The sequence below is a fragment of the Natator depressus genome, chromosome 1, assembly GCF_965152275.1.
Source record: "Natator depressus isolate rNatDep1 chromosome 1, rNatDep2.hap1, whole genome shotgun sequence".
NCBI lineage: Eukaryota > Metazoa > Chordata > Testudines > Cheloniidae > Natator > Natator depressus.
In genome coordinates this window covers 269,259,041-269,547,398 of record NC_134234.1, presented here as the reverse complement: position 1 = coordinate 269,547,398, position 288,358 = coordinate 269,259,041, and the positions used below count along the sequence as shown (strand labels likewise).

The following is a 288,358-nucleotide window of genomic DNA, read 5'->3' as shown; positions in this document are numbered from 1 at the left end:
TTGCATTGTCCCAGCCTGCTGATGATGGCATAATGTGAGATGAAAGTGTGGATCGATGACCATGTCACAGCCCTGCAAATCTCCTGTATAGAGACTTGTGCCAGGAATGCAGCCAAGGAGGCCTGCGTCCTCCTGGAATGCACTGTCAGTGCAGGGGCTGGTACCTTTGCCAAGTCATAGCAAGTGCGAATGCAGGGCGTGATCCACGATGAAATCTCTGGGATGACACCGAGAAGCCCTTCATCCTGTCCGCTACTGCGATGAAGAGTTTGTTTGAGTTACAAAACAGTTTTGTTCTTTTGATATAAAAAGCCAGTGCCCACCAGATGTCTAGGGAATGGAGCTTTTGCCCCCAGCTGTTGGCATGTGGCTTAGGGTAGAAACCTGGGAGGAAAATGTCCTGGCTTGTATGAAACTGTGATACCACCTTTGGAAGAAAGGCTGGGTGAGGCTGTAACTAGACTTTATCTTTATAGAAAACTGTATATGGAGATTCAGATGTCAAGGCCTCGAGCTCAGACACCCTCCTGGCTGACGTTATCAAGACCAGGAATGCCACCTTCCGTGAAAGGTAGAGGAGCGATCATGTTGCTAAGGGCTCAAAGGGGGGGAGGGCCATTAGCTCGGAAAGCACCAGGTTAAGGTCACATGCAGATACTGGATATTGAACTTGAGGGTATAACCTATCTAGTCCCTTGAGAAAAGGCCCACCATCGGACTAGCAACGACTGATTGAGTGTCAATCCCTGGATGGAACGCAGAGGTCACTGCAAGGTGAACCTTTAAAGATGACACCGCCAGACCTAGCTGTTTCAACAGCTGTTTTAGTCTGAAGTCCCTCTCTTTTTTAGTCCTGGGTCAGAATCCCTTGCAAATCCTGCACTGGTCTGTCTGATGGGATTCATCCAGGCACTTCAAACAGGATTTGTGGGGATCGCCTTTTGGCATAGGTTTATGGCAGGTCCTGCACGGCTTGAATCCTTGGGACCAAGGTATGCCCTGGCCCCAGGGAAGGGAAAACGTGATGGGGGAGGGAGAGGGAAACTCCCCAAACAGAAACTTAACTAACTAAAGCTAAACTATTATAAAAACACTGACTCTAATCTAACTATTTACAGGTTTCAACAATAGTGACCACTAAGGGAACATTTGCTGAAGCAAGAGAAGAGAAACACCCAGCGACCGTCACGGATGGTAAGAAGGAATGGAAGAGACTGCGGGTCGGCAGGGCCCTATATGCGGTGCCATGAAGGCACGACTCCAGGGGGCACCTGAACCAACCTGATGGGTACCGCTAGGGGAAAAACCTTCCGAGGACTGTGCACGCAGCGCACACACACCTACTTGGAATTGACATGAGCAGGCACTCAAAGAAGAACAGCATCTTAGAATGAGAAGTGTTGGGCAACCTTAATAACAGGTGGTGTTACCAGCCCCACCAATAAAAATCCCACAGACGTAGAGTTTGCTGGTTAAAAGTATTTGAGACTTCTTACCCACCCCTCTCTCCCCCTAGGGGTAAAAACTCTCAAATGAACCAAGTAATTCAAGGTTACACAATGCTGTCTGAACTGTAATTTCAATTCAAAATCCTCCTGCCGACACAATGCTCTGATTCAAACTTAATCCGAGAGCTGCAAATTATGTCCTTATTATGCAATTTATCTCATGACAGCTCGCAGAAACGACCTTAGTAATTTTAGTTACCAAGAAGTTTTAAACTGAAGCTACAGGTTGATCCAAAGCAAATGGTTAACACCAAGGGAACCAATTTTCTTCCTGCTGTAATTCCATTGAATGGAGATATGCCACGTGAAGGTGAACAAAATCAAGATTTCTACCCCATGCTAGGCTGTAACCAACACAAAGAGAAATTTGCAAGCACAGTATTTTGATGCTGTCTCTCACTTTTACAGCATTTGGCAGGCCTGTTGTTTATACATTAATACTGAATTGACGCTTTTGGGAAACTCCACCCATCATGGATCAGGAAAGCTTCTTGATATGCCCAACGAGATAGCAGCCAAGTGCACGACTGCAAGCTCCAAAATATTTTCAGAGGAAAGGGATCTGAGAGAAGACTTGCTGAAAACAGGGAAGGGAAAAGATAATCAGTGAATTGGTAGACTGAGAATAGGACACACAGCAGGGAATCAGATAAAGGATTGGTAGGCAGGGAAGCAGAGGCTGTGCTTGGGAAGAATAAGAACTATGATCTTATAGACTATGTAGTATGCCTAACTATGATGAATACAGACTAATGAGGTTGGGTGGGCCTGCTTGATGGACAGTCTATCTTTCTGATGAAGCAGTTTTCCTGAATGAGAAAATGCCAATCTAAAATGTGGTGGTTAAAATACAAGACTAAAAATGATATTCCCTGCAAGCTTCTACATTGTTTGGTAACTACTGTGCTAAAAAAACCAGAGCTTAAAATGTCACAGCCACTCAGCACTGGCCAAATCATCCCCATTAAATGAATTTAAGACACCAAAAGTGGAGGTGCAAATAAGTGGGTAGAATTTACACCCTGATGGGCAGACGCAGTAGGCTGAAACAGGAAAAACAATCAACTGTAGGGTGTTAGAAACTGAGAGATAGGGGAACTAGTGTAAGGGGCTGAACTGGGATGGATGTCTGAAGCCTGAGCTGTCAGTGGATAGCAAAATAATATGCTTCCATTGATCTCCTACATCTCATTTTCCTACCCACACAAGAGCACAGAGCACAAATTGCAGAGAATGCCCCCCACCTCCGAAGAAAAAAATCGGAAAATTAAATACTAAATAAATCTCACTAAGAAGAGCATTTCAGGCTTGCACATGGACCTCTCTGACTCTAACTGAAGACATGGAGGTCAAAACTGGCAGAAATGACAGGGCAGTAAATTAACTGGCCACAATGGCAGACATGAGGGAGTTCATCTCCGAGAAACAATTGCACATCCAAGATTCTAGCAGTAAAGCAGGAAGTTACTGACTTGGGAAGGTCAAGTCACTACCAGAAACAAGTGTGAGAGACAGAGCTGAAGAGCTGTATGGCACTGCCGGAGCAGAGGGAGATGTATCTTAAATTAGATGGTGTAGAAAATAGAAAGAGGAGAAGCAATATGAGAATTAAGAGATTGCCTGAGAATACTGAAGGAGAAAACCAGATCTTGTACAAAAACACTTCATTTGCAGAAATGATCACACCCAAAGAGATGAAGAACTAATCTCTCATCTGTTAGTAGCTTCTAGGCTACTGACATTTTTTCCAATGAAAAGCTGCCCAAAATTAGAGAACTTGTTTTTAAAAATATAGAAAGTTATTATAGAAAAACAAATTAATCAATTACGTATCCAGCAAAATAGACAGAGGACAAATAGATACTTAAATATTTTGTTACCATTTATTCACTATTCAGACAAAGTACATTTGCCTGCAGGGGGTGGGGGAAGACTCACCCCCAGCACCCCGTTCTATTTTTTGGAATTTTAATGTTTGATAGACATGTTTGGTTTGATTAATATGAGTTGAGTCAATAGTTTCATTTAATTTAATAAAATCACCAGAAACAACGTGTCCTGAGTGGTGTAAAGAAGCTCACTCTTCAAAATGGTAAATAATCTGCTAAACAGAGAGATTTGATCATTATATTACAGCCTATTTCTCTAAACCAAATGGTAAATTCTGCGTTGCAACAGTTAACATTTTATTTCTGATGTTTACATAGCAATGATTTGTAAGCCCATTAGAACTTCCTAAATAGTTGCATATAGACAAAGAAATTATGAGATAGTTGGTGGTTCAGTGATCATTTTATCCTGATCAATAGTTTGTTCTAAGTGGGATCTTTCAAATCCTATAAGTAATTGGGTTTATATTCTTCTCTGGCCATGCCAAATCTATTAAGTAGAAGCATAAATTCATTCCTGGGTATTTCCCTTCTAATCTGCATGTAGACCTCTCAGATACTCAAAATACAGAGCAAAGGCACAACTCTCCCACCTTGAAATTCCTACAGTAGCCACTATTCGACACAAGAAAAGAGGAATAAATCTCAGAGTGTAAATTATACATGCCTAACTTATCATTGCAGTGCAGCGCAGTCTCCAGAGCATTTTTCTTTCTTAATAAAATCCGGGCAAAATTACTGACTTCTCGTTTGTTATAATTTTTAATTACATTGGAAAAGCCTTATATTTCTGCAGGTCTTCCTAAAGCGAATCCAGGAGGCTGTAGAATATATTTGTTCCAGTTAAGGGCCCAATCCTGCATGCTCTCCATTTAGTTCAGCAGGAGTTCCATGAGCCGAGAGCTTGAAGGTCCTAAATCAGTTAACTATGAAGCAAACAACAAATGACTGTTTGTTATGTAGATATCAATGAAGAAAATAGGGGTTTAAGTTCTACTCAATAAATCTGTCTTTAATTTACCATATGGAAAAGTTAGTCTTCAATTGCTATTAATTTTTTTGAGTTCGGAGAATGTAGTGCTCAAGAAGACGGCAAACTCAACAAAACATTTAAGTATGCGGATAACTTTAAGAATGCAAATAGACCTATTGACTTCAATGGAACCATTCCTTCAATGGGACTACTTATGCCAAAAGTTACTTACTTGTGTAAGTACCTCATTGAATCAGGGTTATAATATGTTAGCACTAGCTGGAATTGAGCATAACAAGTGCTGTCCAAGCTTCTCCAGTGAATCTCATTGCTGCCCTGTAACACTGTGGCTATTCCAAGGCTAGACCTTTTGCTGAGTAAATAGCATAAATCATGCCAAAGCATGCAGTGTTTTTGTGATGTAGATAAATAGGCACTAGTTACTGGACTGAGGGCACCAAGTGTGGTTAATTGTGCTTAAATCTGTATTCCATTATCCCACCGTTGTTTATATTTACCGTTTAACTACAGATTACTGCAAGTGCAAAACTCTCTGGGGAACTGTGAATTTACCACGATGAGTGTTTGCAACAAATAAAAACTAAGGGCTAAATTCTGACCATAGCAACAACACTCTAAATCTAGTGTAACGCCATTTAACTTTAATTGAATTACTCTAGATGTACTATGGTGTAACTGAATGCTGAATTTGGTCATAAATTAGGAATTTATCCATCTTAAGTTGCCCTTCCTCTTTTAAATCACTCTATTTATGTTCTAACCCAAACCCTGGGTTCTGTGCTAGCAACATATATTTTAGGGTAAAAAATAAATAAAAAAGAAGATTAAAAAACTCCTAATGTGTTAGACAGATGCTCTCATGAGGAAGAAATGCTCCCTGGAGTATTTTGTCCTTTTCATCTCCAGAATATTGCATCTTTAATGTTTCATTTTCCAAAATGTGCAAGATGAAGGTAACATGAAGCAGCAGGCCTTTCGCATGAGTCTATTCTGGATTTCACCTACTTTTAAAAAAATCAGCAGGCAGAAGGTTTGACAGCTTTGAACATCACATAATTCTGTCTCTGACACAGTTGTTTGTAAAGCCCTAATAAATAATGGCCCCTGCAAGCATGCTCTGCTTCTAAATGATTAATCTTACCCCAGACCTTGATATTCAATACAGGTGTAGGAATAAACACCGTAAGCCTTTGGGTTCCATCATCAGGGCCTGGAAAGGCTTCAGTGAAATTCTATAGTACAGAGACTGGCAAGTTCCTGCTACTTTCCCTTTGTTCTAATGTTTTATCTCTCTGAAAGGAATAGGGATTTCCTCTGGGGATTAGAAGTAGGAAGCAACCTGAGATAGAGGTCATTACAAGACAAAGCATGAAAGGATGAAAAAGGTGACTATATAACAGAAGTCTTTTTTTCCCATCTTGGCAATTACTACCCCTTCGGCAGCTGAACGGAATAAGTTGCTTCATTTATTTTAACCAAGTCAGTAAATCCTTGTTGCTTTTAGGACTTGCAATTGGGATTTTTTTCAAGAAAGTGATCTGAGAAATTTAGCATAGCTGAAGATGTTTTGTTGAATAAGAGCCTGATCCAAAGGCTCTGGACACTGAGATCAACAGGAGTCTTTCCATTTACTTTAATAGGCTCTGGGTCAGGCTCTAAGCCCCTTTTCTTTTCCCACCCATACCATGATGTCACACCTCCTACCCAACTCCATCTCTCCTTTTGCTGATAAGGCAGGAACCGAAAGGAGGTTGAGAGAATGTAGAGGCAGTAAAGCACAAAGCTGAAAATGAACCATTTTCTGATTATTTATAATACACCCGTAATGTGCATTTATGAATATGTTAAAGGTACCTTACCTAGTACTGCCCAAGGAACTGCTAACTTCCATGACAGAATAATCTGAGATAAAAAGTCATTTTGTGTTGTATTAGCTGCATCAATGCTAAGTACCATAGCTCATCAATATACGGTTAAATAAAAGAATGTCTTGTGTCTTTATTATTAAAAAGACACTAAAATACAGCAACTACATTAATGTGTCATGAACCTGCCTTGTAACACTGAGTAGTAAATGCAGTTTACTTACCATTCACTGAACTGGCTTGGGAACAAATTTTCCAGCTTAATTTTAAAATTTACAATAAAATCAATATTGTACTTGGAGAGCAACGTTTGTAACCCAGATAGAGGGTATTGGGGTATTGAACCTGTTCTAGGAAGTGAGTCACAACAAATGCAATCTGTGTTCCTTGCAAAGAAAAATACCTTTCTGTGCTTTTTCCAATTAACAGCTGCCTTTAGTTTTCCCACAAAGCAAGGGCTTCTATTGTATTATGCATCTGAAGCATGAAAAATTCCCGGAGGGAACACTCTGACAAATACATGGTGTTCCTGGATCCAATGCGCATGTACGCATTCTTTAACCACTTGGAGCAAAGAGTCCAGAATTGCTCTACTTCACAAAGCTTGTAAGTACATAGAGTAGAAATGAACGACGATAGTCTTGGGGCTAGTTTCTGATCTCACACCATTGCAAGTCCAGCAGAGTATTCGAAGAGGTGTGTGAGAGACAATGTTCAGATCAATGGTATGGTCTCTGTAATAGAATATTTAAGAAGGAAGTTCTGCCTGCTTATATGGACGGTAAAAGTCCCCCAGCACTGTGCATTTGCCCGGATGTCCTTAATCAAATTCCCCCTCCTTTCATACTACTGTGACCTGCTCAGGTTAGTTGCCAATCGCCTCTCCAGCGATGGCTGTATTTCAGGAGACTGTGCCGAGTGCATAAATTATTATAATTGAGCTATTTAATGCCAGATGATGCTCACCCAGGGAAAAGCACAAGAAGTAAAATTTCACAGGGAAACTCTAAGAGCTAAACATTCGGAGTTCATGACTAATCATCATGTCAGAAAAGTGAGAAGTTACCAGACTGCAGAGGGGTAAAGAGGCCTGACCTTTCTATTAGTGGTCAGATTGAGTCAATAGCAGTTTGTAAACTCAACCAACACTTTTCTCCTGGGCTTGTTAGTTTCTTCAGAAATTATGCTTTCATTGTAAAAGTTTTCTAGCTTTAAAGATTATGAATGTGAACCGATGCAGTGTTGCTCATAATGAGTCTGCAACTAAGTACAATCAATCCCTAGAGATGTGGGAGTATCTCACGTACCTTCATCTCAAGGAACTGTAGCTCTGAAGCCCAAGGATGTTAACTGATACATTGACACTTGTGTTGAATACGTACTTAGGTGCCTTGGAAGAAGAAACTGCTCTGGGTCAATATAATATCTGACACCATGTAATGTTTCAGGAATCAGGTTTGCAGAGCTGGGTGAAAGATTTTTGGTGAATAATAAATTAGCCAAAAATGCATTTTGGGGGGCATTGAAACTATTCGGGTTCAATTCGGTGAATAATTTAGGCAAAAACTGAATGGAAAAACTGTTTTAAAAAAAGTCAGAACTGTTCATTTTGGCCATTTCTAAATGAAATGTGTGGAGCATTTTTAAACTAAACATTTAATTTTGACCATTTTAGAAACTAGGCATTTTGATTTAATTTAAAAATGGTGTTTTCATTTAGAAATGTAGCTTTTTTTAAAAAAAAAGGGTGAAAAACACCCCAAAATGACCAAAAATGAAATATGCCCTCCCCCCAAACCCCATTCGTTTTGGGTCAAACAATATATATATATATATATTTTCCTTTTCGGTGAGAAAAACTGAAAAGTCAGATATGGTCTGAAGCAAACCAAATTTTTTTCCAGTTCTTTTTAGTTCGGCCCCTGAACCAAATTTTTCATCAGCTTTAGTCAAGAGAAAAAGTGCAATATGTTTTATTAATGGCATGAACAGTTACCTCAATCTGAATTTGCTGTGGTATCTAGAAACATCTAGTTCACATTAAGCATGGTTAGAAGCTTAAGATAGGCTGTAACATAGTCACTCGATGATGCTTCACAGGGGTGAGGCACCTTACTACCATCTGCTTTCAGCAGAGCCTTGTCTGTACCTGCCAAGGGTCAGCTCTCAGACAACCCCGGCCACAGGCAGCACAAGTACTCCCCTCTCAGCCCCTGCAGGCTACGCTGTCCCTTTGCAGGCAAGTAATAGGTACACATCAACCTCCCAGCCCTTGAAGCATCCCACTGGATTGCCCAGCCCCTGGCCCACTGATCACTCACAGAAGTCTGATGCACTGCTCCCAAAGGAATAGTACACACCAGCTGACTAGTTTTAACTCTGGATCATCAGTCTGCTTAACACACAGAACTTAGATATATTTATAGTGAAAACAAGAATAAGTTTATTATCAAAGAACAGAGATTCAAATGACAGTAAGAAAGAATATTGGAAACAAATGGTTAAATTTAAAACAAAAATCATAACATGCTTTCTGGAGCCTAAATTTAAACTCACTAGACATTCCCCCATTTCCTACAGAATCGCTTACCCCAAGTCCTTTTCCCAGCATTTTCAGCAAGGGTGGCTGAGATTCCCCTTTCATAAGATCAAGTCCAGTGGCAGCTTGTCCTCACAGATGGAAGGATGGCAGATCATCTCTCTGCATCCCTAAATAGACTAGCCCAGCCCTTTGATGTTCATCTGAAAATAAGGCACCTGTGTCCTCCCATTATTTACCTCTTCCTATTAATTTCATTCTGACATCTCCACAAGTTCTTTGTTAGCATTTGACTCACTATGCTCATAAACTTCTTACGTGAGACACAGAATACACAGAGGTCCATAGAATACACAGAGGTCCACAAAGATACCATGCCTGGAGAAATTTTTCTCCAGGCATGGTACCTTTGAGTGACCCAACTTTAGCTACAAGGCCTAGAGAACATAATTTCAGCACATATACATAACTTCTTATAAATTTTCCATACGTACACCTTCCAAGGACTATGATGACCAGTGACGCAGGCTTTCATTAGAAACCTTACATGACTTTTTTTTTTGTGAATCCAGGAGATTCCCGTATCCTTATGTAGGCCTGTGCCCTCTGCCAATTGGCATCAAAAGGTCCTTGGGTCACATGCTTGCATACTAAAACTCCTTCTTCTTGTGCACTTGTTATCTGAAAACATGTAACTGATCAATATATATTGAAATATTTTTCAAAATCCCTTAATTAGTCAATTCCAGTTTATTCCAATCCTGTATGTATTTGGCTGTTTTTTCCCCCCAAGACAAACTGCTAACATGACTCACTCCAGGTATATTATATTGCAGTCTCAGAGAGATTCAGCTTGGACTTGGCAACTTCAGCATTGCTAGTGACCATTGATTCTGCTGGCTCCGGCATTGACACATGCTTTCTAATTGTCTTGACTGTTGCTTAAGGCATCATTTCCCCCCCTTTTTTTCTCCTGGATCAATAGGAATCTAGGAATCTCCAGTATTTAAGTAGTAGTATTATTTTTGTGAACACCCGAAGGTGTGCTAAATGTTTCCTATAATGAAAAGAAGGCATGATTCCTGCCCATAGGAGTTTACACATTTAAATTATTTGACTTACCAACGGTGAAACAGATAGTACCTAAAGATAGTTTAAAGAAACTTTTATCTAACTTTCAAACTTGAGATTACAAATATATAGACAATATTTAAGGCAATCTAGCAATCTGCAGCATCTCTGTCAACTTCGACACAGTTGCGTTCTGCCTTTTTTTAGGGAAATGTAACCATCTCTCTTCCTGCATCTGACAATGCAATTGACTTAGTCATAATGTTGTGAAATTTGTAGATTGACCAGTGTTTTTAATTGCTCAAATGCTTGTTTTTGTCTGTCTTCCCAGTGATAATGTTACTGTGACCATAAGTAGAAGTGAAGTTAACTTTGCCAAATAGTTTATCAATGCACTAAACTTCTGAGGAGCCATTAGGCAGTTTAAAGCGGACGTTTCAATGATCTGTTTTATTTTACTTGAATCTGCAAATAAGACATTTTCGCTCAATTTATACACAACTACTGTTAGGCCAATATGTCATTTCATATATTTCAGTGTTAGGAATAAGAGCTCTTGCTCTCTGCACAATTTGCCTAAATTGTTGTGTTTTTTAGGCCCCTACTATTAAAACATCATCCATTATATCTTCAGCACTTAGTGATCCCTCAAAGATCTGTGCAATTACTCTTTGAAATACCCCAAGAGCAGAACTAATGCTAAACAGCAATCTCCTCACAGATGTCGACATTTCTATGGCTGGTTTGGATCTGTGCCGGCACAGCCTCTTCTCTCCACAGGCCAGGAGAGCCAATAACTTCTGCCTACTCCAGGCAGGAGCATGTAGCCAGCATGGTCAGCTGGACCGTACACTCAACAATGGAGAACTGCTAGGTGTGCTCGCCAAGCCAGGCAAAGGAATTTTAAAAATTCGCAGGGCTTTACAAGGGAGGGGGAGCTTCTGCTCTCGGTGACCCTGGGTAGTGGAGTTCACAATGGTGACCAGAGCAGTCAGTGTAGGGCATTGAAGGACAGCTACTGGAGGACAGTAAGGGTTGATGTAAGTAACGCAGCGTCTACACTTGCTGCATAGACCTAAGTACGTTGACGCTACTCAGAGAGGTGGTGCTACTATGTCGGCCTAACAGGGCACTTACATCAGTGGGAGACCAATTTAAGTGTAGACACATGCACGACTAGGTCGACATAAGATGCCTTGTATCAACCTAACGTTGTAGTGTAGACCAGGCCTAAGGTAAGAGATTATTGAGGTGGGGGGAAAGAACTCCCTTGCAGACACTGATTAGGTCTATCCACCAAACTAGGGAGGATAACAGATGACCTCGTACATGCACTAACATGTCTATGTGGTACCTTCTTGGAGAAAACAACTCTGCTAACCAGACTTGAAGAAGTCTGAAACACAGGGTGTACTGAACTACATAGGTGCATGCTGCCATATGCCCCAGAGGCCTTGAAAAGTTTCTCACCATGAGGAGGGGATAAGCCTTTAAGTCTAGAATGAAGTTTTCCATTGCATGAAGTCTTGCCTGAGGTAGTAAGGCCCTAGCTTTTGTCGAGTCCAGGAGCCTCCAATAAATTCTATTTTCTTTACCAGAGACAGGAGTTACTTGTCTAGGTTAATCAGCAGGCTGAGTGCATCAATTGGATCAGATTATGCTTATGCTGGATATCACCTGTGACCTGAATCAACCTCTTATCAGCCAGTTGTCTAGATAAGGGAAGACATAGACCCCTGACCTCCAGAGGAACGCTGCTACCGTTGCCATACACTTTGTAAATATATAAAAGGCAGCCAAGAGATCAAAGGGAAGGGTCGTGAGCAAACAATGGCGAATGCTGATGATAAATCTCAGGAATTTTCTGTGGCTCTGATGAATTGCCACTGAAAGTAAGCATCCTTTAAGTTGAGAACAGCATACCAGTCCCCTGGCTCCAGGGAAGTAATAATGGAGGCTGGAAAGACCATCTGGAATTTTGATTTTTAGGAAATTGTTTAACTCCCTTAGATCTAAAATAAGAGACCCCATTTTGCTTTCAGGATCAGAAAGTGTTGGGTGTAAAAGCCCTTTCCTTGCAACAAAGGAGAGACCTCTTCTATAGGTCTTACCAGGAGAAGCGATTGTATTTCTTGCAGTAACACTGCCTCATGGGAGAGGTTGCTGAAGAGAAAGGGGAATGGGAGGCAGGAAGAAATAAATTAGAGTGTATATCTCACTTCCACCATGCTTACAACCCACTGATCTGCTGTGATGTGGGCCCAAGCACAATGGAAGTGGGACAGGTAGTTTGCAAAAATTGGAAAAGAAAAAGATGGCACTCTAAGAACTGGTAGTGAGCTCTTGGAAGATGCCACTTGTGTAAATGACCCGGTGGCAGCTGAAGCAGAGGGTGTTGGTGGGCATCTTTCATAATCTCTGCTCTTTCTCCTTGGCAGGTCCTGGGCTTGAGGGGGCAAACCCTTGAAATGCTGGGACTGATGAGGACAGAATGCCGCTTCAAATGTCCAGGGATTTCAGTGTTGTTCTAGTCTTTGGGATTACGCACAATCTCATCGTCTTTTCTGAAAGAGCAATGGTCCTTCAAAGGGAGGTCCTGGACGCTCTGTTGAATCTCTGGAGGGAGGCCAGAAGAGCGTAATCAGGACAGCTCTTCGTTGTGATGGCAAAAGGACAGGCTGCGAGCTACAGAATCTGCTGTATTCAGCCAGGCCTTCAGAGCTGTTCTGGAAACCATCTTGCTCTCCTTTATTAATGTTTGGAACTCCTGTTTCAACTCATCTGGGAGCCTGTCTTTGAACTCTGAAACCATATCCCACAGGGTGAAATCATAGTGCCCCAGCAAAGCATGCTGATTTGCAATACAAAGCTGTAATCTGTCTATGGAATAAAGCCTCCTCCCAAACAAGTCCAGCCTCTTAGCCAATTTATTTTTAGGGGTTGATGCCTGGTGCCCCTGTCTTTCTCATTGGCTGCCGCTACGACAAGGGAGCTCAGAAAGGGTAATTATATAGGAGTTTGAACCTTTGACAGGGAACATAGTACCTTCTCTCCACTCTTTTTGCAGTCTGTGAAAGGGAAGCTGGGGTCTGCCTGAGGACCTTGGTAGGCTCTAAAATAGCATCTTTAATAGGGAGAGCTATTCTATCTGGGGCTGCAGATGCCAAGATGTCCACCAACCTGTGGGGGGTTTTCTGGAGCTCCTCTGGGTGGATGTCAAGGACCATCGCCATCTTCCTCATCCTGATGAGTCTTAAAATCATCAGGAGGTAGAGAAATAGTTTCCAGCACGATTGTCTCATCAGGGGATGAGGAAGTGCATGCCAACGGTACTGGGAGCTAGTCCAGTTCCTGCTCCTCTTACAGCTGCTCATGAGAGAGATCCCGAATCTGTTCAGTGCCAAGCTCATTACCAACGCTAGGTTACTTGTGGCATCGATGCTCCTGATTGCCAGTAGATGGAGCCAACTGCGTTGGTAGTGGGGACACTCTTGACTGAGGGGAGAACCTCTTGGGTTCCAAAAGACATGTGGTATATGGTGGAACTGGCTATGTTGGGACACATGGGATCCCACTTCAGCATCTGAGGAAGAAGCTTATTCCTTGTGACCATGGTGATACTGTAACCATCAGTACCAGAGACGAAGGTTCAGACTCTGAAGAAAGGGGAGCTGGGGAGATCATCTGTGGCTTTCCCTTAGACGACACCGCCTTAATTGGTGTCCTAATGGCCGAATCAGTTAGAACTGCCTGGTGTGGAGGTGAAGCCGCTGACATTGGTACCTTGGGCACCGGTGCTAGGTAAGACTCTTGAACTGCTGGTGATGGCAGCACTGAGAGGTTTAACAACTCTCTCATAGCCTCAAACCCCTCAGGAAAACAGTCTCTTGGTACCGGTAATGCTGGAGGTGTACTATTAACCAAGGCCAAGGTTGTTGGTGCCTGGACCGTGGTAGATGGCTCAGGTCATAGCTGCAATTCCAGCAGCAGACATTTCAATCTAGCTGCCCTGTCTTTTTTGGAGTGGGTCTTAAAGCCCTTACAAACATCATATTTGTTGCTCACAAGAGCTCCCCCAAGGCAACTGGAATGAGGGTCACCATCAAGCATTGCCTTACCACAATACTGGCAGTGCTTGAAAGATGAAGAGTGTGGCATATCTCCGGTACTGGAGCTGGTATCGAGACTGGGTGATGGACCCACACAAACAATTTTTTTTTTACACTAACCAAATAATTACTTTAAAACTATGCAACAGGTACTATTTATAGATTTCACTAGTGTCTTACAGAAGCAAAGAAAGGGCGCTCCAACAATCGTCTTGGGCAGTAGGAAGGAACTAGGGGATCGGGGGCAGCTCAGCCCTTTATGTTTGCATGTGAGGTGCAAGACACCAGAGGGTGCTCGTGCCACCCCAATGGGTACGGCTCAGGGAAAGACTCTTCAAGAACTGCACCGGAGCGCTCACACACCTACAGTGGAATGGACATCTGCAATCACTCAAAAAACAACAAAATGATTCTGCTGATAAGGTTGATTTTTATTTTTAATAAAGGATAGCTCATTAGGAGAAAATAGCAACTGCATGAGATTTAAAGGGTTACATTTCTAAGGGCTTATCTACATGGTGGGGTAATGCATCCTATGGGGGTGTGTGATTTTTATTTCAAACAGCACTTTGTTAAAGTGTACTATGGAACCTTTAATGTACACCAGCAGGGTCTATATGGACCAATTAATGTGAAACACATTTGTGTGCCTCAGAAATCACACCCTGTAGTGTGCATTGCTGCTCTGTGTAGACAAGCCTTTAGTCCTCTCACTCAAATGAGGAAAACTCAGTGTTAAGAATGTGAAAATATTAAAATATCATAAGCAAAGTACATTGACCTAAAAGCTAGCATTTATGCAGCCACACATTGTATAGTGGTATAAATAATTGCATAATCCAAGGACAGATTTATCTTAAAGCTATAGATAGGACTGCAACAATGACTTTCATTATGGAAGACATTTTACAAGTACATATTTGCACAGAAATATATATATGCACCCAGATGACCAAATTGAAAGGCTAGTTCCCTATGAAATACCTCTTCCGCCAACTACAAGTACAGTTCAAGACCAAAATGTAAATATGTGTGATCTGATTACGTTTTTTCCCTATATATCAATAGACCAAATTCACAGATTATTATGCGTCACAGATTCCGGTGATGCATGGTCAGAAATGGGTGATCATACCAGAGTTTTAAATAATAATGTTTGAGATATGTGGTTTGCCACCTTGGCCCCTGTTCTGCAATCGAATCTGCATGGGTGTGCCCTTGTGCTCAAGCAGAGCTCTAGTGATTTCAGTGCGGCTCAACACGGGAAAGGGGTTCAGCAATACCAGTGGTCTCCAACCTTTTTACGCCCAAGATGACTTTTTGAATTTAAGGGCAACTCAGGATCCACCCCGACCCTTCTCCGAAGCCCCACCCTGCTCACTCCATCCACCCCCTCTCCATTGCTCGCTCTCCCCACCTCACTCGCTATCACCGGGCTGAGGCAGGGGGTTGGGGTTCGGGACAGGGTGCGGGCTCTGGGCTGGGGCCCAGGGGTTTGCAGTGTGGGAGAGGGCTTTGGGCTGAGCCTGGGGCAGGGGGTTAAGGTGCAGAAGGGGGTGAGGGGTGCAAGCTCTGGGAGGGAGTTTGGGTGCAGGAGGGGCTCCGGGCTGGGGAAGAATGTTGGAGTGCAAGAGGAGGTATGGGGTGCTGGCTCTGGGAGGAGGGTCAGGGCTGGGGTTTGGGGTACAGGAGGGGGTATGGAGTGGTGGCTCCAGGATGTGGCTCAGGGCTGGGGGTTTAGGTGCGGGCTCCCGCTGGGGGGAACTTACCTCGGGTGGTTCCCGGTTGGTGGCACAGTGGGGCTAAGGCAGGCTCCCTGCCTGCCCTGGCCCCACTCAGGCACATCAGCACCTCCTCCCCATCACGAGCTGGGCCACCACACCACCCTACCAGCCAGTAGCGCACCATGTGGCCATGCTGCTCCCGGAAGGGGCCAATGCACTTCTGCAGACCCTGTGGGTCACGTGGCTCAGTGTGCTGCCCCTCTCTGAAGGCACCGCCCCCGCAGCTCCCATTGGCCACAGCTCCCCATTCCCGACAATGGGAGCTGCGGGGATGGTGCTTGCAGGCAGGAGCCGTGCGCGGAGACCCCTGCCCCTCCCCCACGTGGGGGCGTGCTGGCCGCTTCCGGGAGTGGCGTGGGGCCACAGCAGGCAGGAAGCCTGCCTTAGAGGCAGGCAGCCCCGATGCACCACCACACCGACTGGGAAAGTCTCCAGGATTGACCAGTCGATCACGATCGACGGGTTGGTGACCACTGAGCTATATAGATTCAGTTGCACACCTGAGGTCTTAATTTGCATTATTTATATGATCTCCACTTTGTCTTATGCAAAATACAAATTCACAATGTAAGCACGAAGCTGCAGAAAGGAAAGACTGCTCAATTTTGATTGTAAATTTTACAGGAGAGATGCTCTGCAACTGCCATTTAATGACACCAGGAAGATGTAAAGAAAAAGTAAAAGTTTCATATCATAGAGAAGCTAGAATTTATCCCTCTCTAATGATTGGCAATTCATGTTTACAATAAAAGTCTCCTTTCTGCCTTCTTCTCTTTATTAAAAATAATCAAACCAGCAATATTTACACATGCATCCAAGCTTTAAAATGCAAACTAGGATTGTAGAAATCCTCACTCTCTTAGGTTCTAATCCTGCACTGGCTTACAGAGGTGCTTAATTTATGTTTCTTTAACTGCTTTTCATTGGACTACTTGTAATGCATAAAGTTTTGCACTGCAGAAGTATTTGGAGGATCAGGGCCTTAAAGGTTTACAGTATAGGGCTAGTTTTACTTTGATGTTTGGTATTTTTCAAAAATATTAAACTTAATTTTGCTTCAATGCTGATCTTAAATAGGAAAATTACATTTTAATGGCATATATAATGAATGGAAATACAAAATAAGGCCTTACTTACAACTGGATTTGTACAGCTTCAAGTGCTGGATAAAAACTTAAAATACTTTATTTTCATATTTGTCATCAAAAATCTGTTTAACCTTAAAAAATGGAATTCCCTGAAATCCCCCTGCAATTTCTTAGCAGTTGGGCAGGTCTTGTCATTTCTCTATGTGTACAATTTCTACCTGCTGTTCTTAAGGCAACTTTATTTGAAGTAAGTCTCACTTAGGTTGAAAAAGCTGCATTACCTCCTTTCACAATAAACGCTTTCCATCTAAAATTGCATAGTTTGTTGTTCAGTGCTTTTATAGAAGTATTGAAGTATAGGCTGCCAAACTGGTAGAATGTAATGAGGATAAAAGGTTGAGAGGTAACAAACAAAATAAAGAGTGAAATCCTCACTCTATGGATGTCAAAGAGTCACCCAAAATGTGTTTTAAAATTGTATTAATCTTCTGCTAAACTACATTTTATTAAATATGTTAACGAAATGTTAGCTTGCCACTGATCTTTAAAATGTGCTTATTCACTTTTTTCTCCTGAAAGGAACAGGTTAAAATAACAGACAAAATTTGCTTTTTGCTCATTGTGAGACTAAATAAGACATCATTTATTAGTTCCCTGAGAATGTATGAAACATATTCATCAGTACAGATCAACTACATTTGTACTTTTTATTCTCCTTGCCTGGCTTGAAGTAACATTTTGTGTTGATTTTCTAAGCATTCTTTCAGCTTATCTTCGGTCAAAGTCAGTCGCTGCTCCAGGATTGAAATAGTCTGCAAGAAGAGGACAGTAATGTATTTTTAAAATATTTCTGCAATATCATAAATGTACACAATGCTTTACACACAAAAACAGTGGCTTATACTGAACAACAAAATACTATGAATGCCATACTGGCTTCAGATAGTCTACCGTTTAAACCCAAAATTAATACTATGGCTTTTTAACTAAGAAGATTGTCAAAAGGCATAAACCTGCCTCAACAAAACTTACTGGAAGGTATTGTATCCCAGGATAATTATTCATTTACACAAGCTTTAATATAAATAAAATAAAATATTATCCATTAACGGAACATATTATTTGGGTCTCCAGCTATAAAAATGAGCACTGCAGAAACAAAGTTGTTTTTTTTTAAGTACTAAATAAAAAGGCATCCTCCAAGAATTCACTTTATTTCTAGAAAGGTAACTTTCTAGACAGCTCTGCTTTAATCTACATTATTCCACAATTAACTAATAGCCCTTTTGATTCTTCTGATAAATTAAGCATTTTCTCTCTGCATTTCTTTCACTACATTTATCTGATTACCCCATTTCAATTAGGCACACTTTTAATAAATTACCAAGTAAAGTGCAATACCTTAAATATAAATTGGCTGGAGCTGAGTTACTGAGAGGAAATGTTGAGAATTTTCAACTGAATTAGAAGCCATTGATTAATGCTGGTATTTGCTCTGTCTCACAATGATTTTTTGAATTATGCCAGTGCCTGGACTCCATCTTGATACCTACAACCTGGAGCCCTCAAGCTGAAAATCTCTATAGTCCTGGAACTACCAAAAGATGGGGATGCTCTTCTCTCAACTGTTCTGCCTTTCTTATCTTGTTCATCCTCTCCCAGAGCATGATTGTTCAAGCTGGAATCTAACACTCTCTAGTCAACAGCAGGCTTCTGGTAAGTCAACATTAGCAGTTACTACTGAAAAATCCCAACTTCCCCAGCCAAAGAGTTAAAAATATAACAATAGCCTTTCAAAGTTTTAAAATGCCATTGGCAGTTGCATAACAGGAAAAAGCTTTTTAAATAACCTTCTACGTTGACGTTAATGAATTTAATTCACATGGCCAACATTTCATGAGATTGAAAGAATTCAGGAGGGCTCTAGCCATCTGTAAAGTCAGCCCACACATTTTAATACTTTGGGTTATGAGTGTGGCTCCAGGTTTTTTACCCAGTAATGAGGGAATTACCATATTAATTAAGGAAGTGTTACTAGTCCATTGCATACTCACTAAAGTCAAAACATCCAGCTGCTCCACAATGTGCTCTAAAGCATTACCCAAAGCTGGCGAGATGTCTATGCGCTTGTCCACGGTACACACAGCTGGTTCAACCTTGTCTTCCAGCCTCCTTCTTGAGCTTGTTGGTGAGAACAAAGCAGGACGATACCGCAGATCTTCACTGCTCATATCATCTTTGAATGTGGAAACTCCATTTGAAGAGCCAGTTGTCCTTGACTTCATTTAGTTGGAATCATAGAGAAAGGAAGGTATAAAGATCTGTTTTTTTATGCTTCAAAAATATATTGGCACATACATAAGCACATACAAAAGAGTCAGTCTTGCTTTCTGTATAAGGTCCAATTTTATATCACATCCATTCATTCTCACCAATGAGAGAATTTTGGCTGTGGCAGATATATGAGGGAACAAAAGTTCACAGTATATGGAGAAAATTCAGCAATCCTCACAGATGATGTCAACACCAACTACTACATCTTGGGTAAGTATGACTGAGGGATTAGAGGCTTTACTACTGGAGATTAAAGTCAATGTAACTCTTTCTTTAATAAAAGAGAAAGGTATCCTATACAATGAAAAAACACCCATAGATAGTTTTTAGTTACTCATTCAGCTACATCTTCCTGGGAAACTGACTTCCTCAAAGAACAAGAGGAGGAAAAGGTTGAAAGGGTACACACAACCTGAATTTGAGGGAGAGAGAGAAGATTAAACTATCAAACAATGCTGATATATGAGCATTGCCTCAAGATCACAGTGACAGTATCAGTTCCTTTCATGCTGCTTTATTTCTGTTTTTTTTTTTTTTGCACCCTCAGGAGTTCTAATGGCACTCTCTTGCGAGAAAAGGCTGCAAAGTCAGCAGTCACCAGATGGTCACTCACATCAACTTTACCTGGCTCTATCAAGATGCCAAGAGTCACATTCTTTTAATGCCTCATATATCTTTCCCCAAAATAAACTAATGATAGCAGCCACATTTTGTTCTTACACAAATTAGCCTTGTAATATCCATTAGATTACAAAAGAAAACAGAATACACAAGAAGTTAAAATTGTAACTGCTTCTCTAACGGTTCTTTAAGTCTTGTGAAATGACCCTATAAGCTGAAAATAGGGTAGGAGAAAATTCTGAAATTTTACCTCTCATCCTCCAAAATACTAATAATTTAAAACTGGATATATTTTCAAATTAGAGAATTGTAAAATACATCTTAATTTATAAAAGATCCTGCTCATGACCAATATAAATTCCTAGAACTTATATCGTTGAATTGATTTAGTGTCTAATTTTCAAAGTTGGGGCGCTAGGTCTTGATTTCGGCAAATCAACCAGTAGTTAGCTAAAAATTGGATCTAAATCCCATTGAAATGAACAGGCATCTTTACACTGACTTCCATAGGAATTGGACCAGATCAGTAAAAAAGAGATTTAGGTGTTTAAATAGAGATTTAGATGCCCAAATGTTAAGCACCAGAGTCTAAAATTTGGCATTTGGAATGTAGTTTATTTTAAAGTTGTTTGCCAGTCAAGACCTTGCCTGCAAAGCTTGAACCTGCAGCAAGTTCTCACAAGTGAATATTATAAATTTAGGAGAGAGAGTTTATAAAGGATACAGTGTACAGAACTTTCAGTATAGTTTTGCTAGCTGTTACTATCAGATAATCCATAACATTTATACAAGTGGTTCTCAACTCTGGTCCACCCTTTGTTCAGGAAAAGTCCCTGGCGGGCCAGACCGGTTTGTTTACTTGCTGTGTCCGCAGGTTTGGCCAATTGTGGTTCTCACTGGCCGTGGCTCACCGCTCCAGGCCAATGGGGGCTGCGGGAAGGGTGGCCAGCACATCCTTCAGCCCGTGCCACTTCCTGCAGCCCCCATTGGCTTGGAGCAGCGAACCACAGCCAGTGGGAGCAATGATCGGCCAAACCTGCAGACGCGGCAGGTAAACAAGCCGGCCTGGCGCGCCAGGGCTTTCCCTAAACAAGTGATGGACCGGAGTTGAGAACCACTAATTTATACGCATCAACACTGTACATAGTCAAGAATATAGTATTCTAGTTGTACATTGGAGATTTTTTTTTTTAAAGGTTAGTATCTGTATTTCTCCCACTTGCTTTTTTCCTTTATAACCCCCTCTTGGACCAGGGCAGATTATAAAGATCACTTAGCAGCCATGGATATGGCAGACTTACTGCCATTTTGAGAATGTTACAAGTCTGCAGCCATCTCTGGTGATCTGATCGCTGTGATGTATGCCTTCGTGACATCACACTTGAACTACTCCAATTTAGTTTTATTTTGGGAAGGAGCTGATCTTCTGCATGCAACTAAAGCAGAAAGAAATGGCTCAATAGTTGTCCAAGGTGGGCAGGGGGAAATTTGGGTTCCCACTTCTTTGCATCGGCTGTCTGTTTGGGCATGGATTCAATTTTAGGTTTCAATTCTAAAATATTCAAAGCCCCTAACTGACTGGGTCCTGAATATCTCGCTGCCTTCTGGCTTGTATGTAATTTTATGCAGAGGTGCCTACTCCATGGGTGTTCCAGGGCTGGAGCACCCAGGGAAAAAACAATGGTGGGTGCTGAGCATCCACCAGCAGCCATCTTTCCCTCTCCCCGCAAAAGCACCTCCCACCTGCAGGTGGCCCCGCCGATTAGCACCTCCCTCTCCCTCCCAGCGCCTACTGCCTGCCGTGGATGAGCTGTTCTGGCACGTGCAGGTGGCGCTGGCAGGAGGGGAAGGAGTAAGGGCAGGGCACGCTCAGGGGAGGGGCGGAATAGTGTGGGAAGAGGCAGGGCGGGGGTGAAGCGGTGGGAAGAAGCGGGGTGGGGTGGGGCTTGAGAGAAGGGATGGAGTAGGGGCAGGAAGAGGCAGGGGTCTGGGGGAAGGAGTAGAGTGGGGGCGGGACCTGGGGCAGAGCCAGGGGGTTGAGCCTCCCCCCCTCTACCGGCATATTAGAAAGTCGGTGCTGTTCACTTTATGTATTTTTGGACATGTAAGAAGAAAATGGGGCTGCTGTAGCGTGAGAATTGTTGTGGCAGAAGGGGAACTGTTCATATCTTGCCTCTGTAGCTTTGGGTATGTGGAATGCCCTTCCCCCAGATCATAAAAGGACCTCAAACTCACTAAGATGTTTTTAGCTTTTTATGATCCTTAGGAAATAGGAATAATAAGGCTCTTCTGCATGTGTGCCAGCTGACCAACTGGAAAAGTTCTCCAAAATTGGTTAATGGAGAAAAATAAGAAACATAAATTGTGGTGCTATGTACCAAAAATTATTCTTGTCTTACAACCTATTAATAAAACAGAAGAAAGAGGATTCTCATGTTTAATTATAACAGGAAACAGCAAGAACGTTATTTTTTTCTGATAATATTTTTGAAACGCAAATTCATTTTTTTGCTGCATGAGTAATACATCTTTTTATGAGACAAAAGCAAAAGGATTATAAATGTGGTTAAGCAATATAGAACACAGTCCCGGTCTTTTCTTAATGCTTACTGCTTTATAAATCAAGCTTTTTGATAAGCTATTAAAATGATTGCCAAGTAGTTCAAAACAACACACACATGTGCGTGCACACACACACACACTTTTTGGGAGTGGGGGAAGAAGAATTAGACACTGGCAAGTTAAGTCTACCCTAAACCAGTGGTTCTCAAACATACTTGATCGTGCCCCCCTTCTTTGTGTCTGTAGTAGTTTATGCCCCCTCTCCCCACTATACAAGTACATATACTAATTAAAAAAAATAGGCAACTCCTACTAAATATTAAAAACAGTAAGGCATTGATTCAAACAGAGACATTTAAGTATAGAGTAATATATATTTTAAGTGAGATACTGCTTACTTGCAACACAATGTTGTTACCACTGTGAGGGGTGCACCTGTTTTTTGGAGCACAGCAATTCCATACTGGGCTGTATGCTTGAGACAGCTATCCAGAGATCCCCTTCTACCTTCAATTAAATATCCACACTGCGTCATAGGAAACGGATTCATGTACAGATGGCAATGACTTTGTATGATGCAAGCTTAACAGAAATCCATCAAAACGCACAGCGGCATCTAGAGTCAAATGCATAGCGCAACCTGAGGACCTGATGTATCTGGAGGAATCAGCTTTGCTAGTTATTCATTGCTATGGGTAAAATGTGTGTAGTACATTTTCCCCCACCCTTAAGCTTCTCATGCACCCTGCAGAATACTTTCCACTCTGACTGCCCCAGTGTGAGAATCTCTGCCCTAAACAATGACCTACTTGGAAGCTGAGGTTTCCTGTTAGTCTCGGTGCTGATACAACAGATGTATTTTTGAATTTCTGCAGACTGTAAGTAAATCAAACAGAAATTTCAGAAACTCCCACAACTTTTGTTACTAAACCCAATACAAATGTATCCTTAAAACTCCAAGGAGAAAATCTGTCAACTTGAATAAGCAGCATGAGAAAATAAATAAAAAAGATTTTTTTTTTGTTGATTTAACAACAGAACAATGCTCTAACATTCTAGGGCATTAGCAGTTGAACGGGCAGTGGAGAGTGTTTTGCAGCTCAGTACATCAGCGTCTCTGGTCAATTCAACATGTACTGCTTCCTTAGGCAGAAAGTCTTATACTATCTTAGTGTCTTGAGTAGGACCCCTGGGACACTGATATTGTCTGCAAAGACTTCAGGAGATGACATGGCAGGGAAGGGCTAAATAAATAAGTGGGAGACAAAGACTTAATAGTTGTCAAACTTGAAAGGATCAAACACTGAAAGGAAAACAAGCAATGCACAAAAATAAGACAAACCAGTTTTCTTAAATATATATATATGTATGTATGATAAATTGTGCCCAAAGAATCTGTAACTTAGTTATAAACAAGGAAAGAGCACTGGAAAAAGTTTACAAACTTCAATCAGATAACTTACGAGTATGACTAGGTACCTAATGATTAATGGCATTAAAGACATCTAGATATGTTTCTGACAAAATACGACCCACATTAGATGGTATAAGAGCAGCCATCTTCTTCACTTCAGTGACTGTAGAAATGAGAAATCTTATCTAATTTTCTGTTTGCAGCTTCTCTCTAAATTCATTACTCATGGGCCAATGATTCCCACTTGTGGAATTTGGAGGCAGTCCCATGTTGCTGGAGGCTCCAGGACTAGGCTCAGGCCACCAGAAGAGTTCTTCCATAGCCAAACTCCAGTAACCAATTATTAGAATTAAAACAACTTGATCTAATATATTAAATTAACCTTAAGGCAACATATGTCTGTCTCCTTTTAGAGAAAAATTTCAGTGTACATTCTGGTCATTTACCAGACTGCCAGGGTGGGTTGAATCCAGAGAGAAGTGCTAGCAGAAAGAAAATTATCATGTACGACATTTCTCATTCCATTGCATAGCTTCTCTACTCCTTCATTATTCATGGAAAGTAGCGAGCAAATGCCAGAAGGGGAAAAAGGATAAACAAAGTTTAATTATTCCAGAAGAATAATAGGAAGGAATGGGAGCTCCTCCCAGAGAAAGCAAGATATTTACAAATTAAGAACAGGTTTCAGAGTAACAGCCGTGTTAGTCTGTATTCGTAAAAAGAAAAAAGAAAAGGAGTACTTGTGGCACCTTAGAGACTAACCAGTTTATTTGAGCATGAGCTTTCGTGAGCTACAGCTCACTTCATCGGATGCATTGAGCTGTAGCTCACGAAAGCTCATGCTCAAATAAACTGGTTAGTCTCTAAGGTGCCACAAGTACTCCTTTTCTTTTTTCTTTTTACAAATTAAGAAGTTACGTGTAAACCAACATGGTAGCACCTTCCTAGCAAAGGATGCTTTCTGCAGAGGAATGGAAACTTACTTTGCGAAACTTCCTGAGATGAGGGTTCATATACTTTTCCACCCAGTGCCTCTGATGGACTTCTTTGAATAGTTTCCCAGAAACCTAACATGCCAACTTTCAGAGTAACAGCCGTGTTAGTCTGTATTCGTAAAAAGAAAAAAGTAAAGGAGTACTTGTGGCACCTTAGAGACTAACCAGTTTATTTGAGCATGAGCTTTCGTGAGCTACAGCTCACTTCATCGGATGCATAGCATATCGTGGAAACTGCAGAAGACATTATATACACACAGAGACCATGAAACAAAACTTCCTCCCACCCCACTGTCCTGCTGCTAACAGCTTATCTAAAGTGATCATCAAGGAGGGCCATTTCCAGCACAAATCCAGGTTTTCTCACCCTTCCCCCCCCCCCACACACAGACACACATACAAACTCACTCTCCTGCTGGTAATAGCCCATCCCTCTTTGAAACCTCTCTTTATAATGCGCATGATAATCAAGGTGGGTCATTTCCAGCACTAATCCAGGTTTTCTCACCACCCCCCCACACACACCCCCCTCCAAAAACCACACACACAAACTCACTCTCCTGCTGGCAATAGCTCATCTTACAATGTGCACAGCAATAATCCAAGTTTAACCAGAACGTCTTGGGGGGGGGGGTTTGTGTGGGGGGGGGGAAGGGTGAGAAAACCTGGATTTGTGCTGGAAATGGCCCTCCTTGATGATCACTTTAGATAAGCTGTTAGCAGCAGGACAGTGGGGTGGGAGGAAGTTTTGTTTCATGGTCTCTGTGTGTATATAATGTCTTCTGCAGTTTCCACGATATGCTATGCATCCGATGAAGTGAGCTGTAGCTCACGAAAGCTCATGCTCAAATAAACTGGTTAGTCTCTAAGGTGCCACAAGTACTCCTTTTCTTTTTTCTTTTTACGAACATGCCAACTGTATCCTTTATGTGAACTGTCTTGAAAGGTAACAAATTCTTCTCTAATTAGGACATTATTTCCTATGCCACAGAGAAGTTATGATCTCTGCTTACTCCGTAGTTTTCAAAGGGATATAAAAACTCATGCCTCAGTCATAAGCCAACCTCTAATGGGAAGTAGGGGGAGACTTCCTCTGCCAGTATCATAATTGCCCACTGTGTGGTTTCTTGCACCTTTTACTGTTGGATCTGGTATTGGTTACTGTCACAGAAAGGATACTGAACTAGATGGGCCATGGGTCTGACCCCGTATGGCCACGTTTGCAGGTTTTGCTGTTTATTTTTTTAAAAAAGACATCCTGATAGAGGTATCTAATGAACTAAAATGATGTGTACTAAAAGGATTGAAAATTGTCTTGAAAGCATGTTTGTTTCCACAGTGAGTATGTAAGGGTCTAGAGTGGAAGCTGGGTTGGCTTTTAGCATATTGTTTGTACCTCTCTACCCACAAAGAGCATGTCTAACTGCATTTAAAAACCCATAGCTGGCCTGTGCCAGCTGACTCAGCCTCAAAGGGCTCAGGCTAAGGGGCTGTTCAAATGTGGTGTAGACATCTGGGCTCAGGCTGGAGCCTGAGCTCTGTGACCCTGTGAGGTGGGAGGGTCCCAGTGAGCATGAATGTCTACACCACAGTTAAATAGCCTTTTAGCCCAAGCCCCTTAGCCCAAATCAGCTGGCATGGGCCAGCTGAGGATGTCTAATTGCAGTACAGACATACCCAAAGAGGCTTTTGGATGTTATCTGAGAATATCTAATTTTGCATTGCATCGAGTGCATTGTTCTATGTCCTCAGAAAGATTTTTAGTAGTTGCATTTTGAGAAACCCACTCAGGAGATAAAGCTGATGCATAGTACCAGCAATACTAGCCATTGGAAATAATTGACTACTGATGACATTTCAGGAAAAGACTGATGCAATGAAGTTTTAGATTTTAGCAAATCTTTACCATGATGGTAAGATTTCAGCCAGAACCATGTCTAATTTGACCTTAGGGGGATCAGAAGCTTCTCTTGATTTTGAAGAAGCGGTGATTATGAATCTTTTCCAGCAGCAATTCCTTTATGAAGAGGTCTGCTTCTTTGGACAGGGTACTGATTTGCACGTTGTCTGTACCTGCGAAAAGGTGCGTAATGTGCGATCTATGCTCTGCTGTGACTACAACCAGCCTCTTAAAATTCTGGGTGAAGAGGGTGGATCAAAAGGAAGAGTCTTGAATAGGAATTGTGAGATCTTGTACACAAATGCTCTTTTTGTCTCTGTGGTGCAGAGGATTTTGTTGGTTTGGAGAAAAATTTATCTTGATTTCCTTGGAAGCTTTTATTCCAGATTTTTCCACCTGCCAGAGTTTGACAGTGAGAGTTGAAGGCTCTCTGCAATCTCAGCTACTAATTTCTCTAATATTTCCCCCCAATAACTCCACACCAGCAAATCCACATTCACAGGATATCTGTTTAGAATGAGTAATAGCTATTACTGCGTATAAAATGGCTTCCTTGTAGCCACCAAATTAGAATTCATTGCTCATTACAAATCATATCAAAGGTTTAACCAAGAGAAAACCTGAGATGTCCGAGAAAACTCCAAGCAAGGCTCATACCTCTAGACAATAAGCCACTTGTTTGTCACAATGGCTTTCCTTACTAAATAGATGAAAAAGCTTTCACCTGAAAATCTATAGCCAAGGCTTTGAAATTGCTGTGCAGTGTGTCATCACTCATTTAGGATATGGGGTCCTTTATAAGGAAGTCACTTTCTGAAGGTATGACTGTTTTTTTCACTGATAAAGCTATTGCTGCACCAATTTTAGGCTCCCCAGACGTACACAATTTCTTTGTTTTTATATAACCATTTTAGTTAAACATTTAGTTTAATCAGATGTTCACATTTGGATCTTATGATACCCTCAAAGGCATTAATAATTATTACTTTTGTGTGTGTGTGTGTGGGGGGGGGGGTGATGCATATGTGGTAATACCTTGCCTGGCTGTTTACAGTGGGAAGGCAGTACTCTATTCATCTTGGCATGGGAACCACACAACAGAGAGATTACCGGTAAACATATCTCAACTGGGAAGTAACTTGCTAGATGGCCTTGGGAGCCTGAAAGGCGGTCTGCCTGCTCCCATCGGCTGGCTAACACCCAAGAAAGTACTGTAGGAGTAACTTAGTACCATTTAGGGCTTTACTCAGTAAATCAGAATCATTCTGAATATGGGAAGAGATTTCTCACTTACCCCTCTGTAATCCCAGGAAGGTGTAATTTTGTTGGGAGTGGGATCCTCAAGTGCCTCTGTTCTAGTCACCGATTGCCTGAAGTGCCAGTTTTGAGGAACAATGAGGTGGCAGAGTTTTCAGACCTTTCAAAATTACTCAAGATAGTTAAGTCCAAAGCTGACTGTGAAGAGTTACAAAGGGATCTCATTAAGTGGGTGACAAAATGGCAGATTAGAGAGAAAAGATGGGTGAGGTAATCTCTCTTTTTGGACCACTTCTGTTGAGGAGAGAGAGAAGCTTTCAAGCCACACAGAAGCTCTTGCGTTACAGCTAAACGCAGAGTGAAACAGATTGTTTAGCATAAGTAGTTAGCACATATTGTAAGGGACTATTCCAAGTAGATTTCAGAGTAGTAGCCATGTTAGTCTGTATCTGCAAAAAGAAAAGGAGTATTTGTGGCACCTTAGAGACTAACAAATTTATTTGAGCATAAGCTTTTGTGAGCTACAGCTCACTTCATCGGATGCATGCAGTGGAAAATACAGTGGGGAGATTTTATATACACAGAGAACATGAAACAATGGGTGTTCTCTGTGTATGTAAAATCTCCCCACTGTATTTTCCACTCACGAAAGCTTATGCTCAAATAAATTTGTTAGCCTCTAAGGTGCCACAAGTACTCCTTTTCTTTATTCAAGTAGAGTGGCCTGTTAACACCTCTGCAGTCATAGGACAAAGAAAGGGATTAGCAGGTTACAGATTGTTGTAATAAACCATAAATCCAGTGTCTCTGTTCAGTCCATGATTTTTAGAGTCTAGCAAAGTTATAAATTTAAGTTCCAAGGCTGATCTTTTGAAGGTGTCGTGCAGCTTTCCTTTGAGGATGAGGACTAACAGGTCAGATATAGAGTGACCCCTCTGTGAAGTGTTCACCCACAGGTGATCCAGTGTTTTTGTCTTATTTTCCTGTGTGAGTTCATTTGAGAGCATAGTGATTGTCCGGTTTCACTCACATAGTTGTTACTGAGGCATTTAGTGCACTGGATGAAGAATACCACTTGTGATAGGCATGTGTAGTATCCATGGATCTTGAAAGGTGTGTTGGGGGGAGTGTTGATCACTGTAACAGTGAAGATATGTCTGCAGGTTTTGCATATGTTGCTCTGGCAGGGTCTGGTGCTGCTCTGAGTTGGTGTCCTGGTCTATGGAGACCTTGCTTCTGATGAGCTTGGAAAGGTTGAAGAGTTGTTTGAAGGCCAGAAGTGGGAGATCAGGAAGGTTTCTGTCAGGATGGGGTCCTCATGGAGTATGGGTTGTAGTTATTTGATGATCCTTCATATGGTTTCCAGTGTGGGGTGGTAGGTAACAACTAGGGGTGTGTGCTCAGAGGGGGGTTTATTTCAGTATTGCTTAGTTTTTGTTTCTTTTGGTAGTTGCGCTTCAAATTCTTTTTGGCCTGTCTAATTATAGTTTTACATTAAACTTTCCTGAGTTCATGCTCCTTTCTATTTTCCTTAGTAGGATTGGACTTCCAATTTTTCAAGGATGTCTTTTTGTCTTTAACCGCCTCTTTTACTTTGTTGTTTAGTCATGGTGGTATATTTTTGCTCCTCCTGCTTTTTAAAAAAAATTAATTTGGGGTATACATTTAGTTTGAACCTGTATTATGGTGTTATTTAAAAGTTTCCATGAGCAGAAGATTGGAGCCTTGTCCTGGAGTCTCCAGCAACAACAGTGGACTGCCACTGAATTCCACAGGTGGCAGGCATTAGCCCATGAGTAATGAACTCAGAGAGAAGCTGTGCAACAGAATCCAAATCAATATTCAAATGGCTAAGGTTCGGTGTCAAGGAATGACACAATGCTATTAAAGTGGTAAGAGAAAACTATTGATTATAAGTCCATATGCATCTTTTTTAGTACATATCCATCATTTTTACTCTGTCAAGTGATCTTTTATAAACAGTTTTTTCAATTAACTGCTTTTACCTAACGGTGCTGTTTTTCATGGGATGGTTTATATAATGAAGTCTGAGTGCCCCCATCCCTTCAAAGCAGCCTCTTTCTTTAGAGCACACAGAATACTAACAATTCATAAACACAGATAATTCAATTTACTACAAACTAGGTTGGGAAATTAGGTTACTGTTCAAACAACTGACTGCTATGTAAGACTTTAGAGAAATAGCTTGTTTTCAATTAATACAATTGGACTAAGCAAGAATTATCCATATTTTGAATTATCACTTTTAAACAAAGCTAAAAAGAAAATTAAAATAGGTTCAGTATTTCCATTCACTGCCTGTTAACAGTGAAACATTCACATTTGAGCAACTCCATGTAACTGACAAATTAGAAGGACAAGGAGCAGAGATAATGAATCAATAGGAAGCTATTTCTATAGCATTACCAGGAGGATGTTTAGTAGGAAATTAAATTTAGACTATGAATGATGTCATAGTCAGCACACCATAATTGATCATCTTCACTTTTTGTCAAGCAAAATGGCCCAAACTCTGTGGGTGGCACTCGAAATCTGTGAAAGGAGCTTTCATGTAACCTGATCACCCTTGCATACCCCTGCATGTTTTCCCATGGAGCTTTGGCACTTATTAACTAGAAATAAATATTGCAAAGACTCTCTTCCCCTCATATATCATAATAATTGATTAAGATGGATGTATTCATATGTATAGTTGATCGGATCACGTTCTTGTTTACTGAAAAATAAACTTTTAAAAAAAAATGCTTTTGGAGAACGAATGGGAAAAACACAAACCCAACCCACACAAACTGCAAAACATCTGCCTTTAATCTTCTGTAAATCTTCATATATAGAAAGCATATTCAATAGCTTCCTGTGGAATATCCTAATCGTCTTATAACAAGGATGGAATTGAAGGTAGAACTTACCAATGGTAGAATTTACCAGTGGTAAGTAATGGTAGAAGGTAGAACTTACCAGCTTTCTAATGAATCCCAAAGTTGGCAAGGCCTGTTATTTAATAATCATCCTTTCAGTTATGAGCATATGGTCTACCTGCTTGTTAACATTAAAATAACTAAAAACAATGTGTCACAAACAAGACAAGCCCAAATAGATCAAAGAACAAAAGCACCACAATCTAGCCTTCCATCTCCCACATACAATGAACAACCCATCAATAAAATGGGCTTATAATGAGCAAGAATTTCAATGTTATTTTTGTATTTGGCAGTTTACAAAACTCCCTCCCTCACATTATTACACGATCTCGACTATCCTACCCAGTCACATAAATGGCAATCCTGGAGTTCCCAAGATAATGTTAAGTCACAATATAACACTTCAGTTTATTAAAAATTGTCCATAAGCTGAATACAAAAGAATGGATGGTATTGTGGGACTTAGGTTAGAGCTAGCTAGATGAAGTGCAGCTGGGGGAAGGGAGGTAAGGTTAGGACAATATTTTTTGCTAACTAGGTTCATATTTGGGGTCTTTTGTTAGATTCTCAGTTGCTTCTGGATCATCATGTAGTAGTGGCAGCTACATTAAAGGTGCCTGCTTGGCCAGGAAGCTGTGACCTTTCATTTCAAATGCAGATCTTGTCAGTGTTATCCATGACTTTTGTCACCTCCAAAATGGATTACTGCAACGTGCTCTCCGTGGGGCAAGCTTAAAAGATTATCAGCTGCTATAGTGCGAAATGTGTATCCCCATTTAACTGTGTTTCTCACTTGGAACATATTACATCTGCACTGCACAGATTGCACTGGCTTCTTTTTAGTTTTGTGTGTCATTCAAGGTCCTGATTTTAATCTTTAAAGCCCAGTATGGTTTAGGCACTAGCTATCTTACAGCTCATTTACAACGGCAGTTTAAAATGGGGGAGTGAATCATAAGCCACAGCATCCCACAAGTTGCCCTCTAAAGTTTTTGGTAACATATTATGAACATCTGATGAAGTGAGCTGTAGCTCACGAAAGCTTATGCTCAAATAAATTTGTTAGTCTCTAAGGTGCCACAAGTACTCCTTTTCTTTTTGCGGACACAGACTAACACGGCTCCTATTCTGAAACCTATGTGGTTTAGTTCACTCAATAGAGACAAACCATGCTGTGTTAACAGTATGGTCAAAGCGTCACTATGTTATAACAATCCTTCAGCATGGTCAATTTGGCTCTTAGACTGTGTCTTACTTTATGTTCTGTCCAGACATTTGAGACCAGCTACATGGCTCTCACTGGCAGTTGCTAGATTTGTATGTCTGAAGCTGGAGACAGAGCAGCCTTTGAGGAGGGTCCTTTTTTCCAGAACTTGCTTTCCTCATTCGCTGGACAAAGCCAGAGCATTTGTTAATCTTCAAAGAAGTGATGCAAGCTGTATCTATTTACCCAGGCTTCTGCTTGACAACATGGCTTAAGAGACGTTTGAGTTTATGTTACTGAAGAATTAGTCGATTTTTCTATAGTTGAGTCAATATTGTTAAGTTTTAATTTATTTGGCTTTAGTGATTACATATGCATATCTAGAGAATGTGACAGATGCATTCCTATTTAAAATGATAAATAATTTAAAATGATGTTGTCCCACGGTGGTATGGTCTTGTGGTCATTAAAGACCCTATAGCACTTGTATCAAGTATGAGGGTGACCCAAGTATCCTAATCAGAATCCATATCAAGTATGTTCTACTGACCTAAACTTCTCTGTAGTTTCATTCTCACTTCCTTCTCCGTGTTCCAATTTAGAGACTGCTGCATTTCACTGGTTGGTGAGGCAGTTCAAATACAGTATTTAGTTTGTGTAATCAAATCAGTTATTAGAGTTTGCAGTCATATCAATAAAACAGAGGTGGGCTAAATAGTTTGCCCAAAATCTAGCTAGATATTCCTAGTCTAAGCAAAACTCTCTTGGTACCAGACCATAATACAGAAATTCAGCCCAAAAAATTACACGCAGAGTCTTGCATGGTCTCTTATCCATCTTAGTCACCTCCAAATCTTAAGAGAGCACCTGAATTAAATAAGTCATAAGAATCAAAAGAACTCTGAAGTGTAGGTATATCTCATATTACCCACACAGAGAGTAAACATTTGGTCTCTTTCACTCCAGTGAGGCAATGAGCACTGAAAGTAGTACGTGTGTTAATTTAGAGCCCAACTCTGAGTGGCAGTATTGGAACCCACATTCACAGCCAACAAACTGAAAAGGATTAAACTATTTTCCTCAGTAAAGCAGATAGTTTCACCTAACATGGCTGAGCACTTTATTATTCATTCAACTAACAAATTCAGCCTTAAGCGGACTGAACTTTTAGAGGTGACTGGGTCACTGGAGAACAAGACAAACTGGTGGCTTGGTAATATTAAAAAGTAGCTATGCAAAACAAACTTAAGTCCTTGTCGCATCTGCAGCTGTGCACCGATAAATCAGTTTTATTTATTTATTTATTTTGCCAGAATTACAGCTGTGTTAAATTTAGCAAAGCTGTGACAGCATCAAATAGCAAGCTTCTCTGAGCCATGTTCATAGCAATAAGTAGACCCAGGAGTATTTTTAATAGATGTAGTTGCATGGCACGGGGATTGACCCTTCTTATATGTCTGGAAAGTGCCCAGGACATTGTATTATTTCAAACAAGTATTAAAAATAACAGTTTTCTATTGCTAATTTCTCCACGATTGTGACTATACTCAATACTTATCCACTGAGAAGACACAATACACTTGCCTATAATCAGTGCACTGTATATTGTGCGATTCCATGCCTGCAGGTTACTGCAGAATCCATCAAATGCCACAGAATTTTGCTCTAGCTTCAAACTTTCATTACAAAAATTATATTTATAGTCCCCATGATCATGAAACCTTCCAAATGTTAACCAAGTGTAAACACTGTTCTCTTCCTAAGACCACAGGGTATTTACTCCGAAGGCAAGTGAGGACAAAATGTTAGCATTGTTAAGTATTTGACAGACAGAAACATCAAGTTGTACTTATCCCATAACCCCAAACTGCACCTCAACTTTCCAGATACCAAGTCCCCAAGTTTTCCCTGTACCCAGCTATTAAAATCTCCAGCTTCACAGTGACAACTTTACAATGGAGTTTTGTACAATACAAGACAAGACCTGACAGCATATTGAAAAATCAAAATTTTAGGGGGAGAGTAAAACAAATTCCATTTAACATCAAAATATGCAAAAGGTATTTTCATATTTAACTCAGTAAAACCATCCATTTTAAAAATTTTGCTGCAATAGACTGCTGGAGAAACCAGGGGCCTTGTGGCAATGTTTATGTTCCGCTCACTGTGGAGAGCATGAGATCTAGGTTGTAATGGATACACTAGTACAGTGTAGGTGTAGGTAATCAAGTATATATAATTTATTTCCCAGATCGAAAGAAATGCAGTTTTGCTTGCAAATGACAAAAACTTCTGTAGTCCTGATTTCTGTACACACACACACAAAACTATATGATATACTTTAGGGATCAAAGTCAACCTAAAAACAAATCACTTATGTCTGAAGTTTTGTTTTTTTAAAACCTCCTATAGTTACCACTAATACCCACAATTTCTGTAGCTGTCAGAGATAGAGTTTCTTTCCCCCCCCACAGCTTGTTCACTTTGTTCAACTGACAGCACTTTGTTTATAGCCTGAATCACAGTTTTCCCTGTATATTCAGGACCCAGTCCTGCAAAAGGATCCACATGCATGGACTCACATGCTTCGTATCAATGGGATTCCCTGGATGAATATAGATTTACACATGCAAATCCCATCGCAGGATCAGGTACCTAGTTAGTTTCTTTTGTTATTTGACTCCATTTCCCTAATATTCTTATTTTCTTGATTTATCCTACAACTAAATTTTGATAAAGTTACTGCAAGTATACAAGTGCTATGTAAACAAAGTATAATTGGAATTAGTAACAGAAACCCCCCCCACCATTTTAATCAGATTTGACCATTTACTTAAGTGTTTAGAGAAAAAACAAATTGGCTAAGGTTCAGTTTTCTTCCACCAGCAAAGCAACATTGGTGAAAAAAAACAAAAAATCAAACAAAAAATGCAACCACCACACGGGAGACTGAAACTATTAGAGGTTCCATTTCCAAAGGTGGGAAACTCCCTATCAGACAGTCAATTCTAAATATAACAATTCAGGAAGAAGCATATTGAAATACTTTAATAAATTACAAAAATACATATGCAGACCTCAGGGACTAAAAATAACAATGTGCACACGATGGTAAAAAAGGTAAAGGAATGTAGTAAAGGCTGGTCCTCAATTTATCTGTAAATAGATGCAGCAGGAAGCTCTTAAAACTGAGGACGGATAACATGAAACCACTGAAATATTCCCACTATTCACAATCAAAATAAACTAGCCAATTTTAATTTACAGCGAATTACTTCAGACTATATATGTACACATTCAAGGAAACATCTTATAGGCAGAATTAACAGCAAAGCTTTATATGATGAGTTGGCTTTGTCTATGTATTGAACTCTGTGCTAAAAAGTGCTTTGATAGAGCAGACTCAGCTTACAGAACTTTCTCTTAGCTGTATGAGAAAAAGAATGTTCTTTTTCCAGTAACTGGCAACATAAGAAAAATATTTGAATCAGAAAATTATATCTACTTGGCACCACATCCTGATTTCCAGTACTGGGAGTGGTATTTTGTCCTGTTTTGGATATTAGAAAGGGATAAGCTAAAAATAAACCTTAGATAAACTGCCACATACACCTAACTAGACTCTGCAAGGAAACAGGTTTCAGAGTGAAAAGAAAAGGAGTACTTGTGGCACCTTAGAGACTAACAAATTTATTTGAGCATAAGCTTTCGTGAGCTACAGCTATGAATACAGACTGGGAGTGGATGGGTCATTACACAAAGTAAAACTATTTCCCCATGTTTATCCCCCCCCCCCAAACTGCTCCTCAGACGTTCTTGTCAACTGCTGGAAATGGCCCACCTTGATTATCACTACAAAAGTTTCCCCCCCACCCGCTCTCCTGCTGGTAATAGCTCACCTTACCTGATCAATCTCATTACAGTGTGTATGGTAACACCCATTTTTTCATGTTCTCTGTGTATATAAATCTCCCCACTGTATTTTCCACTGAATGCATCCGATGAAGTGAGCTGTAGCTCACAAAAGCTTATGCTCAAATAAATTTGTTAGTCTCTAAGGTGCCACAAGTACTCCTTTTCTTTTTGCGAATACAGACTAACACGGCTGCTACTCTGAAACCTGTCATTATGAAAGGTTTCAGAGTGGTAGCCGTGTTAGTCTGTATCAGCAAAAACAACGAGGAGTCTTTGTGGCACCTTAGAGACTAACAAATTTATTTGGGCATAAGCTTTCGTGGAACCCACTTCATCAGATGCAGAGTATCTGATGAAGTGGGTTCTAGCCCACGAAAGCTTATGCCCAAATAAATTTGTTAGTCTCTAAGGTGCCACAAAGACTCCTCATTGTTTTTGCAAGGAAACAGTGGCTGTTGAGCCAATGATTCCCTATGAGGAGACAAACCTCTACATAAAATGTCAATTAATGAAGGGCCCCACTTTGATAACTAGCTAGCACTAGGGAAGACAGGCCGGATACAATTCATTCAGCTTTATGTTCCAAAGCCAAATCACATAGACATTAATTTTAAAAAAATTAACTCTTGGAGTTAAGCTCATAACCTTTTGATTTCAGGTAGCTGGGAAAAACCTGTCTTAACTAGTGTGCATTGTACTTGGAGGGAGGAGCAAATGAAATATGTATATATCTGGAGCACCAAACCTCAGCGGGGAAAAAAGGTAGGAGAAAATCATTGAAGGTCAGTTTCGGCCTTGCCCTTATGTGGGTGAGCAGGGGGTAGGAGAAGAGGAGGACATGAAGAACCTACCCATCACTTTGCACTGCATGCATAAGGGAGCCAAGCAGAATTGCATCCCATGTACTTCAGGGTGTGTAAGAGCTCCTCCTGCTCTGCCATCTGTGGAGGGATATGGTGCTCCAAATGGGGTGGAGAAGAGGTGGAACCACAGCTCCAATCCCTGTGCTCCTTATAAACACAACAGCAGAGCTGGCCAGCTGCATCGGAGAAGACTATGTTGCACCCCTCAAAGGGCCATTTGCACATTAGTGCAAAGCCACTGTACAGCCACTCCAAGTAGCTATTCTAAAGTAGCTATTCTACCTCCGGTTTCAGAGTAACAGCCGTGTTAGTCTGTATTCGCAAAAAGAAAAGGAGTACTTGTGGCACCTTAGAGACTAACCAATTTATTTGAGCATAAGCTTTCGTGAGCTACAGCTCACTTCATTGGATGCATACTGTGGAAAATACAGAAGATGTTCTTGCACATACAAACCATGAAAAAATGGGTGTTTACCACTACAAAAGGTTTTCTCTCCCCCCACCCCACTCTCCTGCTGGTAACAGCGTATCTAAAGTGATCACTCTCATTACAATGTGTATGATAATCAAGTTGGGCCATTTCCAGCACAAATCCAGATTTTCTTCCCACCCACCCCCCCCACAAACCCACTCTCCTGTTGGTAATAGCTTATCTAAAGTGATCACTCTCCTTACAATGTGTATGATAATCAAGGTGGGCCATTTCCAGCACAAATCCAGGGTTTAACAAGAACGTCTGAGGAACTGGGGGGGGGGGGAGAGAAAACAAGGGGAAATAGTTTACCTTGCATAATGACTTAGCCACTCCCAGTCTCTATTCAAGCCTAAGTTAATTGTATCCAATTTGCAAATGAATTCCAATTCAACAATCTCTCCCTGGAGTCTGGTTTTGAAGTTTTTCTGTTGTAATATCGCAACTTTCATGTCTGTAATCGCGTGACCAGAGAGATTGAAGTGTTCTCCGACTGGTTTATGAATGTTATAATTCTTTACATCTGATTTGTGTCCATTTATTCTTTTACGTAGAGACTGTCCAGTTTGACCAATGTACATGGCAGAGGGGCATTGCTGGCACATGATGGCATATATCACATTGGTAGATGTGCAGGTGAACGAGCCTCTGATAGTGTGGCTGATGTGATTAGGCCCTGTGATGGTGTCCCCTGAATAGATATGTGGGCACAGTTGGCAACGGGCTTTGTTGCAAGGATAGGTTCCTGGGTTAGTGGTTGTGTTGTGTGGTATGTGGTTGCTGGTGAGTATTCGCTTCAGGTTGGGGGGCTGTCTGTAGGCAAGGACTGGCCTGTCTCTCTCACAAATCTTGGGAGACAGGCCAGTCCTTGCCTACAGACAGCCCCCCAACCTGAAGCGAATACTCACGAGCAACCACATACCACACAACAGAACCACTAACCCAGGAACCTACCCCCCCCCTTTCCTCAGACGTTCTTGTTAAACCCTGGATTTGTGCTGGAAATGGCCCACCTTGATTATCATACACATTGTAAGGAGAGTGATCACTTTAGATAAGCTATTACCAACAGGAGAGTGGGTTTGTGTGTGGGAAAAAGGGGGGGGGTGGGAAGAAAACCTGGATTTGTGCTGGAAATGGCCCAACTTGATTATCATACACATTGTAAGGAGAGTGATCACTTTAGATAAGCTATTACCAGCAGGAGAGTGGGGTGGGGGGAGAGAAAATCTTTTGTAGTGGTAAATACCCATTTTTTCATGGTTTGTATGTATAAGAACATTTTCTGTATTTTCCAGAGTATGCATCCGATGAAGTGAGCTGTAGTTCACGAAAGCTTATGCTCAAATAAATTGGTTAGTCTCTAAGGTGCCACAAGTACTCCTTTTCTATTCTACCTCCCTAAGGCAAAATGCCTCCTGGTGCTGCTCCCCTGCCCAAGACCAAGCTTTGTCTAAATTTCACAAATTGAGCCATTATCATGCATATTCAATACACAGCTTTCCCTTTACATTTTATTATTTCTAAGGACATTTTCTAAAAACATAGCAAGTGTGACTCATCCCGTCATCCTTCAGCTTCCCTGTACCACCAACTGAGCAGGATATTCACAGATCAGTTTCTTCCTCTCTGGGGTGCCTGACAGCAGTTGTTCCCTAGCTATTAGTCTACACAACTAAAACACAAGTAGTTCCAGTTATCTTAAATAAAAGTAGTTTACTTGTTTTAGGGTAGAAAGAAAAGAGAAAAAATCAAACACATTATATAGCACATAAAACAGCTAGATGAAAAATACTTCAAAAGTCTAGCTAGCAAGACCCCAAGCTTAGAAACAGAAGTTTGGATGTTTTCTGTAGACTATATATTACTCATGTGTGTCTTCTCTTTTGTAGCCCAATAAACTGAGTTCCAATATTTCCCTGAAAGAAGAAGAGCCTTTGGTCTCTAGCCAGTGTCTCTCTCTCTAGCTCCACTTCTCCCTGGTGTATCTTTAAGATTATGTCCACACTAAGAAAAAGCATTGTGTTTTAAAATGAGGTACGTAACCATGAGCTAGCACCTAGCACGTTTTTTTTAAGAACAACTTTCCTGGTCTACACTAAGAGCAAAATTGTGTTTAATATATTAGTTAACACTTTTAAAACATGATGCTTTTTTCTAGCATAAACATGGCCGAGTCCAGGTGTTAGTGTTCATTAACATGTTATATATTAACTTATCCTTAGGCCAAGTAACCGTACATAAGTATAGTGATATTTCCAACTTATTGGATTCATATTTTCTCCAAATATGCAATTGTCTTCCCTTCCTTTAAATTGTTTGGGTTTGCAGCTGCATTTCCATTCTTTCACCAGTTTTCAAAGATGTCTTAGAACCTATTTAAGTAGTGATTCCTTTAAATTGGATACACAAATGTTCTGTACAAAAACAAATCCAGTAGTTCACATGATTTAACTTCAGTACCTTGGAGCACTTCAAAGTATACTCCACGCCTCTTGTGTGTTTGAGGACACAACTTCCTTGGAGCAGTTTGCTAGCATGCTAATGAACACTTTCACCCTCGGGATTCTACCTGTTTCCTTGGTTCCTACAGTTTGGAAAGTGAAAGTTCACAGAAAAAGAATTATATTCTTATAATTGTATATAATTGTATCTGCTTGAGCAGTTCATTATATTATTATATATACAAAAGCAGCATTAAAAGAACAATAAGGTGGCAAAGTTAATGACTCAAAAGTTAGAAAATGCCAGAATCAAGGCTGTCTGTGAAACCTTAATTCAGCCACTTTGTGTGTGTGCATGAGACACTCTTCATTTATATTACCACATATAATTTTTTCCTATGGGTCTGCTGCTTCATTCAGTACACAGGATGGAGCTGCTCTGGAGATCAATCGGAGTTGTATAGTGAATGAGACTGTTGTCTCCTCTGTGCTCTCCTGACTCTCAGTTCCTATGTCAGAGTGGCTTCAGGAGAAGCAACCGTTGGCAAAACCCTGCTCAGCCCCACATTGCTCAGTTGCTCTACAGGACCAGTCTAGTCACAGATAGGAGCTGTGAGTTCACTGCAGATGGAGTCTTCAGAAAATTTAGCAGCCAAAATCTAACAAGTCTCTACTGAGAACATGCAAACACTGTTTTCCAGAGGCTTATAGTTCGGGCACATTCAGGAAATTTTCAAAGGGACGGCAAAAGGCACATCCTGACACCAAGGGAAATCTCTGGCTAAATTTCAAGGATAGAGGCATTACAGTTTCTCAGTGAAATGGCTCTCAGCATTTTTTAAAACCTGGGCAAAACACATTTTCCCCTAATTGTATTCTCAGAAATGGCAGAGCTGTTTAAGCTGAAACCTAAAAAACAACACTCTGCCTCTAGTTTAAAATGGTTTAAGTTTGGCAAAATTATAAGTACTGCTGGGTGAATAATGGATTTTTCTATATACTGGCAATAAAATATAAAATAAAATAAAGGTTAGCTTTCGGTTGAACCAAAAATGAAATTTTTCCATTTTCTGTGGGCAAATCAAAGAGTAAATTAATTTCTGGTCAAAACATTTTCTTCCACCTGCAACAAAATGTTTTGTTTTGATTTCAAGCATTTTTTGTTTGATCATTTTTAAAATAAAATTAAAGAGAAAATTTTGAAATGAAGTTGTTTGAATCAAAAATCAAAACATTTCATTTCAAAAATGTCAAAACAAAACATTTCAGTTTTTTCAGATTTAAGGTTGGTTTTTCTTCTAGCCAAAATAATTTAGCAAAATCAACAGGAATTTGCTACATGTTTCAGTGTCACCAAATATGCATTTTTCATCAAAAAAAAGTTTTGGTGGAAAAACTTCATTCAGCTCTAGTTATACGCAAATAAAAAACAGGGTCAATAAGAATCTTAACAGGGTTTTATAACTTTAAGTACAGGCAGCACTACTTGTGTTGCTTATCAAATATCTATCTATCTATATACATACACACACAAACTCATAGTGCTATAGCAGCTGCAATGACACAGAACAACAAAGCATTGATTATCAGAAAAAAGTATGACTCATCACTGAGGCTGAAGTCCATAGAAAGACTGACATTCCAAAAAGAAGCCTTTTGTCATTTGTCAGAGTACAAAAAGTGTGTGAGAAAAAATAAGTGAGAAAAAACTCCTTTTTTTACTTGCTTAGAAAACATTATGACTGATGGCTTACGAGAATTTTATCAGGCTCTATAAGCAAGTTCACATTTGGGCTAAGAACAAGAAAAAACAGTTTCAAACCTCTTCTGTAACTGTTCTTCGAGATGTGTTGTACATGGCCAGTCCACTTGAATTGTCTGCATGCCAATGCACTGGAACTGGAGCATTTTTTCCCATAGCAGTACCCTTTGGGGAAGAGCATGCACCCTCCACGTGCTTGTGCTGTCTGCTAGGAGCATAAAGGGCAGGCTGCCCCAACCACTCTCACTTTCTTCGCAAATTGGAAGACCATATGCATGATAACTCAGATGAAGAGGAGAAGGAAGGGGGTTGTAGAATGGATGTGTGCAACACGTCTGGAAGAACAGCAGTTATGGAACAGGTTTATAACTATTCTGCCTTCCTTAAGTCATTACACATGTCCATTCCACTTGAGTGAATCACAAGCAGTTCCTGATGGAGGAAGGTATCAGAGTCTATCTAAACAAGGACTGCAACACTACTCTCCCAAATTAGCATGGTCTTTGGAGGCCTGGGAGATGGTATAATGAGTGGTAAATATACAAACCAAAGACCAAGGGGCAACAATGCAAATGTCAGAAATGGGAATATAAGTTAAGAAAGGTACTGAAGCCGCCTAAGTCCTTGTGGAGTGAGCTAATGCTGTGTTAGCTAGGTCATAGCTACGCCTCATCCATTTTGTCCAAGAACAAACTTGGTGGTGGTTTGCCATTCTAAATTGTAAACTGGCTTTCACCCAAACAAATCAAATTTTTTAGCCTCTTTGTCCTTGGGAATCAATTTTATCTGGCTTTGCCTCAATTTTTTTGTTTATAGCTGTCACCACTAAAGACACTAGGATAACATGCAAGTCAAAATATTCATGCCCCTGTGATGGAGCTTGATACCTCTTCTCTGTTCTTTTGGCCATGTGTGCTAAAGAAGAGGGAGTCTGTCAAAGGATTTTGGTGAGCCCCAAAGCCACACTAGCAGGGGCATGAATGGTGGCCGTTTTGAACCAACACACCCTGAATCCCCAGAGAATTCCCCAATCCTCTTCAAAGGCTCCTGGTAAATGTTGTAGTCATCGGTGACAGGAGATGATGACTCAAAGACAGTAGACTCATCAGGGAGTATATTAGTGTATCAGGCTGGTTTGTTAGTGTAAGAACCTCTGAAGAAGGAAGAAGAATAGCTGTAGACAAACCCTCATGTAGCTGACGGGTACCAGAGGCAGTACCAAGCTGGAGAATAGCATCTTGTTGGTGAAGCTGGCCCATCATTGGTATCAAGGATAGTTCCAGTTGGGAAACAGCACCTAGAAGGTGGTCTAGTGTCACATAAGTATCAAGGATGGTAGGACTTTGGATGGCACTTGCAGGACAATCTCGTTGTCCAGTGCAAACAAGAAGAGGACCTCAAATCTGGGGGAACTCCCCATAACTTCCAGAAGGGCCAATTTCCTACAATATCATTGAAAAACATTATTGAATTAAGTTTATGTATCTTTGGGATCCATTGTAATAAATGCAAAATTTATGTATTATTGTGGACTAGGATTGTATGTAACCTCTTTAGAGGAGAAAAGTGATCTGAGGCCTGGGAGTTCAGAGGACTATATGGAAAATGTGTCAGAAAAGAATGGATTTTTGGGATAATTATGTGAAGTGGATTCCCTGGGGAATACCTGGGGAGAGGTTAATGCAAATCCCCCAGCTCTGGCTACGCTAAACACCAGCCTTCCGAAGCTATGTCCTGAGGAGTGAGTCATTGTCTGCTGATTATGTGATCCCTGAGACAAAATCAAAGGCCCGAGCTGTATGAAGAAACAGCTGAACTGCCCAATCTGAATTCTGGTTCTGAATCTGAGACAGTTGTGAACTTGCAACCATGGGGAAAACTCAGCTGTGGATTTTGAAGAACTGACACCTACTAGGGCCTGAGGTTGCAGTTGGGGTGACCTCTGGTAAGCCTTTTAGCTCATGTGTATGTTTTTTATTGTTTTTAGTATACTTTTTCTGTAATGCTTTCACCTTAATAAATACGCTTGCTTAGAAAGAGCTGTGTGATAACTTGCAGTTACACTGTTTCTAGACTTCAAGGAGAAAGCAAAGCACAAACAGTGGCCTTTTAGGCAGTCTGGCTAGCTGGAGATATCACAGTGTAAATCCTGGGAGCTGTACAACTTAGAAATCTCTGGTCAGGAGGAAGAGAGATACGGGTCTTTGCCCAAGAGGTAACAGCTGGGAGCCGGAAACCTTTAAATAGGTGTCCTTGGTGGATTATGGAGGAGGAATACAGGTGCTGTTATCTTGAAACTGTGACAGAGTCATCCTGCACGAATAGCAAATCCGGTACTAACAAATATAACAGATCCCATGCCACCACATACACCTTGGCCATAGGTGGTACTGATAAAACAGCAGGGGGAACAGAATTCAATGCCATAGACAAAGCAAGAAATTGAGTCGTTTTTGATGGTATCCCTTGACTTGGCAGAATTGACAACTTGGTACGGTTTATGGCAGAATGCAGTAAAGGGGATCACCTGACCAATAATGCCAACCTTGGAATTGATTTCTCCTTATGGGAGTCTGACAAGGATCTAGCCCTTGAAGGAGAAGAGACTGTGGCTGCACGAAGTGAAAACCCCAGATTTCTTATGGCTAGATGAAGCTAAATCACCAGACTTCTTCAGGTGCTTACACAGCACTGGAAATGAGGAATGGTGTCTTCTATCCCACTCCCTTTGGCACAGAGAAGCTGCTACGTCTGGCAGCGCCCTCTTGGAGGGGTTTAGACAGAATCTTCCCATATTGAGTAGCTGGGTACTGAATGAGGGCACATAGTTGCCTCCATCAGAAGGTCTCTAAAACAAACCGCACTTTTCAGATTCCTATTAATTTAACTATTTTCTCTTACAAAAAAACCCCCAAACAACAACCTCTTCTAGAACACAAAGCCCAATTAGAGCCACAACTACATTTAGGAAGACTTCCTACAATGTGGCTTCTGTAGATTTGGTGTTTCTGATCATGTAGATGTGCGTGTGCCCATGCACACACACACACAAAATGGTATTTTGGGTAAGGCACTGGACTGGGATTCAGAACTGTTCTCTTCCTGATATACTAGACACTTCCCATGTGAATGTGACTATCTACAATTGCACTATGCTAGATTGTAGTTTTACAGTCTGCCCTGAGTAAGGGGTAGGGCATAGTTGCACTAGCTCAGGAGCAGACCAGGAGTGACTTGGAGTCACAATTTACACTGCATTGGCCAGTACATGGGCGTGGAAGGAAGGCAGGGAGCTAAGATTCACCTATGCCTGCTCATTCTTCAGTATAGGAGGAAGAATGCTGCTACTTGTGATATGGGTAGCAATTGCAGGGGGAATAAGATGGCTCCTTGGATCCCTGCATGAGCAGGCAGCAAACAAGAGTCACTAGTACATTAGTTCCTCATGTGTATAACAAAGATAATTCTCTCCCAACACAAGAGTTTTGTGAGGATAAATTAATGAACGTTTGTGAGGTGTTCAGATACTCTGGTACCATGCCATACAACAGATAACTATATATAAAAATAAATTCACTGATATTATCTTTCTAGAATTCATTTTTAGCTGCTGTCAGGAGGGAACCTGGCATCCCAGTTCCTAACTTTCCATTGAGAGAGAGATTTCCCCCGCCCCCCAAACATGCTTCATTGGCAGATCTGAGATTGTAAAAGAGCTATCAGTTTCGAGTTTACTCTCCCCTTAAGATGGGGAAGGGAGAATTTATCAACAGGAAGCTATCTACAACACCACAAGATATGTAGCTTGACTTCTGTGGAGAAAAGCAAATCCCTCCAAGTCAAATCATTTTCAAGAACATGTCATGGAGTTAGAAGCACAAGAAACCCATCTGCAACACAGCCACATAAGAGACCCAGAGACAACTCCAATGCTGCCAGCACAACTGATTGAGGAGTCAGCCAAAGAGCCAGATGCTAGTGCCAGAAAAATAGTATTTCACAGCTTGCCATCTAAACCCCTGACTGCAAGCCAGGAAAATGAGAAATAGTACTATGTAATGGTGACAGCACTTCAGTGACCTGACTCAAGTTTTATTAATAAACATTACATTACATTTAAAATGGCAGATGAAGTAAGGTTTCAAAAGGATAAAAAGTGCTCTAACGATACTTGTCCGAGAAAACATTTGAAGTGAAAACATGTTTGAAAATTTATTTTGGAAAACTATATGTATATGCTATTTTTCTTATTTTTTTTATTCAATAATTGGAGTAAGAGGAAAAAGGTCATGTTAATCCATTTCATTGGGGAGTTTTAGTAATGCATAGACCATTTGGGACATGTTCTCTAATTTGTATGGATAAATGTAATACTCAGTGCAGCCTAGTAGAACACAAGGATGGGATTTTCAGAAGTGCTCAGCAATGGCCTAACCTTGCTTCTACTGTAGCCAGTGGAAGAAGAATTAAGCCATTGCTGAAAGTTTTGGAGAATCTCATCCTAAATGTTCAAGAAACGTCTCTGTAAGGTGGTCTGACATACCTGGTATATTTTTGACATCTCATTTATTGTCATTAGTATTCTATTAGAAGTTTAATCAAAACATGTACATTGTCCAGCAACAATTAAAGTGTTAAACATTGTGGTACACAAGCTTGGTAGGTATAGAGAGACAAGTTCTGTTTGGTTGCAGTAAGACCAGAGAATTCACTGGTAATACTTTGGATGTAATTTTTCAAGGTTGCTGTAAAGAACTATGTTTTATAGCTGACTAGAGCTTTTTGGGCTGCTATTGTTGCAACTTCAAGAAAAAACAAAACCCCAAATTGAAACAGATACCTAGGTATCAGGAGAAGGGTCAAGGTTCCAGTAGCCCATGAAAGAGCACCAGGATGCAATTCAAGTCACAACTGTGACAAGACAACAAATGTGAGCAATTGTCCAGGGAACTTGTTGGCTACTGGAGTTTGAAGATCAAATTTACATACTAACTAATGCCACTATTGGTATGTTTAGGAAGTTTTTGCCTCGCTGATGTGCCAACATTAGGGAAATAATATTAGAGAATAAGCGTTAGAAACCATCTGTTACTTTTAATATTCAAGTTAGTTTTAATATTCAAATTATCTTGCACATATAATCATATAAGCAACTATAAAAATATGGAATTTTATTGCCCATCTAGAAGTAATTATAAAATGCTGTTTGTACCCCACACCTTTCTATGTACGAAAATGTATCACTGAGTGGGCTGGTTTATTTTCTAACTGCCAACATCTGACATTCACATATTTTTCTTGGTAAATTGAGAATAATTCTTTTCAATTTTGTGAATTAAAAAGAAGTCAGAGTGTGCATGTTTTTGGCCTAAGAGGGAAAAAAGTTAGTTAATAGGGATTATGGTCTAAGTAAAAGACACAATGGTCACAGCTATTTAGTGAACGTAACCTTAATTAGTTCTGTTAAACTAAAGAATAATACTGGAGAACTACCCTCAAAATAAGTACAAATGTATACTGCTAAAATGTTTAAGGTTTTGTGCTTTTCTCCATAAGTGGCACTGGAGGAAAACCAAAATATGCAGATGTGGGCCAAGGAAACGGGTGGGATGGGTTAGGGAAGAAATGGGTCCATTAAATGGTGCCCCTTTTCTGAGATCTTGTAGAAGCCAAGTATGGAAACTCCAGAGGGATTCAAACCTGCCACTGATGTTGTGAGATGGTCGGACTGGCTGCAGTGTGATCTCCTCCCTCCAAACCCAAAGGGAAAAAAATCATGCACAAGGTTCCCCTTCTCCCTGCAACATGGCGACAAAGTTAGAGGAAGTCCTGCCCCAGGGCTCCTGCAGGAGCCATGCTGTCATATAGCTGCAGAAAGGCAAGAATTCAGTTGATAGAACAGGATAGTGGTCCTAGCAGATCCCCAGAACGCCACAATTTTAGTGAATTGAAACATAGGCTTCAACTGCAATGTAAGCATAAAAAGGAAAGTTCACGTGTTGAAACGTGTGGAGTTTCCATTCCCGTATGTGGTAATATTCCACATAATAGATATAAATGGGATGCTACAAATAGGCATAGCAGGGATGCTGCAGATTTATAAAAAAAATTATTATAACCAACACAGACACTCCCATTCTATCATTCACCAACATGGTAATTATGTGGTAATTTAGTGCCACAACTTAAAAAAAAAAAAAAAAAAAGAGTAAAGAACAGATTCACTGTGGATTGATTAGTATTTAGAAATACACTATATATTCAGTGTACATTCCACATCATTAAATGCATGTAAATGTAGCATATCAATTTAATGGTGTGCATAATTTTAACTGTGTGGCAATATTGTAGTTAAATGAAAAATTTAAACCTTATTACCCCATAATGTAAATGGCATAACACTATGTACTGTGCAAAGTGTGTGTGTATAAAAGCTTAAGTATAAAGAAAATAGGAACATTGAGTACTAAGATACTATATCGAATGCAATATTATAGATGTGTTTTATTCATACTACTTACCCAGGCAAATTCACTCCCCAAACATTGCTGCAGATCTTTTACACAAAATGGCAGCATCACCAAATAGCAGATTTAAAAATAATAAATATATCACTGGACAATTAACAACATTTGGAGGTTAGGGTTTAGGTAAACACACAACTACACAGAAAAATACAGTATTGGTAGAGATTAGCATTCCCTTTGTGCTCAAAATAAAAAACAATGTGAAGTTTATCCACTACTATATTCACAAACATTGCTCAAACCTTGTTCACTCTTCTGTTGCTCCACAATACAGTGGCATGCAATGTTATATTCACATCAGTGACCTCCAGATAGGAACTGTCAAGACTTATATTACTCGGTGTCAATTTTTATTAGCTAGATCTGCACAAATTGGTGTATCCCCCTAAAAATGCCATGTCAAAGCCCTGACACAAAATTTCAGATCTAACATAAATCATTTTTTCCAGTTTAAATGAACTTCCTTTTAATGTGATTAAGTTACATTAGCACCTGAAACACAAATACAGGTACATACCAAGACTAGGATAGAAAGTCGAAGTATGTACAAAGCTCAAATATGAGGTACCACAATATGAGTTTCTTGTATTGCTATACAATAATAAACAACTGGAGATTTGGTCTAGAAAATTGTGCTCTCATGGTTAGAACAGGATAAATGGAGTCCTGAAACTTGGGTTCTATTTCTAATGGGAATTTTGCCACAGATTTCAATGAGTTGTAGGATAAGGCATCTGTAAAATAGGATAATGCTTACCCACCTTTTTATCAGTACAAGAGCCTCTGATGAAACTAACTATGTAAGTGCAAGGATATTATTCACAAGAAAAGCACATTAACCTTGGAGTGCATTGTTTTTGAATTAATGCAGAAAGCAGCAACTGCAACATGAAAGACACAAGAATTTTAAGTCTGGGCTGCTGATTTTAACTATTTTTAAGGCAGGTGCAGACTGTAATGCTATATCCAATCTACATGCTTCCCTACATTAGACAAAGTAAAATGCACTAACCCCTTTTAAAACAATGAGACATATGCAGAGACCATCTACAGAGATCAGATTAAATGCACAGCTTGTTTACACACAAGATATTGTTGGTACAAACATTGGTCCAGATCCTGCCATTCGTTTGTGCAAGCATAAGGGCCCACCCATGTGGCAGTACCATAAATATGAACGGTCTCTACACAGGCACAAGGGTCTACCTGTGCTGATTAGAATGCAGGATTAGGGGCTCAATTATATTTAAAAGACATTTTAAAGCTCTATATGAGATCAACATGTCAAGGAGCAATTAAAGATGCCATTTAATTGCTTTACTAAAGTAATTATATTAATAGTACATTATACATCACATACTAGGGGAATAACTAAGAGAGACATTACGATCAACTGTGGTAGAGGAAAGACATGCATTAACAGGAACATTATACTACTCCCCATTTATTACTACTTTTCATTTGTTGAATGCTGACCAGATTTACAAACAGGACCAATTTGAATATTTAATCAGGCTATCAATTTTTAATTATCATACACGTATTGCATGGCATCAGATGTTTACTTAAAAAAAATCACCAAACGCTACAGTGACATCATGAAAAATGTTTTGTTTTTACTTAGCAATGTGGGAAGAGAGCCTGCTATACTGGATCAGCCCATCTAGCCTGATATTCAGCCTCTAACAGCAGCCAAAACCTGTTGCTTCAAGAGAATGTGAAAATTATAAATTGCACTTTTCTAATTTTGTACAGGGAGAGAGAACTACTTTCTGATCCCCATAGATAATCAGTTTACATACTGAAATACAAGATTTGACTACCTATTTAATTGCTGTAATTGCAAATGTACTATGATTTATTTAAAAGTTTAGAACTGTAGGTGCCTGATATAAGTTGAGACTTACCTAGCGGTGAAATATCCGGAGCTGAAAATAAGCATCTAGGTTCTGGTTTAAACTGTAAACAAGATTTCTTCATGCCTTATCTCCACCGGTCCACTCCCAAGTTAACTGAGCAGCCAAAGTCCTCATAACCAAAAACACCATCCCATAACCCCTGTAAATGTCAGCACTGTTCCACCCTCACAGCCACCTGAAGGTGGCCAGTCAAAGGATGCAACCATCACAGCTAAATGCCAGAATAGAAACACCCAGGGGAGACTACAATGGCCATTGAATCATTCAACCTGCCCATTCCCATAACCAGTTCATTTCTGATTCTCCCTGCAAGCACTTCCATCTCACCTCCATTACCATCAAATACAACTCCCCTCTGTTTGAGATCCCAGAACACGAACAGACTACTTTTAACATCTTTATTTAGATTGAAGGGAAATTGACAGCTTTTTTCCTTCTAAGTTCAGGCCTTTATGGTGCATCAAAAGACTGGCAGCATGGCCACGGCTGGCTCCCATAAGCTGTCTCAAGCTTGCAAGACTTGGGCTCTGAGGCTATGAAATTGCAGTTGCAGACATTTGGGCCTGGGCTGGAGCACAGACTCTAACGCCTAAGCTTGAATGCCTACACTGCAATTTCAAAGCTCTGCAGCCCAAGTCTTGCAAGCTCAAGTCAATTGGCCCAGGCTGTGAGATTCAGTGCTGTGGATGTTTTAACACAGCGTAGACATGCCTTGAATGTAAATCTTCACTCAAGAATTAACTTGAGTTATCTACTGCTCTTGAGTTAGTCTACCTCAAGAGAGAGCAACCACACTCTGAAACAACACTCACATTATTGTGTCCACACTGAGATGGTATTCACTTGTTTGTGGTGCAGATCCTCTGGCTCTTAGCACTGCAGTAAGCTAAGCTGCTTTTGAATTCTTTCCCAGTGGACTATGGGGAAACTGGTCTGTCTTTTTGGGCACTGTAAACAAGATTTCTTCATGCCTTCTCTCCACCTGCCCACTCCCATTGTGGAAATTGTGGGATGGCATTAGAGGGCTTGCAGCACGTGAGTGGCTCTAACCTGCGTCTACATTAGAATGCTTGTGTTAGTAGCTGACAAGCTGTGCTCACTTAAGTTTTAGCCTATACCCCCTTTTGGACTGACCAAATCAAATTAATAGCACCACAGGTCCTGCGTTAAGGGGTTGTGTGTGTAGACAGGATTGAAGTTAGGAGTAACAGTTGTGTTAATTTTGCAGTGCAGACAAGCCCCAAGAGTGGTGTGGGTGTTTGCTTTTTGTTTTTGCATCTCCTGCAACAGTTGTTGATATCACTAAAACACAAAGCCTGCATCTAACGACAGAGTAGCAGGGTGATGGGTGCTCTCCCTCCTGCTTTCACAGTACCCCACACAGGTTTGGTAATTGGCTGCTTAACTCCTGTCAGGAAGGACAGTGTAATTCCAAGCTTCTCCTCCTCTCTTTGGGGGCATGGAGAGATACACACGCCCTCTCCAATCAGAGTCTGGAGATAAAACACTCTCTACTGGTCAGGAGATGGGATCAGATAAACCCATACAGTATGTTACAGAATACAATGTTTTTAAAAGCATTGTTAAAATGATAATAAAAAGAAAACCTTCAGTGCTCAGCAGTTGGCACTATAATCTCAGATCAACAGCTCAAAGTGCCACACTGCTGGCTGGGAGTCTAGTGTCTTCATAGGTATTGTAAAGCAATAATATGTTATAAATATAAACAAAGGGGAAGTTTCAGAGTAACAGCCGTGTTAGTCTGTATTCGCAAAAAGAAAAGGAGGACTTGTGGCACCTTAGAGACTAACCAATTTATTTGAGCATGAGCTGTAAATCAGAAGCTATAAAATGTAGACATTTGATATGGGAAGCTAAAGGTATCAAGGAACAGGTCTATGGCTATTAGGGCAAAGGACAATAAGGATTTTTCTTAAATACACCAAGAACAAAAACAAAACAAAACAGTAGATTTATAGTACGGCAGTGTTAAGATTGTTAATAATGATGCACAAAAAGTGTGTGTTTAATAAGTATTTTTGTTCTTTATTTTGAAAGATGGATGTATATTCATATCTTACAGTGGTAAAGAAATAATTTCTATTCCAACAATAACTAAGGAGTGTGTTAAACAGCATCTATGTTTAAACATTTTTAATTCTGGGGAACTAGATAACTTGCACCCCAAAATCTTAATAGAAATTGAACCTGTGAACCACTGTTAATTTTTTAATATACCTTGGAACACTGTTTCCAGTCCTCTGGAATTTCTCCAAAGCTAGTGCATCAATATTTATAAATGGGCGAACAGAATGACCTGTGTAACTTTAGGTAGGATAGCTTGACAGTGATGTCAGGCAAAAAAATCAGTGAACAGCTAGTATGGGATGCAATCAGTGAAGAATGGTAGCATAATTAATGCCAATCAGGGAGCTTTAATGAAAAATAGATCTTGTCAAACAAACTTAATATCCTTTTTCGATTAGACTGTAATCTTGGTTGAAAAAAAGGAAACGTGTTGACAAAATATACTTAGACTTCTGTAATACATTTGATTTCATACTGCACAATATTCTGATTAAAATTAGCACTATAGAAAGTCAGTGTAGCACATTAAATAGGTTAAAAATTGTTTAGTTGATGAATCTCCAAAAGTAAATGGATAATCATCAACAAATGGTGGTGTTTTCTAGTAATTCCAATAGAATCTGTTATTGACCCACTAGTAGTCAATATCTTTATCAATAATCGAGAAGAAAACATAAAATAATTTTTGAAAAAGTTTGCAGATCACAGAGATTGGTGGAATAGTAAATAATAAAGACAGGTCAACTCTACAGAGTAATCTGGGTCACTTGGTAACCACGGCTCATTCAAACACCATGAATTTTAATATAGCCAAATACAAGGACACATGGTCTAGGAACAAGTAACCTAGATCAAACTGGCAGGATGTGGGAGTGGGTCTACCTTGGAAAGCAGTGACACTAAAAATAACTAAGGTGTTATGATATATAACCAACTGAACAAGAGTTTGCAGTGTGATATAACAGCTGAGAGTGCAAATGTAATCATTGGTTGTATAATAAGTAGGGGAATATCAAGTAGGAGGAGGAAGTTGGTATTACATATGTATTACTGCATTGGTAAGACCATTGTCTGATTACTTTGTCCAGTTCTGGTGTCCACACTTCAAAAAGGATGTGGAAAAACCGACAGAGGTTCAGAAAGAGAGCTACAAGAATGATTCAAGATCTGGAAAACTTATAGTGAGCCCTGGTCTACACTAGGACTTTAGGTAGAATTTAGCAGCGTTAAATCGATGTAAACCTGCACCTGTCCACACGATGAAGCCCTTTATTTCGACTTAAAGGGCTCTTAAAATCGATTTCCTTACTCCACCCCTGACAAGTGGATTAGCGCTTAAATCGGCCTTGCCGGGTCGAATTTGGGGTACTGTGGACACAATTCGACGGTATTGGCCTCCGGGAGCTATCCCAGAGTGCTCCATTGTGACTGCTCTGGACAGCACTCTCAACTCAGATGCACGATTGTTTGCTGTTGCTCTGACGCAGGGAGGGGTGACTGATGACACGGCTTACAGAGTTGGCTTACAGGGAGCTAAAATCAACAAAGGGGGTGGGTTTACATCAAGGAGTATTTCAGGCAGGACTTCACGGAGGGTTCGAATAAGAAATGGTGCACCTAAGTTATTGTTCTTATTGGAACAAGGAGGTTAGTCTGGCCTCTGATTGGCTAGATTTACCTCGCTGCACCTTCTCTGTGAATGATTGCAGTGTGACCTAGAGGAATGAGTCCCCTAGACAGGGGCGGGGGGGGAGGGGTTTGCAAATGAGTACAAAACAAATCTGGTCTATTTCTTGTTTTGATACACTCCATCTATCTTTTACATCTTTGGCTGGCAGCAGACGGTGCAGAAGGACTGCATGCCATCCACATCTCATGGCTGCTCGGCAGACGATGGTACAATAGGACTGCTAGCCATCCTCATCCCTTGCCTGCCCGGCAGAAGATGATGCAATAGGACTGCTAGCAATCCGTATCACCTGCCTGCTCACCATAAGATGGTTCAATAGGACTGACTGCAGGACTAAAGAGAATGACTTGATCAAGTCACTCCAAATTTAGTCCCTGCGCCCATGTCTGCCCAGGCGCTCCTGATCGACCTCACACAGGTGACCAGGAGCACCTTGGACATGACGATAACGGCTACCAGTCCTATTGCACCGTCTGTTGCCACAAGGCAATGGGTTGCTGCTTCTGTGTAGCAATGCAGTACCACGTCTGCCAGCAGCACCCAAGAGACATACGGTGACGGTTACCTGAGTGGGCTCCATGCTTGCCGTGGTATGGCGTCTGCACAGGTAACTCAGGAAAAAAGGCGTGAAACGATTGTCTGCCCTTGCTTTCACGGAGGGAGGGAGGGAATGGGGGCCTGACGATATGTACCCAGAACCACCCGCAACAATGTTTTAGCCCCATCAGGCATTGGGATCTCAACCCAGAATTCCAATGGGCAGCGGAGACTGAAGGAACTGTGGGATAGCTACCCACAGTGCAACACTCCGGAAGTCGACTCTAGCCTCGGTACTGTGGAAGCACTCCGCCGAGTTAATGCACTGAATGCACTTAGAGCATTTTCTGTGGGGACACACACACTCGAATATATAAAACCGATTTCTAAAAAAACAACTTCTATAAATTCGACCTAATTTCGTAGTGTAGACATACCCTGAGAGTCTTAAAACACTGTTTTGTTTAGTTTATTGAAGAGAAGGTTAAAAGAGCTCACGTGGTCTGGATTCATAAACACCTAAAACAGGAGACGTTTTCTTATAGTAACAGATAAAAGCATAACAAGGGATTCTCCATCACTTGAAATCTAAGTCAAGATTGGAGATCTTTCTTAAAAACATATGCTCTAGCTCAAGCAGATGTTAGCTTCATGCAGAAATTACTAGGTGAAATTCCCTGGCCTGAGATATGCAGGTGGTCAGCCTGGAAAATCACAGTGGTCCCTTCTGCTCTTAACTATTAATAAGTACTTTTTCCTCATGCATAGAAACACAATAGGCACGCCAATGCTGCTCTTATTGCTAGTTATTGACCACATAGGGGGTGCCATGACAGCAGCAGGGAGAGCCACTGTAATGGAGCTGACATGGACATAAGTCACTTCCATCATTTAAAGTGGAGCAGGTGGCTGCATTCCTTGATTGAATGAGATGTTAGCAGTGTAGTCAGTAACAGGATAAACAGAATTCTACGGCCTTGACTTGAGAGTTGTCAGATAAGCAAAGGAGGAACAGCTTTTAAATCAGTTGCAAAGAGAAATACACTTTATTTATTCACAAGTGCTTTATTACTCATTTTGAATCTTAAATATTTTTATTTTTTGTTTTGTTAAACAAGCATTTCATTCAAATTTTGCAGCACACATGGTTGTCAGCATCCTGTACTAACCTCAGACTCATGCAATGGTTAGGAATAACAGGGTAAGTCAAGGGCACTGTTCCAGCCTCAATGTCTTGTTCCCTAGCTTTGTGTCAGTTTGTGCCAAAGCCTTAGCATACAACTTCAGACAAAAAATATAACCCATTAACTTTTAAGGGAAGGGGAAAACACAAATTACACACACTACAAACACAACCACCACCAAACATTTTCATCATTTTTAAATTCAGTTAAATTAACTGAATAATAAAATATTCAACTACATTGACTTGTGCCACTATATCCAAAACAAGAGGGGTTTTAAAGATTTACGGAACTGGTGAACACAAGCTTCATTATTTTCCATTGAACTAAGACTCACAAATGGCATTTAGACCAGTAATAAATCATATTCTAGGTCAGCAGAAAGATCATTATAAGCTGACAGTCCAAGTGAAAGAAACGCTTTTCTGGAAGTGCTTTAGTAGTTATTTCCTGTGTGAAAGACTAGCTGCTGGTTTTTGCATTCCTCAGGGTACAGTTCTTCTCAGAGGATGTTACTCTTCCACAGGAAGAGGAAGGAACCAGTTGTTATTGGATGTGTGGGTTGATAGCTGTCGGACATTTTCTACGTGTCTCAGAATCAGCTGTGAGAACTTGGATAAACAGCTTAGATTCCCAGCCCAGGGAAAACATTCCTATGACAGCTTACAAGTACAGTATCTCAGGAAGTTATGGGACAGAAATAATACCTGGAACTTTTACACCGCCAGTTCCCAGAAATGTGCTGATTTACTAAAGGAACTACAAAAAAGAATAGGCTGACTTGATAAACTTTCTTTAACCATTTCACTTAACACTGTGTTTTGCTGCCACATTAAAAAAACATTTATAAATTTTTTTTTGCCAGCTCTAACTCACCTACACAACTACTAGAAAATAACCAGTTAGTTTTACAACATGAAACAAAATATTAAGAATTTCATTACTAATCATGTTTTTTATAGTATTGCCTAAGGACCAGCCAAGAATGAGGCCCCATTGCCAACCCTATCTTAAAGAGCTTACAATCTAAATAGACAAGACAGACACAGGATTGGGAAAGGGTATAACTAGAGGCAGATTTTGTAGGGCCCTGGGCCAGAGCAAGTGGGAGCCCGTCCCCACCCCTTCTGCCTGCAGTCCCACCTGCCCCTCCCCAGTGTTCCTGTTGGATAAATGGGGTCAAGGGCCGGGGGCTTGCCCCACCCCTCCCCAGCGCTCCTGTCGGGGCATGGGGTCGGGGCCTGGCTCCCTGGCAGGAGTGCCGGGTGGGCAGAGAAAGTTGGGGGGGCATTTTTCCATGGCCCCCCTCCCTAATTGCCCAGGGCCCCCGGCCCCGTTGGCCCAGTGGCTAATGCGCCACTGAGTATAACACACAAGCAGAGTGAACAAGATGATGGTGGCAAACATCATGTCAGTTCCATGATTCTTTCCACCCATTGGGTGGGATTACTTAGGAGGGGATTGGCTAAATGGAAACAAACGGAAAGAGATGGGAGGAAGAGAGACAGGGGAGAAGAGGGTAAGAGGTGCAGGTACAGAGTGAAGCTGAGGTGAAGAAATTGTGAGGAAGGGGGAAATAGGAAGGAGAGGAGTGGAGCAAATTGCCAATCAACACAGGGCAAAGAAAGTCCAGTCAGAACTGTAAAACAGTTTTCTGAGGGCTTGTCTACATGGTCAGTTAGGGTGTGGCAAGCTGGGATGTAAATCTGCAATGCTCTACCCTGCCACACACTAAATCACTGTGTGGACCCTACTACCACACACACAAATTCTATCATGAGGTTTGACCTGCTGCTGTTTGAACAGCACAGTTAGCGTGTGGTAGCTGGGACCACACGGCGACTTAGTGTGTGGCAATAGCACTGTCAGGGCCGGCTCCAGGTGCTTGGGGTGGCAGCTAAAAAGGTGAGGCAGTGTTTCTGCGGCGGCAGCAATTTGGCAGAAGCTCCTCTGTCCCGCCAGCCGCCGCGGCAAGATGGCAGCAGCTTCTCCCTTTTGCCGTCCGCAGTGGCAGTTTTTTTTCACTGCTTGGGGCGGCAAAACCTGTAGAGTCGGCCCTGAGCACTGTACATTCACATCCTGGTGCAGGAGGCATACTATATCTCCACGTGGACAAGCCCTGACTGTCCAGAGATCCCTGCTTTGGCTGCTATTCTTCTAATGGCTTACCTTTGGATAATGGGATCGCAGGGTGTCCATTGCCAAGGGGGGGGGGGTGTCAGACAAAAGGTTTGCACGCACCTGGTGTGCCCACCTAGGGGCCCAAAGCCGGGGACAGTGCCTAAACTGTGCTCAGCCCCAGAACACTAGTGGTACATGGAATGCAGAGTTTGGATCCCACAGCAGCCGTTTTGCAAGTGTCCAGCCAGGGGAGCTTGACTACATCTGGTACAAATCTACTACTCTGCATTTGTACAGTGCCTCACAAAATAGGGCCTTGGTCTTCGTTGGCCCTTAAGCACTACTGTTATAAACATGATTAATTACTTTACTTATTAACTAATACTGTAACTGAACCAATGTAATTATTTGGCATAGGCTACATACTTAAAAATAGCACAGGAAATCTTCCTCTTCAACTATCTAGGATATTAAGTCAAGTTCAGTCTTCAATTCACTCAAAGCACTATTAATGAACACCCTGACATGTATTACTTAATTATGCAGCAGTGCAACATACATTCCCAATTCTTTCTTAGTATACTAGTAGTTATATGTCCTGTTAGAATATCATCATTATAAACAGTGCAAAGAAAGGCCATTAAGATCACATTCCTCCCTTATTACATATGTATTACTTCTCTCTTGTGTATAGCTAATTTTTAGATCCATTACCAATTGCACTAGCATGCCTCTTAAAGTCAGGTACACTACACATGTCAAGTAATTGTGATGGGGTCAGAACCAGAGAATCAAAACCTGTGACAATTTGGGGATTCGGTCTATGTACAATTTATGAATTCTGATTGATGAAATTATCTAATGATACAACAATTTCATGTCTCACTGTATGTGCAGTCAGCCATGGGGCTGTATTATGCATTTCCAAGACCGGGACAACGGACAGTTGTTAAGGCTAATGACTATATTCCAGTTGAAACTAGCTCAACCTACAGGTTTCAGAGTGGCAGCCGTGTTAGTCTGTATCCGCAAAAAGAAAAGGAGGACTTGTGGCACCTTAGAGACTAACAACCTAGTTTGTCTGCAGAGGGGGTAGGATTTGGAGCAGTAGAATTTTCCCAGCAGCAGAACAAAAGGAGCCAGGTGTTAGTGGTAAGATTTATAAACTCAAGAGAAAGAAAGAGAGGGGCATGCTATTCTGGGAGGAGGGCACAGGGAGTGCCAGGGCTGTTTAACTCTGGAACGAGGCAGGGTAAAAGGAAGCTGACTTGGAGAAGGAGAGACTCCATGATTTGGAGGAGAAGGATTCAGAACTCCTCAGAGAACTCTGACATAAGCAAAGGAAATGCTCCAGAATGATGAGGAAACTGAGGCAGGAAAGTGTGTATAGGGTTTTATTATATTTTTCTGGATCTGTAAGTCTTCTATGCTATCTAAATAAAAAGAATAAGTGTGCTTGGAAACCTTTGCAAGGCCTATCTGTGTCTGTTTGCTTCATCTATCACATGCTCCTGAAGAGTTAAACGATAAACCTAGTGTACCCACACAGTTGGAGCTGAGGGAATGAGTGTGCTTAAGCTACTGGGGAGGCTGGGTGGGTCAGCACTGGTCCTGGGGCCTAGAGCAGCTGGGCTTCAGGATCCCATTTTCTTGAAGGAGTAACAGAGAGAGCTTGTGCCCAGGAAATGTGCAAGAGAGGCCAAAGAGAGAAAGACAGTATTGTAGCATACACTGACCCAGGGAAGTTTAAGAGCACACGAATTTAGAGTATTGTACAGGCCAGGGCAGAGGGGACGGTTGATGAACAGTATGGATCCCTGTTCAAAACTGTAGAGAGAGGAACAGAAGGGTCCCTTCTTCCTTCACTTTTTCTTAGAGGAAATTTTCTTTGTTCTCCTCTGTTCCATGTAATTCTGATGCTGCATGAAGCCAGGGAAGAAAGCTGGTGCCCCAGGAAGAGAGGTATCAATGGCAGCTTCTTCCAGTAAGGTAGGGAAAGAGCTGGGGATGACAATTCATCTATACTGGTAGTAGTCACATCCCAGAATGTAATTTCAATTGTGTGTCAAAAAAACTGCTAGAGTTCTGGATAGGTACCTTTCTCGGGAGGGGCTGTGGGCGAGGAAGGGGAGTCTATGTTAATGTCTGTGAAAATAAATAAAACAAAATCTTTTCTGCGTTTAGCACTGAGAAATCCAGACACCTACTACTAAAGGGGCATGGACTAGATAGCAATATTTCACCTTTCTGAATAATAATTTCTGAGCATTAACTTTTGTTCCTAATCCCTTCTTTAAAATGTTACACTGTTTCAAAAAAAAAAAAAAAAAAAGTTTGATCCCTTCAAACCTTCAAATTAATCTACTCCTCACCAAGAAAAACGGAACAATTCTTATCCCCCCCCTTAAAATATTTAGCACACAGTTTTAACTGTAGAGTCGATATTGTGTACGAATAACAAATACATCATGCCTTTGATAACTATGAATGGAGGAGAGGACAGCAAATGTGTATTACAGGCAGCATGGCTGGTTCAGACTTCACACTGCTCTGCTTCCTTCAAATCCGGTTTATATGAGCAAGGTCAACAGATGGAACACTAGAGAGCCTTCACAGTGATTTCCTGCTGCTGTCAGAACAGCTAGCGAGACATCAACTTACCCCGGGTTTATCATGGGACCCGAGGTTAACCGTGCATTGGTTTGCACACTTAATTGAATAAATACACCCTCAACATAAAAGCAAAAATCAAAGGGTGGGGCAGAAAGAAACAGTCCTACAGGAAAAACAAAAGTCCTTTCCAACTTTTACTTTTTCGTAACTCAGGAACACAAAGACAATACTAAGCTGTACAGTAGGGGTGGGGGAGGGAGAAGGCAAGTAGTGTTTTGAATGGGGCTTCAATAATATGAAAGAGAAAAAGCCACCTTTATAACAAAAACAAGCTAAACAGTCTGAGATTCTCACACATTAAAGAACTGTAATCTGTGATTCTATATCTTGCCAATAAAGAATGTTGTTATTCGAAAGATCAATGTGTTTTTAATGAGGTACATTTACTATTCATTATACATTTAGCAGTTAATTAATTACAAATTACAATTAATTACAAATTATTGGCATTATTTGAGGGTGACAATAAGTGAATTACTTTTTCCACCTTGATTTTGAAGATAGTACAAAATTTAGTTTTTCACTTTTACATCTTTATAAATTGCGTTCTTTCAAGTAGGTTTTTCTAAATCTCTGCTTACGTAAGTGGTTAGGAGGTGGCTCTGAACTGGTTTTGCAATGTTGTCTAGTAACTAGGATACCCCGGTGCCACAACATTTACTGAAATATTCTCTTTATCTTCACAAGTGAACTCTCTCTTCCTATATATATTTTGTCCATAAAGTAATATTTCAGTGGTCCCCAGACTTTTTCTGGGACCCTCCACCCCCATCTATAACGGAACTTGTCTGGGCCCCGCCCTGCCCTTCAGAACTGTGATTGGGAACTGGGGCTGGGAGCAGAGCCGCAGTCGGGACTGGGAGTCGGGCTGCGGTTGGGGCCGGGAGCGCTGGAGCTGGGGCCGGAGCTGCGGCTGGGACAAGGGGGTGCTTCCTTCCCGCCCCATGTGGAGGCTAGCCTGGGCCCCGCCGTGTCCCTCTGAATGTTCCCTGCCCACCCCCCCAGACCCGCCCAGTTTGTAGTATTTATTGGTTGCCGGGGGGAAATATTCAGAACTGGCAGTCTCTTCTTGCTAACAATGGTGCAAATTCCAGTTATCCTATTATTCTTGTATGAACAACAACAAAAAACAAAGAAAAGCTAACACACAGACACATCTAGGTATTGGTTTCCGTCCTCATTCTACTGAAACACACAACAGAACTAATAATCAATAGTCCATAGTGCCCAAGACCTATTTCAACATGTAATTCAATAACTCCCAATGCTTTCATAATTATAATAAGGCAGCAAGACACTCCATAATTAAGGTTATAGAGACTTTTCTCATTAGAAGTCTCATTCTGTCCCTTCATCTAAAATACACAAAAAGTCATATCACTCAAAGATGGTAGGATGTATCTTGGTTCAAGGTAGAATTTTCCCACCAAGTAGAAAGGTGAATTGGACAGGGGAATTCATAAATTAGAATACCTAAAAAGGTGGTAGTTCAAAATTTTAAAAATTAACATTTTTTGACACTTTGTAGCAATACCCTCACCAAAAAAATAGATAGAAACATCCTTCCTGGAAGATTGGGGCCTTATTGAGTTTCCTATGATTTACAGGGCCCTTATACAAGGGTCCTAAGGCAAGGGATACAGAACGCCCTCAAAGCAGCAAAGGACTAGGCTCGCCAGGGGAAAGTTTAGTGAGAGCTCCCCCAACTAATCTCCTAAAATTTATAAGGATTTTGGGGAAAGAAGCCTTCTGTGGCTTTCCAAGGGCTTAATGCACTCAAGGCTGGGGGAAGTTGAGCTCCTTTTCTAGAGATCTTAGGAGTGTGTAGATTTTGCCCTCCAGGCAACCTCGCAAACCACAATGTAGAAGTGGGAATACCCTATCTTCTCCTTAAAGTTTTTTGTTATTAATATTACCATGGCACCAAGGAGCCCTAGTCACGAATCATTGTGCTAGATGCTGTACAAACACAGAATAAACAAACAATTACTCCTCAAAGAATTTACAGTCTACGTATAAGACAGGAAATAACAGATGGATACAGAGATGGGGAAGTACAAGTGAACGATGAGACAATATTGCTCAGCATGATAGGCAGTAGTTTCAACACAGCAGCAGCCTGACCATTGTCACGTTACTTGGAAGCATCACAGCAAAGGAGAATTTCAAGGATGGCTTTGAAGGAGAATAATAAGGTTGCTTTGTGGAGCTGCCCAAAATGTGAGGGGCGGCATAAAAGAAAGCATGAAGGTTTATGAAAAATGAACAAGTGGGAGATGGAGGCTAGTATCATGGGCTGGTTGGATGTGGGAGTCAACATCTCAATAGTGAATGAGAGACTTAAAAGTGAAGACAAGCAGCTTATGTTTGACATGATAAAAAGGGGAGCCAGTGGAGGGCGGCAAATAGGGGAGTGATATGGTCAAAACAACAGGCTGGCTAAATGATCTTTGAAGCAGAATTCTGGACAGAGCTGAGTGGGGCAAGACTGTATTTGCCACGGCCATAGAAAAAAAGGATGTTGCAATAATTGAGACATGAGATGATTTGTGGGGAGGGATAGCTCAGTGGTTTGAGCATTGGCCTACTAAACCCAGGGTTATGAGTTCAATCCTTGAGGGGACCATTTAGGGATCTGGGGCAAAAATTGGGGATTGGCCCTGCTTTGAGCAGGGGGTTGGACTAGATGACCTCCTGAGGTCCCTTCCAAACCTGATATTCTATGATGAAGTCTGGATGACAGTTATAGCTGTGTGAATGAATATGCTGTGCAGAAAGAACTGGCAAGATTTAGATATAGCCTAGATGTAAGGACTACTGACGGGTCCAAGTTGAATATGACACCCAGGTAACAGATCTGAGTGACAGGCAAGATTGTGGCGTTGTCCACAGCGATCAAGAAAGGAGGTTGTGGGTAGGAGATGGAGTGTGGGGGGGAGATTAGGAACTTTGTTTTAGCCGTGTTGAGCTTCAGCTGATGTCTAGACCAGCCCAGGAGATGTCACACAGACAGGCCAAGATTTTAGTTTAGACAGAAGGAGACAAGTCTGGAGCAGAGAGGTAGATTTGTGAGTCATCAGCATTGAGATGATACTTGAATTTGTGTTTGTGGATGAGATTATCATGTGTTAAGGTGCCGAAGGAGAAGTGAAGGACACCAAAGACGGAATGCTCACAGACAGTCAGGAGGGGGATGGGAAAGCTCCTCCAAAGGATATGCTGAAGGAGCAAATAGAGAAGTAGAAGAAGAAAACCAGGAGAGGACGCAATTACAGAAGCCAAGGGAGGCCAAGATTTCAAGAAGAGTATGGTCAATGGTGTTGAAGGTGGTTGATTGGCCAAGGAGGATGAGGATGGAATATTGGTTCTGAGATCTGGCTAAGAGACCATTGGAGACTTTGGTGAGAGTGTCTTCAGTGGAGTGAAAGGGGCACAAGCTGGATTGGAGAGGGTCTAGGATGGAATTGCAGGAGAGGAACTTCACATAGTGTGTTCAGTGAGCTTACCGATGAAAAGAAGAAGGGACAGTTGGAGAGAGGTGGTTTGGGGTTTTTTTTTTTGTTTTGTTTTGTTTTTTTGTTAAGTTGGGAGAGACTAAAGCATGCTTGTATTGTGAGGGTAAGAGCCTGAGAAAAGAAAGATGTTAAGGAGAAGAGTATGGGAGAGGATGAGAGTGGGCACAAGTGAGATCAAGAGCTGGGATGAGATGGAGTGACTAAGGCAAGTGAAGGGGTGACAGTAGAGAAGAAGTAGGAAAGAGTTGTAGGAGGAGATAGAGAAAAGGGAAGGTCACATTGTATTTTGTCAATTTTCTCTTGGAAGAAAAATCAGTGAGGTCCTGTGAGGAGAGAAAAGGGGAGGATTTGAGGAATGAGTCACAGGTGGCAAAAAGGCAGCTGGAATTGAGAATGTGGAATGTAATTAGGTTGGACAAGTAGAGTTGTTCAGCTAGGACGGGGTGGCCAACCTGAGTCTGAGAAGGAGCCAGAATTTACCAATGTACATGGCAAAAAAAGAGCCACAGTAATACATCAGCAGCCCCCATCAGCTCCCTCCCCCGCCACCCCCAATACTTCCTGCCTGCTGGCAGCCCTCCCTCCCTGTGCCTCCAGCCCCCTCCCTCCCTGTGCCTCCTGCCCACTGTGATCAGCGGTTTCTCAGTGTAAAGGAGGCTCTGGGATGAAGGGGGGAGGAGCAAGGGTGCAGCAGGCTCAGGGGAGGGGGCAGGAAGGGGCGGAGTGGGAGCGGGGCATGGGGTTGAGCAGTGGAAAGTTGGCACCTGTAGCTCCAGCCCCAGAGTCAGCACCTATACAAGGAGCTGCATATTAACTTCTGAAGAGTTGCATGTGGCTCCAGAGCCACAGGTTGGCCACCCCTGAGCTAGGAAGATGGATGAACTGAAAGAGTAGAGAATGAAATGTAATGATCACAGTGGTCCCACTGATTGTTTGGCAGGCTTCCTACTTCTGATGCACTTAATTTTTTTTGCTGTTTCACTCTTGTGACTGTAACTTTTAATTTTCACTTAAATAGCTTCCTTATTTTTGTATGGTTAATCTTTCTGAAGTTAAATGCTACTATGGTGGTCTTTTTTTGGTATTTTCTCTCCACTACTTACAAGAGTTATAAAATAAATACCCAGTAAAGTGAGTGGATTATTTTGACCCCAGCTAGGTTAAAAAGCTAAATTTTCTCGGTGACGCTGAAAACACAACAGCAAAATTGCTAATGAGATCAAAGCATTTGAATTACAAAAGCCCTTGCCAAATGTTAGGTGAGGATTTCAGTTTGGCTGGGGAGGAAAGACGGTTAAACAGCACTACAACCTCTATAGAGCATTTCATCCAACGATCTCAAATCACTTTTAAAACATTAAATAACTCTTACCACACACCTGTATGTAGGGGTTACTACCACCATTTTATAGATGGGGACAGAGAGATCAGGTGACATTCATGGTCACAAAAAATCTGAGGAAAGACGGAGCAAAACACAGTCTTGTTGCACAGTCCGGTGCTTTAAGCATAAAATCATCCATCCACTCTAGCCAGCTACTTATGATGATTACCATTGCCTTAGACAGCAGACTCTTTACAAATCCTGTCATCTAATAATTAAATTCAGTGGAACAATTTCAGAGCTAATAATTCATTGGGAGGGAGAGGGAAGGAGGAAACATTCTCATCCTAGAAAAAGATTTCTCATTTTAACCTAACTCTAGAACAGTACATCCTTTATTATCCAACACCGAGTGAGCATTTTTCTCCTCCTACGAAAGCACCATTTAAATATTGCCTTTCTTTCCTCCCACACACCACTGTTACATTAAAGTGAAAGCTAAAAGGAGCTAATCCTATCATTCCTTCTTAGAATGATGTGTGCTAGCTGACACCATAAAAGGAGAAAAATCAAATCATATCATTATTGGCACTCTTTATCAAGAAAAAGACTGTTCTTTGTTTTCCAGTACATGTCTATTTGTCTGCAACTTAAGTTTGCAAAATCAAATATTTCATAAATTAAATATTTACACAGAAACAAATATCATGTGATTTTTCAACAACTAATTATGAGATTCTCTTCAGTACAATAAAAGATTAAATCTCTTAAGCAAAGTGAAAACTTCACTCTTGCACCATCTTCTGGTTAACACTCTGAATTGTGGAAGGAGATTTGAACATGGTGGCTAAGAAGTTAAGACTCTCTGAATAGTAAAACTATTTACTGGACTCTGACTACATTTTATCAATTTAGAGAAAGTCCACATTGCCACTAACCTACTGATTTAAACTACGCTTTGTCCTTCCGAACAAGCCCCCCGCCCCAGGAAACTTACCGGAGAACTGAAATACATGGAGGAACTAATATCTATGACAGGTGGGTCAAGCGTTTGTGTATCTGTCACATCGAAGCTAGGATCTATCTGTCAAAAACAAATTTTGATGTTAGTATTTCTATATCAAGAGAAAATGGAAACAAGACTGAGCCCACAAAGACCATATGTTAAATGAGGGCATCCCTATCAACACAGCTACAGGTAAGGGTAATATATTCATAAAAGAAACTGCTTTCTTTGAAGCCTTTCCTGTAACCATAATCATAATGTATTGGTAACCACACATTAAAGAAACCAATTATATTAATATAGATCATATCAAATAGGTCTATAGTCCGTACTTTTGTTATAAACCTCAAACACCCCAAAAAAGTAATTGACTCAGAGGTTCTTATCCTATTCTTAGCACAGGAGCTAGGAATCAAGAAGTTAAATTTTATAATAGAAATATGAAAATAGCTACTATAAAATTGATTTAATTGGGTCAGTTAACACTAATGTTACCCCAAATTTAAGCCAGCTGCTGATCTCCAATAGAATCACTAATGACCTCTGAAGAAATGCATTCCAGGAAGCTTTTTTCCAAGTTTCCAAATGTGGCCTCTATATATTTTTTCATGTGATCTGAAGCCCAAACTAAAAGGGCAGTATGTAGTTTTTGCAGCCTATTCTTTTGAAGATTCCTTGTAAAATTTCTGCTATGATTTCATCTTTTTCCTCTCTGGAAATATGATTGCACATAGCTAGACTACAAGTTCAATTTCCAAAAGCATCGAAGTAATTTAGGAGCCTAAGCCCTACTTTCAAAAGAACTCTAATTCTTATTTGCAAATCATGTTTGTTTTTCAGGTTATGAGGCAACAGTGGTTTCTGTGGTAGGTTAAGTGTCTGAATAGAAGTCACGATGTCTGAAAAACATGCAAAAACTGATTCATGGTGAGCTACTATATGAAAGTGATTGACTATGAAGGGCTGCATTCTGCCTGAAATGCATTACATAGCTACACACCACAAAATATCCGAAGTCTGTGCTGTCCAGGTACTAAAATTATTTGATATTGTTTGGTTCTATAAATTTGGAACAGAAGTTAGAAGTGCTTGATTTGTACCTTTCGTCTTGGTTCTGAAAATCTCCTTTATCTAAAATGGGAGAACTAAGAGAAATATTAATGTAAATGGAATATAAAAACCTCATGAAAACACAGAAGGAAAATCCTTCTCACATCTATCATAAGGTTTTATATTACTGCCGATTACCATAGTATCTGAGCATCTTATGTAAAATACACATAATAGTTCATTGTGGACTTCACAGAGTGATTTTGTTTTTGAGTAAAAACTCTACTTGGGGGAAATTTGTCACAGGCTGGCAGGCCCCTTAAGGGGCGTTGGAAGCAGCCTTGCCTGTGACAGATCAGCTACTGTCCCAGCTGACCTGACTGGCTAAGGATCAGATGGCCTTGTTTAATTATTAGACCCAGTTGGGAAGGGGGCAAGGGATGCCTGTGGAGAGCTGAGAAAGCTCAGTCTGGAGAGAGGAGCTGCAGAAGGGCAAATGGCGCCTCTGGCAGGCCCTGGAGAAGAATAACTCCCAGGCAGACAGCCTGGAAGAGGATGAGGTAAGACTCCCACAGGCAGAGGTGAAAGTAAGTCGAGTGACTTACCGGTACTCTGGGGCCAGCTCTGGCCCCCGGAAGGGGCGGGGTTGAGGGGGTCAGAGCCAGCCCCAGCCAACCCTGTAAGGTAAGTGCTCCGCCCACACCGGGGTAGCAGGAGCAGCCCAGGGCTCCTGGGGCTATTTAAAGGGCCCAGAGCTCCCCTCTTCTACCGCCTTGGCCCTTTAAATAGCCGCTGGAGCCCTGGGGAAGAGGCAGGGCTCCAGCGGCTACTAAAAGGACCGGGGCGGCAGAGGCAGCTGGAGCCCTGGCCCCTTAAATAGCCCCGGAGCCCCCGCTACCCCAGGGCTCTGGGGGCTATTTAGAGGGCCCGCGGCTCCCCTGCTTGTACCGCCCCGGTCCTTTAAATAGCCGCCGGAGCCCTGGAGTAGCAGCGGCGGGGCTCCAGTGGCTATTTAAAGGGCCCAGGTGGTAGAAGCAGGGAAGTCCCAGGCCCTTTAAATAGCTGCCGGAGCCCTGCAGCCGCTACCCCAGGGCTCCAGCAGCAGCGTCTAGAGGCAATTTAAAGGGCCTGGGGCTCCAGCCACTGCTGGGAGCCCCAGACCCTTTAAATTGCCCCCTGGGGAAGCCGGGCTGCCCCAGTACGGTGCATCGGCTCTTGTCGGTATGCCGTACTGGGGCGTACCGGCTGACTTTCACCTCTGCCCACAGGGGAAAAGCCCTGAGAGTCAGAGCTCTATAGCAGATGAGGCAACAGCTGAAAGCTGAGCCCAGATGGTACAGAACCCTTTTTCTCCATGCTGTCCTGGGGACTATCGTCTAAGTTTATTACCAGCACCAGGTGGTGCTGAGAGAGGTTACTGTCTGGGAGAGTTTCTGGGTGAAGGGGGCAGCTGAGTTGAGTGTCATCAGCATACTGCTGACATCTGAGTACATGGCATCTCACTATCTTTTGCACTGATTTCATGTAGATATTGAAAAGAAGAGATAATATGGATCATCATGTGCAGCCTTTGGAGAGAAAGAGCAATACCCATCATGACACAGACCTCTGCTGGAGAGGAACAACTGGAGCCACTGAATGCTGAGCCCTGTACTCCTGCTATGTCATGTAGGTCATATACTATTCCAAAATAGGCTGAAGACTTTGGAAACTTATCCCCTATGCATCAATGACTCATGAGCGTCAACATCAAAATTACTATAAAACCAGATATCGGCTTCTCTTGTGTGTTACAGTCCCGTCTTCCTTAAAATCCCTTCTTAAAATCCAATTTATATAAGCTTGCCTATAAACCACAGCTTTAATGAAATCTAAACCACCACCAAAACATACATCCCATGTAACTATATAATCTTTGTGTTCTCAGTGCTCTCCTATTCTTTCTCCATCCTTTCCCTTTGTTTTCTCCTCTTCCTACCCTTTTGTTTATTTTGGCCCCAGTCACACAAACTACTTCATGTTGAAAGAAAAGGAGTACTTGTGGCACCTTAGAGACTAACAAATTTATTTGAGCATAAGCTTTCATGAGCTACAGCTCACTTCATCAGATGCATTCAGTGGAAAATACAGTGGGGAGATTTATATACATAGAGAACATGAAACAATGGGTGTTACCATACAGACTTTTCTTTTTGCGAATACAGACTAACACAGCCGCTACTCTGAATACTTCATGTTGATGGATCTTAACACCCATGAGGAGGCCCGGCGAAGTTAGTGAGGCTGCACATAGGAGCAAGGGGCCTGCTTACATGAAGCAGCATGCAGATCAGGACCTTACACTACATTTTTCTGGTTAGGGAATCTATCTTGTTTATGTGAAGTGCTATGCATGTTTTTATACCATTTCCATCACCTTGTTATCTGAGCATCAAACGCTCTGATATGTTCTTCAGTTCAAATATGTTTGGTCCAAATATGTTCTTCCAGTCCAAATATTTGGACTGGATAAAAAGTAGAAGAGTGTGTCATAGAGCTAAGGAATAGTAAATGAAGTGCATGCCCAGTGTGCGGAATAGGGTACCTGTAAAAAGAAAGTATCTTATGCAGTGTACAGCTGTGGCATATCATAATGCAAGCCTTATTGTTCAACACAATTGAGTTGAACATATTAACTTAATCAAAAAAACTTACAAAATACACTTAAAATATTGAGGGAATTACTCTAGGAGTTGCGCTGAATTTACCCCAGTGTACATGAGATCAAAATTTGGTCCCCAACTGTAACTGTTCAACCAATCTCTCTTCTCACTATTGCTTGTAGCACCTTTACTACTTTCTCTCAAGGATCATTACAACAACATACATGACAAACCACATCCATAGTTTAATTTCAATTCCAAGGGCACACTATTCAATATAATCTTAAAGCAAATAAAATACAATAAGAAGCACATTTCACCACCTTTTTCCATTTTCCAATGGCTTTACAAACATTAGGGGTACTTGCTGTGATTCACTGAGGAGTATTGCTGTCATTAGTTCAAAACTAACATTTCAGCAGAGGACACAAAGCTATTTTACAGAAGTTATAGTGAAACCAAACTATTTCCCATTTCAAGGCAAATGCAACAATATTAAGCAAAGAAAATGAATCTGTATACAGAGCATAATTTGCACTTTTGTAAAAAAAAAAAAAGAAATTAGCATTTGTGCTCAAGTGGCATTTTAAAATTATCTTATTTTAATTTGGTTAGACTACAGCTAACCTATTACGCTTATGTAATAACCAAAAATATTGAATTAACCATCCACAGATTTATTTCTAAACTTTTTTCGGTAAAGATATCTAGAACTTGTCTACACACAGGTTACACTAGTTTAACTAAAGAAAAGATGTAGTACTGATTTAAACTGCTGCAAGTTTGTGTATGACCATTCTACATTGACTTAAATCTGGTTTACATTAGTTTAGCTCATATTGAGAGGCAAGCTAAACTCATGTAAAACAGATTTAATCTGGCGTGTCCAGTGTGTCCGTGCACAAAGTTGCACCAGTTTAACTAAATAGATGGAACATTGCACCTTGAATTAAACTGGTGCAACTTTGTTTAGAGCAAGCTGTAGATACCAATAAGAATGAAAAATGTAGGCATAATTTCCTGTTCCTCTCTACAACTGTAATTTCCAGTAATATGTGAAGATACTTGTTTTCATCCATGCAAGCCACTAAAATCAAGTATTTGGTGTTTTCCTTCATGTGGCTTTTTACCAAAGATAGTTACAGAACAGAATATACAGCTGTGCTGTACAGTATGTAAAGCAAGGAAATTCAGTAAAATAAAAAATCCCTTAGCCATTTATAGAGTAAGGTGAATCACAAGCAATAGGCAGCATAGGCTAATAAAGAATAAGTTCTGCCAGACAAACCTGATTGCATTTTTTTTTTATAAAATCAGAAAATCAGTTAACAATAGAAGCATAGTGTATGTAATATATTTGGGTTTTAATAAAACATTTATTGCTGTCTCATGAAAACTTAATTAAAATTGGCTTAAATAAGAAATTAATGCAGTGGACAAAACCTGGCTTGATAACTATAAACAAGAGGCAACTCTAGACATGAATGACTATTGCTTCCATTGCTTCAGATTATGCTTATATGTATTACACTATATATGTGCCCATGGAAAGTGCAAGAATTATTCTAGACCCTGGTGGTTAGGACACTCACCTAGGATGTGAAAAGCCCAAGTTCATGTCCCTGCTCTAATGACTTTATTTACACACAATGGAACAGCTTCAACAGGACAGACTGAGAAAGACCCACAACAGAATATTCCATAACCCAGTGGCTAGAGCATTATCTTGCCAAGTTCAAATCCCTTCTCCACATCAGGCGGAGGGGGAAATTAAAGCTGGGTCTCCCATATCCCAGGAAAGTACCCTAACAGAAGGGCTAAAAGTTAAATGGCTGGTCTTCCTCCCCTCCCTTTGGCTTTTCTGAAAATGTCTGAAATTGAAACAAAAAACATCGGAGCAAAATGAACCAAAATATTTTGTTTTAACCCAACTTGACATTTTTTTTACTTCCCCAATGTGCAGAAAATTTTCAAAAAAAATTGGTTTTGGTTGAACACAATACAGTTTTTTCCCATGATTTTTTCACGAGTGCCAGCACACTGAAAAATCCATTTTCCACCCAGTTCTACTTAAAAGGGAACATGGAAGTGGTCATCCTGAAAGAGACCTAGAACTGATATTGGAAAGCCAATAGATAACGTGATCTGACTAAAGAAGGCAGGGTGACTGAGGACTGTTCATACAATAGCAATCTCATCCTGGAGCAGGAAGGTAAGAGTCTCTCTCTATGTGAGTCTGTAATATGCTTTCTGGGCACATCAGAGAGACAGTGACAAGGTGGAGAGAATTCAGAGAACAACAACAAAAATAAGGGCTGCTGAGCCTGCCTACAAGATAAAAAAAAGATAGAGAACTAAATATGTATAGATAAAGCAAGAAAGTAAGGAGGGCAGGACATGAAACAGTCTACAAATATTTCAAGGGTATAAATACGGAGGATAATTATTTAGTGTAATACATATAAGCATAATCTGAAGCAATGGAATGAGGCTAAGAGAGAATATTTAAGACAAATCTCTCAAAATGTTTCCTGACATTAAGATGAACTAGACTGTAGAACAGTCTCCCCAAGGGTATTGGTGGAAATTTAATTTAACTTTAAAAAAAAAAATAAATAAAATAAAAAAAAAGAGTGAGATTGGCCAAAACCCTAGAAAGTACAGTGTATCAAATAATTCTCCATTGAGAGGGAGATTGACTAGAGAATCTTCCTTAATTAAAACAGTACCTAGTCAATTAGGTTACAATATTAAGCATGTTCATTAATCGACTCTAATAATTTCTAAAGGAATATTAACCTTTGACAGAAATTTCCATTCAAATTTCCATTCTCAGCACTTTTTGAGTATTAATTATTAAAGGGAACTTGGTCTTAAAGTAGAGGATAATAGCTAAAGAAAATGAGGTACACAGAGATTAGGTCATTTGCTGAAGATTACAGGGAAAAAGTATGGCAGAAAAAAATTACTAGAATCAATGTCTGCTGTCTCCTACTCCTAACCAAATAACTGTTATTCTACTGACCTCCATGAACTGGTTTGAAGAGATTAAACACAAAAATATTGTTACACACTATAGCTTTATAGTGTGTTTAATCCAGGGGTAGGCAACCTATGGCACACATGCCAAAGGCGGCATGCAAGCTGATTTTCAGTGGCACTCACACTGCCCGGGTCCTGGCCACGGGTCCCGGGGGCTCTGCTGCTGGCCTTGGGTACTGGCCGCCGGCCGCCTGCCAGCTGCGATTCCATCCGCTGCCCCGCTCAGCCTGCTGCTGGCCCTGGGTCCCGGCCACTGGTCCGGGGGGCTCTGCTGCTGGCCCGGGGTCCCAGCCGCTGGCCCGGGGCTCTGCAGCTGGCCCCATCCTGGGGCAGTGAGGGGTGCAGACGGGGCAAGAGGGGGCGCAGCTCAGCACCCCACCTTAAAAATAGTTCCAGTGCCACTGTACTGGAATATTTTTAAGTCCTGATTTGCTGTTTACATCACTATCACACCACGTGGAACAGCGCACTGCATTTGACGTTGAGATTAGAATGTACATGCAAGAGCTGGAATCAGAATTTTCTGACAGATTTCAAGATTTCCAGAGACTTGGCCCAATGCTTTCTTTTCTAATTAAACCCAAAAAGTTCAATGAAGACGACTTGGATTTGTCTGTATTTCATTGGATTGGTGTTGAAGATTTCAAAATGCAGCTCATTCAGTTAAAAAGCTCAGAATTGTGGGCATTAAAATTTGGAGATCTGCGGAGTGCACTTGAAGCTACCGAGAGAGATCATGGGGGCTTCTATTCTGACCTGCTGGATGTCCCTACCAGTGAAATTTAACTGTTTGAAGAAAATTGCATTTGCAATGCTTTCAGCATTTGGATCCACATACCTGTGTGAACAGGTATTTTCATACATGAAATCTGTCCTCTGTCCTTCTCAGAACCGGTTAACAACTGATCACTCAGAAGCCTGTGTGCAGCTTAAAGTATCCAAATACGTGCCAGACATTTGAAAACTCAGCAAGGAAAAATAAGGGCAAGGATCACACTAAACTGATAAGCTCTGCATTTTAATTTAATTTTAAATGAAGTTTCTTAAACATTTTAAAAACGTTATTTACTTTACATACAACAATAGTTTAGTTATATATTATAGACCTACAGAAAGAGACCTTCTAAAAACGTTAAAATGTATTACTGGCATGCGAAACCTTAAATTAGAGTGAATAAATGAATACTCGGCACACCACTTCTGAAAAGTTTCAGAGTAACAGCCGTGTTAGTCTGTATTCGCAAAAAGAAAAGGAGTACTTGTGGCACCTTAGAGACTAACCAATTTATTTGAGCATAAGCTTTCATGAGCTACAGCTCCGATGAAGTGAGCTGTAGCTCACGAAAGCTTATGCTCAAATAAATTGGTTAGTCTCTAAGGTGCCACTTCTGAAAGGTTGCCGACCCCTGCTTTAATCTGAAAATCTGATTTTGTGCTGGGTTGAAGTCCTCAAGGTAAAACAAACCAAGAAAATATTCTCTGATTTTTACTGCCACCTAGTGTGGATTAGTAGTCTGTTCATCTAAGGAAAATGCTGATTTAAAATTATGCAAAAAATTTAAATGTACAACTGGATAAGCAAAACATATTCAAACTCATAATACAAACACAATACACTTAAATATAATAGAATATTACATTCAAGTTTGAACATCTTTTAAAAATGATGTACTAGCTCAACCTTCCATCAATTTAAAAACCTCGACTACATACTGAGGATTCAATTAAAGCAGAAATACAGAAAGCTCAAAAAACACAACTTCGTCTCTTCCAGAGTGGTGCACATAACTTAGCATATTACACTACAACTGGACCCCTGAATAATTAAACCTAAAGCAAGTCTTGCTATCTCCCGATAAATAATACACAACTTATGTTTTCACAGAAAATCCATTAAAAAACATATGGCATGAAAGACAAGAAGTCCCTTATGTTCAGAACATGTTTTTCCCGTTAAAAGTTTAACTGTAAATCTAAGCCAGTTTTGTATTGTGCAGATTTTAATCTAGTCTTTTCGTTCAGTGTTTCCCACTACAACTCTAGATTAACAACTAGATAATTATGATGTTAATTACTAGGCACCTATAGCTGTTTATTTGGTTACTCCCAGTGCCCTTATGTATTCCATAGCATAATTGTATTCCATTCCACCAAATTCCATGGCAAGAATGCCTAAATTCTACAGTAATGTTAAATTATTCTGTAGTCCAAACACTCTTGTTTCTCATCCAATTATGCCTTGAAAAACATTCAATGGCAATTTAGGGATTTACGATATTCAGATGCAAAATAAGTCAATGCTTATTTTCGAGTACGGTAACGCAGCTCCAATTTGTGGGCCTCAGCTTCTGCAGAGCCATCTATTAGCTGGCCTGGCTCAGAACCTTCTTGTCCCCATTTATGCCAAGGAAGAAAGTAGCTTGCAGCTGGCTTCAACAACTCACTTCTCTAGGCCTTGACTTCTGTGTTGTTCTCTAGGTAGCTCAAACTATATATCTGATTTTCTCTGCTCACAGGCTGTCAACTGGACTCCAACTCTGGCTCCCTAACTTCCTGGCTCCATGGACCTATAGTCTGATCTATTATGAGAGATTCTTAAATTGTTTAGTTTATGAACATGGAGGGAGTGTCACCTGTAATCCAATTAATTCCCCCTTGTGGGGAAGATGGGTAGCAAGACAGAGCTATAACCAGGTGCCAGGTCATGGAGACAGAAAATAAAATATCAGATGCTTGCATCAACCAAAATGGTAAATTTTATGTGTAGTGGGGTGGTCACCCGCTTCGGCCCTGAAGGGGTTAAAACAGCCCTGTGAAAGGGCTGCCCAAGGGAACCAATATGCTAGGCTGATTGGGGAGGTAGCCACAGCTGGGCCACGCCCCAATCAGGCCACAGCTGGCCCTATAAAAGGGCTGCTAGCTAGGTGTTCAGGCAGGACTCTTCCTCCAGCTTCAGAGGGAGAAGGACTTAGCTGCCTGGGAGCTGAGGGTGCAGGCAACTGAGCAGGGCTGGGGAAAGGTGAGAGGAGCAGGAGAGCTCCTGCCTGGCAGTGCTACAGGCCTTGTCAAAGACCAAACCAGGTACTGGGGTTGCAGAGGCTGCAGCTCAGGGGTTAGGCAAAGGCAGCAGGTACAAACCCCCCTTTGCCAATGATGAATGGCTTGTATGCTGCAGTCTGCCTCAGTGTGCAGGGGCTAGATGGTGACTGGCAGTAGCCATAGGCTGAGGTGAGGTGGTGATAGAAGGTTGGGGGTTCCCCTGGATGGGGAGACCCAGACAGAGTGTGTACTGTGAGGGGGCAGCACCCCAAGATAAAGGGGCACTGGGGTCTGAGAGGGACATGGGGGCCTGAGGCAAGCTGGACACTGGCCTGCAAAGGGTGCTCCAGGCTGGAAGAGCTAATTCCCTGGACAACCAGCAGGAGGCGCTGCGGCGGTGAGTCCTGCATCGCTACATATGGCATATCTGAAAAATGCCAATATCTGCAGCTACACAACCAGGAGGTCTTGATTAAGATGAATGGGACAATTCAGAGCTATTATTTCAGGCTTCTTGTCAACACAGGAAGACAACACTGGATCTATTTACACTCTATAGACATTCTCAGGACTACAACAGCAACTATGGGTATGTCTACACTGTCTTAAAAAACCTGTGCCACTGAGTCTCAGAGGCAGAGTCAGCTGACTCAGGCTTGTGCAGCTTGGGCTGAGGCACATCTCCTTCACGGGATCTCAGTGCCCAGACTCCAGCCCAAGCCTGAACATCTACACTGTACTGTTATAGCCCCACAGCTGAGCCAGCTTGCCCTGGTCAGCCATGGGTCTTTTATCACATTGAAGACATTTTCCTTAGAGGCCTTACAGAGTGTGTGTGGGTTTTTTTGTTTGAAATGAAAACTTACATTTGAGAACTGCAGAATACTTGGAGCTCTGGCTACTCCTAAATGATAATTTATCGAATCGTAAAGTTTTATAAGCTATAAAGATGGAATTTGGTGCCGTGCATTACGACACATAATGGATCTGAATTTTAAGCAGGACTGGATAAATTCCTTACTAGTTGTGATCATGTATTATACTAGCTACAAGTTAAGCTTTAAAAAGTGGAGTGATCTCCTGGAAGATTCAGAAAGATACCTTCACTAGTGCCATCATTGTGTACAACATTACACAATCATCAAGATGCAGTTAGGATGTACTTACACCTTCCCTGGAAGCTTCAGGTTCCTCCATTATAAGAGGTTCAATACCACAAGATGAACCACTTATAGAAGTCCCTGAGGTTTATAAGTTGTGCAACAAATTATTTTTTTATGAACATGTCCGATTTCAGTATTCTTTCATTCCCACATATACAGTCATTCAGTCTTAGGGTATATCTATACTAGAGTGACTGCACCGGCACAGCTATGGCTCTGCAGTGGTGCTGCTGTAGTGTACACCATTCCTACATTGACAGAGAGGGTTTTCTGTACATATAGGTATTCCATTGACATGGATACCTCGTTTCAGAGAGGTGGAAGAATTCTACCATCAACCTAGATCCATCTACAGTGGAGGTTAGGTCAACCTAACTACATCACACAAGGCATGGAATTTTTCACAGCTCTTAGCACTGTAGTTAGATCCATCTAACTTTTAGGTGTAGGCCAGGCCTTAGTGTTCATATTTTTTTCCTAAGGCAATTAAATAGTTTTCATTCTTTCTTGACTCATTTTGTAGTAATATATTCAACCCTTCTTGAATATTGCTAGACTGCATTTCTGTCTCTGTAAAGGCTTGAAAGGTCATGCATTCTTTTATTACTGCCACTTAAAATGTATTTGTGGTTTCGCCCTTAATGCTTGTATACATTCTAATGAATACAAAAAGCAGCTCCTGGGGCCTCTTAATGTGGTACAATGCCAAGCATCACTGGCTTCATTTTAAATATAAATAAGCCTTAGATTTAGTTAAGGACAAACTTCTCCACCTGCCATTCCCCATAAGATATCATTTGTTTGTCAAAGCTAAGCAGCTCTGCATTTTGTTTGTTGTCTCCATTTACCTGTGCACCGGAGACATGAGTTACTAGAAGGATTACGTATCATAACCAGATTGTCCTACAGCTGAAATAAACTACATACCCCTATTTGTTGAAGGGGAGTGGGGCAGAGGATGACAGGGCTATTTCAGGGAGGAAAAAATGAATTATGAACAAAAGAAGAGTGCAGTTATAATCTGAAAAGTGACTCTAAAATGGCATAATGAGACAGGGGATGATGTATCTTCCAGGTCAAGTTTACTCAGTTTAGAAAACTTTTTTCTTAGCCATGCAAACTGAACATGGGATATGAAAGTCAATTTGTGTTATTACTAGTGCGTGAGCAGCCTAACCAACTGAGGTGTTTCAATTACACAATTAATTGTACCTGCTATATAATGCACCTCACTTGGAGGCAAGGCTTACTGGTTATGCATACTCAAAGGGACAGCTTGACTTTCTAATCTTCAACTTAGTTTGCAAGTCTGAATGTTCTTAAAAAAACCACTTTATTTCACATATAAAATGAGTACACTGGGTCTGGAAACTTTCAGAGATGGTAAATGCTTTTATTAACAAATGCTACCTCAAAGATTTAGCTATTAACTGGTCATTCAAAATTTTAAGGCAACCTCCTGCTATCATTGGCATTATTGTTTGCTACTCTGATGATTCATCAAAGACCATTTATATCATATGAGACAGCTGGAGAGAAGTTACTGTATCTCTTTCATTTTTATTGGTGACTTAACTTTTTTTTTTAAAATTTTGCTGACTGAATAGGACATAAATCACAGAACCAACAACAAATTGCCAAAGTCATTATTGGTCACCTACGTATTGTTGCTGACTGAGTTTGTCACATTTTTTATTTGTGCTACCATGTTGAGACCACTGCTTTTTCTAGCTGTAGATTGTCATATTAAAAACTACCTGTGGAAAAGAAGAGTGAGGGGTGATTTGATAGCAGCCTTCAACTACTTGAAGGGGGGGTTCCAAAGAGGATGGAACTGGGCTGTTCTCAGTGGTGGCAGATGGCAGAAGCAGCTGGGGAGGTCTAGGTTGAATATTAGGAAAAACTATTTTACTAGGAGGGTGGTGAAGCACTGGAATGGGTTACCTAGGTAGGTGGTGGAATCTCTAGCCTTAGAGGTTTTTAAGGCCCGGCTTGACTACACCCTAGCTGGGATGATTTAGTTGGGGTTGGTCATACTTTGAGCAGGGGGTTGGACTAGATTTCCTGAGGTCTCTTCCAACTCTAATCTTCTATGATTCTACCTGATTATAAACATGAGGTCCAACAAAGTGAAATACCACAACCTTTCAAGTATAGTTAGTGCTAATGAGAAATGCTAAGGGATAGCATTCTGCACTTACTTGCTCACAAGAACACAGAGCTTGTATCCCAAATTTAGACCCAAATCTTCCTCACTAGGATCAAAAAATTTGCAGGGATAGGAAAAAAAAGGATCAAGCCATACCTGATCATTTACTTTAAACAATTCTAAATCTTTACAGTATACATTATTTTAGGTTTCATTAATGAGGAAATTTCTGAATTACAATCATAAGTCTCATTTTATTGTAGAAAATGAGGATATCAACTTTTAGAAAGGCTAAAAGATATTTCAATACATTGTCTTTGTTTCTAAAAATGCTATATTCTTTGAAAGAAAATAAAATGTGGATACTGATAATGACAAGAGATTGCTTAGCACTGCATTATCTGTTGCCACACAGACCTCATATCAGTATAAATGGTATTTTGACAGCCAATGTTAGATAGAAAAACTGCAAATATTATTGTGTGTAATCCTGGAACTTACTTCAATTGACTGAGATTTCCCATCATGGGAATGAGGTGATCTTGGATAAATATCAAGAAGGTGAGGTGGGTCATCAGTATGTATTCTTCTAATATGATGTCTAAGAACTTCCTTGTAGTTAAATGTATCAAAATTGGTCTTCCACAGTAATACCTGTAAATCAACCATCAACCTTATTAAAATGGAACACTTTTTCTAAGGAAAATGACTATTCAAAACGAAAACTACAAGAACTTGATTTTCAAAAAGTAATGGTGCAAATCTACTGCTCTCTAAATTGCAATACGATAGCTATATGCAATTTCCATAAAGAACTTACAATACCATTTTAAAGGCAAAACACTATTTAAAATAACAGTTCAATATCATGAATTCTATGCTTGCAGAAGATAAAGAAATGTTAATGAATTATAGCATTTCTCCAGTCCCCACCCCAATTCTAATAGATTAAAGGATAAAACAGGGTAACATACTGAACTAGAAAATGAAGGATTGTTAAATAAGATTGAGTTCTGATATAGCTATGTTTTCATAATTTTTAATTATGAATAATGAATTATAGATAAGATAACACTTAATTCAAGCCCTTGCCTGGCATGAGTGTGGTTTTGTCTATATTTATCTTGACAGCAAATATATCTTTAACAATTCAGCAATTTTATATCAAAAGAAATGTGTTGGAAGATGAAAGTAAGATATACAATCATGTAAAGATAGATAAACCCTTTTTCTGGGAAGATCCAGGAACAGGGTGACACTTTTGCAGGTTCTGGATCATATTGTTCTGAATCAGGAAAAATGCAGAAGTTGGGTAATGGAAGCTTACTCGTGTATAATGTATGGGTACATAAAACCTAAACAGGTGATGTGCTAAAGACCAGTTGGATAAAATGAAGTAACTTGGAAAGTAGAAAGGTACAAAAGACCTAAGTGAACAATGCCAAAACTGTAGAAACACTGAACCAGAAACTGAAGTACAGGACTGAAGGACCAGACCAGGAGATCAGAGGAAGCAATGACCACCATGGAAGGTGAAAGGACTTCCCTGTGCCCCAGAATGTGGTAACTTGTGTCATTTACCAATTCAATCTTCTGTTATTGTCTGGCATAAATATATGTTCAGACACTGACAATTTTTGTTTGAAATTATATAATAAAGGGAAAAAATTGATTAAGCCTAAACCAGGTTGACTTGTGACTCAGTTTCCCTACTTTAGGCTCCCCCCCCGCCCCTAATACCAGAAGGGACCATTGTATAAACACATGCTGTAGGAGCTCCCTGACTTAATTCTTGTTTGAACTAAGGATTTTTTTTCTAAAATATGCTCATCTTGATTTTTAAAATTGACAGTGATGGAGAATCCTCCACCATCATTGGTAAATTGTTAGGAAAAATTCAGACTAAAAATAAAGTGAAATTTTTTTTAGCTTCAACTTCCAATCATTCAATCTTGTAATATGGATCTGTGCTATACTGAAGAGCCCTCTATTATCAAATTTCATTCCCCGTGTAAATACTTATTGACATTGTCAAGTCACTCAAACTTCTTTTTGATAAACCAAACAGATTGAGCTCCTTAAGTCTTTTCTTATAAACGCTTTTCCAATCCTTCCGTCAGTAGATAGCTCTTCTCTAAGCCCTCAGATTTTTTCAAAATCCTTCTTGAATTTTGGACTCCAGAACTGGTCACAATAGTTTATCAGCAGTCCCACCCAAGCCAAATATGAAGGAAACAGCTGCTCTGTTCCTATTCAATATCCCCTCATTCATGCATCCAAGAATTGTGCAAGCCCTTTTGGCCAAAGCATCATACTAGAAACCCAGGTTCACCTGATTATCCACCATGATTCTAAGTCCTTTTCGGATTCACTCTCTCTCAGGGTAGAGGCCCCCATTTTTTGTTTCTATATGTGACCTTACATTTGGCCATACTGAAATGCATTTTTGATTTGTGTCCAGTTTTCCAAGCAATCCAGATCACCTGTGTCCATGATCTGTCCTCTTCATCATTTACCACTCGCCTAAGCTGTGTAACCTGTAAATTTTATTTGTAGGATTTTGTTTTCTTACAAATCATTGATAAAAATTAAATAGCTTAGGGCCAAGAATCAATCCCTACAAATCCCCACTAGAAACACAGCTCAGATTCCCCATTTACAGTTACATTTTGAGACCTAGTTTTTAATCTATTTAACATGGGCCATGTTAATTGCATATTCTAGGCTTTTTAAATTAAAACATCATGCAGTAACAAATCAAATGTCTGTTTCCTTTTAATTTCTTTAGTGGAAGGACTCCATGCAGGACTATTTTTGGCTTGAGTGAGACATTGTTTCAAGTGGGGTTTAGATATTAGCATGAGTGATAGGTCAGTTGACCAAAAAGAATGAGATCACAAGAAAGGAGGATTGTTTGGTATTTCAAGGGTCATTGCATGTTTAATACAGTGTTATCTCATTTAAGGTTTAGGCTCAAGTAACAGATGAAGAAAACATGGTCAATTAGGTGCCAGGTGCAGCGTTCAGCCCAAAAATTCCTTCCTTTTGGCTTTAGCTAAAGTCCACTTACCAGCAATGACATCACTTGTTATAGTATATAAAAGCAGGGTTCTTTAGAAATGAATGTGTTCATGAGAGCTTTTCCTTACCCCTCTGGAATCACACCATAATGGGAAGGTATCACCCAGGGCCTGATCCTGTTCTAAGTATTTTGGCCAATGCTTATAACTGAATTGTTGTAGAATACAGAGTATAAGTATGTATATAGTTATTTTGGATGTAACTAACACCAAATGGACTCTGGAGTACAAAAGAAGTGTTTGTGTGGAAAAAATCCTGGCAAACCTTGATAAATCTGTTAGGGAAATTTATTTCCAACATGCCAGTTTGAACAAAAGTTGACAATTATGTAGCCTCTCTCCAAATTAAGAAAGATTGATATCGAGAAGACACATGAACATAGTGCCCTGTTCACATGTTCATTTTATAGCTGCCTGACTAGCTACTCAAAAGTTATTTGTTGCAGTCATTACAGAACACTAGGGAAATGGTACTTAAAATGTTTGTGGGGAGGAAATTACAATATCTATGTATAGCAGGAAAAAAAAGGGTTGATGGAAATTCAGTAATGTTGACTACTCCCATGACTGGGGGCTTTCACAGAACATGCTCTTGTCAGAGGCAGATAAGGTACAGAGAATGTGCTCATCCCTTTAGTCTTAAAGAATTAAGTAGTTTTGGGGCAATTCAATCTTTACTTCATTCCCAAATAACTAGGTGGTTGTTGTTACTTTTGACTGGTAATCTGCATTACAAGATCCTTTTTTCAAGTCTCACCTCTTCCATACTGCTGCTGCTTGAGTTTCAGATGTTTTGTACAGTTAACACTTTAGGTTTCCACTCTTCTCCTAGAAGGTTACACATTCCCTGTGAAATTGTTCCATCATGGCCTCTTGGAGTGGCCTCTCAAGGGGCCTCAGCTTCACCTAACTGTCCTCCCCACCTTAACTTGCTGTCAGTGAGATCAGTGTTTGGACCCTTACATTCCTTAAAGCCTAGGTGCGTCTCTCTGCTAGTCTCCTGGCTGTTTTCTTGTAGGCAGTCTGGTGCAAGGCTGTCACCACTTTGCTACCCCAAGCCTTTCTGCCTCCCCTTCTTTCTCTGTCCTCTTATCTTTATAGCAGACACTATTTCCTTTATTGATTGCAGCTGTGGGTGTGTGCCTCCATCATTGGCAGGTCTGGCAGCTGCAAGGGTTGTGATCAAGATGCTTGCTTGTAAACAGGAGGGACTCTCCTCCCCCTTCTGTCTGCATTCAGTACGGGGTTTGTAGACCTCATTACAGTTCCCCTTTCATGTCTGTGGGTGGCCACTCAATTTAACTATACCATTTCCTCTTCTTACTGGAGAGAATTTAGTAAACACTGTTCATGTGAATAACTATAGCCTGCTACACTCATTTTTCCTCTTAAAAAAAAAAAAAAGTTCCATGGTTGTGCCAAACTTTAAAGATCAAGATATACTAATATAAACTGTAGCAAAAAACACCAGGCACCAAGAAAATGACCTCCAGATAGAATTATGATTGGGAAAAGGAAGAGAACTCTTTGAAAGGTAAATAAAAAAAGGGGGGGGGTAAAATAGGTTGGACAGCAAGACTTTATACATTTTAGAAAGCAATAGCCAACATGATATGGAGTATATTACTATGGAAAATCTTCACAAAAATGCCATGTAATAACAATACCCCCAAAATCAAAAAGCATGTGTTATGCAGGATTCTCTTGCATTAAATTAAGTTCTCCCTTAAAAACTGCAAATATCTATGATGCAGTGATTTATGTGAAAGTTAAATATTCTTAAAAAAATTTTAAGAACGAGATGCCAATACTATAACATATGATAGCTTGAAGACAGCTATAAAGAAAACATACTGGGGGGAGAGAGAGGGAAGTAGAATTTCAAGATGATGTGCAAAAGCAGCACTCAATTGTGCTCCTTAAGCATTTTGGAAGGAAGGTAGGAAAAAAATCCAAAAACAAATTCCAATTTTAACCTCCATATAGACTGGAAATGTAAGCAAGTGACAGCTGATTGAGTTATCTATTCCATGTAATCTGACAAAATCCACTTCATAATGACAAATTCTGGAGAACATTTTTGGTCTAATGTTTTTACATAAAGTAGCTTTTTCAACAGATGCCAAATGTTACTACATTTGTAACTAGAGCTAAGGCATTACTACAGGGAAATCTGTGTCCTTTATGTCCATTATCTGTGCAACAAACTGTAGCTATTTATTAAAGTCTTACCTCAGACATCCCCTAAAATGAATACATTTAGTGTAGAGATTATTAGAGAAGCACTTTAGCAGTTCCATAAAGTTGAGTTGAGATTTCAACTTAGACCAGGAATTAAACTCTTCTAACAATTATAGAGGGGTCACTGGCTGGCCAGTGTGCCCTCCCATTGCTGAGCATAGCTTAGCAGTCGCTTTGTCTCTGGTGCCCCATCCTTGCTCACTCCAAGCCTGAGGTGGCTTGCACCCCTTTTCACGACTCAGCCCTCTGATCGGGTCATCTATAGTCCTATCCCTTCCAGGGTAATAAAGACTCCAATAAACCAAAAGTCTATTGACTTGGAAGCCTCACTGTAGGTTTGATAACTTTGGAGGATCAGTGGGAGAACCTAGGCCTTCCCTCTTGTCTGGGTGCTTCTATAGACTCCCTGCTGTTTCTCTGTGCTACTTCCTGCTGTCCGGTTGATGCTGGCTGATGCAAGAGGCTGCATGCTGCCAGAGAGCCCCAGGGGACTCTCCCCTTGAGTTCTCTGGCTGCATGCAGCCCCTTGCACCATGAGCCTTCTCCAACTGTTTGGGAAGTCTCTTTAAATTTCTTTTTCCGCGGAGTTCTCCTCCCTGTTCTCTTTTATTCTGGAGGCTCTTCTCTCCAAGAACAGCCATTTATCTCAGCTGTTGGTGGTCAGCTTAGTCATAGCTCTGGAAGTAACTGTTCTGCCCATTCACCCCTTCCTGGCTGTTACAGTGGAGGATTTATATTCCCCTCACAGAATACTATCTCCTCTGGAGAACAGCACTTATTCTTTTTAGTAAGAAACACGCTTCTCAGAATTTCCATGTAAATCTGTTAGTTTATGAATTATAATTTTACAATGATCCCTTTAAGAATTTTTGCTAACTGTTTTGGCTCCTTAATGCAAATAAAATTCCTAATAGACTTCAGATCTGAAGTCTGACTCACTTTTCATGTGCAGCAAAATGTAAGGTATAGGCTACTTTAAATTTTTTTTAACATTATATTTAACCATTTCTACTTACATTGAAATAATGGAGTATTTTTGTCATTGAATAAATGCTCAAACTGTAGATTTAAAGTTTCTATCCCTCAAGGTTGTGAAAATAGCGCCAAGAGCTGCAAAGTACCCTATTTATCTTCTTGAAGTGTGGATAAACAAAGTGGTGTGTTCCTTGACAAGTAAACTCATAAGAACTTTTTGCCTTTTGAGGACTATTAAGCTTACCATAGCAGTTTCACTATTCCATTATTTGGTGTACTCTTTTCACCTCCAAACTGCAGTCTTTAATTAGCACATAGTAAAGTGAAAAAAGCATTTGCATGAGTTTGGTAAGATTTCCTCCTTTTATGCTCAAATATTTTAATTGTTACATCTAGCTTCATTTTCATAATTTAAATTTATCCACCACGTCTTTTTGCAAATCTTCTACATCTCAAGTTTCAATCTTTTTTGCTAGCAAAATCCTCCAGCAACAATATCCTTACTTCAGTTTGAGGTTTTTCTCTCCAATATTTGCCAGTCTTTTGATTGCTGTTGCAGATTCATTGTCATGTCAGCTGTTCTTATTTCCTTTGAGTTCCCCTAACTCATTTCTAGAAAACGTGCCACATGAAGCAACATCTCTGGTACTTTGCATCTGATTGCACTTGAGGAGTAAGACAGTGGTGTCTTCTTTCTAATACCACCCGAGTTTTTAGTTTTTACAGACTATAAAGTTCTAATCCAAGTGGTAGATTATTTCTATCTTCCATAATTGTGCCCCTTTTATTCTTTTACCATGTAAAGACCTGGAGAAGCAGCTCTAAGACCAGACATGGTAGAATTTCATAGTGACCAGATTTACCCACAGTGGCACAATCTACTGCACCCATAGTCGGGATAAGGTGACTCGGTGGTTTAATAAAATGTATTTTCCCTGGAATTATTAAACTGATATTCTGCATGAAATCTAGTGCGTTTGCTAATTTAAACTGGCAGAACAATCTCAGCCCAGATTTTTTAATATCTCATTAATTTGTGCACTAAGACTAGGTACCTTCCTCTAATTAGAAGGGGTAATGTAGCAAACAGAGCATCTATGGAGATAGGATATATCCTATCCTATGTGCATCATCATCAAAATAATCATCTTTAGCCAAAGCACACTAGTAACAGCAAATTGCTTTCCTGCTGTGCACTTCTGAATTGAAGAGATTTGTTTGAATTACTGTATTATGATCCACATTGTTTCCCTGAACTTGAATCATTACTTGTGGTGTCTTTCTTATGATATGGGACTCATAAAATACAAATGGAGTTTTTTACTGTAATACTCAGTTAGAACTGGTGAATGTAAAAAATGTAATTTTATTGCACAAAACAAAAATAGTATAATATCACAAATTAAACTTTTATATAAGCCTACCTAGAAACAATTACTAAAAACATGCAAAATGGATCAAATAAGTCTACTGTAATTCTCATGGTTTCAGAACACTATTTAACTCATTCACTCACTATAATAAATACTGAAATAATTGTTTTATATAGAACATGAAGTTTTTAAACAAACCTGTGCATCAGCTCCACCTGATGCAAATTTTTCCCCACCTCTGGAAAAGGCCACAGAAAGCACAGGTCCCTGTAAAATTAAAAGCAAGTTCAGTCATGTGCTAAAAATTTTTTCTATTACAGTCTCTCTTTACATTGAAATACAGATAGCCATCTATTGTTCAACAGAACTCCAACTTTCTAATGCTAATGAATAAGATAGACAAAGTGGATGAAGTAATATTTTTACTGGACCACCTTCTGTTCATGAAAGAGACAAGCTTTCAAACTTTCTGAAGAGGAAGAGCTCTGTACAGCTTGAAAACTGGTCTCTTTCTCCAACAGAAATTGGTTCACTAAAAGATATTACCTTACCCACACTGTCGCTCTAATATCCTGGGACTAACATGGCTACAACAACACTGCAAACAACTAATGAGAAATAGTCCAACTGCAATGATGATTTCTACAAAATTAAAGCTGAGTGAAAAATGAATACTACAAATCACAGGAAAATATTAGGTCATGATTATTGCCGTATTACTTATTATTCTAAACAACACAATCTTTCCTATATCTAATTTTACTTTATATTTACTTTACTATATATTTGATATTTTTATCATAAATAATTCAATCAGAAAGTGGGGCTTGCTGCATATTAGGGAGGAAGAGAAAAGGAAAGTGGTGATAGGAGGTTCCTGTTAAGATTACCACACTCCCCCATTAACTACAGAAGGTTTATACAGCACATGTACTTATCTAGCAGATGATTAGTTGTTCACATGAAAATTATTGAACATAACCCTCTTGATTTCAGATATTAATTCAGTATGAAAACAGTTACCCAGCATTAAGCACATTGACTGTCACTTAAGGTTATGCAATTTCTGTCAACTTGTGACCAGCCACAAGACTTTCATTTTCCATTGAAAATGTCATGCGTTGGCAAATAACTGCCATCATTAGTGCACCATGCAAGTGTATTATTTTTCCTCTAATGAAGTTATTAAACATATCAATATGATAAAATCTACTCACATTTCAGTTAAAAAAGAACTACTACAGTACTGCTCTACCTTGTGTCCATGAAGCGTATATATAAGTCTTCCTTCCAAGAGATCCATAATTTTAAGGGTACCATCAGTAGAGGCAGTGATGATATAGTTTCCAGAAGGATGGAATGATACACAATTAACTCCTGCTCTGTGAACTAATTCATAAGAGACAAAATTCAGACATTGATACTAACTATTGGAAGTAAAATCTACGTTTCCTATAGTAGTTGCTTCCTAGTGCCCAAAACAATAATCAACTCCCAATATTACTGAGAGAAAAGAAAAACAAATGTAAAAGAAAGCAGTTACTCAGTTCCATGCTAATACAACAGAAAAATTATAAAACGAAGAAAAATTGTGAGATGTTAAAGTAATTAATGCTTTTATTGAAATAAAGGATGCAGACTTGTTTGCTTTCCAGTTAGCATAGGGAATGAATTTAAATAAATTAATAAAGATATTAATTTAACAAAGAAAAAATATCCAAGTATAATTGCAGTTTATAGTAATTATAATCAATTCATTGATTACAAAAAAGCATTTATGGTGTAGGAGGAGATTTGTTGACATCATGTATTAAATTTATAAAGAGACAAAGAATTCAGACACTAACATATAGCACAGAGGTTCTCAAACCAGGGGTCGTGACCCCCCAGGGGATCACAAGGTTATTACGTGGGGGGTTGTGAGCTGTCAGCCTCCACTGCCAATCCTGCTTTCCCTCCAGCATCTATAATTGTGTTAAATATATATTTTAAAAAGTGTTTTTAATTTATAAAGGGGGGGAGTGTCCACACACATAGGCTTGCTGTGTGAAAGGGGTCACCAATACGAAAGTTTGAGAACCACTAATATAGCATGTTAAAAATCATGATATTAAAGAGTTTGACAAACCAAAAAGTATAAAGCAATTCAAAGCAAAGGCTATTCTCTGTGATTAATTTCATACTGTTAAATCTAAACTCCTTATGATCATGTACCAGTGAGTGTGTTTTCTGGTACCTAGACCCAATAACATGAGCTTAGGATGAAAAGCAAGCCTTAGCATTGAATGTCCCATCTTTTATTGGCCAAACTCAGATGGTCAAGCTGACTTTCACAGCATGTGGCTTTTTTAAATAAAATAAATAAGAATTCTTAAGATTATAGCAACTTCTCAGAGGCTGTAAAATTAAAGGACAGTTTCAAAGGGACCAAGTTGAAATACGTTGCAGTTTTTTAAATCAAATGGCTTTCTTCTGAAAGCTAAAAATGTTTACAAAAAGTAATATTGAGTCACTAAAACATATAGAAAAGACGTATTTAATAAATATTGAATGTTTTGTTTTCTGTATTGTCAGTTTCTGTTCTTGGAGAAGAGGGACTGAGTCACATCAATCACACTGTCACATCCTGATGTAGCAAAATACTTCAGCACAGAGCTAACTTCAGTGGGACTATGCACAGGCTTAAAGTTAAACATATACTTAAACATGTGCTTCACTGGATCAGGGCCCTAGTCAATCAGGTCCGGATCTTGTGAGGTGCGGAGCACGTTCATCTCCTATTGACTTTCCTTGGATCCTAGTGACTTTAAACTAACTGCATCTGGACAATCAGCACATTGTAAGACCTGCCCATTACTGAGTGGCAACAGGCACTGAATGGAGCCCATCCTCCTATTTGGTCATAAGGATGGTGTCCCAGGCATAAAAAACAAACAGATTAAGAATTTCCTTTCCTTGCCCCAATAAACAAACAAAGTATTACACTAACTACAGCTCTTTTTAATCATTTTTAAAACGTGGCTATTTGGTGGAAAATATTAGTCTTTGCTACAAGCTAAGGGCTTGGAGAATTTCAATATACAAATGGGTAGCAGCTATTTTTAATAGTTACAAAAACAGAAAAAAAGTGGTTTAATACGAAACTCCACTCCCCCCAAAATGTCTTTGTGCAGTCATGCCACTATAAAAAGTTCAAAATGATTATTTTTAAGGAAAAATTGTTTTTGGAGGAAGAGAGGGAGATGTCTATCTTAGCTGTTTTCTAAACATTTGAAAATAGATTTTGGGCATGTCTACACTACAAAGTTAAGTCAACTTAAATGTAAGTTGACACCCAGCCACCGCAGTAAATAAGTCAGTCGGTTGTTTCCATGGAGTGTGTCCTCACTAGCAGCGCTTGCATTGATGCACAGAGTAGTGCATCATGGGTAACTAGCCCACAGTGTAACTAGCTGCAGAGGGGTTGGGAAGGGCTTGCAACATCTCATGGGACCAAAACATTGTCACAGGGAGGAATGGGAACATGGCTTCAGCCTCCCATGATGCAGTTTCCTCCATCCCTCCTCTGATATCAGGGGCAAACAACCCATATTTTCTTCTATCTTTTTTCAAAAGCCTGGCTTTGCCACGCGTATGCAATAGCCCGAGAAGTAGGGACCCTGCTCAGCTGTGCACTCTTGTTGCGAGCATTACAAACACCTTGTGCCTTATCCTGAAGTATTTCCAGAGCTGAGACAGGAGCTGCAGCACGGAACATTGCAATGTCATTCAAGCAGCCCAGCTGAAAACCATTGAAAGAAACAATTCCTGGTTGCTTCTGGTAGTCACGCAGCAGCTGAACATAAGTGGAACACCGTTTCTGGTCCTGGGAAACAAGAACTGACTGGTGGGATCGCATTGTTATGCGGCTATGAGATGATACGCAATCGCTACAGAACTTTCAAATGCGGAAGGCCACTTTCCAGGAATTTTGTGCAGCGCTTTCCCCAGCCCTGAAATGCAGCAACACCAAAACGAGACATGCTCTGACAGTGAAGAAGCGAGTGGTGATCGCTCCGTGGAAGCTTACAACGCCAGACTGCTACTGGTCAGTGGGGAATCAATTCAGTGTTGCTAAATCCTCTGTGGGAGCTGTTGTGATCCAAGTGTGCAGCGCCATTAATCAACTTCTGCTAAGAAGGGTCATGACTGTGGGCAATGTGCAGGACATAGTGGATGGCTTTGCCATGGTGGGGCGATAGACGGAATGCATATCCTTATCTTGGCACCAGACCACTTAGCCAAAGAGTATATAAACCATTAGGGATACTTTTCAATGGTGTTGCAAGTGTGGGTGGATCACAGGGGCCGTGTGACCAACATCAACGTGGGATGGTCAGGAAAGGTGCATGACATGTGCATCTATAGGAACACAAGTCTCTTCAGAAAGATGCAAACAGGAACTTTCTTTCCAGATCACAAAATAACTATGGATGACATTGAAATGCTAATACTGATCCTGGAAGACCCAGCTTACCCCTTGCTCTTATGGTTCATGAAGCCATACAGTGGTCACGTGGAGCAGTAAGGAATGGTTCAAGAATAGGCAGAGCAAGTGCAGACTGGTGGTGGAATGTGCCTTTGGCCATTTAAAGGGTTGCTGACACAGTCTTCTTACTAGGTTAGACCTCAGTGAAAGCAATATCCCTATTGTTATCACTGCCTCCTGTGCACTCCATAATATATCTGTGAGGCAAAGGGAGAGAAGTTTCCGCAAGGGTGGGGCATGGAGACAGATAGGTTCACAGCTAATTCTGAGCACCCAGATACCAGGGCAAGAAGAAGAGCCCAGCAAGGAGCACTGCATCTCCAGGAGGGTTTGAAAACCTGCTTCAGTAATGAGCCACAGTAATGTGCACTGCTTATCTGTGTTGTGCCTTCTCATACCATCCCATCAGTTGCATCAGTTTCTCTGTACCCCTCTCCCACTCCCAAGTCCCCACGATTGGAATAAATAAAGAGCATTTCATTCTTGAAACATTGATTTTTATTGCACAAGCACAAGGAAACAAAGACCAGGAATATAATTTAACCTTGGGCAAACAATGTGATAAAATTGGGAGGGAAGAAACCAAGTCAACTTGTCTGTGAAAGCACAGTAGTCTTGCCCATCAAAAGTCTCTGTTTGTTCTTTGTACCCTCTCCCAGAGTTGACTGGAAGGGATACTGAACTCCCCCCTACCCTACCTCCTGGAATGTTTGAGGGACATTCATGCCACCCTCATGCTCCTGGGATGCCCTCCATGTCCTGTTTTTCAGACAATGAAATACTCCAGGCTCTTAGCACCATGTCAGGAGTCCCAGAGGCATTCATTATCTCACTGAACATGTCACTGCATATGTAGCGGGGCAGTTACCCCACTCCGGAAAAACAAGGAGAAAAGGTAGGCTGATTGGGAAAGCAGCCACAGCTGGGGCCATGCCCAATTAGGAGACAGCTGGCCCTATCAAAGGGCTGTGAGCCAGGAGCTGGGTCAGTGTCTCTCTCTAGCTTTGGAGAGAGATGGACCTAGCTGCCTGAAGGAGCAAAGAGTACCGTGGACAGAGCAGTGCTGGGGAAGGGGCAGGCTGAGCTGGGGAGCTCAGGCCTGGCCGCCTCCCAGGCTGCAGCCTGACAGGAAGGCCTAGAGAAGTACTGTGCTGTAGGGAAAGGCAGCGGTTCCAAACCCCGCTTGCCAATGATGAGTGGCCATTACACTGCAGTCTGCCCCAGTGAACAGGGGCTAGATAATGACTGGCAATAATGACTGAGGCAAGGTGGCCTTACAGGGTTGGGGGTTCCCCTGGGAGGGGAGACCCACAGAGTGGGGGTACTGCTAGTGCAGAACCCCAGGGTAAGGGGCAACGGGATCCAGGAGGGACACGGATGCCTGAGGCAGGTGAGCCACTGGCCAGCAGAGGGCGCGCCGAGCTGGAATCGAGCTAATTCCCAGGGCAACCAGCAGGAGGCGCCACACAGATGAGTCTTGCTTCGCTACAGTGTATTCTCTTTTGCCTCCTCCTAATCTGTGAAAGCCTCTCTGCTAGTGTGGAGGATGTGCTGAAGGGCAAGCTTTCCACTATAAGGCACACAAAGCACAAGGCAACCATTGTCAGTGCATACCCTGGATCTAGTGCAAGGTTGCTATTTAAAAATCACTCCTCTTATTACACTCAAATGCAAGCCAGAACAGAATCTGAATCCCTAGCTATTCAATGAACTGACTTGCTGTTCCACCCATGGTGAGTACGGCTCAGGGGCATGGGCACGGGCACAGGCCTTGTGCTGCAACTTGTGGGAAACTCACATCGGGAGCACATGTGGACCACGCCCCCTAGCAATATGGATGTTGCTTTGAGACCAGGGACCTGTGTTAAGCCTCCCAAATTGCGGTCTTTGTCCAAGGTGGTGGGGCAGGGGTTTGTGGCCACAAGAGAACACAGAAGCCCACTCCTCACTTCTCTTAATGCTGCTGGTAATAGTCACCCTGGACTTGCAGAATGTAAGGTCCGTGCCGATCCCTGCCAACAAAACCACCAGCATGTTAAAGAAAATGTGGTTGAGGGACCCGGAAGTCACCATGGGTGGTAGATCACATGCTCTAATATTTGCGGTACGAGCACTTGTAATGAAAACTTCCACCGTCTCCCCGAGGTGACCTTATGTGATATCAATCTCCTGAAGGAAACAGATACTGCAAGTGTCTATAAATGGACCGAGTCCTTACATTGCTATGCTGTGTATCGCAATGCCAGCAGACTTAATACTGGAGTGCCATTCAAAAGTGTCCTACCGTGGTAGAAGAAATAAGGCAGCCCTCCCCAGAAACCTTCTGCAAAGGATTGCAGAGTACTTCCATGAAAGTTTCCTAGAAATCTCCATTGAGGATTCCCGGGCCATCCCTGTGCACACACAGTATTGTCTGGAGGGCACCTTCTGTGTAGCTGGAGCAGCCACTGTGAAGCAGATACCCACTGCAACTCACTTTTTCTTCAGATTAAACAAAATAGAAGAGCATGTAAATCCTACAGTTTGATTGGAATTGCATAGTCACCAGAGGTGCCTTCCCTGGCATCATGCTCAGCCACCACGTTGTCCTGTGACTGGCTGGGCCCCAAGGTTAAAAATAGCTCCTGGCTCTCAAGGAGAATGGATTCACTGCTTTCCTGTCTCCCACTCTCCTCCTCTTCCTTGTCCAGAATGTCTTCCTTGTTGTTGCCGGAGGTGGCCTGGGACTCAGACTCCTGGGAGGTATCCACGTGGTGTTTGGGGGTAGTAATGGGGTTGCCGCTGAGAATCTCATGCAGCTCATTGTAGAAGCAGCATGTCTGTGATGCAGAACCAGAACAACTCTTTGCCTCCCTTGTCTTCTGATATGCCCCCCAAGTTCTTTGATTTTCATGTGGAACTCCTGCCTGTCCCTGCTGTAGCCCTTCTCTCCCATGCCCCGCGCAATCTTTGCGTAGACGACTATATTTCTTCGGCTGGATCGGCACTGTGCCCACACAGACTCTTCTCTCCACTGACCAATAAGACCCACCATCTCCTGTGTACTCCAGGCTAGAGTGTGTTTGGGGCATTGAGTCCCCATGATCAGCTGGGTTGGTGAGCTCTCCACGCTGATCAAACAGGAAATGGGAATTCAAAAGTTCCCAGGGCTTTAACAAGGGAGGGACTGTTTCTTGTGTACCTGGCTGCTGTGCAGCGGAGTTGAAAATGATCTCCAGAGCGGTGACAGCAGAGCATTGTGGGACACTTCCTGGCTGCCAATTCAGTCAACTTATACAATGCTGTGTCTACACTGCCTCTCTGTTGACCCATCAACATCAAATTAAGCACTACGCCTCTCACGGACGTGGAGTAATTAAATCGATGTTACAGGCGAGTTAGGTCAGAGGAAGGGTCCTGGTAGTTTAGATGCATACATTATTAGGTAGATGTAAGGTGGCTTCCATTGACCTAAGTTTGTAGTGTAGACTAGGCCTTAATGGGAAACTGATATTCTATAAATATTGAATTATGCTATTAATCACAGATGTGTATGTTTTCCTAAAACTTTCATACTGTAACATACTGTACTGAAAATCAAAAGTAGGAAGACAAAGGAAAATAACACCTACCTAATAAGATTAACAGATTGTCACTGTAGACTAGAATGTCTGCAGAGTCACTGCAAAACTGATAACAGCTACAAACATGACTGAGGACCGTTTTTGTTCAGAATATCACCAGCTTAATTATCATGGAGTTTTGCGGTCTGTTACCATGCAATTTTTAAGTTCTCAGCCACTCTGACTTTACTAATTATAGTGTGCAATATAGTTATAGTAAGGCATGGTCTCTTGGCATACAATAAACACTACACCATTGTGACATCAGAGGTAACCCAACCAACTGCCATCCTTACACTACAAAGGTGGTTTTCAACCTTTTTTCATTTGCAGACCCCTTAAAATTTTTGAATGGAAGTGTAGATCCCTTTGGAAATTTTAGATATTAACGGCGGACCCCAAAGGGTCTGGGGACCTTAGGTTGAAAACCACTGCCTTACAAATAATTTGTATGCAACACTTTAATTGGTTGTATGAGGAAGACTGCACAGAAGGTGGATTACTTGGCCCAACTGCCAGTTTTTCAAAATCTCTTACAGAACAACACAACCAACACACACACACAGAGCCCCTCACAGCAGCGCACACTGCTCATTTGCCACCTGCACAAATCGACACAAATCTTCCAGGATTGTCTCTCTCTCTCTGCGTCACTCTGAAGCCTAGCATGTCTGGTGAGACACTGTGAAGTGAAACAGCTAGAACCATGGTCGATGGCTCTTTTTTATTTGGAATATCACCAGGTTCAAGCATCAGTAGGCTGTCAGAACCAGATGGAAGGCTGGAGTCCAAAGTTCCGTGGTGGTTGGAATGTGACAGTTGATCAGAGAAAGCAGGAGTAACAGCTACATGGGGTAACAAGGAGATGGTTGTCCCACCAACCAGGGGGCTGCTCTGTGTACAAACTTTGGGGAACATATACAAACAGCAACATTGCTCTCTGCAACAACACATGGAAACAAGAGCCCTTTTTATCAGCTTTTTGACACACGAGTTTAGGAATTACACCCATGCAACAGGATGAGCTTTCAGCTAATAGTTCTAAATAAAAATTCTGAATAGTATTCCCCCATCATGAATCTGTCTCCTCCCCATATCTCCAGCCTTTCCTAAATTTTTATCTTCTCATGATAGACTAGAACTTGAAATTCAGAATATTATTTCAAAGTAACATGAAAACTACTTGAATGCTAATTTTCATGCCGTTTATTTCTCCCACATTCTGCCTTATTTAAATAAAAAAAATACTTATCTTTTCATAACTATTTTCCAGAGCACTTTTCAAATGTTAACTATTACTTGAAACACCTATATGGAAAGCCAAACACTGAAAGGATAAGTAACTTGTCCAAGACCGGAGAACTACTTAGCGGCATAATTAGCATTAAAAGACAGAAGTCCCATGCTCTAACTCCCAGTTTCATGTTCTAACCACTGGACCACACTTTCTCAGAGTTAGCTGTTATTAAGCAACATTTCTTATACAGTAACTCCTCACTTAACGTTGTCACGTCGCTGATCTATTAGAGAATATGCTCGTTTAAAGTTGCACAATGCTCCCTTATAATGTCATTTGGCAGCCGCCTGCTTTGTCCACTGCCTGCAGGAAGAGCAACCCGTTGCAGCTAGCTGGTGGGGGCTTGGAACCAGGGTGGACCTGCAGCCCCCATATCAGCTCCCCTAAGTTCCCTGTGCAGCAGCCGCACAGCAGGCTATCAATTGCTGGGCAGTTCAGGTGTCCCTCCTGCCACTGCTGTGTGCTGCTCCTGCCTTGAAGCTGCTCCTGGGGGTGGGGTGGATAAAAGGGGTGCTAATGTCAGGGAGTCTCCCTCCCCCCCGCTCCTGTACCCAGGGATTTCCCTACCCCCCCCCCCCAAATTTTCCCAACACCCACCCTCTCCCCCCAGTTTTGTGAACTACTTACATGCAGTGTTGCCAATTTAGTGATTGTTTGGACATATGAATTGAAATTGAAACATTAATATACACTTTAAAAGCATATAAAGTGTATGATAAAATAAGTTTATCTGAAAAAAATAATAGATTTGAAAAGTGTGAACATAGACTAGCTTCCTTATACAGCTGTTGTTTTTTATGACAGTGTCAGTACATTCATTTCAGGGATGTTGGTCAACCTAATAATTTCAAATTATGATTTGTAATCAAAATTCTAAATGAGCTCTCCCTAACAGCTAGTGATGAGGTGGTGGCTGGAGGGGAAAGGCTTTAGGACCAGACTGTATTTACATTCACACCTAATCTACCTAGGTATCCAGCAAACAGAGCTGTGTTGCTCAAGTGATAGATTTTGGCTGGGGTTGGGTTACAAATCACTTGAATGCGGGGGGGTAATTAAATGTTGTTGTTCTTATTGTAGGAGTAAAGGGCAATAGAACTGTACTCAGCCTGTGCTGATTGAGGGCATCAAGAGGGTGGGAACATGTGTTTTGCTTGTTGGTCTGCCTGAGTCACAAGTACTTTTTGACCTGCCCCTCTCCACTGTTTAAAGATAGAGCTGATTAGGCTCCATAGATAGTGTTTTGTTCTGTTAAGTACGACTACAGCTGAAATCACTGATAATCAGGTCTAAGTGCTTAGACCTGCTGTGGGACAGTGTGGGACAGTGGGAGAGACGGCCCAGTCTGCACTAGCAGCAAGGTTCCTCCACTGAGAGCTCAGCTGAAATCACTGCGAGCTGTGTGGAACCTCAAGATATCAACTCACAGAGGTCACAGTGGCAGGTGGCAGCAGAAGGAGACAGCGCAGGGCCATTGGCAACAGAGTGATGGAGTGAACGGTGGCACAACGAACAACAGTGGCCAGAGCGAACAGTGAGCAGCTGGAGCAATGAGCAAGGTGCCTTCTTGCCCCCCACCTGGGAGGTGAATTCATGTGAAAGCACCTCTGAAGTCTGAGCCAAAGACAACACCGGTGACCAAAGACAACACCGGTGAGAGTAAATGAGGCTGTTAAGAATGCTGGAGACACAACACAGTTCATGCGAACAAACATGGCTGTGGCATCATACTTTCTATTTAAGCAAGAGATACCACACACTACAAACTGGAGGCCAATGTTAAGTGCATTGTCACTTGTTCGGAATCAGTGTTCAACTTCAGGATGAACAAGACCAGCAAATGCTCACTATCTTTCTGCAAGAAACTCAACTGACTGGCTACCAGCATGTGGTGCAACAGTGAAAGACTCAACAGTTGAAAAAGTGAAGAGCTCTCTCACCACATTCAAAAAATTTCCATAAATGACTGATGAATGCACTGATGCAAATGGGCGTCAAGTATTAAGTTATTGTGTATGTTATCTTGATGTCAATGGTAGGCCAGTAGATGCATTTCTAGATGTTCAAATTATAGAAGACAGATTGGCTGCATCTGTAACAACCCACATCTTAGAAGAGTTACATGCTTGTCAATTGGACCCCAAACACATGGCTGCTTGTGCATTTGATGGAGCTGCAAACTTCTCTGGAAGACATGGTGGAATACAAGCTTTGCTCAGAGAAAAGTGTAACCCTAATCTCTCCTATACACACTGCACAGGCCATCTACTCCAACTAGCGCTAGTATGAGCTGCAGACTCTTCAAAAGACATTAGAAAACTATAAATTTAATGTCTTCATTATGTTCTTTTTTCAGCAAGAGTCCAAAAAGACTGAATATCTTAGAAAATATAGAAGATTACTGGCTTTGGAAAGTATCTACCAAGATGGGATGGATCTAAGTAGTGAGGTGGTGGATTACTTTTGCAACTACATTCAGAAAAGACTATTGCCATTCTCTCTCTTGTACGTCTACTGTTGAAACCACTTGGGTCATTAAACAATGCCATCCAGGCATCTGCTACAACAGTAGTAGATCTGTGTCCAGCAATAGAAGATACATTTGGATCAGAGAGCTATCCATTGAAAAAGTACTGGAAGAAGCAAAGACTTCAGTCCAGAAGTTGACTAATGAAGGCATTTATATTGAATCCTTAAGTGAAGAGACCAAGAAATGTTTGTTAAGACATCTGAAAAAGTACATAGACTTGATTCTTAAAAATCTTTTTATAATAGTTTACAACAGCGACTTCTAGATTCTACTCAACCTCTACGTAGCTTGTACAGATCTCTGTCCTATAATACACCGACAGTTGAGTGGAGTGAGGCACTACCAGCAAAGCCATGTGCTCAGGACAGAATAGAGAATTTGAACACAGAGTGGAATATCATACGATGAATTAATGAAGATTTGACTTCAACTCCTATTTGATCGTCACTCGTGGCTAGACCAGATCTTTATGCTAGGTTTCCTGGGATGAAAGAAGTAGGAATTCATCTCTTGCTACTCCCAGTCACAACAGCTACAGTTGAGCATTCTTTTTCATCATTGAATAGAATTTTGTGTTCTAAAAGAAGTCGCCTTCTGCCTGATCATGTGAATGAACTAATGAGCATATCAATTAAAGGAATGAAAGTTCTGGACATACAAAGAAGCCACCAAAGATGAACGCATTGCATTCAAGAAGTTCATTAACAGAGTTGTGCAAAATTATAACAAGAAACTAATAAAGATGTAGATGTAGTGCTTCATAGAAGGCTTGAGTAGCCAACTTTAATTTGTGTGATAATTTTAAAACATGAGTTAAATCTAATAAAATGGTCATGAAACATTTTTCTGTTTTTACTATGGTGCCATACAGCCCACCTTCAACCTCATGGTCTCACCCTTCATTGGCCCTGACCCCACCCTAATTTCAATTCCTGGGGAAAACACTGCCTGTACCCCATCTCCACAGAGCGGGGGAGGAGGAAGACGGACACAACAGGGCACAGGACGGAGGGAGCTTGCTGGCAGCAGGTGGTGTCTCAACTTGCTGATCTACTTAAAAAGGCAGTGTACTTAGAGTGGAGTCAGCATACTTAAAGGGGCAATGCTTGCGTATCTCTCGCACACACACACACAGTGTGTGTGTGTGTCTCTCTCTCTCACACTCACACACACACACACACACACAGAGTGTATGTCTCTGACTCACACAGAGATGCACCTCCCCTGCACTTTGGAAAGTGGAGGGAGTGGTACACTCCAGTGGGATAGCATGGGTTCATCATCACATTGTGTTTCCGCAGGGAATGTTTGCAGCCACTGCCATGCATCTATTATGTCTCCTCCCACCATTTATGCTGCCTTGTAGAGTGTGAGGCTACATTAACAATGTGTTAACCCTTGAGGGCTCAGTCGAGTGCTAGTTCATCATTTAGCAGCAAGGCATTCCCTGGGAAATATCCTATCCTCTTCCACCTTCTGACTCCACCACCTCAACCAAGCTTTACAATCATAATTGCTGTGTACAGTATTAAATTGTTTGTTTAAAACTTATAGTGTGTGTATGTATGTATGTATGTATTATATATATAAATAAACGTCTTTTGCCTGGTGAAAAACATTTCCCTGGAACCTAACCCTGCCTATTTACATTAATTCTTATGGGGAAATTGGATTCGCTTACCATTGTTTCACTTAAAATAGTATTTTTCAAAAACATAACTACAACATTAAGCGAGGAGTTATTGTAGCTGTTTGTTATGTTATTGAGGAGTCTAGCTCATATGTCACTTTCACAATGGCCAGGTAGAAGATTTGGCATTAAAAACTAGAAAACAGCATCTGTCTTCAAATCCAAGAGGCAGTAGGATTTCCTGCCAAGAAAACCTCACAAGTCAACTGTTAAACTGAATGAAATCAACCTTGTTCGGCCACTTTATAATTCCATTTTGTGCATAATTTCATCCTTCTTCTCTCGAGGAGAATTAGCAGAATGAAAAGGAAAAGTATTCTCAGCAGAATAAAATGAAATCAAGGTGTACACTAAAATAAAGGATAGTTAAGGTAATATTTCTTAAAGTTACAAGACATTTTATTGCTTCCATTTTAAATAAATTATAATATAATATAATATAATTATAAAAGAATTAAGTAAACAGGTTTAGTTACCATGAGCTATGTAAGCTTTTACCTTGGTAATGCTGCAGTAACTTGTTCATTCGAATATCCCAGAGCTTCACTGTATGATTAGAACCTGCAGAAACTACACATGTACCACTTGGATTGAAATCAACATAGTTTGCAAACCTAGATGGAAATTATGAAAATAGATTTAATGAGTATTGCTCTTTTAACAGCAATATCTATAATTCAAGAGAATTAATAAGAACACAAGAATAGCCATACTGGGTCAGGTGAATGATCTATCTAGTCCAGTATCCTGTCTTCCAACCGTGGCCAGTGCCAGAAGCTCCAGAGGGAATGAACAGAACAGATCAATCATCAAGTGATCCATGCCATCATCTACTCCCAACTTCTGGCTGTTAGAAGTTTGGGACACCCAGAGCATGTGGTTGCGTCCCTGACCACCTTGGCTGAGAACCATTGATGGACCTATCCTCCATGAATGTATCCAATTCTTTTTTCAACCTAGTTCTACTTTTGGCTTTCACAACATCCCCTGGCAATGAGTTCCACAGGTTGACTGTACATTGTGTGAAGAAGCACTTCCATGTGTTTAAACCTCCTATTAATTTCATTGAGTGACCCCTGGTTCTTGTGTTATGTGAAGGGATAAATAACACTCCCCTATTCACTGTCTCCACACCATTCATGATTTTATAGACCTCTATCATATTCTCCGTTAGTTGTCTCTTTTCTAAGATGAATAGTCCTAGTCTCTCCTCATATGGAAGCTGTTCCATACCCCCAATCATTTTTGTTGCCTTTCTCTGTGCTTTTTCCAATTCTAATATATCCTTTTTGAGATGGCACAATCAGAACTGCATGCAATGTTCCAGGTGTAGGCATACCACAGATTTATACAGTGCTATTATGATATTTTCTATCTTATTATCTATCCCTTACCTAATTGTTCCTAACATTGTTAGCTTTTTTTTTTTTTTTTAAACTTCCACTGCACACTGAGCAGAAGTTTTCAGAACGCTATCCACTATGACTCCACGATCTCTTTCTTGAGTGGCAATAGCTACCGTAATTTAGAGCTCATCATTTTGCATGTATAGTTTGGATTATGTTTTCCCACGTGCATTATTTTGCATTTATCAACATTGATTTTCATCTGCCATTTTGTTGCCCAGTCATCCAGTTTTGTGAGATCCCTTTGTAATTCTTCGCAGTCAGCTTTGGACTTAAGTATCTTGACTAATTTTGTATCATCTGCAAACTTAGCCAGCTGACTGTTCACCGTTTTCAAAATCATTTATGAATATGATGAACAACACTGGTCCCAGTACAGATCCCTGGGGGACACTGCTATTTACCTCTTTCCACTGTGAAAACTGACCATTTATTCCTACCCTTTTTTTCTCCTGTCTTTTAATCAGTTACTGATCCAAGAGAGGACCTTTCCTCTTATCCCATGACTGCTTACTTTACTTAAGAGCTTTTGGTGAGGGATCTTGTCAAAGGCTTTCGGAATGTTAAAGTACACTATATCCACTGGATCACTCTTGTCCACATGCTTGTTGACCCCCCTCAAAGAATTTTAATAGATTGGTTAGGCATGCTTTCCCTTTACAAAAGCCTTGTTGACTTTCCAACATATTTTGTTCTCCTATGTATCTGATAATTCTGTTCTTTATTATAATTTCAACCAATTTATGTGGTACTGAAGTTAGGCTTACAAGCCTGTAACTGCTAGGATCACCTCTGGAACCTTTTTAAAAAATAGTAAAATTGAAGTGCTTTTCAGCTCAGACAAAAGGTGGAGAGAGATAGCATAGCACTAGTGAAACTAAATAAGTGCATATATTGGGCTTATCTTCAAGGAGGTTCCATGCATCCCAAAAGCTCTGACTCGTTTATGTTTACAAGAATATGGGATAATATGAAACCAAAGTACTTTCCACAACTAAAGAAGGCAGAACACACTGTAGCTTGCAGAATATTAATGAGTATGAGGGGAAAAATTGAGAATTCTTCACTAACAAAACATCCTACTCTAAATTAACAGAAAGGAAAGTATTGGGGAAAAATTCAAAGATAAAAGTAGTCAGAAGTCTAACCCAGCCATCTTCTCAAGACAGGTTTGGTCTCATCTCCTGGAGACAGAAAAACAGATGGGCACATTTAGACAGCCAACTGGCTTCTTAAAAATAAAAAAATCTTTGCATTTCTTTGATTTCCATCTGCTGGTAGAAAAGTTTGCATCTATTTTCAAATACTGCATAGAGATGTTGGTGAAATTTGATTTAAGACAGCACAAAAGATGAACTTCATATCATAGTAAATAAACTTCTGCATTCTTCTGTTGCATGGCACTTACCCTTTATAGTCTGTAAAGCTATCAATGCATACTTTATTTGCTGCATCCCAGATTTTAACAGTTTTATCCTCACTGCAAGATGCTATTAATCTTCCATCAGGTGAAAATCTGTAAAGTATAAAAAAGGTTTCTATTTAAGAAGTAGTATCAAATATTCAGTAATACAGATAACTGAATAGTAAATAGTAAAAGGTATTTTCTAGGACAATCTCAGTTTACGGGTGTTATACTTACTGAGAAACAAAGTTTGCAAAACTAGGCAGAAAAGATTACCCCTTCCCATACCATTTATAAAAAAAAACCTTTTCTGCCCCTGAAATCTAAAAACTAAAATATATTTTTTAAACACCCACACAGCTGAATTGGGTGGAAGAATGACCTGTAGGCTGAATCCAAGTATGAAAGTTTCAGCTCTAAAGGAAAAATTGACAGAAAAGTTACAAGCGAATGGAAACAGAGGGTCATCCTAGAACTCTGCATTTAAATTTTAAACTAAGGCTTTCTCTACCATGAATATTTTAATAGTATTAAACATACACATGCTTGGGAATTTTCATTAGGTAAGTCTTTCTAAACTAACAATGATCCTTCAATAATTACCCTAAACTCTCCCAGATTGATTAATGAAAAATTGCTTTTAAAAATAAGAAAAAAAATGAGATTAGTCAAAGTCAAACTTATTAGTCTAGTTTCTCCAGTACTCATTACTTCTCTTTTTGAATACATACAGAATATAGGAAAACCAGGATAAAATACAGTAAGTCTTACTTTTTCATCAAAAAAATTCCCATATCTATTTTTTTTCAATATTTTTCATGTATAGTGATAAATGAACAACTAGATATATTTAAATATTTCAGCCCAGATATTTAAAGGTATTTAGGCATGCTGAGCTCGATGTACAAAGCCTAACTAATTTAGAAGGCTAAATTTCATTTTCAAAGGGGATTTAAGCACTTAGGAGCCCAAATTCCAGCTACTGGCAATGGGATTTTGGCTTCTAAATCAGTTAGGCATTGTATGCTGAGCTCAGCAACACCTTTAAAAATCTGGACCGATAGCACTAAACTTGTATCATTTTAATAATATACCTTATGATACATTTCAGAGTAACAGCCGTGTTAGTCTGTATTCGCAAAAAGAAAAGGAGTACTTGTGGCACCTTAGAGACTAACCAATTTATTTGAGCATAAGCTTTCGTGAGCTACAGCTCACTTCATCGGATGCAAGTGAGCTGTAGCTCACGAAAGCTTATGCTCAAATAAATTGGTTAGTCTCTAAGGTGCCACAAGTACTCCTTTTCTTCTTATGATACATGATTCACATTTAACAGCTTTCTACCATTTACACATTTTTCTGCATGCTTGTTCAGCCTCTGGAAAATAAAATGCCTTGTTTAAAGTTCTAAACAAGGAAATTGGCATATAATGTTTCTCGTTTACAAACTCACTATGAAAGAATACAACACCACAACACTCACTTGGCACAGCGAACCCAGTGTGTGTGCTGGGATAAGGAAAGCAAAAGGCGCTGATGGTGAACACTCCATACTTTTACTGATTTGTCATTGGACGCTGTAACTAGGAACTGGCCATCATGTGAGAAGTTCACACTACGGACAGGTGCAGTATGCGCTTTCAGGGCTGAAGATTCTCCATGACTGAAAAAATGCGTTAACATTTTCCATAATATTAACCTTATAGAGGATATAAAACTCAATAATAATCTGACACTGATTAAAAGATCAAAATTAATTCTTCCCTGAATACACCTATACACAAGAACAATCTCTCTTGGTAAATCCTGATTACGGGCTTTAGACAAAGCCACACAGATATTTTGAAAAACCGAATTTTCTGATCTATTAGAAGTTTATTTATCTAGACGACTAACTCTAAAATATAAAAGTACTTTGCCTTTCCAGCATTTGCCTTGTTACTTAGTTCAGAAGATTTAATTAATGAAATAAAAATATTTTAATATACTGTAATAATCTAACAATCTTAAGAGTGAAGGTAAACACTAGCCTCAATACTGTAAAATGTCTTTAAAATATTTTTTGTTCAAAATCACTACCATTTTTCTCTAAAGGAACAGACAAATTTTGATTGAATGAATAAAAGTTGCTGGCTTCTTGGCTTCTTTCATCACTTACCCCCAAATTGCAAACTGTTGCACTGGATTTTAGCCATACAACTCCCATTTAAGTAAATGTATCCTTTGAGTTTGAAAGAAAACACTGCCTCATGAATTTAGGCCTTCCTCCTCCTGCCACCCACTCATGCTTGCCTGCCTTGAGCTAAGGCTTCCTAATTTCTGTACTCTTATAGAACAGTGGAGAAACCAAGGAGAATGAAGAACCTTGCTTCCAGCTGCCCCAGACTCCCATTATCCCTCAGGTCCACCTGATGTTTGGAAAGGGGGCAATAATCTACAGATCTGAAGTTTCTCCGATATTGGTATTGCAGTATCATAAAATATAACCAATATACTTCAGTTATACTGTACTCACATACAGGGAATCCATAGTCTAACAGTCCGATCCTGAGAAGCAGATGCCATGAGGTGTCCATCTGGTGAAAACTGTACACTGGTCACAGCTTCCACATGACCCACAAATCTGAAAGCTCTGGACTGTGGCCTCAAATTCCATATCATAAGAAACCTATCCAAAGAAGATGAGGCTGGCAAGAAATAATTTGAAAGCTATTTTCTGTTAAAAGCAAACAACTAGATCACTTGAAATAATAAGAACTCCGATAACCGCTCAAATTTAAAATACACATGTATTATAGTTACATACTTAACTGGTGACAGTACCTTAAATTCCACTATCATTAACAATCTGTTAATTTTTAATATGGAAGTCAAATGACACAAAATGCTTACAAAAACAATGACTGCTGATTTTGTCAATGCCACTTAATTTATTATCTATTTAATGTTTTGAGAGACAGGTTTGGTCTAGTGGCCCTAGTACAAAGTCTGGGAGCCAGGAACTCCTAAACAGAAATGTTGACACTAACATTGGTTCACTGTGACTTCAGACAAGTCACTATAAATTTTCTCATCTGTAAAATAAGGACATTATTTCTGAGGTGTATTGAGCAAATTAGTTTGCAAAGCACTTTGAAAATGAAAATACTGTAAATATTCCAATAATTATAACACAGGTTTGACAATGCTGAACAAAATTTAAAACATCTGGAAACAGGGTAACAAATACTGCCATTTCTACCTGCAGCTATTTAAAGTCACAGTGGTGACATGAGCCAAATTTTCACAGATGGGTGCCTAAAGTTCCGTCTCTACTGTGGGATTTTCAAAAAGCTCTAAGTGTTGGCCTAACTCCACAGAGGTAGGCCTGTGCTAAAGCTCTACTTGAAAATTCCACTCCTAATATCAGTTTTAGTCTCCTAAATTGGAGCATAGGTGTCCAAAAAAGTAATTAGGTATCTAAGTTTGAACATTTTGCACATTCTTTGAGTCAGTGTGAATTTAATGAGAAACTGAAGGTGTTGGTTCAATAACAGCAAGCACTGGAACATATTTGTGTGCCTTTGCAGTCAGAACAGCTGATCATATACTGTACATAATTCTGTATAATGATGTGTTTAACTTTTTAAGCACAATGTTTTTCAGTCTTTACCTAGAAGTTTCTGAGCAGCTGAATGAAAATGACCAGTCTGGTAAAGTTCTATGTCAGTGCTTCGAAAAGATGAAGGCAGGGAAGGCATGGGAATGACTGGTGTGTAGCGGGTGGGGGATGGCATGATCAGAAAGGAAGGAAAAAAGAAAAAGAAAGGAGAGAAGAAACAAATAATTCCTTCCTCACTGAAAGTGGGAAGAGAGGGGATGGGAGAATAGGATCTCCCTTGCAATTGCAGAAGATGTGAAGAAGTTAATACTTCTCTGCCCAACCTGCACCAGCGAGGGTAGTAATTTGGGAGGCAAGAGATGAGGAAGAGAGCTCTAAATTTAAAGAGACATATACAGCACAAGGCAAGAGTAGTACATAAAATGATGAGCCCGCCAGTAGAGTCTACACAGTCCTCTCCATGGATCTAATCCCCGCTTTTCCCAGAAGCCAAGGGGAAGGGTAGTCTCTGAGGCAAGATGTTATCCCTGGACCCCCTACTTTGGAGGGCGTATGGTTTGTAGGTATGTGATAATTTTTTCTAACTTTGAGAGTTGGTTATTTCATAGTAGGCCCTTTCTAATAATATTTTGTGTTTTTTTCTTTTTTCGCTTCAGGAGAGAGAATTTCAGTTCACCACCTTTAAAATACAGGGCAGATTATTTATTAGGCCACTACTTCCTAAAATAAATATAATCCACAAACCACCAGCAACCCATGGAGCACAAGCTGGCATATCACATAGCACTGGCTCACTTTCTTGCTTCAGACATTAACATATTTTAAAATTACATTCTAACTCCTTCCTTTTACTGCTTTACTCATTTTTTTAAAAATAATCTCAAATAAGCATCTGTCTATATCAAGCTGGGGGGAAAAAAAAAGGAGACAAAGAGACAGACATGAGCACAATTACAAGAAAGGTAATTCAGAGCCGAAGCTCTCATTCCATCCTTAACTAAGGCCCCAATCATGGAAAGAGAACTGAGTCCCATTAATTTCAATCGGATCCTGAGACAGCATGAATATTTCTGCTTCCAGGAATTGGGACTAACTGTGGTATACCTTCTGCATAAGATTTCACACGATCTTAAACCTCTGCAATACCTTAGCACAATAATATAAATTAAGATATTTTAGGATTTCTTTCCTTATTTGTCTTTTGTAAACACAGCATGGTGGGAAAGAAATATTATAAATACATCTATGGTTAATGTTGCTAACAGCAACAGCTTATTTCTTCAACAGTGGAGCTGAAACCATATTAGCAGCAATTGTATTTAAATTATTCTTTATATGTAACAAAATGCACTTTAATAATAGTTACCTTTAAATTAAATTTCTTCTGTTTCTTCATTCCAGTTTAAGATGGTTCTCTGAGTTATCCAAGCAAAGTATTTCACAGAATTTTTTTAATAAAATTATTGTTTCCCTTTTTGCACCATGTTTTCTTTTTCCTCAATAAGATATTATAAATGCATTAAGTTCTACAAAATTCAAATAAAATGTTAAAATACCTATTTAAACATGGCTCTTCCCAGGGAGGGGCTAAATATGATATCCCAAGCCTTTGTAGATGAAGCCTAATTATTACAAAACATATTACTGGATGCATCAACACTGGAAAATGTACTGTGGTATAATGACAGGTTTCAGAGTAACAGCCGTGTTAGTCTGTATTCGCAAAAAGAAAAGGAGTACTAGTGGCACCTTAGAGACTAACAAATTTATTTGAGCATAAGCTTTCATGAGCATTCGATGAAGTGAGCTGTAGCTCACAAAAGCTTATGCTCAAATAAATTTGTTAGTCTCTAAGGTGCCACAAGTACTCCTTTTCTTTTTGTGGTATAATGCCGTCTGGTCTTTATATAGGCATGATACATTGCCATGTTATAGCCTTTAAACACAATAAGTTGGTCCATAGACTACTTTTGTAAAAACAGTTTATAACATGAGCAGGTCTGGCGTATGCACTGCCCACAGGAGATATGTGAACACCTTTCATGTTTGAACATGGTTCTAATTAAGTACCCGCCTACACTACAACAATAACGATGTTTTAAGAGGGCAAAAACTTGACTGTGCACAAATCTCATGTCATAACATTGTTGATTCTTGTCTATGTACAGAAAACAACATTACAACCACAGTTTTACTTAAGTATCTAATGATACAGGCAATAGGAATAAAAATTAAGAATAGATTTTCCTTACATATTTTGCTTTTCTGCATATGAATCAAAGACTTGCACATCCAACAATGGAATGATAGTTATGCAAACACCAGGTTTATACATTTCTGGGCTGCAATTATTAGTAAAATGGCCTTCAATCAAGGATACTTCCTTGGCAGTAAATAAAGACATCTGGACTTACTTCTAGAAGTATATAGAATCATAGAATATCAGGGTTGGAAGGGACCCCAGAAGGTCATCTAGTCCAACCCCCTGCTCGAAGCAGGACCAATTCCCAGTTAAATCATCCCAGCCAGGGCTTTGTCAAGCCTGACCTTAAAAACCTCTAAGGAAGGAGATTCTACCACCTCCCTAGGTAACGCATTCCAGTGTTTCACCACCCTCTTAGTGAAAAAGTTTTTCCTAATATCCAATCTAAACCTCCCCCATTGCAACTTGAGACCATTACTCCTCGTTCTGTCATCTGCTACCATTGAGAACAGTCTGGAGCCATCCTCTTTGGAACCCCCTTTCAGGTAGTTGAAAGCAGCTATCAAATCCCCCCTCAATCTTCTCTTCTGCAGACTAAACAATCCCAGCTCCCTCAGCCTCTCTTCATAAGTCATGTGCTCTAGACCCCTAATCATTTTTGTTGCCCTTCGCTGGACTCTCTCCAATTTATCCACATCCTTCTTGTAGTGTGGGGCCCAAAACTGGACACAGTACTCCAGATGAGGCCTCACCAGTGTCGAATAGAGGGGAACGATCACATCCCTCGATCTGCTCGCTATGCCCCTACTTATACATCCCAAAATGCCATTGGCCTTCTTGGCAACAAGGGCACACTGTTGACTCATATCCAGCTTCTCGTCCACTGTCACCCCTAGGTCCTTTTCCGCAGAACTGAGGAAGCTCTTATATAGGCTCTTCTCCCACCCCTCAATACTGCCAAATTCAGAATAAAAATAATTGGCCATATTGATCATGTGTCTACCAAAGATAGTAAGGTTCCATCGAGAGTGGAACTCCTACTGTACTCCAACCCAGTCCTCCCGAACTCCACAGCAGTGCTGATATTGTTAACAAGATTTAGTAGGACTGAACTGTACTACAGCTTTGACCTTTTGTAGAACTGTTAGACAGTTAAAACACATGATTTGGTCCCATCTACTTAATGCTCAACTATATCATGAGGCTACCTTGCTGTAACCAGGTCACCCAGTAAAATAGGAATTACAGTGTAGATGGACTTAAATATTTAAATCAAATGGGAACATTAACACAACTACGCCTCTATCAAATATTCTCTCATCATTAGTTACAATGGCAAATACATATACAAACAGTAATTCTAAAGAGTTTCTATTTGATGAAAAATAAATTTCTGCCAAAGGGATGGAGAGGCTGCTTAAATTCAGAATCTTCGTTGGGTTTTAAGCAAAAGAGGTTTATTATTATTAACCTTTATAAAATGCCAAAAATACTGGAGTTCATTCTAAATGTAGTGGGCACTAATATAAGTGGCAAAGATCAAAAACAAAACAAAAGCCAGAAAACTAACCAACATTCATTTGTCATTTTTATTACTGTTTTTCAAAAACAACAACAAAAAGCTTACATTTAATCAATGTTAAATTTACATAGTTCCTTTTATCATTTAAAATCAGTAGTTTAAAATCCACATACAGTAATTTTATTTTCCCCAAAATTCTCATAAAACTGATAGAATTAAAAATAGATATATTTATACCTTTGTTTCGCAGAGTATCAGATTTTCCAGAAATCTGTACATAGAATTAAAAGATTACAGTAGCAATGCTTCAATTATGGTTGAGATTGCCATTTCCAAGTTCCTATTATCAGATCTTTATAATATTATAAAAATTGGTCCTATTGGGCAGAAGTGTTACATTCTTAGTCTTATTTTTCTGTTTAAAAAACCTGAAATATGGGATAAGAAAGTTCTCTTGAATTGTTTGTCAGTTATAAGTGCCTTGAAAAAAGTGTAATATTTAAGAAACTTGTTCATTCTTATTTTCTGCTCAGACAGCCCAACAAGTTATTTTTAAATTTCCAATTCAAAAAATAGTCCTCCAAAAGGAACACACTGTTTGCTAGGTTTTTAAAAAATAATAAATGTTAGAATTGAATAAAAATTGCATAGTCTGCATGCACAGTACTTCATTTCCCTCAATACAGTAAGTATGCATGCCATACAAGGTAGATGCCTATGCAAGCCTGAATTCGTTTGGAAGTGTGCATGCTGAAACAAATTTATTTATGGTAAGGCTTTCACAAATGCATATGACCATATAAAGCTTGCTCTTTCAGCACGTCATGGGCTGTAGTCTCTCAAAGTAGTAGGTCAACAGAGGAATGCAGAGGTATTCCTTGGCACGTCAGGTTTGGTGGAATGTGCAAAGGACTGCCTTGCTGATCAATATAATGTGACAATTCCCTTATTCTGTATCAATTTATACAAATCAGATTTCAAATTATTTTAACATGACTAAATTACAGAGACTTATAATGCCCAGCACCACATAGTGGCAATCATTTTTAGTATGGCCCTGCACTACACCCCTAATCCAGAATCTTCCTCATCTAAAAAGAAAAGGAGTACTTGTGGCATCTTAGAGACTAAGGTGCCACAAGTACTCCTTTTCTTTTTGCGAATACAGACTAACATGGCTGCTGCTCTGAAACCTTCCTCATCTAGTCACCCTTCCATCCTAGCAACTCTTGCCCCAGCTTGCTGGTCGCTTCTTTCCCTTCCTCCCTCCAGTCCTTCACAAATTCTTAGAAATACCTCTGAACACACATCCTTTTCCTTCTTGCCTCATTATTTCTAGAAAGTCCCTAGCCCTTTTACGACCCCACTTTCTCCCTCCAAACAGCCATCTCCTTTCCCTTCTGCCTAGCCCTGGAGTAATGAACCAACACCACCTACTATATCCCACTAGACCTTCCGCAGATTTTTATGCTCACTTTCTGTCATTAATTTGTGGCTCTCTATCTGAAGGTAAGAGCTGTCAGTCCAAGATCAAGATTTGGTATCTGGTGGCTACTGATAGACAGCACAAGACGAATACAGAACGAAAAAAAACCCCTGGATTTGCCAAAGCTTAAGCCAGTGCCTAGAAGAATCATGTAGAGGCCCCAAAACACTTGGTACTGGCATTGTACTTTTTCTAGAATATGCAATCCAATGATCACACACCTAAGAAACTTTATTTGATCATCTTATCTATGGTCACACATTTAAACAAACACCTTAGTGCAATGGTTCTCAACCTGCAGCCTGCAGGTCCAATCAGTACACAGTTGCAGCCCATATGACATCCTCAGGGCCACACAGGCCATATACATATTGAGTGAATGTGGCCCACATAACACATAGAGAGCTGCATATGCAGCCCACAACAGTAAATAGGTGGAGAACCACTGCCTTAATGTTGTTATCCACACAAGCACCTCTTTACTTTACCTCCTAACATACTGGTATATAAAATATTACATATATGAAGAAAAAAAAACAAGAAAGAATGCAAAAGATTATGTAAACATAATGGTAGTGTTGAGAATATAAACAAATGTCCAGAAATTGAGTGCTAGCTACTGCTTAGAGCACTCCGAATGTGCATACTAGTTCTGAGAATTCAAAGATGAGAGACAAATGTCAACATGACACCCACCCTTTTCTCTCTCACAGTCCAGATAAATGCACCAGGTTCTTACCCACTATTTTGGGTTCGCCGGCCACACACACTCAATAGTCTCCCACCCCTAACCATCCCCTTCCCACCCCCCAACCTCCACCTGGCCAACATTCTGATACTGCTAGCCCATCTTTCTAGTTCCACTACCTCTAGCATTAGGGCGGGTGGGACAGGTGTTGAAGAATCAAATTGCTTTCAGGAACTAGGGCAAGACTGAAGAGGTGTTCACATGTGGAGGGGGATATGAATTAAGGAATGAAGCATGGCCAGTCCTAAGGTTTCCTGTCTTCCACGTAGTTAGGCAATAGAAACTTTCATTCCTTTAAAAATAATATGACCTCTTCAAAACCCTTAGGAGTTGGCAGATCCCCAATAAAGTAAACACCTGAATGATTATACAACGTACTAAGGATTAAGGTTCTACTTCCAACACCAATGTTAACTCCGCCATGTACTACTGTATTATTTATTCTGTGAATTTATGTCATAATACATATCTGCAATATAGCTAAGTAAACATTGCTGTGAGAACCTTAACTTCTCTAGATTTAAATTCTTAACCTTAATCTAAAGTAACAGATTTTCTTTCACTTGATGTAAGAACTCTTCAGGTCTAAAACAGGTCATGTTTTTCCTAAAACTAAAATATAAACTGAAATGCGAGCAATAATGAATCAAGACCCTACAAAAATAAAAACCTTAAGTCAGTACAAAAAGGCACTTTTAAACATTAATTCCCAGGATTTGCCAACCCACTTTCGTACACTTCAGCATAGGAGATTCAGTTCCTAAACTACTACAGGGAAGGCTCTCAGAGGAAATTCATGTATCAAATCATAGCCAGCCATAATTTACTCTGAAGTTCTTCAGATAATAACTATCATCAATGGCCATTTTATTTTTCAAACTTCCAAATTTGATTTTTATCTGCAGCATTACAAGTCCTCATTTGCACATCAGGCCGACCCTCAGAAGTACGATAAGCACTAAGGCACTTTCCTGAATGAGAATGATAAATAGTCCCATCCTCTTTAAAATGCCATATGATATTTTCTGGGATAGGGGATCTATCTTTTGGGCAGTTCCTCATGCCAATGAAATCCTTTTGTTCAGGGACTTCAGCACACAGTTCAGTCACAGAGTTAAACCTAATTTCTTTACTCGATGTATATTCAAAGAACTGATTGCCTCCTTGACCATGACATCCAAAGAGAGACACATGAGTCCCAGTAGGATTATGTTCAGGTGAATTGTAGTCTAGACATTCTGATGATATTCCCATACTGTGGATAGCTCCATGCCAGCCTGGACGATCCTCTGGTACATGTAAGTTGGAAAAAATATTTTTCAAATACCAGTCAAAACTCTTACATTTCAAACGCTCTCTTAGTAGTTTTCTTTCAGAAATATCACCATAATTTTCTTTTCTTGCTGGAGGATTTCTATTGTAAAAATGTTCTTTATACTCATCCATCCACACTTCAGCAGCACGTGCCGTGTTCTGAAGGAAATTTGGCCTCGCATATGGAGCCCGCTTTGGAAACACATGGCCTACATGGGAACAAGGATGGATCTCCAACGTGCCGCCACACTGCCACACCCTAAATGATAGTTCTAAATTCTCCCCACCCCAGACATCCATCCCTGTGTCATATGTACCAAGATACTCAAAATATTTCTTACTAACTGCAAATAGCCCACCAGCCATAGTTGGGGATCTAATGGGGTCAGTTTTAGATTTCCATCTTTGACGTTCGTGTTCAGGTACAGAATGCCACTGAAATGTCAATCGCCAGTCAAATCCCCCAATCATGGGCTCCCCCGTCTGCATGTAGAATTCAAATGTATTCCAATCAATGGTATCTATAACAGGACAAATGATCACAGTCTCATTCTCAACAATCCTCTCTAAAAGTGGTTCCAGCCAACCAGAGTTACACTCACAATGACAGTCTAGGAATGTGAGGACATCACCAGTAGCAAAGGTAGCTCCAATTAAGCGTGCACGAACCAGTCCTTCTCGTTTGCTGGTTCTTATCAAACGAACTCTTTTCAGGTTACTAATGTACTTTTCAAGTTCAGCCTTCAGATATATTTTATCGCTCAAGTCATCCACTAGTATAATCTCTTTTAGAAGTACTGCAGGAGATGTTTCAAGAACGCTGTGAATTGTCCGCAGTAAGGTTGACCAAGCTTCATTATAGAAAGCAATTATAACGGATGTAGTTGGAAGTTTTCTATAGTTGTAAGATTTGGCTTTACATTCATACATTCGATTGTCCTGTATGTGACGATGCAGAGATATTTTGTCACTCAAATAAATATTAATTGCATATTTTTCAATCAGCTCTTCCTCTAGTTTCTTTTCCTCAGGTGTCAACTGTGGACGAGAGGCCTTACCCCATTCTCCTAGCGCAGAAGAATCAGGAGGAGATTTTTCATAAACTGGACGAGCCAAATCCTCTGCTTTTTCTGGTCTGTCAGAAAAGTGCCTCTCCCATCTCCCATTGGTGACGCTGTCTCCGGTGAAGGAGGCATGGAAGGTAGAAACACACAGCTCCACTACGAAGTAGGCAACCATCAAGAGGCCAAGCAACAGGCAGCTTCTGCCAAGCCAAGTCCATCTTCTGGCCAGATGGATCCTCATTGCAAGCGATTAAAACGGGCAGGGAGAGCTGTAAGTTATTGCAGCGCTCTTCCCCTTCGTGGCACGGCCGGGAGCCGCGGGGGGGCAGCAGTTCCGGGCCCAGGCTGCTGGGGAGGGGTCGGCTGGGTTGCGGCAGGTCCTCTTCTTCCCGGATATCGTCCGGAGCGGGGATGCGGAGCAGCAAAAAAACAACGAAGCTGCTTCCCTCCCCCGCGCGCCCGCCCGCTCCCCGCCTCCTGTGCAGAGCGCCCCCGCCCCAGCTCTCTCGTGCCTTACTTCCTCCTCTCTGTCCCCGGGACAAACCCCTCCCCCGGGCACTCTCCCTCCGCCCCGTGGTTTGCTCAAAAAGTTGTCGCTTAAAAAAGGGGCAGGGAGCCCTTGGCCCGTCCGACACAGAGAAACGCCTCCCCCCCTCCCAGCCCTGTGCGCCAGCCCCGCCTCCGCCGGCCCCACCCGCCGGGGACCGGAGCTAGACTCGGAGCCACACGAGCACGCTTCTCCGGAAGCCGCTGAGAAACTTTCCTCAGTCATTCCGGAGAGCAAACACCGCCTCCTGCCCAAGCGACAACCTGTAGGGGCCACCCACCTGTAGCCATCCTCTAGCTCCTCCCCCTCCGTGCGCTCCAGCGGCACTGTATCCTCCCTCCTCCTTGAGTACAGTCCCGTTGCAGGACCTGGGCGTCTGGATCCTACACAAAGCGTTCAGCATAAGCCTGCAACTCTAACGCGCTACAGAGGTAACAAACTCACCAAGTGCCGTGGTGCTCGGGCTGAAGTCAACGCCTGTGACTGCAGCTTTGTGGCCTTTAAAGGGACGAATTAAGATAGGATCCTCCTGGAGAAGAAGTTAATAAATTGGTTAGTCTCTAAGGTGCCACAAGTATTCCTCTTCTTTTTGCGGATACAGACTAACACAGCTGCTACTCTGAAACCTGTAATATCTGAGAACTGAGTTTTGTGTCATCACCTGATTTTTGTTCTGTTAACCCGGAACTCCCCATGTTATGATCACACCGAGATTAATATTGAAAGGCGGTAGCTTCTCTGAGATACAACTGAAAGATTCTGGGAAAGCAGCAGCGCGGTGGCCCAGAATAAAACTTACTTTCATTATTATAATAGTGGCGGAGGAGAGTACTGCAAAGCATCCTAAAAGCTAGAACGCTGCTCAAGGTTGCATTACTCGGAGAAGTGCGGTGACAGCCAAGAGAGGCCCAGGCACAGGTGCTGGTCTCTAGATGTTGACATGGAGAAAAATCCCGAGAAGACAGGCCCTACAGAATGTCCCTATTATAGCACAGATGTTCCGGAACAACAACCCGCCGCCCATGTGGAATCTGGCCCTGGATGGCAGTAAAAAACGCCGTGCAACAAACAGGACTGATATAGCAAATCATATGCAAGGCCACCCTCCTGCTCCCCTTTAAGGGACTGTAACTCTCCTCTGACAAATCAAAGTGAACGGGCGTTCTGAATGTGTTTTGGTTTGGTTACCGCAAACGAAAACCCTTTAACAGCTGTTGGACGCCCCTTGCTCTCCCTGTTTCAAGGGCAGAGGTTTTCCCGTGGCAGAGCGAGCTGTGACAAGCTGTCCCCCGTTATCTTTGGGCTCCAGGCTCCCTTCCAGGTGGCCAGTTCGCTCACCGAGGAGCGTCCATCACCGATCTGCCCAGACGCCCATCACCGTGACAGCTGAGAGCTGCCCTTAGCGGTAACAGCAGCAGTAGAGGAAAACACGAGGCACTAGCGGGGCTTGTCACCTCCCTTGGGAGCGGCGGCTGGCCGGCTTACGTGCTCTAACGCCGCGGCGCTGGCTCGCAAGCCCCGGGGACAACTTGAACCCAGAGCTCGGCCGGAGACAAGCAGGTCCCGGTGGAGAAGGGGCAGCGCATGGGGCAGGGCCAGAAGGCGCGGACCCCAGGCGGCTCCGCCGGTCGGTGCCCGGCTGGAGACACGCTCATCAGTTCGGGGCCTGGCGGGCGGCTGCCCGGGGCTCCCTCAGCGCAGTCAGCGGGGGGCCCACCCCTCCCAGCGCGCACAGCAGAGCTGCCGGGTCCCTCCCTTTCCTCTGCCCCAGGAGCGGGGCTCGGCGGGCAGCGTCTCCCCCAAGCCCGCCCACTCCCTTACCAGCACAGACGCCATGGGACAGGGGCCCAGCGCGCCCGCTCCAGGCGCTGCGATCCCCTGTCCTGCAGCGCCAGCGGCCGCCCCACGGCGCAGTCAAAACCCCCGCGCTCCAGACCCGACTAGCCGAGCCCCGAATTCGACCCCAGCAGTAGCCCCTGCCTTGCCGAGGGCCCCATCCACCCCTGTGAGCGCGGCGCCGAGCTTAGAGCCGCATCCATGCGATAGGCACTCGATTCGCCCTTAAAGAAACAGTGAGCCCCATCCCCAGTTGCTTGGTTACCATGAGCGTCCATGTCCCATTCTGCGCAGCCCCCCTCCTCTCGTCAGGGACCACGCCCCCAGAGAGGCCCGCGCGCAGCTCAGCGCCTGGCCTGCCTCCGCCCCCGCCAGAGCGCGAGCGCCTCTGCCTCAGCAGCACGGGCCCAGCGGGACTGAACTCGCAACGATGCTTGAGCTGCTGACCCGCCGCCCGTGGAGTGGGGGAGCCACCTTCGTTTCTAATGCCTTAGGAGTCAGGGAGAGTTAGACTCAAATCCCCCTCATGTCAGCCATGCTCCGTGTTGTGGAGGGGGAGTTGCGAGGGGGAAGGGACTCACTCTCCTGGGGGCTGGGCTGGGGGCTCCTAGCCGGGCTTGGAAGGACGGGATTTGTATGGTAAATGTGGGCAAATGTCAGTGAATTTAAATTTCACACACAGGGTTCAAAAAATACATTCATCTGCCCCCATTAAAACGTAGGACAGGCAAAGTAAGCAAAATGCTGCTTGAGGACATGAGTTTAACTGAAGGCTAGTCACTTGGTAGTTTTTAAACAGGTGGTATGGACAGTTTGTGTTTGAACAGTTAGAAAGCTCTAACTTTTAAAATCTCACTGTTCATTGTCATTAAATAATTGTCCTCCCTCATAACTTCCCACAACTGTGAACATTTAATTCAATTAGGTTTTTTTAAAAAAAATGCTTAAAATTAAACCTACATTATTTACCAAAATTTTAAAAATTGAGTTCTGCTAAGGCTACTTCTACTTGAAGAAGTATGATGCTGAATGAATTCCACAGAGTTAGGGAATGTGATGTGCAGTAGCAGATTTCAGGGACTTCCATGTTGGTTTCCCTTTATAGAAGAAATCAGTAATGCAGAATCTAAGTATTTTAAATGGGGTAACTTATTTTAATTTACACCGTATGAAATCAATACGTCGAAGATTGAGGTGATCAGAAATTACAGTAATAGAGGATTTATATGCCCTCCTCTAAGACCAATTTACACCACAAAGGCAGTCAAGCAGCACACAAGCAACCCCTTCTTTCATCAATACCCAGGGAGAAACTCTAACCCCAAAACTGACTAGTTAGAGACACGGAGATAGATCAAACTTTCCTGCTGCTTGCAACAGCTCCTCCCAAAAAACCATTGCAAAACTAATAGTAGCAGCATTTCTTCAAGCCTGAACAGTACTTGTCCAATAAGAGAAACATTAAACCTACAGGTAACAGTGCTAGCTACTGATTCTTGCCATAAAAATATGTATAAAAATGGCTGAAAATGGGCAGAATCCAAAATTTGTTTAGCCATCATTAATGGGGTATGGACTGAATCAGATCACAAAAATTCCTTCTCCCAGATGTTGCATTCCTTAAAGCCAGACAGGAAGAAACGGATAAACCCCAAATAAAGCAATCATGAAGGAGACTACTTACTGATCTCAAGGAAAGGAGAAAACACTTATAGAAAAGGTAATGTAATATAGGATAGCTTAGTATTCTTTTGTTCTATACTATTTACTTTTCTGTATTTTCTGTGTCAAATATTATTGCTTTATTTAAGTAATTGGAACTGGTGGCTGTTATTAAGGTGATTCCACAACAGAAGAAATGAATCAACGCTAAAAGGAGGAGGTGTTGCACCTTGAGCATTTGATAACGAATAGACAAAGGGTGAGATGGGGCTTAAAATTGTGCTGCCAGGATATGGGAAGGCTAGGGACCAGGAAAAGGGCAAGATTTATGAGGAGCTTGGGTTGCACGTAGTTTTCTATTGGTCATTTTATTAATCTTATTTTCATAGTAAACATTTATGAAATCTTTGTGGCTTACGTAAACAGGTTTGGCAAACTTTCATATGTCACTGAGAATTTTAGTTAGAAGCTCTCTCTAAAAACCACATTATTTGTTATTCTTTGATATTTTGGGAGAGACAGATAAGGTGAGCTTATTATGGAGTAAAAAGAAAAGGAGTACTTGTGGCACCTTAGAGACTAACCAATTTATTTGAGCATAAGCTTTCGTGAGCTACAGCTCACTTCATCGGCAGTAACCACTGCATAGTTTGGGCTAGCTTTCAATTACAAGCCTGATTTTAAATCCCTTCTCTCTCCCACACAGCTTCCCCCGAAAAAAGTTTATCCTCCTCAAATTTCACATACTACATCTCATCTAGTCTGGAAATTTAAATTTTGGCTTATATCTCTAAAATGGTTTGGTCTATAAACTTCATGTTTCTTTCAATTTGTTGACCTTGGTGGGCTTTGAGAGGTGAGTGGTTGTGGGGAGAGCAGAAGATACCAAAGGCCAAGATTTTCAGAAGCTTTTGATTTTCCTAGTAATTCTGAGTATTTAACTTGAGACCTTAAGAGGTCCAAATTGTTAGAAAGGGCCGATCACCTCTCCTCTGAAAACCTGGCTCCTTTAAAAGGTGTCCCCAGTTGGATACTAAAAATCATTAGTCACTTTTGAAAATCTTGGTGTCATGGTTATGCGACTAGCTGCACTTCTGGTCTTTGACTGCATTCCCCACAGTGTACAGAAGCTCAAAGCCTGGTCTATAAACCAGGCTTGCCCTGTGGGGCTGACGGTGTTTGAGTACCTGCACAGTCCTTCCCTTAGGCAGGCTGTAGTTGGTTGTATACAATGAGACAGCCTTCTTAAAACCAAAATATTGTTTGTTTTAATAGTAGGAACAAAGCAGTTAAAAGGGGGAAAAAGGATTTTAAGACTTGTAGATTATTGATTTTACCTAAAAGCTTCCATTCCCATTCCCATCCCCTGATTGTATCCTAGGCAGGACTAACTTCTTCAGGCACCCTTAGTGGAGTATCACGTCTCAATCTGTTTCCCCTAAACAGCTGTCCTTGGTCGAATGTTCCCTTTTAAACCTACCTGAGTTCTTTTGATTGCCTGGGATCACAGGCCTTTTCCTGTCCTGGTCCAAAGCACTTTTGTAGGGTAGCTAAAGGAGAAGCAAAAATCAAAGCTAGTAGTCCCGGCATTGTCCCTTAACAATTCTCCCTTCACCTTCTCCCCTCCCCCCACCCAACACCCTTTAGCCTCCAGCCCTCCACCCACCTGCCAAGTTTTGTGCAACTCCATGTCTTACCCCAGTCTCTGATCGCTGCAGGGTTTATTGGTCTTAAACTGAAATTTACAGTTATGTGCAAATTATTTCATGAGGTAATTTACATAAAATGTTACATGGATCTGCATAAAACTTGGAAGCTATGAATATGACTAGGAAACAGAGGTAGGGGTCTTAAGCAGTAGAGGGAAGAGTGTTCCTTCTCAAGAACTGGGAAATTATTGTGTTCTACTGCTCAGCAATGAGGCTCTGTCCTCTCACCTCCTAAATTTCAGTTGACGACAGAGAAAGGAAGAGAAATAGCAGAGGAGAATGGCTGTTGCAGGCCTCCCCAGTGGTGTAGTGGTAAAAAAAGAAGTGGGTAGACTAACAATGCAAACTCTCAATGTTCCTCAAAATAAATAGTGGGTAAACTCTGTTTACCTGCATTTACCCATAACTACAATATGTGCTTCACAAAACATCACCACCACCCTGCATGCAGGCTATTGATTAGCTAAGCATCTCAAAAAGAACAGAAGTACTTGTGGCACCTTAGAGACTAACAAATTTATTTGAGCATAAGCTTTCGTGGGCTAAAACCCACTTCATTGGATGCATGCAGTGAAAAATATATATCATAGAATATCAGAGTTGGAAGGGACCTCAGGAGGTCATCTAGTCCAACCCCCTGCTCAAAGCAGGACCAATCCCCAATTTTTGCCCCAGATCCCAAATGGCCCCCTCAAGGATTGAACTCACAACCTGGGTTTAGCAGGCCAATGCTCAAACCACTGAGCTATCACACACAGAGAACATGAAACAATGGGAACATGAAACATACACACTATAACGAGAGTGATCAGTTAAGGTGAGCTATTACCAGCAGGAGAGAAAAAAAACCTTTTGTAGTGATAATCAAGATGGGCCATTTCCAGCACTTGATAAGAAAATGTGAGGAACAGTAGGGGGGGGAAATAAACAAAATTCCCCCCCCACACACACACACACTGTTCCTCACATGTTCTTGTCAACTGCTGGAAATGGCCCATCTTGATTATCACTACAAAAGGTCCCCCCCCCCCCCTGTAATAGCTCACCTTAGCTGATCACTCTTGTTATAGTGTGTATGATAACACCCATTGTTTCATGTTCTCTGTGTTTATATATATATACACACACACACACACACACACACACACATATATATATGTATCTTCCTACCGTATTTTCCACTGCATGCATCCGATGAAGTTGGTTTTAGCCCACGAAAGTTTATGTTCAAATAAATTTGTTAGTCTCTAAGGTGCCACAAGTACTCCTGTTCTTTTTGCGGATACAGACTAACACGGCTGCTACTCTGAAACTAAGCATCTCAGTAGACTTGAGGCAGCAGCAATGATGTCTCTTGGCTTGCCTCTGTCTTCCCTCCCTTTCCCTCCCCCTGGTAGGCAGGCAGGGGGTTTAAGAAGTGAACACTTGTTCACAGCCAGCTCAACTCTTTCCCTACCTGAGCGCCTCTTCCCTTTCCAGCTAGCTCTGTGTCACAATAGGGCAGAGTTAGGAACCTGCCTGAGTAGAGAATGAGCTGTGCAGATTTGAGAGTGGAGTCCCAGATGCGGGCCTGCCAGCAGGCCGCAACTACTTCTCCTTTCCCCTTGAGGGACAGATACAGTGGGTAAGTTGGAGAGGAGGAAGCCTTAGGGAGGGGCAAAGCATGGATGAACAGGTACAGGGGCACTTGGGAGACAAAGCCTTTGGGATGGAGGTGATCATTTTTGTGAATAGATGGGTAACAGAAGGTGTAGGCGAGGGAGATTGGGCAAGGCGGGGGATTGTGGAGATATGGAAGAGGTCTGGATTGACCCAGGAGCCCTGGGAGAAGCAGAGCAAAAGAAAATAGGGAAAACATGAGGGACAAAGGGGTCATAAAGCAAAGTGAGATCATGGGAGGCAGAGTGGTGGACCATCATAGATGTAAATTTGAAACCTTCGGGGTTGAAGATTATTAGGTGTTGGGTAGAGGGACTGGAGGATTTTGGAAGAGGAAATAGGATAGCCGAGAAGAAAGACTGAAGATGAAAAAGGGCTGCCCTTCCCTTTCTCCTGCATGGATGTCTGAGATAGTTCCCCAATCCAGTGAGGAGCAAGGAGGAGTATGTTCTGAACAGTGAAGAAATGGGTTCCCTCAGCCTCCCAGTGCAAATGTCTGTAGAATGAAAAATGCAGTCCTTAGCTTTCTGCACAAGGTGGGAGTAAGGGGGAAAGGGACAGATTCTGTAGTCCTATCAGAGTTGAGGGGTTTGGGCAGATAGGGGGCTCCCCAGTCAGTTCTCATTGCTTCCAGAAAGAGACACTGGGCCCAAAATTCAGAAACAGCAGGAGCTCTGCCTCTTTTACTGGTAAAAAACTCTCTTTCAAGGTCTAGGGCCTTGAACGTGCATGTGAGCTCCCGCAAAGCAGTGCATGATAGTAAGTTAAACTAAAGTTATACACAAAGAGTTGGCAAATATACATAATAAAAAATGAAAATATTTGTTCCCCTCTCATTTAAAAAAAAAGTAATCAGAGATTATTGGTAACAAAATTTGTAATAATTCTGTAAATTCTCATATTTGCCTATGTCCTTTTAAGGTTCAGAATGATTCTTCTGTGATACAAAAGTGCCATCTACTGTACCAAGTTATTGCACAGCTTCGATGGCAGTAATAAATGATGCCTCAAAAAATAGCATCAAAATACTATGTTTCATTTGGCAGTCACTCCAGTAGCTGTGTGGAAGGGCCTCAGGTACTGAGTGAAAATGGTTCTTTTTTGCTAGAAGTGTTAGTCCAACATGAAAATCCTCATCATTGTGAATGAGAGAGTCACCAATTAAAAAATGTCTTTTCCCAAGCTTGAGAACAAAAGCATTGTTTTAACGGCTGACATCCCTAGGAAAAACTGTATTTTATATATAAACATTCAAAAAACTATGCTACATGAAAAGGTTGCAAAGTCACACACTCAAGTTAGGAAAGAACAGAACTAAGGGTGCCTGTGCAACCTTACATTTTGCCACGTTATGCATATACAGTAGGATAAAAAATGTTAATTACTGATCACATATTTTTCATGTAATTAAAGACTACTATAATACATATCCACAAAGTGGCTAAATTAAAGTTGCAGAAGAAACCTTAAGTCAGTCCTTTCCTAGCTTGAGTGTTTTACTTTGCAACCTTATTGATATTTCTATAGATTTTTTTTTTTTACTGTAGTTCCCTAATTTTTAAAACAAAATTGAAATATCAGAAATCCTATTACGTGGGACCATATTGACCCCCAACTTGGGTCTCAGCAGGGGTCAGACCTTTTGATCACAGCATAGTTTTAACAGAGTAACTGGTTGCAGTAGTAGGTTGAGTATGTGGATAGGCACAAGAGGGAGTGCAACACACTTTGCTAGTGAGTTTCAGAGCTGTTTGCTGACAAAGGAATGCAGACATTCAAGACTCCTGGGTTCAGTTCCAGGTTCTAGAGGGGACTGTGCACTCATGGTTATAGACCTCTGGCCCCCTCTCCCTTACTCCCAGCTCTTATGCTAGTTCCCCTACTCCTGTATACCCTCAAGTCCCTGGCTCTTGCTCCCTCTCCTGCCTCTCATCCTCTGGCTTCTGCATATAGAATTGAATACAGGTATCAGAGCATGGGTCATTCCAGATTTTTTAAATATGCCAGACATGCCAGTATCATTTCTAGCTCATGGTTAGCTTACACACCACACTAAAATTCAGGCCATTCCCCTGCACAATTCTCCTCCACCACCCTTTCTCCTCCATTTGCAAAGTTTAGGCTCCAATCCTGCAGTGAGCACCATATGGGCAGATTCATGTGCGTTCCTGCAACCCCGCTGAGGGCCTTAGTCTGTTAAAAGAAATATCTCTTATTTCCTCTCATTATCTTCTGATATGGTACTGGAGATTGACTTCAAGCTGATGTTTTATTTTAAAAAACAAAGTTTCCATTTGAAATTACATGTAGTAGTATTACTTGTAATATCTGAGATTTTTATTAAAAAAAAGTTAACAAATTTTCTCCTCCACCCCCAGTTTGTTTTCTTGCTTTGACTGTACATAAAGTGCTGTCAGTGCAGTTTCTCTATTTTGTCTTGCATTGCTCATGTGCCTCTTCTGGCCAGGCCCCATGAAAGGGTGTTCAACAGCAGAAGAGCTGAAACTGAAAAAAAGCAGGTACGTGTATGCAGAGATGAAGGAGAGGGAGAAGAAGGTGTGCTTCTGAACATTTGCTGTTGCTTCTGGTTCTGCCTAAAAGACTCCTATAAACATCAGTATGGAACAGGAAATGAGATTTCCATGTTTTGAAAAGGTCAGAACATACTATTTAAAGCAGAGGTGGGCAAACTACGGCCCGCAGGCCACATCTAGCCCACGGGACCATCCTGCCTGGCCCCTGAGCTCCTGGCCCGGGAGGCTATCCCCCGGCTCTTCCCCCATTGCCCTCCCCCCCACGCAGGATGCGGAGCGGGGGGGATTACATAGGGGGTGGGGGTCCCGGGAGGGAGTGGTCAGGGGACAAGGAGCAGGGGGCGGGGGTTGGATGGGTGGGAAGTTCTGAGGGGGGCAGTCAGGGGGCGGATAGGGGGCAGGGGCCAGGCTCTTTAGGGAGGCACAGCCTTCCCAGCCCTCGATACAGTTTTACACCCCGATGTGGCCCTCGGGCCAAAAAGTTTGCCCACCCCTGATTTAAAGGGAGCTCCCTGAACATTTATTTTTGGAAATTAAAGAACTCCTGTTGACAGTGTCCCTTTAAGAGTTTTCAAAAGGGAGTGTGGGATTTAGGCCATATTTCTTCTACTTCCCCTTTCACAACTGTTTTGATGGAGGATATGTAACTTTCAGCCTTAACATTTAGGCCTTGTTTACACTGTGCAAGTTTCTGCACAGTAACTCCCGAAGTGTACACACTGCCACGACACTTAGTGCGCAGAAACTGCGCAGTTGTAGCACTGTAAAAAAGCCACCCCAGCGAGAGACGTACAGCTTTCTGCCCCAGGGCTACAATGCTGCAATGCCAGTGTAGACACCATGGTCGATTACAGCGCTGCTATTGACCTCCAGGAGGTGTCCTACAATGCCTGTTTTCGCCTCTCTGGTCATCGGTTTGAACTCTACTGCCCTGCCCTCAGGTGACCAACCGTCATCCCCACCCCGTAAATTCCTTTGGAGTTTTGAAAGTCCCCTTCCTGTTTGCTTGGTGATGCTTGCAGTAGTCTCAGCGTGTCTTTGCAGGTGGCCATGCCTGCTCCATGCACCAGGCGATCCCCCGCTTGGAGCAATGCCGAGCTGCTGGACCTCATCAGCATTTGGGGGGAGGAGGCTGTCCAGTCCCAGCTGCGCTCCAGCTATAGGAATTATGATACCTACGGACAGATTTCACGATGCATGAGAGAAAGGGGCCATGACTGGGACATGTTGCAGTGCAGGGTCAAAGTGTAGGAGCTGTGGAAAGCCTACCACAAGGCGTAGGAGGCAAACTGCGGTGCTATGCCCGCAAGCTGCCGGTTCTACAAAGAGCTGGATGCGATATTTGGTGGCAACCCCACTTCTACTGCAAAGACCACTGTGGATACTTCAGTGGCTCGCGTGCCAGTCGAAAGTGGACCGAGCCAGGAGGAGGAAATCTTGGATGAGGATGTGGAGGGGGACCCAGAGGCAGAGGATGACTCGGTCAGAGATGCATGCAGCCAGGAGCTCTTTTCTACCCCGGAGGAGGCTAGAAAGTCACAGCTGTTGAATGTTGGCAAAGCACAAACAGGAGAGGAGGCCCCTGGTAAGTGGATTTGATTTTCAGAATCACTGAAGCGAATTGTTGGGGGAAGGAGGATTGCAGAAAGCAGGCTTGTCTCCCACCGCATGCCTAGTTGGAGTGGCGGAACAGGCTGTTGATTGATTCCCTCACTTCATGGGGATCTCCAGGAAACTCTCTTGGAGATACTGGGCAATCCATTGCTGCAGGTTCTTTGGCAGAGCTGCTCTGTTTCTTGCCCCATTAACAGTAACTTTCCTGCACCACTGTGCCATCACGGGGGGAGAAGGGGACCATTGCTGCACACAGGCGAGCTGCATAAAGGCCAGGGCGGAAGCCGCAGTCTTGAAGAACACTCTCCCTTGATTCCCTGCTCACCTTCAGCAGCGAGATATCTTCCATAATGATCACATCCTGTGGAAAGTGTGGGGACAGGAATGATTATCAGGCCCACCCTACCGTGCTGGCTGTCCCCAAGAGCCCCGTGCCCAGTGTACAGCAGGATCCGGGAAGAGTGATTTACCCTGCCCCTGCAGCTACTCACCATTTTGGGGGACTTGTGGCTCGTGTGCTTGCCTGAGGTCAGCCAGTTAGTGATAGGTGTGAGAGTGGCTGTGTTTTAAATCACTGAATCAGTGTTCTGTGTGTTGCAAACAATAAAATTTACAGCGTTCTGTAAAATGTTGCATTTAAATTTCACAGAGATGACCTTGGGAGCCCAGCCTCCCTTTTTGTTATCGGCTGAATGGCTGTGCAGAATTAGAAAGCGGCCAAGAATTACTAAGGAGGACTTTCTGGGTGATGTTATGATGCACTCCACTGCCGAGAAACAGGAATTGAAGGAGGGGTGGGACAGCGAGAAGAGGGACTGAAAGGAGAACGCGGCACGCCAGAATGAAGCCATGGAGAGGCTCTTAAAGGTTATGGAGCGCCAAGCAGACACGCTCCAGGCAATACTAGCTCTTCAAACCAAGCAGCTCCATGCCCACTCTCCCCTGCTGCAAATCTCTTTCCCATCCTCCCCCAGACACTGCCAACGCACTCTTATCAACCTCCTGGCTCCAGCGTATATCTGTGGCATTCCACTCATCCCACCTCGCAGTCCAGCACTGCGGACTCCCATTACCCACTGCACTCAACACCCATCCCTCTGTAGTTTGGCCCTGCTGAAGTACAGTACCCACTGAATTGTACTCCAGAGGAGAAGGTTGGATATGATCCCTCAACATACACAAATCTTTAGCCGCCTCGGGACCCCACCTCCAGCTGGGACCTTCCCTTCCACCATCACCCTGAGTGCTTATGGGGTTTTTTTGTTTGACTCACTCCTTCAGTTGTTTTTTAATAAAAGAATTGTGTTGGTTTCAAAGCAATCTTTATTCTATTAATTGAATGCAAATAGAGCCCTGCAAAGCAACAGACAATTATGTTAAACCTTCATATTGCATCATCTGCACAAATCACCTCTAGCATTACAAGCACTGCACTCCCAAGCATAGCAATAAATATTAGTGGGTTTCCGCTTCAAATTGTTGCCTCAAGGCATCCCTGATCCATATGGCCCCGCGCTGCACCCCTCTAATAGCCGTGGTCTCTGGCTGTTCAAACTCAGCCTCCAGGCACTGAGCCTCTGTGATCCAGCCCCGAGTGAAGCTTTCACCATTCCCTTCACAAATATTATGGAGCGTACAGCACATGGCTGTAAGCATAAGAATATTGTCATCAGCCAGGTCCAGCTTCCTATAGAGGCAGCACCAGCAGGCTTTTAAAAGGCCAAAAGCACACTCAACAGTCATTCTGCATTTGCTCAGCCTGTTGTTGAACCACTCCTTGCTGCTGTCAAGTTGCCCTCTGTATGGCTTCATAAGCCATGGCATTAAGGGGTAGGCGAGGTCTCTCAGGAGGGCATTTTGACTTCCCGTACAGTGATCTTCTCGTCCAGGAAGAAAGTACCTGCTTGCAGCTTCCTGAACAGGCCAACATTCCAAAAGATGTGTGCGTCATGTACCTTTCCGCACCAGCCTGCGTTAATGTCTGTGAAACGCCCACGGTGATCGACAAGCGCCTGGAGAACCATTGAGAAATACCCCTTGCGATTAATGTACTCGGTGGATAGATGGTCTGGTGCCAGAATTGGAATATGCATGCCATCTATTGCCCCACCACAGTTAGGGAAAGCCATTTGTGCAAAGCCATCTACAATGTCATGCATGTTGCCCAGAGTCATGGTCTTTTGGAGCAGGATACAATTAATGACCCTGCAGACTTCCGTCAACATGAGTCCAACGGTCAACTTTCCCACTCCAAACTGGTTAGTGACCGATCAGTAGCAATTTGGAATAGCCAGCTTCCACAGTGCAATTGCCATGCGCTTCTCCAACATTCTCTCATTCTCATATTCTTGTGCCGCAGGGTTGGGGCGAGCTCATCACAGTCCCATGAATGTGGCTTTCCTCATCCGAAAGTTCTACAGCCATTGCTCATCATCCCAGATGTGCATCACGATGTGATCCCACCATTCAGTGCTTGTTTCCCGAACCCAAAAGCAGCGTTCCACCGTGGTCAGCACCTCCGTGAATGCCACAAGCAATCTTGTGTCGTAGCTACTATGCATGGCAAGATCAATGTTGCACTCCTCTTGCCTTCGTAGTTTAAGGAATAACTCCATTGCTACTCATGACATGTTGGTCAGAGCGAGCAGCGTACTGGTCAACAGTTCGGGATCCATTCCTGCAGCCCGAAGAGGCAGAACATGCAGTACACAAACCGTTGAAAGATGGCTTCAAATGCAGACTGAAGGGATTGCTGGGATGCAAAGCAATGCATCATGGGGGACTGGCACAGGACCCAGGGTGCCCCATGACCCCCTCTGCCTTCCCACAGCTCTTAGCGGCAGAAGAGAAAGAGGGGCTCTGTGGGATAGCTGCCCAGAGTGCACTGCTCTGAATACCGCTGCAAGTGCCACACGTGTGAACACGTTATTGTGCGGGCAGCTGACAGTGTGAACACACAAGAGCAGTTTCCCTTTAACGCTCTCTGAGTGGTGCGGTAACTCCCCGTGCTATAACTCTGCCAATGTAGACATGGCCTTATAAATCGATTTAGTTTAACCTAAAACAAATGTGAACTACATACACCACCTGTGATAGAACAAAAAGTAAATTGCAAAACATGTTTTGACTATCAAAACATGGGCGTGTGGAATTGAGAGACATTAACAGGCATTTTTTTCATGCTTGTCCTAATGAGTGAAGTTAAATGCTATAGTAGGAGCAGGAAGGACGCATTAAAATAGAACAGAGGTGCTAGGACAGTTAGAAGGAATCTGATGCCTGAAGCCACTGGAAGGATTTACAGCATGTCTGACAAAAGACTAATCAAATGGATGACACCCAGTTTTACCCTACAGATTTTAACAGCTTTGAGAGGTGTCCTTTGGTAGAATAACTGTCAAACTGTCAGCTGTTAACTCTACTGTTTATGTTATTTGGCTTATAATGTTGCTGTTTAATTACATTAGTGTTTTTTTCCCCCCTTACACATACTCAGCCTGAGGTATCTTAAAGTCTGAAAATTACCCTTCATCTGAAAATTAATATGTCAAACCATCCATCAGCTATAAGTTAAACTTTGTATAGTATAAGCTGCTTTAGACAGCTCTGAGATGTCTATACTGAAGCTGAGCAGGTCCCCATTGTTTACCCTTGTTTATCAGTGTACATTGTGGATCACAGACTTTTGTGCAAGTTCAGTTGTCTGTAAAAGGGCATTTGCTGCCAACTTTCATCAATATCTTGGAGAATAAAACAGATGTTTAAGGAGGCAAAGCTTCTGATTTATTTAGGCAAACCACTCCTTGAGATTTTTAATATAAAACTTTCAGCTTCTGCTCACTTAGAAACTGCATGACTAATAGAGCCATCACGTAATATCGAATAAGTTTGATTCCAGAAAAAACAAAACAAAATATAAGGTTCTTTTGGGGAAATATAGTTTTATTATAATGGAGTTGCAATAAAGTAAGGCTGCTATTGTTTAAAATTCCATTTATAGTGGAAATATGGTAATAGGGGTGGGAGGATGTTTTACTATTTCCAAATACACCATACTATGATATAATATAAATTTGTATTCTTGGCTGCCATTTATTTAAGAACATGTAAAAACCATCTAAATTCAGTACATTGATTCTGAACCCACTCTGTGCCCCAAACAGGGTGTAGAACCTTTCACAGCCAGGCCTTTTGTTTGAATATGGCCCAAGCTGGTAACGTTGAAATATTGGTCAGTCAATCATATGTAAAATGAATTGGTAGCCTCAGGAGAGTCCCTGATTGACAAGGATCCTACATCACAAATTTATGCTGTTGTCAGTTATAACAAAATAGCGTGAAGGCTTCACCGATATAAATATCAAAAGTAACTTCCTCTTTCCACAATGTTCCTCCTTTTTTGCCCAAACACCTGAAATAACTGACATAAAATTGACTTCCATGGTGGTGTTAATTTCTTTCATACACATGATGTGCAAACGTTTTTCGTTGTCAATGTACAGAATCTTAAATTCTCCATAGCTGGACAGACGAAATGCTGCATCTGAGACACAAATTTACCCGCTGACAAATGTGCTACCAGTAGTGTGGTAGTGAGAGCTGGGTGAAATTTTTTTGATAACTTTTTTTTTTTTTCAATGAAAAATGCAGACTCAGATCGACCAAAACGTTTTGTGACTTCATGTCAATTTCAGTGAACGGTTTTAGCTTAAACAAACAAACAAACAAGAATTTTAAAAATGCCAAAAAAATTAGTTCTACATTCCCAAAACAAAAAGTTTAGATTTTTGGGGGGCTAGATTCACAAGGGGAAGTAGGTGTCATTGACAAAACCAAGGAGGAGACAGTGTCCCCTTATGCCCAATAGCCCCATGTTAGGGCACTCACCTAGGATGCGGGAGATTCCCGGTTTGACTTCCTGTTCTGGAGAAGGAACTGGAACCCAGGTGTCCCATCTCCTAGGTGAATGCCCTAATCATTGGACTGTAGAGTCATTGGCTCATTTTGGCCCAATGACTATTCAAGTATTTTATACAAAGTGGAAAGGCTTTAATAAGAGAGACAGAGACCCATACCAAAATGGCATATAACCATTTTGGCAAGGCAGTAACCTAGGAGTGGGGTGTCTTGGATTCAAGTCTTTGCTCCAGAGAAGGGATCCAGACTTAGGTTTTCCATATCTCAGGTGAGTGCCCTCTCCACAGGGAATAAGAGAGGGCTCTACCTCAGTTTCCTGAATCTAACCCTTCATTTCCTTTGCTTCTATTAAAAAAGTTTAAAATAATTGAAACAAAACGTTTTGTTTGATCCAAAACAATTTTTTTGTCCAACTTTCAATTAATTCTGGTTTCTGTTTGACCCCAACTGAATTTTTTTATTTTATTTTTTCAGAACTGCCAGTGAATTGAAAATCAGTTATTCGCACAGCTCTAGTTGTAATGCATTCTAAAAGAGCTGTAGCTACTTCCTGGCTGAAAGGACCCTAGCCTCAACTTATCTGATGGAGGTTGAATGTAAATCAAATACTACTTCTATACCTGTCAATTTCAGCTGATGCAGCCTTAGGAAAGAGGGTGCTGAAGTCTACAGTTCCTAAATAAAATCACACGGCTTACAAGGGCTGAGGCCTGGTCTATACTAAGAAAAAGGTAGGTTGACTCAGCTGTGTCACTCAGGGATATGAAAAATCCACATCCCTGAGCGATGTAGTTAAGCTGACATAACCCCTAGTGTAGACGCTGCTAGGTTGACAAAAGAATTCTTCCATCGACTTAGCTACTGACTCTTGGGAAGATGGATTACTTATACTAATGGGAGAACCACTCCTGTTGGTGTAGATAGTGTCTGTACTGAAGGTAGTATCTACACCTACCCGTTGATGTAGGTATTCCACCTCCTCAAGAGGCGGTAGCTATTTCTTCTGTTGACCTAGCGCTGTCTACACCAGGGTTAGGTCAGCTTAACTACGTTGCTCAGGGCTGTGGATTTTTCACACCCGAGTGACGTAGCTGGCCTCACCTAACAGGCCTAAGTCAACAGTCAAGTGGAAGCATCCTATACAGTAGTATGCAATCGGAGTGTACAAAGGGCTGAATGTAAACCTGGAAATCTTATACTGTATGTGCACTGCCTGCACCTGTTTGGACATTTGCTACTACTCTGATTCTTTTCTGAACATGGGATTGGCCTGAGTAATGGAATTTTCTGTGGATAAATCTTATTATGATTTTTTATAGCAGTGATATCACCATATGATTGATTGTACACCCACACACATTTCTAAATTTAAAAACTCTTGCTGCTTCCATTAGAAAATGCAGGAACCTACATCTAGCAATCGATGGCAACACTTTCTACAATAGATAGATACAGTATTGATTTAAAAATTGAGTGTATGGAAATGAAAAAAACAAAAAAGTGATAGTTATATTAGGTAAATATATAAGAGTGGAGAGAGAAGAGGCAAAGGGAAATGAGAAGTGAGAGCTTAAACCAGGGGGATAAAAAAAGAAGAGAATGAAATCTGAGTTCATTCATTCAGTGTTAGGTAAGGCTGCTTTTTCTGAAGTCCAGGCTTTTGTGAGCCCAAATTTTAGCTCTTTGATTAACTTAATTAATAAAAAAGGAGATAAATCTTTAACAAGCACTGGTTTGAAGTCAGGAAGAAAGCCTCAATATAAACATTCTAGTACTTTCACATCACTGAATTAATATTTAACTGTACTATGGCAAAAAAGTTAGTGATAAATATTTTCCATCAAACTGCACTGAAAAATACAGTAAGGGGTTCAATGCTTAAATTGAAGATAAAATTGAAAAATCTAGAAGTGACAGCACTTTACCAGACTATATAAACTTTACTTCATTTTCACAGGAAAATCCAACAAACATTAGAGCTGGTCAAAAAATTCATGGAAGTCAGTTTTCACTTGTTCCAGTTATTAGTATTTAGTATTATTTTCCAGTAACGTAAAGGGATGCTAGGAGCTTCACAAATAAGACACATTCCCTCTTCTGAAGTTTGCAATCTAAAAGTAAGAGGCGATGAAACACATCATCCATACTTTGTTCACAAGAAGGAAGGAAAGGGAGTTTAGAAGATTATGTAGTTACTAATATATGTAGTGGGCACAGTTACTAAATATCTATCCAGTACTTATTGTTTTACTTCAATAGGTGAAAGTTGAGATTGAGTGACAAGTGAGGGAATATGGAGAAGGGGGATGATGGTGAGGAGGAAAAAGTTGGAAGACAACGTTAAGGCGAGGAGGAAGAGGGTGGGAGGTATAATAAGGCAGGGCATACTGGTGAGGACAGACTGTCATTGGCTGTTGCTAATAGAGACTAGAGCCCTGGATTGTCTAGTATGCTGTTGAACTTGAAAGAATGGAGGTTGAAGTCTGAGGCAGGAGAGTGTGTAAAGGTACTGCTGTAGGGATTCCAGGAAAGCTGAAAGAGCTCCAAAAAAACCTGGTAGTAATAAGGTAATTCATTATGTGACAGGGTTGGGCCAGATGGCTACAGGAGAGTGATAGAAGGAAGATATATTAGCCCCAGATTAAGCAGGTGCCTTTTCCCTGGGTAAGGTAACCAGCGGCGGTTCCAGAATAATCAGGAGCTTGGCTGAAACCAGTTAAGGCAGGCAGGCTAATTAGGACACCTGGAGCCAATTAAGAAGCTGCTAGAATCAATTAAGTCAGGCAGGCTAATCAGGCACCTGGTTTAAAAAGGACCTCACTTCAGTCAGTGAGGGGTGCGCAAGGAGCTGAGTGTGAGAGGGTGTGCTGCTGGAGGTCTCAGGAGTACAAATGCTATCTGGCATCAGGAGGAAGGTCCTGTGGTGAGGATAAAGAAGGTGCTGGGAGGAGGCCCTGGGGAAGTAGCCTAGGGAGTTGTAGCTGTCACAAGAAACACAGTAGACAGCTGTGATCCACAGGTCCCTGGCAGGAACCTGGAGTAGAGGGCGGGCCCGGGTTCCCCCCTTCCCCTATTGGATATAAGAGGAGTTGACCTGGACTGTGGGTCCCACCAGAGGGGAAGGTCCCTGGCCTGTCCCCCGACCCACTAGGTGGATCAGCAGAGACTGCGGGGATTGTTCTCCTTCCTTTTCCCTATGCTTGCCAGTGATGTGGTTAGCTGAGTGAACGGCAGGTTTGAGCCACTAGCAAAAGTGGCCAAACTGAGGGCTGCCGTGAACCTCTGAGGCGAGCAAATCCACCAATAAGTGCAGAACCCACCAAGGCAGAGGAGGAACTTTGTCACAATAGTTATGCAGTACTTTGTATCCATAGATCTTGAAGAATTTTCTAAGTGTGGCCAAGCTATTTCATCTACAGGCTGGGGACATAGAAATAGCTATTTCTCTGTCTAAATACTTCAGAAGAACTCATTGTGCAGTCACAGAGGCCATCTAAAGATCTAGAAGAAGATTCCAATTTTAAAGAAACTAAAGCTCAAAAAGATTAAATGAAATGTTTAAGGCCACATAAGCAGTTAGCAGCAAAGCTGGGAACAGGACTCATATCTGATTCCCAATTCTGGATTCAGGACTGTGTGAAATTACCATTCTATGATTCAGTTGTCTAATTAAAAACAAAATTTACTTACATATATCAGATTAAAGCAACAGTAGCGTATGTATAATGCATTTTCTGAACCTGAGAAAAACTAAGTCACATAGTACATCTTAAGCTTAGTTGTAGGGAAGCAAAAAACCATCTTACATTTCTAATGACTTTTTCCCCTCTCTGATCCACTTGGCTTGGTACCATTTCAGAGACTTAGTTACTGGTTTCAAGAGTCTTGTTTCATACCTCCTTTCAATCCCAGTTTCTTACAAGTTGTAATCAGTAGTGTTACGTGTGTGACAGTCACTTCATTGGGTCAAGTTTACATCAGCATGTCGACAATATAATGTTTGATCATGTGTGCCACCTAGTGTCTATTTTGCATGATGGCTGTTTTCAGCACCCATTCTATATAGCTGTGAAATTACTTTTCCAGTTTCCATTCTATCTAGCTTTTTAAATACCACTTTAAGGTTCAGACAAAATCAGTCATCCTAAGTGTCAAGGCAGCTGGATCCTGGTTTGTATGTTAGTTGTCTTTGGCTGGAGATGTTAGTCTCAGTAATTCAAAATGTCTTGAAAGCAACTGGATTTATATTTTTGCACTGTGTCCTTTTCCCAGTATTTCTACTGTATATCAACTAGGAATTGATAGACTAATGTTATTCCGTAAAACTGGCAGAAATGAGGCGTGCCTGGGCCAGCTGCTGACAAATTAGTGTATTGTTGAAAGACAGAAAGCTACAAACAACCCTTAAACAATGAGTGGTTGTATCTTTAGTAGCCTACAGTATAGTCAACTTTATTTTTTGCTCTAGCTACCCTTTATTAGTAAGAGTTAGTGAGCTGGTGATGGAGACGGGTATCTCTACAGAGGAGGTGGGGATAGGAGCTGGGGAGAAGGGTTGGCTAGGAGCAGAGGGAGGCAGACATGGGCAGAAGGGTCTATAACCACTAGAACACGCATCCTCCAGAACATGAAATTGAACCCAGGAGTGCTGTGTCATTATGTTCCTCTGCTATCAGCAAAGAGCTGTAAAATGCACTCACAAAGTGAGTAGAAGTCTGTGATGTGCAGCTAAATGTTTGAAACTTGCCAGTGACCCAAGTTTGGTGCCGATATGGTTCTACATGATAGAATAGCTGTTTTTTTTATATTTTCCTTTTTTTTTAAAAAAAAAAAGGAAAGTTAATTCATAATACCTATGTTAAAAAAAATAGTAAGGCTACAAAAATCAAGCAAGCCAAAAGTTACGAAATGCCAGAAGTAAAATTGCCTGTGTAAATTTAATTCACCCTTCCTTGTGCATATGCATTATGATACTGTAATTACATGATCACATACTATTTTATCCAGAAAATCCCTGCCTCGTTTAGTAGACAGGATCGCCCTGCTCTGAGAGTGAATTAGGGTTGTGTTATGAAAGAGGCTGTTTTATAGGACCTCTACTTCATTTGTTGCAGCAGAATAGAAGGTGTGTACTAATTACAAGTATTGAGACAGGCAGATCTAGGCCTGCCCCCTCACCTGACAGGGAGGAGCCATTGGACCCAGGGTGCAACTGAAAATGGGGGATAACAAATGAAAAAAACAGGGACAGGAGTGAGAACAAAGGCTGAAAAATCAGGGAACCAGAGGGGGACACTGACGAGAGAACCCCAGATAGTGCCCCAAGGAACTGTAGTTGGGAACACAATTGAACAAGGAAACAGTCACAGAATGCCCTCCTGTCCAGCTTCCTCCTTTTGGTGTGATGGATGGCTGTCTTAGCCAGCACCAGGAGGAAGTTAAGAACGTAAGAATGGCCATACCGGGTCAGACCAACAGTCCATCTAGCTCAGTATCTTGTCTTCCGACAGTGGCCAATGCCAGGTGCTCCAGATGGAATGAACAGAACAGGTAATCATCAGGTGATCCATCCCCTGGCACCCATTCCCAGCTTCTGGCAAACAGAGGTCAGGGACACCAGCCCATCTGGCTAATAGCAATTGATGGACCTATCCTCCATGAACTTACCTAGTTCTTTTTTGAACCCTGTTATAGTCTTGGCCTTCACAACATCCTCTGGCAAAGAGTTCCAAAGACTGATTGTACGTTGTGTGAAAAAATACTTCCTTTTGTTTGTTTTAAACCTGCTGCCTATTAATTTCATTTGGTGACCCCCTAGTTCTTGTGTTATGAGGAGTAAATAATACTTCCTTATTTACTTTCTCCACACCAGTCTTGATTTTATAGACCTCAGTCATATCCCCCCCCCCTGCCCCCCGTCTCTTTTCCAAGCTTAAAAGTCCCAGTCTTATTAACCGCTCCTGATATGGAAGCCATTCCATATCCCTAATAATTTTTGTTGTCCTTTTCTGAATCTTTTCCAATTCCAATATATCTTTTTTGAGAGGGGGTGACCATATCTGCACACAGTATTCAAGATGTGGGAGTACCATGGATTTATATAGAGGCAATATGATATTTTCTGTCTCATTATCTATCACTTTCTTAAGATTCCCAACATAGTTCACTTTTTTGACTGCCACTGCACATTGAGTGGATGTTTCCAGTTGACGAGGTCTTGTGAGGTGTGCAAAAATCAGGAGGTGGGGGGAGAAGTGCAGCCAGAAACCCAGCAGGAGGTACTGGAGGAGCCAGCAGATGGGCTGCAACTCTGCGTAAAGGTGCACCAGCGTTTCCCTCTCCCTACAAAAGGAACAAGCGTTGGGGGAGTTTGTGAACTGTGCCAGGTACACACCTGTGCTTATGGCTCCCTGAAGGATCCACCAGGTAATATTCCCTCCAAGCCATGGGAACAGAGTGGAATATGGACTGAGTCAGGGGACTGCAGGAAGAGAAAGGATGGTCCATGTATAAGGCAGTCACATGATGCCTTGGAGTGTTGGATTCTATCCCCACCTCTGCTACAAAACTCCTAATGTGATGCTGGGCAAGGTGCTTAAACCATATTTTTCAGAGATGATCACTAATCATGTGTTCATCATCTGATTGCTCAATGTGAAACAGCTAGGGTCTGATTTGTACCAGGGTTGAGCACTCTGAGCTGCCCCTACAGTTCATTGGAGGAGCTGTGCTTTGAACATACAGCATTATAAAAATCCTGAGTAATGAAATATCAAGCTGTAAGTACCTCAAGTTGGCCACCCAACATTTTAGCCATAATCTCTGTGTCTCCGTATCCTAGCTGTAAAATGGGGATAATACCATGAGGAGGTATGGTGAAGATTGCTTCACATGTTAATGAATGTTTCATAAAATAGTGAAAGCATGTTAAAAGTTTTGAATTGACTGCAGGAGTTCGATGCAGGGGCCAGTGTAATGGGTAAATCTGGTGCCCCATAAGGGAGGATAAAAAAAACCCGAACACAGACAAGCCTTCTGATGAAACAAAAGGAAGCTTGGGTAAGTTTGTACAGGAATTATTCCTTATATTAATTTTTCCCAGAAATCTCATCTCCCTCCCTTTCCTCACCCCTGCTGTTCTTCTGTGATGATAAACCATGCATTTCCTCCCATACAGAAACAATGAAGCTCAGGCCCTCTTCACTCCTCTGTAGTATATTTAAGACTTTTCTGCTCTTTCATCAAGAATGGGTTAATGCCCTCCTCCCATCTGTGGAATTCAGAGGTGGTCCAATATTGCTGGAGGTTCCAGGACTAAGTCCTGGGGGGAGTGTGTGTGTTCCAGTTGTTTTCAGGCTATCAGTATAGGTTGACTGAGGAGGAGAAGTTGCTAGCGAAAGAAAAATCTGCTAATAAAGTTTTACCTTCTGCAGTACAAAGCTTTCTGCCTCTCATAACAAAGGTGAAGTTGGGGTGGGGGAGAAGCAAAATATTATAGTGCAATAGGTAGAAATGGGAGTGGTCTCCCTCCATCCCCACTCAACCCCTGCATATGAAGGCAGAGCCATATATTTTAAAGAACTGTTAGGAATCAACTCAGTTCCACCTTCCTAGCAAAAGATACTTTTACAAAGGACTGGAACTCTATTTTGCAAACCTTTTGGGAGGTATTTGATCTAGTACCACATGACATTCTGATTAAAAACTAACACTATACAATAAAACAGACATTCAAATCAATTAAGAACTGGCTGACAGATAGCAAAAAGTAGCTTTCAAAAGGGGTATCCATGATAGGTAACATTTTCACCAATGATCTGGAAGTAAATATAAAATCATTGCTGATCAAGTTTGCAGATTACACAAAGATTGGCAGAATAGTAAAGAATGAAGAAAGGGCAGTCACACAGTGGTCTGGATCATATCATTAGTTAGGCCCATTCAAACAAAATGTATTTTATTACAGCCAAGTGCACAGTTATATACCTAGGAACAAGGAATGCAGACCATGCCTAGAGAATGGGGGGGACTATATGGGAAAGCAGAAAATACGAAAAGGTTCTAGGGCTCATAGTGGACAGTCAGATCACCATGAGCAACCAGTGCAGTGGTGTGGCTAAAAGGGGTAATGTGATTCTTGGCTGTGTAAACAAGGGAAATGATTTTCACCTCTGCATATGGCATTGGAGAGAGTATTACTAGAGTACTGTGTTCAGTTCTGGTGTCCACACTTTGAAGAGGATATTGAAAAATTGGAGAAAGCACAAAAAAGTGGTTTGAGGGCTGGAGAAAAGCCCTTATACTGAAAGCCCTAAAAAGCTTAACCCACTTAATAAAAAAAGAAGGGTGAGAGGTGACTTTGAATACAGCATAAAAGTACCATCCAGGGGGGAAATGTCAGATACTAAAGAACTCTTATCATGGCGAAAGGCATAACAAGAACCAATGGCTGGAAGCTGAAGCCAGACAAATTCATACTGGAAATAAGGCACTTTAAAAACAAAAACAAGAGGTAAGGTTGATTAATTACTAGAATAGGAGACCGAGGAAAGTGGTGAATTTTCCATCTCTTGAGTTCTTCAAATCAAAACTGGATATCTTCTGGGAAAATATGCTTTTTTGTTGTTGTTGTCGTCGTCGTCAAACCCAAGTTTGGAGAAGGTTTCTAACTCTCAGAATAGTGAGGTTCTGGACCAGCTTCCCAATAGGAGTAGTTGGAGCAAACAACCTGTTCTTATTTTAAGAGGGAGCTCAATAAGTTTAGGGCCAGGATTAAGTGGTGGGAATGCATGTGATGGCAGAGGACTAATCTCAGTGACACAGGAGGAGCTTTCTGGTCATAAGTTAATAGACTGAATACAGGGCCAACAAGTAAAGTTTAAGGGCTTGTGAAATGCAGGAGGTCAGACTAGATGACCTTCTGGCCATAAGCTCTGCAAAATGAAACTATGAAAGTGTAGGTGGTCTGGGTCCAGATGGAGTCATCCCTTCTTCAAGAAGTCTGGTCTTCTGCCAGTGCAGTGGAGGATTCTTGCCTCTTTATCAAGTCCAACAGCATATAAATATTCACACATTACTTGAAAGCCAAGTTAACGGGAAGTAGGAGGAAACTTCCTACAAGCACCATAGTTGCCTAGGGCATTGTTGCTTGCTTCTTTTTCTGATGCAGGTGGTATTGGCCACTGTCAGACTGGACACTGGACTTGAACCATTGGTCTAATCCCATATGGCCATATTTTGTTATTATTCAGCTATGTCCTTGATAGACTGTCAAAATGAACTAAAAGGATGTGTTCTGAGATTCGGAATTGGGTCTTTCAAGTATGTGCCTCACCCTGCGAGGCTTACTTCCATCCTGAATATGCAAGAGTGTATGGTGGAATTTGGGTTGGCATTCAGAACGAGTTTGTACTTAACCTGCCAAGAAAGGGGCAGTGATGTGATCCAGGAATGGAGGTTAATTTTGGATTGTACAAGGTAAGCATTTCTGTGTTCTCAGAAGGAATTTCTGGAGGCACATTTTGAGAAATCCCATTCAGGGGATGAAGCCTATGCATGGCGCCAGCATTCTAGCCATAGGAGATAACTGCCAACACACGACTAATGCAATGACGTTTTGGATCTTAAAAATATGGCCAGAGCCATGCCTGTTTTGAACCCTATGTGAGCAATTCTCTGCAGTGGGTCCAGAGGTTCTCGATTTTTGCTGCTGGCTAGTGCTGAATGGGTCCTTTTCCCTGTACAGGGTGCTGATTGATATGTTGTCTATGAATGGGAATAGATGCATAACTTGGGATTTAAGCCTTGCTCCGATTACTACCAGCTCCTTAGACTGGGTGGAGAAGGTAGATCACAGGGAGGAGTCTTGTGCGGGAATTAACACTCTCATACACAAAATTGGTCATTTTGTCTTTGTTATGCTGAGAATTTAGTTGGTTTGGGAGAAATTTATCTTGGTTTCTTTGTAAACATCAGCTTGACTTTGTTCCCTCCTCCCTCTGCTAGGGGTAGAGTGCCTTCTTGAATATCCTTGAAGTTAGTAGCAACCAACACATTGCCATGTTGGCTTTGATAGTGAGGGTTGAAGCCCCTCTGTGGAAAGGTTATTCAAATTAATAGCGGAGATTGAAGAGAGTTCTTTACCTGTGTGTTTGGATGCGTAAGGTATCAGTTTAGGATTACTGATTATTTATGGGTGCTTCACCACTTGACAACCTCATCATTTCTTTGTAGCCACTGAGTTAGGAATCAGAGCTTGTCACAAGTTTCATGAAGGAATGACACAAAACAGAACCTGAGACCTTTGACTCAAAGGAAAATTCATACCCTGGACAACAAACCAAATATTTTCCTTATGAAGTATAGGATTTTATTTTCTGAATGCTTGTGGTTGAGGCTTTGTGGGTCAATGTAGTAAGTCCTCCTCTTGTGGACTATGGGGTTTTCTGGAATGAAGCCCCCTTTTGAAGGTGACACGGTCTTTCATGGGTGGAGCTTCTCATACTCGTACGAGGTTCCCAATATACAAGGTTGCTTTGTGTTCTTGTGTAACATTTAATTCCTTACAAGCCATTTGCTTCATGTCCTGGAAATCAGAGACTTTGTTTTGGTGATGCACCTGTGGTACTTCCCCACCTCTTTACAGGAAGGATATTGATCCTGGCCTGGGGACTACTCAACCATGAATGGGTACTGTTGCAAATACCTCAATTGTGGGAATAGCTTGTCCCTAGGAACCTGAAAGTCTGCCTGCCTGCTTTGCCAGGCTTGCTAGCTCCCACGTGATTACTGTAGGAGTGACCTAATACCATTGGGGGCTTTACTTAATACAACAGGAGTGAATTTGAACATGGCAAGACACATCAAACTTACTTCTCTAATCCTTACATGCCTCTGTTCTCGTCACAGAATGCCTTATGTGCTCCTGATGCCTGAGTATGGAGCCAGCCTATGGAGTGGAAGGGGGTGAAGAGTGACCCCTTTCAAACTGTGACCTCCCTTCCATGGCAGAACAGTCTGTGGGTTGAAAGCAAGAGACACGATTCCTATTACACCGCTTCATGAGGCCAGGCTTCACTGGGGTAACTGGCTTAGCTGCAAGCCCAAACATATTGCCTGGTGGGGGAGGGGCAGTACACCTTATAGGAGCATTGGGAGGCAGCTGGGGTCCTCAGAGGTGGGAAAGTCAAGGGAGAAACTTTAATGCCTGGATTTTTATCCCATGACTTGTTCATTAACATTAATTTGATGCCTGGCAAAGTCGTGCTTGGTTTTGCCTTTGAGACCCCAGAGCCACTGGAGTTTGCAAGACTTGTGCCTGAGCATCATAAGAATCCCAATTCACAGTGGGAAGAAGGGGAGTGTGCAGCCCTGATCTTCCTCCAAGGAATTGGGTCTCCACTCCAGTCTTTTGGGAGTGGGGAGGCTTTTGGATTCATACAAGGGTTCCTCGCCCTAGCCTACATCTGGTGTGGGACTTATTACCTGAGCCAGCTGGAGAGTGTCCTTATCCTTAGCCCTGGTCTACACTGCGGGGGGGGGGGGGGAGGGGGAATCGATCTAAGTTACGCTACTTCAGCTACGTGAATGCCTCCATCAGTGAGTTGTGATGCCTCCATCAATGTGACCTTAAAAGGATAAGAAAGTACACAAATAAAAAAAAGAGTTTGAACGGGCAGGAGCCACTAAGATCAGATGGAATACATTCAATTTTGCACAGCATTCTATACTTTCATTCCAGTAAGTCAAGTATGTTTTGGATATGGATACCTTTAAGGAGACAGGTGTTAAATGGCTTCCCTGGAATACCATGCTTTCTTCAACTGGTTCTGTTCAGCAGCCATACTGCAAAGCTGAGTCTTTTCAGACCCATGTTTCAATGGGCAGTAGGTTAAAATCTTCTTGAGGTAGAAGGCAAAGGAGTAGATTCATAATGAGGTGAAAGACCTCAGAAACAGGACTTCTCAGGTCATCGTAGCCCTATGGCCTAATCTCATCTTCACTGACTAGTGTGATTTAATTGGTGACTGGTCTTCTGTATGAAGAAAACTAATCATACAGCAGTCAACGAGTTTTCAGCTACCACTTTTTTTTTTTTAGTTCTAAACTAAATCATTTTGTCCTAAAAGAGTGTTAACTTGTTTGTTGGCTGAAACAAATAGTCAAGGAGTGCCTGAACCATCTGTAGGGACTCTTATATAACGCTTAGCAAACACACACTTTCCAGGGTACATTTTTCCGTTTAGATGCTGTTACATTTAAAGTTGCCTCTTAGGTGATCATTCTTGATGAACTGTAGATGTCCTTTCCAATGAAACAATAGTATTGCTTCCTTTTGGAGTGTTTACGTTCACCGTTGTAGGAAGGCGCTGACTGCTTAGGGAACTCTCATCCATCTTTGTAACTGTGCTTTGAACTACAGTAGAAAATGCTGCAATTACTTCATAGAATCATAGAATAACAGAGTTGGAAGGGACCTCTGGAGGCCATCTAGTCCAACCCCCTGCCCAGAGCAGGACCAATCCCAACTAAATCATCCCAGCCAGGGCTTTGTCAAGCCTGACCTTAAAAACTTCTAAGGAAGGGGATTCCACCACCTCCCTAGGTAACGCATTCCAGTGTTTCACCACCCTCCTAGTGAAAAAGTTTTTCCTAATATCCAACCTAAACCTCCCCCACTGCAACTTGAGACCATTACTCCTTGTTCTGTCATCTGCTATCACTGAGAATAGTCTAGATTCATCCTCTTTGGATCCACCTTTTCAGCTATCAAATCCCCCCTCATTCTTCTCTTCTGTAGACTAAACAATCCCAGTTCCCTCAGCCTCTCCTCATAACTCATGTGTTCCAGACCCCTAATCATTTTTTATTGCCCTTCGCTGGACTCTCTCCAATTTCTCCACATCCTTCTTGTAGTGTGGGGCCCAAAACTGGACACAGTACTCCAGATGAGGCCTCACCAATGTCGAATAGAGGGGAACGATCACGTCCCTCGATCTGCTGGCAATGCCCCTACTTATACACCCCAAAATGCCATTGGCCTTCTTGGCAACAAGGCACACTGTTGACTCATATCCAGCTTCTCGTCCACTGTCACCCCTAGGTCCTTCTCTGCAGAACTGCTGCCTAGCCATTCGGTCCCTAGTCTGTAGCGGTGCATGGGATTCTTCCATCCTAAGTGCAAGACTCTGCACTTGTCCTTGTTGAACCTCATCAGATTTCTTTTGGCCCAATCCTCCAATTTGTCTAGGTCCCTCTGTATCCTATCCCTACCCTCCAGCGTATCTACCACTCCTCCCAGTTTAGTGTTATCCGCAAACTTGCTGAGGGTGCAATCCACACCATCCTCCAGATCATTAATGAAGATATTGAACAAAACCGGCCCCAGGACCGACCCTTGGGGCACTCCGCTAGATACCGGCTGCCAACTAGACATGGAGCCATTGATCACTACCCGTTGAGCCCGACAATCTAGCCAACTTTCTACCCACCTTGTAGTGCATCCATCCAGCCCATACTTCTTTAACTTGCTGACAAGAATACTGTGGGAGACCGTGTCAAAAGCTTTGCTAAAGTCGAGGAATAACATGTCCACTGCTTTCCCTTCATCCACAGAACCAGTTATCTCATCATAGAAGGCAATTAGATTAGTCAGGCATGACTTTCCCTTGGTGAATCCATGCTGACTGTTCCTGATCACTTTCCTCTCCTCTAAGTGCTTCAGAATTGATTCCTTGAGGACATGCTCCATGATTTTTCCAGGGACTGAGGTGAGGCTGACCGGCCTGTAGTTCCCAGGATCATCCTTCTTCCCTTTTTTAAAGATGGGCACTACATTAGCCTTTTTCCAATCTTCCGGGACTTCCCCTGATCGCCATGAGTTTTCAAAGATAACGGCCAATGGCTCTGCAATCACATCCGCCAATTCCTTTAGCACTCTCGGATGCAACGCATCCGGCCCCATGGACTTGTGCACGTCCAGTTTTTCTAAATAGTCCTGAACCACTTCTACCTTCATTTTTCCATCACATCAGGACAGGACTCCAAAATGAGTTTACCATTTCCCAACAAGATGAGGGAATCCCCAGTAATTGCCTCCCTTCATGGGCGGGTCTTGTCTATGGTGAAGTTCCTGCCTAAGGTGTTGTGTTGATTTGGTAGTTCATAAAACCCAGTCAGGGAACTATGGTAATCCCACCTCTGTAACAGTGAGCATAAGTACTTCTGGTCAAAATCAGGGAGACAATTTCATGACAATTTGAATTCTCACATTTGAAATGTTCATTTAAATTTGAAAAAAGTTGGCTAGTTGTATTAATATAGCGATCATCCAGAAGTGCGCACAGTGTATACTCTGCTCTTTGAAGTTGGCTGGCACCATAAGGCTGAATAGGATCACCTTGTACTGGAGTGTGAGGCTGTGAATTGAAACCTGAAGAATTCTGCTATGGGTATTCATAGATTCCAAGGCCAGAAGAGACTATTGTGATCATCTAGTCTGACCTCAACAAAGGCCATAAAACTTCCCCAAAATAATTCCTAGAGTAGATCTTTTAGAAAATATCCAATCTTGATTTTAAAATAGAGAAGTGCTCTGCATTCTCCACAGCGGGCAGTTTGTGTTATGCATGAGTATGTAATAGGGCTAATATCAGCCCAAAGCATCTAGAACTAGTTTCACTGTACATTTCAAGTCCTGTCAGAAGGTTAATATAACTGTGTAGTGTTGCCATTGCTCATGATTATATTGTGACTAGTAATTTTACCTCTCTCATAAAAACCAGGATAAGAGGTCCCAACTCACAACTTTTCTCTATTGCCGTCAGTTGGTCTGAAGCCAGCAAGACGGCTGCCATTTCTCTATAGTCTATCTGCATGTGGAATTGAGGCTGCTATCTCCCATTGTTTTCAGTGAGATTGAAACCATGTCCACAGGCAAAATGGCTGCCACTCTATGGTTCAACAGGTAGAAATGACACAGGAACTGTGAGGAGCAGAAGAGACACTGTGAAAGGTGGATGGGGAGAGAGAGGTAGATGGAAGGGATAGAATGGCAGCTTCCCCAGCCTGGGGGTAGAGGTGGGGAAGGGGAATCCCCTCCAAGAAGCCTAGCAGTGTTGTGATCAATTCATGTAATTTGGCAAGTCACAGGATTTTAGGCAGGAGGATCTGTTATGATGATGCAAGAAGCTTCTCTGATCCCACAATTTTCAGGTTGGCAGAGCTGTGAGAAAGCTTTTAAGGACACAAATCTGCCTTGCCTTCAATATATGGTCCTGGAGCAGTGAGAGGCAAAGGAGAGGAGAGAGTGAAGGAAAAGGAGAATCCCCAGGGAAGAGATACTGCTGGGTCTGGGGGAGGGGAGTAGAGGGGAGGGGGGGAGGGAGTCAAGGTAGTGACGGGGAACTGCCATCCATTTCCTATCTCATGGTGAGGAGACAGTATGTCAGTCAAGTCTTCCTGTTGAACAGACAGGGAAAAGTGTGCATGGGTGTGCATATAAAGGATGACTTTTTAACCTGAAATTCTGTTCTCTCTCGAAAAAGCCCATATGGAAGTAATTAAGAAAAATCATGGGTGGATACTCACTAGTGCAGAAGATAAGTTTCCATCGTAAAGCTCCTAGGTTGATAGGTACATTTATCAGGACCTTGGCCTCTGATTCTTCCAAAGTTCAGAATGGAAGGGAAAAAACGGAGAAGGAACTATCAGTTTCTCCCCTATGGAGAAGAGAGGATGTATGACTACCTCCATAAGGGAAAACAAGGGCTACATGAATTTGGAACTCAGTCCCCCCCACCCCCACAAAAAAAGAAACCCCTCTGTGCTTCAAAAGAATCCCAGAACAACTATTTCCAGGACCTCCTTGTTTAGGGCAAAATTTCCTTCAGGCATGGAGGAAACAGAAAAAAGTGTTTCCACACTATCTTCTGGTTCTTGCAGGCAATCATGAAGGTTTGTTGGTGTCATGTGAGATAATATGGCATGGATCCCAATGACAGCTCTCTGGAGGGCCTGTTTCTTCATCTTTTTCAGCTCAGTCATGAATGTTTTGTTCTATAGAATCTGTAGGTCAAAGGGAACATTCGTTCTGAGGGCAGGGTTTCTCTTTTTCCTTTGATTCATGAAGAGGATGGGGATGAGCAATTCTCCTTTACCATTCTCTGCCACTTTTGGTCAAGCAAGACTCCAGCAAGACATCCATCTTGAAAGGTGGGACAGATGCTATAAGCTTTTTTCCTATTAGCCTTCCAAAAACAGACTTAAATCCCTTCTCTCACCATAATGGTGGCTACAGAACAAGAAGAGGATTGGTGGTTCCTCCAGTAAAGTCAGAGGTAAGGGATGAAGCTGCAGAAGTTTTGTTCTAATGGGCTGGTGCATATTCTCTTTTAGGTTGGGCTTTTAAGCTTCATGCTTAAAGAAGGGACATCCTAGCAAAGCAGGTGACTGAAGTGAAGGCTTCCAGGATGCCAGCATTGCTTTGTTGCTTCTACAGAGAGAGACATTGGCCTCTATTTTAATCAATTTGATCCATTATAATTTTTCAGTAGGCATGACTGTTTTGACCTTGCAATCCCATTCGGACACTGATTTTTGTCCCTGCACCAGGGTTTGGTCTTTTGATAAAAATATATATAATAAATAAATAATAATAATAATATAGTTGAGCAAATATCACTGGGGTGACAGCAGGGCAGGGAAATAAAACCAGGTCCTGAGTGAAGGTCACAGTAGCTGGGGTGAGATATTGCCCCTCTTCCTGCAGCCCTAAGCATCCCATGCTTGACTTCTGTAAGTCTTGACTTGACATCCAGGACAGTGATAAGCCAGGTGGAAAGTGGCCATGGAATGACCTGTAATGGACATAGAACAGCGGAAGAGACCCTGTGTTGCTAGAGGAAATAGGCCTGCTTGCTTTCTTGAAGTCATAACCATTCAGTACATCAGCTCTGTGAGCACAGCCATTGGGAAGGGAAGGGAAGGACAATGGTACTTGCTGTCAAAGTTGATGAATGATTTGACAAAGTTGATTGAGTGCATATTTTTAATCCCTTGCCCCTGCTACTGAGAAATTAGCCTTATCCCTTGTTGCTAGATTTGGGGTGGGGGGGTGGGGGGTGCAAAGTACCTCATCCTCACTTTAGTCTCTAAAGTAGTGCTGCCATACATGCAGCTGGTTCTCTTTTAATGCTTTTTTGGCTCTGAGCTAAGCATTCTGTGCTGCCATGTTCTATGTGGGACCCCCAACCCATCCCACAGCTTCTGTATTCTCCAGCTCAGGAAGAAGCCTGTGAGCAAAAAGGCATTTAGTAGGTTTCTTTAGAGGAGGGAATTGACTCCTGGCTTAGACATGGTGTAAACCATTTCACAGATTGTTGCTACAGGCTCTTCAGATGAATGTAAAAACACTATTTGCAAACTGGGAAAAAGAAAATAGACAGGAACAGGAAAAAAATAATCAGGAAAAGAGGTCCACGCAAGACTTCCTCAGAGGCTTTCAACAGAAAATGGTGAAAAGAATGGGGATCTCTTGGGCTGTCCATGTGGAGGAAAGTAGATGGACAGGTCTCTCCAGGGGCCAGGCTAATCCAACAAAACTTTAGTTACATCAGTCCAAACAGCAGGGGGCTCCAATATAAAAGAGGATCAGCAGGCATGCACTCAAACCAAGAGTTTTGAGTTTCTGCATCCGAAGAAGTATTACTGAATTTAAGATGGACATTTTACTCTGTTTAATTCCATGCAAAATTCAATGTGAATCTGATCATTCCAGCAGTTTGCCAGTGGTTCCAATTTCTGTAGAATTTAAGACTTTTTTCTTTTAAGTCTTATCAGCCCTTTAGGACAACTTCCAAATATAAGCCCATGAAGTGTCTTCCGGAGTCTGCAGCAAGCCTCAAACAATAGCCTGAAGAGGTGGTAACATCTGCAATTCATCAGTAGGTTATCGACTCTAAAACCTATTAATTTTAAAGTCAGAGTTCAGTTTCTCTGAATCATTTAATCACAAAGCTACCTGTAATATGCTTATCCAGTGTAGTTGATTTGAAGAAGTAGGAATGACACTGGTTCATATCTAGTCCTTGCTTAAGTACTTTTGTACCCTACCGTATACTTAGCATTGCTTTGGGGTGACTAGAATCATCTGTTTCCATTACCTCTCTTGGAAGACTATTCCACAATTTAGATCTTATCAGGGAGGAAGACAGACAGTAAAGTGGATACAGAAATAAAGAGGTTCCACGTGTAGCAAATATTACTACTTTTTGCCCCATTTAAGACACTTAATTTCAGTTTGAACAAGACTTGCGGCCTTTATGTAAGTTATTCGTTGCATCCCATTATTCATCCTATTTACAATGACTGATATTTGATATAATTAACCACTATTTTGTAAACAAGATTTATATTAAACCATTCTTCTTGCTAAAATGCTAATTCAGTACAAATAGAAAAAGTCAATGTTGCATGATCATAGTACAGTACACATTTTACAGCATGTAACAAACTCAGTGTTGAGATAAGTTGTAACATTTCAGGAGCAAAGTGATTACAGTAGTAGCATTAACTATCCATTTCCAAAATCTTAAACTGTACTGTATTACATTCAAATCAGTCCCCAATCAGACTGGAGATGAACAGCACATTTATTTATTTGTGTTACAATGAGCAAGACAAGTAAACCTTACAACCAGAAAGGTAATAAAGGGCTCAGCAGCTAAAAGTGATAATTATTTTTATAAGCTTAACAACATGATGTCATGGTTTGTTGAGATCACAACAAGAAAGAAAGCATTTCCCTTTTTAAACAAGTATTCCAAATTTCCGGTTTCACTTACACTTGCTATGAGGCAAAGTCAATGTACTGCATGTCAACATGATCAGAGGAAGCATTTGTGCACAAAGCCTACACATTTTTATGTTTCCCCCAACTGCTTAAGTGTATGATTCCATTTTTTTAAAGGTATAATGGAATCATGACCACCGTTAGGGCGGGAGGGAGGAGTTTTAATTTTAAATTAAGGTAAAAATTAGCATGCAATTTCAATTGCACCAGGCAGGGTCATTTTAAGAAAGACTCAAACAGCTTCCTCCCATTTTAAAGCTATCATTTATTGAGGAAGTTAGGTAGGGAGAATGTCTGAGCCTACTTGAAGTCAGAACTTACATTTTTTTTCCAGTTCCATCTAGTATTCTAAGCAGCTCTGGGAGAAGTTGCCATATAAAAGTGTTAAGTACAAATATCCCGTGCCTAGAAAGGAAGACTTCTTCTTTCCAAGTCTATGGGCATAACGGGGGGGGGGGGGGGGGGAATCTCTGAAGGTTTAAAGAGTGGTTGACAGTGGGATACTGTGCTTGAAACCCCAAGAATGATTGCCTCCACTAAATTTTTTTTTCAGGCTTAGTATTTTCATTGTTTTCTAAGAACTCCAGAGAGTTTATATAGATCACACCCATAAAAGAGAACAGTCTTCGCACTCTAAGTTTAATGCCTTTTAACCCAATTTCTTCTGCATCCTGAGTTTTTTAGATTGTTTTTTCTCTTTCCTGTCATTACTAGCCAGATTCCTTCAAGTGGTTTATGCACTCCTCTACCATGTGGGCAATTGGTGTCTACCTTCAGGGTTCAGACGTACACCAGGATCCCTTGTGTGGCTAGTGCAGCTCCTACGAAAATCTACAACAGCTCACAAAACTGATTTAATAGTTTGAGGCCTGATGGTACCTGCTGCCATAGCTCAGAAAGGAAAACACTATCTTTAGGGATGTAGGCAGTTTCCCCCAGTCAACCATGTATATATATCTGGACTACTTATCTGAGCTAGTGAATATCAGGACTCTCACCCTGAATTAGTTCCACTGGCTAAAAACAAAACTAGGAGACAGAAAGGTGAAAAAGTTACATGCAGAAGAGGAAAGCTATGGAAGAATGGGATTCTGGGGTGAGGGAATGTTTGGTAGAACAATAATCCAATTGGTGGAGACAATGTGACTCTTATTCACCCAATTGCTAGCAGGTCATTTTTTGGTGCCAAAAACTACTGCTTAACTAAGAACATGCAAACAACTTGTGAGCTGACCCCATGTGAGCTAACCTGATTTTATTTGGATTTTGAAGGGTTTAATACAGTAAGTTATATAAATGAAAAACAAGACATTATTTACTATTCACATTACGTCTTTTCACCCTGAGATAATTTTTCAGTCACAATCAGTCACCAGAAGTATCCATTTGACTCAATGAAGATTTTTTTGGGGGTCCTTAACTTACATCCATTCTGTAGGGCAGTCATCAACATCTGATTTATAAAAGTGTTTTTTAAATGGGGCTGTTACCATCTTGAAATTTTAGTTTAATTTTACTAGTAATATAAAGCAGTCTACCTTTTCAATGTTTCCAATGAAGCTGAGAAAAATCTGTAAAAAACCATCGCTGCATATTTATTTTAATAAAAGGGCAGATTTATTCATGTTTACAAACAAATTCCAAAAACAAAAAAGGAAAACAGGTATGCTACCTACTAACAACCTTTCAAAATGCCAACAGCCCTCATGCTGTATGAAGGATTCTATATATTAGAAAAATCACAGTTCCACTCACAATTCACCAAGACAGCACTAAGCTAACATGTTTAGACAAAAACAAAAAAGGACTAAGGTTCTGATGTATTTTGATTTAATCCATTTTGCCTGAGATAACAAAAGTATTTCAAGCAAGTTCCATCACATATTGATGTCCTGCATTAAACAATCCTCTACTAAATTCTGAACAAAAAAGTTATTCAGTAAGTTTCTCAAAATTTTTAAAAATTAAACAGTTGTTTCAAAACCATTAAGTAGTAAATGTATTTAAGAAACTAATTAGGACAGAGGCCATAACTTCATTAGAACACCACTGCTCATGTTTTTTACAAAGCATTAGTGTTATCTATTTGGCTATTAGTATTAGCAATTTATCTACAATATTTAACAAAGTAAATTGCAGGCAAAATTTAGTACAGTTTCAATAGAAACACCCTTTTCCTGAAAATACAGCAGTATTTGAAGGACTAATTTTTTTCTCTGCATCATTTATAAGGAAGCTTCCCATCTATGAACAGGAACAAAAAAGTATCTACAAACCTTGTAAACAGATCTGTATCATTTATAAACATAAATAATCCAAATTATTAACAGCCAACAGCAGAAATTTAAGTATCAATTCAATGATCCAAGGCTTCTTTGCCCTTCCCAGCCCTCCCCTCAAAAGGATCAAGATAAACTAAAGTTCTAAACACACTGTTCAGGACCATTAAGTACAACTGATGATCCGCAGGTCACTTATGCTGAGTTACTGTTTATCTGTCAGAGTTCATTATTATCCCCGCCCCCCAACAGCACCCTCGAGTCTGGCAGAAAGCTTTTTTAAAAAAATAAATCTACATTCGTACAAGTGTGTCTTCTGTTGAAGTCCAGGACAAGACTATTATCTTGTCCATCACAATGTGTGAAAAGACCCAGTTTCAATTTGTTTCTTTACAATGCAGCTAGTGTGTTAACATTCAGCTTACAATCAGAGTGATGTTTCCAAACTATGTAGTGGGCTCCCTGGGGATGAAGAGGTAGCAGACTTGTTCATGTCTGTTGTAAGGTGAATTCCACTGTCAACCGCATTGTTATTTTTGTTGGGAGAAGGGGGAGGAGTGGAGTTGCGTTTTGTTGGAGCATCATCTTCAGCGTCAGTATCATCAATAAGGGGAATATGAGGCTCAGAATCTTCTATTCTAAACTCAGGATGTGTCATAAAATTGTGAATTGAACTTCGTGTCTCAGGTTTTTCTAATCCTTCATATAAGGAACTACGAAATGCATTCACCACTCGGATCTGTAAACATGAAAGAAATACAAAAACCTGTTAGTATGCTGCAGATTTACTAGTAGTGAATATGGTTCTTATGAGTTTGAATCCACAAACAGCTAGACATGAGTGAATCGAATTTGTATGTAATGTAGTGGAACTTGCAATAAACTGTAAAAAATGAGGAGCATTTCAGTAGAGCACTGCCAATCTACAGTTGGAATAAAAATTGTAGAAGGGTACTGTAAAAAACTGAAATGTCTAAAAATTCAAAGTAGTGCGAGAATGATTTCATTGCTTGACATGGGCTAAATGTTTTCAAAAAATGAAGTCAACGTGAAAATTTCATCCAGCGTACTTATTCACAAATTCAACAAGTTTTACTAAGGAATGTTTTATTCAACACCAAAGGGAAAAGGCTAAAAAAGTTGGGGCACGCAGGGTTACTATTTCTCATGCTGGGAATTAGGATGTCACTGACTATGAAAAAGCCAAGCAAGTGTTCACCGAATGTCACAATGATTGGACATTTACCAGCAGGACTCATGCAAAAGATACCTCTACAACAGCTGTAAATATTCGAGTATATACCTATTTGCCACAACAAAATACATTTTCCCCATAAATAATGTGTTCCGTGCCCCAATTTGTTAAAAGTGGTAATAAACAACAAGTTTACATTTTGCAATTGTTTTCCATTATGTACAAAATTAAGTTTTTCCTGATGCCTTTCAAAAGGTGAAAAAGTTAAGCATTTTAAATGCCTCCACACAAGCTAAGTGGGAGATACAAGAACCTCTTTTTGAGAATGGTGTATGTCTTGGGAATTGTCACACAAGTATTGGAATTGTTGCACATTTCAGTATGAAGGCAACCACTGTAAGATTTAAGTAATCACCTTTATACACAAGTGTGCATTTCAGATGACAAAAACATACAAGACAACCAACCAATGTGTAAGCGGTCACTGGCTAATTATAACAAATTTTCAATACATACACGGCCATGTCTGTCTCCTCTTAAGAGGTCGGTTCTTCTCTGCTTTTGGTGCAGAGATGCACACAAGGAGAGAGTGTAAAAAGCTTCTTGGATACTGCTGAAGTTGTATGGCTTATGTACCATTTACAACTATTAAGTTCATGACATTAGATGTCTGTTAATTTGCATTTTAGAGCCAACAAATGATTTTCTACCAACCTAGTAGAATTTGTTGCTTAATGAGAAGCTTATAGAATGTACACTTCATAAAAGTTAACAGGTTACAGAACTCTCTTAGGTAACGTGTCAAGATCCAAAAATTAACCTTTGCATTTAGCATCTTTAAGAATTTACTTTAGCATTGCCATATAATCCTCAGAGTAAAGTATTAGTTTTGCTAACTGTTCAGTCTGAAACCAAAACTGTTAACTATTAACTTGTAATTAAAATGAGTACCTATAAAATCAACATGAATATCAAATACATTTTTCCAGGCAAAACTGACACTGACAAAAGGAATAGGAATGCTTCGTCACTTCTGTAGCTCCTTTCACTGAGGATCTCTCAGCAATGTAATAGAAGTTGGGTATTATTCCCATTTTAGAGATGGAAAATGGATGTACAGAGAGTAAGTAACTTGCTCAAGATCACTGAGTAAATCATTATAGAACTCTGGAATAATACACAGGTCTGACTCCGAGTCCTCTGCCTTCATCAGCAGATTCCCATGATCTACTACGAAGTAGCTGGTTCAGTACTATTCAGTTAGGCCCTGATTCAGTAAAGAATTTAGCATGTGTTTAACTTTAGATAAATAGTCCCATTAAAATAAAAACTCAGGTTCTTTGCTGCCATTAATTCAGCACGAAGGCTCTGATTCAGCAATGACTTCCCTTTGATTTATTTTATATAAAAACAGACAAGTTCTCACACCCATCATCACAGCACTGAGCAATAAAAGAATGTACACTGACAGAACCCAAGACATGAGGCACTGAGGAAATGCATGCATGAACCAATTAACATAGTGAAAAGAAAACACAATCTACATAATGACAGGTTTCAGAGTAACAGCCGTGTTAGTCTGTATTTGCAAAAAGGAGTACTTGTGGCACCTTAGAGACTAACCAATTTATTTGAGCATAAGCTTTCGTGAGCTACAGCTCACTTCATCGGATGCATACTGTGGAAAGTGTAGAAGATCTTTTTATACACACAAAGCATGAAAAAATACCTCCCCCCACCCCACTCTCCTGCTGGTAATAGCTTATCTAAAGTGATCACTTTCCTTACAATGTGTATGATAATCAACTTGATCATCATACAATGTTCATGCTTTGTGTGTATAAAAAGATCTTCTACAGTTTCCACAGTATGCATCCGATGAAGTGAGCTGTACCTCACGAAAGCTTATGCTCCAATAAATTGGTTAGTCTCAAAGGTGCCACAAGTACTCCTTTTCTTTTTACAATCTACATACAAGACTGGCACCGTTCTGTCAAGGACTGTGCTCCATCTAGTCAAAGAGTGCATTCTGGCACCACCTCGTGCAAAGAATTCTAGAAAGCCTAGCTTCAAATGTCTCAATCAGTAAAGCTGTGTACGTACCTCCCTACAATCAGGAAGGTCTTACTGTTACCGAGTTAAAGGATTTAGGTCCTTACACTAGTTTCAACAGGGAAAGACCTTGTTACAGATAGTTGACTTAAAGGTATTTAGCACATCCTGGACTTGCATCTCTGCATTATTAATGGACTTACAGCTTTAAATATCAGGGAAAGCATGTCTGACTCTTGTACACTTTCACTAGACTTCCTAGACATGTTTGACCATGAAGAATCAAAATTAATTCCTTTTCTTTGACTGGGATCCCAGTATATGAGAAGCATCAACAAAATCTGGTGTGTTGAGCAAAACGAGGTCTTTGGGGGTCTACAAGGGCACCTCAAATGAAAGCATGTTATGGTTGTATTTTTATACAAAAAAGAGTCACCACAGAATCTATTAACCAACATTAGTTTTAAAACTGGTGTGGTTACAGTTAGAACTGTGTTCTCTTTTCCACCCTAAGGGAGAAGTCGAGTCAGTTACTTCTCTGCTGAAGAAATGATTCAAACAGGTTGAGTTTTGCTCCAAAGATTACACGAGTTCATCCTAATCTCTTATGGCAGAGATCCACAGCCAGGCACCCTTCAAGAATGGAAGTATTTAAAATAGAGGCCATCATGGCAGTCCCCATAAAGTGAGTGATGCGTGCCGATTCATTTCCTTTGCTCCTTTCTCGAATGCAATATATTAAGGGAAGAATTTGCTGCAGTTGGCAAGAGCTTTGTTAACAGCACTGAATTTAAAAATAATCCATAAAGGGGGAAAAAATCCACAAATTACATCAGCATAAACCAATCCACAGCATGTTGCATAAATAACCTCTGCCCTCACTCAGCAGAAAACTTTAACAATTAGACCTAATGCATATGAGTTAAGCTCCAGTAAGTCATCTTCATTTTTGCTATGACCATCTTAATTACCACATAAACATTTGAGCCATATTAAGAACGTGTCAAATTAAAAAGAAAGAAAATTCAAAATTAAGGGTCCTCTGGTACCAGTTGATCAGGCACAAGGGTTATTTTTTGCAAACATGTTAATGCGTCAATAAATACATTAAATTAGACTGATGATCTCCATCGTCCGAGCTGAGTGAAGAATACTACATTTTTAGTTTTAAGTAACTGAAGGGTTAAGAGTAATACCATTAAGGACATCTGAAAATATAACCAGTTCTCTGTAACGGTGCCCCTTTTACTTCAACTGTTAGTCTAGATCAGAGGTTCTCAAATTGTGGTGCACAACTCACCAACAGTTCAAGGAGCACTTGCTGGCCACATAGTGCCAGCTTGTCCTTATCTCCAGTTGGTAAATCACATTAAAAATTAAGAATATTACTTTTCAAGGTAAGTAATGCCATAGCTGCCACAGGGAGGTTAAGGTATCTCAAGGGGAGGAGAGGTAGTTCTCAAACCACCATTATGATGTGGTCCATAATATGAAAAAGTGAGAGCCTCTGCTCTAGATATCGATGCGTGGTACATAATTTCACATTGCTACAAGATCCTGCAAAAATCTAGGGATGATTGTACAGTTTTGCCATTTAAGAGTAACTAAGGTGCTGATACAGTTTATTGATAGAAATGAATTCCTCAGGTTACGTATACAAAGCCTTGTCTTAACCAAAAGATATTGCATAAATCTATATTTGGGGAGCATTTGAGAGGACACTTTGGTACGTATTATAAGCATATAAAACAGATAATTCTGCTGATGTTATCAGGACCCCTACCAGGCTAATTTGTAGCTTGCCCTTACATGCCCACACAGTGATGTAGTGTTATATAAAGAACTCCATGCAGATTTCCCTACCTACAAGGCTCGCATAAGAGCTGCTCAGAGTTGCAGCCTCAAAGCTCAGGAGAAACACAGGGTGAAATTACTCCCTAATGATAGCTTTTTAAAAACCATAAGAATGGCCATACTGGGTCAGACCTTGTATTGTTCTTGTATTGTGAATTGGTAAATAACTCTTCCTTATTCACTTTCTCCACACCAGTCAGGAATTTATAGACCTTTACCATATCTCCTCTCAGTTGTCTCTTTTCCAAGCCGAGAAAGTCTTTTTAATCTCTCCCCATGGAAGCTTTTCCATACCCCTAATCATTTTTGTTGCCATTCTCTGTACTTTTTCCAAATCTAATATATCCTTTTTGAGATGGGGCAACCAGAACTGCATCCAATATTCAAGGTGCGGGAGTACAATGGATTTATATAGTGGCATTTGATATTTACGGTCTTGTTATCTATCCTGTTCCTAACGTTAGCTTTGACTGTTACTGCATATTGAGCAGCTGTTTTCAGAAAACTATCCACAATGAGTCCAAGATCTCTTTCTTAAACGGTAACAACTAGTTTAGACCCCAACATTTTGTATGTATAGTTGGGATGATGTTTTCCCATGTGCATTACTTGGCATTTATCAATGATGAATTTCATCTGCCATTTTGTTGCCCAGTCACCCAGTTTTGTGAGATCCTTTGGAACTCTTCACAGTCTGCTTTGGACCAATCTTGAGTAATTCAGTATCATCTGCAAACTATGCCTCCTCACTATTTACCCCCTTTTTCAGATCATTCATGAGTATGTTGAACAGTACAGATCTTTTGCAGACCCCTCTATTTACCTCCCTCCACTGTGAAAACTGACCATTATTCCTACCTTTGTTTCCTAACTTTTTAACCAGTTACTGATCTATGAGAGGGCCTTCCCTCTTATCCCATGCTTGCTTACTTTGCTTAAGAGCCTTTGGTGTTCCTAGCCTCTGTTTGCCAGAAGCTGGAAATGGGCAACAGGGGATGGATCAGGATGGCAACAGGATGATTACCTGTTCTGTTCATTCCCTCTGGGGCACCTGGCATTGGCCACTCTCAGAAAACAGGATCCTGGGCTAGATGGACCTTTGGTCTGACCCAGCATAGCTGTTCTTATGTCTTTCTGAAAGTTCAAATAAAACTATATCCACTGGATCACCCGTGTCCACATGCTTATTGACAACCTCAAAGATTTCAAATAGATTGGTGAGGCATGATTTCTCTTTATAAAAAGCCATGTTGACTCTTTCCCAACATATTTTGTTCATCTGTGTGTCTGAATTCTGTTCTTTACTATAATTTCGACCAATTTGCCTGATACTGAAGCTGGGCTTACAGACCCTGTAATTGCCAGGGAGGAGGCATGGCTCCTTCTCTACCTTGAGACACAGGCTATCAGAGCTGGGTGCCAGGACAGGAGGAAGTATGCTGTGCTCCTTAAAGCAGTGTTGCAAATTAATCCCCTCTCCCACCAAGACAGCAAAATGCTTCCTGGCTGCTCACCCGAGGGTCCTGTGGTTCTGTACTACCACTTGCAACAGGCTCTGCTTAACAGGCAGAATGTAACCCAAAGTTACTTCCCATATATGGTAAGAAACCAATGAACATTCCCGTAGACATCAGATTTTAAAATACAGTGCTGTACTGCACATCCCTATTCCCACAAACAACAGAACAACTTTGTATTTATTTGGCACTTTTCATTTAAAGATTCTAAGTGCTTTACCAACATCAAATGAATTAAGCCTCACAACATCCCTGTGAGGTAGGGAAGGATCCTCATTTTACAGAATGGAAAAACAGGCAGAGACACAAGTGACTTGCTCAAGTGCATACAGGAACTCTGAATCAGAAAACAGAGCGCAGAGGACCATACTTCCTTTTTAAGGAAGAAAACTCCTGAAAACTTTAAAAAAAAAGTCCCTGCCAGCACTTAGGCCAGCACCGTGAAAATTCTTAAGTTAGCTAACTACTTTTCAGGCTAGTTAACTAAGTTTGTCAGTTAGCCAACCCATAAGAATGTTTGCAAATGAAATCTTGCTTAAAATGTTAAAAGGTTAATTATTAAAACAGAATGGAAACTCATCTAGCCAAAAAAGTTTAATCTTTTAACACATTTGTTTAAATAAGATACTTGTTTAAATAAAATCTATCAATAAGTGTGCTGAAAATACTTACATGAAACAAATGCATTATATCCTCAATCTCAATGATATCTAAGTATCCATTTTAGAACGAACTATTATACTTAACAGAAGAAGGCTTAAAAACCCAGATGCCACTTCGTTTAGAGAGCATAATGTAAAGCAGGGGCGGGCAAACTTTTTGGCCTGAGGGCCACATCGGGTTTCCAAAATTGTATGGAGGGCCAGTTAAGGGAGACTGCATCTCCCCAAACAGCCAGGCGTGGCTCGGTCCCCGCCTCCTATCCTCCCCCCTGTTTCTCGCCCCCTCCAGGACTCCTGCCCCATCCACCACCCCCTGCTCCCTGTCCCCTGACCCCCCTCCCAGGACTCCCCACCCTGACTGTCCCCTGACACCCCATCCAACCTCTCCCCCCCCCCCCAATTCCTGACTGCCCCCCCGGGACCCCTGCCCCATCCAACCCCCTTGTTCCCCACCCTCTGACTGCCCCGACTCCTATCCACACCCCTGACCCGACCACACCCCCAAACTCCCCTGCCCTCTATCCAACCCCCCCTGCCCCCTTACTGTGCCGCCCAGCGCACCGGGTGAGGCTGCAGCTCTGCAACTGCGCTGCCCGGCCACGCAGAGCGTTTCACCAGCGGCGTGGCATGCTGAGGCTGCGGGGGAGGGGGAACAGCAGGGAGGGGCCGGGGACTAGACTCCCAGGCCAGGAGCTCAGGGGTCAGGCAGGAGGGTCCTGCGGGCTGGATGTGGCCCACGGGCCGTAACTTGCCCACCTCTGATATAAAGAGAACAGAGTTAAGTAATTGACAAAACATCACTCGCACTGGAAGTTTATGTACTGCTGCCAAATGAACCTAGAGAGAAAGTTATCCAGTTTGAATGAAATAAAGTGTTTTACAATTCAAATATCTTAACATTCTTACCAATGCCCCTGGTTGAATAGCTGAATGCTTCTGCCGCTTTTTGTATAGTTAAATTTACCACTATTGTAACTATTTGGAACAAGCCTATTTTATTAACCTGTACCCTGAAGTTGGAAAAAAAAAAAAAATATTGCCCTCTGGTTAAGAACAAGTCCAACAGAAAGTAAGATTCAGTATATAAAGCATTCCCATCAGAAGCAAACTTTTAGAGCTCTTTCCTATTCATGTAATTTGTCTATATTTTAAACTTTGTAAACTTTAATTTAAATAATTTAAATCATAGCTTATTTTGCCAGATAAAGTGTTAAAAATGTAAAATATGTAACTTTTAAATTTGTGTTATTTTAGATTATGGTTTATTTTCAAATTATTACCTACTTTTGTTGGACCAGTTTAATGTTATATGCTGCATTGAGTAAATTATGAATATTTTCATAAAATGAATCGGAGGCATATACTCGAAAATTTACAACAGTTTTCCTATTTCAGTTTTTAAGAGGTCCCTCTGAACATGAATGAATGAAGGCACAGTACATACAGGCTCACAGCTTTCATGTTTAAGTCTTTTGTTCCAACTGTTCCATCTGTTCTCTAGCCCTCTAAGAAAAAAGTCTTGAGGACTCCACTTTGTGAAAAGAAAGCTTTATGAAAAGTCTGAACGATGAATTTAAATACTAAGGAGAAAATGAGAAACGTTAGGTGTGTGAATTAGGAAATGTTAATTTCATGCACTTAGGAACACACACTCACACCCCACAGTAGTAGAAGCAGTAGTAGAGGAAAACACTACATGTGTAGGGGTAGAAATATTTGTTACATCATGATGCTGGCTGGCGATGGAAGGTTGCCGCCTTAGAGCCCCCTGAATGGTACTTCCACTCTGGAAAGCATTCACTACATCCATCTGCAAGGAATCAGAGATTGTGACAGCTTGCTCAGCAAGAGAGAGAGAGAACAAGAGAAAGGACCATCCCATCTATAACACACAAGAAGTAAAGAAAAAAGGCACTTTTTATAGAGCGATACACAGGCAAGAGTTGCATTTAGAGCTGAAGAAAGTAAAGAAGGAGCTTGATAGATTACAGAGTCATCCATACCCCCACCTTGAGAAAATCTCAATCACACAGTTTAAAATTGTCACCTTATTGGGGTAAAGGGGAAGATTTAATTAAAAACCTCAACTACCACTGTCTCCTCCTACCTTTTCCAAGACCATACCTGAGTTTGTATCCTGTTCAGGCCCCTAAACCACAAGATCTGACCACGACGCAATTCTCTTTCAGCATGATCAATCTCTTCTACATCTTCTGAAAACTCTTCTTCAGGAATCTCCTCCTTCTGTGTTCCATGCCCAGCTTCTTTAAGGAATTTCAAACGGCTGGTTGGAATTGTTGAGATCAGCTAAAGATGAAGGAATAGATGGATAAGAACTAACAGAAAGAAGCATGGTAGTACAAATTATATTTTTTAAAATGTAGTTTAAGTCACTGAACATATAATGCTGAAGTCTTTGCCATTTTTCTTTAACCTATAATATTCTGCAAAAACTGTTTTTAAAATGAAACATATCTTTCTACTTCAGAGATTCAACTTTCAGTGTCAAACAACTGTCCTGATATCCCGCTATTCATTCAGTATTGCTGGACACTCTCCAGCTAAGTTACAGAGGCAAAAAATGTGAACTCATCCCCCTACAACTTCATTTCAAAGGTGTGCAGCTGAACTCAGGCTATTAAGTGCAAGCTCTTCACTAACTAAAGAAAATTTAAATTAAAAGCATAAAACTACTTTAATGTAATGTTACAGTTGTCTTTTTTTAAAGGATAAGAATCCAGTAATGCAAAAGTTAGAAAAACTGCCAAATTACATGTCTGCTATTTATTCAAGTAGTTTACTAAAAAATGGGAAGGGGTGGGGGGAGGACTTGCAATTTCCACAGGATTTTAGTTTTCATTTAAAGTACTGGGAACTAACCATTTCAGGCTGACTGCCAAAAACATTTCAGAAGTCAAGGGCCTTCAATCACTACTTTGAGAGATTCTCTGCTCCTTTTTACTCCCTCTGCACTGTCCAGGTGGTGCAACAGGTGCAAACTAGGAGCAGCTTTAAGATTTTAAATTTTAAATACATTTCTGAACTGCAGCCCCTTGCTCAGGAATGTAACTTCCACTAATATACTGCCTTCAAATAGAAGGCCTGAGTAAAGAATCAAGATGAAAAAATACCCCACTATCAATTTTATTTTTATTTTAAAAAAGTCTCATTTGTGGGGGGAAAAAAAAAAAATCGGGTATCTGCTAAGCCCACGCACAGCAACCCCCACTTAAAATTTTGAAACATGCTTAAAGTTTTTTGGATGCCAATACAATTCTCATATGTACCCAAAAGGAAAAACCCAAATATACCAGCAAAGGAAAACATGAATTCATCTCAGGATGTCTTAGCTTGTACACAAAAAAAGTTGATTTACCTGGCCCCAGAGTAGTGTTCCCATTCCCAGGAAAATGGACCAAAGCCATTGTTCCGCTGTAAGTTCTGAACAACTGAAAGGTTTCCCACCAAATTGTACAATAATTATCTATGGAAAAAGTAAAAAAAAAAAAAAAAAAAAGCTAGAAAAAGCAACACTTATTGAAGGTTATGAATCAGTAAATGTAGGTTGTAGGTATTGTGAATTTTAGCTACTTGGCACTTCAAATGTAACACCAGTCATAGAAGCTGTTTACAGAATATATTAACTTTAGTTTGTCGTTTTAGTATTTTGATCCCCTTAACTTCTCCTGGCACTATCTTCAAACTACCTTTATTCTGAACCTTAGTTTAGATACAGAAGAGTTCTTCCCCATGCTTACCTTCTACTTCAAAAGTAAAATCTGATTGTAGTAATAATTTAATCTGGTTCAATTTAACGGTTAGATAAAATTAATAGAATATTAATATTTTTCTTTATGCCTACATTTAGAAAAACAGCCAACTGGGCAGCAGATTTTACACAGACCAAGATTTATGTTTACAATTTACTTTTTTTATTCCTGTTAGACAAAATACAGATGTGTAGTACCCAACCTAGAGTTACAACTCTGCTTTGTATAAAAGCAAGTACTGTATCAAGTGGCCTCCCGTCCGAGAACTAGACACAGTAGTAGTATTTTCCTATTTTAAATATTGTCCAAAAAAATAGCAATCAACATAGCACTCCTTAAACAGCATTTCTGCACATCCATTTCAAGCTCAGTAGCGAGTATAAAAACCAAAGAAGAGTTGATTAGGAACTATAATATGAGCAAAAGTGAAAATCTGAAATCATAAACCAGAAATTAAGGTTAAATGTAAACTGTAGTAATTATCCCATGCTTTGTTTAGTGAGGGCAGCCAAACGTATGCTATCAGAAGCACACACACATTTGTATGCTTTAACTGTCAAAATTTAGAGAGACTTTCAGAAAACCAAACCAGCATTAAAAATTAGTATTTGTAGTGTATACACATTACAGCATGGTAACACTCAATTTGTGTATCATCATTTTAAGTTAGTTACCCAAATGCTAGATCTTTTTCCCTAAAGCTTCACATATATTATATTTTAGGCTTTAAAAAAAAATCTCAAATTACTTTAAAATTAACCGTGTACTCTTGATTTTTTTGTCATTTGCAATAGGAAACCCTCAAAGGGCACCAACCAAGATAGGAGGGCACTGTGTGCTTGGCACTGTACATACACATAGTAAGAAACAGCCATCTCTTCTCTTTGAAGAGTACCCAAACCAAACAGCCAAGACAGGAAAAAAGGACAGGAGAAAGTACTAATCCCATTTTATGGATAGGGAACGGAGGCAGAGAGATTCAGTTCCAAGGATACCTATTTTACTCCTTTCAAGGAATCATCTTGCCCAACTCAGCAAAGCGTTAATTTTTTAAACTCTGGTACTGTATAAGACAACTTACTAAATACATAGTTGGCACTGAAGTAAAAGTAAAAGATATGTCAGTTAATGAATTGGAAGCCATCTGACCAGTTCAAGTTTTGTTTTATCTAGATGACAAGTAGGGATAAATCCTTTGCTTCACGATGCTGTATCAGAGTTTCAATGTGTTACAGTTTCTGTAGAGTACTTTACATTTGCAAAGCGATGCATAAACAAGCTTTAAAAAACACCTTTGAGGTAGGTTAGTCTTAGCCCTATTTTATAGATTGGAAGGATAGAGAAGTGAAGTAACTTGCCCAGAGTTATAGAGCAAATCAAGTATAAGAGTCAGGATTTGAATTCTCAAGTTCCCTGATCCTATTCCTGTGTTCTTGTCTCTAAATCACAGTGCTTCCTTGTGTCCTAATTTTATGGAATTTCAAGTTTTCAGGTAAAACAATCTTAAAGGTGTGGGTGTGTCTTGGCATGGCTAAGTGGCTATTTTATACTTGGCAGTTAAATGTTATGTCAAACAAAGCATAGTATTAGATATATGTTTCAGTACATTTCTAGTTTTCCTGATGAACCACCACCATAAAAAAGGACCTGTTAGAAACAAATGTGAAACCAAAAGTTTAAGAGTCCAGAGAACATAGTTAAGGTGTCATTCACGTGTGAAGCTGAAAGATACTAGAATTACTTGGCCTGACCCATGGAAAAGAAGCCATTGAGGAATTCCACCATGATTTAAAGAATTTCCATCCCACCATCAACCTCAGCCTGGACCAGTCCACACAAGAGATCCACTTCCTGGACACTACGGTGCTAATAAGCGATGGTCACATAAACACCACCCTATACTGGAAGCCTACTGACTGCTATGCCTACCTACATGCCTCCAGCTTTCATCCAGACCATACCACACGACCCATTGTCTACAGCCAAGCTCTGCGATACAACCGCATTTGCTCCAACCCCTCAGAGACAAACACCTACAAGATCTCTATCAAGCATTCTTACAACTACAGTACCCACCTGCTGAAATGAAGAAACAGATTGATAGAGCCAGAAGAGTACCCAGAAGTTACCTACTACAGGACAGGCCCAAAAAGAAAATAACAGAACGCCACTAGCCGTCACCTTCAGCCCCCAACTAAAACCTCTCCAACGCATCAAGGATCTACAACTTATCCTGAAGGACAACCCATCACTCTCACAGATCTTGGGAGACAGGCCAGTCCTTGCTTACAGACGGCCCCCCAAACTGAAGCAAATACTCACCAGCAACCACACACCACACAACAAAACCAATAACCCAGGAACCTATCCTTGCAATAAAGCCTGTTGCCAACTGTGTCCACATATCTATTCAGGGGACACCATCATAGGGCCTAATCACATCAGCCACACTATCAGAGGCTCTTTCACCTGCTCATCTACCAATGTGATATGTGCCATCATGTGCCAGCAATGCCCCTCTGCCATGTACACTGGCCAAACTGGACAGTCTCTATGTAAAAGAATAAATGGACACAAATCAGACGTCAAGAATTATTACATTCAAAAACCAGTTGGAGAACACTTCAATCTCTTTGTTCACTTGATTACAGACCTAAAAGTGGCAATTCTTCAACAAAAAAACCTTCAAAAACAGACTCCAAAGAGAGACTGCTGAATTGGAATTAATTTGCAAACTGGATACAATTAACTTAGGCTTGAATAAAGACTGGGAGTGGATGTGTCATTACACAAAGTAAAACTATTTCCCCATGTTTATTCCCCCCCACTGTTCCTCAGACGCTCTTGTCAACTGCTGGAAATGGCCCACCTTGATTATCACTACAAAAGGTTTCCTTCCCCCCCACCCTCGGCTCTCCTGCTGGTAATAGCTCACCTTACCTTATCACTCTTGTTACAGTGTGTATGGCAACACCCATTGTTTCATGTTCTCTGTGTATATAAAATCTCCCCAATGCATGCATCCGATGAAGTGAGCTGTAGCTCACAAAAGCTTATGCTCAAATAAATTTGTTAGTCTCTAAGGTGCCACAAGTACTCCTTTTCTTTTGGCCTGGAAAGTTAGATGGGATGTATTGAAATATTTAAAATTTTGGCAGACTGTACAGTCTGACCAGTTCTCTTAACATGGCCCATATTAAAAAAAAAAAGGGGGTCCCGAGATGTTTGTAGTCATTAAGCTTAGAATAAGTTAAAGAAAATATAACCTCAGAGTATAGTCAATATATGTAAGTTGTTGCAGCACTACATTCAAATACTTGATTTGGTGATGCTGACATTTCCAAGCTGATGTAGGTATAATTAATTCTCACTTTGTAAGGTATAAACTGATCAACACTGCATGTTTGATAACTGTACATGGTCTTCTAATGGGTCTTAGTTCAACTACTTACATATAGGAAGATACAGCACTTTACAAGTGTTCTGGCAATGGGTGACTTACGTTTAGAACACACTTAGGTACATAACTCTTCAAGGTCAGATTTCAAAGTACCAATTTCGATAATGGGAAACTTCAGTATTTTAGGCTCAAAACTGACATCTGTAACCAAGTTTCAAAGCTCAATTTAAAATGGTCTATTTGAACCAACTTTTCCTCCCGTGTCGACAAACAAAGCTGTTCGCGTTTACAGATACAGAAACCTAACAACTTTCTCTGGAGATGTTGATAGGCTTTTAAGTGCAGCTTCACCAGCAGCAAATAAATTAAATGTGACTAACAATATTTAACTAAAATCTTCAATTACCTACCTGCACAATAAACGTGCCCAGAACAATAATACAGAAGATAGCATTGTTGAAGATTCCTTCAAAAACATTTCTTTCACCATGGATTTTCCGGGCATTGATTTCATTAAAAAGTTGCATCATCACAAATGTGTTGAAAACAATAGTGTAGTGCTCCGAAGGAGGAGCGTGCAGAGGTGCATTTCGCCCACTATCAATATCGAAAATTTTTTCACCTGTGTAATAAGACATTTCAGTATCATGAATTAACATAAAGATACACAATTAGAATCAAAATATTAAAAAGGTCAGGATTAGCATGACTAAGATTGAAATGCCATCATAAATTAGCTTTAACTTCTAGAAAATGAGCAAAGCTTTTATAATATTCTTACCAGCAAACAGGAGTGTAAAGACTACCACAAGTTGATAGACTGCATGACCCAAAATATTCTTCATCATTGTGCGAGAGATCAAAGGTTTATTTCTACCATAAGGTTTCCGCAGCAAGAGAGATTCGGTAGGTGGTTCCGTTGCCAGAGCAAGAGATGCTAATGTGTCCATTATGAGATTTACCCACAACATCTGCACAGCTTTAAGTGGAGAATCCTATAAAAAGGATACGTTTCCTAATAGATAACACAATAAATATCCTAGAAATGAACAAGTTGCAGCAATATTAAAAAAAATATTTCCTACATGGAAATTTGGTGTATTGCTTTGAAGAGCAGTACATTCTTTAGGACAGCATACAAAATGGTGACTGAAAAGATTTCAGTATGCAAGAGTTAAAGAAGCACATGTTTTCAAATCTTAAATTAGTTGAAACTAACTACCACCAGTACCTACTTGTGTAATACATGCTCCTGTGAAAGCAACAATTACTGCTACGACATTGACAGTAAGCTGGAACTGAAGAAATTTGGAGATACTGTCATAAACATTTCGTCCCCACATAACTGCTTTAACAATGCTTGTGAAGTTATCATCTGTGAGAATAATATCAGAAGCTTCTTTAGCTACATCTGTTCCAGCAATACCCTGTTAGGAAGAACATACATAGGACAACTGAATCAAAACAGCAGGAATAACTGTTATCTAGCATATTTAGCATAATAATTACATTTCTACTACACAACTTTCAATTAAGGAAAAGTACAATACACTAGAATATTAGGCATACAATAAACTCACTTTTGGAGAACAAAAATCATTGTTTCTTAAAGGTCTGAAGAAGCGCAAAATTGAAATGCAAGACTGAAATTCTAACAAGTTAAAGACACCGAAGGTGATACGTATTTAAAATTAACAATAAGATACAAAAGTTGAAGTAGTACTTTACTGAGGCAGGTACCAAGGTATAAACACATTTTATATGCTTAATCAGATTAAGCTCTTATGTGCTCAAACAATAAATCATCCTTTTGTTTAGTTTAAGCGTCTTTTCAGTTTTTAATTTGAACCATTAGATAAACCTGACCTCCTGACATGGTTAAAAAAAGCCACATGTATCTGCATTGAGGAAAGTTATTTTTTATTTATTCTTTTAAGCAGGTGAATAGCTTGGGCAATCCAATACAGAAATTATAAAAGTTAAGGTAGTTTTCCCATCAAAGTTTTATTTCGCTGCCCAGTTAACTTATGCTCTCAGATTATCTTTACTAAACGCTTTGTTACAGGAGCAGTCTGTTTGCTACCATGTATACCAGCACAAATATCAAGATAACGATCAGTTGCTGTTTTAGTGAAAGCCAGAATCTTTAAACTTCGTGTCTTTTTTATTTCATTCATTAGTTGTTGGCAATGGATTGGTAATATTGAAAAAAAAAATCCTCACTGTGCTAGAGATTCATGCTCCACAGTGCTTCTCCTGATAAGTTATAGCAAAATCATGACAGCGTCTTAAGTACTATTCATGCTCTGCCATCCTCATTGTAAAACTGTCCCTGTAAAGTATCTCTCAGAAATATAAACTATAGTTTAGCAGCTTAGGTGTGCTGTAATCCATCTATGGTGTAGTAATATTTAAAGGAGCCTCTCTAAAAGTGCTGCACAGGTAAAAACATAACTACACTAAGTCTCAATCAGAGCAGACACTTTCTGCTCTCGTTTTCTAAAGAGTATAAAAAGGTGAAATAATTACACAAAATGACAGACTTGTCTGTGTATTTTCTCAATAATGAGACACCACAGAGACATTTATTATCTAAGCTTATGTGACTCCCCAACCAGCATAGTTGGTTGAAACGGCTGAAGTATAGTAATAGTATTAAGTCTTTCTGAGCCATCAGAGAGTGTAGTAGTATCGTCCTGTGTAGCAGGGGATTGGGGTGCAGGCAGGGGGCTCAGGGCAGGGAGTTGGGGTGCGGGAGGGGTTTGGGATGAGGGCTCCCGCCCGGCGCCGCTTATCTGGAGCAACTCCGGGGTGGCAGCGGCATGCACCAGGGCCAGGGCAGGCTCCCTGCCTGCTTGCCCTGGCCCCGCGCTGCTCCTGGAAGCGGTGCAGGGCTCGTGGCGCCAAAGGGTGGCAATCCTGTGGGCTGGATCCAAAGCTCTGATGGGCTGGATCTGGCCCACAGGCCGTAGTTTGCCCACCCCGATCTAGTGCATTCTAATTCCAGGAATCCACTCATCTTCTCCACAACCTTACTCAACTGCAATTCCATGCCTCTCTTATAAGACTTTGGAACAGTGAATTTATCTTACATTAAGTTAATGTAAAATGAATGGTCTTCCTAATGTGAAAGTTAATTTAAATTAGTTAAAAATAAAATCAGTTAATAAATAACTGAACATAAATTAGAAGCTAGAAAAATGTCCAAGGAAAGATGAAATAGGTGCCAAATAAAGAAGGATGTTAATCCCAGACATAGAAAATAATCAAGTAGTTTCATATAATCATATGAAGTTATTTTATCTTTTAGCACATTAACAGTTTTAGTCAAAGGGTACCAACTGGAAGTCCTAGAAAGTAACTTTTTGGTTTATCCACAGAATAAGTACAACATGAAGTAATGCAAGCTTCTCCTTACGGCGTCACCATTGTTCCTCAAACCTGACAAGCAGGCCCACCTCGAGGAGTGAAAGAATTAGTTCGGTCTCCCTGCCCATTCAAATCCTTATTCCTTTTCATCAACGAGGGCCTCTATCTATAATATTAGTCAGAGCTAAAATTAAAAATGGATTTGAATTAGAGCACATCTTTTAGAAAGAGAATCTTGGAGGGAATCTGTGGCCAAAGACCTGGTCTCTGTTCTTTGAGGGTGCCTCCACATGCAGTGGGCCATGGGATATACAAAACACTGCTCTGACTAAAGACCCAACATCCTTTGTATCGGATACTTTTTGGACCCTCAGAGCTTCCAGTTCCTCACAAAACTCATTTAACTTTTCACCTCTAACAGGTCAACTTTAGATAAAATTATAAAACAGAGATCATTGAAGTACTGGAGGAAAATATCCTTGGTAAATTTTAGAAATGAGTTTTTTCTTCCAGTCAAAGCTGCAACAGGCTATGTTGTTGATCGAAGATTATTTCTATAGAAAACAGTTTGATCAGTGTGTTGCAACTGATCTCATTTTAGGCACCTTGACAAGCATCAAATTACAATACCACTGAATTTCATGACAAAAGGAGCAGAAGAGGTAGCAATGAATGTCTGCATAAAAACAGCTTGATTTGCAATTATTAAAACTGATTGGAGACGTATGCTTTTAAGTAGATTCCATTCAGCATCTTATGACACAAGAACGCACCTCCATTCTCTACAGCGGAAAACCTGAACCTTAGGTTGAAAGGTAAGGAAATCTGAAGAAAATTTAAAAAAAAAAAAAAAAGTGTGGGAAGCGGTAGCTGTCAATCCTACTTTTGGTAGCCCAGTGGGCTACCAAGCTACAAGCAAATTTGTTCAGCTTTGTCAATTCACACATGACACTCACATGCTTTAGCTAAAAAGGGCTAAAAAAACAAAGTTAGTTTTTAAACACTGAAAGTAAAGAGACTAGAGTCCATACCATGGCAAAGCCAACATCTGCTTTCTTCAATGCTGGACCATCATTAGTACCATCTCCAGTTACAGCTACAACTTGTCTCTGCTCTGTGACAGTGCTGTCAATTATACCTAAAATGAAAGCACACAAAGGATTTGAATTTCAGCATTGGTAATTACAAGTCTGTGGGGCAACCTGACTGTAGTGCTCTGTGTTTATGCACAATACTTAGGTAAGATGGGCCAAGTACTCCTTAGGTGAAAGGACTGGGATGTGAGACATGACCTCAAGTACTGAGCTCATCAAATTTTAACAGATACAATGGGCAAGCCTAATTTAGTTTTTTAAAAAGCCTGAGTCCAGTAAAACTTGCATTTTGAATTTTTTAAATATTAAAGGAACATACACTTTACCTTTTACCAATGTGTGTTTGTCAGTGGGTGAAGATCTTGCAAGCACACGAAGCTTTGGCCAAATCTTATCTATTCGCTCTTGCTCTATCTGTACAAAGAATGCAGATTAGTTATACTGTACAAGTAAAACACTATAAAAGACAAATGCAAACCTACTGAAAAAATAGACTCACCTCTCCTTTTTCATTACGTATTCGTCTGTTGAAGTCTTTGCCCTCTAGACATATGAAGTCTTCACCAGGATTCAAAATGCCACATTTTGAAGCAATAGCACGAGCAGTGTTAATGTTATCACCAGTGACCATACGCACAGTTATACCAGCACGCTGGCATTTTTTTATTGCATCTGGTACCTGTTTATGCAAAAAAGAGCTTGTTATTGTAGTTTTCATGTTGATTGCCTAGTACTTGTCCTAGCACCACCAAATAAAGTAATGGGTGATTACAGTAATAGGAATTTGGAGGGCCAAATTCTACTACTGAAAAAAGATGCACTGTATTCTTGACATGACCCATAGTAACACAATGTGACTATATGGTCACCTCTAGTGCTGGACTGCATAAAGAAGCTTACAAGTATTCCACGGCCTCTGAGATAATGGCCTTCGCCTCAAGTAGTAGAGGTCCTTCAGATCAAGGTTCCTTGTTCAATCCCCAACAGCTGACCCAACCAAAGCTGGTGTTCTAACATCAATAATCCACATGTCCATCCACAGACTTCTTTTCCCCATAAAATTTAATTTTCAAATACATTTATTTTCTTTAGTTATCACTTAAAGGGCCTCTTCTGTTGGATACCCGCAAGTGACCATTATTGCACTGCTATGAAATAAATCTTATACCGTAAGCATCTGCAAAGAGCCTCATGCCACGTTCGTAAGCTCTGGTGTTAAGGTTTACAAAAACAAATACCAGTATTTTATTCTCTGCGTGTTTTATGATTTCCCCATTGTTTCCAATTGTCAGTATGCTACAGTTGGTAGTGCTCACTTTTCAATCAGATGATTGGACTCAAATCCCACCTTGGGATTTGTTCTTATACCTATTGCTTATACTTAAATGCATTGTGAAGAGGAACTGTTCTCCTGAAAAGATCTACAAAGGAGATGTCTTCTTTCCTTATCTCTGCTGATTGAGACCCTATAAAAAGCTTTTTTTAAAAAAGGAGATACAGAATACAATGGCCAATATTATTTGTTCCTAAATAATGTTGTTTCTAATGTCCAAGTTTGTGAATGCATTCTTTACTACTGAGTGCTTACTGATTGTTTCATTTGCCTTCTAGGTCATTGTAGAGGGCTCCAAGAACACACTAGCAATATGAAAGTCTTAATTATTCTATATTTATAGTCTACATCTATGACACTTCCACTAGGTTCCTGGATCACCTTTTATCACATAAGCAACATCAAGTCTTAAGCACCGTATATAAATGAGAATCTCTTTTGGCAAACAGTCCTATAAAGAATGTCAGGAATCCAGAAGCCTAACAAACTGATATAGGTGAAGATTTATTTTACCAAAAATACAGTTTAACAGTTACAATGAATTCACAGTTCTTCCTACCTCAGGCCTCACAGGATCTTCAATCCCTACAACAGCAATGCATGTAAGACCAGTGACAATATCATTTTCATTATCCCACTCTGGCTCAGGTTCTCCTGCTGGGAAGTCTCTGAATGCTAGACATATAGTTCTGAGTCCCTCAGAGGCCATAGGTTCAATCACAGTTTTTATAATATCATCACGGTCCCTAGGTCTGAATGCCTTTGGTTCACCATTAGCACTCAATATTTTGAAGCACCTAAAAAAAGAATGGAAGGGGTGACTAAATACCGAAGACAAAGTATTTAGTTTACAGTAAGATTCAGAACCACATACTTAAACACCTGATAAAATGAAAATGTAATGCTCTCAGGCATAACTAATCATTTTCCTCAAAGGAAAATGTTTTTGAGTCCCTCCAAAAGGCAAAGGAAGGTGGTGTCAACCTTACATTAACTCCCCAGCCCCATATAAGCACTATATTTTGCAGGCACTTAAAAAATAAATTGAAAGTTAATAAATCTGTCTGTTTGTATTGTACTTCTGTATTCTGGGTTCAGTGAGAGATGGACAGTGGGGTGCTCCACAGCACAAAACAATGCCCAAAAGCAGCAGCAGCTATGGTGGGTGAGAGAGTGCATGAACTAACATTACCTTCAAAGAATGAAATGTTTCTAAACTGGTATTTAGATAGATTCAGCTGGTCAGAGTGAGCATTAAGAAATCTAGCTCTTGAGCAATATGAGAACCAGGTCCAATGTTTCAGCTGGTATAGGAGTAGGATTTAAATCAATTGTGCTTATCAATGCATGTGGTACTTAATTTGGTCTAACACCAAAATGTCTTCCAGGCAGTTATCAGACCAAACTGCAGTGATTTTAATCGACGTTTTTATAAAAATTATATTTCTAATATTAGCTTCAGACCTGCTATTTTTGCAAGTCTGAGCTTTACAACTACATGGTTTTTCTTGTGTTCAAGTTATACCCTCCCCTATGCCCTGGGTGCCCTTGTGTTTTGAACTGTCTGTATATATTCTCAGGATTTCCAGAAAAGTTGCTAGTGAGTTGATAAACGTTTAGCAGTAAACAAGTGACCTCTCCCTACCTGCAACAAGTAAGACAGTGCCAACAATCTGTTAACTGAACTGCAAGTTCTCTTTAGTTAGACTACAAAGGAAAGTATTACAATAGCTCAAAAGCAGTTTATCACTTCATAGGTTTATTCCTTCATCTCTTGGAATATTATAATATAGCACAAACTGATCCAAATGATATGGTAAAAAACATTCACTAAAATCAGCAGGTTTCAGAGTTGTAGCCATATTAGTCTGTATCAGCAAAAAGAACGAGGAGTCCTTGTGGCACCTTAGACACTAACAAATTTGGGCATAAACTTTCGTGGGCTAAAACCCACTTCATCAGATGCATGGAGTATATTTTCCACTCCATGCATCTGATGAAGTGGGTTTTAGCCCACGAAAGCTCATGCCCAAATTCATTTGTCAGTCTCTTAGGTGCCACAAGGACTCCTAGTGGTTTTAAATTCAGCAGGTAATTTCTTTCAGAAAGAAGTTTAGAGGATCTGACTAGTGAGGAAAGAAATGTTAGGTGTATTTCTGACAGCAGAAGAGTTTGATTTCTCATTGCCAGGAAATACAAAAATAAACGTGCTTCCTCCTCAACCAGCAAAGCACTATAAAAAAAAATCCACTTAAGACTTCAAATATGTTCAAATATGCATCTCAACTGCATTGCAATACAGTACAATAAATATACACTAACTCCAGAAGCGTAAGTATGACTTAAAAAGCATCTTTATTATATACAACTGAAGATGTGTTAACATTCTAAAGTACCAAATGACTCAACAATTCCCTACCCCCATTGCAGCCAAAATCTGAATTTCAGGTGTCCCAAAAAGCATATATGAAAACTATGTTAAATTCCTAAAAGGCTATGGTCTAACAAACTACACATTTAACTCAATACTTGTCAACAGAACATTCACTAACTACCTCAAGATTTGTTGAGGCTAGAAGCAAGGTGAAGAAGGAAAGATGCACAACTATTGTATATTTAAATATTGGCAAAGTTTTATTACTTAAACAAAAGCTATGAAGCATTCAAATCACAAATTCACAATGCCATAAGATAAAATGTTTAAGTCAATAAAAATTTATGATTTTCCTTACCTTCCAAGAAAGGTCTTAAAAATATTTAAGGAGGTGATGAGGGAATAAAGCTCCTGCTAATACTTATAGAAAGAGCAAGGTGGATGGAGTTGGGAAGTCACTGGTTAAGTAGTTACCAAAAAAATAATAATCCAGAGATTACTTACAGTATTATTCTGGCATACTAGATAGATTTCCTTACCTGCTATTTTCTTCTGTTACTTTTCACAAGACTGTGGAGTAATTCTAGGTTTTCAGCTACTCAGGTAACTTCCAATTCCATCTAAGTTTTCATGTTCCCTCTCTCCCACCCCGGCCAGAGGTTCCAACCCTACTTCCAATTTGGCACGTAGAACAGAAGCTCATGAAAAAAAACCAGGAATGAAAAAAGAGCCACACTCTTTAAATCTGCATAAGGGTAGGTCCTAGTACACTAGTGGAGAGACTATCTCAATTGTCCAACATGGAAAGAATGAGGCCAGAGAACATTTTAACTGTCAGCAATTAGGTAGTCATGATTTGTGATACTCTGTAGATGAAATTTAGCTTGAAATCAATGTGTGGAACAAACCTGTGTCAATGGCTACATCCACATTGTGCCAAAGTGACCAGACAAACACAGAATTTACTTCTAGCTATTGACACACTAAAATATAGAGAGAGGAGGAAGGATTTCAGTTTTATCTTTCAGTAGTAAGAGATTACTGATCTACCTACAAGAGTGCCCATGTTGACCAGTTTGATCTAGGAGCATTGTTCACTACCAGTCCAACAGGATAAAATCTGTAGTTTGCAATAGCTCCCTGAGACTTTCTCCTGGATCAAGCCCTGATAAGACAGTGAGGATAATACAGGTCCATTATATATACACAAGCTTTTAAAAATGCTCTAGCAGATACTAGAGAATAAAACTAGTTCTGGTAACAGACTGCTTTCTTTTCAAGGAGACAGGATCTCAGTCTAGTTTTGGCAACCTGGCTCTCTCTTTCTGGAGAATGGCTCAAGTTTTCCCATTCCTCCATGGAAGATTAAGAACTCCACATCTCAAGTTAAAATCCCAAAGAGATCCTACACAGGTCAGGTTCGGCATGCCTCTTGAAGGACAGAAGAGTTTCTTCAGACTGACATCTGCTTGGGAAAAGTCTGAATCCTAGAGTTGTGGATACAGCTTTAAAATCCTATGAGTTAGCTGGTCAGTTACATTATCACTAGATGCTGAAACTGATGCAGAGGAAACAAAACAGACCAGAAAAATCATCTTAGTTTGGGGGCATTAGCTGCCAAGCATGAGGGAGTAGTTTCCTTTTGGTCACAGAAACTTAACGTTTAGAGCAGTGAACTCAATCAACTATCATGACTGAATCAGAACTTTCACACTTGATATAGGGGGCCTAACTTTTGTTTATTCTCATCCTCGGAAGGCTTGACTGGGCTGATGTCATATTCTGGATCTATGCCCGACAGAGGCACGATCCTTCCCTAGAAAGCTGGCCATTGCCTGTGTCAGCTGTTCACAGCTGGGTGGGAAACTCGACGCACAGCAACCAACTAGTGTCAAGACATCCAATGGTCTAAAAGTAGGGTGAGGGATTTCTCAGGCGCATGACTGTCAAAGTGAACTTGCTTTCTGGTCCCATTCACTTCTCACTTCTTCTGACACTGTCCAGGTAAGAATGAGGACAACTGATGAGAGGGCTGATGCACCTGCAACAAAATCACTGACTCACAGAATGGACGAAGGGAAGAAGGCAAGCCTGTCTTCAGTTTCAGAGAGGCTTTATTTATTTTGTAAAAGGAATACATAATTGTTCTCAGGCTGGTGGTTGAAACTTACCTTCAGTGGGGGGGGTTGTAATGGTTTGTTGGTCCTATTTCTGTCTAGCAAGCATTTTGAGAATTTTGGGGCAATCGTCTCACATCTAGAGAGTTTCCACTTTGCTTGAGCCTAAATCCATAGCACTGTGGTTGTGACTAGCCTTCTGCTCTGCCCACTTACCTGCTTCCCGTCTCAAAAGCAGATTCAGAGGTTGCTTAGACATAAGAGGAAGCGTGCCATTGCCTGCACCACACTTCAGCTTTTATGCAAGTTTTCCTTCTTCTGCAATGTGATTATAGGGAAGCAAAAGGAAAAGAAACCTAGTTTACTGTTTTCCTGCTTCACTGAAATAGGAAAAAGCAGTTGTGTGAAAAAGGCAAAATATAGTAAGAGCAGTTCTCAGGGAAGTAGGAAATAAGTCTTTGTTACAGCTGGTTGTCACCTTCTTGACTAACAGGAGAAAGGAGTATATCCCCAAACCTGCATTGGTGGCAGCCAATACATAGAAGAGCCTGTACTTTTGCTGGTACAGTTTAACAGTTTTACTGTTCTCAAATGGGAAGATAAAAAGATTATCTGATTCATCTGTCAATTACATATACATAACATTTTAAAAAAAGTCTACTAGAGATAGTAATCCAAGAGTTGCATTAATCTTACTTTTTAAGAACTATCTCAGAGGCACCCTTGCTGAATATCCGAAAACTGCCATCAGAATTTTTTAACACCGTACTCATTGATTTTCTGACTGAGTTGAAGGTGTATACTTTGTACAGTGCCTCTTCTGGTATTTCATTTCTTACATCCTGATAATCTCGTTTTAAATCCAGAAGCAATCCCAGCAAGGCACATTCTGTTTTATTACCAACATGACGTGGTAGGCCACCTTCTTTTTCAGGAGGCTGTTAAAAAAAAAAAAAAGATGCAATTCTTTTCTAGTTTGCAGAATACAGTACTCCATTATTAGAAAACTGAAAATTTAAGAGCATTAGAAGTGAAGTTATTACCCCATCCTAGAACCAGATATACCCCACTTATGAATTGCTGAATTTGTAAATCAAAGTCACTTATTACAAGTGTTAAAAAAAAATCTGTATTTATAAATGTCCTGATCAAAGTGAAAAAAAATCGGCAGCTTTCATAAATTGCAAGCCAGGAAGAGACCATTTATGATCTTTTAGTCAGATGTCCTGTAACAGGCCAAAGAATCTCACCCAATAGTTTCTGCATCCAATCCCATAACTTCTGTTCAAGTGACAACATCTTTATGGAAAAATATCCATCTTTTGCTTTAAAGACTACAAATGACAGAGAATCCCCCACATTCAAAGGTAAGTTGTTCCAATTCTTAATTACACTCATTGTTAAAGTTATTTCTACTTCAAATTTGTTTTATTTTGCATTCCAAACATTGACTCATAAGGTCTTCTTCTGATAGATTAAAGAGCCTATTACTATGAAATCTCTTCCCCTTGTAGGTACTTACAGGCCATGATAAAGTCACCCATTAACCTTCTCTAAACTAACTATATTATACTTAAGTCTGATTGTAAGGCATCTTTTGCAGACCTCAAACTATTTTTAGCTGAACCCTTTTCTGAACCCTTTCCAACTTTTCAGCATCCGTTTTGAAGTGCTGACACCAGAACTTGGGACCATTTTCCAATACTGGTCCCACTAACGCCATATATAGGGACAGTACCACCTCATTATTCCTAGTCACTATTCCTCTACTTATATAGCCAAAGATCACAAAAGAATGGTCATACTGGGTCAGACCAATGGTCTGTCTAGTCCAGTGTCCTGTCTTCCAACAGTGGCCAGGGCCAGATGCTTCAGAAGGAATGAACAGAACTGGGCAATTATTGAGTGAACCATCCTGTGTCATTCAACCCCACTTCTTGCAGTCAGAGATTTAGGCACACCCAGAGCATGAGGTTGTGTCCCTGGCCATCCTGACTAACAGCTACTGATGAACCTATTCTCCATGAACTTATCTAATTCTTTTTTGAACCCAGTTATACTTTTGGCCTTCACAACATTGCCTGGCAACAAGTTTCATGATTAACTGCATTATGTGAAGAAGCTTGTCCTCTTAGCTACAGCATTGCATTGTAAGTTCATGTTCAGTTTGTTACCCACTGAAATCCCTAAATACTTTTTGGAGTCACTTTCCACCCTCACTCCCCCAAGATACACTGCTGAATCTTAAGGGTGATCTACATTCTTTATTCCTAGATGTAGGACCTGGCATTTGGCTGCATCAAACACACAGTGTTCAAATGAGCCCACCTTACCAAGCAATCTAGATTGGTCTGCATTACCCTGATCTATTCCCACCATTATTTACCACTCCACCAATTTATGTCATCTGCAAATTTTAACAACTTTTTATATATTCTTCCACATCGATAAAAATACCGATTAGCATTGAGCCAACGCCAGATCCCTGGCGGACCCACTAGAAACACTTCCAATTGGTAGAAGATTCCCCATTTAAGTTTTCCATATCAGTTAACCCATTTTATGTCGTGCTTTTAAAAAATAAATCAAAGTCTTTTCAAAGTTTTTCATTAGTTGATGCTAACTAGCCTTAATATACAGTTACTATATTTTGGACAACATTTGCCTATTCAAATTAGAAGACATGCTCTTGCAGATTAACAAGACACATATAACATTAACAACTTCAACAGGCAGATGGTTTAGTATTTTTCACAGATTCTAGAATACTAAGATACTAGTGAGTTAAAAATTGTAGCTTGGATCTCGATAAGGTATTGTGATGCCTCTTTTCTCTATTATTGGATATAGCAAAAGGGTTAGAGCAACTTTCCTTTTTACACGTACAGTAACAACAATATTATTCATAAGGGTTGTTTCCTATTTTTTCCTCCAAAAAATCACTCTTCCTCTGCAAGCATATTATAGGTCCTGAACCATCCGCACAAGACAAATTGGAGCAATGCATATTCTTGGCATGAACCTCAACACTGAGCCACTCATATGCACCTACTGTGCTCTTGATATCGCTCTCTCCGTACTGGCTACTTTCTGAAAATTTTCTCTGCGGGTAACAAACGTATCTTTTTCACAGAAAAAGTTTTAATTTAGCTATGTATTATAGAGTTGATATTCCCTAACATATAGATGGGTACTGATGCAAACTTATGTAATTGGCTGGAGTATTTAAGGCAAGTAAGCCATACTCTGCTATATGCTTCACACTTTGTCTACTCAGAAAGCAACCTCAACATTTCTCCTTATTATATATGTCATGTAATATCTCCTGAGATCATGATTCGTGGTGTGTATATGAATCAGGTAAGTGGATCCCAACATTAAACTGCTAGACAAAAAGTAAAACTAAAAAAAAAAGTGCAATATTTATATTTATGTGAATATCAAGTTGTGCAACAGATTTGTGATACAGGTACTGAAATATTCATTTCACAAATGCTCAACATAATGAAAAGGAATCAAGTTATGAATAATGATGGATATTATTGCCCTTTAATCTATTCATTTATTCTACTAACATTATATTATTATCCAGGAATAAAAAAAACTGATTAATTAAATGAAGCCACTATTTGTGCTTGCATTTCATTATATCTAGTGAACACACTATACGGCTCTCACATGTTTATGTTATGGTAGCGCCCAAAGTGTGCTAGATGCTTTCCAAACAGAGAAGACAGTCCCTAGCCTGTAAAACAAAATTCATAAGTTTATCTAAGAATAGGTTTCAGAGTAACAGCCGTGTTAGTCTGTATTCGCAAAAAGAAAAGGAGTACTTGTGGCATCTTAGAGACTAACCAATTTATTTGAGCATCGGATGCACGAAAGCTTATGCTCAAATAAATTGGTTAGTCTCTAAGGTGCCACAAGTATTCCTTTTCTTCTTTCTAAGAATAGGGTATTATAAGAACGTCAGCTTCTTGAAGAGTGCATTTCTGAATCACCAATGCAAAATAATGCCAACTGTAAAATAAGCCAGTATTTGTGTTTTGAGTGGTTCCCGAACCAACTGAAATATTGGGGTGTCTTAAATTACAGTAAGGCTAAAAGGTACCTCACCATCAACTCAGTTTATACACATTGAAATCAGCTAGCTACCACATATGTCCATTATTTGTACAGGGTTTTTTGTTTGTTTTTTAAAGAACTAAAAATGAATGGCTTTTTATTTTTACTATTGTATAAAAATAAAGAAATTCACTTACCAGTATTTTGGAAGTATAAGCACAATTAACAGAAATTCCTGTTACAAGATGAGCCAAAGTTTTCTCAGGAATAGCATCTGGTTCTGGAATTTTTTTATAATGTTTTTCACTGACAAAAGCCTGCACCACCGTCATTCTGTTCATGGTCAATGTTCCAGTTTTATCTGAGCAAATGGCTGTTGCATTGCCCATTGTTTCACAAGCATCCAGGTGTCTCACCAAATTATTATCTTTCATCATTTTCTATGAAGAAAAAAAAGCAAATATGAATAGCTAGCCACCACCACCAGTGCTTCAACTTTCAAAACTTCTGACTTTTTAAAAAAAAAAAAAAAAAAAACGGTATTCGATCTTCAGGAAGCACTAGTACCTACCTGCAGAAGGGCAGGCCTCTTTAAAAGGTGCCTCAGGTCGGCAACCCAAATATTGACACATACAAACTCAGTCAGAAAATGTATACCCAAATATATCACGCCACAATAAACTGCATTTTAAATATGTCTATTAGAGTCAGAGTCCATATTCTGCTGCATCTGTAGGTCAAACTTAGGTGAATAAGTAGTAAAGTCAACAATACTGGAATGTTAAGTCAATTACTCAAGATGAGACACCAGCTATATCGTTACACTAATAGAATCTGGGATCTGAGCAGACCACTTCTAAGCAAAGACATTTTGTTCAGCATCTACTTCTGACTGACCAACAGGAGAGAAATATTCAGCTGTTTCCAAAGATGAATGTCTCTGCCGTAGGAGACAGTTGCACTACGACGGCTCTAAAAGGGGGGGGGGGGGAGAAAGGGGGAAAAAAACAAACAAAAAACCCACAAACATAGGGAGGTTGAGACCTCTCTCCCCAATTTTTAAGTTATGTTTTTTCATAGTAAGATTAGCATACAACTTAAATACTTCAGCTTGCATTACAGGTTGCTCTCCCTTCACTGACTAGAAAGCAAGGCAGAACTACTTTGTTATAATTTTCTTTTAGCTTAAAGTCCAGCTGTTCAGTCTTCTTAGAATTCTAACAAAAATATAGACAGAACATCACACAAATTTTATTTAAATGTCTGAAGTAAGTCAGTGAAGTCTGACTATTCAAGAACTGAAATCTGTGATAATGGACTGAACAGCCAAGAGAAACAGACCAGATGGTGCAGAAAAGTAGTGCACGAGTTTCGCCTATAGACAGTAGTTCAAAATCCTTCCTAGCTCCCAAAAGGCTATAGGTTAAGTGGGCTATAGGTCTGGAATACCAACACTGCTGCAAGTTGCAATAAAGGTACATTAGCAGAGCTGTATGAAAAAGCAGCATACAGTCACTGTCTGCACTATGCTAGTCTCAAAGCACTGTTCAGTCTTTCATTATCACTACTGTACCGGAACAAAAAGAAATCTAAGAATCTGAAGTTTACCAAGGTAGCAGATACCTTGTACTAGATAGTAGGCTCTAGATATTCTGCAATATTGACTCAAAAAGTAGGAGAAAACAATGAATTGGCACATATCTAAGCAGACTATGAAGGATTATTGCATCATTTCCGACTTAAATTTGCTAATTAGCAATTGCTTATTGGACAAGCGTGTTAGTGGCAGAAAGGAATGCTTACATAGCTCAGTGTGCAATCCTCACACACACACACACACACACACACACACCCCTTTATTTTAAGTTAGTACAATAGGTTGTGGTATGAATATGACAAGCATACGGGAGTGCTAAAACTGCACACACGTACACATATGACAGAAGTCCTTCTATTCCAAGTCCATGCACCAGAACCACTATGCTTCACTTCATGTCAAGTAGACTATTTCTAAGTTCACATTATTCTTCCCCAAGGAACCCCTGACTTATATTAATGCACAGAGGATTAGATACCAACTTGCCACAATGCTTTTTCATTGTACTGTACTGCAGATGAGAATGAGTGAAGTAAGATTCTCTCAGTCTCCAACGAAGACAGTTTAACAGTGTAGAATTTTCTGCTTTGCATGATTTAGAACTGTTTTATGTGCCCACCTACCTTTAAGCGTGCTTTTTACACATACCTTTACAGAGTAAGCCAGTGAAATAGTGACTGCAAGTGGAAGACCTTCTGGTACTGCCACCACCAGGACTGTAACTCCAATAATGAAGAACTTCACAAAGTACTGAATATAAATTGGTGTGCATTCAGCAAGCCAAGGTCGCTTCTGAACCCAGAAGGTATCAATTACAAAATACAAGATAAGGATAATGACTGTGATTGCAGACATCAACAAACCTTTTGTTAAAAAGAAAAGGATAAGCAGTTATTTAAAAGAGATCCATCTTATCTACAATACAAATAACATCTAAAGTAAGATTTAAACGAAACTACCCTCATTTTCAGATTAAATGCAAAAATCTGAAAGTGTTATTTAAAATGGCAAAAATAATAAAATTTTATGCTTAAGATTTTTAATAGGCAAGTAAGTCCCAAGATTTTGATGATTCTCAAAGCAGTTGTAAACTTAGCTCCCGAACACACAAATACAATTTTGTATTGGATATATAAACTCTTATACCTCTATATTAAAATGTAAGTAATGGAAGAGCCATCACAAAGGTGCAGGGCAAAGCATGTTTGTGACAGACTTATGGGTAAGGGAAGAGTTCTCAGGAGAAAGAATAGCACTGAATATAGCAGGCTGATCAAGAAGGATGAAAATGTAGAAGAGGCCTTGATATTTCACACTAGGACATTGGTGAGGGCAATTTCAGTTGAGTGAATCAAAGCTAGATTGTAGGGGATCATAATGCTAGTTAGTGAAAATACATTGAAGACAGGACTAGACAACATAAGGATTAAGCATACAGGCAAATGAAAGGAGGGAGACAGGGAAGTAGATGGAGAGAGAGTTGGGGTCAGAGGGACAGTTTACACTAGTGGGACAATGACATGCATGCATATAGAAAAAAAGTTGCCAAAGGAGTGACTGGGGAAGAGAAGAAATGGGATTAATTTTAGGGACAGGTACAGGAGCAGACAATTGAGAGAAACAAGGAGAACTCTTCAGAGTGAGAGCAGGAAAGTGCAAGCAGAAAGAAGCATGGAAAGAGATCTCTTTAAAGAAACTGAAGACAACCTAGGAAGAGGGATTTTAACAAGGGAGTGAAAGGCAAAGAAGAAAGAGTTGTAGTGAGCTGCTCAAATGTGAAGTAAAACATTGTTTAGAAAGAAAAACTTGCATTGAACGCCTGGAGGAAGTGGAATTGCACATGAAACACTTTAGTATAATTATTGAATGAAACTGAATGTGAACCCTTTGCACATCAACTACTAAGAAAATTTTAAAAATCTGTTCCCTCCTCTCTTCCAATAAGATAAGCATAACTACATACATCAAGGAAAGACTCCTGTGTTAAATGCCCTATTTCAATAATAATTTTCATGGTTTTGGTACAATTTTAGGACAATGCAACTAGGAACAAGTAATTTTAGAGCTATTACTTTAAAAATGGTGCACCTTCTAGTTCCTCTTTATAAACATAATAATTAGCCTTCTCATCCCATCAAATAAGCAATTGTTTGCCAAGCATTTATTTTGTCATATGCTTCTAAGAGAGCTGAAACTATCTAGTTTATTTTTATTATGTAGACACATTTGTCTTTAAGACCTTTTTAAATAAAATACATTTCTCTTAATAATTAAAATTAAATATTTAAGATAAATATTGTATTTTTATGTGTATATTTATCCTTGCATCTGTAATTTTCACTCTATGCATCTGAAGAAGTGGGTTTTTTATGCACGAAAGCTTATGCCCAAATAAATCTGTTAGTCTTTAAGGTGCCACCAGACACCTCGTTTTTGTGGATACAGACTAACACAGCTACCCCTCTGCTATTTAAGATAAAGTAATGAGGGGAATGAGTGGAAAGAATAGTTGTGTTAGTCTACAATATTAAAAAAAATAAAGAGCATATGTAAAAATCTTATTTGTTAGTATACCATCCTTCGGAAGTATCAGATGAAGATGGACATGCAACATGACACTATGGATACACTGAACAAAACAAACCCTAGAAATAACAAGCTGCTCCTGACTGCCAAAAAGGGTCTGTTTTAAAGTTTTAGCTTAGATAATACTAATGGTGACCTTGGAGCTAGTTATTCTCTCATGCTAATATGGGCTAGTGCTCCTCAGCTGTGTTTCAGGGCGTCAATCATTAGCACCTACAAAATGCCTGGCTCCAAGGTCATTACTGATCAATTTAAGAAAAAATAAGCTTCAATAATGACATTTCACATCTATTTCCTGCCCTTCCAAAATGACTGGGGGCCAAGAATGCAAAAGTGTCTCAACTTTAGTAGTAACTTAACTTTACGTATATCCTATAGCCTCTGTGAACCACCAAACAAAACAAACCCCCCCCTCACCCCCCCCAACATGCTTGATTAGAGTGGGAACAGATTCTCAAACCTGAATATAAACCAATACAATACACAAAAGAAATATCCAGAAAACAAACAAAAGTAATTGATAAAGATGCCATTGATATACTTTGTGGGAAGAGGAATCAGAGAAGAATGCCTCAATAGTGGGCCCTCTAGTAATACTTTTTCTTCTATCTTCAGCAGTGTACATCAATATTACAAATCCACATTCCCACTGCTCAGATAAAAGGCAACCGATCCTACAATCACATTTCTATGCAGTACACTGCCTGGTCAAACAGTTTTCCAGGAAAGGCATTTGTTGGCATACAATACGCCAAAGTGAGAAGTAATGTGAAATGCAGAAATACTTCACAAAATATACCACACACCATCATTTTGGAAACCAGCGTTCTAAAGCTGTACTTTCTAGTGTTAGTTTCTCTTAAAGAATATAACAATACATTCATCTGATTATACACAAAGTAAAGCACACGAAGGTTCGTTGTAACTTTGCACTTTACAATTAGTGTATATCTGCTTTAACTTGACTTTGCCATATTTTCTATCAAATAAGCCAGTGTGATACTAGAAAAGGATTTTTTTTTTAAAATTAACCTATGAGTAGGTTATTTCAGAGCAGGGCCACCAGAATATTTCAGAACAATGACACCAGATTTGTTCAGTGTCAAAAACCACAAAAATATGAATAAAAATCACACCTGCTTTGCCAATCTGAACTGCTAGCTTTGTAAGTTTGCCTTGTAGAACTGATTTTTCTTTCTTTGGCATGTTTGCTCTCTTCTTGTCTTTCTCATCTCCATCTCCACCATCTTCACTCTTCAAGGGTTGCATTTCCATGGCTGCACCATCTTGAGCTTTGGCTAAGTTTAGAAATATAGGGGACATATGAATAAATAATTGCATATGAATGAATAATTACAAAGTCCAGTCAGACACTGGAATCTGTGTTAGATTCGATTCATGTGCTCAGCAATCTCAATTCCCATTAAAATCAGTTTTAAGAGTTTCCTTGAAGCCAGTCATTCCCAGCTGATCAATAACGTCACCAGAGATCCTTGATCACGTCAAAACTGGCTTCAATGTCACCACCAGAAATGAATGCTACGTGACCTACATGGGCTCAGGTCACTTCTATTTAGGTGTTTAGCCAAGGCTTTTTGGAATTTAACATTGGACACTGTTTGAAAATTTGGGGTGAAGTTGGAAAATGTGGGTCTTAACGTTTGCAACTTTTGATTTTAAGCATAAGGGACATTTCATATTTGCATTTCTGAATTAGGTTCTGGCAACATTTACCTAGATCTATAATATTTAAACTTAAACTACTGTATATAGGTGAGGCAGATTAAGATACACAAACTCTTTATTTTCTATAATAGACACCTATACAAAAACAAATGTTTTGTTTTTTTATTAAATATTTACCTTTGTTACGGTTCTCAACAGCTCCATCTTGTTTTTTACCTGTCAGAAACAAAAACAAGGAACTGTAATTTTCAAGCTCCATCTCTCTCTCTCTAATATACAAGCATAAAAAAAAAAAAAAGATTTTTCAAGTATTATTTCTGTGACCTATGGTTGCTTATTTCTCGTATTAATTAACTTCAATTTAAATGTAGGAAATTTGACTGGATACCTAGGAGGAAAAGTAACTTGTATAATTTTTGTTTTATAATGGAGCCATCAAGCTTAGGGTTAATCATCTTTAAGTATAAATAGCAACGTTAGGTTAGACTTGCATATCTCAGCAAAAGAGGTAGCTTAGATGTTCCTGTTTTGAAGTTCAGTCTCCACAGGTTTACTCCTAGGGAAATTCTGTGCCAAAAAATTAAAAGTTTAGCACAAATTTTTTTTCTGTGTACAGTATTTCAAAATTCTGCAAATTGTATTTGTCAAAATAACACTACATATTCACACCAGTTTCAATTATTTTGGTAATTTATTTCAAAATACTTGTCAGCAAGTATGTCTAACAATACAGACCCCAAAATTCCCCCAGATATCTGCACCCCCTCTCCCCTCAGAGCCCAGCTGCAGGGTCCCCCCTTGCCCAGATACACCCCCCGCCCCCACCACCCAAAGCCCAGCTGTGCCCCCCGCCCCAGCCCAGACCTCCACTCTCCCTACCCCTCAGAGCCCAGGGATCAAGAGCAAGAAACAGTCTGATGCTAGATCCCAGGCTTGTGTGGAGTTTCCTGTGTGCCAGAGCGTGCAGGGAACTGCAGCTACCAGGAACCCTCTAGCTCCCTCCCCGTCCCCCCCCGCAGTGTCTTTGTGTGAGGTTGGCTCCGTCAGGTTCAGCGGGCCGCTAGTGGCGGCCAGCAGCACTGCAGCCCATTTCTGTGCAGAAAGGGAAATTCTGCACAAACATTAAATTTCTGCAAAATTCTGCATTGCGCAGTGGCACAGAACTCCCCCAGGAGTACCTGTTAGACTGTTACAGCACCAGAACTAGGACTTTTTTACACTACAGATGCCTCACCACCACAGCTATACTGGTGTAGGTATGCCAGCATAGCCACCTAATGGAGATGCAGCATAAACTGACAGGAATTCTCCCAGCATAGCTAAACACCTCCCATGAATGCCATTAATTATGCTGACAGAAGCACCCTGTTGAAAAAACTGGGGGTTTCGCAAGCATAGCTATGTCAGCTAGGCAATATGATTTTTAACTACCCCCCCCCCCCGCCCCACACACACACCCCTACCTAACATATCTATGCTACAAAGCTTTGCAGCATAGCTGAAACCTGAGCAGGGAGGTAACTACTAAATCTGTGGTTTCAGTTTTGGCAATGTTTTAACAACACTGCAGATGAGAGAATAAAGACTCAAATACATACATATTTTGATATTTAGAATCACAAATGTAGGACTGGAAGGGACCTCGATACATTATCTAGTCTAGTCCCATGCACTGTGGCAGGACTAAGTATTATCCTTCTAGACCATCTCTGACAGGTGTTTTTCTAACCTGTTCTTAAAAACCTCCAATGACCTTCCCTTTCCAGGAGGTATCTGTTAGGACAGTCTTATTTCTTAATGTCCTGTCTACATAGACATGGCAGACTTTTGAGTAACAGTTTTGCTATATAAGAGAATGCCAAAAACCTTTGTGGATACCCATTAATGATAAACTGCAACGAAGTGGCCACCTGGGCAACTATGTCAAATCTGGATAGTTTCACATCCTGTTTCGTGTTAGGAAAACCACCTCAGCCTTCCTAGAAGTCAGCGGCAGAAGGGGCAAGATCAAGATCCTAAGATCAATTGCTGCAACTGCTATCTTTTTCTGTGGGACCACCACTGCTGCTCCCACCTCTCTTCCTATTGCCCTTTCCTGAAAGCGCCAGCATCTCCTGCTCCAGCTGCTTGCTTCCTTTCCCCCATACTCCCCCCCGCTCCTATTGTGAAGGCTACACAGTTCCAGCTCTCCAAAAAGTGGCTCCCCTCTTAAATGAGCAGCAGGTCAGAGACTGCTTTGCTCTTCACTCGTCCACTCACACTGGGGGGGAGGAGGAGCTATCAGGAAACAAAAGTGCACATTTTCTTACGATTTGCCCTGAAGGACAAAAATTTGGACACTCCTAGTTTAAGGCAACCCGTTTACAGATCTGAATACAAGGCTGAACTACATTTCTATAGCTTTTACATATAAAAAACGTTTTAATCAGGACGGAAACAAAGTAACTAAATAAAGCATTTTTAACTGAAAATTGATATGCAATGACACAAAAGCCAGTTTGAATAGGCTTCCAGTACTACCTTTGACAGAAGTAGTTATGTTTTCTGCCGAGAAAACCCCGCACTGATTACTTCAGTCTGGTTTCTAGTCTAATTCAATAGGCCATACAGCAGTAGTTTCTACTATAAGCCTAAATGTATCTGGGTAGGAGAAAGACTCACCACAGCAATCAGTATGTGCCAGACAAAGGCTGACATCCAGTCCATGCTGCTTAAATATGTATTCTAGGTTATTGCCTCGACTATTCTCTTTGCCCGGGAGGGGGCCATGACTTTAGTTAAGTGGACTTTTATTTCCACAACAAATGCTAACTTGATAAATGGTTATTGTCTGAAACTGGAAAGGTACCCAGGTTGACACTTAAGCTACAAAATAAAAACCTTTAACATACGGTCTTCATGATTTTTGAATCCTCATAACTAGGCTGAGGATTTCTCTGCAGTTTTGCATTATGAATGAATTCAGAGAGAGCTGTTTCCAGATTTATGAGAAATAGAGATGTTCTTTGTTTTTGAAAGTGCACTCAGATTATATATAGGGACAAGTCAATATTGAACAAAAGAGCGCTACTTGCCAAAAGGGCTGTCTTGTTCTTTGTCTGCTTTGGCTAATGTGAATTATATCAGAAAGTCTGTGTTAAAAAGATAGCATTGAAGGAGGAAGGGAACAGATGCATTAACTCCATTCCAAGGGGTCAACACTTGTTTGGTTTTTCTTAAATTTAAAGAATTAGCCTGCTTTACCTGAAGCCTTTGTTGATTTCTAATAGGAGTAAGAAAAGACAGGGTTAAGAGGAGAAAAAGATACTCTGTGTGCTGAGCTACCATAAAAGGTTCCAAAAGAACTGTAATTGCCAACCATACCTTCAGCTACTGTTTTGCCATAGTAACCTGGCCCACCTTTTAAGTTCTGGGGATGTTTCTGGGATAAAATATGGAGTTGTGTACCTCAAAAGGAACATGGAATTATTTAAGATAGGAAGAAATATAATTAGCCTTTGGCAGAGATCCTAAACCAGAGTATCATCCCCATAAGAATTTATATAGATTATTATGGAAGGAATATTTTGCTTCAGGTCCTTCCCAACTTCCTGGAAAAACATTTTTTAGTGAGTAATGTAATGATTAAGACCCTCTTCTAGGATTCCTCATGTTTATCTCTGGTACTACTTAGTTCCAATAGCCAGTTGCCAGAACTGAAGTTATGGAAAGAGTCACATGGAATATAAGGAGTAAGACAACTTTTTCCAAAGAGCTGTTCTCCATTGATTTGTCATCTTGAGAAGAAGTAGATGCCATGTTGAAACATTTTTGGCTGCAAGACATTACATGGGAACAGGTGCTCTGCACCGGCCATTGCAATCTGATTGACCTTGCCAAACAGTACCAACAGGATAGGAGAACATAAACTTTAAAGAATTCTAATATTACATTTTTCAGCCATTTAAAATTTCAATGCTTACTTTTCTTGTCCTTTTTCTCCTTCTCTTTCTCTTCATCATCTACTCCAGCCCCAAGTAAGGTAAATATAATTCCAGTTTGAGAGTTCACACCTACAGCAGTAACTACCATTCTTCCAGAGCCTTCCATCACATGGGTACCTGAAACAGAGTACATCTTAATATTTTTCCCAGTAAGTGTAAAAGTAGCTAGCTAACAAAGCAATAAAATCAAATGTTATGGGATTTTTTTGTTGTTGTTTTCAATAGAAGAGTCACTAAATACTTAAATTATATATGATCCGTTGGTTTGTGTTTAAAATTGTAGAAAAGTTTAAACACACTGTTCTAATTGGATGCTAGGGCAATCTGAAAATGCATTAGGCATTTTCCCGCACTTTTTTCTGCTATTCCAACTTGTTTTAAAAGAAACTCTCCCGTTCACAGACCAGGCTTTCATTCTGCTTAATCCTGCAATGAATTTAAAGAGTCACATTCTTATGTAAGCTACTTGCCAACTAAATTAGTTAAAAAGCTAGCATTAATATTACAACTGTACAATCAGAGACAAGGCAAGCTCTTAACGAGTAAACACTGTCTTGACAGCAAAATAAATTATATTCTTAACGTATTTTAAAATACTTTGTCTAAGAGTACATATCAGCAGTTTAGGATAAAATACCCTACGGGATATCACTGTTATCTCAAAACCAGTCATTATGAAACTAAGCAATTTAGAGTTGGGGCTAAATTTAAAAAATCCAGATATGTTAAGGTATAGAAAGATAGTTAGGGTATCCAAAACAACTCTGCACAATAGAAAAAATTAAGAGTTTAGTCCGTCTTTAAAAATCAATTTACCTTCATCTGAAACTATGAACGTTTATAAGTTAGTCATTTCCATATCTTAACATGTTCAATTTTTTTTCATAGTCAAAACTAAATTTGCTGGATTTAGAAGTACATTGTTTTGGGATAATTACTACATACTAGTTTTTTTTTTTTTTCCACCTCCCCACGGTCAATTACTCAGACATTCTCAAAAACTTAACCCAGGAATTTCAAACAGTTAAGTGTTCCACTAGTCCTGAGAGGTAAGCAAGATTTGAGTTTGTAAATATGGGAAACTGAAGCAAATGTTAAGTGATTTGGCCAGAGCAACACTGCAAACTGGCAGAACTGTGAATCCAAGAATTGTCTTCCTCCTTTGTTCCAACTACTAGAAAAAATGTCTCCCCAGCTAGCTACGTTGTAGGGACTAAAAAATAATGTAAAGAAAATTATCAAGCCTCAGCCACTTCTGCTGTTAAGTGGTGAGGTACAATTGTAGGAGCAGGATTTTATATTTGTACTATAAGAATTAATGTATGATTTGATCATCCTGCCAGCCACCCTTTTTGAATAGCAGAAAGGAATTACCTTCTGGGACATCGGTAGAAATGCATGTGACAGACTGCCAGTGTCTGTACTGATGTTAAGGCAGGGACAGGCCAGAACAATCCTTATGACTGATTATGGTCACCCTTTTGTTTTAGGATAAGATTTCATTACAGTATTTGCTATAAGGTCTTGCTTCTTGTACGCATTGCAAACTAAATTGTGTAATTTTTATCCTGTCTGAAGGTCTCTGTAAAAGACTGTTTGTGTGAATGAGTAATGTATGCATCAGGAAAAGATAAGGTGTGAAGGCCATTGTTAAAGTCAGATGGTCAAGGAAGGAGGAGTGAAGAAACTTAAGCACACCAGAGAACCATCAACGCACATCCATAAGTGAGGAAGAGCAGACTGACGACCCTGAGGTGGAGGCTGACATCCCTAAAGACAAGACAACTGATTAAATCAAAACCAGGACAGGATGCCCCGCTCCGAGGTGTTTTGGAATGGTAACATCAAAAGTTAACACCAATTAAGGAGTAACCAGTCGCAAACTGACAGCAAAATCCAAAGACTTCAACTGCCGGGGGGGAGGGGGAGAAAAACTGAAAAACATATGCTAACTGCTGTATTCTCAATAAATGCAGCATATTGCCTTCTTCCCTGAAAAAGATCCCATGTGCTTCTTATAATCATAACACAATGTTCTCTTCTTTACAGGCCACCTTTAAAAAGCTGAACATACTTATGTAGAATATAGAGCTAAAAGGTTCTCCCCTCTCCCCTGCCAAAACATTGTGTCTATGCTTGTGCTTTGCATTGGAAATTTCATATTGTCTGCCCTGAGATTATGCTGAGTAGAATACTCAAGAAATGACAAAAGGTACAAGAGACAAAGCTGAAGGCATTTTTACAGTGTTTCGGTTTTGTTTTACACATTTAGCTTCCTTGGTTAACACTGTGAATGGATAACATTAATAAAGCGTGCCATCCAACAAATCCTCCAACAAAACCAAGACCTGACCAGACTTGATATTGCTGGTATTTCAAAGATAAACCTCAAAAAGCTTTCTAATATAAGCTTTCAGGTCTGGTTTACATATCATAAATGAGAACAGGACGGCCCATTTTTAGAAGTCTTTTGCAAGTCACTTTGCAGGTGAGAAGAGCGAATATATACAGACTTATTAGGCATTGCCTCTGATGGCAGAGTCCCGATAGCACAAGCCCTCAGCAGGGTCATTGGAGCCAGTAGGAAGGCAAACCAGAATTCTAGAAATACACAAGTTCCAGGGTCAGTTATAACTTAGTATCAACTACTCCATTCGATGAATTAAATATTAATATTCACACACCTGACAGCATCATAGGATCTTTATCCAAAGTCTTCTTAACCTGATCTGATTCTCCAGTCAATGAGCTTTCATCAATTTTAAGGTCATTTCCTTGAATAAGTACACCATCGGCTGGCAGAAGATCACCTAAAATACAGAGCATTAAAAACTGCAAACTTGAAACACACTATTAATAAAGTCAAATAATTGAGTTAAATATATATTCACCATATTTTACTTGCGCAATATCCCCAACAATTATGTCAGCTACTGGTATTTGGATAACTTGTCCACCCCTGATGACAGTGAACTTCTGTTCTTGTTCGATGCGGCTCTGCAGCCCCCTAAATTGTTTCTCTTTACTCCAGTCATTGAAAGCTGTTACCAATACCACACAAACTACAGATAAAAGGATTGCAGCTCCTTCAATCCAACCTGTTTCACCTTCCTCCTCTTCTTCACCAACAGTCACTGCTCCACATACTGTAAGAAATAAAGACTTTTTTAAAGTTCAAAAACAGACTCCTTTGTAATCCATATGAACTTTCACAAGGAATACATTTACACTGACTTTTGTCTGGTAACAGGATTTCCTAAGAAAGACTTAAATTAAAGCTGGTCAATGTCTCATTCAGAGATTAGAAGAGAGAGCAGAAACAAGTAGGATCTTATGAGAGAAGTAGTGTAGTTCAGAAACTCAGGACGGCAAAGAAGGATTTCAGTGGGAAATACAGGTGCTCAGCAGTTTAAAAATATCAGACCATTTATTTAGAGATCTGGAGTTAGGTGCTTAAGTCTGAAAACTTTTAAGGGTCCTTATACTGCAAAGGTAACAGCTATCCAGCTCCAGCAAATCATTTTTGTTCACTTTTACGCAGCAGCTGCTCAGTGACAAGATTTTGGTCAGTTGCCCTACTACTATTCAGAACTCTGCCAGTAGTGAAACAGAAGAACACTTGTTTCACTCTTCTGGCTGCTTGGAGAAAGCTCTGAGCAGCTGGGGGACGATCCAGAGGAATGGAGACCTTTCCTCCCCTCCTCAACAGGATGTGAAGTGGAGTACCAGAAGAGCGGATATTTAACCTCCCTCTCATCTTCCCAAAACAGTTAGGAAGAGGCTCTAGGCAGGAAAGGAAGAAAAAATCCCTCTCTGTTCCAGCAGCTAAAACGATGTGGAGCTTTAAGCGTGCCAGATAGTTAGTAGCTAGAGGCTTATTCAAAAGATGAGCCCCTGAGAGGGTTCCAACACCACCATCTTGTCAGAAAACCCTAGTACTCTCCCTATCTCAACAGCTATGTGCTGCATGGAAGCTGATCTCTCCCAATGCTTCTCTTGACCTCGCTGGTGGATCTTCACCACAGTCTTGTTTGACTACAAGCATTACCTGGTATATTTTTTCCAGTCCTGAACAGAATAAGATGAGATACTGAAACTACAAAAATTGGCATGTTTTCAATCTAGAATTAATTTCTAGTTTTCTGAACCACCTCGAGTCTTCCAGAGCAGACAATGCTTTTAACTTCTGTTTACATGAAGAAATGCTCCCCCACCCCAAATGTCACAATAGAGGCAAAGGCTGCAACAGTGGATTTTCCTTCAAATTTTGAACCATAAAAACAAAAGCCATGCTTTGACAAAAATTTTAGTTTGAAAATTTCAAGAAACTCTGGCTAGTACTTCAACAACAGTGCTTCTAAACAAGCTGTAAAAGGTGGTTGTGAAACTTATTTTGGATTTATAATTGGAACAGTTACTAAATTCTGCCATCCAGATTGGCAACAGTAGGAGTAGTATCTGGATGATCTGCAGAATTCTGGAGGACTGCTTTGACTATTTCAGAAGTTGTAACAACAAAAGCAAAATAGGAGTTACTCTTAAAAGCTCTGATTTAGCAACTGACCATTATATCAATAGCATGAGGTAGGTTGGATAAAAACCATTAAACAAAAACAGGATTTTTTTTAAATTGGATTTTATTTTTAAAAATAAACATGTATTTAAGTTAAATCTATTCACAATTAAATTTGAAATTGATAAATTATGTTATGGGATAAACATTAAAATCTATTAAAAATAACTTAAATTAAACATTTATCAGTATATGTGTTTGCTGCCAACTTTCAGAGAAAAAGTCAAATCACTGAGCTGGTAGAAGGCACTGGCTAAGCACCTGGAACCAAAGCTTGTTGAAATGCTATGCCAGCTCTTGATAGCAGTAGCCTCTTCTGAAGGTACGGAGAAAGTTTTCTTCATTTCTGTTTATTCAGCTAGTTCAGTTCAATGGCTAGTACATTCAAAGTTAAGAAATCAATTGGGAGTTGAAAAAAAAAACCCAGGAAAGTTGGTTTTCCTCTTTCCTCTATGAATAAAAGAGTTAGGTGTGAAAAGATGAGATCTACTAGTTTTAAAATCTTTAAGGATGTGACCAGAAATAATCAGTTCTCTTCACCAATTACAGTTAACACTTTTTAGTTTTATAAATCAGTTAGTTTTAAACGCAAAACAACGTTCTGTTAACTCTGATCATTTTTTCTTATGTAGCCAACAAATATAACATTTGTTATATTTATCTAATGAAAAAAAAAAAAAAGGAATTTGAAAATGTATTTAATTTGCATTTTCATCCAGAGCTCAACACAAATCAAATGAAAAAAAACTCTTGTAAATAAGAATTTAACTACTCACCATTTATAATATATTTAAAAATTAAGAATCCAAGTAAAATTCAGACGTAAATTAAGCAACATGATTGCTTAAATAAATGTGTACAGATATCCTCTTGGTTAGCAAAACACTAAATTTAGCGTAAAGGCTATAATTAATTGCAAATCAACACGTGTTAATGCTTACAACTAATGAGAATCAACCTTTCAGAAAAACTAAAGTACAAATACAAAATGATTTAAATTGATTTAAATCAATGCATCCTGCTTGTTGATTTAAATCATGATTAAAATCGATTTTAATTTAAAGAAATCCACCCGGCTATAAAGTGATCCTTGAGCTATACTCCCAACAATTCTGTTTAGCTGATACTTATGCTAGTTTCTGAAACAGCAAGAGTTACTCAAATTCAGTCAGGTCATCTAGTTGTCTCCCTTAGGTCTGAAGGTTTTAGAAGATTCTTTGACAGTGGAGAAAACGGCTTGGTGACTCAGACCTGTGGTCACATTAGTCACAAGAACTAGAATGTCCAAACTGAACTTAAGAACAGCAGAGTTCTTGCTACAAGTTACCTATGCAGCCTGGATAGGGTTTCACTTTGTCTTGATGGCTGGGTCAGCTTCTACAACCTCATGAAAGATGTCTGGGAATGGGGTGAAAGAGCACCAGACTGGAAACACTTGTGTGTCCATTTTTATTTAGCCAACACTTCTTTGCATTCTAGCTTCAACTTGTCAAAGCAAAGAAGCCTCCTTTATGCTTGTCCAAAAAACCCAAACAAAAACCCTCACTGAAGGCCTGATCCAAAGCAGGTGCTGAAGTTTTTAAGCTGATAGTTTGAGTGACTGTACATTTCAGAAATGAAAAGGTTCTGTCTGGAGGATCAAAGACAGTGTTAACTATCATTTACAAATGAGAAACAGAAGACTACTAGATATGCCAACTCCCAGTGGGGGAGGGGAAAAAAACACCTGGTGAACACTATCTGGAAACAATTCTGTTTATTCACACTCTTCAAGAAAGAAAAGCTAAATATTCATTTGCATTTCATTGCATGAAAACATGAACTGTGTGGGCTGTTTACTTTTGAAGAGTCCAGCAGCTCCTGCTGCTTATACCTCACTTGAAGTATTAAAGCTTGTGTATATCACCACTTCACAGTCAAATGTGACTATGTACACAGAATACTATTGGAATCGTTATTTTAAATGCAACCAATGCACCTGGTTTTTTATGCTAGTGTTATCCCAGTAGAGAAGTGAAATGGAAAGCAAGCAAAATTACTTCGAATGAAAATGTTCTTGGTTTCCATTGGCTGATTAAAATTGATCTTATGTAAAATTTACAACTGAAGTTTCACAACACTGCAATTTACATATATTAAATATTTCTTGCTTTAAGGTTTACTTACCAGCTTCATTCCCTCCTGGAGGCTGGTAAAAAGAAAGGCCCAACGATATTATGGCTGCAATTTCTAATATAATTAGGGTAACATCCTGTAGTGCTTCCCATACTAACTGAAGAAATGTTTTTGGCTTTTTAGGAGGTATAAAGTTCTTCCCAAACACTGCTTCTCTTCTCTCTATATCTGCTGGATTTCCACTTAGACCTAAATATTAAAAAAAAAGTCAATTTCAGCGTTTGTTTTTTTATAATCATATGCATTTCCCATTCATGAAACTCTGTATAAGCCAGAAGCGTCACTGTCTACAACCACAGCTAATTTAACAGGTAGGAATACAGCATGATACTGTATATTAAATACTTTCAAGGATGATTCTTACATAATACAACGTAATCTTTAAGTTATTGGGGTTAAAAAAGTAGGAAACTGAATGACAAATCCACCCAATTTAGGCTTAATTTATTTCTGCCTTTTTTATACCAATTGAGAGAGAATTGTCGTCTGTTACAGTATCTGAACATATATTTATGCCAGACAATAGATAAGACTGAATTGGTGGGGAGCTCCAACTACCACACTGTGGGGCACCGAGAAGTTCTCCTACATTTCATAGCTACTAAGGCCAGAAAAGACCATTATGATCTAGTCTGACCTCCTGTATAACATAGGCCATAGAACTTCCCTAAAATAATTCCTAGAGTAGATCTTTTAGAAAAAGATCCAATCTTGATATTAAACTAGTCAGTGATGGGGAATCCACTACAACCCTCAGTAACTTGTACCAATGGTTAACTATTCTCACTGATTAAAAATTTATATCTTATTTCCAGTCTGAGTCTCTCTAACTTCAATTTACAGCCATTGGATTGTGTTTTACCTTTCTCTGCTAGATTGAAGAATCCATTATTAAATATTTGTTCCCATATTTCTACCCTAATCAAGTCACCCCTTTAACCTTCTCTTTGATAAACTAAATAGATGGAGCTCTTTGAGTCTTTCACTATAAGGTAGGTTTTCTAGTCCTTTAATCATTCTCATGGCTCTTCTCTGAACCGTCTCCAATTTATCAACATCCTTCTTGAATTGTAGGCACTAGAATTGGACACCGTATTCCAGCAGTGGTTGCACCAGCGCCAAATACAAAAAGGTAAAATAAGCCCTCTACTCCTACTTGAGATTCCCCTGTCTGTGCATCTCAGGATCACATTAGCCCTTTTGGCCACTTCAAATCATACAGGGAGCTCATGATGGTTGTCACCTCCTCGGATCCCTTGGTCTGGTCCCTCGTTCCTATCCTTCAGTTTCTGGTTCAGTATTTCTTCAATATGAGCCATGTTCACTTGGATTATTTTACATTTTCACATTCCATATTACTGAATTTTTCTCCAATCAGCTTTTCAGCACATCACACTTTATGTAACCAGTACATTACACATGTGCAAGCTTCAATTTACATAACTTCTGCATTTTTTTAGATCATGTTTTGTGTTACCCTGTTACTGGGTCACCCCACTAAAATGCTTCTTGCGATTTCAAGTTTGTGTTTTGACCTCAAAACTTCCAGCACATTACCTTTGTTCTGTTTGCAATAGAATCATTTTAAGAAAATCAGCAATTCTATGCAAAAGAATTGGCAAAACCACACTTATGCTAGCAAAGCCTTGGCATAAGCGTTTGCTCATACAAACTCATTCACTATCCAGTTACAAATCATTAACATATAGTTATCAGAGCTTTTAATTGTACCCTTAGCAATTCATTTTTATATTTTTAGTATCATTCAGTAGGTTATCCTATTCTACCCCTGAAGGGGTGGGGGGGGGGGTTTGTGGGGAGTTATGGAAAACATAATTACCCTTTTCTGTCAACATTTCTTATAGTCTTTAAACAGGGTTTCAAAGGGCTTTTTATTCAATGTCCAGTTTTGTTTGGGAATCACTACAAAAAAAACTTCACAGGAAAATTTTGAATGTTGTATTTTGAAGGGATGTCTCCATTTTAGGGCCTTAATATTTAGTTGCTTTTAACAGTATCCCAACAACATCCATAAGTCAAACAGGTCACTATCTGTAAGTTGAGTAACTCAAAAATCCACATATAAGTAGCAATACAACATTCAAGTTGTGGCTTGCATTCTCAGTATGCTAGTGCAAACACACAAGGTGCCGGCTGAATTAATGGCACCACCCCTATGATAGTGAGCAATATCACTAACACTGCCCGAAAAAGCAAGATAATCACCAGGGGACTGCTTCATGACTGAACTGAAAAGGCCAAAAACACAGGTGAGTAGGCCAAACCCTAATACAGTAACTTAAAGTCATCCCAGTTAACGTTTTGTTATGTTGCTGATCCATTAGGGAACATGCTCGTTTAAAGTTGCACACTGCTCCCTTATAATGTCGTTTGGCAGCTGCCTGCTTTGTCCACTACTTACAGGAAGAGCAGCCCATTGCAGCTAGCTGGTAGGGGCTTGGAACCAGGGTGGACCAGCAGCCCCCCTCCCCTCCCCCCCCCCCATCAGCTCCCCATTCCCCTAAATTCTCTGTGCAGCAGCCGCCCAGCAGGCTATCAATTGCCTGCAGTTCAGCTGTCCCTCCCCCGACTGCCATGTGCTGCTCCTGTCCTCTGCCTTGGAACTGCTCCCAGGAGCCTCCTGCTTGCTGTGCAAAAGGGGGGGGGGGGAGAAGAGGGATGCTAATGTCAGGGTGTCCCCCTCTTCCCTGCTCCTTTAGTTGCTTAGACATGTTCCCTCCAGAGTTTGCCTGGTTGTGAGTAATCTGGTTCTGAATTACACCCATCAGGGACAGTGGGATATTAAAGTAAGGAAACAGACTTACAAAAAATATTTCTCACCCCCACATTTTACTCTTAAAAGCATAAAAGTTAGCAATTTATGGAAACTCTTCAACACAATCCTCCTCAGTGGGATCTCTCGCTTTTTGCAAGTCCCTGAATTTGGTCTAAATCCTTTGAGAGAGGCCTGCCTCCACTCCTAGCTGCGTCTTCTGTTCTTGTGAGGATACTGCATCTTTAGAGAAGTCCACCTTTTAAAAGAGTATCTGTCCCTCTTTGGTAACAGAGAAAAAAAAAAAACCTACTACAGCTCTCCTAGCCATATGAGCAGACCAGTAGGAATTCCAGATAGATGGTGGAGGGGGTGGGGGCTGATTTCCATGAAGAGTCCATTCAAAAGTAAAGGAGCACTTGTGGCACCTTAGAGACTAACCAATTTATTTGAGCATAAGCTTTTGTGAGCTACAGCTCACTTCATCGGATGCATCCGATGAAGTGAGCTGTAGCTCACGAAAGCTTATGCTCAAATAAATTGGTTAGTCTCTAAGGTACCACAAGTACTCCTTTACTTTTTGCGAATACAGACTAACACGGCTGTTACTCTTAAACCATTCAAAAGTAGAGGCCCTGGAGGTAGCAATCCCATTGTTTCACCTAGGTATGGCCATTCGGTAGTGCTCCTTGATTGCTCTGTTACAGCTTTCTGAACATGTCAAGTTCCTACTACAACATGAATGATCTAATCCACCACTGTTACACTTCTGAATAGCCATCAAAACCAAATGAAATTCCCAATGGGACAGACACATTCACCCAGGATTTAGCTCAGCTCTACTCTATAACTTCAGCAGCTCTACACCAATGTAACTTGCAGCAGCCAAAGTTTGTACATCACTTGTATATACTGGGAATGTGTTGATACAAAATGCAGAACACCACAGGTGGATATCCCAGCTTTCCACATGCCCATCATCTGGAGCAATACCTTTTGGGAATTTTCACAGTGAGTTGCGGTAGAATAAGGATATCCAGGGATATCTGGGACCTAGGGGTGAAGTTCCCAGCCTACAATTCCTCCATCTCATCAGATCATCCATATCCCATCTTTTTTTTTTAAAAAAAATCCCAAACTCATTTGGCAATTCTCCGTCTTTGCTATCCCTGACAGAAGCACAGAACCCACAGAGCTCTGAACTATTCTCATGAATATGCAAAGACAGGATGTACGTATGATTCTCCTGTACTTGCAGACCTGCAGGAAATACTGCAACAAATGGGGAAGTGAGGATGTCTTTGACAGTTTGCTGAGAAACAATGAAAAAAAACCTAATTCAAGGTGCTGGCGGCATTCACAGAGCAGTTGCAGATGGAGGAACCACTTCTGGGTCTGAAAAATGAGCACTGATGATGGGATTGCATTGTAATGCAGGTTTAGGACTATGAACAGCTGCAGAACTTTCAGACGTGAAAGACCACATTCTTAGATCTGTGTGCTGAGCTCATCCCAGCCTAACAGCGTGTGGACACCAGCATAGGGTGACCAGATGAAATGGACAAAATATCGGGACACATGGGGGAAGCACCGCCAGAGCAGCAAAAGCTGCAGTATCGGCCCCAGTCCCACCTCTTCCCACCCTGCTCCGCCCCCACTCCCCATAGGACTGCAGCAGGGCTGGGCCTGCACTCACTGGCAGTGGGAAGTGCAGTGACCCGGCCCCAGCCATGCCGCTGGTGAGTGCTGGGGGGAAGTTCCCCACAGCCCCCCAAAGCCAGGCCCCCCCCCACACACACAGAGGCCTGGGGCCTGTCATAAATATAAAGGGAAGGGTAAACACCTTTAAATCCCTCCTGGCCAGAGGAAAAACCCTTTCACCTGTAAAGGGTTAAGAAGCTAGGATAACCTCGCTGGCACCTGACCAAAATGACCAATGAGGAGACAAGATACTTTCAAAGCTGGAGTGAGGGGAGAAACAAAGGCTCTCTCTGTCTGTATGATGCTTTTGCCGGGAACAGAAAAGGAATGGAGTCTTAGAACTTAGTAAGTAATCTAGCTAGATATGCAAGAGATTCTGTTTCGTTTAAATGGCTGATAAAATAAGTTGTGCTGAATGGAATGCATATTCCTATTTTTGTGTCTTTTTGTTACTTAAGGTATTGCCTAGAGGGATTCTTTATGTTTTGAATCCGATTACCCTGTAAGGTATTTACCATCCTGATTTTACAGAGGTGATTCTTTTACTTTTTCTTCTATTAAAATCTTCTTTTAAGAACCTGATTGTTTTTTCATTGTTCTTAAGATCCAAGGGTTTGGGTCTGTGTTCACCTATGCAAATTGGTGAGGAGTTTTATCAAGCCTTCCCCAGGAAAGGGGGTGTAGGGTTTTGGAGGATTTGGGGGGGGGGGGGGGAAGAAAGACGGTTTCCAAGCGGGTTCTTTCCCAGTTATATATTTATTAGACGATTGGTGGTGGCAGCAATAAAAGTCCAAGGGCAAAAGGTAAAATAGTTTGTACCTAGGGAAGTTTTAACCCAAGCTGGTAAAAATAAGCTTAGGGAGTTTTCATGCAGGTCCCCACATCTGTACCCCAGAGTTCAGAGTGGGGAAGGAACTTTGACAACCACATTCTTAGATCTGTGTGCTGAACTCATCCCAGCCTTACAGTGTGTGGACACCAGCATAGGGTGACCAGATGAAATGGACAAAATATCGGGACACATGGGGGAAGCACCGCCGGAGCGGCAAAAGCCGCAATATCGGGACAAATTGCATCCTGATCATGCATCAGTCGGGACGCGGGACAAAGAACTAAAAATCAAGACAGTCCCGATTTTAATCGGGACGTCTAGTCACTCTACACCAGCATGAGAGTGGCATTGACGGTGGATAAGCAAATGGTGATAGCACTTTGGGAGCTTGCAATGCCAGATTCCCCATTACCCAGTAACAGTCATTTTGGAATTGAAACTACACAATGGGGGCCACTGTTATGCAAGTGTGTAGGGGCCATTAATCATCTACTACACAGGACTGACTCTCAGCAACCAGTAGATGGATTTGCAGCAATGGGTTTTCCAAATTGAGAGGGGCGAGGGGGGAGGAATAGATAGCATGTATATTCTGTTTTGGCACCAGCCCACCTTGTCACCGACTACATCAGCAGAAAGACCTACTCTCCTATGGTTATGGTTAGAGGGATCACCAGGGATGCTCGCAGATATCAATGTGGGTTCATCAGGGAAGGTGCATGATGCCTGCATCTTTTAGAACACAGGATTGTTCAGAAAGCTGCAAGCAGACACATTCTTCCCAACTAGTAGATTGTCACTGGCTATATTAAAATGCCAATAGTAATTCCAGGCCTATTCCCTTGCTCCCGACTCATGAAGCCATATGCTGGCCACCTTGACAGCACCAAGGAAAGATTCAACTACTGGCTCAGCAAATGCAGAACGACAGCTGAATGTGCTTTTGGTAGATTCAAGGGGCACTAGTGTCTATGCACTAGACTGGATCTCCGTGAGAAAAATATCCCAATGGTTAATGGCTTATGTCATGTCCTGCTTACAATGAGGCAAAGAGGAAAAGTTGCCACTAGGGTGTACGTGGTGTAGCGGTCTGACAAATTTGAACAGCCAGGCACGGGGGCTATTACAAGAGCTCAAAAAGAAGGTATGCAGTTGAGAGAGATTTTGAAAGAGCAATTTAATGATAACTCCACTGTGTTAGAGTTCTCTGGCCCTGGAGCTTTGAGTACTGCTAAATATTTATTTATAAATACGACTGGGTGTTTTCCTGAAGCTATGCTTTCTGTGGCAGTTGGTGTGCATTTACAAGTTCTGTTTGCTTTGATCACAACAATATTGCAGCATGCATAGCAGTACACTAAAGATCGTGATTCTCCAAGAATATAAAAAACTTCACTGAGAGGGAAAAACAATACAGAGAATCAATGTTAAAATTTTGTATAAACAATTTAACAGAGTAAACATTTATGTCCCTTTGAGTGCACAAGGTAGTCAGTTGTGGATACAAATACACCAACCACAGTTCTCACAGATCACATTATGTGTAGCTGTGGTTTTCCTTCATGTCCTCTGGTGTGGAGTGCTAGTGGTAAGGATGTACCCCACATCACGTTTTTTGGGGTGCAGGGAGCAGCCACCATGGAATTCTACAAGAACTGCAAAGAAAGGTGAGTCTGGGGCTTTTGGACCTGAAGGGCAACCAAAGTCTTCAGCCTGTGAACGAACGTAAGAAAATGCTCCTTGTTCTGTTGGGCCTCCTGGGCCTCTCTCCTGTCTCATCTTTCTCTATGTTGTTCATTGTATTGGCTCTCCAAGTCCTTCGTTCATAATCTGATGCAACACTGCAGGATCTCTCAGAACACATACCCCTTCTCCTCGTTTTTCTCCTCCTCATCAGGGTCAGGCATTCTGCAGATATGGATTAGACTGCCTCAAAGCTGCAACTCCGGGAGCAGCTAACAAAAACCAGACACACATGCCACTGGATTTATGGTCACAATGGAAAGGGAAAGTTTCAAAACCTGTTTTCCCTATTCCATAAACACTCTAATAAGAAATGCTTATTGACACTTCAGCTTTGGAGCATATCAGCACAGCACTAATTTCCAGCCCCAGCCATGGTGAGCATGGTCTGCCAAGAGAAAGGGGGTGAGTGCGATGAATTTTCTGCTGCATGAAGCTATAAAATTTTCAGACTATTCCATGGGTATGAGTACAGGGCAATGTACACTGAATACTGGCACTATTTTCCATTGGTGGTCATGGTGTTAGCACAGTGGTGCCCAAACTTTCTCTTGCACTCCCCTCCCCCCTTACTAGTAATGGAATGTGTTCGTCCCCTGCCCAGGGGGCTGAGAGCAGGGGCCAAGGACCTAGAGTGGAGGGCAAAGTGGGGCTGGATTGCCTTCCCTCCCACGTGGGGGCTGGCCCAGGCTCCAGCCCCACAGTGGCCCTCCCAAGATGATCCTCTGTGCCCCACAGTTTGGGGACCATCATATTAGCAGATCTCACTCTCAAAAGGACACAAAGGCACAGAAGAGCTACCCAGGCTTGTATGCTGCTAGCTGAATTCACTACTGAGTGGCATGGGAAAGTCTTCTACTGCAGAGGAAGAAATAGAGCAGCCATCCCTAGAAACCTTTGGGAAAGAATTGCACGGTATCGAGATCTCTCAGGGGGATAAGAGGCACCCCTATATACAAGAATGATGTGCTCTGCATGCTCCCTCCTGTCCCTATGTCCTAATCCAAATGGGGAATGAAAAGCAGGTGCCAGTGCTACTTCTACTGAACCTGGCTCTTCGCATACGAGTAAAATAATGAAAAGTCAATACCTTTTTTCTTGTTAACATGTGGATGGGCCATTTTAAACATTCAAACAAACAATGTAAGGAAAAAGGTATGCACACACTTACTGAGTTCCTTGCCTGTCATCAGACTCCATCCGTGTTTGCCTGTTGGGATGGCTAGACCATGGCAGAGTCTCAAACAGGTCCTGGTTTGCAGCATGGCTGGAGTCCTCTGCCATGTCTCCTCCTTTTGCTGTTCATGGTATAGGTCTCTATCTTGGGCTCTTCCAAGGTATCCACAGTAGTCTGTGGGGTGCTGGTCTGGTCTCTGACAGGTATGGTGAGCAGTTCCTTGCTGAAGCAGAAGGTCTGCAGCACAGCATCAGATCTACTGCTGTACTCCCTGGCCTTACTGATACCACAGTTCCTTCACTTTCACTATATACTGCTGCTGATCCTGTTGTACCCTTTTGCCTACATCTCCCATGCAATCTGGTTGTAGGTGTCCACATTTCAATAGCTTGCCTGTAGTTGTCTGCGCACAGCTTTTTCTCCCCACAGACCCAGGAACTCCAATACTTCCTGTCTATTCCAGGCAAGAGCACATCTAGTATCTGTGTGCACATGGAGGTGGCCTGGTCATTTGGGCAACTGCACACAAAGATGAGCTACTAGGTGTTCTCACAGAGCTGGGAAAATCAGATGAGGAAAAATTTAAGAAGATGGTGGTTTCCAGTCTCTATGACTCCTGGGCAGTGGAGTTTAAAATTGTGACCAGAGCAGTCACTTTTTCAGGGAATGGAGCATTGTGGGACAGCTGCTGGATAACTGTTAGGATCAACACAGGTCATGCAGTATCTGCACCTGCACGATGTCAACCTCAGTAGCCACCCATGACTATGCCATTCAGGGAGATGGTTGTACTGAATCATTTTAAACAGGGTGCTTTTGTGAGCTTGAGTGCAGACGCATGCACAAACAGGTTGGCGCAAGGTGACTTACACTATTATGTAGTGTAGACTAGGCTTCGGTCAAAAGGCAAATCATTCTTAATTCTGTAGATCAAAAAGACAAAAGAATTGCCAGTATGGCTTCTTGAGTGTAACTGAACATGATTTTTGCTAACATAGCCTGTTTCAAGCCCAAGTTTGGAGAATGTTTGTCATAATTAAATTGTATTAAAGCTAATGTGAGTTCACTCAACCGCAGATTGCCCCATTTGTTCTGGTACATGCAGAATTGAACACTAAACTTTAAGTGTAAATCTAACACCACACATTTAGTTCAATGACTAGATAAACTGCTAGTGACTTAAGGAATTAATAGGTTGAAGTTAGTTACAAATTTAATAGTTTTAGAAGGCTAATGTTCTCCTACACTGGGAGTAGAACAAAGTTATAGGAATATTTTAAAGTCACTTGCCTAGGGTGGGTTTATAGTATGCTGTATACACATTTCAAAAGCCTTTGCAAAAGAAGTCTTCAAAGAGGAAAGTCAGCAGTAGTAAACACAAAACAAGAAGGTAATTGGTTCTGGAACTGTTACACATTGAAGTTTAAAATTAAAAATCTATCAGATTTTATGGAAGATGAAACTATGAAGACAACTTCTGCTGTAACAGTTTTCATGCAGCTATTTTGAAAGTCTTCCCTTTTTTGGGCTGTAACTGCCAAAGCTTAATTTCATTCCCAAGTAAGGATGACAAAAGTTCTTAAAGCAAGAAATGCATCAAAATAACTGAACGCTAGAACTTCAACTGTACTTACGGCTAGTCCTCACTTACGAGTTGTAAAGTCAATTGGAAAAGAAGGACAATACAAAATGACAATGAAATATGTATATACATAATTTTTAAAGTTTTAAGCTGTGTAACTGCATATTGGTCAACTAATGTTTTAAGTTATGGATCTACACGCTGAGTTTAATACCTATGCTGAAGCTGCACAAATCTCAGTTATGCAGCCATACTGCTAAGTCTAGGTTCCTTGTTCATGTTTCCTTTTGACATTAATTTAATAATTGTTACATTACAGTCACAATCTTGGCCTGGTTGGAGGGGCACTTAAAGAGAAACTTGACCAGCCCAACAGGTTATATAGAATGTTGGCATTTTAAGAACCGTGAGGAAAGGAAAGCTTGAAGCTATACCTAAGGAAAGAAAGCTTTCAGGAAGGAAAAAAGTGAGAAAGTACTGGGATACAAGGAGTTAACACCACAGAGTTTGCAGAATGGAAAGACAGAGAACAGACAACTAAACAGGCCATGGTGATAGTGAAATGTACTAGTTCATTAACTTTTTTAGAATTTTTCCATTAAATTTAAATGTCAAATCATTTCACTGTCCATTACTGTTACCAGAGTTGCCAGCTCACCAAGAAATTCTGTGATTTATATACAGTAATTTGCGGTCCTTCTGTGGAATTTAGGTCTAAATTGCTGCATGGTACACAGGAGTATATACCACAAGAATTTTTATATCCTCCATTACAATTACTCACCTATTTAAATAAAGTGATTTGGTGTCTGTCCAGAGCCATAGTTTTCAACTAGGTGTCTCAAATAGGAACATTTTGCTAGGCTTACAGTTATATTGACCCTGTAAAGCTATTCAGTACAACCTTCCTTAGTGGATCAATTCCCCCTCAGATACTGGCAATAAACTTTCTCCAGTGTATCAGCATATTTACTGTACACTACAATAATTTTGAATGTATGGATGCAGAGCAAGAATTTAAACTGGGAATAGAAATCATGAAATCCCTTTCTCTCCTACTCCATTTAGAATAATTATTTAATAAAAATAAATAAATACTATAGTGGAATATCATATCTGTGCTGCCAGGCACGCACCATCTCTCGCGTGCATCTCTAGCAGTTTTGATGGCAGATGAAACTGACAATTCCACTAACTTCATCTGTCACACCCTGCTGCATTCACTTTTCAAGCAAAGTAGGTGCTGCTCTACATTGGGATAGCACACTGAGTGGACAGGAACACAACAACAGAAGATACAAGAATATAGCTAGCCTGACTGTCTACGTTGCAGTAGTTTTCACCCTGTAGTCCATGGACTCCTGGGGGGGGTCTGCAGACTATATTTAAGATTTCCAAAGAGTCTGCGCCTCCATTTGAAATGTAAGGGTCTGCAAATGAAAAAAGGGTGAAAACCACTAGACCAGTGGTTTGGTAGCCTAGTGTCCATTAAGACCTTCAACTGGCAGCAAAAAACTACTAATTTCATTATGATAAATTTCAGGGATTTGCAGCACATTTTCTACTATGCCTCTAATAATCATGTAGGACAGCACATAATACAGCAAGCTTCAGTAATATGGCAAGTCCTGTAGTGAATAGCTGTGCAAGGTCACACAGAGGATGTGTCTGACATACAATGAGAGTGTACTGAATCTGTTCAGATGGTAGTCTTGCTCCTTTAATCTTTCTCCTCATCTCCCAAATGACCACTAAGTGAAATTTACAAAAAGTTTCTGATCTGTGACATTTCCAAGCATGTGGGTTCACTGGACAGTTAAAACTCCTCTCAAAAATGGGTTAACTCTCAACTTCCCTACCATCAGTTTACATGGCTGGGGGCTATAGGTTAGAACTGGGGCTCCTGTTCCTCTCACTAGAACCTGCCCATTTAGCAGCAAGGACACAGGCAAAGTCACTTGATTGCCAATAGTCCTCTAATGTCCTTCGCCCACTTCTCAATGATAGACAAGTTCTCCTGCAATTGACACAAAATGACATGGAAAGAAACCAAGTGTTTCAGCACAGGGAATCATGGAGTATGCTCCCAGACTCATGGGCAAGTGCAGAAACTAATGCGGGTAAAGTGCAAGTATCCCCACAGCAAAACTAGGATACTAATCATGTAGATTAACTATGCAGTAAAGAAATACCACAAGAGACTCCACAATTTATATCACTAATAAGTTTCACTTCATTGCCAGTGGAGTGACAAAGAATTCCCCAATGGGGAAAGCAAGATAAAACAGTAGGTCCAGGTGAAGGTCAAAGAGATCAGCTCACTAAAAGAACCAGGTAGTGAACTGGTGCTTGAACAGCCTGTTTGGGCACACATGGTAAATCCCAATCTTGTGCCAGACAAGCAACTCCTGACAACTAGTTTCAAACTTGTTAAGTTTGCCCTACCAGCCATGGTTGTGTTCATGATATCCCTACCCTTTATTAAAGATTTACTCCGATCACAAAAAATAATGAAAATTGGAATTAGTCATTAAGATACATTTATCACAGTGTGCAAGAAGTATCTTGTTTAAGGCACAATTTTTATTACCATTCAAGTTTCTATTTCTACAATGCTACCTTTCCTTTCATAGAACAAATAAATGGTTGTACAACAACTTTTCACCAGTATCTGAATTTAAGACACAAATGATATCGAGTGATCTTTTCATCTGTTGCAGTGGTCTACACAACTTTGTCTCCACTGCATGTGCTCTTACTCATGCTAAATGGTATATTGTCTAAGATATTTATAGCTGTTCTCGTCCTCACCTACAGAGTTTCATCCTCTGTACATCCTCAAGTTTATCTCCTGTTTGGTCTACTACTCATGTTGTACTCTGGCTTGGAATATTCCAATCCTCTGCTAGCACAGGAGAAGAGTAGGAAACATCCACCCCTGACGTTCAACACCAAAACATCTGATGTTCTTGTTCCAATATTCCTGGGTAATTCAGGATACTTTATTAGAGTACTGAATGATATAGTCAATGATGGTTTTGTAGAATATGCAAATCAGCAAAAAAACCTGATGGACAAAAGTAGCTCAGAGATATGTAATTTTATGGTAAGCCTCATGTGTCTGTTTTATAAAGTTGCAACATTCATCCATTAAGTTTTTCATGGTGCTTTATCACTTTCACACTGGTGAGCAAGCAATTTGCAGTGAACAGATCTGAAGTACTGTTAAATATAAAAGTTTCTGACAATTCTATTTACAACAACATGTAAATATGCTGGAAAACAGTTGTCTTCAAACTTAGAGCAGGTCAAGTCAATCCTGACGAGATTACTCCATTTTGCCTGAGCAGCAAATGGGCTTCTCATCAGGATTCAACAACAACGAATTAGACAAGAAAAAAAAATGTAAAAACCAGAACAATTTACAGTCATAATTCCCTCATTTAGACAAGATACTCTGTTAAGCTCTTTTTTCAAACTATGAAGACAAACTAATAAATGCTGTGTTTCAGATCCTTCAATTTCCAAGGGTTTTAACACACAAGTTTTTTCAAAAATGTAAAATTTAACTGAAAACATTCATTGTTTACACTGCAATAGAAGAGGTCCATGCATTAAAACATTACCCCTCCTCCATCTTGGAGAACAGATGAGCTCATATTGCCAAAGTGTAGCTGGGTAGCAATACATCAATTTAGATGGTAAGCACAGCTTTCGAACATATACAGGCCAAGCCTGGAGTTCTTTTCCAGCATAACCACCACTAGTTTATGAAACAGGGTTCACATGGGTTGTTTATGATCCGTAACTTACCATACAAGCTAGAAACAAGTTTGAAGGTTCTCAAAGTGCAATTAGAGATAAATTTGGCAAAGTTTATTTCAATGCTAAGGAACAGATTTGTGTAACTGAGAATCAGGATATTGTTTCTGAAATCTTGAAATATGTGACTGTGTAATTTTATATCAGTTACAAAAGTTGGTCTAGTTAACAAACCTTGCTATTCACTACCATGATACATGATCATAATTCTATTCTTACAACAGTAAGCACAAGCTAGCATTCTATTTAATTATTTATAACCACATTCAGAGTCAAAATAACTGATCTAATTTAAATAAAGATCTTCTGGACACATGCTACCACAATACACTTACCTTCATTTGGTGAAGTTTTCAATCTTGTACAGATAGCATAGACATCTCCATAACATTCTTGGATTTTATGCACTGCATCTGTAGATCGCAGTTCCATAAGGGCACGGAGCTCTTCAAGTGAGATTCCAAAATCTCCATGATTAGATTCTTTTACAGAATTTTTTACACCACTGTATGCAACTGAGTTGTTAGCCATATCACCCATGATGTATGCAGTCCTTAGTATGAGGAAACAGTTTCCAGAAAGGAACAAAAATTTTGACTTGAGGTACTTGCAAAAGTAAAGTAAGTCCTTTAGATATGAAGACAGTCAGATGAGTAGATACACATCACCCAAATAGAAGAGCGTGACATCAGTAACCCTTTCCAGAGAAGAATCTTGAATGTCGTCCCATGGTGAGTTCCTTTTCTTCAAGTTAGTCATATGAGGTGTACAATCTAGGGAAAAAGAATATTAAAGCCATTATTTATAGCTGTATTTTCAAGCCTCTTAGACACTATATTGGAAGATCTTCTTTAGTTAAGCAAAGTTACATCAAAATAGCAAAAAGTGTAAGTTACACTGATGCAGTATTTAGATGTATAAAGCTTCAACTGTGTCCTTTTAATCCCTAAGACCCATGTCTACCTTGATGCCTACCATAAATTGTCAACAGTAATAGCCAGTCATCTGGTCAAAGAGATTAGAGACTCACGACATAAGTGAGAACCGTTCAGATCTGTGAAATAGGCACAAAGGCACAAAAGCTTTCCTGGCTTACACATTCTTGGTACCCACTACCCTCAATCCTTCTTGCACTCCTTCCATTTGTTACACCCATTTGTTTCTTATGTTAGTAAACTCCTCAGAGCTGGGCTTGCCTCTTTCTATATATACACACAGTACCCAGCAATACTGAGTTCCATCTTACCGTGGCCTCTGGATGGTACTCTAATAAAAAACCAACAGCTACAGAAGCATCAAAAAAAGTTTCCACAGTACCCATATGTTTGCATTCATGAAAGATACCTCACTCTTAACACAGTAATGGGAGTGTGTAAAAACTTGCTCAGGTCCTGGAATCGAGGGCTTCGTAGACTTCTCAGAGGAAGCCTATGACTTAACAAGGCTTCTTCCTTCCACAACTAGTCAGATAACCTGGCCTTCACCTCCACACCCCCACTGGGCATCCTTCTGAAGTTTGATCCCTTCAGTGCTCAGGTAATACTGTATTACTATTCAGACAAATCTCAAGCTACCAGCCTCTGAAGGATCTTAGCTCTAGTTCACCCGGAGAGTAGGTTTTGGTTACAAACGTATGTTTTCTGTGGAATACCATAAAGCGCTTTCTCTGAGCAGGCCAGTTTATACATTCACTTGATCCAAAATAGTCTGCTTGCTTGCTCACAGTGCATTGAATATAGCTTCCTCCCCACCATTTTTTTTTTTTTTTAAAGTCTCAGGTATTTACACAAGTTGTTACTTCCTTTGATGCAAAGATACTGCAACTGAAAAGTAAACATCTAGACTTAAGGCACAGTATCAAGATAATTTTAAACCTCTGATATGGCCTTTGTTCCAGGTACCCAGAAAAAGGTGAACTTCAACTAGATCTCAGACCTGAAACAAACTGCATTTTAAGAAACCAGATCTGAATAAGCCCTCTGAGCCTGCTTTAAATGTTCAGTACTATAATTACAATAAATAATGGAATGACAAAAATAGTGTACTCTTACATTACACTTTTTATCCAACTCAGAGTGCTTTTCAAAAAGCAAGCAAACAACCATCATTATCCCTTCGCCTCAGTTTCTCCACTGCAATGTGATTTGTCCAAGGTCACAATCCAAGAGCAAAAAACCCAGGTCACTCCTATTCCCAGGATGGCATCTTAGGTCCAGCTATTTGGCCTAGTTTGTATCCTATCTTTCTCAAGTGTTTTAATTCCCAAAACTTGCTTCTAAGGGTGAGATATGGTTTTACTGCTGGTGAACACTAGAGAACAGAAAGGCAAAGTTGGCTGTTTCTGCAATGTGGAGTCACATGTACAGCACAGTGTTAAATGAGAATATTTTCTTCTGAAATATAAAAGAAGTCTTTCAATCATTTCAATGCAAGATTGTGTTAGAATCAATGTAAGTTTCAGCCTACTTGCAGCTAAGCTAAGTGATATTTTAAAACTGCTGGAGATGAGAACTAAGAATATTTACACAATGCTGACAAAAAGTACCAGACTGACAGCTGTGCCAAGGTCGGGCCAGATGACTACATGAGAGTAATTTTTTTTTTTTTTTTTGAAACAAAAGAATTTTACTTGTGTAACACTTACAAAGAATCACCAAAAAAAAATAAATCAAAACTATGCAACAAAACAAAAGCAAACACAAGGTATAACACAGCAGCCTTCAGGAGGGAGAAGTGTTCAGGCTAGCCTGGGCCCAGAGCAGGGGGGCTTCCTCGACACTCGTGGTCTTCCACCCTCCTGAGTTACCTGGTGGTCTAGAGCGGGGGGGGCTTCCTCGACACTCATGGTCTTCCACCCCCTCGAGTTACCTAGTGCCACGCCCAGTGTCACCGATTATTCCTCTCCTGAGAGTGCCCGACAAGATGGGCACGGCTGTGGGGTGGGCGGTTTGGGGGTGAGGAGGACGTACACCACGTGTGATAGGACCCCTCCTAGGTGACAGTAATGATGGTATCCACAGTGGCAACGGCTGGGGCCTCTCGCTCTTCCCCTCAATCAAAAGGGTCAGACGGAGGGAACCAGACGGGGTTACCGAGCAGAGAACCTCGGACAGCGCCCACGGAGTCGGTGGACGCTGCCCAGAGGAACTCTGCCCAGATACGTGAATGTACTGAGGATCGGAAAACGGCCCTACAATCGCAGGACGCTTTATTAGCCAACCTCCCGTCTCTGGTTTTATAAATGGCTGTTTTAGCTAGGGCTAGGAGGAGGTTAACCAGGAGATCTCGCGATTTTGTGGGGCCACGGATGGGGAGTGTGTAGATAAAAAGGTGAGGGGAAAAAAGTGTAGCCAAAAGCGTAATGAAATATTCGTGAGGAGCCGGAAAAAGGGCTGCAGCCTGGCACACTCTAAACATACGTGCGCCAGGGTTTCCCTCACGTTGCAAAAAGGGCAAGTATCCGGGATGGGGGTGAACCGCGTCAAAAACACGCCCGTGCTCACAGCTCCGTGAAGGAGCCACCAACTAATGTCCCCGACGGGCCTCGGGACCAAGGTGGAATACAGGCTGGCCCACCGGGGTTGCTCACCCTCCAAAGGTGGCAGGAGGTCCCGCCACTTTGTATCGGGGCGGGACACCAGGGTGTGGGTGTGAAGGGTGTGAAGCGTGAGTGTGTATAAATATTTCCGTGGCGCGACTTGAAAGCTGACCAGCTGCAGTTCATGCAGCCGGCTCGCAGCGAAAGGGTGAGCGGTTTGTTGGGATCTACGGGGTAGGGGCCCAATTGAAAGGTCCAGCAGGCCTGGGGTAGAGGGTGGGCGGGGTGCGCCCTCGCGCAGGGCTCGGTTGACATAAGCCCGAGCAGCGGGCGTCAAGGTGGCCTTCACCTCCTGAAGTACGCACCGGGGGGTACGAGGTCTGGAGAGCCCCATGCGCCGAGCGAGTGTCAGGGGATCCAGCCAGTCTCCCCAGTCGTAGTCCAGGAGGTCTCCGACTCTCGTGACTTCCTCCAGGACCAAACTCTGGCGCACCCAGCGGGACTCCGCCACCTGCACACGGAGCTGGGGGTTGTGTAGCAGGGGCTCCGCGAGGAGATCTGCTCCCACGGCGGCCGCCACGGACCTGGTCGTTGAAAACAGTTTCCAGGTCCGGAGAAGGTCCTGGTAGAAGACCGGCAGCCCGGAGAGGTCTCGCGGAAAACCTCTCGGACAAAGATAAAAGAGCTGCCGGTCATATCGGAGCCCTTGGAAGCGGCGCAGGAAGGCATGCGCCAATATGCTCTACGTCGAACTACCTGCACTATAAAGGAGCCTCTGCAGGGCCTGGAGGTGGAAGACACGGACCTGAGTGTGCAGACACTTCAGGCCCTGCCCTCCTTCCTTCAGGGGTAGATGAAGAACCCCAGCAGGGGCCCAGTGCATTCCTGACCAAAAGAACTCTAGACTCGATGTCTGGAGGATGGTCAGGAAATCCGGGACCGGGACCAGGGTGTTGAGCCGGTACCAGAGCATGGACAGGACTAGTTGGTTAAGCACCGGTGCTCTCCCTCGGAGGGAGAGACTTTGGAGTAGCCTCGTCCATTTCCGGAGCCGCTCTATCACGCCACCTTCTAAATTTTGCCAGTTCTCCGGCGGAGAAGGGTGCGTGGCAGAAAGGTAAATGCCTAGGTAGGGCAGTGGACCCGCGCTCCAACGGATGGTCTGAAGTGCAGGTGGGAGGGAGCTCACATGCCGCCAGTCCCGCACCGCTAAGCCAGAGCTCTTGACCCAGTTGACTCGGGCGGAGAAGGCTGCCGAATAGATGGCCTGGCAAGCCTCCACCCGCGCCAAGTCGCCCGGGTCCTGAACCACGAGGAGCATGTCATCGGCGTACGCCAACAGGACCAGCCGCAGCTCTGGCTCCCGCAGCACCAACCCTGTCAACCTTCTGCGGAGGAGGCAGAGGAAGGGCTCGATCGCAAGAGCGTACAGCTGGCCCGAGAGGGGGCACCCCTGCCGTACTCCTCGCCCGAAGCTGACCGGTTCGGTCAGGGCCCAGTTGAGCCTAAACAGACACTTCGCGGAAGCATACAGCACCTGGAGAAACTCACAAACTGAGGTCCGAATCCAAACACCTGCAGAGTGCCCAGGAGGTACCCATGGTCCACTCTATCGAACGCCTTCTCCTGATCAAGAGACAGGAGGGCGAACGACAGACCGTCTCTAGTCCCGAGTTCCAAAAGGTCTTGGACTAGAAATAGGTTGTCAAAAATGCTGTAGCCTGGGACAGTGTAGGTCTGGTCTGGGTGGATCACGTCCGCCATCACGGACCCTAGCCGCAGCAAGATTGCTATCGCTACGATTTTGTAGTCCGTGCTAAGGAGCGAGACAGGACACCAGTTTCGTAAATCACAGAGGTCCCCCTTCTTCGGCAACAAGGCGAGCACCGCTCGCCTGCATGAAAGAGGGAGGACCCCGCCCTACAAAGACTCGGCCCAGAGAGTGGCTAGGTCTGGGCCAAGGATGTCCCAGAACGCGCGGTAGAACTCCACGGTCAGCCCGTCCATGCCCGGAGATTTATTGGTGGGCATGCGACGGAGGGCTTCCGAGAACTCGGCCAGGGTGAGAGGCAGCTCTAGTCGGCCTCGGTCGCCCACGCTGACCGTGGTGAGTTCCTCCCAGAGCACCCCGCAAGCGCCAGGATCGGTCGGATCCGGGGAGAAAACGCTTGTGTAGAAGTCACGGGCCCTCCCACACATCTCCACCGGATCCGTGAGGGAGGTGCCGTCTTCTGCTAGAAGGCGGGTGAAGTGTTTCTTGGCCCCCCTCGTTTTCTCCAGGGCGTAGAAGAACCGGGAGCCGCGATCCATCTCCCGAAGGAGGTGGATGTGGGATCGAACAAAGGCACCTCGGGCCCGATGGTCCTCGAGGGCCCGGAGCTCCTCCCGCTTCTCCCGGCACGCTCCGCAGAGGAACCGGTCCTCGGGGCTGGTGGCCAGACGCCTCTCCATCTCTAAGACCTCCCGTTCCAACTGCTCTATCGCTGCATTTCTACGTCAGCTGGTGCCCCAGGTGTAGTCACGGCAGAAGAGCTTGGCGCGCACCTTCCCTAGATCCCACTATTGCCGCGCCGAGGGAAAGGCACACCACTGCTCTCGCCAGGCCAGCCAAAACTCCCGGAAGGACGCCACGAAGCCCTCATCTTCCAACAGGCTGTTGTTAAAATGCCAATAGGCCGACCCGGCCTCTCTGCACGGAGGGAGGCTGTTATGGTGGCTAGATGATGGTCGGAAAATGGGGCCGGCCGAATGTTGGAGGAGTGGGCTTGTGAAAGACGGAAACGGGATAAATAAATACGGTTCAACCGAGAGTGGTGTGACTGATGGGCCTCCACCCGGACAAAGGTGAACATGGAAGTGTCATCTGGGTGGTGGTCACACCAGACGTCCACTTGGGTGTGATGTTCGACTATTTCTCGGAGAATGTTCACGGCGGCCGGGCTCAGCTCGGCCCCCGAGTGGTCCTGCTCCTCTAGGGTGGTGTTAAAGTCCCCTCCCAGGACTAGGCACTCGTGAGAATCTAGGGTGCCGAGGAAGTCGGACACCCGCTGATAGAATTGCGGCCGCTTCGGGCTCATTGTCGGGGCATAGATGTTAACGAGGTTGACCACGAGCCCCTCCATATGGACTCGGAGATGCAGCAGGTGGCCCGGCACGGCCTCAGTGACCCCTAGCACCTCAGGCCGTAGGTTGGGGGAGAACAGGGTCCCCACTCCAGCTTGTCGAATCGTGAAGTGGCTAAAGTAGACCCCGTCCCCCCACTCCAGCCGCCAGCTGTCCTCTGCGGTCGGATCCGTATGGGTCTCCTGCAGGAAAACCACAGAGTACCCCCCTTCCCGAAGGTAAGAGAGCACCTGGGACCTGTGGAGAGTCATCCTACGGCCCCTGGTGTTCAAAGTTGCAATAATGAGAGGCGTCATGCAGAGGGCTGGGGGTTCCTTGTTGGCGGGGGTGTTCGCGGCCCCCGGTGGGTCGCGCAACAATCCGTGACCCATCCCGTAAGTGATTAAATCATCACGGAAGCTGCGGGCCCACCCGTAGGCCGCGGCACCGTGCCTTCCTTTCCCTCTACCCTCCTTTATAAGGGCCCTTGTGGCCTGGAGGATTTGATCAAAGTCCCCCCATAGCTGGACAGCTAGCTGTACCCTATTGCGGGAGCCACGGATGTCTTCTAAAAACTCCTGCAGTGCTTTTCGCAGCTCATGGGGGAGGCGGGGTTGCGATTTCCCTGTTATTCCCTGGTGGGGCTCTTGGTGCAGCCTCGTGGTCCGCTGAGGCGGGCAGGCAGGGTGCAGACCACCGATGGGGTGTCTGACAGGCTAAAGTTATTAGGTCCATCTCAAGCCTTGGGGTAGAAGGGGACGGCGGAGGGAAAATTGCAGCTCCTAATGGGTCGTGGCAGGAAAATGCAAAGGCTGCCCCTTGGGGGGGATCCGCAAAAAAAGGGAAAGAAATAACCCCAGGGGCAGCAATAGCATTGCAGGAGGAGGTGGACTGGGCAGGGACAGGGGTGGGGGCAGGGGCCGAGGCAAGGCTCTGGGCTTTGGGAGGCAAGCAGCTAAGAGGTGGCGCCTCCTGAACAGATTCGAGGGTTAAGGGGGTGGGGAGGGGGCTCCCAGTGATGCTAGGCGCAGGCTCTGTGGTGGATGTGGCAGCCACGGCATCAGGTAGTGGACTACCTTCTGTAGGATGCCCGCCCAGGAAGGCGGTTAGGGGGAGGGAGCATGGGGACAGGGGTGAGGTTGCCCAGATCGAGGCCAGCCGCCAGTAGGTCATCCTCTCCCTGGGTGACCGGGGTCAAACCTAGGGCCTCGATCTCCTCATACATGGAGGAGAGGTCGTCTTCTGCCACCCCGGGGGTCTCCCCTCTGGCGCCCGCTACGACGGTCGTTTTGGGGTTCGCGGGGGGGTTGGGTGATATTCGGGCAGAAGGGCTTCCTCAAGGGTCTTGGAGGGGAGGGTCTCCCGTGGAGGGGAGATCCTACCTTCCAGTGCTATTTTGTCTTCCCCTCCCGACACCGGCAGATGGATCTCACGCGTGGGCATAGCTGAAAGCTCAGTGTCAGTGCCCCCCTTCCTGGTCTTCTGGAGGGCCTCCGCATTGGATGGGTGCAGCGGAGCGCGAGCCTTCCACTTGCCTCGCTTTCCCTGGACTAGGGTCCAGCCCTCCGTAGCATCGTCTGGGGGCTGGTTTGCAGGGGTCGTGTCGGGGGGGCAGAGGCGATGGTTCAGGGGCTCGGGGGGGGTAATGATGAGGCAGCATGGTGGGGAGGATTCTCCTTGGAGCGGGCCCTCTCCTATGCCCGGTAATATCTTTGCTGCACCCTCCTCCATAGGCTCTGCTGGATTGTTAACAGCAAGGGCGGGGCCCCCTCGCTTGTCTGGGCAGTGTAGGGGAGGTGTCTCTTGGGCCCAGGCGGGAACAGCAGTGGATCGAGCAGGAGGAGAGGTGGTTTCAGGTGCCAGGAGGCCAGGGGCGTCGGCAACGACGGGGCCCATGTCCTGCTGGGTCTCGGGTGCCCCTCCCCGCCCGGCCAAAGGGCAGTCTCTTCGGACATGCCCCGCTGATCGGCAGAGGTAGCACCGGGCCTCTCCTGTGGAATAGTAGACCCGATAGCGGGCTCTCTGGTATGGGACTAGGAAGGACCCCTCAAGCGCCTCTCCGTCACGCGCCGCCGGCGGTGGTAGAAGCTGCACTTGCCGGCGGAACGAAAGGACGTGACGGAGGGTGGGGTCCTTGCAGCCTAAACGGGAGAGGGCTGATGACAGAAACGGGTTTCCCCAGGGTGGAGAGAGCGGGTAACAGGGCGGCATTGGGTAAAAAAAAGGAGGGACGGAAGTCAGGACTAGGCGGACGCCCAGGTCCTCTAGCGGTTCCAGGGGAACGAACACCCCCCCCCCCCACCGCCAGGCCCTTCTCCACCGCCTCCTGGGCAGCGGCCTCCGATGCTAAGAAAAAGACGACCTTCCCGTATATTTTGGAGGCCGCCACAATAGCCGTGGGTCCTACCACCCTCGCCAACGCCTGCACGTATGTCTCCACCTGGGGCGAGGCGGGCACCAGGAGGCAATGGACGCCGTGCTTCCTGGTCATGGTGGGAAAGGGGCCCCGGCCGCTATTGATGGTAGCGGAGGCGGTGGGTGGGCGAGATGATGAGACGGCAGGCCGGGTGGGGGGGCTGCTACCGCCCGGGCATATGCCCTGGGGGCCGGGGGAGAGACGCTCGCAGAGCTGGTGGAGGGAACAGCGGGGAGGGACGCCATGGTCGATGATGAGGCCACAGCGGTGGAGTCGGCCCCGCCATGGAGGGCCTGGTGGTTGTAGCGGGGCCCTTTCCCTTCTTCACACCCTGGCCTTTCCGGCCAACTGGGTGGGGGGGGGGCGGCGCTCTGGGCGTAGCAGCGGCAGTAGTCGCCCCAGTACCTCCTGCTGCTGATGCCCCAGTGGGGGCGGTGGCAGGTGTTTTGGCAGCAGTGTGGGGGGGGGGGGGCTTGGGGGTTGGGCAGGGGGGTAGGTGGAGGAGGGGCAGCTGAGGTTGTTGGAGGGGCCTCACCCCTCTCATTCCCTGCCATTGTGAGGAGGGAGAGACGGGGAGGCACCAGAAGGAAGGGGGAGGCAGATTAACCACTTCTCCCTGCTGGGCTGCAGGCAGTGGGAGGGGGGCTAAATGGGTCAGACTGGACAGGGGGAGGAAACAGGAGTTGGGGTCAGGTAGTAGGGGCAAACTGTGTGGTGGGCAGTCCGGGGGGGGTAGGGGGGAGGGACGTGGACCCACGCGCGTCCGTCCAAAGAGTCTCCTTTGGTCGGCTCTTGTGTCTGGTCTGGATGGCGGAATTCAGAGCAAGCAGCTGAATCCAGAGGCAGATGGCAAGTTGCCAGCAGGGACCGACGGCGGGGGGGCTGTGACGGTTGTAGTAGTGTTGGGGGGGGCACCGATGGATCGGGGGGCAGCTCCGTGCCACACCCCCTGTGCCCCTACAAACGCAGTTAAAACACAGTCAAACTCCCCCCACAGTACAAAAGTTACTCAGTCTTACGGCCCCCTCCACAATGATTTGTAGCTTCCCTGGGTGATGTCTCTGTCGGCTGTCTTCTCTTCCGGGCTTTGTGGAGCATTCCAGAAATGCCAAGCAGATAAGAAGAAAAAAAACAACCTGTCGATTAATTACGGGTCCACAAAAACAGCAAACGGCTGGGTCTGGGGGCTTCCACTCCCCTCCTCCGGGGAGCGGGTTGGCAGTCCCCCCCCCCCCCGGGGTTTCAGGTAAAGCAGTAGCAGCGTCTGAGGGCAGCCATGGGGGGGCTGGCAGCAAACCAGCACTCGAACGGCAGCAAAGAACAGCAAAAAAAACCAAAACAAAGAAAAAGCGTCTGGCCCGGTCGGGGGGGGGGGGGGGGGACCTGAAGCAGGGTCAAAAAGTAAGGAAAGCCCAGGCCAGGGGGCTTTAGGAGAAAGTAGAAAGCAGATAGTTGAGCAGCAAGCGAAGGAGGTCCCTTTTCCCTGGGTAAGGGAGCAGGGAAGGTTCCAGAACAATCAGGAACCTTCTGGAGACAATTAAGACAGGCTGATTAGAACACCTGTAGCCAATCAAGAAGCTGCTAGACTCAATTAAGGAAGGCTAATCAGGGCACCTGGGTTTTAAAAAGGAGCTCACTTCAGTTTGTGGTGTGCATGTGAGGAGCTGAGAGTGAGAATGCGGACTGTTGGAGGACTGATGTGTACAAACATTATCAGACACCAGGAGGAAGGTCCTATGGTGAGGATAAAGAAGAGGTTGGGAGGAGGCCATGGGGAAGTAGCCCAGGGAGTTGTAGCTGTCGCACAGCTGTTCCAGGAGGCGCTCTAGACAGCTGCCTTCCACAGGGCCCTGGGCTGGAACCCAGAGTAGAGGGCAGGCCTGAGTTCCCCCCAAAATCCTCCCAACTCCTGGTCAGACACAGGAGGAGTCGACCCGGACTGTGGGTTCAGAAAAACGGCCAAGCTGAGGGCTGCTGTGAAGCTGCAAGGCGAGCAAATCTGCCAATAAGCGCAAGACCCACCAAGGTAGAGCAGGAACTTTGTCTCCCAGCCCTAGAAACTGATTCATTTATCTACTCGCAAAAAGGAATACAGAGTACTAGAAGCATGAAGTTCCCTACATGGCCTTCAGCAATTACCTAGAGGGACTATCAGTACAGGTCAGCTAGTAATTCAGTCTCTATGCTTAGTAATTAGCCTCTGAGGGCCAAAGCTGGAGGCTTTATTATTATAAGCATCTCAATAAGGCAAACTTAAATCACAAGTTCAAATCACCATCAAGATACTGACAGTCACTACAGAACAAGCTGCATTCAAATTCATGTGCTTGAGACAGAATTACAGCTTCTCAGGCAGCTAGACCCGTTAAAATAACTCAATACAAGTAAAGCCTCCCCCCTTCCTTCATGATGGAGTCTACATTTTTCATATAAGTGTGTGTAAGCAAAGCTCTAACTGCTATTTTCTAATGAAAGGAAGAAGCTATCCAATTAAGACTCACACTTTGGATACCCAATGAGAGGTCAGTTTTGGACAGTCTAAGTGTTACTTCCATAAAACAGGATTAAAGGAATTGCCCTACAGGATCAGAACTGAGGTCCACCTACTCCAGTAACGGGTTAGACAATGACCAGTGTTAAAAGGTTTTGATGACAGTTCAAGAACCCCACAGTAGGCAGATGGGGGATAAGCATATATTTTGCAAGACAGGATGCAAGTAAGCGAATATGCAACAACAACAACAACAACAAAACACACACTGGAGACAAACCTCATGACATACCATTGGAATTTTAGCTAAAATATCTTGACAAGTAATTCCTCACCACTGAAATCATATTTAACTTATTTGAGCATACAATTAGAATGCAGGTAGATGTTTTTCATATGTATTTAACAAAATCTTTCAGTAAGAGCAATATGCCAAGTTGAAAGTAAACACCCCGGCCCCCCCCCCAAGACAGGACCAGATCTCACTCACATGGTGGTCAGTTTACTCAAACACTTCATGGACCTTCAAATGTCAGTTTCACCAGTTAGACATCCTTTGCAACTGTGAGTTAGATTATGAACTATTACAATAGTTCAAAGTTACTTATAGGTTTTAAGCCTTAGCTGATGCACTTCTTTGCAAAGAAGTTGACCTTTAACTGCACATTATCAGCAGCCCAGCTTTATTATGGGAAAAGACTCCCAAAGTGATTATCTCAGGAAAGCCGCTGACTTAATCTAATTAGCTCAAAGAACCAACAAGTCTATGAACCCACAGTTTGCATTCTGGTAAGAACTGTCTCCAGATATTTGAATTCACTTACCATCTCCAAGCATTTTCAAGTCTCACAGATTAATTTTAAGATAGCTGGTGTCAAACAGGATTTTTATATCGAGGTACTTTTTTTTTTTTTTTTTAAAGTTACTTGTGTACAAATTAGGTTGAGATCCTCAGAGCAGGTACTGTTTTGTTCCATGAAGCTCCTACCACACTATACATTGCTGTATAAATAAATAGTTGAGTCACTCTCATAACACACTTCCTCTGGGGAGGGAGAAGATGAAGAGTTGCTTTGCTGGAATTATGCTATTTAGGAGAACAATGTCACCAAAACTTTCATCCCTGTGACTAATTTTCAAAAAGTTATCAAAGTCTAAAATTGTATGTAGGTTTTTTTAAAAAAAGAAAAAGGTGATCTCTTTTCTAATTAGAAGAGTTTTGGGGCTGAACTGTTGTACAAAGGCCTGTGTTTTGCAATTAGAGTGTAGAATAACGGGGTCCAATGTGGCAAGTTACATAACATTGTTTATAAAAAGCAAAATTTGGATTCAGATTTATACAAAATTGAGGAGTCTAAACTAAACTGATACCAGGAGCCTTAAAAGGTTCCTGGAGAGGTTACAAGTTGGCATAAAAAGCAGAGGAAATCTGAAAAAAAAAAAAAAAAGGGGGGGGGGGTGAAAATATTCCTAGTTGGAGTAACGAAAAAAGTGCTTGGATTAGGTAATTTTGATGAAATGATGCTGCTGCCCCTTTTGTAGACATTGCTTCTGTGTGTGCAACTTGCTTGAGAGTGGACAGTGGAATGAACAGCTTAAAAGGAGTGAGCTTAACTAGCATAGCTAAAAGTCTCCCAGAAAGCAGCTTTAGTGGACATGTATTTTCAATAGATAAGTTTTTCATTTAATATACCTCCAGCCCTGCAATGGAAAGGAGGACAGGCTCTACCAACATAAGGCTTCATTACTATGGGCTTGTCTACACTTTAAACCCCCCCCCCCACACACACACACACCCCAAAAAAACAATGCAGTGGCACCACTGCAGTACTTCAGTGAAGATACTATCTACACCGACAGAAGAGCGTCTCCCATCAGTGTAGGTAACCCACATCCTGGAGACGCAGTAGCAAGTTTGACAGAACTAGCACGATCTACACCAGGGGTTTGGTTGATTTAAATGCATCATTCAGGGGTGTGTATTTTTTTTTTTTTAACACCCCTGAGCAATGTAGTTATACCGACCTAATTTCCTAGAGTAGACAGGACCTATGTCTCCTGGGTCCCTTAGAATAAAAGTCAGAGGTCCTGAAATCTTTTGATCTGTCAAAGAATAATTTGATAGCACATTTAAATAGTTTCAGATGTTCTACTCTGTTACCTAGCTTGTAACAGAAGCTCATTCGTAAGCGTTCCTTTTACTGAAAATAATGTGAATTGGCTGTTGCTCCAAGACCTTCGCCTGGTGGCAGCATGGAAGACCAGAAACTGCTGGTGTCTGCAGAGGCTGACACCCTCGGACCACCTCCTGCTGGTAACATCACCGGTTAAGACTCCTAAGTTCCAACTGGTAAACTGCTTTAACAGATCGTTTGAGAAATCAAGACATCAGAAACTATTAGACCACTATATATTTAACGTTACTACAGAAGACAGGGGCTCTAGAGATTAATGTATTCATAGTGTTCTCCTCTCCCCCAATTTAGTGTGTCCAGGTTTAAACAGCTGATGAAGAGGATATTACCTTAAATGCCTACTAACTTACCAAGGAAGATCAAATCTTGTTAACATTCCCCTAAAATTCAGAAGTTCTAAACCTGAGTATGGTAAAGGACCAAACTGATAGAGGATTTAAGTAGTTCTTTCAAAATATTCCCATATATTAATATAAGGCTATGTTGCAAAACAGACTGGAGAGACCTGGAGGCCCTGTGTTTATTCTTCAATCTATGAATAAGAGCATGTAAAGGTTCCTTCCCCACTCTGAACTCTAGGGTACAGATGTGGGGACCTGCATGAAAAACCCCTAAGCTTATTTTTACCAGCTTAGGTTAAAACTTCCCCAAGGTACAAACTATTTTACCTTTTGCCCTGGGACTTTATTGCTGCCACCACCAAGCATCTAACAAATATATAACCGGGAAAGAGCCCACTTGGAAATATCTTCCCCGCCAAAATCCTCCCCAAACCCTACACCCCCTTTCCTGGGGAAGGCTTGATAAAAATCCTCACCAATTTGCATAGGTGAACACAGACCCAAACCCTTGGATCTTAAGAACAATGAAAAAACAATCAGGTTCTTAAAAGAAGAATTTTAATTGAAGAAAAAGAATCACCTCTGTAAAATCAGGATGGTAAATACCTTACAGGGTAATTAGATTCAAAACAGAAAATCCCCTAGGCAAAACCTTAAGTTACAAAAAGACACAAAAACAGGAATATACATTCCATTCAGCACCGCTTATTTTCTCAGCCATTTAAACAACCAGAATCTAACGCATATCTAGCTAGATTACTTACTAAGTTCTAAGCCCTGGTCTACACTAGGACTTTAGGTCGAATTTAGCAGCATTAAATCGATGTAAACCTGCACCCGTCCACACGATGAAGCCCTTTATTTCGACTTAAAGGGCTCTTAAAATCGATTTCCTTACTCCACCCGACAAGTGGATTAGCGCTTAAATCGGCCTTGCCGGGTCGAATTTGGGGTACTGTGGACATAATTCGACGGTATTGGCCTCCGGGAGCTATCCCAGAGTGCTCCATTGTGACCGCTCTGGACAGCACTCTCAACTCAGATGCGCTGGCCAGGTAGACAGCAAAAGAACTGCGAACTTTTGAATCTTATTTCCTGTTTGGCCAGCATGGCAAGCTGCAGGTGACCATGCAGAGCTCATCAGCAGAGGTGACCATGATGGAGTCTCAGAATCACAAAAGAGCTCCAGCATGGACCGAACGGGAGGTACGGGATCTGATCGCTGTACGGGGAGAGGAATCCATGCTATCAGAACTCCGTTCCAGTTTTCGAAATGCCAAAACCTGTGTCAAAATCTCCCAGGGCATGAAGGACAGAGGCCGTAACAGGGACCCGAACCAGTGCCGCGTGAAACTTAAGGAGCTGAGGCAAGCCTACCAGAAAATCAAAGAGGCGAATGGCCGCTCCGGGTCAGAGCCCCAAACGTGCCGCTTCTATGATGAGCTACATGCCATTTTAGGGGGTTCAGCCACCACTACCCCAGCCGTGTTGTTTGACTCCTTCAATGGAGATGGAGGCAACACGGAAGCTGATTTTGGGGACAAAGAAAAAGATGATGATGAGGAGGTTGTAGATAGCTCACAGCAAGCAAGCAGAGAAACTGTTTCTCACCCTGGACCTGGAGCCAGTACCCCCCGAACCCACCCAAGGCTGCCTCCTGGACCCAGCAGGCGGAGAAGGGACCTCCGGTGAGTGTACCTTTTAAAATACTATACATGGTTTAAAAGCAAGCATGTGAAAGGATTACTTTGCCCCGGCATTCGCGGCTCTTCTGGATGTACTCCCAAAGCCTTTGCAAAAGGTTTCTGGGGAGGGCAGACTTATTGCGTCCTTCATGGTAGGACACTTTACCACTCCAGGCCAGTAACACGCACTCGGGAATCATTGTACAACAAAGCATTGCAGTGTATGTTTGCTGGCGTTCAAGCAACATCCGTTCTTTATCTCTCTGTGTTATCCTCAGGAGAGTGATATCATTCATGATCACCTGGTTGAAATAGGGTGCTTTTCTTCAGCGGACACTCAGAGGAGCCCGTTCCTGCTGGGCTGTTTGCCTGTGGCTGAACAGAAATGTTCCCCGCTGTTAGCCACGGGGAGGGGGGAGGGTTGAGGGGGTAGCCACGCGTGGGGGGAGGCAAAATGCGACCTTGTAACGAAAGCACATGTGCTATGTATGTAATGTTAACAGCAAGGTTTACCCTGAAAGAGAGTGTAGCCACTGTTTTATAAAATGTGTCTTTTTAAATACCGCTGTCCCTTTTTTTTTTTCCCTCCACCAGCTGCATGTGTTTCAATGATCACAAGATCTTCTCCTTCCCAGAGGCTAGTGAAGATTAGAAAGAAAGAAAAAACGCACCCTGAAATGTTTTCTGAGCTCATGCTGTCCTCCCACACTGAGAGCACAGACGAATGCGTGGAGGCAAATAATGTCACAGTGCAGGAAAGCACAAAATGACCGGGAGGAGAGGTGGTGGGCTGAAGAGAGTAAGTGGCAGGCTGAAGACAGGGCTGAAGCTCAAATGTGGCGGCAGCGTGATGAGAGGAGGCAGGATTCAATACTGAGGCTGCTGGAGGACCAAACCAGTATGCTCCAGTGTATGGTTGAGCTGCAGCAAAGGCAGCTGGAGCACAGACTGCCACTACAGCCCCTGTGTAACCAACCGCCCTCCTCCCCAAGTTCCATAGCCTCCACACCCAGATGCCCAAGAACGCGGTGGGGGGGTCCTCCGGCCAACCAGCCACTCTGCCACAGAGGACTGCCCAAAAAAAGGCGGCTGGCATTGAATAAATTTTAAAGTTGTAAACTTTTAAAGTGCTGTGTGGCATTTTCCTTCCATCCTCCACCACCCCTCCTGGGGTACCTTGGTAGTCGTCCCCCTATTTCTGTGATGAATGAATAAAGAATGCATGAATGTGAAGCAACAATGACTTTATTGCCTCTGCAAGCAATGATCAAAGGGAGGAGGGGAGGGTGGCTAGCTTACAGGGAAGTAGAATGAACCAGGGGGCGGGGGGTTTCATCAAGGAGAAACAAAGAACTTTCACACCGTAGCCTGGCCAGTCATGAAACTGGTTTTCAAAGCTTCTCTGATGCGTACCGCGCCCTCCCGTGCTCTAACCGCCCTGGTGTCTGGCTGCGCGTAACCAGCAGCCAGGCGATTTGCCTCAACCTCCCACCCCACCATAAAACGTCTCCCCCTTACTCTCTCAGATATTGTGGAGCACACAGAAAGCAGTAATAACAGTGGGAATATTGGTTTCGCTGAGGTCTAAGCGAGTCAGTAAACTGCGCCAGCGCGCCTTTAAACGTCCAAATGCACATTCTACTACCATTCTGCACTTGTTCAGCCTGTAGCTGAACAGCTCCTGACTACTGTCCAGGCTGCCTGTGTACGGCTTCATGAGCCATGGCATTAAAGGGGTAGGCTGGGTCCCCAAGGATACATATAGGCATTTCAACGTCCCCAACAGTTATTTTTTGGTCTGGGAGTAAAGTCCCTTCCTGCAGCTTTTGAAACAGACCAGAGTTCCTGAAGATGCGAGCGTCATGTACCTTTCCCGGCCATCCCACGTTGATGTTGGTGAAACGTCCCTTGTGATCCACCAGAGCTTGCAGCACTATTGAAAAGTACCCCTTGCGGTTTACGTACTCGCTGGCTTGGTGTTCTGGTGCCAAGATAGGGATATGGGTTCCATCTATGGCCCCACCACAGTTAGGGAATCCCATTGCAGCAAAGCTATCCACTATGACCTGCACATTTCCCAGGGTCACTGCCCTTGATATCAGCAGATCTTTGATTGTGTGGGCTACTTGCATCACAGCAGCCCCCACAGTAGATTTGCCCACTCCAAATTGATTCCCAACTGACCGGTAGCTGTCTGGCATTGCAAGCTTCCACAGGGCTATCGCCACTCGCTTCTCAACTGTGAGGGCTGCTCTCATCTTGGTATTCATGCGCTTCAGGGCAGGGAAAAGCAAGTCACAAAGTTCCATGAAAGTGCCCTTACGCATGCGAAAGTTTCGCAGCCACTGGGAATCGTCCCAGACCTGCAACACTAATCGGTCCCACCAGTCTGTGCTTGTTTCCCGAGCCCAGAATCGGCGTTCCACAGCATGAACCTGCCTCATTAGCACCATGATGCATGCGTTGGCAGGACCCATGCCTTCAGAGAAATCTGTGTCCATGTCCTGATCACTCACGTGACCGCGCTGACATCGCCTCCTCGCCCGGTATCGCTCTGCCAGGTTCTGGTGCTGCATATACTGCTGGATAATGCGTGTGGTGTTTAATGTGCTCCTAATTGCCAAAGTGAGCTGAGCGGCCTCCATGCTTGCCTTGGTATGGCGTCCGCACAGAAAAAAGGCGCGGAACGATTGTCTGCCATTGCTCTGACGGAGGGCGGGGCGACTGACAACACGGCTTACAGGGTTGGCTTCAGGGAGCTAAAAATCAACAAAGGGGGTGGCTTTACATCAAGGAGTATTTCAGGCAGGACTTCACGGAGGGTTCCAATAAGAAATGGTGCACCTAAGTTATTGTTCTTATTGGAACAAGGAGGTTAGTCTGGCCTCTGATTGATACATGGCTAGATTTACCTCGCTGCACCTTCTCTGTGAGTGACTACAGTGTGACCTAGAGGAATGAGTCCCCTAGACAGGGGAGGGGGGGAAGCAAATGAGTACAAAACAAATCTGGTCTATTTCTTGTTTTGATACACTCCATCTATCTTTTACATCTTTGGCTGGCAGCAGACGGTGCAGAAGGACTGCATGCCATCCACATCTCTTGCCTGCCCGGCAGAAGATGGTACAATACGACTGCTAGCAATCCATATCGCCTGTCTGCTCACCATAAGACGGTTCAATAGGACTGACTGCAGGACTAAAGAGAATGACCTGGTCAAGTCACTCCAAATTTAGTCCCTGCGCCCATGTCTGCCCAGGCGCTCCTGGCCAACATGGCCAGGAGCACCTCGGACATGACGATGACTGCTACCAGAAGGCAATGGGTTGCTGCTACTGTGTAGCAATGCAGTACCGTGTCTGCCAACACCCAGGAGACATACGGTGATGGTTACCTGGGCGGGCTCCATGCTTGCCGTGGTATAGCATCTGCACAGGTAACTCAGGAAAAAAGGCGTGAAACGATAGTCTGCCCTTGCTTTCACGGAGGGAGGGAGGGAACGGGGGCCTGACGATACGTACCCAGAACCACCCGTGACAATGTTTTAGCCCCATCAGGCACTGGGATCTCAACCCAGAATTCCAATGGGCAGCGGAGACTGCGGAAACTGTGGGATAGCCACCCACAGTGCAACGCTCCGGAAGTCGACTCTAGCCTCGGTACTGTGGGAGCACTCCGCCGAGTTAATGCACTTAGAGCATTTTCTGTGGGGACACACACACTCGAATATATAAAACAGATTTCTAAAAAACCGACTTCTATAAATTCGACCTAATTCCGTAGTGTAGACATACCCTATGACTCCATTCCTGTTCTGTTCCCAGCAAAAGCATCACAGAGAGAGAGAGAGAGCGCGCGAGCGCGCCTTTGTTCTTCCCCACCTCCAGCTTTGAAAGTATCTTGTCTCCTCATTGGTCATTTTGGTCAGGTGCCAGCGAGGTTATCCTAGCTTCTTAACCCTTTACAGGTGAAAGGGTTTTTCCTCTGGCCAGGAGGAATTTTAAAAGTGTTTACCCTTCCCTTTATATTTATGACAGAGCAGGAAATAATAAAGGGAGAGAATCCTCCTATTATATTACAAAAAAGTTATTTTAAGTATTAATGGATGGAAGTTTGACACTGAACTGCCCATACAAAAGGTCTTTTGTTTATCTCCCTCTTGAACCAATTAAACAGCAACATGCTGAGAAAAGAAACTCATAGGACTTTTCTGCAGTTTTTAGTTTTATCCATGACTGTGAAAGTAAGCTTTTCAAAAATTTCAAACACTGCTCCACGATCTGATATTTCTTGAAAGGCCGATTTAAATATCTCAAAGTATTAAAACAGTGTTTAATGCTACACTCAAGCCACCAAAGTTTTGCATTATATGATATGCTTGAGTTTTTCAAATTAGGTCTAATTTAAGGAAGCTTCAGAAAACTTCCACTGATCTCATCCAGTACCTGCTCTACAAGGGCTTTATGATCACTAACAATTCATCTTTTTTTAGCCTGTCAAGTCTGATTTGGAGACTTTTACAATCCTAAATAAAATTATTTGGATTGTTTGCTATGAGAGGAGAAACTTTCCCCCCTACAGGAGATATCTTAATTGTTTTGACTGCCCCAAATACGTATTGTCACCATGGGTTAAATGTTCTATTTAAATATGTTGTTTACAGCCTACATAAGACTGGCCCTCTCTTAAAAAAGGCATAAAAATTGAGATGAGGAACTAAGATTGAAAATAGGACAGCCACTAGAAACTGAAATTACTAATTCTACTCTCATCATCAGATTCTCTGACACCGAAATTTTAAAAGCAATGAAAGATTTTTCTCCCCAGGCCACACCTGATGAGACAGCTCCTCTTAAAGTTTTTCATCTCCCAACATCCATATTTGTTTGATGCGTCTTGAATCTGTTAGGTTTCAAGTAGTGGAGGATTTTCCTACTGAGCCTTTTCACTCCACCTCTAACAAATTTCTTGTTGCCTACATTGTACTACTTATCTCAAATGAACAGCCCTGCAGGAACGTTAGCCCAAGTGCTGTATTTTAACTTAATCCACAACCCTAAGCAAGAGTGGTCAGCTGGTCGGAGATGCATGCTGTGTAGAACATGACATAACTAGACTTCCTATATCAAGTAGTGTAAAAGCACATTATTTAAAATTACAGGAAGTTCTGCATGGGAATCTTTCAGAAGATTTCCCCCAGATACCGGAAGGCTCTAGCCAGGCACAATATTTTGACAGAAACTGCAAGATATGTCAACGTAAAAACTTGAATCTTTTTGAAGCTATAACCCTTTTTGTAATAAAACAAGTTATATGAAAGCGTTACACTATCTTCTAAAGCAGGAGTTAGCAACCTTTCAGAAGTGAAATGGTGTGCTGAGTCTTCATTTATTCATGTTAATTTAAGGTTTCGCATGCCAGTAATACATTTTAACGTTTTTTTAGAAGGTCTCTCTATAAATCTATATATTATATAACTAAACTATTGGCGTATGTAAAGTAAACAAGGTTTTCAAAATGTTTAAGAAACTTCATTTAAAATTAAATTAAAATGCTGATCTTACGCCACCAGCCTGCTCAGCCCACTGCCAGCCTGGGGTTCTGTTCACCTAGGCCGGCTACAGGCTGAGTAGGGCCTGCGGCCGGGACCCTGGCTAGCAAGGGGCTGGCAGCCAGAACCCCAGACCGGCAGCGGGCTGAGCTGCTCAGCCCGCTGAGCTGCTCAGCCCGCTGCCAGTCTGGGGTTCAGTCCCCCGGCCCCGCTCAGCCCACGTCTGGGATCCCAGCCCTTCCCACATAGAGTGGGTACCTACCTTCTCCCTGGTTCTAGCCCATTCTCTTCCTCCCTCTCTGCACTGAGCTGAGGGTCGGAGTGCACTGAGCACAGCGCTGGGGGTGAAGGAGCAGGCTGGGGGTTGGGGTGTAGGGTCTGGCCTGGAGCTAGAATGAGGGAGGGGGCTCAGGGTTGGGGTGTGGAGTGTGGAGTGCTTACCTAGGCAGCTCCCATTTGGTGCAAGGGGTGTAGGTGGGAATGTGGGGGTGGGAATGTGGGGGATGCAAGAGTCAGGACATGGGTGTGAGGAGGCTGGGTATGTGTGTGGGGTGCAGGAGTCAGGGCATGAGGCTGGGTGTGTGGGCTGGGTTCGTGGGGGTGCTCCCAGCCCCCTGCCCAGAGAGGCTCACAGCAAGGGGCTGGAGGGGATATGCCCTGATTCCACCCCCTTTCTCCAAGGCCCCGCCCCCACTTCTTCTCCGCCTCCTCCCCGGAGCGGCGCGCGCGCTGCGGCTCCACTTCTCCCCCTCCCTCGCAAGGGCCATCAGCTGATCAGCAGCAGGGAGGGAGAGGAAGAAGGGCAGGAACGCAGCATGCTGGGGGAAGAGGCGGGGGAGGGGGGAAGCTTGCCTGCTCTGCAGCAGCAGCCGTGCCGGGGGGGGAGAGGGGGGGCGCTCCCGCAGAGAAGAGTGGGCCGGGCGGGCAGGATTTTTAATGGCACAATGCTGCCTGCCGGGGTCCCAACATGGGTTCGGCAGCATGCTGAGCGGGGCCGGTGGCTGGGACTCAGCAGGCAGCAGCATGCCATTAAAAAAATCGGCTCTCGTGCTGTCTTTGGCACGCGTGCCATAGGTTGCTGACCCTTGTTCTAAAGCATAAGAGAAATGTAGGGTACTCTGGTTAACACTACGGCATTTATATGTTTCCTATCACCAAAACAGTCTTCTGATTAAACAAGCTATTGTCAGGCTCCTTCAATGAAGGATCCTTGTCAGAGACTCAGCAGAGAAGTAAATTCTGTTTATTCACCTTTACAGCATAACGAGCAGCAACTCTGACTTTTGTTGAGAGGATGGTAGATGTACAATCAGGGAGGTAAGAGGCATGGATGAAGGCCTTGTAGTTCAGATCCCTGTGGCATCAAACATTTGTTGCATCAAATTGTGTATATGCTCATTAAGAATTTGTAATACAGTGCAATTACACACTAAAAAATAAAAATATGAGAGAGTCAATTTTTGACCACACAATGATGAGATGCAAAGCAAGACTGAGCCTGGTCCTCCTGCAAGATATGTTGCCCTAGCTAAGTGACTTATTATGCTGAAACCCTCTTCTTTTTGCTATCTTTCAAAGAGTAAGAAGTTAGGCTCTCATCTCTTGTCAGTCTCCATTAAGGAAGCAGCAGCAAAGGGAGGCATTTTATCAAACAGTCCCAGGCCAGATACACACATTCCAGCAGTCCCTAAATGGGCAGGATACCCGATTTCTACTTTGTTGTTTGAAAAGGTTTGAGATTCAATGTTATCTTCATTTGAAGACACATTCATTGCACCCAAGCCATACACCTTCCTTTTCTTTAGGAAGATAGTGAACGAGCTAACCAAGTTTCACATACTCAGAAAATGGACAACGTAAGTGCATTACTACGTAGGATATCAAGCACTAGTTAAGTAAACCAGAGTTGTTTCACAGAAGTTTTACTTCATTTTCCCTACACTTTCTTAGGGAATCAGAACTGAGATCAACGTTTCTGTGGCTTTGCTCTATAAAAATTTACGGTTATTTTCATATTCACAAAGATAAACAGCAATACCTCAAAAAGAACAGGAGGACTTGTGGCACCTTAAAGACTAACGAATTTGAGCATAAGCTTTCATGGGCTACAGCCCACTTCATGGGATGCATAGAATGGAACATATAGTAAGATGATCATATATCACACCCACCCACCCACCCCCACACGCACACACCATGAAAAGGTGGAAGTAGCCATACCAACTGTAAGAGGCTAATTAAGATGAGCTATTATCAGCAGGAAAACAAAAAACAAAAACAAAAAACCTTGTAGTGATAATCAAGATGGCCCATTTAGACAGTTGACAAGAAGGTGTGAGGATACTGAACATGGGGAAATAGATTCAATTTGTGTAATGACCCAGCCACTCCCAGTCTCTATTCAAACCCAAGTTAATGGTATCTACTTTGCATATTAATTCAAGCTCAGCAGTTTCTCGTTGGAGTCTGTTTTGCAACAAAAAAAGCTTCAAAAATTGCCACCTTTAAGTCTCTTACTGAGTGACCAGAGAGGTTGAAGTGTTCACCTACCGGTTTTTGAACGATACGATTCCTGATGTCAGATTTGTGTCCATTTATACTTTTGCGTGGAGACTGTCCAGTTTGCCCAATGTACATAGCAAAGGGGCATTGCTGGCACATGATGGCATATATCACATTGGTAGATGTGCAGGTGTACGAGCCCCTGATAGTGTAGCTAATGTGATTAGGTCCTTTGATGGTGTCACTTGAATAAATGTGGACAGAGTTGGCAATGGGCTTTGTTGCAACGATAGGTTCCTGGGTTAGTGGTTTTGTTGTGTGGTTGCTGGTGAGTATTTGCTTCAGGTTGGGGGGCTGTCTGTAAGCAAGGACTGGTCTGTCTACCAAGATCTGTGAGTGAGGGATCATTTTTCAGGATAGGTTGTAGATGTCTGATGATGCGCTGGAGAGGTTTTAGTTGGGAGCTGAAGGTGACAGCTAGTGACATTTGTTATTTTCTTTGTTGGGCCTATCCTGTAGTAGGTAACTTCTGGGTACTCTTCTGGCTCTGTCAATCTGTTTCTTCACTTCAGCAGGTGGGTATTGTAGTGTTAAGAATGCTTGATAGAGATCTTGTAGGTGTCTGAGGGACTGGAGCAAATGCAGTTGTATCGTAGAGCTTGGCTGTAGACAATGGATCATGTGGTGTGTCCTGGATGGAAGCTGGAGGCATGTAGGTAAGTATAACGGTCAGTAGGTTTCTGGTATAGTGTGGTGTTTATGTGACCATCACTTATTAGCACAGTAGCGTCCAGAAAATGGACCACTTGTCTGGATTGGTCTAGGCTGAGGTTGATGGTGGGATGGAAATTGTTGAAATCATAGTGGAATTCCTCAAGGGCTTCTTTTCCATGGGTCCAGATGATGAAGATGTCATCAATGTAGCGCAAGTAGAGGAGGGGCATTAGGGGACGAGAGCTAAGGAAGCGTTGTTCTAAGTCAGCCATAAAAATGTTGGCATACTGTGGGGCCATGTGGGTATCCATAGCAGTGCCGCTGACTTAAGGTATACATGATCCCCAAATGTGAAGCAGTTGTGGGTGAGGACAAAGTCACAAAAGGTCAGCCACCAGGTTTGCCGTGACATTATCGGGGATACTGTTCCGACGGCTTGTAGTCCATCTTTGTGTGGAATGCTGGTGTAGAGGGCTTCTACATCCATAGTGGCTAGGATGGTGCTTTCAGGAAGATCACCCATGGATTGTTGTTTCCTCAGGAAGTCAGTGGCGTCTCAAAGATAGCTGGGAGTGCTGGTAGCATAGGGCCCGAGGAGGGAGTCCACATAGCCAGACAATCCTGCTGTTAGGGTGCCAATGCCTGAGATGATGGGGCGCCCAGGATTTCCAGGTTTATGGATCTTTGATAGCAGACAGAATACCCCTGGTCAGGGTTCTAGGCATGTGTCTGCACAGATCTGTTCCTGTGCTTTTTCAGGGAGTTTCTTGAACAGATGGTGCAGTTTCTTTTGGTAATCCTCAGTGGGATCAGAGGATAATGACCTGTAGAATGTCGAGTTAGAGAGCTGCCTAGCAGCCTCTTGTTCATATTCCGTCCTATTCATGATAGCGATAGCACCTCCCTTGTCAGCCTTTTTGATTATGTTGTCAGAGTTGTTCCTGAGGCTCTTGATGGTATTGTGCTCAACACAGCTGAGGTTATGGGGCAAGTGATGTTGCTTTTCCACAATTTCAGCCCGTGCACATCAACTGAAGCAATCTATGTAGAAGTCCAGTCTCTTGTTTCAACCTTCAGAAGGAGTCCACGCAGAATCCTTCTTTCTGTAGTGTTGGTAGGAAGGATTCTGTGGGTTAGTAGTTGTTCAGAGGTGTGTTGGAAATATTCTTTGAGTCGGAGACGTCGAAAGTAGGATTCTAGGTCACTGCAGAGCTGTATCATGTTCGTGGGCCTAGAGGGACAAAAGGAGAGGCCCCAAGATAGGACACACTCTTCTGCAGGCCTAAGAGTATAGCTGGAAAGATTAACAATATTGTTGGGTGGGTTAAGGGAACTACTGTTGTGGCTCCTTGGGGAATGTAGCAGTTTAGATAGCTTAGTGTCCTTTTTGCTTTGTGGAGAAGCAAACTTTGTGTTTTAAATGGCTTTTTGTAAAAATCTATCCATGAGGAAGTTTGTGTGGAAGGTTGTTTTTTTATGAGAGTATCCAGTTTTGAGAATTCATTCTTAATCTTTCCCTGTTTGCTGTATAGGATGTTGATCAGGTGGTTTCGCAGTTTCTTTGAGTGCGTGTGGCACAATCTCTCAGCATAGTCTGTGTGATATGTAGATTGTAATGGATTTTTTTTACCTTTAGTCCTTCTGGTATGATGTCCATCTGTTTGCATTTGGAAAGGAAGATGATGTCTGTCTGTATCTGTACGAGTTTTTTCATGAAGTTGATGGATTTCCATTCCATACGGCTAAATTCAGTGCCTTGCATAAATGACAGGTTTCAGAGTAGCAGCCATATTAGTCTGCATCCACAAAAAGAACAGGAGTACGTGTGGCACCTTAGAAACGAACATTTATTTGAGCATAAGCTTTCGTGGGCTACAGCCCACTGCATAGAATGGAACATACAGTAAGAAGATTTTTTTATATTATATATATATACACACACACACACACACACACACACACGAAAAAGTGGAAGTAGCCATACCAACTGTAAGAGGCTAATTAATTAAGATGAGCTATTATCAGCAGGGGAAAAAAAAAAGAACTTGTAGTGATAATCAAGATGGCCCATTTAGACAGTTGACAAGAAGGTGTGAGGATACTGAACATGGGGAAATAGATTCAATTTGTGTAATGACCCAGCCACTCCCAGTCTCTATTCAAACCCAAGTTAATGGTTTCCTAACTTGTCTGTATATGGAAGTGCAGGGATTTTCTTTTTCTCTCTCCACCCCTCCCCAGCATGTAGATGATTTAACATAAGAGTCCCTCCTTGTTGGCTACCCCTCCACCTACCTACCTCACCCTACTGACTCCTCCATATCCTCCCAACAGCAGCAGCCTTTGCAGGAATGTGAAATCCCTGTTGCTGATGGAGTAATAAAAAAAAGGGAAAGGGAAGTAATGTCCATCACAATCCACTATACCGCCACTCCATCAGTTGTTCCCATCTGAGGGCTACCGTGCACATTTTCTAGTTACAGCACAATGCTGCTCTTAGGATCCAGAAAATTGGTACACCAGCACCTTCAAAAGGACTTCAAACCCTATTTCCCCACACCCTCCCAAATCCGCATGATCACCATGTACTAGGATAAATCCTAAAGTTGGACATCTGAAGCAACTTTAAATAGAGAAGAGGGCTTGAAGTGCCTGCTGCTGAATGGAAGGTCTGCAATCAACAAAATCATCATCATCAATCCATGATCTCATTTTGGATGAAGCATCCAAACTTGCCAGCATCACTAAAACATGGTTCAATGCCATCTTCAATCTTAATCTGGCATGGCCAGTCCCCACAGGATAGTGTCACACGACCAGACAGACTCCAGGACATATTAGAAAAAAAGGTGGAGTACCAGTCCTATTCCCCGCAAGCCACAGAGGACATTCCATCACAGAAACAAAAGCCATCTGAATGTATTCATGGGACCTTTGAGGTGAAGGAAAAGGGGGACCTAGGACTCCTAGTAGCACCTTCAGATGGAAACCAGTCAGCTTCCTGGAGGAAGTTACAGAGAACTGCTGCCCCCCATGGTACTGGAAAACCCCAAAATTCCTTATCCTCAGTCTTCATATAGACAACATCAGTGGTACAGTAGTATCTGACCTTAGTCTACATGGAGACAATAGGATTCTCCTAGGCAATCAATGGACCTACACATGCAGATGTGCATGTGGTTGATATCCAGTTCTAGGTTTAAAGAAAGGATCCAGAGATGTCACCAGTACACCACCCTTTTGATCCCATTTCTATGTAATCCAGGCAGATACATCCAGTTCCTTTACACCAGCCAGTTCGCTACCAAAGACTTCTGATCTCCTGAGGTTTTCAACTTGCCTTAGGAGAACAAGTCACCCAAACTCAAGTCAGAGGTGCCAATGAGTTAATAGAACAATATAATCACCTGTTGTCCACTATCAGCAGTATGGCTGCAATCAAGATCATCATGATTCACAGATGAACTACTGCAGATGAAGTGCATGTGGAGAAAGTTAGGATGCTATGGGCAAACACACATTCAATCCCCTGGCTGGCAGCACAAACATCTACAGGACTATGCCACTGCAATCAAGGAGACAAAGTGACCTTAATGGGAACAGTAAATGCTTCAAAGGGTTTGAACCATCCTCCTTGTAACCCTTCTCCCAGGTGTTGCTGGAAGCAGCAAGTGCCAGGTACAATACCTATGGGGTTGATCTTAAAAAAAAAAAAAAAAAAAAAAAAAAAAAAAAGGAAGAAAGCCTGCTCATGTCTCCACCCAGAAACAGAGGAAGCTAAAAATCTTCCCCTGGCTCCCTCAATGCGCAAAGCTTCTCCACTTGCAAATGCTGTATATGTGTATAAAAAACAAACTCTAGGAAAAGGAGAACACAGTATTAATCTGAAAAAAACACAGAACCATCTGTGTGAGAATAATAAATCCAACATCCACCCCCACAATATCTTTGTCAGTATGCCTTCACCTCATTTTCCCCACCTACAGGTATGAACGTCCAAAGAACAAGTGTTCAAGTTGAATATGCCACTCTCCCCCTTCCCTCCACTGCACCGCACTCAGTTTGTTGTCAGAGCTTAGCAAAGTCCCAGAGTCCAAGCATGTATTCAGCCAGGTTCACCTCCACCCCCAAGGAGGTGGGAGAAGAGACTGTCTGGCTTCCATTATGAGGTACCTTGCCTGCACTTCCACAATGTCTAAACCATCTCATCTCCCCACTGCTGCTGCTGAGGCCTCAGCAAGGAATGGTCTCAAGGAGGATTCAGAGAAGCATACCTACCAAACTCCTTGAAACATGCATAGTTTGCCATTCCATCATCCTGCTCCTCAATAAGTGTGGGGGAAAAAAATCCAAAATGTCCAAGCTCCAAAATGTCACATCAGCCAACATTCTGGATACCTCATAGCCAGCGCACAGCACACAGGCTGCTCTAGAGGCACTACAAAGATTGCCTCCTCATGACCACAGACATAGCCAAGATCCCCATGCTCATTCTGTTGGACTTCTTTGCAGTTTTTTATTCAGTGGCCCATAACATACTCACACACCTATCTTTCACAGCAAGAGTAGATGGCCTAGCAATACAGCAGTTTCAAGTTCTTCTTCAAAGCCCTCACCCGCAGCATGGCACAGGAATCCACATTAACCTGTTTTCAGGGTCAACATGAGATAACCGGGAGACAGGACCCCCTGGTTTACCTACCAACAACATACTGATACACTCAGCTAAAAATCTCATTCTTAAACTGATACAACCACCTCTAGAGACAAAATTCCTATAGGAAATTAGCTCTTGGATGAACAGCAGTTGGCTCAAGCTGAACCCAGGCAAAAGACCCAAGTGGAAGGGAGAAAAGTTTTAAAAGATGGCCAAGTCACTGTCTCCACCTTCCATTGATGAATGGGAACTGTATGCCTTCAAAGCTGTGTGAAAAGTCTCAGAATCCTGTTTGATTCCTTGCTAAGCTTGGACAACAAGATAGCATCAGTTCCCCTCCTGCCCAAAAAAGCTGGTACTATAGCTTACTAGGAGACTTCATCCGTTCCTCCCAGATGAGGACTTGGCCACCATAATCCATGAATGGGTCACTCCCAGGCTGAATTGCTATAATTTACTGAAATTGAATTAAGACAATGCACAGGCTCCAACAGGTCAGCTTCTGTACCAAATGGCTGGAGGATAACTAATGTGACACCAATTTTTAAGAGGCTCCAGAGGCAATCCCAGCAATTACAGTAAACCTAACTTCATTACCAGGCAAACTGGCTGAAATTACAGTAAAGAACAGAATTATCAGACACATAGATTAAGACAATTTGTTGGGGAAGAGTCAACATGGTTTTTGTAAAGGGAAATCATGCCTCACCTACTAGAATTCTTTGAGGGGGGTCAACAAGCATGTGGACAATGGTGATCCCTCACCAAAGGCTCTGAAGCAAAGTAAGTGGTCATGAGATAAGACAGACGGTCCTCTCACGGATCAGTAACTGGTTAAAACATAAGAAACACAGGGTAGGAATAAATGGTCAGTTTTCACAGTGGAGAGAGAGGCAAATAGTGGTGTCCCCTCGGGGTCTGTACTGGGACCAGTACTGTTCAAGATATTCATAAATGATCTGGAAAAAGGGGTGAACAGTGAGGTGGTAAAATTTGCAGATGATACAAAAATTACTCAAGACAGTTAAGTCCAAACATGGCTGCAAAGAGTTACAAAGGGACCTCACAAAACAGGGTGACTGAGCAAATAAATGGAAGATTAAATTCAATGTTGATATACGCAAACTAATGCACATTGGAAAACTCTCAACTATACATATAAAATGATGGGGTCTAAATTAGCTGTTACCACTCAAAGCTCTTTGAGTCATTGTGGATGATTCTCTGAAAAACATCCACTCAATGTGCAATGACAGTTGAAAAAGGTTAAAAGAACGTTGTGAATCATTAGGAAAGGGATAGACAGAAAACATCATATTGTCTCTATATAAATCCATGGTATGCCCGCATCTTGAATACTGCATGGAGATCTGGTCCCATCCCCCCACCTCAAAAAAGATTTTTTGAATTGGAAAAGGTTCAGAAAAGGGCAACAAAAACAAACAGGGGTATGGAACAGCTTCCATATGGAGGAGAAATTAATAAAGATTAGGACTATACATCTTGGAAAAGAGACAACTAAGGGGGATATGATAGAGGTCTAGATCATGACTGGTGTGGAGAAAGTAAATAAGGAAGCGTTATTTTACCCCTTCACATAACACAAGACCTAGGGATCACCAAATGAAATTAATAGGCAGTAGGTTTAAAAGAAACAAAAGGAAGTATTTCTTCACACAATGATAGTCAATCTGTGGAACTCCTTGCCAGAGGATGTTGTGAAGGCCAAGACTATAACAGGGATCAAAGAAGAATGAGATAAGTGCATGGAGGATAGGTCCATCAATGGCTATTAGTCAGGATTGGCAGGGATGCAAAACCATGCTCTGAAGTGTCCCTACCCTCTGTTTGCCAAAAGCTGGGAATGGGCAGCAGGGATCACTTGATGATTACCTGTTCTGTTCATTCTCTCTGAAGCATCTGGCATTGGCCACCGTCTGAAGACCAGATACTGGACTATATGAACCATTGGTCTGACTCAGGATGGCTGTTCTTATGTATGAAATGGAACTGCCCATATTCCCCAGGGCTGTGAGTACATAAGGCCTTTGCTCACGTCCCTCTACTAGTTCCCAATCAGCCTTCAATGCCACTTTTGATATGTCTATAGAACAGCTGGGAGGTGACCCCTAAGTTTTGAGATCATGGGCTACCCTGAGCCACTGCCCATGTTGCAATGCATTTGGCATGCTAGTCAGAGAAGAACTAGAGCCACTGCGCAACGCTAGGAATCAACTCTAAACTGCAGTGTAGGTCTATGGTCCTTTAAGGCCAGGGTCCTAATTTCCAAAGCAACTAATGGTTATATCAGACAGCTTTGATCTATGAACCCTCATGATATCTGCAAGTACACTCCTGAGACAGGGCACATCAGAAAGCCCAGAATGAAGCACATGAGAACTGGTGACAAAGCATCTTTGGAAAGGGAATCTGGCCATAGAACAATCTTTCAGAGGAGAAAAATGTGAATCCCACATCTGACCATCTTTTGGAAAAGTTGCAAAAAGCTTCTTTTTGAAAAAGTCCTTTCCATCATAAGTGACACTCAATTCACAGCCGTTTTATTCCCAAACCCCTCTGCAAAATTACTTACCCCAAAAAAGAATTCTACCCCAGAAAGGGAGAAGTGCTAGTGACTTCATGAAATCCACTAGGAACTTGATTTTACATGGAAAGGCTTTGATACGGTGATGGGCAGCAGTATGGGACTATAGGCTAGATAGGAAATATCCAATGTGTACAAAAGTCTATGTAGGGAATATCAAAAATAATTTTACCTTATCACCGGGGGACCACAATTTTAGACAATACAAAGAGACAAGCCAGTGGAGGGAAAGCTTAACACTCAACACATGCTCAAATAGGTTAAAAAACAAAAGCAAACAATCTCCACTTAGAGAAATAAGAAACAAGTGTTTGTGTGTGGACATAAGTCCACAGATGCAGTATACTGTCAATTTACAATGGTCTGAAATTTAAAGAGTTTGACATGAAACATGGCACTGGAAATCATTTTTGATCTTTGTAGTTTTGATAAAAAGTTGGAGATGATCAAAATTGGAAATTAAACTTAGCAGCTTTATTTTGGTTTAGAAGCCTGCATGCAGGCAAAAAGGATTCACACTCTTCTAGTCTATCATCCTGTCCTTTTGTTTAGCGTAGAGAAGGCATAAAAATCTTACAAGAACTCTGCACTTAACTTTTCAGAGAACAAGACTGAGTAGCAAGGAACAAATGAAAAAAAATGAGCCAGAAAAGTTCAAGGAGAGTAAAACTTACATCTAGTAAACCAAGACAAACTTAGTGTTTAGAGATTTTTGATCATCTCCAAAATTTTTGTTTTTCACACAAGAATCTCAACTCTCATAAATGGCATTGCCAGAAGCAAAATGGGGTCCAGACTAGTGTTTGCATGGGACAATAGAAGTGCGGTTCTGCATATCCTTCCATATCCCACATGTCTTTTGAACCATGGAAGAGGCTACCATTTTGGTATAATTCATTCAGCAGAGAGTCCTGATGTCCTATTTTGTATCTCTTCTGGTTTAAATGGAAGTTACCCACAGAGCTTTGAAAAACAGCTAACATGTGGTCTGAGATTTTGGTCTAAAACAAATTCTGACAAGCATAGACATTCCATGGTAAGTCATCCTTCAAAGGAACTGTAGTCACTCTAAGCCTCACAGCACTCTTCTGAAGCAGAGGAATATTGTCCTTGTTCCACATGCGGGCAGAATGAGGAGCGGCAACACTAAGTGGTTTGCTGACGTTCAAAATCTTTAGATTCCCTTCCTGACAGTAACACATTCCAAGTCCAGTTACATGGCAATACAGTACTAGACAATGCTTTCAGGGAAAGAAACAAGCTTCAGATTTCAGAACACTTCACGCTGTTCTTGTTTGTGCCACAAAAGTTTACATGACAAAGCAGCAGATTCCCCCTCCCCATTTGATTACAGAATAGAGTTACTGAAGGAAATTGTGGGTTTAAAACCCAAGGGACAACAGAACTTATAAAACCTGTGCTTTTTCAGATAACTAACTCAAATAATGATTTGCAGAGCTCACTGAAAAAAATACAAATTCCTAGAGAGAACTGTGTTAATAGATGCTGCTTGAGAACTGTATAAGATCATAAACCTCTTACTTGACCCCTTTCAGCTTTACCTTTAATGGTTTCAAGAACTACGATTTCCCCACCCCTACCCCAAAGACTAACCCTTTAATCTCCTGAAAGACAAAGGAGTAGTCTGTGACCTATCAAATAACAATTGCCTGTGTGCCTGAAAGACAGGCTTCCTTTGATTCTCCTGTCTTCAGGCAGAAAACAAAGAAGCAATGTTTCCATCTCTGTATTACAATCGTACCTTGGAGCCCTGATCCACGGCTGGGGCCCCTTTGTGCTAAGTAGAGTACAAAAATAAGCAACAGTCCTTGTTCCAAATAGCTTACAAACTAAATTATAGGAGAAAGATAGGGGAACCACAAAGAAACAACGGACAAATTACTTCTAGCTTCTGAGTATCAGGAAAGTCCTTGGGTTTTGCAGAGGGGGAGGGGTGGATCTGGAAGATCTCGCATGCAGTTACATGATTTATGCCAGGCAATTGTAGTATCAGGTTTGAGTTCACCCTTCATGAAGAGTTCTTTACAGCAATTATTTGGATCAGCATCCAAGATATGGGAAAGTATTAAGCAGCCAGTATCACTCATCCAGAATCCTCTGCCTGGCGACAGACAAGAGATATTGGTTTGAAACTTGGATACTGTTATTCCATCCCACCCACCTGCCTCAAAAACAACGGTAGGTACTACCAACTGCAGTAGTTCCAAAGTTTAGATTTTAGGTTTGGATGCACTTGGTAACTTCTAATTCAAGGTCTCTGTAATGGAATGTGACCAACGCACATTATGCCCCTATGCAACATGTGTCAGTGAGGAGAGGTCTTATAAACAGAATATAACTCTTAAAAACTTTGTATTAAAGTACTCCTTGGAATACAGGGGCAGATTTTCTTAAAGTAAAATTTACTGTTACCAAGGGAAACCATGAACCACCATTGCAAAAAAGATTTAGAAGCCTTCGATCTTTGACCTACACTATGACAATCATATACCAGAGACTTTACATTTAAAGTACTCAGAAGCCAAAATTGTCTTATTCATTCATTTAGCACCTACAGCATGCTTACTGCCATGTAGTTCAAAGCATTCCATGCCCTGAAAAACTTATAATCTAACACCTGAGCTACACTACAGACTTATGTCAGTATAACTACATCGCTCAGGGTGTGGAAAATCTACACCTCTAAGCAACACAGATAAACCAAACCAACCCCCTGTGTAGATGGCGTTATGTCAATAGGACAGCTTCTCTAGTCAACATAGCTAGCGCCTCTCAGGGAAGTGGACTGCCTACACCAAAAGAAGAAACTCTCCTATCAGCAGAGCTGTCCCTAGGGGTGTGTGCGGGGTCCAGGACATAGGTGCCAAGTTTCTAATGTGCCAGGGGTGCTCCCCCCCAGGCCCTGCCCCCACTCCACCCCTTCCCCAAGGTCCCACCTCCAGCCTGCTTAGTTCTGCTCTGCCTCCCCCAAGCATACTGCGCCCTCACTCCTCTCCCCTCCCACCCCAGCGCCTCCTGATGTCATGAATCATCTGATCTGCGGCAAGCACTGATCAGCAGGGCCCACCAGCAGACAGGAAGTGCAGGAGGGAGAGGGAGATTCTCGGGGGGGGGGGGGGGGCTCCTCACCCCCCCCCCCTTCCCACCCACCTCCTCCTAATAAAGCATAAGGCCCTCCAAAGCATGGGGCAGTTGCCCCAGCTTGCCGTACTCAAGGGACGGCTCTGCCTGTCAGTATAGGTAGCGTCTTCACTAAGCATTGTATGTGTAGACAAGCACTAAGTGTTTACATATTTTCTTCAGTTTAGAGCTTTAAGAGAGTCCTCAAGCCACAGGACTTACATCACTGATTAACATTTACTTTGTTACAATACACACACCTCCATCCCCACGTGGAAGAGCTTTTATGGTGCAAGTGATTTTAATGTTTCTTTAATCTTGCTCAATACAGCTTGACTGCATCAGATGCAACTGTATCTAAAAGATGTTATACTAAAAGCCCATTATGTATTCACAGCCCCAGTAGAATAGATAGAACTATGAAATATAATTAATAAATACATTTTATAAGTGTGCTGGCTAACTGAAACATTCTATTAAAGAAAACAGTTAGAGCCTCAACAAGTGGTATAAAATTTATGATAAAACCAAGCAGCAGTCAGAAAAGAAAATTGAAACTTTCAGTGCTGTAAGCAAATGCCAAGTTTGTTCCTTGAGCCATGTTCTGCAACTTTTAAATTTAAGTTGTCAAATTAGCCTATGGGGATACCTCCCCAAGTGCTTCCTTGTATCAGCTTGTCATAAAAATAAAGGGAAGGGTAAACACCTTTAAATCCCTCCTGGCCAGAGGAAAAACCCTTTCACTGGTAAAGGGTTAAGAAGCTAAGACAACCTCGCTGGCACCTGACCAAAATGACCCATGAGGAGACAAGATACTTTCAAAGCTGGAGCGGGGGGGAAACAAAGGGTTCTCTCTGTCCGTGATGTCTTTTGCCGGGACCAGAGCAGGAATGCAGGTCAGAACTCCTATAAAGGGTTAATAAGCAATCTAGTTAGATATGCATTAGATTCGGTTTTGTTTAAATGGCTGATAAAATAAGTTGTGCTGAATGGAATGTAGATTCCTGTTTGTGTGTCTTTTTGTAACTTAAGGCTTTGACTAGAGGGATTCTCTATGTTTTGAATATGATTACCCTGTAAGGTATTTACCATCCTGATTTTACAGAGGTGATTCTTTTACTTTTTCTTCTATTAAAATCTTCTTTTAAGAACCTGATTGCTTTTTCATTGTTCTTAAGATCCAAGGGTTTGGGTCTGTGTTCACCTATGCAAATTGGTGAGGAGTTTTATCAAGCCTTCCCCAGGAAAGGGGGTGTAAGGCTTGGGGGGATTTTGGGGGGGGAAAGACATTTCCAAGCGGGCTCTTTCCCTGTTATATTTGTTAGACGCTTGGTGGTGGTAGCAGCAATAAAGTCCAGGAACAAAAAGTAAAATAGTTTGTACCTTGGGGAAGTTTTAACCTAAGCTGGTAAAAATAAGCTTAGGGGGTTTTTCATGCAGGTCCCCACATCTGTACCCTAGAGTTCAGAGTGGGGAAGGAACCTTGACACAGCTGCAAGACAGAGGAATGCTCTGTCCCTTCTCTGCAACTCCACCATTGACCACCTGTGGCATCACAGGGAAGGAACAGCAACAGCTCAGGTGTACTGTGCAAGTCCCAGGGAGCAGAATTTGGGTTCAACAGGTTCTTACCAAGCCTAGAGCTAATTCTAGCAAAGAATAGCTGTCCTGCCCTAAACAGCTGCCTGAGTATGCCAGAAGAGAGGAAGGGGGGGAAAAAAAGTGAGCAATAGCTATCAGTTATTCCTCCTCAACTCAATGCCCCATCCCAGGTTATAGGATACTGCTTTACCTTGTGCCAGGTTGCAATGTTCTCCTGTAGGCCACGAAGCAGTCAGAAATACTTTCTGTACAACATGCTTCAACCACTCTTTCTTCAAACATGTTTTCATATCAGGTGCTACAAGGAGGGAGATGTAGGAGCCACATGTGCATGTTCAGTTTCCAATTTTGATAGGGAGCAGCATAGGGTAAAGATTCTGCTCCAGAGTATGGATTGTGGCTCTAATTTTTAAACACATTCAGCCCTCTGGCTGAACATCACTGGTTTAGACTGCCTATGTAAGCGACAAAGGTTTACAAAGTGATCCACATTACTGGCCTTGTTGAACAACTGTTCAGTCATAGACTTCATCCTTTGCTTTCCTGCATTACACTTTTCAGAGTAACAGCCGTGTTAGTCTGTATTCTCAAAAAGAAAAAGGAGTACTAACCAATTTATTTGAGCATAAGCTTTCGTGAGCTACAGCTCACTTCATCAGATGCATACTGTGGAAAGCGTAGAAGATCTTTTTATATACACAAAGCATGAAAAAAATACCTCCCCCCACCTCACTCTCCTGCTGGTAATAGCTTATCTAGATGTGTGGGGAGGTATTTTTTCATGCTTTGTGTGTATAAAAAGATCTTCTACGCTTTCCACAGTATGCAGCCGATCAAGTGAGCTGTAGCTCACGAAAGCTTATGCTCAAATAAACTGGTTAGTCTCTAAGGTGCCACAAGTACTCCTTTTCTTTCTGCATTACACTGTTTTCCATAGCAAAGGTCTCTTCAATTTTACAGAGCAGTACATTAGAAAAGACACTTTTGTGAAATAGTTAAGGCTCCTACACACATACCAACCTCACAAAAAGATCTGAGCTATAGCACAGTGGAATAAATATTTTCTTTTCCACCAAGGCATACACAAGATATAGTGATAAAGATGGATGAATGCTAGAATGGCAGCTTCTCCGCCTCAAGATTAGAGGTCAAGCAATAAGCAGGATGGCTCACTTTTGTGCCTTTAAGGTTGAATTTTTAACCCAAAATGATTGCACAAAAGTGGGGGATGGGAAGTTTTCCGCTGCTGGATCACATCCATGGAATGAAGCAAACGGTGCCTGGGAGTTGTACAGAAGGAAAAAAAGTGAAAATAAGGATGACAACAGAAGTATTGGTAGACTAGTACAAAAAACTAAATCATGTGTGTCCCTTCTCTTGAGATACCCCAACATCAGTGACTGCTACTTTAAGGGGAAAGAATTCTGGTGAACACTTCATGTTCAAAATTAAACCTAGGATGTCCAAATGCAAGCCTCTCAAACGGCTGCTGAGTGGGCTACACTGTCTCCCTTACATTCCCAAGGTTCCCTTGGATTCCTCTATAATCCCTTCCTCCCCACAGTGCCCCCTTCTGCAGGGGCTGCCCTCAAGGATGAGGGCAGCTCATCTTCACATCTATTGGGGAAAAAGGAAAGTGACTGCCATCTTTGCTAAGGACAGCCCAAGCTTCCTCCCGCACAGGTTGTAGCAAAGTGGATCTCTTATCTGAAGGCAGCCTGTCTCTTCAGTCCCCTTGTTCCCAATGAGCAGTGGCCACTCTGAAGAGGGCAATTTTTTCGGAGTTCTCTGCTGGATAAAATATTATTCACCAACCTCTGACAGAAGTTTCCAGTTATGAACTGCAGAAACATTGATCCTTTAATGCTGAAGTATTTTTACAAAAACTTTCCATTGTAGCAGATCAAGATCCATAGCTGACAATTTGAGGAGAATGCCTTTAAAAATTAGTGCCGCTGCCTGTCATGGAGAAATTTCAGAATAGTTTCAGCCATTTACTATTAAAATTGTATGAAAAGCCCCCCCCCCCCCCCAAAAACCTTTTAAATAAAGAATCCACCCCATCCTCCCTCAAAGTTTCACTTTGAAAGGCTACTACTTGGGGTGGGGGTAGGGGAATTATGTTCCATTCTGAAGTTGTGTTTTGAAATGGGCTCAACAATGGAGTCACATCCAGCACCTTCAGGATATTTTAATTCAGTGTTATGCACCGTGGCAACTGTTTTAGAAAAAAATATTTACTACAAAGCTTTCCCTATTAACAAGGGAAGATAATTGCATCATATTTACTTCGATTTGAAACACCTGATTGCTTGCTGCTCCTTTTGTGCCTTTCCCTTCCAAATTCAATTTAAAGGCATTAAAATCTAGGATTAAACTCCAAAAATCTGTAGTCTGACAGTATCTTCAATTAGCCATATAGTTATGGTTTTCAAGATAAAAAACCAACCACAACCAACTTACTAATAAACATTAGTAAGTATATTTTAAAGTTCCCTACCACCATTTTTTCCTATTTTAAAATTATTCATTTTAGCTTGTGAACATTTAGTCACGCAAGAAACTGCATTAATTTCAATAGTCAGCTTTCAACCTCTTTTCAAACAATTTTAATTTGTTAAATATATATTAACTGTGGCCATCCATAGTGATGAGAGACTAGGCAAAGTACCAAGAGGATATTCTTTGACAGCCGTATAACCTATCATTGCCACAGTTTCCAGAGCTTTAACCCACTGTACCTGTTACAGTTACATATCCCTAACATCAGTTACCTAAATACTTAACCCATATAATGAGTTCTCAGTCTGCCATCTGCACAAGCCATATAGAGTGAGTGGGTTTAACATTCTTCTCTATTTCTGAATTCCTGACTGCCAACAGTTTCACCTCCTTTTAGAATCAGGGCTTGTCTATACTTAAAAACACTGCAGCAGCATAGATGCACCACTATAGCTCTTCAGTGAAGAGTTTACCTATACCAACAGGAGGGCTTCTCCCCTAAGCACAGGTACTCTACCTCCCCAAGAGGTGGTAGCTAAGTTGACCGAAGAATTCTCCCAACGACCTAGCACTGCCTACACCGGGGGGGGGTTAGGTAAGTTTAACTGCATTGCTCAAGGAAGTGGATTTTTCACAGATGTGAAAAGTTATACCAACCTACTTTCCTAGCCTCGACCAGGCCTCAGTTTGGCTGGTAAATAGTTGCTACTAAATTTTATGCCAAAAAACAGACAGGATTCACATCAGCATGTGTATTTCATTCAGGATCTAGGAAGAGCAAGATTATCTGGGTTTGACTTAGTAATACAATAACTCTATACTTTTCTCATATCAGATCAAAGTTTAATTACTATCACCAACCACTTACAGTTTTCCTGTTTTGACTAGGAATCTGTTATAGGTTACGTATAGATGCTTCCTCTACATTCTTAACCTGGTATCCAAGGATCAAACCTTCAGATGGCTTATATCAATCCCTTCATTGCCCTCAGAGAGACAGAAAATGCATTTTATTTGCCTGGATTTCATTTTCTATGACATTATTGCTCAAACAAGGATGACCTGTAACATGGTTTCCTCATAGTGTGGGAGCATAGTGCAGTAAAATCTCATTCCATGGGCAAGTTAGCAATAGAAAGGTAATTTGATTTGTTTAAAAAAAAAAATCCTACAGAATAGTTCAATGGTGTCACTCTCTGCAACATGGCAGGAGGACTTGCTGCCCCCACTACCTCTCCGCTCCAGGTCCACTGGTTGGTGAAAATTGATAATACAACATCACTGGGTAACATTCAAAAGTGCATTTTCCCCCCCATGAACACAATGGCAGCAAACAGGACAAGCCCAAAACAACTAAAGTAAGTGTTTAAAAATCATTCTTTAAAATTATACTTTACCATAAGGATGCATTGCTTACATTACAAAAGGACATTGCTGAAGATCAACCCTAGGGAAGTTAGCCTTGACATGTAGGACTGAAAACATTTATTCATCAGTTTATTCATTCATTCATTCATCAGCGTCATCTCCATCTAGAGCACCACTGCTAGACAGAGTTAAATTGATCTTTGTCTGTGCCATGCTCACACATCTCTGTACAAGGCAGGCTGCTGGCGAAACATTTGCAGGGCGGTGAGCATCTGGTCTTTCCATGTGACCATTTGATTAGCTGAAGATTGATGTGGGAGAGCATGATATTTCACACGACTGATGTGATCAGTCCATCCTCCAAGAGCAATCCATGCCAGACAGAGGGAGGGGAGTTTTAGTATACTTGACCAGTCCAGAGCCATTCCACTGCTTGAAAAACTACCCTCTTGATAGCAGGTATAAATGTACTGCTTGTCAGTGGCAATTTTTCTCCATTTGCTTCTAGGAAGATATCCATCAACATAGCTCTGCAAGTGTCATAATGTGATCACCAAACGGTAAGCAGCATGTGAATGCCGCTAGTGTAGTGGTGGGCATCCTGCGGCCCCTCAGGTTAATCCACTGGCAGGTCACGAGACAGTTTGTTTACATTGACCGTCCACAGGCATGGCCATCTGCAGCTCTAAGTGGCCGCGGTTTGCCAACCACAGGCCGCAGATTGCCCACCACTGCTCTAGTACATTTATGACCTCAGGACTGTCTCAGCTGTTTTGAGCCCTCAGAGTAAGGAAAGGGTCTTCAAATGCTGAATCAAATGCCTTCCAGTAAAATAATTTGGACTTTCCAACAGCCACTCCCTGTGGCAGATTAGTCATATGCTGTACAGTTGCCATGTATATGTTGGAAGTCCGCCATTCACTCAAGCATTCGAACATGAGGCTTTGTGATAGGATGGCAGCCTTGTGCTGTTATATTGAGGACACAGACCACCATGCACCATTTAAAAGTAGTACAGGCCACATGGTTACCCCGCCACATACATGCATTTGGCATCAGCTATGAATCCTTCAAACTCCTACCTACTCCAGGACAAAATGCTTTTCTGTAAATGTTTAGCAGCTGCAAATGGTCTTCATGCTACTGTTGAAATCAGCACTTTCTTCTGCTTTTGATAGCATCACATCTTTTGTAGCTTTTAAGGATATGCACAGTGATTCACTTCTGCAGAGAGGATTGCTTTGCCTTTCTGCTAAGCTTTGTTCCTCTTCAATCTCACTCTAAGTAGAGAGAAATATGTGCTTTGTCTCTGCATCAACTCTTGCCACCGCTCCCACCCATTAGAGCATCTGTGAGGCAATTTATGAATGCCAGCTGAGTTGCACAGTTTGCAATAGCAAAAATAAAATAAATAAATCAGTATGCGTTTGTTTTTAACCTTTTGACATAACCCATTATAACATACATTCTTGGTGTAGCACTCTATGGAATATGCAATCTCATATGCATGGAGGTCTTTTGGGTCCATGCACCCACTTAACTTTATTTCCCATGCAATATTCTCACTAAGAATGATGGCTTCAGACAGTTTCTTACCTGTCTCACATGATGAAACTGTGCTTAATGGATACTTCAGGCTGACTGAAGAAGCAATATTTTTTAAATTCATGCATGGGACCTAGTCTAAAGGCAAGTCTCACTTGTCCCAGCATCTACAATTTTTTTTCCTGGTGCTCAGTGTACTTCCTCTCCAACCTCATCAAATTCAGTTTAAGGTGCTTCTAATAGCATGCAAGGTGCCACCAAGCATTGTGTTTAACCAGGTCCCCGGTGGTGGTATTCTCCAAAAAGATTCCGCTACTAATTGGTACTCTTCTCCCCACTGATGCCTAAAAATAATCAAGATGAAAGTAAAAACAGGGAGTTTGTTAGAAGTTACTTTGGAGTTGTAATTAATTATGTTGTATCATGTAGATTATGTAACTATGTGCATACCATTTCTGGATGGATTCCAGTAATTTCTGCTGGATGCTGACATTTTAACCAGTACCTCCTGACAACTCTTTGCATAATAAACAAAGCAGATAATCAATTCCTCTGAACTGTTTTTTTTTTTTTTTTTTTGCTGATGGCAAATCAACTTGAAGCACTCCTATTTATAGCATCTTTAATATTAAAATAAAAAAAAATCAATCAGGTTTCATGTTCTGAGCATTATCAGATAGCAACGCTGTCAGATGAGGGCCACAATTTAACCTTGTGCGGGCTACATGTTTGACATGTCTGTATTAAAGTCTGAAGTTAATTTTTAAATATTTTCTCAAATATATATCTATGTAATTGTTCCAGGTTTGTCATGTTTGGTACCACTATGTTCACAGGAGAAAGAGCTTTCAAATGAAACCCAAATTACCCATTTCCGACATCATCGTATTTCCACCAACTGGAGGACCTGGAGCTGGGAGCAGCAAGTCCCTGCCTGCCACGTCATGGAGGGCACCACCACTGAAATTATGATTCTGCAGATTTTTACAAATCAAATGACACCTCCTTACCATTCTATCATTAACTTGCCCATGGAATCGCACGTTTCCAGACAGCTATTCTCAGCTGCTAAATTAGAATGAAAACGGATAGCTAAAATACAATAAAAGCTTTCCTAGTAGTTTTCCATGTAAGCAAGTACTGCAGTTGTCACATTAATTTGTGATTGCATGACAGCAAAGAGCTAGCATCTCAGACCAAAACTATGTGCAAAGAGGTACAGTACTGGAAAACGCAGAAGTGTTTAAACTTAACTGTATTGTGCATTTTTCCCCTTCCTACAAGGGATTTCTCTAGTCTCTTCCTCTCAACATTCCACATTAGTACTGCCTTCTGCCAGGTCAATTTAGTGTCAGTTTCTTAGGGGAAGAGGATATTGTCCCTTAAGGTTAGCAGCAGCAGCAAGGAATACATGAGGCCATGGCCAGTTATTGTATCAGGATAATGATAATGGCTTGCATGTGCATCAGACATTTCTAACTTCTAGTGTACAGTTTATTTATTTATTTTTAATTAAAAAGAGCTCTCGCTGTCCCAGCCCCAGGTGGCTAGGACTCATGCAGAAGGGCCGTGCACACCCAGAGCCCTGTCACCTAGGCTCTTCTCCCCTCCCCCGAATCCTTCACCTATCTGCTGTGAAAAATGATATTGATGAATATCACTTTTCATATTGCCACCCTTACTTCTGTGCTTCTGCTGGCACAGCAGTGTCTTCAGAGCTGGGTGCCCTGCAGTAGACATTGCTCTCCACTCTGCCTTCAGAGCTGACTGGCGGTATATGTAGTGGGGGGAGGGGGAGAAGGGGTGGGATCAAATAACTTTTAGAATGGATATAAAGCCATATTTACATTTTACGTCTGTTCAATATGAATTCCCCCCACCCCCGAACCCCCTACCATGTCCTCTAATGGTTCCCCCTCTAGCAGAGGACAAGATTTCATCTTCAAACTCATTATTGGAAGAATGCACTGATAAAAGATTACTCACATAGGAATGGTCAGTATTCAGCCTGATTCTTAATTTAAACCAATCCTCTACACAAACAGCTTTGTTTTTTTATTGACGAATACTGTTTCATTGGGATTGGAAGACAAGAAATAAGTACCTTAAGACACAGTTGTGTAATTAAGTGATATCTTCAAGAGTATGTACAAGAGGCAGGGAGATGGTATGTGGCCAACAAATTGACCTCTTCTTGATCTTGCTAGCCCTAGATGGTCCTCCCAGAAGTGCCACACCAGAACTACAATGTAAATTTTGCAGAACACAGTACAGACAGACAACTGGGAATGGGGTGAAGTGTTGCCTCATGTACTGCTCTTTGATCACAAGTATTTGATATCTTTCCCTTCTATATTGAGGGTAAATATTTGTTTATCCTCATGATCAGAGTCTGTGCCAAGAGAAATCTCCTGCATCAAAGCTGGAGTGACAGAAGAGTGGGTCCTTTGGATGAGCCCATGTCCTCCATTGACAACAGAAATGTAGATGGGAAGGAGTGTAATGTGCAACACTGGGAACTTGCAACTTGTTTCCATCCCTGGTCTGGACAGCTTCCTGCCTGTTCCCTCTCACGGAAGAGAGGGAAACTTCAATCAAAGGGACATGCCCTTTTCACTGCAGAATGCTCACTGGAGCATTGTAGCCTACCTGCACAGTCCTGACTGCCTCAAGTGAAGCAGGGAGAGCGTGACTGCCTTCCAGAGAACAAAACAAACTGATTCAAGATCTTCATGGCCTATTGTAGCACCCAATCCCTGAAACATCTTTTCTCTATCTAGTAAAGAGAACGTATTGTTAGTCAAGGAGAAAGATTTTGATGCCTTTTATCAGCTGATGGGTGGAACAACATGAATAAGCAAAAACAGAGGAGCAATGTTTACTCCCCCCAACAAGCCTATGAAGGGAGAAACAAGGTGCAACTGTGAGCTGTGCTGTAAAATGTAAGCCGACAGCTATGATGTGTTATACTACAAGCCTGATTACGTCTCAGTCAAGAAATATTTTTAGTATTCAACTAGAATTAGCTGACTGTCTCATTAATTTTCTTTGCCTATTTCATTCTCTATTAGAACAGCTTCTCTTCCTCACCATAAACCATTCTTAATAGGTCAGAATTTACAATAGTTGATCATCATTTTTCACATCAGCAATGTGGTTGTCATCACCCCCTTAGTGCAATGAATAGTTAACAGATTTTTGCAAAGCCAGCAGAGGGAGCACAGACATTGTTTTTCCTGGTTCTGTATACAGTTGCTTTAAATATCAGTAGAGGAAAATAGAGAATTGGGAAAAAAAAAAAAAAAAAAAGACCCAGTTAAGCAAGAAAAAAAATATACACGTTTTAGACCTAAATAACTGCATTTTATAGTAACTAATCAGTCAAAAATGAAGCAGAGAGCTTCCTCATGCACCAATATATAGTATACTAAAGTTGATTGACAGCAATTTTTCTAGCCAAGAATTAAACCTTGGAAAATAAGAATTTGCATAATAAGTGCACTGACCTGACCTTAACTGTATTATCATGAATGAGCCCTATAAAATAAACAGTTTTGGCTTAAATTGCGATTAACATCTACCGTTTAGCTGGATCACAAGAGAGCTAGCAACTTCTGCTTTGCCTTTTTTTTTTTTTTTTTTTATTTAAACGCACTGCAGAATTCCTTCATTACAATTTAATTTAAACTGACTTTTTTTAAACCTTGACTTTAAGATTATATATTTGGATTTTAAAATTGAAAATAATTCAGTAGTTAAACATTCACTCTTCTACCTTTCACACTTGATTCTGCAGTATAATTCCAGTTAACTAGGATTTTTGGATAAAAGAAATTTGGATATCTGAACCGCAGTGTTCCTCTCCCTCTCCAATGTTAATAGCACTTCTGTTTATCTGCTTGCCTGGTTATCCAAAACTTTCAGATGTTCCCCAGGCCATTCATATGAACGGGAGTGTACTGTACTAAGACTTATGGGATGATCTACATTAGAAATATTGCACTGGAGAAAATATATCAGTTTTAAAGTCAGTTACTCCCAATGAAACTTTTTTTAAATGTTAAGAAGCACTGAAATAGTATGGAGAGCTGCATTTTGCATTGCTTTAGTTGTTGTTGGTGGCTATGTAGCCAAGAGATCCCTGCCAGGAAGAACATACAACTTAACAGAACAGATGAGTTCACAGGATTGAGGTCTAAGACATCTAGGTCTCAACTTCACAAGGAAAAAAAATATTAATTCAAGTTAGCACAGTGTAAAATCCTAATAAAGGCTAGGCAATTGTCATTTTCAACCTACTAACTGGTGTGAAAATGACTAACTGCTTCATCTTCACTAGAAGACTTGAAGTAGCACACCTTCCCCACCCCCCGTGAAGACAAGACACAAGTGGAATAATTTGAGAGATTCTGCCAATACACTTTGTGGCCACTAAGGAAGCAATGGTTACTTAACCTATAGTAACTGTGATTCAAGGTGCTGTAGTCAGTGTGGATCCTACTGTAGGTGCACGCGCACATACACGTCACATATGAGATCAGAACCTCAGAGTGTCCTTTAGGGCTGTACTACCTTGCGTCCCTTCTTGCTCCCATATGAGGCCATAAGGGCAGAGTAGCCACAACTCTCCTCAGTTCCATTGAAATTCAAATCTGGTTTTGCTCATTCTTTTGAAAAATAGTGATGGACAGCAGGTCATGGGATCCACACCAAATACATTTCAAAGAATCAGTTAATATAGAGCAGTTAACCATTATCTTCTTAGAGTGTCTGTAGATCCCTCTGCAGGCTACTGGCAAGCCATATCCCTCAGATGGTGATAAGGAGTTCTACATTCATCAGTCAAACAGCAGTTGTAGTACTGTGCTCCCAAACTTAGCAGCTGATGTGGCAAGTCCAAGGCAAAGTGTTTGGCAAAGCTCAGTGGGCTCTCTCCTCAGATAAGCCACATCCTTCTCTTCGAGAAGGAGTGTGAACTCTGCAGAGCTCACTCCATGCTTCTTTTTCGGGGGTAGGGGGAAGGAGGTATGCCAACAGGTAACGTGTGATCCATTTTGATATCCTATTATGAGGTAGCCTAACCTTTAGAATTCCTGGCTATGAATAACTAAGGAGACAATCTGAACTGTTTAGTTCTATCAGTGAAATAAAGGTAAGTTCTGGAAACAGTATGAAGTTTTGGGAAGAATCCAAGTAAGTTAACGGATTAGTTTGGGTGAGACTCAGACCACTTGTCAAGTCCCAGCTGAGCAACTCATCTCAGCAACTCACTAGTTTGCTATGAGGAATCCAGCTTCTGGGTCCATGGGTGTTTTAAGTTTCCAGGGTCTCAGCAGGCTGTAGCATTGTTTCCTTCCCTGGCCTCTCTGGCACATTACCTGGGCAACAACCCAGCATCTGTTACCCCTTCACGGAAGTGGAGCCCCTCAACCCACCTGCCTTAGGCTGCCAGGATTAACGCTGACTGCTCCCCACCCCAATCCCCAAGATGTCCCAATAACTTTAACAAGTCCTCTCCTGGAATTCCACCCAAAATGTGAGAGACCTCTGGTTTACAGTTTTACTGTATGCCTCCTGAGAGAGTTAATGTAACAGATACTCTGCACAAGATTTTAACAACATTGCTCTTTTACTTAAAAGCTAAAGCACCAGAATACAGATCACATCCTAACCACAATGTCCCTCACTAAGTCCTTGGGGGCAGGGAAATGATCTGCATTCAGGAAGGTGGGCAGCTAACCTGATGGCTGTAAGCTAAGGATTTTTGTGTGGAGTCTTGTCTTCTGGGGACCAGGTTCTTTCCATCTGTAGCCGGTCTCTCCAACTTGTGCTCAATGTATCTGATCAATGCAGAACACAGCTGAGAATGGTACTCCACTTTGCGTGTTGGGGGGGTGTCTAGATACCAATTCAGCTTTGAGATGATATTAAAATGAACTATGACCTTGTTCATCTGGTGTTACGTCAAAGACTAGACTGACCTGAGACAGAGCTGTAAAGGCTGCTGGTGAAGTCTGGCAATTGGTGTCATGTATGTGCATGCCAATATGTGGCATATCTGTATTATTATTGTTGGAGGGGAAAGAGCTTTTCCAAATGAAAACTAGTGAAACTTTCATCTTTCCATAGCTGCAGATGAACAGTTCTAGCACTTCTCTTAACGCTGCTGTTCAAAACTTTACCAAGTAATTTCAACACTACTGTAAAGAAGTTTTGCTCACATATTAACATATTGAGCATTACATCCGTGTCCGTTTCACATAACTTCTGTTTGGGAAACCTATAAACAGCTGATACAGGCACTAGAACTATTCATAAAACAGGAAGGCTAAAAGAGGTAGTCTAAGTGTGTGCTTTTCCAGATTCAGTATGGAGTCTGACAGTCAACCCATAAGAATCTGGGGACCATCACACCAAAGAACCACTTTGATTGCAAAAAGCCACTCAATTATGCTAAATGCCCACTGCTGAACCTCATTAACCTAGACAGATACAAGAACTTGCATGCCGCTTACATGAGGCATATAACCACTATGATAAGTAGGTCTTTAGTTTCCAGTAAGCAGTGCTGGACACCTCTACACAAACCAAACTTGCTACACTTCAGCAGTCAGAATGAACTGGCGTAGCCTCAAATGCCTCTCCTTTTATACTCTGGAAACCCTGTGTTGGGGAGGGGAGAGTGCCTACAAACATTGCTCTCTAGATGATTCTGGAAGCTCAGATGTCTTGACTCCACAAGTGAAAACATGCAGAGGCTACCTTGACAAGAGCAATCTAACTATTTAGTTCTCTAATTCCTTCCACAATGGGTGGTCAGTCAAATAAAGAATTTGAGGCAAGACTTTCAAGAATGACCAGTGATGTGAGAGGCACAACTTAAGACACATTAGCAAGGCCTCATTTTCAAGAGATGGTTTTGCAGCCTTGCCCGGAAAGCAAGGCCCACTTAAGGCATCAAGTTGTACGTTCAAAAAAGTCACTAGTCACTTTTGAAAGTCTTAGTTTAAATGTATATACACAATATTTTCTTGTTTTCAGGTAGTCTACTCCCAAAAAAATCAAAACTGTGTGAAAACATCATGCAATCATTGTGGAACAGACACCATGGTAACAGTTTCATTACAAGTGTCTTTGGTCGCATCAGGATGAGTCTCTGATGAGAAGCAGTACAATATAGTACTACTGACCAGAGTTGTGGTACTAGAATCATAAGAGAACATTAAATTCAGGAATGAGCAGCTGGGAGGTGGAGATGGAGATATATACTACAGAGCAATGACATTCTATTTCTAGTATAGATAGGATGAACAAGTAAACCAATGTCATCTATTTGATCAGCAAAACAGACAACACAAGCCAGTTGAGTAACTGGCGACTTTCTCAACAGATGGAGACAAGAACAATTCAGGCTTAAAAGACCCTAGTGTTGCAAAACGAAAGTTACTGCAACTGAGATCATAAATAAGTTTTTATTTTTGCTCTAACTTCTGAAGGAAACATGTATGCAGTCAGTTCTCCTGTTTGCATGGATCTGTCAAACAGCATCCGTGAAAAGAAACTGTATTGCATGGAAGTGGGAACTAAAAGTAGTTTAGATGCTTTAAGAAAATAAGATAAAGGAACATTGCCAGAATGGAATTTAGTAAAGGTTAAGTAATGTTTACCTAGCGTTTTTAACCACATCAGTATCCCAGTTGCTCATGTCCTTTTCAGGTAGTTGTCATGCATTATGAATGAATAAGAAGTTACCTTTATTAATGAAGACAGGTGCCTTACAAGCTTCTGTAACATGACTTTACCAAAGACAACCAGAATTTCAACTCCTGTTGTCCCATTAGTTATTTGGCTAGAAAATTTTAGACAGAAGAGCTGTATTTCAGAATTAATCTGTGCTGTATCAAGGGCAGGGTAATGCACTGATCTGACTGGCACTTAACTACTGGGTGACTTATTTGGATATCACCTGCAACTTGGGGCACAAAATTAGTGTCTTCCCATTTCCTCATAATAAATGCCTCCAATATGCCAGTCCAGTTCTATTTTAGAGAATGTGCATGCATGATCATACCTTCTCCCTAGCATGTGTCACAGTGACTTGCTGAGACACAAGGGAACCTGAAATAATACATCATGAGGGCAAGTAATTGATTTTTTAAACACCGATGTCCAGCATACAACAGGGTTGATACAGAATAATTCTTTTCTCCATATTGGTAATCACAGATCAGCAACTTCAACCAGCGAGCAGTAAGAGTGTATTTTGGTTGTCTTGGGGTGATGGCCAATAGTTTTCCAAACTTGCTTTACCTTTTATAAAAAGAGAAAGGCAGCAAGTTACTTAGGAAGATCATCATGTTAAAACAGTGGTTCTCAAACTGGTGGTCATGACCACTTAGGGGGTCGCAAGGTAATTACATTTGGGGCTCCGAGCTCCCAGTAAATTAACCCAATTTTTTATTTTTTAAGGGCCGGGGGGGGCGCGGGGGGGGGGAAGAGGTCACACAGATTCTTGCTGTGTGAAAGGGATCACTAACACAAAAAAAGTTTGAAAACCACTTTATTAAAAATAATTTTAAAATCCCTTGAGTTCACACAGTAGATTATAAATGCAGGACTCAGGATATAAGTATTTATTAGGGCTGTCGATTAATCGCAGTTAACTCATGCGATTAAGTCAAAAATTAATCACAATTGCACTGTTAAGAGAATACCAATTGAAATTAAAAATTTTGCATGTTTTTCTACATTTTCAAATATATTTCTATTACAACACAGAATACAAAGTGTACACTGTAGAAAGTGTACAGTGCTCACTACGTATTTGATTAAAAATATTTGCACTGTAAAAATGATAAAGAAATAGTATTTCAATTCACCTCATACAAGTACTGTACTGCAATCTCTTTATCATAGAAGTGTAACTTATAAATGTACTTTTGTTACATAACACTCAAAAACAATGTAGGCTCTAATGTTTTGCAAGTCCACTCAGTCCTACTTCTTGTTCAACCAATCACCAAGACAAACAAGTCTGTTTACATTTACAGGAGATACTGCTGTCTGCTTATTTACAATGTCACCTGAAAGTGAGAACAGGCATTTGCATTGCACTTTTGTAGCTGGATATGCTAAACATCCATATGCCCCTTCATGCTTCGACCACCATTCCACAGGACATGCTTCCATGCGGATGATGCTCGTTAAAAAAAAATGCGTTAATTAAATTTGTGACTGAACTCCTTGGGGGAGAATTGTATGTCTCCTGTTCTGTTTTACCCACATTCTGCTATATATTTCATGTTACAGCAGTCTCAGAAGATTACCCAGCACGTTTGTTTTAAGAACACTTTCACAGCAGATTTCACAAAACACAAAGAGGGTACCAATGTGAGATTTCTAAGGATAGATACAGCACTCACCCCAATGTTTAAGAATCTGAAGTACCTTCCAAAATCAGAGGGATGAGGTTGGGAGCATGCTTTCAGAAGTCTTAAAAGAGCAACACTCCGATGCGGAAACTACAGAACCCGAACCACCAAAAAAGAAAATCAACCTTCTGCTGGTGGCATCTGACTCAGATAGTGAAAATGAATATGCGTCAGTCTCCTCTACTTTGGATCATTATTGAGCAAAAATCATCATCATGGATCTTTGGTAGCAGGTAGAATACCCCTGGCCGGGGTTCATGGGGTGTGTCTGTGCAGATTTGTTCTTTTGCTTTTTCAGGGAGTTTCTTGAGCAGATGGTGTAGTTTCTCCTCAGTGGGATCAGAGGATAGTGGTTTGTAGAATGTGGTGTTGGAGAGCTGCCTAGCAGCCTCTTGTTCATATTCCAACCTATTCACGAGGACTACAGCACCTCCCCTTTGTCAGCCTTTTTGATTATGATGTCAGAGTTGTTTCTGAGGTTGTGGAAGGCATTGTGTTCTGCACGGCTGAGGTTGTGGGGCAAGTGATGCTGCTTTTCCACAATTTCAGCCCGTACACGTCGGCGGAAGCACTCTATGTAGAAGTCCAGTCTGTTTCGACCTTCAGGAGGAGTCCACTGTGACAGGGCTGTGCCAGATGGCTACAGGAGAGTAACAGAAGGCAGATATATTAGCCCCAGGTTAATTAGGTCCCTTTTCCCTAGGTAAGGTAACAGGGAAGGTTCCAGAACAATCAGGAACCTTCTGGAAATGATTAAGACAGGCTGATTAGAACACCTGCAGCAAATCAAGAAGCTGCTAGAATCAATTAAGGAAGGCTAATAAGGGCACCTGGGTTTAAAAAGGAGCTCACTTCAATTTGTGGTGTGCATGTGAGGAGCTGGGAGCAAGAGACACTAGGAGCTGAGAGTGAGAATGCGGACTGTTGGAGGACTGAGGAATACAAGCATTATCAGACACCAGGAGGAAGGTCCTATGGTGAGGATAAAGAAGGTCTTGGGAGGAGGTCGTGGGGAAGTAGCCCAGGGAGTTGTAGCTGTTGCACAGCTGTTCCAGGAGGCACTCTAGACAGCTGCATTCCACAGGGCCCTGGGCTGGAACCCAGAGTAGAGGGCGGGCCCAGGTTCTCCCCAAATCTCTCAACTCCTGGTCAGACACAGGAGAAGTTGACCTGGACTGTGGGTTCACGAAAACGGCCAAACTGAGGGCTGCTGTGAATCTCCGAGGCTAGCAAATCTGCCAATAAGCGCAAGACCCACCAGGTAGAGGAGGAACTTGGTCACCACCCAGAATCCTTCTTTCTGTAGTGTTGGTAGGAAGGTCTCTGTGGGTTAGTATGCTGTTCAGAGGTGTGTTGGAAATATTCCTTGAGTCGGAGACGTTGAAAATAGGATTCTAGTCACCACAGAACTGTATCATGTTCATGGGGGTGGAGGGGCAGAAGGAGAGGCCCCGAGATAGCCCAGCAGAAGAATTTGTCCTAAGAGTATAGCTGGATAGATTAACAATATTGCTGGGTGGGTTAAGGGAAGCACTGTTGTGGCCCCTTGTGGCATGTAGTAGTTTAGATAGTTTAGTGTCCTTTTTCCTTTGTAGAGAAGCGAAGTTTGTATTGTAAATGGCTTGTCTAGTTTTTGAAAAGTCCAGCCACAAGGAAGTGTGTGTGGAAGGTTGGTTTTTTGAGTGTATCCAGTTTTGAGAGCTCATTCTTAATCTTTCCCTGTTTGCTGTAGAGGATGTTGATCAGGTAGCTCTGCAGTTTCTTTGAGAGCGTGTGGCTCAAGCTGTCAGCATAGTTTGTATGGTATGTAGATTGTAATGGATTTTTTACCTTCAGTCCTTTTGGTATGATGTCCATCTGTTTGCATTTGGAAAGGAAGCTGATGTCTGTCTGTAGCTGTACGAGTTTTTTCATGAAGTTGATAGATTTCCACTCTATACGGCTAAATTCAGTGCCTTGCATAAGGACAAGTTTCAGAGTAGCAGCCGTGTTAGTCTGTATCCGCAAAAAGAACAGGAGTACTTGTGGCACCTTAGAGACTAACAATTTGAGCATAAGTTTTCATGAGCTACAGCTCACTTCATCGGATGCATGCAGTGGAAAATACAGTGGGGAGATTTTATATACACAGAGAACAAGAAACAACGGGTGTTACCATACACACTGTAACAAGAGTTGTAAGGTGAGCTATTACCAGCAGAAGAGCAGGGGGGAAAAATCCTTTTGTAGTGATAATCAAGTTGTGTGAGGATCAGTAACGGGAGGGGGGAATAAACATGGGGAAACAGTTTTACTTTGTGTAATGACCCATCCACTCCCAGTCTTCATTCAAGCCTAAGTTTATTGTATCCAGTTTGCAAATAAACTCCAATTCAGCAGTCTCTCATTGGAGTCTGTTTTTGAAGTTTTTTTTGTTGAAGAATTGCCACTTTTAGGTCTGTAATCGAGTGACCAAAGAGATTGAAGTGTTCTCCGACTGGTTTTTGAATGTTATAATTTTGACGTCTGACTTGTGTCCATTTATTCTTTTACGTAGAGACTGTCCAGTTTGGCCAATGTACATGGCAGAGGGGCATTGCTGGCACATGATGGCATATATCACATTGGTGGATGTGCAGGTGAACAAGCCTCTGACAGTGTGGCTGAGGTTGATGGTGCAATGGAAATTGTTGAAATCATGGTGAATTCCTCAAGGGCTTCTTTTCCATGAGTCCAGATGATGAAGCGGTCATCAACGTAGCGCAAGTAGAGCAGGGGCATTAGGGGACGAGAGCTGAGGAAGCGTTGTTCTAAGTCAGCCATAAAAACAGTAAACAGTTGATGCCACAAAGTCATTTATACATACAGGGCTAAGTTATCTGCCATGATCGCCTCCAGTCCCTCATCCTCTTTTTAGCAGTTAAGAGCATGTTGTAGAAAGTATTTCTCTATTGGAATTACGATCACACAAATTAAGCTATATTTGAAAACTTGAAACTGATCTATTCCCCTGCCCCCAAGGGATCTATTCCCTTGCCCCTTCCTCAAGAACACAAGGGTCGCAGAGGTTTAACCTTAGAACCACACTTTTTACTTAAACTGGTTCAAATTTGTATGCAGACAACACCAGAACATTCATGCTGATTTCTGCACTAGTTTAAACTTAAAATTTTATCAGATTAACAGTCACTGTGAAATATAGCTATCTTGTCTAAACACAGAAGTTGCTTTTAAAAGTGGTTTTAGTTAATGTAGGTTTCCTCGCGTAAATTTAAGCAGGTGTGCATCTAGAGCAGGGGTGGTCAAACTTTTTGACCCGAGGGCCACATCGGTGTTCCAAAACTGTATGGAGGGCCAGGTAGGGAAGCTGTGCCTCCCCAAACAGCCTGGCCCCCACCCCCTCCCAGTTCCTGCCCCCCTCAGAACCCCTCCACCCATCCAACGCCCCCTGCTCCTGGACCCCTGACTGCCCCCTCCCGGGACCCCCAACCCTAACTGCCGCCCCAGGATCCCACCCCCTATCCAACCCACCCTGCTCCCTGTCCCCTGACTGCCTGGAACCCTATCCACAGCCCTGCCCTCTGACAGGGCCCCCAGGACTCCCACACCTATCCAACCCCCCGTTCCCCATCCCCTGACCACACCCCTCCCAAACATCTGTCCCATCCAACTGCCCCCCAGGACCCACTGCCCCTTATCCAACCTCCCCCACACTGCTCCCTTACCATGCCACTCAGAGCCGCAAGTCTGACAGAGGCGCCACCCAGCCGGAACTAGCCATGCCACTGTGCTGCCCAGCAGCTTGCAGACCCACCCCCCAGGGCACTGGTGGCAGGATGAGCTGAGGCTGTGGGGGGAGGGGCCAGGGGCTAGCCTCCCCAGCTGGGAGCTTAAGGGCTGGGCAGGACAATCCCACAGGCCGGATGTGGCCCGCGGACTGTAGTTTGCCCACCTCTGGTCTAGAGGGACAGGTGATGAGATAGGAATAGAAAGGCAGATCAAGTTTTGCATTGAAAGCCTTGAGTGCCTTTGAAATGGCTAAATGAATGAAAAATTACTAAATATTTTTGTACTTTCAGAGAGACCAAAGGGACCACTCTTACGTTTCAAAACAGTCAAAATAGTGAAAGAACTCACAGGTGTAAGTTCTGACTAAGTAAACATGAAACCAAATATTTTATACCCACCAGTTTTCAGTACAGGCAGAACAGATAACAATCACTGAGTTTCATATACACAGGATGCTAAGTGACAGAGGTTAACCTATTTATTCAGTTAATTAATGCTGTCTACCAAAATGATTCAAGACAACAGGAATTAGCACACACTTTGGTGATACATTCACCTGGTAAGAGTGGGCATAAGCAAATACCTGCTGCCCTCACTAAATGAAGTTTGGGGCACATTTCACCTACTTAGATAAAAGATGAATTTCCATATTTTACTACTATTGGTAGCAGTTCTTTAAGTGCTGTTCAAAGTTCTCACTTGAGAGCCTTAACATTTGAAGTAAGTATCCAAGACCACACTCCAAGTACATACACTACTTTTACAGGTAATCACTGTCAGTAAGATGGCCAATAAAACCCCACACCCCTATTTTATAGCCAACTTCATATTGTCTTCACTGCTAGCTAGCTGTTTAACTGCCTTATTTTTTAAATCCAGAACACAGTACACCTTGATTAACATCTAGACTATTAGTAAGGTCTATGCTATTATATTAGCAGCCACAAACCAAAACTTGTTTCTCAGATACATGGAGCATAACCAAGGGTTTAAAAAAAAAAAAAAAAAGTAATGCCCTACAGTGGCATATTTAGTTGCTCAGCTATTTTTACACGGTTTACAAGGTAAACAACCTGAAGCAGATTCCTCAGTGAAACAACTGTCAAACTCAGACTTGGTCTACCACTACCAACTTATGTCAGTGTAACTATATGGCTCAGGGGTATGGAAAATTATACCCACCTAAGCCCCAGTTTTAGACAGCACTATGTCGATGGGAGGGCTTCTCCTGTCAACATAGCTACTGCCTCTCAAGGGAGGTGGAGTACCTATGCCCATGGGAACCCATCGGCATACGTGCCATCTTCACTACTACAGCAGCACTGCAAATGTAGACAAGCCCTAACTTACAACAATCTAATCAAAGTAGCATCAAACTAATACTACCTTCTTGCATATAACTATAGGAGTAAATGGCATATTTACCCAATGTATTGCATTTTATATACACAAAATTCAGTACGCTTACAAACTCTTGTTTTGTCCTACCTCTCTAGTTTTTAGTTCTGAAGTGAAGAGCTTCATAAAGATTCCCCAAACACAATAGCAACTCTCATTGTGTCCATCCCTTAAAATCCTGGGAAGAGAGAGACAGGCTTTGCAGAATACCCTGAAGAATGAATGATTGGGGCTACTTCAGACTAAGGATAGGGGTGAATGAGAAAAGGAGTACCAGAAGTGAGCACCAATAGTCCTCTCCTAACTCTCTTCTCTTTCAATGTCTGGTCTGGGGCCGCCAGCCTGAGTGCCTCTACTGACCACAACTGCATCAGAATGGCAAGGACAGAAAGAACCTCTCACATATGCTAGCCTTTGATCATTCAGTAATTTATAGATTAAAAAACCAATGTCTTAAACTCGTCTCAGACTGGTGCAGATCAAAAGACAACCAATGTCATACATATGGCGAGACACTCCTAAGCAAGCAGAATTTACACTCCACACCAGCTTTAATTTAAAAACTTAAGACCCAAGCTCCTTGTTATTTGCATCCACTTAGCTATCTAAATACACCCCTTAGCACAGAATTTCACACCAGAACTCAAGCTTTTGTTTGAGTTTCCAAAGCTTATGGTTGCACAGGAAAAAAAAAGTTGCAAATGTGATGTCTGCCTAAGGCCTTGTCTATTCTAGAAAAGTAGTGCTGGTTTAACTTGATCAATGATTTTAAAATCTAAAACAGATTTAACTCTTGCTTAAATTGTTTTAAACAAATTTAACCCTTATTGAACATGTTAAGTTCACACTGATTTAATTAGATCAATTTAAATAAATTTTAAACCAGTACAACTTTTCTAGATTAGACAATGGTCTTGCATACATGAAAACGCTTCAGTTTACTTTAGGTGTTACTTTAAGTCAGTTTAGTTCAACCAAAGCAAGGGGTCATGTAGATACATTTTAGTTTAAGCCAGATTTACTCTGTTTTAACTTAAACCTGTTTTTCATCTACTTAAACTGAAGTAAATCTGATTTAAATCAAAATAAGAGCATGCACCAGTGTTTTCTCCAGTTTAAAAAAAATAGAAGTTAAACTGTATCTAAAACAGGTGCAAGTCTGGAAGCTTCCTGAAACAATAACTAAGATATTAATTGCTTCCATTCATCTCAATGAGGTTTTTATTCTAACATTAACTACTTTTTTACAGGGCATTTTAACATCCAGCCAGTGTTTATCCCACAAACCTAAAACGGCCTCCCATATCTCCACAGCTTTTAAGAACCCTAACTATCCTCGTCCAACCACCCAAGAAACTTCTGTAAGAGTTATGTATATTTTAATTAAATTCCTCCGTACAATAGAAGTTATGGAGCAATGGAAGTTTTACATAACACTGATGACCCCTTCACTCACACTTCAGGCATTCCTGTAATACAAATAAAATATGCTCTAGACCATTTCATACTTGATCCAATAGAAAAAAAAATATTTACGTTTGGAAATTATGAGCTAGCCCCATTCTACTAAAGAATACTAAAGGAATCAGCAGACCTATGCACATTGCACTAGTTTAATTGTGAGGTGACTACAGGATGTAACACTGTAGCAGTGGTTCCCAGGAGAAACTGATTAACTCCTGGCCTTATGTATATTAAGTCTACCCTGACCTTTGCTTTACTTAACTATCTTGAGGGGGTAGATATAAGTAATTGTAGAAAAGGGCATTTACAATTTACCATATTTTCCACTTGCTTCCCTATCCTACTAGCATCAGTTTAGTCTTCTCCAGACTGACTTTCAGACAGCAAGCCCTTACTACAGCATATCCAAATGTCTACCATTGTAGAAAGGATTTGACAGATGACTGGGTTGGTGAGGTAGAGCTGCATCTCAGACTACTTAATACTGTATTTAATGCCTCTTTACCAACAGAGCTGGGTGAGATCTTTTTCAGCAAGTAATTTATTGGCTGGGAAAAATTTCAATAAACCTAAAACTATCAGTAAATTCATTAATGTCATATTTGCCAAATTTTTTTTTTCAGTTTTATCGAAACTGTTTCAGTAGTTTTTTACATTACTGAAACATTTTGATTTTATGGGCTAGAATCACCAAGTGACCTCTTGAGGAGATGCTGGAGCCAGCCTCATGAGTAAAGCCAAGTGATTAGGTGCCAAAACACAAACGTGGAGGGCCCAGGTTAGATTCCTCTGTTTGTGTGATATGGAGATTTGAACTTGGGTCTTCCACACTGCAGGAGAGTGCAACAGCCACCAAGCTATGGGTTATTCTGGTGTATGGAGGTGGGAGAGGGGTGGTGGTGGTCCTCAATCCCTCATGAGAAGCTGTTCCACTGTGTTTATAGTCAATAGTCAGGATCATTCACTGGACAATTCATAGTATTTGTCATGAGTGGCAAATCACTGGGCCAAAGAAAGAGAAACACCTTCAACGAGAGAAACTGAGGAAGACACTCACCAGACCATCCCATAGCTCAGTGGCTAGGGTAGTCTCTTGCATTGTGGGAAACCCAAGTTCAAATTCCTTCTCCACATTAGACAGAGGGGGGAAACTGCCTCTGCCCCCCAAACTGTACCCCACGTGAGTACCCTGAACACTGGGCTAACACTTATAAGGAGATCACCTCTTTGCCCTCCAGCCATTGTGTGAAACGAATCCTCTTCAGCCATTCTACTAAAAGCAAAAATTGAAACCAAAAATTTCAAGTCTGCTCAAACTATATGTTTTCTGACTTACATGATTTTTTTTTTTTGGGGGGGGGGGGGGGGAAGAGGTGTTGGCACATCCCAAAAATGAAACTTTGATTTTTGGAACTGCCAGCAAACTGAAGAGAAAAACAGTTATTCACCTAGGTCTACTTACTTAATGCTCCTAATGAATATTTGCACACTGTAAAAAGAGGAGGAAAGAGAGCACCCTGGACAATTCCTCCCAGGAGCCCTCAGGCAGAAGATTAGTTACCAAAAAGCTTTCTGCAGAGATGCAAGATTAGAATTAAGACACCTAAAGGCAGCCCCATCTACGGACACCAGCATTTTCAGGCAAAGGAACTACCTCAAAGTTGAGACTGAATAGACAGAACAGACAGCTCTAACATCAGTACTGACACTTGATCTCAATACATTAGCAGAAGAGGATCTACCAACACAACCAATACAATCTATGCTATAGCAAGGTCAATATTTTTTTCTTATTGACAAAGGCCAAGCAGATCCAAGGTATCCAAATAGATACTGTATTTAACAAATTGTCTCATACCAGCCTTTATCCTAAAAGGGGAGATTACTTTATGCCAGAAGTCTCTGTACACCAGCTTCAAACCTCTAAAGCTCTTTAGAGGTTTGAAGCTGGTGTACAGAGACAAACCTTCTGCTGTCACTGAAGACTGCCAACACCTATAGGAAAAAAAGCATTACCTATCTTTTTTTAAATAGAGATATTAGGAGAAAGGCTGCAATAACCCATCACTGGGCCCTAAGCAAGCTTACACTTCTTCCAGCCCAGTGCAGAGGAGAGGCCAAGGCCGGGAGTGGGATTGAGGCCACTCTGCACCTCACCCTGCAGCTGCAGCTCCTGTCCCATCAGGCAGCTCCACTCACTCAGTTATGGTGTGGCTGCACCTCTGACATGACATGCTTTTACACATTCAAACTCACCTATGTACCAAGGTTCTTTAAGTTATTCACCACAAAACCCTATATTTAACTAAGTTCTTTCAAGCATCACTTATGGCGCATCTAAAGTCAAACAAGCCAAGAGTCAATTAAGTGGAATGCAAGCATGGGGAATATAAGTGAAAAAGAACCATAAGATCTGAATTAGACTAAAAATCAACATGACCTTTCAGCATCTAGATCCTAACAACTTGAGAACCTGATAGAAACATAAAGCAACAGTGCCCAAATAACCCCCTCTTTTTAAATGGAAACAGTAATGAAAAGTTGTCTGTCAAGCGTTTGTTCTCCTAGACTCTTCCCTGCATTCCCATGCAGGAACTTCCAGCTCCCAACCTAGTCTTCTCCATTCCTACATCCTACTATCAACTAAGTATTAAAAAGGTAATATTGAGTTTCAGTATTAGAATTTGGCATTAAAAGTCAGATTTTTCAAGGACAGCACAATTCACATTCCTGCACACATCCTGAAACAATTACTTAGGTAGACATAGCGACATCAGTTTCACTCAGTTGAGATTGGGAAGGATGTCTGCAGTCATAAGGACTCGCAACTCAAGTTTTATATCTTAAATTCTGGAAAATCTACTAGTGTTAGGTAAGCTTCACAAAAACATCATGTGGACCAATTCCAGCCTTTTGTCTGACGCCCAATGTTGGGGAGTTAATGAGCTCATGTATAAAAACTCTATTGCAGGTCCAAAGCAAGTTAGCTGAGTCTTAAGTTCTCCCACTTGCTGTATTCATTGTAATAGTACTTCCTCCTACGTTTGTCTCCTAAACTGCTGTACAATGTTGCTGTGCATTGCTGAACAGCTGCCATGTTCCACAGAGATACTAAATCCAGTCTTATTTATAAGACATTCAGATGCAAGAACCTATGTAGGTTTAAGATTGAGTTAATAACCCTCAGTGTCCCTCCTTATTGCAAGTTACATGGTTTAAAAAAAAAAAAAAACCCTCAACTATAAAGTAGGAAACAGCAACTTTTGTCTTTTCCCAAGGACTATTTCTGGGCAAAGATGGAGGAATGGTGAATAAGAAAAGAAGCCTAACAGTAGCTACATTCAGCTTATTTTAATATCGGTGATCTAAGTTTCACATGAGAAAAGATAGTGTTGCAACCACGCAATATTTAATCACTCAAGAAAATGAGTAACAATACAATAGCAGAACTCAGTGTTAATAATTCTAAAAATCTTCCAGATAAGAATGTGTCAATAAATTTTGATTTTTAGACTGAAGCATCTGGCTTCCAATAAGCAGCAGCATTGACTTCATTGTAAAGCCAGATGGACAAAACATGATCAGCAATACATATTTTGCCCTATTTTAACATTTATCATTTTTGTGCCATAAAATAAAAGAAATTGGTACCTTCAAGAGGGAAGTTATTCAGTACAGTAAATAGGTGTAAGGACTAGAGTTCTAGAGAACTCATTTCAAGACAAGTGAGTTTTGGGCCCACCATAGGAGGTTACTAGAAACTGATAGTCTCGATTTGTAAGCAAAATACAGTCATCTAGTTGATAAAACCATAGAAATTAGGATAGAAAGATGTTTGATTATGGAATATTAATACAACAGTTTAATTAAATCTATTGTAAAAATGCAGCTGATTATCAAAGCAAGTGTTTAAGATTACTAAAGAGCCTATCTGTAATTAGATTTTAAATTAAGACTGTACTGGTTCTCTTTTGGGGAGCAAACTTGTTACCAATCTCTTAGTTAGCGCATGACAGATTCATGGTATTTTGTCATATAAAGTTTACATTTATGAGCCTAGAGACAAACAGTCTGCTTATCTTCCTCTATTAGTTTACTTTGAGCTGGAACCAGTTTCAGTTACCAAAACACAATATGTTTAAGAATATACACTCTTGTTACACTTCATCGTTTAAAGGAGAAACAGCACAATACAATGAAGACAGAACTGTTCTAATAGTGTATACCCTGAAAAATTTAATTCACATACAGAAAGTATTTAGAAATATTAAATATGTGCAACAAGATTAAGAATTTCTCTTTATATTTAATTTAGAAAATTTACAAAATTAAAGTGGTTAAGGACATAGTAACCTAGAAGTTAAAATGTAATAACACTATATTTTTGAACAATGTAGGTCTCTTGTTTATGTTGCACGGTTTTATTAAAAGACTAATATCCATCAAAAATTTGCACACCGAAATGTATGTCTGAAGTTCTACTGCACTGAGGTCAGTGACATTTTAGTTGTCTTCTAGAGAATACTTGAGTGCAATTAATATTTTACTCTATATTAATGAGAGAAATTTGAGTTGGAAAAGACTAGGTTATTTTGTCCATCTATGTGCCAACAAAGAATTATTCCCTATGGCATAATTTTAACTGCTTACACAGTCCATTTTGCAGTTACTCAGGCAGCATAATTTCTACCACATCCCCTGGGTGTACTATTCCCCAAGTCTAGTAGTTCCTAAACTAGGTGGTGGTAGTAGTCATGTTAGTTTTAAAGATTTTCCTTCACTCATTTTTATTCCAGTCCTCTAGATCATATCACCTAAAGCCACCTCAATTTCTTCTCCTTCCTTGGCATTTCCATCCTTTGAGTACTTGCACTTATCTTCTCCCTTTGTGTCTAGCCAAACTGTATGGTATGTTCTGTATGGTTCAAATAAGTAGACAGCTCAGAGTTGTGTTTCATTATGTTAAATCTTCATAAGCATTTACAAGTTTATCTTAGCAGAGGTCTTACAGCATTTTTCAGAAGTTCAGCAAAAAAAAATTAAACCGTAATGCAGCAACTGAAATTCTCAAATTTAACATCTGACAGGTTCTACCTATATTGCTTATGAATTAAGAGATAGCGACACTAGACAAGATTCCGCTTTAAATTTCCAAGCAAGTTTTTAAGATAAAAATGATGAAGAGTAATGTCATAATACCCAGAAAAATAGCAAGAGTTCGGTAAAGCGTAAGTCCCTGTAAAATATAGTTCATTTCACTTGCATCAAAGGTGAAGATTAATTTTGTGGTCCCAATTATCCACAGCATAAGCAGCATATTTGACAGTCTCTGCTCAGTAGGAATTTAATTAATATAGTAAGGTGTTACAGTTAAGAATTGGGGTACACTGGCATACTGCCTAGAAGGAAAAAAAAATGTTTTGCCCATATTAGTGGTGGCTTGGTGGCCACTAATCTCCTACTATTTGAGCACAAATGAAATTCTTATCTAGGTGAAAAACCGCAACTACCATCACAGTAGCCTGCTACCAGTAAAGGGAAAAGAGGAGCGATAAGAAAATAAGCAACCCACAATGTTGGTTCCAAATCTGCAATTTCACATTTTAAAGCATGGGGGTAGGGGGTTAAAGCTATTTTTGTGCTCTACTATTCAGTGCCACTTCTTCCACTTATGCACTAAAAAACAGTTTCCATTCATTATGCCATAAGTATTTAAGTTTAGTACGCTGGAAGCCATTTCTGCCAAGAGTCATCCACGAATGACTTACGGATATACAAAAAGTTTACTCCTTGTCCAAATTTTGCATTTATGGTTCCTGAAAAGCTTTAAAAAAAATAAACTAGTAATTCTGAACAACTTTTTCACTAGCTATAGTAAGAGTTACTGCCTGCTTTCTAAATGGAACAGAAAAAAGTGGCAAATGAAACTATCAAGATCATTTAACAAAGTTTTTTAAACTCTCACTTGCTGAAGCACCTGTAAACATTTACAGCTGTGTTTTTTCCAGAGATTTGCACACTGCTGTACCTCTTCCCACAAGTATTTTGTTAAAAATGATGAGATATTAAGGGGTACATCTTATTTGGACTTCATTCTCAGAACATGCTTTATAATTTTGCTGAGTGACCACTTAAGAGTCTTCCAGAACCCCACCCCCACCATGTTTTGGGCCCAGATACTAATGACCCCTTCCCTTAAGCTAAAGTGCTGGAGCTTTAAATGTAATTAACACAACACAAGTTCACATAATGCTTTGTTTTCAAGATAAGCTTTGGAGTTTTGATAGGTTGCTCTTGAAAAAATTATCCAAAATTAAGTTTTATGCTGAAGGCAGCATAAAATAATTCAGTTTTAGAGGACTTCATACTGTCAGTTGTTTCTTTTGTCTTCTATTTTGTTGGGGGGACGGGGGGACGGGGGGAGATTAATATAAAAATACCTCTAACAATTGTTACTGTATATCTTTCATCCTTCTTATATTTAAAGTTTAGTTTTTTGTAAACAAAAGAAGAAACATTGAAATGGATTATGCTGTAACAAGTTTCATGCCGAGTTCCAAACACTGTCCTTAATTCACCCCCACAACGGCAGTGTACATCAAATTAAAACTGGCCACTATTCAGAGACCCTTACATTAATAGCTAGTCAAATTGAGACATCCGGGACACTAAATGTCCTAGTTTTGACAAATTAAGGCAGACGCTACTAGTTATTTTGGTAGTAATCACTTACATTGCTGGGGGAAAAATATGATAAATAAAATGCTTCCAAGGTCATGAACATAAGCTTTATCAGCTAGGTTTCCAAGCAAGCTTCTCCTGAAATCCTATCAGAAGTTCTTCTAACTTCTAGACTTCCACATCAGCAGGGAAAATAAAATTGCTCTGACAGTGAGATATTCTTCCAGTCACCATCTTCTGAATGTCCCCCCATCCCTTCACACTCCAGAAGAGCAGCACTCCCTTCTACCACAGGCAGCAATCATCCCCCAGTATTAAGGCCTCTTCATAAACTCAGTTGGTGTAACATCCAAAGGTTACATACACCATTTGGTTGAGGATGACAGTGTCATACAAGCGCCACCGTTAGAGGCACTTCCTGCTACTAAGCAGGACATCACCCAGCTCACAAACGCACGCCCGCAGGCTGCCCAGAGCAGCCTCAATGGTCCTCTCTCTATTTCAGAGGCGCTGCAGAGATGCCTTCATCCTAGTTCAGAATCAATACACACAGTCCGCCTAGCCATTAATAAATCAGAACCGCAAGTCCGCTGGGGAAAAGAGGGGAATTTCTGTCTGTCTCTTTGCCTGCTCTTATCTAACCCGGACTGGGGAGTAGCCCACAAGACAAAGCGGCGGAAGGCTGGGGGGAGGGGAGTCTGCAAGTGCAACTGAAAAGGCAGAGAGACCCTCAGCTACAAGCGCCGTCTCCCCCGCCCCCAGGCCAGCGGCGGCTAGCTAGCTCCGTGCAAGGCTGGCAACGAGGCAGGCTGAGGATGATCATGCCGTGCAGCAGCAGACGACTAATCCCACCTACTCAACCCGGCAGGGAACAGGGGCTAAGCACCACCTATGGTGTGTGTGCGCACCCAGGAAGGGAGGGAGCGCGCACGGCCAACAGCGCCTCTGCCCGCACTGGGGTAGCCGGGCTCGGTACTGCCTGGGCTGCCGGCGGAAGAGGCAGCTCCAGCCCCGCTAATCACCCAGCCCAGCACACATGACACACAGCGCCGCCGCCGCTTACCCCTTCTCCTCCCAAGGAAGGTCCAAGCTGCAGCAACGCCCGCCCCGTGCACGAGTCCAGGCAGGGGGCGACCCCCCACCGGCCGCCCCTCAAGGTCACACCGCGCCCCCGATGCAGCGTGGCAGCCTGCCGCAGGGGTTAGCGGCCGCCCCACCGGGGCAAAGGCGCTGAGCCCGCAGACCAGGCGGGCTGAAGGCAGCCGCCGCTCCGCGCCCGCCGGCGGCTCAGCCCCTGCACCCGGCGGCTGGAGGGGGCGCTGCCCTGCCTCGAGGCCAGGGCGGCCGATGCTCCAGCTACTGGCTCCGGGGACGCCGCTTACCTCGGCCGCTGCCCAGCCACACGGTGGACGGCGCCTCGGGACGCAGCGGGAATGTGCCGCCGCCTGCTTGGCGCACAAGGTGCCCGCGTCCCTCGCCCTGCTCCGGCGGGCCAGCCCCGCCCCGCGAACGGGCGGGCGGGGGTGGTGGCAATGAGAGGGGCGGGCTCCCAGTCCCACCCCCGGCAGGCAGCGGCTCCCCACAGGGAAGGAGCCCGCGCTTCACCCTCGCACGCGCCCCGCTGCGGCGCGGCCCCTACCCGCACCGGCTCAGCAGCCCCGGACGCGCCGCGGAGCCCAAGCCCGGCAGAGTAACCGCTACCGCAGCCACCTCCTGCCCGGGCTGTGGGGCAGCCACAGGGCGGAGCAGCCCGGCCCCCGCCCGCCTTCCCCCCGGCAGTCACTCACTCGTCCGCCTCTCGCCGAGCCACCCCTCCCCACGCTGCAACTGCCGCTTCCTACCCCTCGTCCCGGCAGTCACATGACGGGGTCTCGCTCGGGTGAAGGGGCTCCAGACGTGCGGCGCCTTCAATGGGGGAGGAGAGGGAGGAGACTCCGGCGCGAACAGGGGGCGTGGGCGGGGCCAGACGCTCTCCCCGCCTCCCCCCTCTCCTATTGGCTGTTGGGTGCTGACGTGCTTGTTTCCATGACGTGTGTGGGCTGAGCCGAGGCGTTTGATGGGGCCCGGCGGGCTTGTCGGTGACTTTGCTACGAGCCTCTCCTCGGGGCGGGGGAGGGTGCAGTGCGCTCTGCCCTACCCCCTCCTTAACCCCCCCCCGGCCACCCCCGTGCCTGGGGGCGGCAGTAGGAGTGGAGGGAGGAGCAGCTCATTGCACGGGGTAGCGGGGGAGGGGGCCCGTGGGGGAGCCCATCGCACAGGAGAGAAGGTAGAGCGCGGAAGCCGGCTGCACGCAGGGGGCAGATAGGGGGAGCTCCCTGCACAGGGGAGGGGAGCAGAGAGAGGGAGCTCCCGGCATGGGCGGGGCAGAGGAGCAACTCGCAGGGGGAGAGGGTTCTCGTTTTATGCAAGGTGTGGGGAGGAATTGTGCCGCTCACCCCTTTCAGGAGGTTGGAGAGTAGAGGGGTCTTACCCTTGCAGGGTTGAGGGCAGGCTGACTACCCAGAGTCAGTCCTCCTTCTCCCTTGTTTCCATCGGAGGGTGAAGTCAAATTACAGTGACCCCAATCCGGAAAGCAGCTAGTTAAATATCCGGCTGCTGCCTAGACCGCATGAATGAGGGACACTTCAAACCAGGCTGAGGGCGATTGATTGTAAATGCCTCATTGAAACACACAGCAAAATCCTCCTCCAACCCCAGAGGGCGAAGATTGATTTAAATTTCATTCTCGGTGAGACAGCTTTACTTCCCCCACACCCAAAGACAGATCTGTAAATCCTCTCTCTGTTCCATCATCTCAGCAAAACCCCGTAGGGGTGCCTCATGTATTTCCAGTTTTAGTTCTGTGCGTGTAATTTTACAGAGAAGTGCTCTGAGTTACCGTGGCTGCTTTACTTGTTTTCTGATTCTGAATGGAAGTTATGGAGATGATTTATGCATCCTGATTGGCTGTTTTACAAAGCATGAATTCCCTTAAAATCTTGTGTCTATATCAGTTTATTAATAATATATAACTATGATGATCTCATCTCAAAGCACTTTAAAAAAATAAGCCAGCCTCATAAAACCTCTCCTCTATAAGATAATATATCCGTTGTTACATCGATTTTTAAAATGGGAAAATTGAAGCATAGAATTTGTCAACATTTTCAAAAGTGCAAAAAGAACGAGGAGTACTTGTGGCACCTTAGAGACTAACAAATTTATTTGAGCATAAGCTTTTGTGGGCTAAAACCCACTTCATCGGATGCATGCAGTTGAAAATACGGTACAAAGATATCTACAGACTAACACGGCTACCACTCTGAAACCTGTCAAAAGTGCATTTTAATTCTGACTGCCTCAGCTTCTGAGTGCCCAACTTCCAACACCTCAGGCTTGACTTCCAGCGGTGTGGATCATTATCCATAGCTCCTGCTGAAGAAACTTTGGAAGCTGCAGATATTCAGCACTTTTCTATGTCAAGCCCTGGACCTCTCAAGGATAATGAATATTAGTGGAGACTCGAAAATCTGGGCCTAAATGACATGACGAAGAACACACAGCAAGTTGGCAGCAGAGCTGGGAACGAGAACCCAGAAGTCCTGATTTCTACTCCCCTTCTCCAACTCAGTAGATCACCCTTCTCAATGAAAATACTCCATAAAACACATTTATTGCTATATATTCTTTGTTTTGTTATTTTGATTTTCCTTTTCTTGACACAATATCAACCTCTCTGCTGGGCACTTCAGTGGAATGAATGGCGAACTGTTTTTGGGCCATCAGGTTCTTTTAGCCAGCCATAAACACCCCATCTTTCCATAGTTATTGCTCAAATCCCACAGCTATTTAAAATCAAAGTTGAAAAGGAAATTAAATGTAGAAGCTTGTGTAATGCTAGTGGTGACGCCTGAGAGGTGTAACAGAACCTAATGGGTTAAAGCAACCTTCATGCACACAAATTCTAGTGAAGTCAGTGTAAACCAGCCCACAAGTACCAGAAAATAAATAAATCATTCTAATTACATTATCATCATTCGCTTAGTTTTGTTTCATTGTCTGTTATTCTTTCTTACCTGAATCTGTGAAGCAGTCACAAAAGGGCTGCTAACAGTAACTGGCTCCTGCCCATTTTGAAGGCTGCTAAAAATGTTACCTTATTCCACATCTCTTGAGGTCAACAGAGAAATCAAAACAATGAAAAAGACAAATCCTGCAGACTAATATATTAAAATTCTTTCTTGCATTTCTTCCCAGAAGGAGAAAATAAAATATCTAAATGCTTATATCACAAGAAATTCTCTTGCATTCAATCTGCAACTCAGTGTCCTAATGTGCACTGATCACAGTGGCTCAGCAAGACTTCTCCAGACACTTGAAAATTGCATTTCTGAGCTTCATGAGACTGGCAGATGTGTTCTGCATAGCTCTGCTGTGTCTCCTAAGCTCTTAGCTAGACAAAAAAGGCTAAAGAAGCATGTTCTTGTGATTAAGACACTGAGATCTTGATTCATTTTTGGATTCTGCCACAGACTTCCTGTGTGATGTAGGGGAAGCCACTCGATCTCTCTGTGCTTCCATTCTCCATCCATAAAATGGGAACAATAATAATTCCGTATCTCCCAGGGATGATGTGACATTATTTAATTTTTATGAGATGCTCAGATCCTGTGATGATGAAGGCGATAGATTTTTCATAGGAAGACTCAAAATATTAGGCTCAGTCACTGTATCATCATTGTAGTACTAATGTTTATTTTACAATAAAGTACAAGAATAATGTATACAAGATGCAACACGAAAAGAGTGGGAGGGGAAAGGTTATTGGTGCTTCTATAATGTCTTTTATCTGAGGATTTTAAAATGCTTACCAAATTAATCCTTATAAGTAGAATGTTCTTGCCCATTTTCCCGAGATATATTAAATCAAAAAATATTTCTTCAGGTCCTTCTCCTGTTTCTAACACACACAAGCTAACATTTTCGAAAGATGCCACTAATTTTGGGTGCCAAAACTTTTGCAGCATCAATTTCAAACAAGACTTGTAAATGCTTAGACCTACACTGATTCATTTTGAGCAATCTCAGTGCTACTGTAGACAGGAAGCATTGGCATTCCTTTTCAATTGATTTTCTCAGCACAGTCCCACAATGTTCATTCCCACTTATTGCAGACTACTCTAGACAAGAGTCCTATTCTCTCTGGGCGCCTACCTGGAATATCCCAGGAGCAATTTTCCTGGAAGTCTTTTACCTATGTAAAATTCCCCTATCTCACCTCCAGCAATTATTGTATCCAGAGGTGTTGTAGCCATGTCGGTCCCAGGATATTAGAGAGACAAGGTGGGTGAGGTAATATCTTTTATTGGACCAACTTCTGTTGGTGAGCAAGACAAGTTTTCACGCTACTTAGAGCTTTCCCTCAGGTCTGGGCTCAAAAGCTTGTCTCTCTCACCAACAGAAGTTGGTCCAATAAAAGATATTACCTCACCCACCCTGTCTCTTAGGAAATTATAGCATACGTCTTGTCAGTAATATCCACTTCTCTGAGAGCATGGTGTTTATGTACAAACTATTCTCTGCTTTTGAATCTGACACAGGATGATTTCTTTCATATAAAAAACATGAACAATTCTCCCTTTTGTAGAAATTTTAATGTAAATGAAAAATTTAATTGAAGAATTGAACTTCAGAAAATTTTGATCAATTCTAGATTTTTGTTCTTTTATTTTCTCTGATTTATTTCTGTCTTTCCTTTCCCCATCTTTTTCCAATTCTGTGGCATTGTCTACATCAGGCTTTTTGCTAAACATTTTCCACCCACAAGCTCCACTAGGGGTAACAATGGCAGGAGCACTAGTGCAGATAAGGCACCCCAGGTTACCATTGTTTTAACCAGTGTACCATCTGTTCCATTTAGACCTGCTGTTAAGAAGATTAAACAAGTTGTATAAAACTACTGAACTGCTGGTAGTAACTTTGGACAATTTTGAAAGACAAGCCTAATGTAGACACAACCCAGCTATAACTGATTGCGCATGAGGAGAAATGTCGATTCAATGGGAAGAAGGCGGCAAGGGCATGTTAGCAACATACAACAGATCTGGTGCATATGTACTCAGTGAACCTGCTGTCAGTTTTAGGCCAATGGCTCTGGCTCTGAAGGTCAGTAGCTCTTTCAGGTGGCTAGATCTATAAGGGTTCACACACAAAAAAAGGGGTAATCACTTAAAAATAACATGACAAGGACACTTTGACTGTTCCTGAAAAGATTCATGATCCCCCCACCCTGGTAGTGTGCTGTTAGGGCAGGAAAAGCAAGAGGGGTTCAGTGATGATGGGGACAAAGGTGAGGAACAAGGAATATTTCCTAACTCTGAGGAGCTATTCTCACACCACTACAGATGTAGCAGAGGACAGAGTGTCAGAATCACCAGGCAGCCAGCTGAGGTAAGAGCAGATACAGGCTGGAGCAAAGGCTAGCTAGTGTGGAAAAAGGCAGGGACAGTCTGTTGAAACTACAGAAACATTCCCTGCAAGTAGTGACATCAAGCAGACTGGAAAGATTGCTTCCTTTAGGAACTATATACCTGCTTTGGGATCACCTGGGTGGGTCCTCGCTTGTGGATTGGCTGAACCCTGGTTGAATGGGGTTGAGCTTATAACAAAACCTGCAGGTACCTCTGATGACTCATCACACTATCTGGCTGAGAGATGACTCATCAAGTTAAGCAGGCTCTGGCTCAGAGGTAGCCTCACACACAGGAGGTGAGAGACTCTCCACATAAGATATAGTGCTCTTTATTACGACTGACTTCATTGTATTCAGTTGGACAAAAGGAGGGTGAGATCTGTGAACCAGGCCTAGTGATTTAAAAGGTGCAACCATTGTTGTAAGGGTGGATACAAGTAACTGTGGAAGTTTGTGTATTTCCCCTCTTCCCCTTGCCAACCTCAGCTCTTTCTGGTCAGCAGTGAATGAGTAGGGTGTGGAATGCATCCCAATAGCTGAACAATTGCTGAAAAACCAAAGACCTCCTGCCTCCTCAAAGTGAACAAACATGCACTCTCATATTCCACTAATACTATTATGACTGGATTCCCACTTCTGCTAGGTACTTCACTCTAGGCTATTTCTTATTATGTTGGTGAACATTCTTAAGCTTCTGTGAACCCCACAAACTGCCCAATATCTTTGTGATCTGCAACAAAATGGCACCTGAATGATTATAAAGAATGAAAGTGTGAAAATACACAGGGACAGTATTATTACCAATTCAAAAGCCATATCTATTTATCACACTAAGCTACTTAGTAAGCACAAATGCCCCATCTAGTAATAGGTAATTCATGGGTCAGTCAATCAGTTAGTCTCTTGGCTAGCAAGACCAGGCAGCTATCTAGCTCATGTAACAGTTTCTCTCCCCCTTGTCTTCTAGATATCATGAGCAATGAATTGCTCGCTCAACCACTCATGCAGCTTAGCCACGAGGTTGTGAAGCATAGCAACCTTCCCTCAGCCTCCTCTAAGATGGACACGGTCCCTCTACCAAGAAAGGAGCCCAGCAGTGATACTCTATCCTCATAACTCCAGTGCAGATTTATCAGGGTGTAACTGACCTATTGTAAACAAGACTCCTTGGACTTTGGCTGGAAAGTTCAGGAGCCCAATGTACACCTGTAGGCCTGCATTTAACATCTGTTTCCCAACAAATGCCTGAAATAAAAGAGCATCTTTAAGGCTTTGTGCTGAACCACCCTTTTCCCCCATCTTCCACCCAAAATGGTAAATTTTAATTTCTTTAAAAAATATTTTTCATGAGGTTTTGTATTCCCTGCTGTAATCATGTGCAGCCTGCAAACAAGAAATGAAAAAGAAACCAGAGGAATAAAGGAATTAGGGACAAAGTAGATTGTTGCACAAGCCACCTTTATCTTCATACATGTCACATTTGAAATACAGAGAAAGAAAGTACATTATCCTCATTAACTCTTTCTTCTTTCATTTCCTTTTCAGATACTGCTACAACACAGCAACATGACAGCTTCAGAACTGACAGAAGAGTACAAAGGAAAGTACTTCTTGTAGGTAGACTCAAAACCTACATACAAAAAATAATTAAAAAAAACAATGAAGGATATCATTTTCTTGGAACTGAATGAGATGAAAAGGGAGCCTCCCTTGGTGGAGCACCTGAAGCAGGAGTGAAAGAGGAAAGGAGAATGGAGGATGAGGAGGAGGATCACTTCAGACTGCTATCAAGAGCAGCAAAGAATACACATGGACAGCACTTCAGGAAGAAAATTAGAGAATAAAGGAAAGCATTGAACATGAAAAGGAAATGAGACAGTTGAAAATGAAGCAACATTCTACAGCCATCTGTGAGATGATGAAAAATGTTGGAGAATATATGTTCACCAGTACACTGGAAACAAAATGACAGGGCACCCAGGCATTGCCTACCACCAACACTCCAACCGATGTGACAGATATGACAATATCCTGGACAAACCTTATGGAATTATGTTAAAGTATCTTAGGAGGTCATTATATTAAAATGCAAATGTTTATGTATTATCATGGGATGGTATGTAACTTCTTTTAATGGGGAGACAAGACTAATGTAAACACTGGGAAGTGTTATGTGCTTCAAAGAACTCTTTTACAACAGTGGAGCAGACAAGATTGAACTTTTAGTTGAGCAGTGTTCCTAGGAAATACTTGGGAAGAGGGGAATGTAAATTACTCACCTCTAGAGCCTGCACCTTGAAGAGAAACCCATTATCTGACTAATTACCTACTCTCAGTCTCTTCAAAGGCCTAAACTGGGTAAAGGAGGGACTCACAGGGGAGCTAGTTCTGAGCTAATGTGGTTAGAAGCTGGTGACCACAGGAAAAAGCCCTGTGTGGGGTTTAAAGAACTAATCACCACACAGAGCCCTTGTAGGAGTTAGGTTGAGCTCTAGTAAGCTTATCAGCCTGTGTGTAGGTTCTCTTATTGTTTTAACATGTTTTCTCTGTAATGCTTTTACCTTAAGAATAAAAGTGCTTGCTTCGAAAGAGCTGTGTGGTAATTTATAATTGTTGGCACTAACACTGTCTACCACCTCTGAAGAGAAAAATAAAGTAGGCCAGCTTAGGCAGCCTGACTTCACTGGGGAGGTCACAGTATAGGCAGGAACCTGTGCCATCTGGAAATATCCTGGTCAGCAGGGAGAGAGACATATTGCCACCCAAGAGAGGTGATGGCTGAGGAGCTTAGAGTGGTGACCTTGCTGGACCGCAGAAGGGGAATACAGGTGCAATTGCCCTGAACTGTGACACCCCTGCACTAGTGACTTCTCCTACATGACATTTCACCATTTTGGAATGTTCTGTTTCTACTCTCCATCTCTCTCATGGCCAACTCCACTATCTCTTAATAGCTGCCTTCCAAAATGACAATAAAAGCCCCTAGTACCCATACCCAATACTTCCAATTATATTTGTCAGTATATAGAAGTAGTTTTGGTGTTTGTGATTTCTAGCAATAGAATATGGCATTCCAATGCATCATACTCAGTTGGTTTGGTTTGATTTGATTTTGTACCAGTGCTGTTGTTTTTCTGTGATGGTTTTTAAGCCTTTTTCCAGCAACATTGCTTTTTACTGGTTAACTAAATGAAGCTGGTGTTCTTGTTTTTAAGATCAGATTCTCAGTGTAACTCCATTGATTTCACTAGCTGTATGCCAACTGAGGATCTGGCCCTTAAAGTTCACTGTGGTATTCTGTTCTATGATCAGTTTATAAATGTTCGTTTACTCTCTTCCAACCTTCCCCCTTCCAAAAACCAAAAATCACTACAGAAGCAACTGTAGCTGTCTCTCTCTCTGAGGCCAGCGTCAATATTACTGCTCATACTGAGTCATACTCCTGACTCACAGAAATTAGTATTAGAATAAATATAGCCTGCTCCTCTCTTTCTTCAGTGTAGGGTAACTGTCTTGAGACGGACAATAAATTGTCTTGTACTAATGCTACTGTGCTGCTGCAGTGCTTCAGTGTAGACACTACTTATGCCAATGGGAGGTTCTCCATCCCCCTGAGAGCTGGTAGGTAGGGTGATGGAAGAATTCTTCTGTCAACCTAGCACTGTCTACACAGGGACTTAGGCAAGCTTAACAATGCCGCTCAGAGGTGTAGACCAGGCCTGAGGTTGCTTTAGCAAATATCAGCATATCTACTTCAGTAGTTCAAAAAGATTCTGAAACTTAAGAGTCACTGTAGCTAATGGCTGTCATCCTGGTTTTTCTCTCTCTCTCCAAGGAATGGTGGCAGAAGAAAATCAATTATACATTCCACTTTACTTATAATTTGAATGCTTAATTCTTGATTAATCACTCTAACATCATAAACAAATGCTTCTATTTTGTTTTGTTGGTCAATTGCAGCTCCAAGTCATCAGGTCTGCTTTTAAATAATGAGGTCATGAAGGAGAGGAAAGAAATCTCAGGTCACAGTTTTTAAGATCAATTATTACAAATTTTGTAAGCAATTAAAAGTTTAAAACTTTGGTTCTGGCCCAGCAAATCTTAATCACTGGAATAAGTTGCTTCAGGATCACAAACTGGGGATCTGTGTAATATAACAGGGGTGGCCCAATCGGCGCTCACGAGCCACATGTTGCTCTTTTACAGCTAAAGTGTGCATCGTGGAGCCTCCCGCCCCCACACACTCTCATTCTCTGCCTAGCAGACTGCGCAGGGGGGATTGTTCAGGGCTATTCCCCTGAAGCAAGGTGGTTGAGAGGCTTCTGACAGAGATGACTGGTTCCTGCTGAGAGTGGGGGAAGCACAATTCAAAGTTTCGCCCCCAAAAAGCTTGAATCATGTCCCCTGAACATGCCCCCCCTCTTATCCTCAGCAGTCCCTCCCTGCAGCTCCCAGGTGCTAGCTCGGCATGGAGAGGCAATGGCAAACAGTGGGAGCTGCAGGAAGGGGCCACTGCTTTAGCTCCGTGGAGAGAGGCTGCAGCTCCCAGCTGTTTACTGTTGCCTCTCCCCATAGTCACAGCTCCCAGCTTGCTGGCTCCAGCAGCTGCTATGCAGGGAGGCCCGGCTGCCCCATGTGACCACGTGGGCCCAGCAGACCTGGCAAAAATCTGGGGGAGGGGGTATCTAACTCCATGTGGCTCCCCACATGTTGCCTCTGGAGCCTTCTACCCAGTGTGGAGTGGGTGGTGGTGGTCTAGGGGCTGAAGCCGCAAGCCCTTGCAGGGGCCCCCCAGCTCTTGAACTTCGGAAGATTGTCATATATGGCTCAGAGGGTCAGTAAGTTTGGCCACCCCTATAATATAACATTAAACCATATAATAAAGTATTACTTTTACATTCTGTTTGGGTTAAAGGGGTTAGTATTGATTTGGGGTGATTTCTGTTCATCAAATAGCACTATAAATTAAATACTGTATTTAGGAATGAACTTTTTGGAATCATTTAGAGTTTTTTGAAATGTCTTAGTAAAGATGAGCACTTATAGCATCAAATGTATTAATATTATTTTTCAGTAGGATGAATCAGGATTTTCCTTTGCCTAAATTCTCTCCAGTAGATTACATAACATGGCAGCAGTTATGCACTGAACCCTCCAAGTTTAAATATGTCATTTTAGGAACACATCTAGTAATAGGACTACTGTAGGATATTTGGGGATGACTTAGTTTGGGGATATAACGTACTGCATCCACTAAAGACACTGTTCCAGAACATGCATATTTTAAAAATTGCTTAGATACCAG

The 288,358-nt window shown here is 41.7% G+C and overlaps 3 protein-coding genes across 6 annotated transcripts; all 3 read right to left on the bottom strand.

Moving 5' to 3' along the window:
* Positions 1–17,069: 17,069 nt before the first annotated feature.
* On the bottom strand, positions 17,070–117,820 carry POC1B (POC1 centriolar protein B). Its single transcript, XM_074941921.1, has 12 exons — positions 117,635–117,820; positions 116,258–116,342; positions 105,844–106,015; positions 104,812–104,991; positions 103,332–103,439; positions 101,016–101,131; positions 88,126–88,259; positions 87,069–87,137; positions 79,703–79,855; positions 66,108–66,194; positions 18,902–19,126; positions 17,070–17,659 (listed from the first exon to the last, which is right to left on the bottom strand). The coding sequence occupies exons 1-12, from the start codon at positions 117,647–117,649 to the stop codon at positions 17,555–17,557; spliced, it is 1,449 nt and encodes a 482-aa protein (XP_074798022.1). The 5' UTR covers positions 117,650–117,820; the 3' UTR covers positions 17,070–17,554.
* Positions 113,019–115,661, bottom strand: GALNT4 (polypeptide N-acetylgalactosaminyltransferase 4). Its single transcript, XM_074941920.1, has one exon. It carries the CDS (start codon positions 115,505–115,507, stop codon positions 113,756–113,758), a length of 1,752 nt encoding a protein of 583 aa, XP_074798021.1. The 5' UTR covers positions 115,508–115,661; the 3' UTR covers positions 113,019–113,755.
* A 33,239-nt stretch (positions 117,821–151,059) lies between the features above and the next one.
* Positions 151,060–278,498, bottom strand: ATP2B1 (ATPase plasma membrane Ca2+ transporting 1). Of its 4 annotated transcripts, none has more exons than XM_074941915.1 (22): positions 278,390–278,498; positions 212,241–212,678; positions 198,267–198,464; positions 194,419–194,673; positions 194,212–194,337; positions 191,507–191,644; positions 187,722–187,760; positions 186,995–187,156; positions 183,921–184,135; positions 181,873–182,115; positions 178,307–178,548; positions 173,679–173,916; positions 172,286–172,465; positions 172,113–172,200; positions 171,724–171,830; positions 168,559–168,750; positions 168,105–168,318; positions 167,734–167,945; positions 163,530–163,637; positions 162,278–162,460; positions 161,877–161,963; positions 151,060–153,612 (listed from the first exon to the last, which is right to left on the bottom strand). In XM_074941915.1, exons 2-22 carry the CDS (start codon positions 212,443–212,445, stop codon positions 153,301–153,303), a joined length of 3,744 nt encoding a protein of 1,247 aa, XP_074798016.1. In that variant the 5' UTR covers positions 212,446–212,678; positions 278,390–278,498; the 3' UTR covers positions 151,060–153,300. The 4 variants fall into 4 exon arrangements, with proteins under 4 accessions (XP_074798016.1, XP_074798018.1, XP_074798019.1 ...); XM_074941917.1 differs by lacking the exon at positions 278,390–278,498 and adding an exon at positions 277,985–278,116; XM_074941919.1 differs by having other exon boundaries at positions 153,458–153,612; positions 161,812–161,963; positions 278,390–278,497.
* Positions 278,499–288,358: the final 9,860 nt, after the last annotated feature.

Excerpts from the sequence above, each read along its gene's own strand:
- GALNT4 (XM_074941920.1), bottom strand. The coding sequence starts at position 115,507 with ATGAGGATCCATCTGGCCAGAAGATGGACTTGGCTTGGCAGAAGCTGC.
- POC1B (XM_074941921.1), bottom strand. Across the intron at positions 79,856-87,068 it reads CAGGTGGAGCTGATGCACAG|GTATTACTGTGGAAGACCAA; the intron begins GTTTGTTTAAAA and ends GTTGATTTACAG. Across the intron at positions 17,660-18,901 it reads AGCTGGATGTTTTGACTTTA|ACTATTTCAATCCTGGAGCA; the intron begins GTGAGTATGCAA and ends CTCTTCTTGCAG.
- ATP2B1 (XM_074941915.1), bottom strand. The coding sequence starts at position 212,445 with ATGGGTGATATGGCTAACAACTCAGTTGCATACAGTGGTGTAAAAAAT. Across the intron at positions 184,136-186,994 it reads AGTTCAGATTGGCAAAGCAG|GTTTGTTGATGTCTGCAATC; the intron begins GTGTGATTTTTA and ends TTTTAACAAAAG. Across the intron at positions 168,319-168,558 it reads CAGGAGCATGTATTACACAA|GATTCTCCACTTAAAGCTGT; the intron begins GTAGGTACTGGT and ends TCCTTTTTATAG.